We start from the raw sequence: 288,358 nt of genomic DNA on the forward strand, positions 1-288,358 counted from the left end.
ATATCTTCCTGCTAAATAAGCTGAGGAGGGATGAAGAAGAAGAGGATGTTGGTCGATGACTTTCCTTTTTTTTTTTTTTTTTTTTTTAAAGAGGTTTTATTTATTTATTCATGAGAGACACAGACAGGGGCAGAGACATAGACAGAGGGAGAAGCAGGCTTCCTGCAAGGAGCCTGATGTGGGACTCAATCCTTGGGCCCCGGGATCACACCCTGAGCCAAAGGCAGATGCTCAACTGCTGAGCCACCCAGGTGTCCCGGTAGATGATTTTCCAGCTATGCCCAACAGGAGTGAACTTGGGGAGGGGAGTTTGCTCTTAGTTGGCAGGGTCTGAAAAAGAATCTCAGCAGTTAATTCCTTTTTTCCTTTCTGCAAGTAAGATCACTCAGGCATTATTGGGAAGGAGGCATGGGGATTTTATAGGCCAAGTATATATATGAGTAAATTTCCTCATTAAGATTTGAGCAATGGGCATGGTGTTAGTGAAACCATCCTGCTTTTCTGGGAATGAATGCTTTCCCAGAGGTGGGATTTTAGTGTCAAAACCGGGGCAGGGGATGCAAGGCAGGAGAAGAAGGTGGGAGTACAAAGTGCCTCTAGTGGTCCATCCACAAAGTGCCCAGTTTAAATGATGGAGCTGGCCTCCATGGGGTGCAGACTTGTGTTTCTGCTTGCTTTTTGTTTTGTTTTGTTTTGTTTTTGTTTCTGCTTTTAAGGCTTCATTCAGAGCACTGGGTTCTCTGTGACCACTGTGGGCTCTGACTCCTCTTTCCTCCACCCTCTCATAAACACACATGTCCTTTCAAGCCACCCCCGCCCCCTCCTTGAATTCTCCAAGAAAAATTGTTAGTTCCAATCTGGGTTATTCTTGATGAGTACAGAGACCAAAACACTTCCTTAAACTTCATGCTGGAATCATTCACACATAAGAGCACATTTCCTTGTCCCCCTGCCAGAAACAGAAGGGCTTGCTTCCACTGCAGACGGAGTCCCAGTTGACTCAAGGGGGTCAAGAATGTTTATTCTCCAACCACTGCCACATGACTGCCTAACTCCTAACAGATGCTTACTCGACCAGTCAGGATAGTTGACATTAATGAGTGCTTGAGCCTCTCACAGGCCAATCCTCACAATGACCCTGTGAAGGAGGGACTTTCTATCCCCTCCTGACAGATGAGACTGAGGCACAGAGTTCCCCCAGCAAGGGACAGAGCGAGGGATCCTCCTGGGCAGTCAGCCTCCAGTGGCTTTGTCTTCAAAGACCAGTGACCCTTTTGATGACGTCTCTTCCCTTCTGCCTTAAAGATGAGAGAGGAATTCAATTTGGACATTGAGACTTTTTGGGTTTTGGTTTCCATCGAGACTTCTTGGGTTTTTGGGTTTCCTGCTTCTGTCATTATCCACACACCTGTGGCCTGATTGCTGTGCATTTTGTTGCTCAGAGTAACGTGATTTTCCGCCCGCTGCACCCCCAGGCCACCTGCTGTCACCTTGCCGTGGGTGAGGCTGCTTCCCCAGTGCCTCTTCAGGGACTGACTCAGATGCTCTCTATTCTCAGCAACAGTTTCCCTCTCTTCCCCAAAGAACACCTTTCACCAGGAATTCCTTCCCTCGCATAGCATGGAGGACTTGTTTTGTAGAGGAGCAAGAGCTCTGTCAGCTCCAACGATGGAAGATGCATTCAGAACAAATGATTCCCGCAGAGGAAACACCGCATCTCTCTGCCAGGATGCTCTGCGCGGCAGTGGATTTGCTACCTCTCACTGGGGATGCTTTTAACCCAAGAACATGAAATGCAAAACCCTCTTTTTTTTTTTTAAGATTTATTTATTTATTTATGAGAGACAGAGAGAGAGAGAGAGAGAGAGAGAGAGAGAGGCAGAGAAACAGGCAGAGGGAGAAGCAGGCTCCATGCCGGGAGCCCGATGTGGGACTCGATCCTGGGTCTCCAGGATTGCGCCCTGGGCCAAAGGCAGGGGCCAAACCGCTGAGCCACCCAGGGATTCCCGCAAAACCCTCTTTTTACCTCCTGTTCATCTAACTCAGCTTTCCAAGGAAAGTGCCCAGGAGCTGAAGTACATTCAGATTCCTGACTCTTTCTCAACTCTCCCAGCAGAGAGGGAATGAGGTGGGACCTTGTTTGCCAGCGCTGGAGTGAGGCTAGGACTCAGGGTCCTTTGAGCTGTGGGACAGGAAACCCAAGGAGGAGGAAATGATTATGCAGGTCTTATTTATCAATATGCACTGTGTTAGAAATTAAAAATGAGAAGTTTACAGACCATGCAATTATTTAAAAATAATAATAGGGCATCTCGGTGGCTCACTCAGTTAAGTATCTGACTCTTGGTTTTGGCTCAGGTCATGATCTCAAGATTGTGAGATCAAGCTCCACTTCGGGCTCCGCACTCAGCTTTCTCTAAAACATTTAATTCAGCCTCACTTTGTAGAACATTGTTATAGGGCTTTGGGGGCATCTGCTTACCTGTTGATCCCCTTCTCTAAGAACTGAACTCCACTCCCACCCATCAGGTGGAGGATTTGGGGGCACCTGGCAATAATCCTTCTGAGACAAGACCTGCTTCCCACCCTAAGTATAAATTTCTGTACCAAGAGAGGTCCCCAACCACAGCTAGTGAGCCAGGCTCTTTCTTCTGGGAGTTGGGCACTTGAAGACATGAACTAAGTGAGTTTGAACTCAGGAATCAAGGCTGCCATTGTGGAGCCCTTGGTTCTTTATGGCTGCTAGATCTTGTTTCAAATCTTTCCAATGATAAGACTCCTGTTTTAACACATTGCTAATTTATTATCCCATTTATTTGTTCCTCTAGCAAACTTCCAAAGGTCAAGAGCAACTGTGGATCTCAAAAGAGTAGGAAGTTAAAAATTCAGTTGTGAATATGGGTGTGTGTGCACAACTATGGGTGTGTAAAAGAAAAAGCAGAGGAGTTCATTAATTATAAACGAAATTTTAAAAGTATATGTAGCAGGACCCTGGCTTCAGCCAAACTGTAACCCTGTTAGGGACTTGGTTGAGTCTGTCCATCCTGTGGACTGGAATGGTAGGTCCAGCTAGTGTCCACCTGCTTTTTGAAATGGAACCCACCTAAAGGAAGAGGGAGCTTAAAGCTCAGATTGGAGGGAATCCTGGACACAGTGTAGCATGAAGTCCATGGCCTGATTCCATTCTCAGCCCTGTACTATGTCCATCTCCTCCCCTGCACAGATTCACATTGTCATCTTGAGTAAGGAGACATGGCCAGGGCTTAGGATGGAGGGGTTCACAAGCTGTTCTGTAAGATGAGGGTTCTAAGCAGTAATGGCAGTTACACATCCCAGGCAATGTTTGAGGTCCTGCCTGGGTGTTCAGGCATTCAGTCCTCACTGTCAATCCTTTGAGGTGGGTGCTGCTGTTACCACGTTTCCCAGGTGAGGAATCTGTAGCACAGGGCGCAAAGGCACTTTCCCATGAATACCCAGCTAAGTCCCACAGGAAGAAGGTGTGCTTGGGGACATCCCTGTGGCTCCAGGCATAACCCCAATAGGCGGTGCCTGCTAACAATGCCCCCTCGTAAGCTCCCCTAACACTTTCAGTGAGGAAATGGTATTCCTGGAAGCTAGCACAAGGATTTCCCTTAGGGGAAAAACTCTATATTCAAGAAGGGGAGGTGGAGAGGGGGCCAGGGGAGTGAACCCTGAGGGGTCCGGAGCCAGGGCAGAGAGACAGCTCACCTCCTGTGCCTTAGAAACCAACAAACAGGGGCGCCCAGGTAGCTCAGTCAGTTAAGTGTCCAACTCTCGATGTTGGCTCAGGTCATGATCTCAGGGTTGTGAGTTTGAACCTTATGTCAGGCTCCATGCTCAGTGAGGAGTCTCCTGGAGATTTTATCCCTCTGTCCCTACCCTTATGTAAGCATGCGCTCTCTCAAATAACTCTTGAAAAAGAAGGAAAGAAAAGAAAGGAAAGAAAGAAAAGAAAGAAAAGAAAGAAAGAAAACTGCAGTTTCTAAGATATGAGGGGGAAGGGAGAGGAGAAGGAGGAAGATGAGATACAGATTGACATGGCCAATAGAAAATCCCTCAGTGGCAGGAGGGCTTCATTTCACACACATTGAAGAATAACATACATATTGGCAAATCATGAGCACCCAGCCTAGTGAATTTTCACGAGGTGAACTTACCCATGTAACCCATACTTACCTCAAGAGGAATGACATTATGAGGACTTCTTCTTGCCGGAAGCTTCCCCTCCTGGTGCTAAAAACTTATTTTAGCTGGTTTTGAACTTTATGTAAATGGAAAAATACAAAAATCTACCTTTCGTGTTTCACTTGTCTCAGCCAACGTTCTAGTTGTGTGTCTCACCTCTGTTGCTACCTGTGGTTATGTTTCACCCCCTTTTCATTGCTGTGCGATAATCCAACATGCCACAACCTCCTTATGCTCTCTACATGGATGAGCATTCCGGATGGACATTTAGGCATTCTCCATTTGGGGCTGGCTGGCCTTGGGACGAAGGCCATATGGTCTTTCTCACATACTATTTGGTGGACATTCATAGCGTTTTTGTGGAATGGAACTGCTGGGTCAGGGCGTAGGGTATGCATGTGTTCAAACTCTACTAGACACTGCCCAACAGCTTCACAAAGTGTATACCCATAAACAGTCGGTAGTGAGTTAATTTTAAGACTAAGGAATGTCCAATCTCTTTATGAATTTGTGCCGCTGTGATAGAAACTTCCATTCCCTCCTCAATGTTCAGTAATATCTAGCACATCTCACAGATCACTTATATGAGTGGAGTTGGGGCTTTTCTTTTACAAAAATTGAAGAATAAGCTGAGGTTCATGGCAGGGCTACACTGATATAAAGCACAGAATAGCACGCAGAAGCTGGTGAGGGTCCCACGAGCTGTGGGTGACACCAGAAGCCCAAGCCCCGAGGTGGCTGTGAGAATGCCAGCCTCCTACAGAGATCTTGGAAAGCATCTTGGGCATGCACAGAGAGGTCCAGCCTCTAAGGAGCCAGGGCGAGACTTTTGGATCCTACACAAGAAAGGGAGGAGATAGTCTCCTTACTTTGACATGTAGCAGGAGATGGCTTTGTTGTGCCAGAGGCTCCAGAACACAGAGCAGAGCTCTGCCACCTTCCGCCCTTCACTAGCAACGTCCCAGACGTGTCCACAGCTGACCTAGAGGAGGTCCTAACAGTAGGAACAGGGGCATCCAGCAGCAGTGCAGTTCCAGGAAATTGCTAGAAGCAGCACCAGTGCTGGGAGTCCCAGGAGATGGCACCCTTGGCTAGGATGTCAGAGTCCTCAGGCTAGACCGGCTCCAGGAAAGGCAGCAAGAAATCTGCAGGTGACGTCTAGGCCAGGAGGAACCTCCATAGTGAGCTGGAGCAGGAGATGTGCAGAGCGGCAGACTTGGGTGGGGCCAGAGAGGGCTGTTGTGAGCTTCTGGAAACACTCGTGCAGAGCTCCCAAAAATAACTAGGAAAGACTCAGCAGAAGGCTGGGGGTGCTCAGCCATGGGTGGGCGCCACCCAAAGCAATGCAGTTTGTTACTAAGTTCCCCTTCCGGGGGTGCATCTGGGAAGCCAGAGAACCAGGGGATAGTCAGAATACTAATAATGCCGGAGTTTATGGTTCTCTTTCTTCATTTCATTTACTCCCAGTTTTGGAAACAAATGTTTATATCTTACGTAAATAAAGCTGGAGTGTTATTTTCCTGATGTTTCTCGAAGGCCTGTCCTGAGCCCCGGCTTCTCCCGTGGTCCTCAATACGCTCCCCCCACTGCGGTTGCACCTCCACCTTAGCAGAGAAACAGGGGAGCGGGTCGGGGGCCACAGAAGCCTCCCCCACACCTGCCCGTGCTGGCACGGGGCCAGGGCGATGGTTGGAGGGTCTGTGGTCGGTCTCCCACATGGTCTTTGCATCAGCAGGTCAACCCTCTCCTCAGCCAGGTCATTCTCTGTCTCCCAGTGGTCTCTAACCGCTGCCAACTCCCAGGCTGGCCTGCATCTGGGTCCTTAGTGTCTCGACTTGATCGCCACCTGTTACCACCCACTGCTTCCCACCTCATCTCCCGCCCAGCCCCAGCTCGGGTCCCCCCTGCTTTGGTCACCCAGAGTTGCTTTCACCTGTCTGAGCTTAATTCTGAAAGCTTTCCTTTCTTTTTCTTCTTCCACTTCTTTTTCTTTTTTTAAGATTTTATCCATTTATTCACGAGAGACACAGAGAGAGAAGCAGAGACACAGGCAGAGGGAGAAGCAGGCTCCCTGCAGAGAGCCCAATGCAGGACTCGATCCCTGGAGTCCGGGATCATGACCTGAGCCAAAGGCAGATGCTCAACCACTGAGACCCCCAGGTGCCCCTGGAAACTCTACCTTCTGCACACAGTCCCTTTGTCTCCAACTTTCTTGTTTTTGTAATAGTACATCGAAGGGTTTGTTTTTTGTTTTGTTTTAACTTCTGGAGGACTTCGGTCCTGGAACAGTCCCGTCAGCCCCACTCCTCCTCCCCTAGCCCATGAGCTCTTCCTCTCCTGCTCCCTACCATGCCAGGCCTCGGGCTCGTCCGCACTGGGTGACAGGTGGCACAAGTTCCTAAGTGAAGCGGAGCACTACTTGCAGCTACACACCTCCCTCTTTCCAGCCCAGGGCCCCGCTGTGTCCCGGCAACCCTTGAGCTCCACTAGCCCTACTCCTGCTTGGGCTCTCCCGGGCCAGCCCCCTCCGGCCTCCTGGGCCCCCGCGTGCTGCTGGTGTGCGCAGCTGTCCAGAGCCTAAGCCGGCCTGACTCCGCACATCAGCCCAGCACAGAGCCTGTCACACAGCAGACAGGGGGAGAACTGTTTGGGGTGGCGGGGCTGGCAGACAACAGGCAAGGGGCTGCAGCGGGGGGCAGTGAGGCGGAGGCAGGGGTACCTGTTAGGGTCAGAAAGAAAGACTTGCGCTCCTGGGCCCCTTGGCCAGAGACACCTCAGAAGATCACCTGGGGTGCAGAAGCACCTCACCCTCCCCTGGGCTTGCTGGCCCCCTGTGGCTGTGCACCCACCTCTGGCCCCGCCTGGGCCCTCTGAGCTCTGCCACAGAAGATCAGCTCCTCCTGATACGCATATCCCTGTGGAAGTTTCTAAGGTCCTCCACTGCCCATACTTTCAAGGGGACAGCTGACGAGGTCCCGTGCTGCAGGACTTTCCCTGCTCTTCCCACCATTCCCCGCCTCTCTATCATGGGCACGTGGGAACCATTATTTGGTTGACATGGGGGACAGCAGGTGATTTGAATGGATGCATGATGACGTCACTGAAACACTGAGCTGGTACCTACAGGTTACATGGACCATCCCCCACCCCTCACACACAGAACACTTATGTTATCACCCTTAAGAAGATCATTTTTACTGTAACAGAAAACACAGTGAAAGTGAAATAGACAATAAAAAGGATTTGTTAACTTACACAAGGAACATATAGTATCTGCATGTGGGTACACAGAGCTGCAGGCATGGTTTGATCAAGACTCTAGCCCTATTTCTCTGAACTTCTTCCTTCTTTGCCTTCTTCAGAGTGTTGGCTTCAGACTCAGGTTTGCTACGCTCATGCTCATAGAATGGCTAATAACAATAACCAAGGTTAGATGTTGCCTGAGTTACGCCTGGATGAGAAACTGCCCACTCTACAGCTCTCATCCAGATGCCCAGGCTTTGTATTGATGGCACCAGCTGATGTCACATGCTACTCCTTATTGCTGTAAAAAGTCATGACTGTTATGATAGTGCTCAGCACGTCCTGTGTAAATACTTATATTGGAAACTTCCAAGTCTGTGCTTCTCTGTGATTCCATCTTTAAGAACAAGGCTGATAGCACTGACCTTTTTCCTCTATTCTATTTCACGAAGTTGTAAATGATGCAGGATCTGGCGCCATGGTCTCCCAGGGCCCCCTGGGAAAAGATGACTGTTTCTAACACCTTGCTAGCTGTACCTCTGCCATATTGAGGGGTCCTTTATTCCACAGAATTATTACCCCCTTCTCATGGTTTGCCATGCCAGCAGGCTTGAAATCCCTATGCCTACACTGCTCTGAGAGTAAAATGCATCTTCCCCAAGTCATATGGTGTAATGGACTGAATTTTGTTACCCCGAAATTCTTATGTCAAAGCCTAACTCCCAATGTGATTGTATTTGAAGATAGAGTATTTAAAGAGATAAGTAATTATGGTCAAACAAGATCATATGAGTGGGCCCTAATTCAATATTCTGGTGTCCTTATAAGAGGAGGAAGAAACATGAGATGTGCCCACATGAGAGTCTGCTAAGGACCCATAGGGAAGGTGGCCCTGCAAGCCAAGGACAGAGGCCTTAAAAAACCAACCCTGCCCATACCTTGATCTTAGATTTCTAGTCTCCAGAACTGTGAGAAAACAAATTTCTGTTGTTTCAGCCACCTGGTATTTTGCTATGGCAGCCTTAGCAGACTACTATACATGGTTACGATCCAACCTCCGAATAGGATAACTTGCCAGCAGCGGTGTAACAGTAGACCTGTAATAACTGGCTCCCGAGGGATAATGTGACTGATTTGTAGGATTTGCCTGTTACCATGGTGTAAATGTTCCCACTAGGGCCTATTTTAAGCTATCAGTGTGATATCACTAATGATCTATCGAGTTGAGAAAACACACACTTTGGCTTTCACCAGACAGTAAGTGGCTCTAGCATTTGTCAGCCAATCCCAGGAGCAAATACTTAGAGTAGCTCATTGTATGGAAGGATCTCATTTGCTTGTTTTTGTTTTTGTTTTTTTTTTTAATGATATTTTACTAGCTTTCCCCTTATTCTCATCCCAAACACATACACTCTAAGCTCAGATTCTCAGAATAGGAAGTGGTTTGAAAATAAAGTGATCAAAAAAAAAAAGAAAGAAAGAAAGAAAGAAAAGAAAGTGAACCATATATTTTGCTGTCCCTCTATTCCTCACCTTTTACTCCAAATCTGTTCGGCGTGTTAGAGCATAGGAACAGAGCAGAGTTGTATACAACTGGCTTTTTTTTTTTTTTTTTTTTTTGGTAGCTTTTCAGAACCAACCAATTCTCCTTGAGGGCCAAGAGTGGGAAAGATATTTCCCACCCAACATGAGATGTGCATTTTTGTTCCTTCACTGTTTCTTCATTCATGCAAAGGAGGTAATTCCCAGAAACCTCTGCTTTCTTTTCCACTATTTACCTAACACATGTTAGCCTACTTGGGAAAATATGTGCTAATTTTATATCCATCATGGGTTTCACATCTCTCCCCAGAGCAGTTCTTTAAAGTACTTGAAATTCATAACAGCCTCATGGTTACTTAGACACAAATTTGAATGATTAATTGGATATCTTCTATTCCACTTCAATTCAAGTTGTACAGAATGTGTTATACTGAGCTTTCCCACCTCTGCCTATGGCTGTGGCTGAGGTTGAAGAATTTGCTTATACGTGGACCAGGGCTGTGGGCAACACCCGCATCTCCTTTATTGTGAACTCTGAGTCTTTATTGAGTGATTACTAGCAGAATTCCACAAGAACCCCCTACCTCCCGACCTGAAATTCTTAGTTTCCTTTTCTTCTGCATGTCCCTATTTCCCTAGAAAACTGGGCTCTGCCTTTGGCAGACTGCTGACTTTTTGTTCAGAGAGTGTGTGCCTGGGTATCAAGCATCAGCTCCTGGGGAGGCACCTGCTGGTCTCCATACCGCTGGCATGGAGCCCGCCCTCAATGGCATAGTCGGTGTGCCCTCAGACCTAGTTACCCGCCCTGCTCCTGTCTCGTGGGGATTCCCCTATAGCACACTTTGGTGATGGTGCTGCAGATAGCACTGGCTTTTGGAGGGAAGGAGAAGAGCTTCTATGAATTTGGGTAATAGCCTGAGGTGTGCTGAAGCAGGCATGACCTGATTGTGCGCATCACCTCTCAACTTCACACTCGGTGATATCATGTTGGTAGCTTGAAATCAGCCATGAAGGGAGTACTTACCTCAGCGAAACCAGTAAACATTACAAATCAAGACTAATTCTTTCTATCCCCAGACCACCCACTTACAGAACACCACTGGAAATACCCCTTTAAAAAAATCTCTCAGAAGAACCAGGAGCCTGTGCGATTAGAATCTTCTCCATGCCACTCCCCCCTGGAAGCTCCAGTGCTAAATGGGAGCAAAACAAATGTGAATTACACAACCTCTTTAGAAGGGCCCATTTTCTTTTCAATCCTCATCAAATGCCATCCCCTTATTAGGACATCTGGTAGACTCCACTGACTGCAGAATTATAGTTCCCCTGCCATGTGATATCTCCTTTTCTTTTCTTTCGTTTCTTTACATTGACTCCTCTGGGGGGTTATCTCTAATAACCCGATGAGCCAACAAACAATGCTGTCTGTTCACAGAGGTTCCAGAACCCTAGGGAGGATTGCATTGAATACAGATTTCAGGGCCCAGCCTCTAAGACAGTCTGTGAGTGGCTCTGGGTTGGGGCCCAGGAATCTGTATTTTTAATAAGTTCCCAAGATGGCTCTGGTGTAGCCAGCAGAGGTCCAGAATCCTGGGTTGGGCTGACATTTGGAAAATATTGAGTAAACATCTGTGGATATGCTGGGCTCCTCCTTGGCAGCTTCTGAGTTAGGAACCAGCTGGGGTGAGGCTGCAGGACACACTCAGCCTGTTCTGTTTTCTGGGTTGACAGGCAATATCTGAGGGCTTCTGCTCTGTCATCCTTCAGCCCACAAGACATGGGGAGTCTTGGTGACTTTCCTGATTGCCCAGGGACACAAAGGCTAGCTCTGAGGTATGGGGTGGTGGTGGTGGTGAACTGATCACCTGCTTCTTGAAAAGCTTAATTGCACGTCATTTTCTGATTTGTCATTTCCAAATGAAGCACAGAGGCTGCCAGGTGAGCTCAGCTGCACCCAATCAAAGGTCAGGCACATCATTCCCTGACTCACAGTTACACCTCAATTTTGCACTGATGACGAGTGGGTGCCACCCCTCCGTGACTTCCAAATTTCAGTATGCAAGTGAATCACCCTAGGAGCTTGTTAAAAAGCCTGATTCCCAGGCTCCTGTTTCAATAGATCCAGGGTGGATCTGGGAATCCCCTGCTCAACAAGCTCACTGGGTGAATTGATTTGATGTAGATGGTTTTATTTACAGCAAGAAGTTTTACATGAAATGTCTAGTCTTTAGGGTATTATCTTCCCTTAAGGAATTCCTCCAGAGTAGCAATGAATCAGCTTTTTCCATTGCTCTTTTTAAAAATAAATGCTGAGTTTCAGAAATCCAACCATGCATTCCAGCAGAGGCAAGTGAGTAATGTTGGGGGCCATCTGCCCAGCGACACTTCGACTCAGAAAACTGGTATATGGTGAGTGACACGGGAACACCCCAAGCAGGTGGGCTGTGCCTTCCAGAAAGCCCCGGCTATAACAGCTGGATGCAATGTTCCCCTACCAGGGTTAATTCAAGTGGTTTCTTTTTGTGAGGATAATCACCAAATTAAATGTTTTAATTACCGAAATTATATATGCATTTCTTGTGAGAAAGGAGCATCATCGGAACACAGTATCCACTCCCCAGAGGGTAAAGCTGCTTCGCTTGCTGGGAAGGGGCTGTCTGGAGGAGCCCATTTTAATTTCATTATAGAACCAGCTTGAGAAATAAAGGCATAGACTGACACGTATTCCCAGCCAGCTGTGACTTAATGAGCACAATTCAAAGCTTGGAACCTGCCAGCCGCATCCATATTAATACGTCTGTGAAAAAAACAACAACAGAGAAAGTGACAAACTGCTATTCCTAGTATTTGAAATGAATTTTAAATTACTGTGAAAATGGCTAACGCGGGTGAGCATCACTTGGAGGCAGCCCAGCTGTCGGCTCCCCTGCCTGTCAGCAGTGCCCCTCGCTGCCTCGCTGCCTCCGCACACAGGGTCCTGGGAGGAAGAGACTGTTTTCACCCAGATTGCAAGCCCTGAGTCCCCGGGACAGGTCAGCGGGCTTAGCAGCAGAAGTGTGGCTGCTCCGCTCCGGTTCTGAGCCAGATCCGTGTCCCCCACGCTGGCGCCAGGCCGGCCCCCACCTCTAGTGCTTTCATCGTGCAGTGTTTGCTGCATGACCGTCCAAGTCATCCAGATCATAAAAGTCTTTGTAATTCTGATTTCCCTCATCATGAGCACAAGCAAATAATATAAAATGCCTTGTTCCAACACTTTGAGATCCTAAAAATAAAAGGTGCTGGGTAAGCCTGCAGTGTTAATAAGTACAAAGTGAGAGGGTGAGTGTGGGTGGGGGAGACAAAGGAAATGCAGCATGAAGAGAAACCTCAGTCTGTATATTTCCACACGCAGTGAGAAATAGCCACCTGCTCCAGCAAGGTAAGAGGGCCCCTGGGGGAGGGGGGAGCCTCCGTGAGCCATTCTTCTGTGCCATGTGGGTGGGGGCAAGGCCCCTTTTGTGGTTCCGGAGAGGAGAGCAGGGCGTGAACACTCTCAAGGTGAAGACATTTGCATCTCTGAAAACTTGAACTCTCTGCAAAGTGTTTACTTGCTGTTGGTGGTCATGGGGCTGTGTGTGTACAAGTGTGATGTGTAACTGGGGGCAGTCATGATTCAGAGCATGGGCTGTCAAATCAGACAAATCTTGACTCTTCCATTTACAGGAGATTCAATTAGACTGTGGGTCTCCATTTTTTCAACTGAAAACAGGGCTAGAATACCAATCTCATTGGGTATTTTCTGTGAGTTAAATGAGAAAATGTATGTGCATGATTAGACTTAGGGCCTGGCACGGGGTCATGATCCTTGGTACCATGTCTGACACATGTCTCAGTGGCATGGAGTTTCAGGTTATTCTTCAATTAAAAGCATCTTCCAGGACATGTTGGGCAATCAAAAATCAGCATTTCAATTCAGTGCCTAGTCATAAAACTCTGAGAGTTGTGGCATCTTTGAGAAAAAGAGCAAAATGTTTCACTTCTTCTTTCATACAATGCTCATGGTTAAATCCAGATAAAGGATGTGACCCAATGAGTCATGTCTAAGGAAGTGACATAGTTACAACCACAAACAATAAACCTCACTCTCTCTGGTAGACCACAACTAGAATCCTAAATTGACCAAGTCCTAGTCTACTGACCTCACCAGGCCTCAGTTTCCTCATCTGCAAAATGGTGACACTAACATCTATGTCCCTGGGGGAGAGTGTGGATTTAACAGGTGACATTGGCAGCATGCTTACTACAGCACCTCACACATAGCAGCACTCAACACATGCTAGGTGCCTTTTCCTACACGGTGCAGACTCTAACCCTTCCATGTCACTGAGGCCTGGTCAGTCTCTCGGGGATATCCATGGTGCTAGTAGTCATCCAAACCTTAGCAGTTTGGACAGTTTTCATAGCCATCTGTTATGGCTTGAATTGTGTCTCCCCTAAAAAAGATATGTTGAAGTCCTACCTGTAGTAATTCTGAATGTAAACTTTTTTTGCTGATAGGGTCTTTACAGAGGCAATCAAGTAAAAATGAGATCATTAGGGTGGGCCATAATCCAGTCTGACTGGTGACCTCATGAAGGGAAACTGTGGACACAGAAGACAATGTGAAGACACACAGGGGAACACCACATCAATGCTGAGGCCTGCAATGTTGCATCTATAAACCAAGGAAGAACAGGGATTGCTGGAAAACCTCCAGGAAAAACAAAACAAAACAAAACCCTCCAGAAGCTGGAAGAAGCAAGGAAGGATTCTCCTACAGGTTTCAGAGGGAACATGACCCTGTCAAAACCTTGATTGAGGGCAGCCTGGGTGGCTCAGCGGTTTAAGCACTGCCTTCAGCCCAGGGCCTGATCCTGGAGTCCAGAGATTGAGTCCCGTCAGGCTCCCTGCATGGAGTTGCTTCTCCCTGAGCCTGTCTCTCTATCTTTCTCTCTCTCAATCTCTCTCTCTCTCTCTCTCTCTCTCTCTCTCATGAATAAATAAAATCTTAAAAAAAAAAAACCTTGATTGAGGACTTCTAGTTTCCAGAACTATGAAAGGATAAATTTTTGTTGTTTTAAGCCAGCTATTTTGTGCCAGTTTGTTAGGGCAGCCCTAGGAAACCATTATCCTTCTTACAGAGGAAATTTGGTTATGCATAGGATGGAAACGAAGATTTGGGAATTAGGTCAAAGCAGGGGTGTGGGAACCCACCAGAGGGTTTTTCTGGGATAAATTGAGCAACTAAACGGAAAGGAGGAGGTCATTTTGCTGTGAGGTGCACAAATGCACACTCATTTTTACCTTGAACTACTATTTTTCAAGCTATGTTCCCTAAAATCTTCAGGTTCTGTGGAGAATTCTATAAACAGTTGCTTTCAGGGTTGTTTGGCTGGCTCAGTCAGCAGAGCATGCAACTCTTGATCTCAGGGTTATAAATTAGAGCCCCTACATTGGGTATAGAGATTACTTTAAAAAAATCTTTTTTAAAAATTTGCTTTTGATTTCCACTTCTTTAGTATATTTTAATTGTTTTGCTGGCTTTAAATAGCAAGGCTTTATCAAGTTCTTTACATGAATAGCACATTTAATCCTTACAACTACGCTATGAAATGGGTGCTGTTATTATGCTCATTCTACAGATGAGAAAAGTAAGGCACAAAGAAGCTATGCAATTTTCCCAAGGCTTCGAATGCAGGGAATCTGATTCCAGAGCCTTTGTTCATAACAACTTCACTACAGTGTCTTTAAAAGCTCCAACAAACACACACAAACAAAAGACTCAGAAGTTCCATTCCAATTTCAACATGGTGGACACTACCATAGCATAAACTTGTGCCGCTAGACTAACCCCTCTGTAGATGAAATCTCATTTATTTATTCATTCAGCACATATTTATTGACTCTGTATTACATGCTTCTGTGATCTTCCTGTAACTACATTGATTAGGAAGATCGTAGTTTATCCTCATTTCTGAAGAACATTCAGATCTGTGCATATCTATTCACTTAAAACTGAACCCAACATCATAATGAGTTGTGCAATAATTGGCACTTCAGGTGGTAAACACACCATATTAATCATATTAATGTTTATTATAGTTGTGGATGATAACCAATTGCTTTTCAGACTCATAAGAAATATTAACAGAAGAGAATACTAGTGATTCAATTTTTGAGACAAAAAGATTCTACTATTCTTTCAAGCTTTTAGATCAGTTTAATTGGAAAGTATCCTGAGGTTGCAAAGCAGGCAGTTAAAAGTGCTACCATTTGCAAAAACACACATCCGGAAATCAGGGTTTTATTGATTCCATGCAACAGAAACACAATATAAATATAATCTAAACCTAATTTCAATTTTAATTTTTAACCAGATCGTCCATTTCCCTATTGTTTAATTACTATAAGCAGTAAATACTGCCATTTAATATTATAAAATAAAACAGATTTAAAACTGGATTTATATACATTGGAATTCAGGGTAAAGTTTCTTTTGAAAACAGATAAAAAGTTTGCCGGACCATCATCCATCCAGATGGCTACTGGGCAAAATGGACAGAGTTCGTTTTTCATCTCTTTTCAGCTGCCTGGATCTCCTCTAACCTGTGATCATGGATCTAGTCTTGGGATAGTTATTTCCAATCAAATGTGCAATCCATTCTAGAGCATTCCCAAGTGGCAGGATGTCAGATGCTGTGGCTGGAGGTCACCCCCAGAGGCCATTCATTCTGTTGTCCGCACAAGGCAGAGCAGGGCTTCTGAAAAGTCCAATTCAACGTTGTGGCAGATGAAATGTCCTCCTGGAAATTCTCTGCTCTGATGTAGTTCTGAGCAAAACACAAGGGCTTCTCTTCATGGAGTCTTCAGTGTCAACGCTGTTTTCTGCTTCTAATGAGAAAGAATGAATTCCATAAAAGTGAGCCTTCTTCCCAAGCAAGAATGGAACAGAATACTTCTACCAGTGACACATTTATCAACTTGATTGGAGGAATAATTTCTCATTATAGAACTGATTTCATAAATGGCTTATTTTCTTCATTACATAGTTAATACATGTTCATTGCCAACAAAATGAGAACATACAAATAGCAAGAATAAAAAGTAAATTAAAATAGTCATAATCTAAATACTTAGGAAAACCCACCGCTAATATTTTGGTATACATCCTCTCGATCCAAGCTCAGCAATTTTTTCTTTTAATGACTGGATAAAAAATATTGTAGGCTTTCTTTACAGGCCAAGAGCTAAAATTGAGGATATTATCTAGGTACTTATACAACAAGAGAGAATACAAATTGCCATAAAATTCTGAAGGACAAAATTCAAAATATAACAATAAACAATAATAGAGGTGCCTGTGTGGCTCAGTTGTTTAGGCATCCGACTCTTGATTTCAGCTCAGGTCATGATCTCGGGGTTGTCAGATCAAGCCCCACATCAGGCTCTGTGCTCAATGAGGAGTCTGCTTCTCTTTCTCTCTCTCCCTCTTCCCCTACCCCTCCTCCTGCTCCTGATTTCACTCTCTCTCTCTAAAATAAATAAATAAATCTTTTTAAAAGCAACAACAACAACAAAAAACAATGCAAATAATTACCAATAACAGTTACAGGTAATTTTCAGCAATGTGTAGGTCTACTAAATGGTAAGAATGGAATTCTCTTTTTTGAAACTAACATTTTGCATATTTGGATTTCAAAGTTAGTGTTCCCACCAGTATTCATCAAAATCTGTTGCAAATGTTCATCTGTTAATATTGATCTATAAAGAGATTTCATGTATTTCATCTTTAAAAATGTCTTTTCACACAGCTAGGTACTACCAAGTACAGCTATCAATCCACAAACATACAGTGTTAACTGAGCACGTTATTAGAAATCTGCCAGATTCTCTTCTTACTGTTGTATTCGTGTATCATTACAATGCAATAACCATTTCCAACTGAAGGTTATGTGGAAGTTCCTCAATTGCAGTCAGTTGGAGTTTAATATGGAAATTCCCTTTACACTTTCATGGAGATTCAAAAAATGCTGCTGAAACTATAGTTTGAGCTCTGAAAATCTTTCCCCTGAAAATATATGTGGGAATGAAGATCTGTCTTCTCATTTTAACTTTTGAAAGCATGGAAAGTACATAAAGCAACTTGACACTACTTGTGATTCAAGCAACATTAGGTATCACTAAAATGACTTTATTGCAGCATATAAGTTTGCTGCATACACAGTTTTGTCTTTTAATTTTATATTGAATTCCTGAAGAAGCATTATCAAGCCTGCAACAGAAGGTAATTGTCAATGCCATTCAGTGTTTAGTAATAATGATTGCTAAATTAGTAAGTATGTAAATAAATAAATAAAGAAAGAAATAAAAATAATAAAGGGAAATGCTTCTCATTCAGAAAAATTTAATCTCAGGCACAAGTTCAAAAATTGCTATAAATCTTTACCAGTGCCGAGTCCCAGAACTGTAGCATAATAGTGAAAGTCAGGGTATTTAGTTTCTATTGGTGACAAAAATCCACAGAACTGACAATGGTTATGTCCATGACAAATGACACTACCAGTTCAACCCCACAAGATAGAATGAAGTGTTTTCTGCCAAGTACCAGCTGATGAATAATACAATGAATAACTGTATATTTTTAATATCTTATTTCCACAAGCTATGTAAAATTTTCCGACGAATACTTTCTGCTCCACACCTATTTTTTTTTATCATCATCAATTGTAACACATCTTAGCAGATTCCACTTCAGTTTCTATTGAAGTAATTAACTTCTTTGAAAATATTCTCAACTCTAGTTGTTCCATGCAGACTATTCATAACCTGCATTCCTCAGCCACTTCACACTTGGTATTGACTTCTCAAACAATTGACCAGTATCAGTAACATCTATCATTTCAGCAAAGCCACAGAGAACCACTCAAAATTATTTACCTTGTTTTATAATTGACTATTTTTGTTATCCCCAAAGTCTTCAAATTCTTTAAGCAATTGAAGAAAACCTAATAAACACAATTATTTTCTCTGGACAGATTTCTTTAGCTGTTGTGATCAAACATAATTTAAATAACTCGTTATAAATAGTTGGCTTTCCTTGTTTGGCTAAGAAGGGGCCACTCAAAAATGAGCCACTGTGGTTGCAGCTTCATTTTCATTTTTTCACATTTGTGAAGGAATTGTACCATCATGAGATATGTCATTTTAAATTTCCTAACTTTTCTGCTTGCTGCTTTCCTGTGAGTTGGGAACACTGTGATGAGTACTTAATCGAATAATGCTGACATGTACTGTATTCTTTTAGTATAGCTATAGTGTGATCTCATGCTTTGCCATTGGATTCAACAATAAGCCACACTCCACTGTACCCTAAAAAAATGTGACATTTAGAGTCCATTTTTCTCTTTTTTGGTTTATTTTGACATGACCGGTATACACACATATACACATATTATACATGAGTAAAATAATAAAATACATGTAATGCCACCACATTGTGATGTGATTTGACCCTGAAAATACTGTTGAGTTTTAACAGTGCCACTGCAATTTGTCATGCACTGCTGCAATGCAATTCTGGTTCTAGCTACCTGGAATTGGATCAAATTTCACAGGTCAAGGGCACAGTTCTCTGCAAGACTCCTCTTACTTTGGAAACCAGTCTCAGGCTCTGGGGTTTCAAGGTCATCCACATTATAACCAGCTGGCTATAGATTTAGGAGTCCCCACCACCCCCTCAAGTTCAAGAATTCACTAGAATAACTCACAGAACTCAGAAAAGTGCTATGCTTATGAGTACTGCTTTACTGTAAAGGATACAACTCAGGACCAGCCAAACACAGAGATGCAGAGAGGGAAGTTTAGAGGGTCTCAAAAGTGAAGTTGTCCATGTTCTCAGGATGTGTCACTCTCCAACCATTGTGATGTGTTTCAACAACCAGGGAAGCTCATTCAAGGTTTGTGTCTAGAGTTTTAATTGGAGTTTCATTACATAGACATGACCGAATCAATGGCCAACCAAATGAACTCAATTCCAGTCCCCTTCTTTCCCTGGAGGTCAGACTGATACCACCTCGCTGTGGCTCAAATGGTTCTAATCACATAGCTGGTCTTTCTGATGTGTCCTGTCCCCCATCTGTACCATCTCATCTGCATAAACTATCCAGGGACCCACCTGGGAGTCACCTCATTAGCATAAACCATAAGGCCCGACCATGAATAACAAAAACACTCCTAACACTTGGGAAATTCCAAGACTTTAGAGGGTAATTTCCAAGAGCCAAGAACAAAGACCAGCCCATCTTTATTTATTTTTTAATATTTTATTTATTTATTTATGAGAGACAGATTGAGAGAGAGGCAGAGACATAAGCAGAGGGAGAAACAGGCTCCATGCGGGGAGCCCAATGTGGGATTCAATCCCAGGACTCCAGGATCACGCCCTGGGCTGAAAGCAGACTGCTGAGCCACCCAGGCATCCCCCAGCCCGTCTTTAGTGCACAATAGCCACTGAGCAGCAGTACAGATCAGTGAGGGTGTCATTTATAGTCTCTGTTGCATCTATTCAACTTGACCTTTGTAGCATGAGAGCAGCCATGGTTGATGCATAAACAAACATGTGTGTTCCAATAAAACTTTATTTATGGATACTGAAATTTGAATTCACTACAATTTTCATGTGTCATAAAACATTTCTCTTCTTCTGTTTTACAACCATTTAAAAACATGTAAAAATCATCTTCAGCTCATAAGTCACAAAAACAAGACCCAGGCAAGATTTGGCCTGTGAGTCATAGTTTGCTGACTCCTCTTTCATTTAGATAAAGGACTGACAAACTGTATAGTTTGTGGTCCAAATCCTGTACACTGCCCGTTTTTGTAGGTAAACTTTTACAGGCACAGCCATGCTCATTCATTTATGTATCATCTGTGACTAAGGGCTGCAACAACAGAGTTGATTGAGTAGTTCCAACACGGACTGTGGTCTACAAAACCTAAAATATTTACAGTTTGGCCCTTTATAGAAAAGTGGGCTGACGGCCACTAGATCAATGAAGAAAGGGAGTCCAGGTACTGCATTGAACGCATCGACATCATTGTGTCATCTAATCCTGTTAGCACAGGTAGGTAGGAGACACCGTCATCACCTTGCAAACAAGTAATGACAGCCTAGAGAGGTGGAAGAACTTGTCCTAGGTCATACATTTTATAGCTGTTGAAGCTGGGTTCAAACACAAACTTCTGGTAGCTGTGGGCATTTCTTGGCTTGCAGTCACATGACTCCATTCTCTGCTCTGTGTCAGTTGTCTTCTCGTAGGTCAAATTTCCCTGGCCTCCGGTTGCTGCTAGATCAATGGAGCGGGGGAGGGGGGGGGGTATAAGGATACTTAGTGATTGCATGTAGCAAAGATCCATGAGGATCCTTAATCACACCTGCAAGTATCTTTCTCCAGTATGTGGTCACACTTAGAGAGTCCAGGGATTTGGACCTGATTGTTGAGAATCATTACACAGCTTCCTACAAGTGGTACAGCCCAGGATCTATACAGGTATTATAAGGAAACAGGTGCTCTTTTACACTGCAATTGGGTGTGAAATCATTAACATCTTTCTTTATGGCACACTAACCTCAGTTTGTCTTTCCAGGTCTACTCTCTACCTTTCTCCATCTTTCTACACCTCTGGGAGTGTAGAAATGGATCCATATTTGTGTTAAGTACGATGTCCTACTCAAGATTTATCTAGATCCCCAAGGGCTCGTGGCTGCCTCTGGAATCTCAGCCCACCCAGCCTTCTTTCCCCCCTTCATTATCCCAGCTCAGACGTGGGGTTCAGCCACTTCTCTGGAATTGGGAACTCTAGGATTTCTCCAAAACCACCTGCACAACCCGAATATGTGTGTGGTGGACTTTTTCTTAAAGTTCAGAGCACTATGTGGCTATCTGTTCTGCTGTCTGGGTTTCAGCGGCCCTCACCTCTCAGGCTCTGCCCACAGTGGGGGTGGGGGTGAGTGGGCGTGGGTGGACGTGGGCATGGCCAGAACCCAGCATTGGGCTGGACGCCAGGCCGGGGTGGGCCTTCCTAGGCTCTCCTTGGGCCAGTTTCCCCCAGTGCTCTCTGCCTCAAGATTACAAACTGAGATTTCTTGATGACTGGCAGAGGTGACTGGGACAGAAGCGACCAACCAGGGGAAACTGAACCGTGAGTCCCTCCCCTACGCTAGTGTCTGAAGAGAAGCAGCTGAGCACTTGCCTCCGGCCTAGACTGGAGCAAATCCCAGCTCACCACTTGTTGGCAGTGTGATGTGTGGCACGGCTCTTGGTGTGCCTCAGTTTCCCTATCTACAAAGTAGGGATGGCACTAACAAATAAAGCGGTATTGAGAATTAAATGAATTAAATACGGATGAATATCTTTGGATTTGGTGGCAGGCAAAAGTTTCTTAGAGTTAGTATGTATGAAGTACTCAAGAGGATATTTGGCACAAAGTAAAGTCTATTAAGTGTTACCTGTTTTATTTTATTTTTTTCTCCACAAATATGCTTTATGTCTCACCCTGCCTCTCCCATGAACATGCTGGAGTAGTAACTACAGTCATTTGGTTTTGAATTATATGTACATAGCTATAGCTATATCTAAAATATCAGAGGAAAATATGTCAATACGTGGGAGGTGGGATTATTGTGTTTAATTTTTTCTTTTCTTTGTGCTTTTTCAAGTTTTCCTAGTTTTGTACATTGAACATTTGTTATTTTTGCAACTACGGAAAATGCAAAATTTTTTTTTTCAAAAGAAAAGCAAGTGAAGCCTCTTGGGATGACAGTGGTGTAGGGTGGAGAAATCTTTTCCCTCTGTGTAAGTAGATTAAACCTTCAAGACGAGGCACGGCTTCTTGGCTCCTTCGGAAATGGGTAGACCTTTAATGATTCCCCATTGTTTGAATTTCATAAGAAATCTGTGATTATTTATTGCTCTTCAGACTTGCCATTTCAGCATCTTAAAAAGAAACCAAACAAAGAGAAATTAAAGTGCAAGGCTTGATTCCTTCCTCCAAACCAAATTGTTCTGAAAATTTCTCTTTCAATTCCTAGATTTTAAGAGGCTTAGCCGGTTTCCTGCCCCCTAATTGCTCTATTAATTTAATCTGTTCAAAGTCTCCCCAGAGTCTAAATCATGGGTCCTCAGGGTTGGTTTGGGCTGGTTTTAGCTGGCCTGGTCTCTTCCAAAGAGTTGTGCTGAGCTGTTTTATATGTTACCCTGAGTTCTATTTTGCTACCTTTTTCCTTCCAAGAGGGTTGCTCCTGGCCTAATTAAGTAAGCTCTTGTATTTGCACGAAGTTGCACATTAAGTGAAATGATGTGCACTAATTTTCCTTTTCTCCAGTAGACACCTGGAGCTATGCATTTGTCCTCATTTTCTTGTTTTGGTTCCTGATCATTTCTCTTATGGGCACTCAGTTTTATGTTTACGTAGCATAAATCGGTTCTTTACATAAAAACAGACCCCAAGCAAGTTAGTTCACTTTCATTTCCTTACCTATAAAGTGGGCATAAAAACATATGTATTGGTTTCCTAGGGCTGCTGTAACAAATGACCATAAACACAGTGGCTTAAAATAATAGAAATTGATTTTTTCATAATTTTAGAGGCAAGAAGTACAGAATTGAGGTGTCAGCAAGGTCATACCCACCAAAGGGTCTGGAGGAGAATCCTTCCAGCTCTGGTCTTCCTTGGTTTGTGGCAACATTACTCCTAATGTCTGCTTCCAGCTTCCCGTGGCCTTTCCTGTGTCTCTCCTGTCTTACGGCCTCCTTTCTCTCCTAATACCACCAAGTCATCCAATTTAGGGCCTTCTCTAAATCCAGGATGATCTTACCCTTAGATACTTAATTATATCTACAAAGACCCTGTTTCCAAATAAGATCACATTCACAGGTACTTGGGGTTATGATTTAGATATTTCTTTGGGGACACACTATGCCCCCATTATTGCCTATCGACCTTGTTGAGTTGCTGTGTGAGTATTAAAAATGCTATGATAGGGCAGCCCCGGTGGCCCAGTGGTTTAGCACCGCCTTCAGCCCAGGGCCTGATCCTGGAGTCTCGGGATCGAGTCCCACGTCGGGCTCCCTGCATGAAGCCTGCTGTCTGTGTCTCTGCCTCTCTCTCTCTCTCTCTCTCTCTGTCTCTCTGTGTCTGTCATGAATAAATAAATAAAATCTTTAAAATAAATAAATAAAATAAAATAAAAATGCTATGATAATATACTATAATGCAGCTTCCACAGTGCCTCACACGCAGTAGGTGCTCAATCAGTAATGATAATTACCGTTGCTAAGTGAGTGCTTACATTGGGCCAGGCCTGACACCAAGCCTATCTCTGCTTCAACACACTTGCTCCCAAGGGCATCTCTCTGAAAGAGGTAATGCCTCATGGTACAGAGGAGCAAACTGCAGTTTCAGAAGCTTCAAGGGGATGGTAGTAAGAAGTGGAGCTCACAAACTGAGGTTTTTGTGACTTCAGAGCCTATCCCTTGTCCATTGCACCTGATCACTTCAGTGTCACTTGTCTTTCTCGTCCTCTGCTGTAATCCAGCACCTTCCCCTCACCCCTCTCACACTTTGCACTCTGACCCAGAACTGTGTTTGGTGGAAATCATTAGCAATGGAGGAAGAGAAAGAGAGAAGTTTCTCTGGGCTTCCACACCTGCTTGAGTGTCCTGGTGACATGGCAGGTGGCTTGCCCCAGGCTGAGTGACCTGAGAGGAGGAAGTCATAGTGCTCCCCTTTTATGTGCTCACCTGGGAAGTCATACATCACTTCTGCCACATGAATTTGTTGGAAGTGAGTCACTAAATTCAGCCCATACTCAAGGGGAGGCGAATTTGGTATCACCCCTTGGAAGACCTATCAGAGACATGTTTAAAACTTTGAAAGACATATCTGTGGACATATTAAAAATACCATACTCCATGAGAGGAAGATGCGTTCATCAAAGAACTTGATCTGGCTATTTAAACCACATTAGCTACACAAAGGCTTAGGAGAAGGAGCTGAGGAGAGCTAAGTTGTACCACATAAACCAATGGGAAGAATTTGAACATTAGGTCGAAAGAAGGGAAGAAGGAAGGAAAGGAAGTGAGGAGACAGAGAGAGCATGAGCCTGGCAAAGGCTTGTTAAGAACAGGTCTCGCTGATGTTTGATGTTGACCAAACAAACTTTTCTACATACACACATTATCTCATGTGAGAGGCTTTTATTTTTTTAGTATTATTGTGTGTGTGTTTTTAAGATTTTATCTATTTATTTATTTGAGAAAGAAAGAGAAGGGGGAGGAGCAGAAGGGAAAGGAGAGAGAGAGAGACAAGCAGACTCCATGCTGAGTGCAGAGCCCGTTGCCAGGCTCGATCTCGCGACCCTGAGATCATGACCTAAGCCAAAATCAAGAGTCTGATGCTCAGTGGACTGAGCCACCCAGGTGTCCCATGAGAGGCTTTTAGTGGTGATTATAGACTGGCAGTTTCAGGGCAGAAGCAGGGTCCACACTTGAGGACAGTAAGCCAATTTGTGCATTTACACTATGTTACAGAAGCAGATGCTAGAATTCTAGCCAGAAGGCCCCTGGGAATTCTCAGAAATCTTAAGAAAAGCAATGACATTTCCATGAGCTTGGAGAAGGGAGCTGACTTAGGAAGCAACAGGCAGGCCCTGCTCTGGAGTTATTACTGAGCACAGCGCGCAGAGAGTACTTCACCTGGAGAAGCAGAGCCCGTCCTAATTTCCAAAAGCAGCCTTCAGGCGAGAGGATGGGTAACCAGCTCTTTGGGGTTAATTTCTCAGAGGATTCAGGGTTTCTGACAAAATCCTAAAATGCCATTTTGCCGTTTTTCTTCATTACTGCAAGCCATCTGCTTCTCTCCTCTGTAATGATTTGGGATGGGGTATTTCAGGGGCTTCAGGCTTAATTAAACCTGAAAAATAAATTCGGTGTCACTCAACTTCAGGTATGATATCAACATTATAGTGTCTATCATTCTATTCCATGTAGTTACTGGATTTGTATACCTCCTTTTTTTTTTTTTTAAGATTTTACTTATTTTATTGCGAGAGAGAGAGAGAGAGAGCAAGAGAGAGCAAGCGAGAGCATGCGCACACAAGCATGAGCAGAAGGAGGGGCAGAGGGAGAAGCAGGCTCCCCGAGGAGTAGGGACCCTGACTGAGGGCTCAATCCCAGGACCCCAGGATCATGACCTGAGACGAAGGCAGACACTTAACTGACTGAGCCACCCAGGTGCCCTCTCCTTTCTTTTAAGAAAAACAAAGCCCTCTTGAAAAATCTCTTGGAGAACATCCCTCATATTTTAATATTTAACAAAAACCCTTCTGACAAGGAAAGGCACCCAAGGAAAGAGGGTTATTGGAGGAGAGAACATCCTGAAGCTCAAATGTTGAACATTTCTCCAAGACTCTATTTGGCCGAGTCATTACATATTTGAAAGTCATGCCTGGGTTCTTTCTTGTAAGTCACTGTGTCCATCAAAGGAGGCACTTGGCTCTCCCTGTAGCCCCAGTGTTCGACATGGTCAATGTGCTATAACTATTTGTTGACTTGGGCATTCCTAAGAGATTGTTAACACTGAGAGGTTAATTGGGATCTAGTTCTAGGAAATTCCCAAAGGTAAAAATACTTTGGTGTAAATGAAGCCCCTGATCATAAGGTCCTGAATTTCCTTGTTCTTTACTAATTTTGATCAAGATTCAGGAAGGCAGAGGGGGTAATTCCCAGGGTGGGATTTGGGGGAATGTAGGGGAAGATGGCAGAGGGCTGGGGTATTTGTCCATGCTATCTACACACATTAAGGTTAGTGCTTTTAGACCTCCTTTTGCCTGTTTTCAAAAACGTCCCTACCAAAAGTTATTCAAAATAACTGAATGATGAATAGACTTTGTAAAATGTCCATTACCCACTGAATTAGATACTGTCTTGTATTATTCTCCTTACTTTTATTGCTATACCTTGAGTCTCAAATAGATGTTGAATTCCATGAGAATAGGGCTCTATGTTTCCCATCTCAGGCCCCTGCTGCAGCCCTCTGTGGCTCCATCCTCCCTCCACTACTAGCCCTTCCCCAAGTTCACCAATACCTCCCGTCTTCAGGCTCAGTACACTTGCTCAGTTCCGTAAATAATGGATGAGTCAGCTGGAGCTTCTTATCCCTTAAGACATAGAGGAGATTGTCACAAGGAACACCCGGTGCCTTCTCCCAGCCTTTTGCACATTCCTGGGAGGACCTATGTTCTGGGTTACCTCTTGTTCTGACCTCCTGTTCCTATGAATTAGTTCACCTTAGGGCTTTTCTTGCTGTTTCTTATAACCTAATTGTGAGACCCAGCCATTTCCTTATTTTCTGTAAATTTGCATGGACATATCTTTGTATGTATGGCAGACTATTTTTACCAAAAATTCAGGAAGACAGTAGGCTATGTATCACAGAAAGACAAGTTACTTTACTCATTCTTTATAGCCTCCTTGGTCGTGTTCTTAAAAATATCCTTCTGGGGCCACCTGGGTGGCTCAGTTGGTTGAGTTTCCAATTCTGGATTTCAGCTCAGGTCATCTCAGGGTTGTGAGATCAAGCCCCACATCAAGCTCCACACTGGGCATGGAGCCTGCTTGGGGTTCTTTCCCTCTCCCTCAGCCCTTCCCCATCCCTCACCCAAGCTTGCTCTTTTCTCTAAAAAAAATCCTTCTGCCATTTCTTCTGTCAGGTTATGTAACCTCCTCTCCATCTTCTCTCTTCTTTTCCTTTCTCTTAGGAGAAAACAAAGCTTACAACTGTCCTTTCCCCCACAACAATTCTTCACATTTTCTGAGCCTCCCGTACATCTTCAAGGACCACACTAAAGTTTTAAAATTACCACCCCAAGGAAAGGCTCTTCTTAAATTCTAAGACAGATCAACTTCCATCCTAGTTTTTGTCTAGATATTAATTAGTGGGAGGATATGGTGATGGTTTAGTTTCGTAGTTACTCTGATTCCCACTTTCATATGGGAATATGCTAGCACTTGCCTCAGAGAAGGGATGTGAGAATGAGTAAGTTAATGTGCAAAGTCCTTAGCACAGTGCTTGGTTCGTGATCTACCTATTCCTATTTGTTCCCACTCTTCTTTTTGAAGTCCAAATCAAGGGCCAGCAACCCCATGGAGGCTTTTGTGAGCTCCCTAGCCAGAGCTAATCAGTCCTTCCAATTGCTCCCTCCCTCCATGCATTCTTGTGGCACTGGCTTTATATGCCTAAGGCAAGCCCCTAAGTGAATTTTCAGTCTGAAGGGAAGATGGACATGAGCATATAAAAAGGGAATGGTCCAAGGAAGCTAGGAATGGGTAGAGGGAGGGTGAGCAAGGAGGTGCATTCTCCAGCTCCAGGGTCTTGAGTTCAAAGTCAGGAATGTGATCATGTTGCCAGTGTTGTCAACCTTGAATACCATTATGCAGTTCTTGTGTCAGGTTTTCATCTGTTGCAAATTTTACCATGCTGTAGTTTTAGGGCTTGCCACTGTTACACTGTGTTGATTATTTCAACATGTGTGTATCAGTCAGGACTTGATCAGGGAAGCAGAACTACTATGAGTTAAGGGATAAGGAATGTATTATAGGAAATGGACCTTACAGAATTTTGGGAAGAGGTAGGGAAGAAAAGATCTGAAAAGGGGAGCTGAAGACTCAGAGGAAGGTCACTAACCAGACCTGGCTTACAGGGAAATGTGGAAACTAGGCAAATCCAGCTGCTGGAGTAGAATTGGGAGGAGGGCTGGGGTAGAAATCCACAGGGGACTGTTGGCTCTCTATGATGGCTTCCTCTGTATGTTCATAGCACAGCATCTGCTGGCAGGCCCAGGGTTGCTGCTAGCAGAGCAGGCAGACGGGCAGGAGGGTTGGGTGCAGAGTCGGAAAGGCTGAAGGCAAAATGGAAACAGCACATCTGTCCATCTCTCACCACCTCTTACTGATGACCACCTTTAGACTGAAATGTTACCTGCTTCATTTCTGCTCTCTAAATCTCATACTACTTCACTTTTGGCCAACTCAACTCAGAGTCACAGAGAGAAAGGAATTTTAGGAAACAGCTCCTAGTAGAACAATCCAGCAAAACATTCATTCTGAATCTCAGTATCCACTGCAAATTGAAAAAATGGCTGATTGCTAACATCTACTTCTTGGAACAAAGAATAAATAACAAAGAGGGAAAAGTTATAGGATCTGGGAAAATGGCACAGTCGGATTTTTGGAACAAACAGTCCATAATCAGACTCATACATCTATACATAGGTAATATATGATATAGTTCTGCAGAACAGTGGAGAAAGGATAGTCTTTTCAGACAAATGGTGCTGAGCCAATTGGATGTTCAAGTGGAATAAATATTAATTTTGACCTTCTACCTCACAGTACATATAAATATCAATTCTAAGCACATTATTGATCTTAAAAAAAGGAGACTATTGGGATGCATGACTGGCTCAGTCTGTAGAGCATGTGACTCTTGGTCTGACTTCAAGCCCCACGTTGGGCATGGAGCCTACTTAAAAAAAATAATAATTAGAATTTTTTTAATTAAAAACAAGGAGACTATCTCCATGACAGATTACCCAAGATGGGTAAGATTTCCTAAATAGAACCCCCTAACCACTAATTGAGAAAATACAGAACAATTATAAAATGCAATTGTTGTATGGGGTATAAATTACCTCAACCACTTTGGAAAACTGTTTGATGGTGTCCACTAAAGTTGAATATATTCACACCCTGTGTTCTAGGAATTTCACTTTTAAATACAATATAAATATGTATGTAGGCTTACCAAAGTATTTATTTAAGAATGTTCATAGCTGCTTTATTAGTAGCCAAAACCAGGAAGCAAGCTAAATGTCCATTAACAAAAGAGCAGATAGGGGTGCCTAGGTGGCTTAGTCAGTCAAGCATCTGCTTTTGGCCCAGGTCATGATCCCAGGGTCCTGGGATTGAGCCCCATATTGGGCTCCCTGCTCAGCAGGCAGTCTGCCTCTCCCTCTCCCTCTGACCCTCCCTCCTGCTCATGCTCTCACTTGCACATGCTCTTTCAAATGAATAAATAAAAATCTTTAAAAAATTTTTTTTCTAAAAAAGAGCAGATAAATAAGTGTAGGTAGGTATATGGAATACTATGCAGCAATGAATATGAACAATTACTGTTCCATGCAAAACACAGATGAATTTCACAAACATGATTTTGAACAAAGGAAGACAGACACAACTAAATATATAGTGTGTGACTCTCTATGAAGCTCAAAATGGGAGAGGCAGGAGCAACACGGGGAAGACAGAGCTGACCTGGAATGCAGCCTGTACCACCATGAGCCTCCTCAACAAGCCCAAGAGTGAGATGACCCCAGAGGAGCTGCAGAAGTGGGAGGAGGAAGAGTTTAACACAGGTCCGCTCTCTGTGCTCACACAGTCAGTCAAGAACAACACCCAGGTGCTTATTAACTGCTGCAACAAGAAGCTCCTGGGCCGTGTGAAGGCCTTCAACAGGCACTGCAACATGGTGCTGGAGAATGTGAAGGAGATGTGGACCAAGGTACCCAAGAGCAGCAAGGGCAAGAAGAAGTCCAAGCCAGTCAACAAGGACCACTACATCTCCAAGATGTTCCTATGTGGGGACTCAATCATTGTGGTCCTGCGGAACCTGCTCATCGCTGGCAAGTAGCAGCTTCCTCTGCGCCGTCAGAATTTGCTCCCTCCTGCGAAGATCTGTCCTTTGTAATGAAAATAATCAAGTCCTGGGTTTTTTCTTTAAAAAAAAAAAAAAAAAAAAAAAAAACCTCAAAATGGATAAAACTAACCTATCATGCTAGAAGTCAGGATAGTGGTTTCCTTTAGATATGGGGATTAATGGCTGAGAAGAGGGTATGAAGGGAGCTCTGGATGAGCTGGGACTATTCGGGTTTTGACCTGGAAGGTGGTTACAATCTCTGATAATTCATTAAACTACACATGTATGATATATGCTTTCTGTATGATTGTTTTACTTCAAATTTTTAAAAAGACTTATTTTTATTTTTTATTTTTTTATTTTTTTAAATGTTTATTTATTTATGATAGTCACAGAGAGAGAGAGAGAGGTAGAGACATAGGCAGAGGGAGAAGCAGGCTCCATGCACCGGGAGCCCGACGTGGGATTCGATCCCAGGTCTCCAGGATTGCGCCCTGAGCCAAAGGCAGGTGCTAAACCGCTGGCCACCCAGGGTTCCCAAAAAGACTTATTTTTAGAAAAACTTTTAAAATGTCCTGTGTTATCCATTACCAACTGTCATATCTAGTAGTCTTTTTCTTTTTACATCTTTTATCATCCCTCCTACGTTATTTCCTACCCCCTTGCTCTAAAAATGTGTTTCCTTTCATAATTCTTCTTGCACCTTGGGCCACTAACTTTATGGCTCAACAAATATTTCTTGAGTATCTCCAGTGTGCCAATCACTGAGCCAGGCCTAGAGTTTGTGATGGTGACTAAGCTACCAAAGGCTTTGACCTTTTGGAGCCCCAGCTCCCAATGAAAAGAGGCTTCTAAACAGGTCATTACATCATAACTGTCACTTCTCACCCCTTTTCGAAATTTAGGCTTTCCCCAGAGTTCTAGATTAGAGAGCCACTTTCTCAAAATCCACTGTTTGTGCCCAATAATGACCCTAATTTTCCCAACATCATTGCTGTGTAAGACCTCAGCATCAAATGTGACAATTTCCTTCATCCCGCATCCCAAATTCGGCCTCATCCTACACATTTCTACCTCTGAAACATACACACCTACTCCTGTTTTCCATTCCTGTTGCTTCCAACCAAGTTGAAATCCTGACTCCTCCTGTTGCCTCCTCATTTAGGATTGATTTGCAGAAATAGAAGCCCCTCAGGCTGGTTTGATCAAAACTCAGGTTTAGGTAGCTAATAAATTACTGAAAAGTCTGGGGAAGACATTTGAAACAGAGCTTCCAAGAACAACCCCCAACCCTTGGAATCCTAATACCTCTGCCAACAATTGGAAATTGATTCCCGTCGCTATAGAAGTCCTTGAATTAGGAAGCAAGTGACCCCAGCACCTTGTTGCCTGTGTATCATCCATGTCCCCAAAATGGATCTTTGTCCAGAAGTCCAGCTACAAAGAGAGTTGTGACTTATTGTTCCCTGCTTTCCAACCTTAGCAGTACAGGTTAGAATGGATGTCGAGCATGCCAGATCTCACTGTCTCCCTCACTTCCTAGCTAGACTCCCAGCTTTCCCTGCTTTTGCCCACAATTTCCATTCTCTTCATTGCTTCTGGCTCTGATTATTATCACTCCACAGCTCAAAAGCCTCCTGTGACTCATCCTCTCCACTAAATTAGGTTAAAGTGCCCTCACCTGTCATTCAAGGCCCTGTGTGATCCAATCCCAAATGGTTTTTCTGTTTTATGTCCTACTCCACTGCTACAATTTCCTTTACACATTCTGCTCATTCCCACCTCATGCCTTTGTACATCTTCTACCCCTTTCTGCCATAATTTCCCATTAAAATGCATAATTTATTTAGACATTGTGTCTGAAGACAGAGAGGTGGGCTAGAATCTTAACTCTGCCTGGGAAAATGAGATCATCCTGAACTCAAAGCGTCAGTTCTCTGCCCTGTAAAACAGGGATAATAATAGTACCTACTTTACATGTTGGGATAGATAAGGTTACAGGTAAGAATCTAAGCTGTTAGTGCACACCCTCTACAGATGGTGACTTCAGTATTGTCCTCTTGACCTCTGTACCCCATCATTCAGGTGCTCAGTAAATACTTGTGTAATGAATGGACAAGCAAACCAAGCAGCAACAAGGGCCTTAGCTAACCTAAGGTCAAACCAAGGTGATACTTGGTCCCTTCCTGGTCAGTATCACAGTCCTGGGTGGGGTCATACAACACAAGTATGAGTGGAGGAAGAGTCTCCACTTGTATTATCAAGTCAGGAGAAATAAAAGCTATGAATCTTAACAGTTAAGCTGGGATACAACCCCATGTTGTGCCATAGGAAGTTACTGGCGCCTCATGGATTGAAAACAGTTTGGCAAAGATTCCCTTCCCAAGATTTTATTTGGAGGCCTCTCATCTCTGTGCTTGGAGAAATAGCTATCTGAATACAGAAAGTGGAAGGAGGCAGGAGATCTCACGTCAGGTACATTCTCATCTGAACTCCAGTGGAAAATATTCATACAATCTCAGATGTTGCTGGAGGAGTGAAAATTGATATGCCCCACTTTGGAGATCCATTTGGCAGTATTTATTAAATATGAAGATGCACATACCCTATGGCCCAGAAGTTCCACTTCTAGGTCTCCACCCTAGGAAGATGCTCTCACAATGAGACTCATTCAAGGAGACATTTATTAGATCCAGGAATTAAAACAACCCGAGTATTCACCAATGATGAATAAATAAAATGTGCATTTAAACATAAAGTACAAAATAGCAAATGGGAAGGCATGAACTAGATTTTTGTCTATCAATATGGATAGATTCCAAAAGTATAATTCTGAGTGAAGAAAACAAGTTGCAGAGCAATGCTTTCAGAATATTGAATATGTAAGAGCAACATATATATTGTTCAGGGATACATATCTGTACAAGCTTGAAACAATGGATTGAAGGGATACAAGCTGAATTCATCATTGTAGTTACTTTTGGAAAGAGGAATTAGACCAGGAATAAAGAGGACTTAAATTTTATCTATAATATTTTTTCTCAGGGATCCCTGGGTGGCTCAGCAGTTAAGTGCCTGCCTTCGGCCCACGTGTGATCCTGGAGTCCTGGGATCGAGTCCCACATCAGGCTCCCTGCAGAGCCTGCTTCTCCCTCTGCCTGTGTCTCTGCCTCTCTCTCTCTCTCTCTGTCTCTGTCTCTCATGAATAAATAAAATCTTAAATATATATATATATATATTTTTTTCTCTTTTAATTAAAAAAAATCTTAAAGCTTTAGAGGACAGATACCAACAACTGCTTTTAGAATGATGTTTGGGGTATAAGAACTCTATTCTAATGAGAATGTTTCTTTTTTCCTCAGAAAATGAAGATATGGCTATGAGTATAATTTAGTCTATGTGTATGTGTTGTGTTGCACTGTGTTGGATGAGGAGGCATTGGTGAAACCAACCATGGTTTCACCACGGTTCCCAGCAGAATGTCCATTTGTAGGCAACAGAAATTAATCATGGCCATGGCACTTAAATTTGAACAATTTAAATACCTATGGACCTTTCTGACTCTCTGATGAAAGCTATGTCCTCTTGGTTCTAGGGGTAAAAATACTCATACACACAATTTGGCATATAATATTGTGGAGTCTGTAAGCCTCAGGTTAAATCTGCACTACTTCAGGATATCCGGAGGTTGGCTTTTTTTGACCTCTAGAACATCTATTAGAAATGCATGGCAAAGAGACGAGAGAGACTTGTTAAAATAATATATAAATACAATGCTGTCTTTGCAGAAAGACAGTTTGAAGTGAGGGAGGGAGTGAGAGAATGTGTGTGTGTGTGTGTGTGTGTGTGTGTGTGTGTGTAAAAGCTGCTTAAACCCTAAAAAAAAAAAATAAGCACAGCTTCTCAAGAGCTCTTAGTTTGCATCCTGAAGTGTAATGCCAGTGTAAATGCCAGCATCCCCAGCATCTCAGTCCTTGGAATTTGCTTCTCTCACCCTGGAGCAGGAAGTTTAGAGAGACCTGTGATGTCTCAGTGATGTTTGTTCTTACTGCAGGGACCACACAGTGTCCAGCTGGCGGCAGGCCAGCCTCTGTCATCCCTTGCTGGAAGGCCTCAGGCTCTCACCCAACATCCCTGATGAGACAGAGCATCCCCATGCAGGGCACACACGGCCCCCTTTTACCCCCTTACCTCAGGTGGGGACCAAGATGGCTTTTGAAACTGAATATTTTTTTTAAAAATCATTTTGGTATTGGGAGTTTCTGAATTTGGTGTCTAGCAAAGGAATTAAAATACAGGAATGTGATTGAGAAATGATTTGAAAATTTTAGGTCTGCTCCATCTTTTCCAGTTGATAATGAAAGTCTGTCGAGGAGGGTGACAAGCTGCCGGCTCCCCCGAGGACAGCTTCCCAACAGTCGCCTTCCCATTGGCAGCACTTGTGGTCAAAACACAAGAGAGTAATGAGACATTTAGAGGAAACTTAATCTCTTCCAAAGACCCAAAGTCAGATGTAGCCCTTAAATATTTTATAGGAAAATATTTGCAAAAAATGTGACTTGGCAATAAATCACAAGATGGTACTCATTAAGGTTACTTGCTGACTGAGACAACTGGAATAATGATCCAGGCCCAGAATTATTTTGGAGCCATGAAAAATCTATCAAGATATATGCATAAAATCTTGTTCTTTCATTTTGCTAAGGCGATCTTTTTTGGATTGTGTGAATAAAGCCCAGTTTGCTCCACTCTGAAATCCAGAGAAGCAGCGTGACCTGGGGCAGCTCATGCAGAGCCCTCTCTCCATTTTTGTTGAAACAGAAGAATTGGCCTCCTTGTCCCCATTGCAACCAACTCTCCTTCAGAATCCCACCTCTACAGGTGAGGGTGGATTTTAAAGAACTCCTTGCCCATAGAAAAGCTGTTATTCCCCAGGGCCTCCCCTGGAACCTCCTGTAGCAGGCTCTTGTTTAGAAACCCATCTAGGAAATGCACCCAGCCCTGGGCCAGCTCTCTGGGGAAAATATTTATTCCCAACAGACGCTCACCTGGAAGTTTTGGGAGACAGATGGCAGTTGTACACTGTGTGCCTCTACCCCAGAGAGAATATCCTGAGTGCCCCCATTGCGCATGGTGCTTTCCTTTTGCTTACAGGCTCCATTCTGCTAACTTGGATGCTAAGGCCAATGTCAGTGGCTTCTATCAAGAGCAGTGGTTCTTGGGCAGCCCAGGTGGCTCAGCGGTTTAGCGCCACCTTCGGCCCAGGGCCGGATCCTGGAGACCCCAGATTGAGTCCCAAATCAGGCTCCCAGCACGGAGCTTGCTTCTCCTTCTGCCTATGTCTGCCTCTCTGTGTGTCTCTCATGAAGAAATAAATAAAATCTTTAAAAAAAAAAAAAAAAGAGCAGTGGTTCTCAAACATTAGTTCAGAATCACCTGGAATGCTTATTGGTACAGAGGCTATCAGGTCCCATCCCCAGGGTTTTTGATTCAGTAGGGCTGGGATGGGGTCCCCAAATATGCATTTCTAATAAGTTCCCAGTTCTTGATGCTGCTGCTCCTAGGACTGTGTTTTGAGAGCCACTGGTCTGTGCTTTTCATCTGAGATGCTCTTAATTCCTCAGCTTGAGTCTGGGCCCAGAATGTAGCCCTCAACAAACAGCCCTCCTCTACACAAACATCTTGGAAGGAAGGGTAGTGCAGATACAATTAGCCAGACACAGAATCCAAAGTTATATATGGAACAGCTCTTTCATTTTATGTTCAGCAGAACATTCTAATTCATTCTGGAGACCACAAAGGGAGTCTGGAGTGGCTCCTCTGCTCATTCCCACCAGCTTGCCCTTTCTGGGGCTCTCACTAAGTAGGGGCCTCATTATGACCCTCAGGCACCCAGGTGGCAGCTCCCTCCCTTTGGAGGAAGAGCCTTTCTTTCTAGACCTCCTGTCTTCCTTCCCTGCATGGCCCTTCATTTGGTTAATTTCTTCTGCTGGGCTCTGCATTGTTCATTTCCATTTTGATATCACAAGACTTTGGGACCTGAGGTATGCAAGGTTGAAGGGGGAGAAGAGGCATCTCATCATTTCTGCCCTCAGCATGTGTTGTATACAGGATAATCAGGACTTTCATGCTGGCTGATTAACAATGCCATGCCTATGTCTTGTGGTATTATGGTAAAAGTGTCTCTGTTATCTTAGATCGAACTGTATCCAATCCTAGAGACAATTCCAGGAGGGGGGGGGGGATGGGCGGTCTGCTGTTGCACAATAATGGGTCAGTGTGCTCAGTTGATCTCCCTGGTAACCGCTGCCTTACCCCTTAAAGGGCAGATTTAATGCTGGGAATCTCTACTTTCAGTAGCTGAGATGGTTTTGCAGAGATTTTTGTTACCCTTAGACCACACCTGGTAAGGTATCAGTTACTATTTTGTATGACTGGAGGTGTCCAACACATGGAACATATTCATGCTAATTAATATATAATTCCCTAGCCATAGTCCCAACCTGGCTGACCTCAGAATTACCCAGGAAACTACAAAAATATGTGTTCTGAAAAAATAGCTACAACACAGAAAGTAAAGACATACTTGTTTTCTTAATATAGAAAGAGTTCTTACAGATCAATAACAAAAATAATAAATTGATAGAAAAAAGGACAAAAGTATGATTAGGGAGATCATACACCTACAAAAATTCTAATATTAACATGAAAATACAATTGCTATTATTCATAAAGGATGAACATCGAGTTACTATTTTTCACATATCAGACTGGCAAAGATAAAAATGTTTAACAACTTTAACAATTTATTACCAAGAATGTGAAGAAAAATTCTTACACATTGTTGGTGGGAGTACATGTTACCATAACCTTTTTGGACAACAGTTTGTCAATCTATGAAAATCTTAGAGGCATATACCTTTTGGCCCAATGTTTCACTGCTCCTAGTTCAGCATAGTGATGCCTTAACACATGAATGAAAATGTATATACAGGATGTTCCTAGCAGCATTGCTTGTGATGGCAAAATGCAGAGGCAATCTAAATGGTTATCAATAAACAGTGGGTGAAATAAAGTATGTCATGGCCATTCACCGAAGCTCTCTGCCACTATAGAAGATGATGATGTTGATCTGTGATCATGTAACAATTTCCAAGATGTTTTTTTAGGTGAAAACAGTAAGATGCATTAATGTGTTGTAGCATACTGTCATTTCTGTAAAAATATGGGTGATTTATACTGTGTACATATATGCATATTCAGAAATAAGTGTAGATTATTTCTGAAAAGATTTGTAAGAAACTGGTGATAGTTCTTCCCTAATATCTATTAGGGAAGAAAACTGATAGACTCTCACTATATATATATACACACACACATACACACACACACCCTTTGCATTGTTTGAATTTATTTTTACTATAAGCATGTTCCGTTTCATTTAATTAAAAATAAATATTCTCAAGCTCCCTCCCTAGACCAACTGGATTTTAGTTTCTGAGGTTGGGAGGCAGGAATTTATATTTTGAAAAAGAACTCTGGGTGGTTCAGTGGTTGGGTGCCTGCCTTTGGTTCAGGTCATGATCCTGGGATCCAGGATCAAGTTCCACATCAGGCTCCCTACGGGGAGCCTGCTTCCCCCAATGCCTATGTCTTTGCCTTTCTCTCTCTCTCTCTCTCTCAATGTGTGTCTCTCATGAATAAATAAATAAATCTCTTTAAAAAAAAAAAAAGAACTCTGCTGAGAGAAATAGCTGATTTAGAGTTGGAAACACAAGATGAGCTTGTAGCATCTTGTTAAGATGCTCAAAATGCAAAATGCATGTCAAAGGGACACAGAACTCAATCTGAAAAAGCTTCCAAGGACCAAAGCTGGAAAATCTGAGCATAAAATACATAGCATACTATTAGATTATAACCTAGAATGTAAAAAAAAAAAGAACTGGTATACATGAATGATTAAATAAATTAATTAAATAAATGGGGAAGAAGAGATACACCTCCCTTACAAAAGAATTTCAAGAATTCCAAATAATTTATGTAGATACTCTCCACTCCAGGAAGTGAAGGTGAATTCCCACCTCCCCCTTGGTTGTGGGTTGTGCTTTGTGGCTCCAAAGAGTACAGTGTTGGAGTAGAGGAGTACTTACAGTGGAGAGACTAGCAAACACTCTGTTGGCCCAGTGATCAAGGTTAGCATCAACAGTGATAAATCTTGTTGAGAGTAGTACCTATGATAAAATGTGATAAGAAGGATACTTCCTCTGTGGTATTCTTCCCCCAATCTGTAACCCTGGTATAACTATGGGAAAAATATCAAACAAACCCAAACTGAAGGGCATTCTACAAGATACCTGGCCAAGACTTTTCAAAGCTATCAAGGTCATAAAAACAAACAAACAAACAAAATAACAACAAAAAAAAAGAAAGAAAGAAAGAAAAAGAAACACTAAGAATCTATCATAGACCAGAGGAGACTATAAAACACAATGACTAAATGTAATGTGGTATCCTGGATAGGATCCCAGAACAGGAAAAGGATATTGGTGGAAAAACTAGTGAAATCCACATAAAGTATAGAATTAAGTTAATAATTAAAAGCAAAAACAAATATCCAGACAGTTCCTATTTAGCCAGCTTGGCTCCAGGCTGCCATTAAGCAACTTTAGAATCACATCAATAGAGTGGAAGTTCTCAAACTTTGGTATGCTGTAGAATCACGCTGGTAGTCTGTTAGCACTCTAGATCCCACCATAGAAATTCTAACTGGGTTCATAGTGGGCTTAAGATATATATATTTTTTGACAGATCCTGCCGCAGGTCTATTTGTACAAATAGCACAGAAAGACACCAGGCCCATGCAGACAGAAGCCCAGGGGTCATGCCAGTCCTTCCATCCTCACATTAGCAGGCAGAAGGCTCTACACTGGAGCCTTTGTGGGGGCCTGGGCACCTTTGGGAACCTGCGCTGTAGGAGTAGGAGCAGGAGCTGGAGCCGGGGTCGCAGCTGCAGCCTGGGCCTTAGTTTGAGCCTTGGCCTTGGCCTTTAGCCAGCAGAGCCTGAGACCTTTGGCAATGCGGGCACGAGCATGGTTCCCGAGCTTGGGGTGAGCGATGTAGGCAAGTCGATTGAGCTTGCTGTTGCCACCCTTTGGGATCTTGGGCTTAACCTCCTTGGGCTTGACAAGGGCCTTGATAGCCTCAGCACATGCAGTCATGGCCTTGGCGTTGTTGGCCTGCATCTTCTTCAGACCCTTCTTGTTGTGCTTCTTGGCAAAGTACATGTTCCTCAGGAGCTTGGGGTCTACCCTCTTAAGAGATTCATATTTTTGTGACTGGGGTTTCTTGATGCCATTTCTGTGCCATTTTCATGACTGGTTGTGTGTAGTATGGTTCTTGGATTTGGCCATGTCTGCACCAAAGCCCGCGGCTCCCCAAGCACCTCCAATATACATTTTTTTTTAAAACAAGTGCCAAGTTTATTCGTTCAACAGTTTTTGCCTTTGAAGTATTTGTGACATCCTTGAGATTCTTTGCTACCTTTGTGCTTTACCACACAACTGTAACCAACCGCTCTAGGATTTTCCCTCTGTTAGTTTTACAAAGGTCTGCTCTTCCCCTGGTTTCTTATTCTCATGAACCTAAATTAGGTTAATTTGTTGTTCACCATGAAGGGCCTCCACCAACTTGACATACATAGACACATCACAGTTAGAAGCAAGCACACAAAGCTGGGCTTGGTGTCAAGACATGGGCAGCTTCACAAATTCCATGGACCAGGCCATGGTGAATGAGGGCAGTCTTCAGCACCTCTTATAAAGCAGGATTACTGGAGTATTGCTATGGTGGTGTGTTATGGGTGAAGCCACATCTTGAATGGACCTTAGCTTCTGCCTCTGTGCAGCTTGTTGATGGCAGGAAAAGAGGAAATATGCATTTTTAATAAGCACTACTAAAAGCTTCTGAAACACTACATTTTAGGCACATTGCACTGGAAACCAAATCTGATATTCTACTCATAATTACTATGTCCATCAATAAGATGTGAGTTCAACTGGAACAAAAACCTTCTGAAGATAAAAAAGATCATGAACATCCATTCATTATGTAACATCCCTAGTCTATTTGGGACATTCAATGAGTTTCTTAATAGAATTCTTACCACCATTTGACATGTGATAAGTGTGAAATGAATAAATAATTAAAAATAAGGAATTAATAGGAAACCTCCTGACACATCCCTTCTGATCATCCTGACCTGGTATAACCAGAAGAGTTTATTTCCTATGGCACTTAATTCACTTTTAGGTCATATTCTTTTATTTTTCAGTACAAACACAATGCCAACCATGAATTTGTTTGCAGAATTAGAGCCTGATATGTATATGTTCTTATTTTAAAGATGTCCTATGCCCTCTTCAGGTTCTCCCTGCCAAGTTCCCTCTCCCTGGGACTGTTTTACCAAACCAATCCATAGCACCTCCACCCTCCCAAGCACACATTCCTGCTCAAGTCTTAGCTTAGATAATTTCCTCATCCAGCCTCTTACATTGGTAAGGACCCCTCCAACATGGTCTGAGGACACAAAGTCATTCTTGTAATACTACCATTACTTAAAAGAAATCTAGAATTCTTTCTTTGTGCTTCGCTGTTTTTTTAAAATCTGTTGCTTGTGTTCCAGTACTATCTAGTAAAACTTTCCATGATAGCAGAAATTCTCTTTATCTGGGCTCAGGTTTTAATCCAAGAAATCTGTTGCCTGAGCCTGTGCCCTAAACCACCATGGAAAACTGCCTCTCAACAAATAATTAATTACTTCATTTGTAACTTATCTCTTCTGTTATGTGTTTCTTCCTGGATTCATTCATTTGGCTGAGGGGGCAGGAAAAATCAAAGGAAAATCTCACACAAGAGATGACATTGGAGAAGGTTGAGAGTGGTAAAGAGGTGTTTCCTTGCAGAACAGAGAAAGGTCCTGCAGGCAGATATAACACCATGGACAAAGGTTCAGAGCTTGAAACAGCAAAGTACAGGAAGCCTCATAGTCAAAAACATTTAGTGTCTAAGGAAGACATGAATGGAACCCAACACAAAAATTTCATATAAGATAGGGGAAATTTTGATTAGAAGTTAATATTGGAAAGTGAAAAGAAAAATTATAAATATAATTTATATTGTTATATATATTTAACAGAAGTTAGGTAATAGCTGTGAGTCTGTCCTAATCTCTAGAATAAACAAAATTAGTTGAGTTAGGGAATCTGGTTTAAGAAAAAAAAGCATGTCTAGTAGCACATTTGATGACTAATAAGTCCTTCATTTTTCTCAACTGCCTTCCTTAGTCTATGATATTCAAATGTTTCTCTTTTAACAATCCTATTATGTCCATTTTTTCCTCTTTAATTGTAAACCGGTTTAACCCTGCAAGACTCTTATTTATCAGTGTTTGCTGGTGATTCTAGCATTTCTCCAACAATTTCATGAAACCCTGCATCAGAGTTATTCCTATTATGATGGTTTTTGTGTCCCAAGCTAACCAAGGACAATTGAGTAATGATTACCAGCTTAGGAATTGCCTATAGTTCAGTATGGCTGGAGTATTGAGTGTGAGGTAGGGAGCAGTGGGAAAATCTTGACATTTATCAGTTGAAGGCATTCAGCAAGTAACTGACTTTTTGACCTTCAGGTTTCTCTTCTATTTTGAGGAAGCCACTGCAAGAGTTCCAGAAAACTGCAAAAATGAAAGCATCTTCCAGGAAGATGATGGTCCCTCGGCAGACACTCCTGTTTCTCCTCTACAATGCTTTGGCTATCCTGCATTTGGTAGCCACATTTAATTGATTAATTGATTTGTGCATGATTGGATTTTTTATCTTGTTACTATGTCAAATAAGCACAAAACCTGACAGATGAATTTGTATGCTGCAGAGGGACAAAGTAAGGAAACATTTATCAATTTTTAAGACAGGGGTTCCTAAGAAGCTGGTTTCCCATTGAATACAGAGAGAAAAGCAGAACAGAAATGTGAGATATGACAAATGCTGAGGATGGTATCGCTGAGACTAAACAGAGCTGGCATCTGTAGGACATGCAAAGATTTTTTTATTACAGGGCGAAGGGATTCTGGAATCCAGCTCTTCCTGCATGTCATTCATTCTAGAGAAATAAATTAATTAGACAATGAAAGAGGAGGATGAGCATGCCTCATTGCAGTCTTAAAATTTAATTTGTAAATAAAAATAAGAAAATGGAGCTCATCTTGGGCTCTTCTGAGAATTATTGATAAATGTGGAACTCACTGACATCTAATCTGAAATGCAATTTTTATGTCTATTGTTTTCTAAAATCATTTTTGAATTCATATTTTAACATATTTGTTTTTGGAATATTTTATTTCCCTCAAGAACAAAAGAATTCTTGGAAAAGAATTATATGTGAAAATTAGCTGAGTGGTTTGCAACCATTTACAATGGAAATTTCTGTGCAGTGGCAGTAGTCTATAATGTAACATTTTGAATGTAATTCCCATTACTTCAAAGATAGCTCAGAGAAATCTCAGCAAGGTCCTGAATTTCTAATGAAAAACTGAAAATCATAATGAGATTTGTTATGAGATTAGAATTATGAAATCATGGACAGAGGAAGAACAAATTTGAGATTTTAATCTTTGTGTTCTGTGTTCCAATCACATAGTAATAGTATCTTGAAAGAAATTTCTCATAATTTCCATGAGGTGATATTTGCAACTATTTTCCTGGAATGGGTTAATTTCTTGGAAATAAATCCCAAGGATGAATGATCATGTCTAAAGGAGAAAAATGCTAATAGGCTGTCTTAATCATATACATCCTCCTTGGGAAAATTTTAACCAAGAATTGAGCATGTAAACATTAAAGGAATATTTAAGAAAATTGATGAGAAAAACTGTTTTGGAAGAGCAAGAGCAGATGTTAACAACAGGGCACAGTGAAAATCTAAGCTTCCCAACACAAATGTTGGAAAAATTCCACTCATCCTCTGTTCCTTGCCATTTCTAATTTCCCCTTAGAAGAGTGATCTGTTAGGTTAATTTTATTAATATATAAATAAACTTTTCTAAATGAATAAGAGAAAATTCAACAGTTCAACAGAGGACATGAACATGCAGTCAAATAGAGAATATGCTTTAAGTAGGCAATTATTAACTCAAAGAAAAAATAGAACGTTGTAAAAGAAATGCAACCTTCACAACTTAGCAGCAAATAATACTTATATAGAAATAATAACCTAAATGCTGAATTTAATGCACCTGTAAGTAGCTTATTGAACAAGGTTCTTGGAAGGACTTTCTGCCATCTTATTTTTTCAGCCCCCCCCCCCCCCCGGATAAAATATCAGACAATTTCTATAACTTTGCTAATTACTTTTAGATTATTAACAAATAGTATCAATTTTTTTCAGGTTACCCAAAGTCCAAAGTAATCTGATGTCAGAACGTCAAGCTTTTATCCAGTTTATACTTCTCCTATCCCACAGCTTGGGCCTGATGCAGGCTTGAAATTTGCAGTGGGCAAGAAGTATGGGTAGGGACGCCAAATAAAACACAAAACGCCCAGCTAAATGTGAATTCCAGAATGCAACAAATACTTTTAGAAGAATTATGTCCCAAATATTGCATAGGATGTACTTACACTAAAAAAAAAAAAAAAGCATTCATTGTTTATCTAAAAGTCAAATTTAACAGGGCATCCTGTACTTTTATATGCTAAATCTGTCCACCCTAGGTAGAGGGTTGACACTGCTTTATTCCATCTTGCTCACTCTGCTGCCTCTGGCTCCTCTAGAGTTAGATATAGACATGGAAGGGATAGAAAGGAGAGGAAGGAAAGCTTTTGGCCTGCAGGATTGTCATCCCTAATGGGTACCTTCCTCATATGTCTTAAGCCCAAAGCTGACCCACGGAGCACCCTCATCTCTGGACGTGTTTCAGCTAGAAAGTGCCTCATTTGGCTGACCACTGACAACTGTCCAGTTGGCACCTGACTTCTGGTTGTCCCCTCTTTATTGGAGTCATCTTTTATCCTTCCATATGGTACTATTAGGTGGGAAACTTGTGAAAGCCACCTATTGGAGCTCTCCTCCACTTCTCCTCCACTCCATTCAGGCTCATTCTGGCCTACAGAAAACCACATCCTTGCCCCACCAATCCCCAGAAATGCTGGCCAACCTTGACTGTGGTGCTATCAGGAAGGCTGCTTCAGCCAGCTTCTGGCCTGCTGACTTTTTTTTGAATTGTCAAGTCACCAAGTATTTCCCTGCCCCCTCAAAATTCAGGGGACACCTATCATTATCTCTGAAGATCCTCTTGAAATCCCCTTTATTAAGTTTAGGATGAGCGAGAGGGGTCTTCCCGTCCTGTCTTGGGGATGTGGTGGAAAACAACACCGGTAACCCCCTAGTTGATTCTTTTTCTTTTTTTTTTTAAAAAAAGATTTTATCTATAAGTAATCTCTATACCCAACATGGGGTTCAAACTCATGATTGCAGTTTCAAGAGTTCCATGCTCTACTGACTGAGCCAGCCAGGCACCACCCTCCCCCCACCACTTAGTTAATTCTTGAGATTGCAGAGAGTTAGTGGCTAAAGCTGGAAGAATCACTTTGGGGCCACTTGATTTGCAAACCTTGCATGGATTGTCTAGAGTCTCTGTTTAGAATATGGGGCTCTTTGTTCCTATTATTCTCCTCTTTGGAGTCTTAGTTCAGTCTCAGAGACTTAAAAAATCTATTTGAACAATCTATTACATAACTAAAAATGATTACATAATCATATTGTGAAGATAACGAGAGGGTGTGTGTGTTTGTGTGTAGAGATACGGGTTGTTATAAATTAAAATCCTTATTTATCATAACAGGAAGACAGAAGAGAGAGCCTCAGATTGATAAATCAAGAAGTAACAGTATAAGCACATTACTTAGAAATATGGAGATAAATACCAGAAGGAAGATCTGAGTCATTCAAAATGTTTGCCTTTGGGGAGTGAGACTGAGGGTTTGAAGATGAGTAAAGAAAGGTACCATTAGGGGATCCCTGGGTGGCGCAGCAGTTTAGCGTCTGCCTTTGGCCCAGGGTGTGATCCTGGAGACCCGGGATCGAATCCCACGTCGGGCTCCTGGTGCATGGAGCCTGCTTCTCCCTCTGCCTGTGTCTCTGCCTCTCTTTCTCTCTGTGTATCTCTGAAGAATAAATAAATAAAATCTTTAAAAAAAAAAAAAAGAAAGGTACCATTATTTTTCATTATAAGCCTTTAAGTACTAATTTTTTAGACAACACTATGGGCTTGATAATAAATATTTAAATGATAAATTTTGCTCGAACCACAGGAAAACATGTGCAGTCAATAAAAAGCATGAGGCAGATCTATATAATAATTACAGCTAATATTTATATAGTATTTGATGAGTATCAAGCATAGTCGAGATTCTGGGCAAATATTAACTTATTTTAATCATGTGAGTTTATTTGCTAGGACCACCATAACAAAGTACCACAAACTATGTGGCTAGAGCAATGGCAATTTATTTTGTCATTATTCTGCAGGGTACAAGTCAGAGATCAAGGTGTCAGCAGGGTTCTGCTCCACCTGAAACCTATAGGGAAGGTCCTTCCTGTTCTCTTCCAGCTTCTGGTGGCCCCAGACATTCCTTGGTTTGTGGCAGCATCACTGTCATCTTCACATGGCTTTCTCTCTGCGCATGTCTGTGTCCAAATTTTTCCTTGTAAGATCATCCTTTTAGATGAGAGCTTACTCATGACCTCATTGTAGCTTGATTATCTCTCAAAATAACTCATATTCTGAGGTACTAAGAATTAGGGCTTCAACAGATTCTTTATTGGGGAGACAAAATTCAACCCATAGCACCATGCAGAAGCCAAATGAGGTAGGTACCATTTTGCAGATGAGGAAATGGGAGCACAGAGTGGTTAGGTAATTTGGTCAAGAACATATGGCTAATTGACAGTGAATTTAAACCCAGGAGGTCTGACTCCCAAATCCTGCACTCTTAGCCACTAGGCCACACTTGCTATATTAAAGGCACAATGCAAGGCAAGAGCAGTGTGTACAGCGTGCTGGCATTTGTGTGAACAAAATTGGGGATGACTAGGGGCCCCTGGGTGGCTCAGTTGGTCAAGCATCTGCCTTTGGCTTGGGTCATGATCTCAGGATCCTGGCGTCAAGCCCCACACCTGGTTCCCTGCTCAGTGGAGAGTCTGCTTCTCCCTCTCACTCTACCCCCCGTCCCTCCCCTGCTCCTCTCTCGTGTTCCATGCTCTCTCTTCTCAAATAAAATAAAAGTTTAAAAAACTGAGGATGACTGTTACATACATGCTTCCATGTGCGCAGTACATATTTGGAAGAGTGCCTAAGAGACTGATGGCAATATCAGTCCTGGGAGGAGAATTTGGGACATGGAACTGAAATTTTTCTTTTTTTTTTTTTTTTTTTTTAATTAACTTTTATTGGTGTTCAATTTACCAACATACAGAAAAACACCCAGTGCTCATCCCGTCAAGTGTCCACCTCAGTGCCCATCACCCATTCCCCTCCAACACCCGCCCTCCTCCCCTTCCACCACCCCTAGTTCGTTTCCCCGAGTTAGGAGTCTTTATGTTCCGTCTCCCTTCCTGATATTTCCCAACATTTCTTTTCCCTTCCTTTATATTCCCTTTCACTATTATTCATATTCCCCAAATGAATGAGAACATACACTGTTTGTCCTTCTCCAATTGACTTATTTCACTCCGCATAATACCCTCCAGTTCCATCCACGTTGAAGCAAATGGTGGGTATTTGTCGTTTCTAATTGCTGAGTAATATTCCATTGTATACATAAACCACATCTTCTTTATCCATTCATCTTTCGATGGACACCGAGGCTCCTTCCACAGTTTGGCTATTGTGGCCATTGCTGATAGAAACATCGGGGTGCAGGTGTCCCGACGTTTCATTGCATCTGAATCTTTGGGGTAAATCCCCAACAGTGCAATTGCTGGGTCGTAGGGCAGGTCTATTTTTAACTCTTTGAGGAACCTCCACACAGTTTTCCAGAGTGGCTGCACCAGTTCACATTCCCACCAACAGTGTAAGAGGGTTCCCTTTTCTCCGCATCCTCTCCAACATTTGTTGTTTCCTGCCTGAAATTTTTCTTTTATATATATATATATATATATATATATATATAATTTTTTTAACACTCTGAAGTTTTGGGGGGTTGTTTATTTACCATTGTAGGAAATAATGTAAAATATCAAAAAATAAAATAAAATAAAATAAAATAAAATAAAATAAAATATTTATTTGGGGGGCATCTGGGTGGCTCAGTAGTTGAGTGTCTGCCTGGGGCTCAACGTGTGATCCCAGGGTCCTGGGATGGAGTCCCGCATTGGGCTCCCTGCAGGGAGCCTGCTTCTCTCTCTGCCTATGTCTCTGCCTCTCTCTCTCTGTGTGTGTCTCTCATGAATAAATAAATAAAATCTTTAAAATAAATTTAAAAAAAATTTTTTTATTTGTTTGTTTTTAAAGATTTATTTATTTCAGAGAGAAAATGCTCATAAGTATGAGAAGGGGCAGAGGGAAAGGGAAAGAGAGAGAAGCAGACTCCTTGCTGAGCTTGGGCCTGATGCAGGGCTCTATCTCATGACCAGAAATCACGACCAGAGATCACTACCTGAGCTGGAACCTAGAGTCAGACACTCGACTGACTGAGCCACCCAGGCGCTCCTAGTTTAACATATTTAAATTAAAAATGAAAGCAAGAGGAATGCCCTTTCACTAACGCCATCCTCCCAGACTATAGAGCTGATAATATTATATTGGATAATATTTTATGCAAGTGTGTAAGGAATCTGGTGAGAAATGATCTAAGTAAGCGTTAGTTCCCAGACAACCTCTTTAAGAAAGACCGTTGCTTTAGCTTTTTTTTATCTTTTTAAAATTTTATTTATTTATTCATGATAGACATAGAGAGAGAGAGAGGCAGAGACACAGGCAGAGGGAGAAGTAGGCTCCATGCCAGGAGCCTGACGCGGGACTCGATCCCGGGACTCCAGGATCACGCCCTGGGCCAAAGGCAGGCACTGAACCGCTGAGCCACCCAGGGATCCCCCAAGACCATTGCTTTAAAGGACTGTTTCGGTGGCTGTAGAACTTTGGGTAGAACTTTGGATAATGAACTATTGTGCAGCCATTACACTTTATACTTACATAGCATTTTTAAATGATAATAAGAGATACTTTCAAAATATTAGGTGAACTTGTAAAAATAGATATTTGTCTCTCTTTAAAAACAATACTAAGTAGAAAAAACCAAAACCAAAAACAAACAAACAAACCCAAAAACCCAATGCTAAGCAGAAAAAGCTGGAAGGAAATAGACCTAAATATTAACCATGGTTATTTTGGGAGAGGATGAAAGAATCATGGATGATGTTTATTCTCTTTTTTGTACCTTTTCTCGTTTCATTTACGTCTAAAGATAGAATTTAAAACATTTCTTAAAATGTGCTAGAAGTGCTTCTGGTGAGCTGGTGTCATTCCTCCATCGACCAACACCAATTGCCCTGAGGAGATCATAATGACAAGATGAGTATGTCTGCCTCACAGGTTTCTCTTCTTCAAAAGTCAGCCTAGAAATCTATTTCTCCATGTAAGCACATCCACTCAAACTACCTCTTTCCTAGCTTGATTCCCCAGCAAGATTTTTGAAAAAAGGGGTACCAGAGGTGTGAGGGTATTCTGCAGGGCATCAGCCACCACACTAGAATTATTCAACTGATCACAGGATATAACTATGTCCCACAGCCCCAGCCCCAGCTGACCAGCAGTGGGGCCAGCCCTTAGGCAGTAGCACTGCACAACTCAAGCTTTTATCCACATAAACTGTTGAGAATAGTGTGTCCCAAGGTGGTGCATGGGAGCAGCCCTCATCATAAAATTTAGATGGTTTTCTGAAGAGATTCAGATTTCTTCCCTCACTAGCCCATCCCATAACACCGTACTTCTGAAATAACGTAACCCATGACAATTCTCAGCTTAGCTTTACCACCCACGGTATGTGTGCGCATGGTGGATTTCCCTGATTCCAGCTGGCACATGACTCAGATACAGTTACACCATCATCAGCCCAGAGCCCATCTAATTGTCCAGAGAGCTGGGGATCAGGCTCTCTGGTCTGAGTCGCTAGCCAGCAGTACTTCTGGGATTGCATTCTAGAAAGGATTTTTGTGGTGTGCTCCAGGATGGTCACGTTAAACATCAAGCTAAAATAAGACCTGCTATGAAGTAAGGTAGGAGTCCTTCAGGGCCTGAAAACACTCTGATCTGGAGTCCTCTCTTCTGATCAGGCTGGGATGGTCCCATCAGCATTAATCACTCTAACACCCAGAGGGATGTACATAACATTGTGAAGCATGTAAAGAGCTGCTGAAGGGCAGCCTGGGTGGCCCAGCGGTTTAGCGCCGCCTTCAGCCCAGGGTGTGATCCTGGGGACCTGGGATCTAGTCCCATGTGGAGCTCCTGGAGCCTGCTTCTCCCTCTGCCTGTGTCTCTGCCTCTCTGTGTGTGTGTCTCTCATGAATAAATAAATAAATAATATATATTTTTTTTTAATAAATAAAATCTTAAAAAAAAAAGAGCTGTGACATCCAGGTCATGTGATAAAGTGGAAAAAGTAAAATACAGAAAAATACTGTGTGTTTGATCCTACTTATGCCATGATAACTATAAATCAATATAGTCATAAACATATAAATATATGAAGAGATGTTTGGAAAAAGGTCACTTAAATATTATCAGTGGTTATCTGTGGGTGGTAGAATTTGGTGCATTTTTTAATTTTAAAAAGTGTAATAGTCAGTCTTAAAAAAACTTAAAAAAAAAAAAAAACCATGAGCAGGGGTGCGGTGCCTGGGTGGCACAGTCAGTTAAGCATCTGACTCTTGGTTTCCATTCAGGTCATGATCTCAGGGTCATGATCTCAGGATCTTAATCTCAGGGTTGGAAGATCGAACCCTAAATTGGGCTCTGTGCTCAGCGTAGTCTGCTTCAGATTCTCTCTCCCTCTACCACTGCCTCTCCTGCTTGTGCTTACTGTCTCTCAAATACATCTTTTAAATATATATATATATAAAACAATAAAGCATGCATCTATTTTATAGACTCAAACAGAAACATTATCTTTCTAAAGAACAATTACACCCATCTCTTTTGACATGGTTATATCCTGAGGCAAGTTAGCTAACTTCCCTTTGCCTTGGTTTCCTCCATTATAAAATGGAGATGATAAGTTTCTACTTCATGAGACTGTGAGGATGAAATGTGTTAATGTATGTAAAGTACCTAGTACAGTAATGAAAATACTGAAATGCTCAATGCTCTTATTTTGGTGGTGATGGTGGTTGGTGTTAGTTTTATTATAACACCGCCTTATGCAACAACGTCTGCAGGACAGGAACTACCTAGAACAGAAAAGACAAATTATTTTTGCAAGGCCATGAAATAAATTAGTGATAGTTGGAAAGAAAAAATGTAAGTATGTGGATACATTTCCATGGAGAGCCAAGAGGTCTAATATTTTAGAATAACTGATGTTTAGTTTGCTGGTACAACTAAATATCAGGGGGTGAAGAAACTTCAGTCTGGCAAGTTTCTAAGCAAAACTTTCCAGGAAAAATACAGTTATTTTTAGATTGATGAACTTCAAAGAAATGTATGAAGGTCATAATGAGATGAAAACTTGTATGTGAATGCCTTTACAGCACAGACCACCTGCACCTACTCAGGCTGGTTCAGCAACACAGAACCCTTAGGAATCTGGGAGGGAAGGTGGACCAGAGTTGGGTATATTAACCCCTTCAGTTTTTATTTGCAGTGGGGGGTCTCTGCCAGGTGGGTATGCATATGTTGTAAAAGGCCCAGAAAGCTAGTGGTTTGTCAGTGTGCACAGTTGAGGACACCAGGCTCTCCACGTGGTTGAGCCCCCGGAGCCTAACGCTGAAATACTTTGAAGCTCTCCCTAATTCATTTCCTGGCTCAGATCAGATGCCTCTGGCTCAGCTTCCTAGTGGTGAGGGCACCTAGACTTGAATCCCTGGTCCAGATTCTTTTATCTGATGACAGCTGATGGAGGATGTGGCAGCAAAGGTATGTCATCATTCAAGCTGATTTGAACCAGAGACCCAGGTGAAGAAACTAGTGTGTGTCTTTATCACTGCCAACGATAAACTCCTGAACAAAGCCACCTGCCTGTTAAGGGTGTACAACAAAGATCCATTATCATTCCACTTAGAGGAATTCTGTGCTTAAAATTCCACAGTAAATGTAAGTACTTTTCGCTATCAATGTCATGGCTGAAAAGAGGAATTACTGTCAGCAACATAAATAGATAATGTTTATGAACCCAGCCACAAGCAAGGCTTCCTTCTGGCAGATGAATTGCTTTGTCACCCTGTGTCACCCCATGACAAAAGTAAGATATCAGCACCACTAGTGGAAAACAGACAAATGCACACTTTTTACAAGGAGGAATAAAAAACCTATCTTCATAAGCATGTATCAATTCTTTTAAAATAAAGACTAAATACAAATACATAGAAATAATATTTAGCTTACTGACCTACATGTTGTACATTCAAAGTTACCTTATTTTGTTTATTTACACCATACTGAGGGTGGAAGGGATGACTTTGGAAATTATTTGGAGCCTGGTCTAATATAGACCATGGGGAAAAAGCCTCAAGACTCTAACTCCATTAGAAATGCAGAAATTATTTTGACCTTAAAGGGCTTTAGAGAAGTTATACCAATGACCACCTGGGTCAATAAAAAAAAAAAATCATTATTGATCTGAGACACAACTTCTTGGGGTGGTTTCCAAGATAAACAAGTTGCAAAGTGTTTGTCAGTATTTGTTGGCTCCTGAGCTGAATCCCAAGACTCTGGAATAAGATGGTCCTCTAATTGCTGAACTATCAAATCAAAACACAGTGGATTGAAGTGGAAATCTTCAGAGAGAATGCTATCCAGGTGGGGCTTGGCATGGAAGGAAATACAGGCATTGCCCAGCCACGGTACACTGTGTAGGAACTAAGAAATCTTAGTCAACAGCTTTTGAATCTTGTTTGTTTGCCTGGGAAGGCCATTCCCCATGTGGAGATAGAAGCAGGAGATTGTCACCAGGTGGCCACAAATGTTCAGATTCCAAGGCAAGAACCTCCCTATTGTGAGCTGGATGTATCATGCTGTGTGTACCTGATACCATTAAACATTCAATGAATCCCACTTCTCTTATTCTCTAAGTTTATGAGCAGTCTCTTGATTACTCTGGCTTCCCATGTCACTATCCCTGCAGAGGAATTTTGTATGGAGAATATGGGTACCATGTATTCCCATCATAATGATTATCTTCGATGTGGTAAAATGAATTTAAATGTTACTCAGCTTAAGATTTGGCTTCGCAGGGGTGTCTGGGTGTTTCAGTCAGTTGAGCTGCTGCCTTCAGCTTAGGTCATAATCCCCAGGTCCTGGGATCGAGCCCAGCATTGGGCTCCCTGCCCTGTGAAGAGTCTGCTTTTCCCTCTCCCTTTGTCCCTCTCCCTGCTCATGTGTTCCCTCTCTCTAATAAATAAATAAAATCTTTATTAAAAAAAATTTTGACTTCCCATACAAGTTGACTACAGAGAGAAAATGGGCTGCTCACGGCCACGTAGGTATTCCAGTCTATAGTCTCCTTTACATTTTGATTTTGTAGGCCTAAGTCTCAACGGGCACACATTTTGTTTCTTTTTTTTTTCTTGGTTCTTAGAGAACACCATCTTTGTAGCCTCAAAGCACTGATGAAAGCATGTATGGAACACCCCATTCAGTGCATTGGTGTTTTGGTTTTATATCCAATCTCATATGCCTGGTGAAGGTGAGCATAATGAAACTAGGTTTCTAAGCCCATAAGACCAAGGACTACCCAGCAGACCATGGAAAATTACCAAAGGTAACAGGTGTCACCTGAGGCCTCCTGCGAATCAGTCTGACTGCCTTCCCTGGAAAAGCCCACTTGCTTGTTTCTAAGTGGGTAGATCACGTCCCTCTTCCTTTCCTACATAAATCTCAGATCATAGATCTGCTTACCGGTTGTATGGGATTATTTGAGACAAACTAGTAAAAAGTTAAGGAATAGTTATTCAAAACCATTGAATTTGGCTTTTGGATAATTGACCTGAAGCTGTTCTTATTGTCAATAATTAGCCGTAAGGACCAAATGCTTGTGAAGACCACCCTTAGATCATGGTAAATCCACATGTGTAGTCTGCATACAAGAGAATGTTTGTGTTTCTTTTTACCATAACAGGAAATTAGGCATCCAGCTGACCCAAATGTAGTGAAAATATTGTGATCTAGATTAGGTCTAAGGCTAAAGGAGGGGAGGCCAAAACAAATCCAGTTTTATACCATTAGTGATTATTAACTGATCGATCAAGAGACATTTCCTATTCTGACTCTCATGGTGGTTTATACTGTGGGTTCTTATGAGCATCAACTGGTCAGGGGTCATACAACTTAGCCCAGACCCATTTGAAGTCCATAAAGTCACAACCCAAGGAAAAGCCTATAAAGAACCACCATTTTTGTTGTCATGGACAGACTTCTTCTATTCAAGGTAGCAAAGAATCTAATAGTGACTTATAGTGGAACAGTTATATCTAAAACCCCTCCCTGGCTTATGTTAAGCACTGGCCTGCAAACCTGGACTCATATTTTATGCATAAAAACTAGCCACCTTTTACCTGGAACATCTAATAAGTTAATAGATCTGTTATCAGCCAAAGAAAAGAGTTTTCCATTTTTTTTAAAGGAAGCTTTTTGTTTTGAGATAGATAATGTAGAGAGATTCTCTGTCCCTTGACCCAGTTTCCCCCAGTGGTAACATGCTGTAAAACTGTAGAACAAGATCACAACCTAGATAGCGATATATACAGTCAAGACATAAAACATTTTCATCACCCCAGGGATTATCATGAGGCCTATCCATAGCCACACCCAGTTCCCTCCCACTCCCATCACTCCTTGACCCCTGATGGCCATTAATTTATTCTCCATTTCATTGATTGTGTCATTTTGAAAGTCTTATGTAAATGGAATAATGGCTTTTTTCATTCAACATAATCTGCAGATTTATCTAGGTCTCACCTAGCAATAGTTGGTTCCTTTTTTATTGCTGAGAAATATTCCATGGTATGATGTACCACAATTTGTTTGGCTATTCATCCCTTGAAGGACAAATGGGTTTGTTTCCAATATTTGGCTGTTATGAACAAAGCTGTTATAAATATTTGTATACAGGATTTTGTATGAACATAATTTTCATTTATCTGTGGTAAATGCCCAGGAGTGCAACTCCTGGCTTCTACGGTAGTTGTATGTTTCATTTTTTTAAATAAACTGCCAAAGCGTTCTCTAGAGTGACTGTAGCATTTTGCATTCCCACCAATGCAAAATGTGAGTGACCCAATTTCCCCACATTTTTGCCAGTGTTTGATATGGTCACTTTTTTATTAGACATTTTGATACATATTAGTGATAGCTCATTGTGGTTTGACTTGGATTTCTCTAAAGGATAATGATGTTGAACATCTTCTCAGGTACTTATTTGCCATTTGTATATCCTCTTTAGTGAAATATCTATTCATACCCTAAGCTCATTTTCTAATTGGATTGTTCGGGTTTTCTTTACTGTTCAGTTTGGAATTCTTTATATATTCTGAAAAATAACTGGTACTTTGTCAAATAAGTGGTTTGTAAATATTTTCTCCCAGCCTGCAGCTTGTCTTTTTATCCTCTGAACAGGATATTTTGTAGAGCAAAAAGTCTAATTTTGATGTCCAATTTATTATTTATTTTTAGAGAAAGAGAGCACATGTGCAAGCAAGGGTGGGAGGCAGAAGGAGAGGGAGAGAATCTTAAGCAGCCTTGGTCCTGAGCACAGAACCTGACTGGGGACTCAATCTCTTGACCCTGAGATCATGATCTAATTTGAAATCGAATGGGGTGCTTAAACAACTGAGCCACCCAGCTGCTCCTTAATGTCCAATTTATTAATTTTTTTGTATGGATTTTGGTTTTGGACTCAGGACTAAGTACTCTTATCTTGTTTTAGATTCTGAAGATTTTTCTCCTGTTTTTATTCTATAAGTTTTATAGTTTTACATTTAACATTTAAATCTGTGATCCATTTTGAGTAATTATAAGGTGTAATACTTAGTTTGAGGCACTTTTTTCCCTTATGGTGTCCAATCATTCTAGCACCGTTTGTTAAAAATATATCTTTCTTCCATTGAATTTTTTCCCACTTTTGTCACAATAAATTGGACATATTTGTCTGGCTCTATTTTTTTAGTTCTCTAGTTTGTTCTGTTGATCTAACTCTTTTCCTCTGCAATGCTTCACAGTTTTGATTACCGTTGTTATATAGTAAGTCTTGAAATTGAATAGATTGGTTTTTCTCACTTCATTCTTCTTTATCAAAATGGCTTTAGCTATTTTAGTTCCTCTATCTTTCTCTAAAAATTTGTATAATACTCTAGTGATGTCTATAAAGTCTTTTTGGGATTCTTATAGGAATTGCATTAAGCCTATATATCAATTTGTTGAAAATTGATAATGTTAATAAGTTGAGCTTTCCAATCCATGAATACAATATGTCTCTACTTATTAGATCTTCTTTGATTTTTTCATTAGCATTTTGTAGTTTTCAGCTTTCAAGTTCTATACATTTTTTTAGATTGATAACCTAAGAATTTCATTTTTTGTGTGATTTTAAATTGTACTATGTTTTTAAATTTTGGTGTTCAGACATTGATTACTCATATATAGAAATACAATTGATTTTTAAACATTTAGCTTGCATCTAGAAACCTCAATGAACTCATCTATTATTTCTAGGGATTTTAGGGGGTGGCAGGGATAATTGCTCAGGATTTTCTGTATAGACAATCATGTTATCTACAAATAGGGACAGTTTTATTTCTTCTTTTTCAATCTGTATGCCTTTTTCCTTTTCTTGCCTTATTATCCTAGCTAAAACTTCCAGAATTATGTTGAGTAAGAGTGGTGAAGCAGAAGTCCTTGCCTTGTTTTCTGTCTTAGAGGAAAAGTACTCAGCCTTTCACTACTAAGTATAGTGTAAACTGTAAGTATTTTGTTGATGTTCTTCATCATTTTGAGAAAGATCCTCTCTATTCCTGTTTTTTTTTTTTCCTGAGTGTTTTTATCATGGATGGGTGTTGAACTTTGCCAAAGCTTTTCTTTTTTTCATGAAGTAATAGGATCATGTGGTTTTTCTTCTTCAGCCCATTAATATAGTAGATTACATTGATTTTTGAACATTAAACCAACCTTGCACTCCTAGTATAACCCCATTTGACCATAGTGTATAATTATATTTATATATAGCTGCATTCTCTTTGTTAATATTTTTTTTCTTTGTTAATATTTTGTTAAGTACTTTAGTGACTCCATTTATGAAGAATATTGAAGTAGTTTTTCCCCTTTTTTGTACTGACTTTGTCTAGTTTTGTACATACAGTCTCCAATTAATGATGATTCAACTTACGATTTTTCAGCTTTACAATGATGCAAAGTGATAAACATCCAGTAGAAACTGTACTTTGAATTTTGAATTTTACTCTTTTCCTGGGCTAGCAGTATACGGTATAATATTGTCTCATGATGCTGGGCTGCAGTAGCAAGCCACAGCTCCCAGTTAGCTGTGTGATTGCAAGGGTAAACAACCAATATACTTTCAACCATTTTGCACCCATACAATCATTCTATTTTTCACTTTCTGTAGAGTATTCAATAAATTACATGAGATATCTAATTCTTTATCTTTGTGTTAGATAATTTTGCCCAATTGTAGGCTAATGTTAGTATTCTGAACACATTTAAAGTAGTTAGCTTTAAAAAAAAAAAAAAAAAGGAACATCCAGGTGCCTCAGTTGTTGAGTGTCTGCCTTTGGCTCAGAGGGTGATCCCAGGGTCCTGGGATCGAGTTCTGCATCAGGCTCCCACATGGGGGCTGGGGGCTGCTTCTTCCTCTGCCAGTGACTCTGCCTCTCTCTAGGCATCTCTCATGAATAAATAAATAAATAATCTTTTTTAAAAAAGTACTTAGGCTAAGCTATGAAGTTTGGTAGATTAGGTGTATTAAATACATATTCTTCTTATGATATTTTCAATTTACAGTGGATTTATTGAGACTACAACCCCATGGAAGATATATACTGTTCTTTGAATTAGTCAAAGATAGCCTCTATATATTGGCCCCTACTGTTTATTTCTTCACACAGACTGAGACCCATTAGCTCACCGGCACTCAAATTTTTACACATCCAACATCCAGTTATTTAACAATAGTATCAACAAGCGAATGTTTAACCATTTAGGGTTTGCTGGCACTGTATATCCCATAAAACCTAATCCAGCCTCTCTTGGTCTTTGATAAGATAGAGCCTTATGGTTACACGATACCAAGCGGCTGCCTTTCAGAGTTCTCTGACTCAGAGACTGCCGACCATGCTGCTGAGAGCCATCACCCAGGTTATATGTCTAGGGACATGTAGCTCCTCTAGGAGTTCCCTTGTCCTCCTCCCCCTTCTGGATGGTGGCTCTCTTGCCATAAGCTTCTGGATGGTCTCATACTGTGAGGGACTTCACATGTAACACTGTCTGAACACAGCCTAGTGAAGTTTGCACGTTATTTCCTTTATGGTTATATCTTTTTTTCCTTGATCATCCTGTAAGTCCTTCAAGTCCCTTGTAGGTATCAGGGTAATATTAGCCTCATAAAATGAATTGGGAAATGTTCTATTTTCTGAAAAAGATTGTGTCGAATTGATGTTAATTTTTCCTTAGGTGTTTGATAGCATTCTCCAGGGAAGCCCATCTGGGCCTGGGGAGCTCTTTTGGGGATCTTTTATTTTTTTTTTTTTTTTTTTATCTTAGGGATCTTTTAATTAAAAATTCGATTTGCTTAGTTGCAAGGTTATTCAAGTGATCTGTTTCATTCTAGGTATAGTTAGGTTGTTTTGTTTTTCAAGAAATCCAGTGTGTTTTCACCGCTATCCTCTTCCTCTTCTCTTTCCAGAAATCTAATTATAGAAATGTTAGGTCATTTGTTGTAATCCAACAGGGCCCTGGGGCTCTGGTCTTCTCTCTGCCTCCTCATCTTCCTCCTCCTCCTCCTCCTCCTCTTCCTCCTCCTTTTTCTTTTTCTTCTTTCCTAGTCTCTTTCTCTCTGGTGTTCAGATTGGGTAATTTCTCTTACTCTACTTTCAACTTCACTGGTTTGTTCCTCTGTCTCCCCTCTTCTACTGTTGAGCCCATCCACTGAGTTTTTAATTTCTGTTACTGTATTTTTTTTTTTTTCAGTTCTAAAGTTTCTACTTGGTTCTTCTTTCTTCTATTTCTATGCTGAGACTTTTCTGTTTCTTTGTTTCATGCCTAACCTTAATCTCTCATTGAAGCATTTTTTGATGGCTGCTTTAAAATCTTCCCAAGATGAGTCTGACATCTCTGTCATCTTGATGTTGGCATCTATTGATTGTCTTTCTTCCATTCAGTTTGTGCTCTTTGTGGATTTGGGTTGGATGAGTGAGTTTTTATTTGAACCTGAAATTTGGAGTATTATGGGAATTTGGGTCTTATTAAAACTTTCTGTTTTAGCTGACTTTCTCTGACATTGTTCTTCCGGGAGAAAGGGGGTGCTGCCTCATTACTGCTAAGTAGGGGTTGAAATCCAGATTTCTCACTCAGCACTGCTGACACATGATGGGCGGGTGGTGCTCCTCATGACTGCTTGGAGGAGATGGTAGTTGAAGCTTTCCATTAGGCCCACACTGGTACCTCTCTGGCTGGGAGAGTTAGAGGTGCCTTGTTACTATGCTGCTTGTGACCTCACCCAACACAACAGTGTGGAGTGTGGTCTTGTTACAGCTGAGCAGTGGTAAAAGTCCTGACTGCCCACTAAGACTCTCCTGATCTCACTCCAGTGAGAAGGAAAGGGTGCACCTCGCTGTGGGCAGAGGTATGAGTTTGGGCTCCCTACCTGTGGTCTTATTACTGGCATTGTTCTTGAAATTCCTGGCCCTCTATCTAGAGAGGATACTCTCTCACATCACTCTGGCTGTGAGTTTTATACTTTACATTCACAATTTACATCACAGCCTCATGAGGGTGGACATGGAGGCTCCCCACGCAACCTCTGCTGGCACTGTGGGGGGTTGGGGCGCACACTTGTGTCTATGGTGTTTGGCCACAGTAGAGCAGTTTCCAACCAAAAGTTTTCTGTTTTTGCAAGGCTGCCATTTTTCTGTTCCTTTGGCTGGAGAGAGCAGGCTTTTGTTACGGCTTTTCTTTTCTTTTTCTTTCTTTCTTTCTTTTTTTTTTTTTTCTTAGCTTGTTGGCATTTCTAGGTTGCCAGTTTCTTTAGCTCCAAATCTGAGATACAAGGCAAACAAAGAACTCCGAGAACTCACAACTGTGCTGTTCCTCAGGCCTCAATGTTTCTAGCTGGTCTACTTTCTACTTTGGAGTCTTATGTTTATTTTATACATAATGTTCAGAGTTTCGTGTTGTGCTTATTGGGAAGAAGTACCTCTATATCTATTCCATCTTCCCAACAACAGAAGCTCCTAGATGGCTATTTTGAAAAGTAGACACTCTGGGTCATACCAGAGAGCAGAATAGCATGGCATTCATGAAGGTGGCCAGGTGAATAATCTGAGCCAACTGCTCCATGCAGTCCTCCTCATAATTTGGGGGGCTAGATATTTCCTCCAAGGATTTACACAGCTTGAAGTTTTTTGTTTTTCTTTTTAAGCTTTTATTTACTTATTCATGAGAGACACACAGAGAGAGGCAGAGACACAGGCAGAGGGAGAAGCAGGCTCCCTGCAGGGTCCCGGGATCACCTCCTGAGTTGTAGGCAGAAGTTCAACCACTGAGCCACCCAGGAATCCCCAGCTTGAAGTGTTTGATCAGCTATTTAAAATGAGGTACAATGACCAGGTTCCAGTCAGAGAAAGAGCAGTTACCTTGTTTTGCAAATCAGTGTAAGTCACCCACATCTCAAGCAGGATCTTTGTTTGGCTCCATGGCCTCAATCATCAAGTTTATATCTTTGCTAACTGTCCTCAGAATCTATACTCGTCACTGCACCTGACAACCAGACTCACATCCTCCCTGGGATTCATAATTTCTATTTTTTTAGGTTAAGAGAAACTTCTAATAAGCTTCAAATCTTATGATATGATGATATTTTAATGACATGTAGATCATCGGTCTTTGTCAGCACAGGTATTTGGAGAGTATCTACCACATTTACCAGGACACTCTGCAAGTAGAACTGATTTTTGGTTATCAACGGTTCATTATAAGTGGTAAGAGAAGAAATTTCACCACAAAGACAGGGTTTTAAGTAGGTCTCAGCCAGTAATAGGTCACCAATTGTACCGGAAGGGCCTGGGTCTAACCTCCCCCTTGCAAACTCATGTGCAGGTAGACTCTGCATTAGAAAGAAAGAGAAAAGGGGCACCTAGGCAGCTCAGTTGGCTAAGTGTCTGCCTTCAGCTCAGGTCATGATCCCAGGGCCCTGGGATGGAGCCCCTTGGGGAGCCTGCTTCTGCCTCTACTCTGCCCCTCCCCCGCTGCTCTAGTTCTCTCTCTTGCTTGCTCTCTATCTCATATAAATAAATAAAATATTTTTTTCTAAAAGAAAGAAAAAAGAGCAGTTTATGCCTCATCCAGAATGTGCATTCTGAACTTTATCAGGATTAGAGTCAGCTGCAAATGACACAAAAATCACAGAGACAGTGGTTTTGACAAGATAGCAATTTATTTCTCTTTTACATAAAAGTCAGAAAGGGCAGTTCAGAGCCGGCATGGCAGCACTGCCCTGAAGGCGCTCATGCACCTTTCATCTTCTTGCTCAACACATGGCTTTCAGATCGTTGGTTCGGAGAGAAGTAGGATAAGACACACCCTTTCCTGTAGTTAGACTTCCTCAAAGTCAGGACTGCCCCTTCCCACTGGCCCCATCTGGGTTACAGGGCTGCAGTTAGTGGCAGGGGATGCTGGGTAAGGTTGTGCTTATTTTTATAGTAGCTAAGTGCCAAGTGCCCCCCTAACCCTCCATTCTATTACTGAGAAGGAAAGGGGGAATGAATACTGGGGGCAAATAATTTCTGTCACTGGGACTGACCATAATGAAAAATCTATAATGCTAACTATGGGTGACCGCCCAACCCCTGATTTACCTGCACATGCCACCACTCCTAAGTATTTGAGGATTTTTCCATTTGTGACGATATGTGTCTTTAAGAGTAGGGTCTATAAGAGAGCAGCCCTTCTCTTTTCCAGCAGCTCCAAATGAGTATGATATGACTCACCAGCAGGTTTAATGTTCAGGTTCCAAGAATGATTAATTCTGCTATGCAGTCTGTGGAATAATACAGAATAAATATTATGGCACAGAGATCAGAAGTCCAAACAAATAGCATGCCCTTGGCAGAGGAAATACAAATGTTAAAAACAAATCACATCCAGTTTCCCAGAGAGCCAGATCAAAATTGTAGGAAGCTCCAATGTCTCTGAAACTAGCTGAGATTTTAATGACCAATTCAGCTTTCTCTTCATCACCCTCCCCGCCAAAATTTGTGGAGAGACAATTCCACAAATATGAGGAGATTCATTCCAAGTCCAGTTCAATTTTAGGCATATGATGTAAAAACCCACCTGCAAAACCAGTGTTAAATGAAGGTTTATAATTTTAGGATACCAGTTTGCTGTGGCACCCAGGGACTTGGAACTAAGTAACTGTATCTGAAATTTACCAAAATAAAAAATTACTTGCTCATACATCTCTACTGTAAGATAAAAACTTTTACCTATTTACAACCTCTCACTTCTCTAGAGCTCAGCAATCTGCAACCTCTCAAGAATACAGCTGAGAAAAATATGTCAATGAGAAAATAAAATCGATGTTATAAGAACTTGTGTTTTTTTTCCCTAAAGAAGTCAAGACTGTCCACTGGGTCCTGACTCACAGTCCATGTAGTCTTGTACTACATACAACTCTAATAAGCATGTTACTTGGCTTCCAACTCTCAAGCATATTGAAACTAAAGAAGCAAGAAGAGGGCTGGGCAAAATGGCATATGAACAGCAATTGGAAGTGATGGTTATCAACCTAGCAGCAGGAGACAGACAAATCTACAAAAGGTAGAAAGGTACTCCAAAAATCTGGTTTACATAGGTGTGTAATAGAAGGACAAAGAAACACGCACCTTGGCAAGCACTGGCTGAAGTACCATGTCTTCACTCAAACATTCATGGAAAACTCACTCTGTTACCCTCAGGACATGGGAGTGAATTCTGGCCAATGGATGTAGACAAAAGTGCTGGATGCTATATTTGGGAATGGTTTTTAAAAATATCATGTAATATATACTTCAAACTCTCTCTCTTATATGTCCCCAAATGCAGAGGATACATGGATGGAGTCTGAAGCCCTAAATAATATTAGAGCCCAAGATAAAAGGAGCCTGGTTCCTGAATGACTACATGGTGCAAAGTACCTTTACTGACACACTGGACGGTGATGCCAACTAGAAATATTTTGTTGGATCCAGCCACGGATGGGGCTTTTTACTTGTTACAGTAACCAGAATTTTTCATCCCAACTAATACAGAAATTAGTACTTTAAAATGCTGCTAAAAACAACCAACCCAGGGGCACCTGGGTGGCTCAATGGTTGAGTGTCTGCCTTTGGCTCAGGTCATGATCCCAGCATCCTGGGACCGAGTCCCACATTGGGTTCCTTGCGTGGAGCCTGCTTCTCCCTCTGCCTGTGTCTCTGACTCTCTCTCTCTCTGTGTCTCTCATGAATGAATAAATAAAATATATATTTTTTAAAAAATCCCAAAGCTCATGATAGGCAGCAAGAAAACAGATATAGCAGGCTGATGGCTAGAAATCTATTTGATATAGTGGCAAAAGTGGGTAAAATGTTACCTGTGATATTTTGGATGCAGACCATATACTTATTGAACTTGTAGCACTCTGGGAAGAAATGAGAAAACAACACATTAGTACTATATATTGGTTGTTACTGGCTGCATTGGACAGGTTATTAAAAGAAAGTGAGGGGGGAAAAATGGGACAGTTTGTAAGAAAAAGTGAAAGGAAATAGAGAAAATCCAGAAAATCAGGGTCTCACAGAGTTGGAAAATCCAACTCTTGTTAGGCTTCAGACTGGAAGATATAAGAACAAATAAGGCTTCGTGTAACAAAGTCCAAAGAAAAATTTTTCTCAGTTGAACAAATTGGCTAGACAAAGATCAGATTGAGGATGAGGACTTCCATGCCAGATCTGCTAGTTTGAAGGCAGCAAAGTTGAAGAAGTATGGGTGAAGAGAGTGGGTTGGGAATAAAAAATAAGGCAAGTTCAAAAATTATATCTAGGAAAGATTTGGGGTGAGGTTACTAGTACATGGAACTGGCTGGAAGTAATGAGATGAGAAGCCTACGAAGATTTTGAAGCCAGGAACCCACACTAAAAACCTTTTGACTAATCAAGCTCTGAGCCCCAAATCTTACTTTCAAGGAGGGCATCCTCCCAAATACACACTTCAGCTGTAGCCAAAGAAAATGATGCAGAACGAAGACCCTGCCAGAGGGCGGATCTAGGAACCACAGGAAACAACAGAAAGTTCATCTGAGAGAATAGAATTAGGGCCTAATCAAGAGTAAGAATGCCTAGAGGATTTCAAATGTTTATTGACCAATGACTGCTGTGCGTTTTTAATCTGTCTTCCAAAGATGAGTGATTTATGTAGCAAATCTGTGTTCCACCATTTTATACTAATATGTGCAGAAGGCAGGGCCAGGACCAGGATGAGGCAAATGAGTGACAGAGTGCAAATTTCAGGTAAGTGCTCATTCTCAAGGGGTGCAGGTGCTGACTTTACAAACATGGAGCCGTATCCAGACCGGATAGGACTGCACATGAACACATTATCTACAGACCCTGTTATTTGAGCTGAATATAGTAACTGACTGAGACTTTGGATTATTTATTGGATAAAGGGACAGTATTCTGTGTGTAGAAGAAAGAATAAAACAGACATTTAGTCAGAAGCATGGATATTGCAGAGATACACCAGTAGGCCACATTTTCTTGTCCCTAAGCATCTGGGTGGGGCCATATGACTGTGTTTTGCCCAAAGAACGTGTGCTGCTCAAAACAACTTTATGCCTGGACCCTAAAAACTCTGTGTAATTATTACCTGCCTCCTGACACAAACAATACAGTGAAGGACTCCCAGGCTCTAGAAGACAGCAGAACCTCAAGGTAGAAAGAGCCCTAAAATCTACCTTGTCAGCAGGGCACACATTTTTCTCAAACTCACATGGAGCAGTCACGAAGAAAGACCACATTGTGGGCAACAAGACACATCTTAACAAATATTAAAAAATGGAAATCAGGGATACCTGGGTGGCTCAGTGATTGAGCATCTGCCTTCAGTTCAGGGTGTGATCCTGGAGTTCCGGGATCGGGTCCTACATCGGGGCCCCTGCAGGGAGCCTGCTTCTCTCTCTGCCTATGTTTCTGCCTCTCTCTCTCTCTCTCTCTGTATCTCTCATGAATAAATAAATAAAATCTTTAAAAAAAAATGGAAATCATACAAGGTCTGCTTTCAGACCACAATGGAATTAAAGGAAAAATCAATAACAGAAAGATAACTGGAAAATCCTTAAACATGTGAAGATTAAACACACTTCTAAATAACACATGAGTCAAAGAAGAAATCTTAAGAGAAATTAAAATACTTTTTGAACAAGATGAAAATGAAAACACAGCTTACAAAAATGTATGTGATGCTGTAAAAGCAATGCTTAGGGGGAAATTCATAGCATTGGATGCATACATGTAGAAAAGAAGAAAGATCTAAAATCAACAATCTAAGTTTCCACCATAGGAAACTAGAAAAAGAAGAGCAGGTTAAAATCCAAAGTAAACGGAAGAAAAGAAATAATAAGAATTAGAACAGAATTTTATATCATATTATAGTGATAGATATACATAATCATTCCTTTGTCCAACTCCAGAGACAACACCCAGAGTGAACCCTAAGGTAAGCTAAGGATTTTGGGTGATTATGATGTGTCCCTGTGGGCTCATCCTTGGTAACAAATGTACCCTCTGGTGAGTTATGTCGATAATGAGGAGGCTGTGAAAAAAAAAAAAAAAAAATGAGGAGGCTGTGCTTTGCACGGGAAGAAAGAGAGTATATAAGAAATTTCTGTACTTTCCTTTCAATTTTGTTTGAACCATTAACTGCTCTGAAAAAAAAAATTAAATCTTTTTTAAAAAGTCTTTGGGGGTGCCTGGGTGGCTCAGTTGGTTAAGCATCTGCCTTTGGCTTGGGTTCTGATCCTGGGGTCCTGGGATTGAGCGCTGTGTTGGGGTTCAAGCAAGGAGCCTGCTTCTCTCTCTCCCTCTGCTGCTCCCCCTGCTTATCCTCCTCTTTGTTTCTCTCTCTGTCAAATAAATAAAATCTTTTTTTAAAAAAAGAATTTTTGAAAAATCTTCATTATTGGAAGCAATACATTTGTGAAAGGCAATATCATAAAAAGTGATACCTTGCATAAACTACTGGAGACAGAGCTAAGAAAAATAAAATCTTACCAGTGTCACAAATAGTAATTTCTGTTCTTTCCTTTTCTTTTTTTTCACAAACAGTAGTTTCTAATTTGATCTCTCAGCTGGGCAGGGCTATGGTGCTGTGGTCATGGAAGAAATACTCATGTGGGCCATTTGGTTTTCTAGGTCCAAGCCACGGATAAATCCTGCCTGTGTAAATCATGGACTGATAGCCATTTGTACATCAGCACTAAAAGGTCTCTTCTACTATTAAAATAATACCTCAAAGCCCATGAACTATTGATGGTATGTGGCTAGTGGTAACTTCATGTAGGAATGACTGTTTTAATAAATTTGTTTTCAATGAATGGTGGATGAATTGCAGTAATATTTCATTGAGCCTACTTCAATAATATCTAAGTCAGGAATGTTTCATGTAAAAAGTGCCCATGTAAAAAAAATAAATTTTAAATACTTTTTGTGAGTATAAAGTGGTGGTCTCAAAAAAAAAAAAGGTGTGGTCTCTCTCTCCATCCATCACGCCTCAACTAAAAATGCATCAGAAAATGAAGAGCTAGACATCATGTATGTTTCTTGCTTTCATCTAAAAGTTATCCTTAATTCTACTCACCCCTGAAAAAAAAAAGATGAAAGAAACCTGAGATCATCTAAACAAAATTGGCCTAAATTTCCCAACTACTGACTAAGTAACCAAGTGTATTAAAATCCAGTTGCCAGTAGGAGTAATTGAGTGAGGTTTGAAGTTGGGGATAGTAAAGATGAATGAACACATATATGTTTCCATTTAGAGTTCTAAAAAAATCAATCTTGATTCTTACTTAGACTTCAAGAACTGGAATTTCTAGTTATATCATGGTTTCAAACATTTTTTGAATCCTGGACCACTCTGGGAATCTAATGAGAGCTATGGACTTCACTCTCAGAAAAATGCAGATGTACATATTTGTAAAATTTTGCATGTAATTAATTATATTGCCTTGGAAATTTTTTTCCTTTTCTTTGAGAATCACAAAAATGTTACACTTTCCTAATTTGATTTTTCAAGCAAAAACTAATGACCCCTTCTTGAAACAAATTACATTAAGGAAAAATGCACATAAAACAAAAATAAGTTAATTCCACTTGAAAGTCATTTGAATGAAAAAGATGCTATTCCTTTGGCTTATTTTGTCTATTTCATTCTTTGGGTGGGTGCGGGGAACCAAGCATCTTATTATTTCAGGTCAGAAGTTGGTCAGAAGTTTAAGCAGGGTAAGGCTAAGGACCCTGAAGCTTAGGGTACCCTTCAAGGCCCATTCAGATTGTTAGCAGAATTCTAATTATAGGGTTGAAATCCCCATATTCTTGCTAGCTGTTGACTGGGGACCACTCTCAGCTCCTGGGTGTTGCCCTAAGTTCCTTGCCATGTGGCCTCCTTAGGCAGTTTCTAGCATGGTTATTTGCTTGCTTCCAGGCCAGCAGGAACATGTGTCTCTGCCTTCTACAGGGCTCAGTCCCTTTGAAAGACTCACCTGTTTAGGTCTGGCCCAGCGGATCATCTCCCTTTAGATGAACGCAAAGACAGCTGATTAGAAAGTTGATCACAGTAGCAATATCCTATCATATTTGCAGGTTCTGCCTGCATTCAAGGGGAGGAGATGACACAAATTGCATATACTGGGGTGGGGTGGGGGGTCAGCAGATGGTGGGATCGATGGGGGCCATCTTAGAACTACTGCCTACTGCAGCTACTTTCCCACAACTGCTTCCAGGGAGGTTCCTTTGGTTTAACATGAAGTTGTATTTTTTAAAAAGGTAAGACAAACATCATTACTACACAATTGACTTTAACTTTTGCTTTAATGGAAATGGTGCTGCTACCCTGACTCACTGAGGTCTGTGGTAGCAAATAGAATCAGTGACCAGTAAAGGATGGACTTGGATCTTAGAACACCAAAACTCTATAATTCTTCAAGTCGAATTCATGTTACTTCATTTCTTTTGTTCTCAAGTCAATGAAGTCATCTTTGGCAAGGTCTGCCTCACTGCTGCTATCTATGTCAACAAGGAAAGGATTTCAGATTCACTTTCCACTTGAAAATTGAGCAGAAGGAACACTCGGAATTATTCTGAGGGCTTTCTGACTGTGGAGAGATCAAGAAAGCGGTATTGTCACTCTCAATTCCAGCCTGTAGAAACATTTGCTTCAGTGGTAGAAATTTGAAGCTTCATCCATCCAAGTTACTCTTCCAAGTATACGGGCTTGGCCAAAAGAGCTTGTAGTTTTGTTTTATTTTTCCCAGCAGAACTGCACTGCTGACTCCAGGAGCTTGAGCTGAAGGATTTACCTCATTCAGTATGACCCAAACTGTCTGCCTAATAATCTAAGCTGGGAGCAAACCCCTCCCAGTAGCAATGCTTGGAGAACTGGCTTTCCTTTTCTTACTATCTTAAGCACAGCAAATTCTGCTTCAAGTTCAAGTTCAATAAACACTTCATGACCTGCCTTATTCTCTGTGGCTGATAATATTCTGCTACTATTATTTGACGAACTCTCTTAAAAAGGTGGTGATTCAAGGTCCTGTCTTGGAGGAAGATAAAGATATCCACTGCTTAGACAAGGCTGTCCACAGGGTCTTTGGCACCAATGCCTGCTGACCAACATGCAGAGAACTGCTTTATTCTAGAAGACAGTGTGACCACGTGAGCAGCTGAGCTTCTGGGGGTGCTTCTTAGAACCTGAGCTGGGAGTTTTCTTTCCATCAGAGTTTGCTTGGCCAAGACTTCACTGTTGTTGTTGTTGTTGTTGTTGTTTTAATTTATTTTAGAGAAAGAGAGAGAGCATGGGGTCAGGGGAAAGGCAGAGGGAGAGAGAAATTCAAGCAGACTCCCTGCGGAGCACAGAGCCTGACACAGGGCTTGGTCTCAGGACCCTGAGGTCATGACCTGAGCTGGAAACCAAGAGTTAGACACTTAACTGACTGTGCCACCCAGGCACCCCCTTTGCACAGTTTTAAAGAAGTTAGTGAGTATTATGCTTTTTAAAATGGGCCCAGAAGAAAGGAGAAAAAATGAATGAGAAATATCAGGGAGGGAGACAGAACATGAGAGACTCCTAACTCTGGGAAACGAACTAGGGGTGGTGGAAGGGGAGGTGGGCAGGGAGTGGGGGTGACTGGGTGATGGGCACTGAGGGGGGCACTTGATGGGATGAGCACTGGGTGTTATTCTATATGTTGGCAAACTGAACACCAATAAAAATAAATTTATAAAAAAATAAAAATAAATAAAATGACAGACTAGGGGAAAAAAAAATGGGCCCAGAAAACATAGTTGGTTTTTTTCCCCCTCTAATGGCATTGGTCAGTATACAAATAATGAACAAAACCCAGAATGTTACAGAGAAATGTTCATAGTTTCCTTCTTTTCCATGACAAAAAGAAACATTATCACTTTCAATTATTCGAAGATCTGCTTCAAAATATGCAAAAGGAGGGGCACCTGGGTGGCTCAGTAGGTTAAGTGTCTGCTTTTGGCTTTGATCATGATCCCCAGGTCCTAGAATTGAGCCCAGGGTCAGGCTCCCTGGTCAGTGGGGAGTCTGCTTCTCCCTCTCTCTTTGCCTCTCCACCTTGTTTGTGCTCTCTCCCTCCCTCTCTCTCTCTCAAATAAATAAATAAATAATTTTTAAAAATCTTAAAAAATATGAGACATGAATATCACATATTTTGGAGTGGATGGCTTTAGCTGTAATAGTCTGCCTCAGCTTCAAGCCCCCAGATAGTCCACATTCTGGGTACATGGTTTTGCCTAGGTCTCTCCAATCATATGGGGGTTGGGGATTCTTTGGCTTGGCAGTAGAATGAACTATCTTGTAGGATGCTTCAAAATAGGGGTCTTGATTTGAGATGAATCCATGTGGTCAGATTCTGGTATTTCCAAAACAAGATTCTTCTAATGAAGTCACCCTATCTGAGACAGATTTTAGGATGCACAAGTGTCAGGTATTCCTTCAGCTCTGTTGATCTCAGGTGTCTGGTGTCAGAATCCTATCCCATCCAAGGCACCAAGACCTGGTATCTGATTGCGTTTAGCAATGAAAGTAGACCAAAAAGCACAAACATTCGGTCATGCTATAGTTTCTTTCTTTCAAATTAGCTTAGATTTCTGATCTAAGCTAGACCTAATAAAAGCAAAGGCAGATATTTGTATTCAAAATCACAGAGAATATTTTATTGAATTCTCATCAGTTGTAAACTATTTTACATTATTTACTTTTAAGATTTTATTCATTCATGAGAGACACACAGAGAGAGGCAGACACATAGAGGGAGAAGCAGGCTCCCCACAGAAAGCCCGACGTGGGACTCAATCCCTGGATCCAGAATCACGCCCTGATCCGAAGGCAGACGCTCAACCACTGAGCCACCCAGGCGTCCCAAAGGCAAACTATTTTAGAATAGAATGTCAATAGTGATAACTGTATGTTACCCAACCACATACTTACTAAGCATGTGATAAACATGATTTATGCAAGCAGAAAGTCGAATTTGGAAATTTATACCAGCAAATTTCCATTCACTAACTATCGCTATAATTAAAGAGCCAATTGCAAAAGCTTTTTGAATCTTCCAAAAATCTCTGGAAGTTCCTTACTGCTGATAACGAGCTATGATGTCCAGCTCTATAAGTTTAAAAAGAATCACATAGCTTCCAGTGTGTTATATTTTCAAGCGGATTTAGAAATGTTTTTATATTGCCAATATTTTCACAGATACAGGAGTAGTAGAAAACAAAGACTTGACAGTATTGAGAAAACTGTGATGTTCTTTCATTTCCCTGCAAACCTCATATGACTAATGTAGATAGAGCATGACATGGGTACCTAGGGAAATAGTCTTGGCTTTTCTTATGCTTCACTGAGATTCTTTGCTAACTTGCCATTCATGTTAGCAGCACTTAGGTAGACATAATCTTATTTTATTCATATTGATTCTGATTTATTGCAAATAATCTTATAACTGTGGAGAGCTAGTCTTGGCCATGCCTTTATCATCAGTGAAACTTCCTTTAATTGTAGAATTTGATGTTTTCTGTGATCAACTTGCATAAATCAATAGTTGTGTTTTTTCTTTCCACTATCAGTCTTTTGTAAAATAGTATTGAATAAGCTGAGGGAAAGGATCCATTTATCACATCCTGCAACTATTCTGTATCATTCCAATGATTGTGAATTTGTACATTTATAGAAATCAACTTGCAAATGTTAAAAAATTGCTTTTATACAGATGAAATAAACTGTTAAAGGCAAATGGTATTTTCAAGAAAAATAAAATATTTTTGCCTAAGAATGTCAGGTATGTTTTATTCTTTCAACTTGTCTCAAATAAGTGAAGGTGTGGTCTATTATCAATGTTTTTGCCACCAAAATCAATATTCACTTTCGAGTGAATCTTTTTAAAAATTTGAGTGATAGTGTGTGAAATGTAGAACTTTTTCATGCTCTCTGAAAATTTTCAATGCTTCCTAAAAAGTCTCAAAACTATTTTCCATCAGAAATTCTTAATGACTCACTTTTTTTAAGTGGTGGAGACCAATAGGTATAAATAATAGGATATTAGATTCTTTGTAATGCCATGTTCTAACCACTGAAAAAGTTTTCTTAAAGCTTTCAATTTACCCAGGATGTTTTGTAATCTTCAAATAAATTTGTTTCTTTTTTTTTTCAAATAAATTTGTATTGATACTTCCTATCATATAATTTCTTGAACTTCAAACTGTATGCAGAATCTCAAGTGAAAGATGAGTTGCATTCTCCCTTGTAGATGATCTATGATCAATTATTGGTGATGATAAAGCCCTCCATTGCCAGTTACCAACACTGGCATCATTCTTCAATTACAGTGGAATTTGTAAAAGACAATAATAAACTTTTACTTTGACAGTATTTTAAAATAACTACAGTTCCAGGGGCACCTGGGTGGCAGTTGGTTAAGTGACTGACTCTTGGTTTCGACTCAGCTCATGATCTCAGGGTCATGAGATTGAGCCCCATGACAGCTCCACACTCTGCAGAGTCTGCTTGAGATTCTCTCTCCCTCTCCTTCTGTCCATCCCACTCATGCTCTCTCTCTCTCTCTCAAATAAGTAAATAAATCTTTTTAAAAATTTAAAATAAAATAAAATAAAATGTAATAAAATAACTACAGTTCCAAAACAAAATTTACACAGGTGTATACAACTGACCACAATTGAAATTCACACTTCTAAAGAACAACAACAAAACGTGCATACCGAGCATTGCAAAACTGTGCAATTGCTAACAGCAAAATCCAAGTCCACATGAGAAGATAGGTGAAACATCCATGGCACAGCAATGCCAGGTCTCACCATCATCTTAGGTGAGATGCTCCACAGTGTCCTTAGTGCATTTAGGCTGCTATAACAAATATATCACAGACTTGATGGCTTATAAACTACAGAAATCCTGAAGGCTGGAAAGTCCAAATTCAAGGTACTGTTAGATTCAGTGTCTGGTGAGAACACACTTCCAGCTGACTTCTTGTTATCTTTACACAGAAGAGAGCTGAGAACGGAAGCAAGCTGTCTCATGACTCTTCTGAGGGCACCAACCCCATTCATGAGGCCTCCACCCTCATGACTCCATCTAACCTTAAGTACTTCCCAAAGCCCCCCACCTCCTCATACCATGACATTGGGAGAGAGAGTTTCAACATGTTAATTTTGACCTCCAGTCCATGACATATCCCTAGTTTTTTTTTTGTTTTCATTTTCTTGTCTATGTGAAAAATGTAGACAATTTTACATTTTCACAAGACAAATAGAACCATAATTTACATTTTATAATTTTCATGGCTGGTTTGAGAGGTATAATCATTGTTCCCTCTGGAATATGGGGTAGGCCCAAGCCTACCATATGCCCATTACCACCTCATCCTCACCCTACCTTTTTTTTTTTTTTTTAATTTATTTATGATAGTCACACACAGAGAGAGAGAGAGGCAGAGACACAGGCAGAGGGAGAAGCAGGCTCCACGCACCGGGAGCCCGATGTGGGACTCGATCCTGGGTCTCCGGGATCGCGCCCTGGGCCAAAGGCAAGCAAGCGCCAAACCACTGCGCCACCCAGGGATCCCATCCTCACCCTACCTTGACATTCTATTTATACAGTTCTTCCAGAAACCAAATAATACCCACTTAGGCATAAGCCTGTTTTTTAGAAGAAAAAAAAAGCCTGTTTTTTAGTATATGATACTTTTTATAAAAGCTTAAGTATTTTATTTTATTATTGATTAATTAATTAATTTGAAAGAGAGTACAGAGAGGGAGAGAGAGAGGGGGAGGGAGAGCATGAGCAGGGCAGAGAGGCAGAAGGAGAGAGAGAAGCAGACTCTCCACTGAGCAGGGAGCCCGATGTGGGACTCAGTCGCAGGACCCTGGGATCACGACCTGAGCCAAACAAAGGCAGATGCTTAAGTGACTAAGCCACCCAAATGTCCCAAAGCTTAAGTACTTTATTATTTCATAGTTGACAATGGGAGGCTGTAGTGTTGTCCTTTGAGATCATTAATTAGATTTTAAAGTATGCTTTCAAGTGTGTTTGACAATGATTTCAGAGAAGAAATGACAAGATTATAAAAGGAGCTAGAAAAAAGGGAAGCAAAGGAAGCAAAGCTTAGTAGCAAAATAACAAGTGTCCTTATTTGCCACAGATGTGCAAATAAGAGGCAGGGATATCATATGGGTCCCGAGAACGGTTGCACAAGCAACTAAAGTGCTCCTCACAGAATTCAGAACTTTCAGAGATGACCTTGAGACACCATGAACCATTTCCCATGCAATTCAAGGGCTCAAAGCCAAGGAGACTGATAGAGCTTTACCCCTCATGGAAAAACTGAGAATTGACAATGTGACCAGCTTAGTGGGCTACTGCTGTATGCTAATGACACTTCTTTGTAAGCGAGGCCTAGGAACACAGCAATATCCTTCATCCCAAGGGATATTCCTTGTCATAAAGTCTCAGCGACCCCTTGGGCCTGGGCATCCATGTCTTGCACAAGATCTCAAATATAGACTGGGAATTCATGTTGGAAAGTACAGATAAATATACTATTTTAAAAAAGAATGCAAAATAGGAGCCCCCGGCTGGCTCAGTCTGTAGAGTGTGCAACACCTGGTCTCAGGGTTGTGTGTTCAAGCCCCATGTTGGGTATAGAGATTACTTAAAAATAAAATCTTAAAAAAAAAAAAAAAAAACAGTAAAAGAAGCAAGGTATTCTGTGAAATATAATTAAAGCAATAAAAACATCATTAAAATACATTTTTAAATTTTATTTATTTATTCATGAGAGACACAGACAGAGACACAGAGAGAGGCAGAGACACAGGCAGGGGGAGAAGCAGGCTCCATGCAGGAAGCCCAACATGGGACTCGATCCCGAGTCTCCAGGATCAGGCCCTGGGGTGAAGGCGGCGCTAAATCGCTGAGCCACCTGGGCTGCCCGAAATACAATTTTAAATGAATTTTAAATGTATATTGTTATGGTCGTTTTGTTTGTTGCTGTGGCATTTAGAAAACTTACAAACATTCAAAAAAAAAAATTACAAACCGGGGGATCCCTGGGTGGCGCAGCGGTTTGGCCCCTGCCTTTGGCCCAGGGCGGGATCCTGGAGACCCGGGATCGAATCCCACGTCAGGCTCCCGGTGCATGGAGCCTGCTTCTCCCTCTGCCTATGTCTCTGCCTCTCTCTCTCTCTCTCTGTATGACTATCATAAATAAATAATAAAAAAATTAAAAAAAAAATTACAAACCTTCAAATCATATTTAGAACTTTCCCAAATAAAATTCTTTATACACCCTGTGAAATCAGAATAGTGGTTATCCTTAAGCATGGCAGTGCCTGGAAAGGGTGGGAGAGGTCTTCTGGGCCACTGGTAAGTCTGCTCCACCTGGAACTAGTTGCACGGTATGATTCGGTGGGATTGCTACAGGCCCTGCAAATAGGCTATGAGAACTGATTATTTTAGTTTGCAGGAGTTTGTGAGCCAGTTGCTAAACAGAGGCATCATTAAAAATGAAAAAATGTAGGGGCACCCAGGTGGCTCAGGTAATTGAGTGACCAAGTCGTGATTTCGACTCAGGTCATGATCTCAGGGTCATGAGATGGAGCCCAACATCACGCTCTGCAATCAGCAAGGAATCTATTCGAGGTTCTCTGGCTCCCTCTCCCTCTGCTCCTGCCTCTGCTTGCTTATGCTCTCACACTCTCCCTCTCTCCCTCTCCCTCTTTCAAATAAATAAATAAATAAATCTTTTTTAAAAAGTTAAATAATGTAGACTTATAAAGTATACCAAGAAGTTTTCTCAAAACTTCCCAAGTATTTTACTACATTTTATTATTTACACATGCTCTTGAGGCTATTTATGTGCCTTGTAACTGTATGAGGGAAATATATAAGATTATATAGATATATATAGATATCTCTTCCCAGCTCTGCATTCTATGTCACGTTGCTAGTTTGAAATGGGCCATGGGGCCAATTTCATTTGCACCATAGAAACCAACAAATGCTACAAATCAGGGCTTGAGTTTTGTTGGTTTTCTAAATTTAGGAGAGTAATGACAAAAATGTTAATGATGCAGATTAAACCTAAATGGACATCTCATCTGTAGCAATGACATTGTAAATAGCACAGAAAAATGAGGAAATATTTCTCCAATATTTGAAAACTGTTATCTGATTCAGTAAAGATGCTCACGTTGACGAGTGAGTGAAGTTCAGACATACTTCTTCATTCTTTCACTTTTGTCTTACTCTTTAATGTAAAGAAAAATATCAACCAAAATTCAGGTCAGAATTACATTCATTGTCAGTTGCAATCTTGGATTGTCTACAGGTACAAGAACTCAGCAAAAATCCATTTTTCCCCATAATTTCATTTCCACCACTTTCTGTTCTCTTTTTCTGTATTCTGACTAATGAGGTATAGACCTTATTACTCGTATATTTTCCACCCTGCTTTATTCTTCTTCCTGAGAAATTTCTTCAACTTTATCTACCAAATCTATCAAATCTTTTAAATTTGATGATCATTTTAAGTTCCCAAGATTTGTCTCATTCTCTAATTCTAATATTTTTACAGCACCCTTTTCTTGTTTTAAAGGGCAATTCTTATTTCTCAGTTATTTTTGAAAATATACAAAGGCTTTTGGTTTGTCCGGTGCTCTTCTCTGAATCCCTTATCTCTGCTTAGATCAGTTTCCCTGTTTAACTTGGTCCTTCTTTTTCTTGCTGCAGCCTTTGCTCTTTGTCTTGTGATCCTTGATTGCTCATTTATATTTAAAAATGAAGCAACAGAAAAGCTCATTGATTGGGAGCTTGGCTGTGTGAATGCGCTGGAAGGGCAGGCATTGTTTCCAGGTGAGCAGTTGCAGACCAACCAATTTGCTTGGGGACTCCAAGATGCCAATGCGCAGAGGTCTTGCCCTGTTATCTAGTTGTCTCCTGGCAGGTGATCAATTTCCTTAGATAAGTACCTTCCTGTTTATCTTCACCTTGGGGCAGCCTGGTATTCTGTGGCAGGGACAGGAAAGGTGACATTCTGTAGGCAGCCTCCTGGTTCTACCACGCTCGATTTCTGCCTTCTGTTGCACCCACCATTTTGGGGTCTTTGTGTCCTGAGTTTCTGTAGGCAAATCAGCTTCCCTTTCCTTGGCAGGCCACCTCTCAGGTGATCCAAGAAGTTTCCTACACTCGGCTCATCAGTTAACACTCCATTTTATGCCTTCTGGCTCCAGAATTGTGTGCAATTCTCAGTAGTTGATGGCCCCCCCATCAGTTCACCATCTTGAAAAACAGGAGGCTTAAGTCATTTCTTTCTTTCTTTCTTTTTTTTTAAAAGATATCTTTCTTTTTTTTTTTAAAGATATTACTTGAGACAGAGAGAGAGAGAGTACATGCAGGGGGAGCAGCAGGCAGAGGGAGAGTAAGAAGCAGACTCCCCGCTGAGCAGAGAGCCTCACGCAGGGATCCATCCCAGGATCCTGGTACCACCACCTGAGCCCAAGGCAGCCGCTTAACCAACTAAGCCACCCTGGTGCCCACCTTGGTTTTTCTCAATGTATTTGTTCCTTTTCCTCACTTTTCTCTCCCCTTCCTCCAAACAATGATTTTACTGTGTGCAACAAATATCCTTTTACTTGTAGGTATGCCAGTAAAATACATATCATTATTCTTTGTGAAATTCCTTTTAATCCGCACAAAGGACATTGTGCTAAAGATCTCATTCTCCTTTTTACTTTTTTTAGTTAGCTCAAACCTCTTACATTTTCAGAAATTCCCTCATCCCTATTGTTTATTGGTGAGTTAAAATCTCCAACTATGACTTTTGATCTGTCTGTTTCTGTCCGTTGTTGTTTATTATGTATTTGAGACTGTTTAATTAAGTGCTTATATGTGCACGATGGTTACATCACCTTGTATTTATCACTAAGCACACTATTATGCTATTTTTTACCTGGATTTTATTTTGTTGGATATTAAGATTGCTACCTCGGCTTTCTTTTAATTTCTTATTTTTGCCTGGTACATTTATTTCTGTTCTTTTATTTCTAATTTTTCTGTGTCTTTCTGTTTTAAATGTGTATTTTACATATAACATCTTTCCTTTAATCCAATATGGACATCTGTTTTTTAATCAGATGGTTAATTTTATGTGTCAACTTGACTAGGCCACAAGGTGCCCAGATATTTAGTCAAACATTATTCTGGGTGTGTCTGTGAGGGCACTTTTAGATGAAATTAGTATTTGACTCTGTACACTGAACAAAAAAATGGTGCTCCCCATCTTGAGTGGGCCTCAACCAATCAGGTGAAGTCCTAAATAGAATAAATAGACTGATCCTCCAGCAAGGAGAAGGAAATTTCTTTGTGTGTGACTGTATTGAACTTAGATATTGGTCTTTCCCTCCCATTGTGCTTGAACTGAAACATAACTCTTCCTGAATCTTGAGCCTACAGTCTTTGGACTAAAAATATATCATTGGCATTCCTGAGTCTCCAGCTTGCTGACTGCTGATCTTGGTATTTATCAGCCTCCATAATCACATGGGCCAATTATATATATTTATATGTATCTATATATGTATTTATTTTTAAAATATTTTTTCACCTATTTCACCTATCCTCCCACCCCTCTGGTACCCACCAGTTTGTTCTCTGTATTTAAGGGTCTCTTTTGTTGTTTCTTTCTTTTTTTTGTTTGTTTCTTTGTTTTGTTTCTTAAATTCCACATATGAGTGAAATCATATGATATTTATCTTTGTCTGACTGACTTATTTCACTTAGCAATCCCTAGGATCCCTTGGATCCATCCATGTTGAGATGCCTGCATGGCTCAGCAGTAGAACGTCTGCCTTTGGATCAGGGCCTGATCCCAGATTCCCCAGATTGAGTCCCACATGGGAATCCTTGCATGGAGCCTGCTTCTCCCCCCTCTGCCTGTGCCTCTGCCTCTCTTTCTGTGTCTCTCATGAATAAATAAACCTTTATTTTAAAAAAATCCATCCATGTTGTTGTAAATGGCAAGATCTCATTATTTTTATGGTTGAGTAATATTTCATTGTATATTTTTACCACCTTTTCTTTATCCATTCATCTATTGATGAACACTTGGGCTGCTTCCATAATTTGGCTATTATAAATAATGCTGCAGTAGTCATCAGGGTGTGTTTATCTTTTTGAATTTGTGCTTTTGTATTCTTTGGGTAAATACCCAGTCGAATTACTGGATCATATGGTAAATCTACTTCTAATTTTTTGAGGAACCTCCATACTGTTTTTCACAATGTCTGCACTTGTTTGCATTCCCACCAACAGTGCACAGGGTTCCTATTTCTCTACATCCTTGTTTTTTTTTTAAGATTTTATTTATTTGGGATCCCTGGGTGGCGCAGCGGTTTGGCGCCCGCCTTTGGCCCAGGGCGCGATCCTGGAGACCCGGGATCGAATCCCACATCGGGCTCCCGGTGCATGGAGCCTGCTTCTCCCTCTGCCTGTGTCTCTGCCTCTCTCTCTCTCTGTGACTATCATAAATAAATAAAAGTTAAAAAAAATTTATAAAAAAAATAAGATTTTATTTATTTGAGTGAGAGAAAATATGAACAGGGAAGAGAGGGAGGAGAGGGAGAAGCAGGCTTCCCACTGAGCCTGGAGCCCAAAATGGGGCTTGATCCCAGGACTCTGGGATCACAACCTGAGCCAATGGCAGATTCTTAACTGACTGAGCCACCTATGTGCCTCTCTACATCTTTCCAACACTTGTTTCTTGTGGTTTTGATTTTAGCTAATTCCAACAGGTGTGAGGTGATAATTCATTGTGGTTTTGATTTGCAGTTCCCTGACAATGAGTGATATTGAGCGTCTTTTCAGGTGTCTGTTGGCCATCTGTATGTCTTCTTTGGAAAAATTTCTATTTATGTCTTCTGCCCATTTTTAAAATTGCATTTTATTACATTAAAAACCATTATGTTTTATTAATTAAACTATATTAAGTTTATACATAGATTAAGTTATGCATTTTAAATCTACTATGATCTTTGTTCAAAATACAGGACATAAGCATTCAACAAGCATTCTTATGCTGATATAATGATCTGGGAGTGGTGTTTGCCATGATTTTCAGGCCTGAGATAATTACTAAGAAATGTGGATATGTAATTGTGTGCCTTATTAAGGAAGAGTTAGCTATCCTCTGATATCTGTGAATATTTCTTCATTTCAACCACATCAACTAGTATTTTCTATTTCTAATTATTGCTATTATGAAGATATATTTTACTGGCCTACCACCTTTTATTCTTAAAAATATTCTGGTAAAACATTTTATTTATCAAATTCAGAACACTCCTTAGCCTTACTAACACAGAATAATGATGCCCTGAGCACCTATTTCATGGTAACTTACATCAATGTTGTAAATCAATCATGAACATTATCTCCATTTAGGTTTTCTTCATATATTGTATATTATATTTTTTTCATAATTAATTTAATTAAAACGATGTCTTAGGGATCCCTGGGTGGCGCAGCGGTTTGGCGCCTGCCTTTGGCCCAGGGCGGGATCCTGGAGACCTGGGATCGAATCCCACGTCGGGCTCCCGGTGCATGGAGCCTGCTTCTCCCTCTGCCTGTGTCTCTGCCTCTCTCTCTCTCTCTGTGACTATCATAAATAAATAAAAATTAAAAAAAAATCTTTAAAACGATGTCTTAAATATATATTTTAGAAAATACCATAGAATGCATAAAGAAAAGTAACTTTGAAGATATAAAAACATAAGAAAGTATTTAAATGAAATTCAAATGTAAATAAATATCACAGAATTCACAGTAGAAAGCAGTAACTCAGTAACTCTTTTCAGGCATTACTTTAAATCAGAGTATTTGTTATAGGGAATAATCCAAAATTAAACCCATAGATAAGGTATTTGCTGATATGCTGCGAAAGATTAAGGTAATGGATTTTTAGATAGGTATAATTAATTTCAGCATAGGCTTTTTTATATTGATTCTATTTGAGATTTGTGACCAGCACATATTAATGTATTCTACTTTCAAATCCCTCCATGAAATGCCTTTATTCCTAGTGGGCGTGTGAAATCATGTGGTTGATTATTGCTGCATCAGAGAGATGAGATGCCCGTTTTCATTAGATGGAATTCATGCATATCTAATTTTTCATGAAAGATTAATAACAATATAATATACAATATATGAAGAAAAAATATATATGTCATTGGTTCTGTTTCCCTGGAGATCCCTAATGTAGTAGCTTTACCATTTACATTTATTTTAATTAATATTTTATTGGGATTTATTTCTTATTCGACATTTCTACTTTTCTTCTTTCCTTTTCTTCTCATGAAGAAAGTATATACTACAGAATGCCTCTCTAGTCAATGTTTCATCAATAAAATGTTTCTTAATTTTTAATATCCAAATGTCTTAGTATATAAGTATACCATAATATAAGATTTTGGGGGGCTGATGTTTATATAGGAAAAACATTTGTGGGATCCCTGGGTGGCGCAGCGGTTTGGCGCCTGCCTTTGGCCCAGGGCGCGATCCTGGAGACCCGGGATCGAATCCCACATCAGGCTCCCGGTGCATGGAGCCTGCTTCTCCCTCCGCCTGTGTCTCTGCCTCTCTCTCTCTGTGACTATCATAAATAAATAAAAAAATTTAAAAAAAAAAGGAAAAACATTTGTTTACATTGCCCAAACTGAGTACAATATTTTTAACAATACGATGTGAAGGAAGTCTCAAGTTATAGTTACATTCCCAATAAAAGTGGTAAAATGTCCAAATCGTGTGTGGATATTTGGAAAAGTGCACCGTGTGTCAAGCAAGGGGACACAAGTTTCAGATGTTGTAGAAACAGAGGGAATAAAAATTTTAAAGCTGTAAAGTATATGGCTGAGTGGTAGCACTGAGCAGAGAGAGGAGAGCCAAAGCCAGATAATTCAAGCAAGAAACTCAAGATGAACCAGCAGAGTTCAAGCATTTGGCAGCATCAGGTCATTCTGAAACAGGGAAGAAGTACAGTCTGAAAACAATGGCAGAAAAAAATTTAAAGTGTACATTCTGTATCACTGGCCCCATTCCCAAGCTCAGCTCTCATAACGCCAGAGGTTGGTCTTATTTCTATCACCAGCTCCACCCCAGACTGAGTTCTAGAGGATTACCCTCCAGAGAAAGTGATCAGCCAACAAAGAAGAAATCTCAGACACTTTCATCTTGGAGGGTTGCCAAAAAGAGGCTGGGACCCCATCCAGTACCCTTTAGAAAATGCCATCAGAGCAATCCCCAACCACTCAGAGCTTCCAATCAGCATCTGTCAAAGTGATCACATGACTATTCTCCTTTCATCTGTTTCACTAGAATTCTGTCAACTAACTTACATCGAACTGATCAATACTCACCATCTCTTGGGAAAACTCACTGACAAATGTTTACAGTGCATTGCATGCTCACAGCTAGTAGGTCACTCTCTCGTATAATTACATACTTCTTTTCCTCTGAATTGAGCTGCTCAATTGTTGTTTGTGCCCAAATTGCTTTTGCCATTTATAACTTTTTTTTAGCATATAATTTAATCAAATATTTCATGACTTGTGAAATATGTGTATAAAGCAAAAGAGGTGTTGATTCTATTTAGTACAGGCAAAATTGAAAAGATTTTCCCAAAGATTCCTGTCCCCAAACACAAGGTGCTGATCTAAAGGATAGAATTAAGATTATTAATCAGCTGACCTTAAAAACAAGGAGATGATCCTAGGTTTTCTGGAAAGGCTCAAAGTAATCACACACAGGCAGAAGAGGAAGGCAGGAGAGATGAGACAGAAGGAAAGGTTGGTAAGATTAGAAATGTGAGGACTCATGCCACCATTGCTGGCTTTGAAGATCGAGAAAGGACGCCAAGAGCCAGGGAGTGTGGGAAGCCTCCAGAACATGAGAATGACCCCTGGCCAATAGCCCACCAAGAAACAGGGACCTCAGTCCTACAACCTCATAGAACTAAATTCTGCCAACATCCCAAATGATTCTGGAAGTGATTCTCCCTAGGAGCCTCCAAGTAAGGAATGAAGCCCTATCAGCACCTTCCATTTCAGCCTCGTGGCCACTGAACTTCTGACCTACAGACTTATGAGATGGTAGGTGGGTATTGTTTTAAGCAGCTCAAGTAAGTTGTGGTAATTTGCTATAGCAGCAATAGGAAAGTAATACACTATTGAAAACTAAACTTATTACTTCAAAAAGATTTGATGAGTTGCTGAAGAAGCTGCTTTTGAATTCAATGTGAACATGACAATTGTAAAAGATTTGAAAAGAAGATTAGAAAGATCTAGCAGAAAAATGTGTTTAATTTGCTTCATAAGTGCCTTTAAGATCTTACTCTGCTCTAAAAGGACCCAAACTGGAAATTGAGGGTGATACATAGAGTATGTAGGAAAGACACATGCAAAAAAGACAACTCAGAGTTCCATTGATACATTCTACAAAAAAGTAATTTAGCTCTACATTTAAAGATGGGCGTATATAGGGTTTTAAGTTAAAATATATAAGGTATCCATTGTCTTTTTTTTTTTAAGATTTTGTGTTCTAAGAAGGTGTTTGATGAACAAACTATCGGTCCTGATTGCCTCTGCTAAGAGAGCATCTCGACTGCTTTCCTAAAGTTCTAACGTCCCTGCTAATACTGGCTGCACACTGTGTCTTTCACTATAAGCTTCCTGCAAAATGGTGCCTGTTACCCAGGGAGGCCTTTCCTTTCTGAGCTGAACTGTGGCCCCCTCCCTCTGCAGCTGCCTATGTGGTAAATGTGAGAATAGTTGTCTTGGTTCTCATGAAATCTCATGGGAATTTTCAGTTCCAGATTGGGTAGGACCTGAAGTAGCCTCCCCACCAAGTAGATCCATGAATGGCTGAGGGGACACATTCCTGGCATCAGCATTTCGGGTTCTTACTATCTCAGGAGCTGCAAATTGAAACGCTTTCCCTTTCAGGGTGAGGCAGGTTAACCTGAATGAGAAAAGCAGGAGAAAGGGAGTGATGAGAGTTGGCTAAGCAACAGGGAGTGGGAAGTCTGGCGACTAACCACAATGCATTCCAGAAAAAAGAACCAAGTGCCTGTTAGGAACCACTGGTACTAACTTCAGGCCCACTGCCAGCAGCATTTTTAGATCTTTTTTCTAACTTTTACTTTTAATGGCCACTTTACTGACCAAAAAATATGCATTGTTTTATGAATAACCAGAAAGTATATTAATTACAAGTAGTTGCCTAAAGTTTACTTTTGTAATATAGCACAATATCTTCCCCCGGACTTCAGCGAATGACGGATATACCATTTTGTCATTGCATTTTATTGTTATACAATGAAAAGGAACCAGTAGCTATGGGAAGAACAGCAAGCATATTTTTTGTGAACAGAAAGTTGGAGAAATATAAGAGGAAGTTGAAGGAAGAAATAAAAAAGAATGAGTAAAATAAGAATTTTGAGAAGCACCAGGTAAAGGCTTTTGAAATTTTTAATCACTACCTTGGAAAATAGAGTTTTCTAGATTGTAGGCACACAGTGCGCTCAAAAGTAAGTTAAATTATATGTCCTGACTATTTATTTATTTATTTATTTATTTATTTATTTATTTATTTTTGTCCTGACTTTTTAAATACCGCTTTCTGCCCTGCAGAGGGCCATAAAATATTTCTGTGTAGTTGTGAGGAAATCTGGAGAGATTCTTCTCTGATCATTGGTGAGAAATTAATTTTAAATGACTTCTGAATCCCTTCGAGAAAAAGTTGTGTTTATTCTTTCTTACAGCTTAATTGCACTAGAGCATTAGCACATAAACTTTTGGCAGAGCAAAAATCTGGGGTATTTTGACTATTTAAGTGTTAAAAGTTTCAGGGCAACCTTTCTTTTTGTTCTACAAAGTCTGCCAAACTCTGCCTAAAACAAAGCAAATAGGCCAGCAGTATAAGTTTAGGCCCCAGTTACATGTATTTTTTTTTTTCATGAACTCCATTATAAGTAGATACCTGTATAAGAAAATTATGGAGTGGTGGTAGTGATAAGAAATTAAAAACTTTCTGAAATGCATCAGACGCAAAGGCTCAGAAAGAGCTCTGCTTCGTGGTTCAAGCAAATGATAACCAAAAGGTATAGAAGTTAATTCCCTTATTACATTATGTTTTGAAGAGCTATTGAAGTTGCTGAAGTTTAAGGATATCGAAACAATTATAATTTCAGAGGCTGTCTTGCGATGTTATGTAGTTTGAGGCAGGATGTGATTAGGAGGTAATTTTTCACTAATTGGAAATAGGCCAGAATGTCTACAAAGAAAATTTAGGATAATTGCAAATTGACAACTTGTATAATTCATGGATTAATTATTAACATTTAGGGTAAAAATATTTGATAATGGAACCTGAGTAACTAGATGAAATGTAACCGTAGTGGGAGAATTTCATTTTTGACATTTTATCTCTTATGTGCACTGAGATTAGAGTTTTACCATAAGTATTGAGTTTTTGAGGAATTATTTTAGGGAGTAAGACAGGATAGGAATGAAAGGTTAAAGTAGTATCAGAGTCAAATGCCTACGTGAACCAAGCAGAAGACATAGTAATGAGGGTTGCCCAGTGTGAGAAGAAGGGGAACGGTGGAAAAGGGGACCAAATGCGAGGATGTATTCCATCTGAAGGGGGCAACTGTTGCCATGTGGGAATCTTGGGTGAGGGGGCTCTTTAAAAATTTTTAAGGGACTTTTGGATATCTGGATTTTGTGGACATTTCTTGGTATTTAATTCAGTAAACAATTTTTAAAAATCCTCTGAGTAAAGTAAAACTCATGGACTGTCTGGCTTCAGTTTGCAAATCATCCCTAGATTTCCAGAATATGGATGACATTTATATTAATTGAGCACCTATTTACTGCCAGTTAATAGACATAAGTTCATTTATATCTCAAGTAACTCAGTGCAGTAGATTTAATCATCTCCATAATACAATGAAGAAATTGAGGCTTATAGAGATTAGCATATTCTTTTTAAGATTTTATCTATTTGAGAGAGAGAGAGTGCATGCAAGAGAGAGAAAAAGCATGAGGAAGGGAGAGGGGTATGGGGAGAAGAAGTAGATTCACCTCTGAGCAGGGTGAATTGGGCTTGATCGGATCATGACCTGAGCTAAAGCAGATGGTTAACTGACTAAGTCACCCAGGCACCTGAGATCAGTATATTACTGATAATCACTTCCCTGGGTGAGATAGCAAAATGTTTAATAAGAAACATAAACAAACCAAGTGATAAACAGACCATAAATGACCTAGCATTGAACAGTTATTTAACAATAATGGGGGAAATCAATGCTTTCCTGGTATATTTCACAAAACACACTTATAGAAGACTGTATGAATAAGATAATGTATTGTTTAGCCTTCCTTGGGCAATTTAAATATGGAATGGGCTCTCTACATTTGTAGGCTCAAGTTCCATTTCAGAACACTCAGTTTTACCGAGCCATCTCCATGCTCTTGCTCTGAGTATGATCCTGTTTTCTACATTTCCAATCACAGAGGAAAGAGGAGTGGAACCCCTGAAATAATGTGTACCTTATTACAAAGTTAATAAGAGAATCTCTTCTCTCAGAACATTTGAATACAAAGTTCCAGAGGGAGAGGTTTTCAGGACCTATTGCTGAGTTGGTACAGTACTTGAAATATAATAGACGTACTCTAGGATTCAAATTCTTCCTTGTACTCTCTGAATTTCATTTTATTTTATTCTTCTTGTACTCTGAATTTTAAACGTATATCATTTTAAAGTCAGAAATAAATGTTCTTTTGTGATGTTTAATTGATATGGAATATGGTGTATAATGCATATAATTCAAGCATGTAAACATCTTAAAGAAACAACTTGCCTGGATAACTTGGCCACCCTTTACCCTTTACCCACCTTTACCCTTGAGCTCCAGTGTCTGTGTCTGTATTCCTCCTTGGAATTCCACGACCTTGGTTTCTTTGAAGACCCACTCTGAATGCACTGTTTCTTCTCATCTTGGGTCTGGACTTCTACAAGACCACTTGCCAGTGTGAGTAGGGGATTCCTTCTAGATCTGCCCAGGGGCAATTTCCTTTCTCCTGAGAACATGTCCATTTTCTTCTCTTCTGGTTTAGGAATCATCCATTCAACTTTTTGTTTTTAGAAGATATTTATTTATTTATTTATTTTAGAGAGAGAGCCTGCATGCACAAGCTGGGGGAGGGGCAGAAGGAGAGGGAGGGAATCTCAAGCAGACCCCAAGCTGAGCACAGAGCTCCACATGGGGCTTGATCAATCTCATGACCCTGAGATCACAATCCGAACTGAATCCAAGAGTCCCACACTTAACTGACTGAGCCACCCAGGCGCCCCCATTCAATTCCTATTATTATCCTAGTTACCCTTAAAACTTTAGTTAAGCATGTGCAATTACAAAGTTGAAGTTAACCCACGTTGCCACATCTTCACCCTCTCTCAGATCAGACTAGGACTGTAGAGCAGTCCTAGTAGTAGTAGTCCCTTTGGTAAGTTCCTGTTGGTAGGGAGCTCTCCCTTGTGCTTCTTTTTTTCTACCATGGTAGGTAAGCTAGGTTGGCAGTTATTTTCTCTGTGTGCTTTGAAAATATTATTCCCTTAGTTTCCAGTTTCTATAGTTGATTTTGCTGTCAGCCTAAGTGTTGCTCTTATGTGGGTAGCCCGTTCTCTCTCTCTCACTCTCTTTGGTGTTGTGAAATTTCCTGTAACACGTCAAGGTGTGAATTTAATTGTTATTTATTCTGCTTGGGACTTAGTTTGAATATTGAATTTTCTATTGTAATCTCACCAACAGCAGGCTTTTACCAGGAGATCCCCTGTGTAACTGGGGCCAAAGGGGTGCTTTTCAGAGATGTGTGCAGGAGTGTGTGCGTGCATCTGTGTATTTGTGTGTGTGCGTGTGTGTGTATGCATTTGCTTTTGCTGGAGGGCTAGTAGAATCACTGGCCTCGAACCACATTCTATGTCAATGTCTTAGTTTGGGGATGCCTGGGTGGCTCAGTGGTTGAGCATCTGCCTTCAGCTCAGGTTGTGGTCCTAGAGACCCCAGATCGAGTCCCGCATCGAGCTCCCCTTGAGGAGCCTGCTTCTCCCTCTGCCTGTGTCTCTGCCTCTCTCTGTGTGACTCTCAAGAAAAAATAAATAAAATCTTAAAAAAGAAGATCTTAGCTTGAAGACTTGCACATCACAGAGTGGAATACACTGGAGGCCTGAACTCATGGGAGGGTTAAGCCAGCACAAGAAATCACCAGCTCAGACTTTTTTTTAACCTCCACCCAGAGCCTGGACTGAAACAGACATGCTTCCGTGTTGTGTTCCCAGGATGAGGGGTGGACAGTTTCTAGTTCTTCCTTTCCCCAAGGACATAACCCTACAAGGGGTGTAGCTAAAGGCCCCACCGTTTGCCGGCTCTACTGTCCCCTTGTGGCCCGAAAATGCGAGTGTCCGGCTGACCTGGATGAGCGCAAACACTGCCATCCAAACTGCTGCCCGAGCAGCCCTGGCTCGTCCTCTCTCCAGTTTCTAGTCCCATCTTTCATTTGGATCTTTGGATTTCGCTTGCTTTCTTAGGGGCTCAGCTACACGTTTAAGGGACATTTGTTGTGTATTATCTAGCATTTAAAGGAGTTTGTGGAGGGAATGGTTGTTTTTTTAAAAATATTTTATTTATTTATTCATGAGAGACAGAAAGAGAGAGAGAGGCAGAGACACAGGCAGAGGAAGAAGCAGGCTCCCTGCTGGGAGCCCTTATGCGGGACTGATCCCGGATCCCAACCCCGGGATCACACCCTGAGCCGAAGGCAGCCGCTCAACTGCTGAGCCACCCAGGTATCCCAGGTGGGAAGGGTTTTATGTGCTCTAACCAGCTCCCCCTACACAGTTTAGGAAATGGAGGTCCATGTGGTTCCTCTACATTTCCTTCTTTTTTCTCTTCCTCCATTGGAGATCTCAGACCAAAGACTCCTGCATTCAGAATGTGGATAGGAGTTCCAGACTTGGTTTAGCATTCTTCTTACACTATAAATCCCACCACAGTCTCTGGGATTAAATATTAATTGCCACCACAGTTAATGAGAGAGCACAAGAAGCCACCCTGGAGAGTAGCTTCCAGGGAAAGACCCTAGGTCTTCTCCTTGTATTCTAATTTTTGCAGATTCATTTAGGGTGGGAAAAAAATCTTTTTAAAAATTTTTAATTCAAATGATGCCCATTAAGGTTAAATCTCATCCACAGCTTTGAGATTCCCAGCAGTTGGGAAGGCAATCCCTTTTATCAGGCATAATAAAATGAGTGGGAGGGCCTAGTGCACAGAGCTGCTCTTTGATACGGGCTTTGATTCACTTTACATTTATTTGGAATTAAATTCACTCTAACAACCTGATAGTCTTATTTGTCAGAGAGGATTTTTTTTTTTTTTTTTTTGGTTCAGGCCAAGAAACCGTGCCTTGGGGTATGTTACTTTCATGTAGATTGATTGGAATGATGCAGAGGAACAGTAAAGGAATGGGGGGGGGGGAGGATTAGGAGCTTTGAATTTGTTAAGTGAGGAATAGAGTGAAGGAGGATGGAATCGATGGAGACTTTCTGTCAAGGAGGTGGAAAGGAAACAGGTTGAAACCTTAGGAGGAGCAAGCTTTCGGATGGTATACTGGTTAGGGGTCTGCTGAAGTCTTATGGCTCTCTCATAAGAGGCAATTTAATAAAATTTAATGTAGAAAAACCAACAAGTGTTGGTGAAGCACCTGGGAGTAGAGTAACCCCCAGATTCTCAGCCCGTGTCCAGAGAGGAAAGGACAGGGAACTGTTACTGCAACCTGGGGAGAGCCTGTAGGAGACAGCTGAGCCCTTCAGTGGGAGAATGCCATCCCTCTGAAACCTTGGCCTTACAGGGAGGGAGCTGGGTGGGGGGGACAAAACTCAATTCTCCAACACTTTGTTCTCCTCTAGTGCCACCACTGACCTAAGACTAGTGTAGACCAGAGGATAAGAGAGCCCCATTGATGCAGTCCACAGGAGTCAGCCTCCTGGGCCCTGAGCACTGTGGACAGTTCAGAGGATCCGCATGGGGAAGGGGGGGCTGCCCCACCAGCTGGAGGGTGTGGAGGTGAGTGTGGCCACAAGGCAAACACAAAAAGCATTTCACTCTTGGGCTACCTTCCTTTCATTTTTTTTTTCTAATCGTGATTTTTCACTGCTTCTGATGACTTTCCATGTCAAAATAGTACCTAAATCATGGTGAAAAGGCCCACTTTGGTAGATTGTCTTCTTGGGGGTGGAAATGCTTTTTCTGTTCCCCGCTTGCCCTTCCGAGCTATACTTTTCAGGGACAGGTGACAAAAATCAAGCCCATCCCCTGGCTGGTTTTCAGCATCTTGAGAAAGCAGTTAGAATGGCATTGAACAACAGGAGCAGTGGTGAGTTACCCTCATGTGGCTTAAAATATCAGGGCAAATCTAGAGTCCTGATATCCACCCCAGTGGAAATGACGGTCTCCCCAGTCTCCCCAGGCCACCAGGTCTGGTCTACCCTTTCTAATTTAGCCTCTATATCTTCTTTAGGTAGCTATAGGAAAAGATTAAGGAGAGGAGAAGGAAAAAGTGAAGAAAAGATAGCATGTAGTCTTGCCCTCTTCCTCTCTTAGTCATTGAAATCACACACCACTGATCTTCTTAATGCCTGGGGCCATGAGCACTTGAACCCCAGCAAGGGAAGGCTCCAGAGCCAACCTTGAATCATTTGTTGATTCAATAACCATGGCCTGTAATATTATTCTCAGCATCTTGATGATGACATTACTCATAACGATTGCTATCTTTGTGTGTGAACAGGGCCTGTAGACCAAGGCTAGGCTCATGCTTTCTTTTTAGGCTGTGCATACAAAATCCATTTTCTAGTCTGTGGGAGCAGCCACTAATTGAAGCATCTGGTGCCACTTGCAAGCCTGCCTTTTTTGCCCTCTGGCATGTGACTTCCCTTCTGTAAAACTAGTCACCCATTTCCTTTGACAAAATACGAGCTGGTCTTTCTGCCCCTGTCATTTCTCAGCTAATCGTAAATATGATGCCCCAATCCTGGTAACAGTGCAGAACATATAGGCTCTCCCCACAGTAACCAGTGCAGGGTCTTACACGTAGGTACTCAAAAACATCTGTTGGATGAATAAATGAATGTTCTCAGGAGTTGTATTTATGACTCCAAGGTGAAACGGTATAATAATAATACACCTGAGAATTTAAAAGCAATATTGGGATTATTAATAAAGGTGCCTACCTGTAGGGGTTGTTGAAGATTAAATGAACTAATATATGTGAAAATAAAACTTTAAAAGCCCTATACACATATTAAGTATTGCTATTATATATGGATATTGTCAATAACTAGTCTTTCTGTAAAGAATATAACGTTTAGACTCAGAAGATGCTTCCCCCCTTTCCAGTCCTCAATTGTGTAACCTTGGAAAGTCACTCACGGTTGCTCTCTGAGACTTTTCCCTCTCATCTGTAAAGTGGGGATATTAATATTGTTACTTTTCTTCCGTATAAAACTCTGAGGGTTGTTGAGAAATGCTTTGAAAGTTGTCAAGCCCAATGTAAACATTGGTTTCTGTTTGTTTGTTTGTTTGTTTGAGTGATTAGTACACTGTGATCCAGTGGACAGAATGTCAATAGGATACACATATTACTCCAGAGTGGAGGTAAATGTGAAAATACACACTTCTCAAAGAGTGTATCCATCTGGGGTCAAGACCATATGGTTGTTGAAGCTGTGGGCTACTCAAGGGTGGATGCCATAGCCTCACTGCCAAGGTAGATGTCCAGCCAGCCAGGCTGTCAGAATTAAATCTGTGGGAAGCCCCTCCTCGTGGTATCAGGAAACCACTCTCCCATTCAGCTCTTTCCATAACTTCTAATGGATAACAAAGTGGGAAATTTGCATTGCCTGATGAGTTTAACGGTAACGACATTGGACAGAGAATTAGAAGCTGGGTTCAAGACCCAATTGCTGTACTTTCTGGCTGTGTGAACACAGACAAGTCATTTATCATTGCTTAGCTGGAAAGGAGAATAATGAAATCTATCACACAGGACTGCTAGGAGGCTAAAATAAGTTTGTATATGTAATGTCATTCTGTAGATTGCAAAGCACTAAACAAATGCAAGTATTAGTATTCTTCCCAGACATTGAGCGAGATGTTACTGAGCAGTGAAATTTCCTCACATGTAAATAGCAGAAGTGGAGAGGGAAAAAAAGCAGAAGGTCTGGCTACTGCACAAACTGGGATAATCAGCTCCTGAATCATGTAGACTTGGCTAGTCTGGGTCCAACTTAAAGAGCCCTGGTAGCAACTTCAGTGGCTGGAATATGGGGCTTATGAGGGAAAGCCAAAGGGGTTATTTCCTCAAAAGACAAGCTAGATGAAAGGGAACCTGATGATTTCCAAGTAAAGGTGAAGCAGGCAGCTCACTGTGTGCCATTCCACAGAAAACAGGGCTTGCAGGCCACCAGGACCAGGATCTGTTTGGTCAGGAGATGGGAGTTTTCTGTACATTCGATAGTAGGATGGGGCCAGCCAAAGCCAGTGCCAGAGCTGTTGTGACCTGAATATGTACTCGGCCAGACTGCCTCTTCCGACCTGGCCTGGGGGCTTGACACTGTCACGCAGTTTAATCATGTTGAGCAAACATGGGTTGACCCCTAAGACTGAAAGCTTCATCTTTGTGAGATGGCACCTAAAGGGGCCTAGGGGACAGGAACTTTATTTGGACAGGTAGCTCAATCCCACACCTAAACTGTACTTTAATCCCTATATTGGTTACTTGGGACAATTTATGACAGACTTTCATAACCTTAAATACAAAACAAAATTTGGAGATAGTTGTCATTTATTCATGCATGCATGAATATGAATATATATATATATATTTTTTTAACCTATTGAGGCAATACTGGTGACAGTTACTCACTGGCAGAAAACCCAGGGGAGCATGATATAGTCATTTCCATAAGGGAGCGCACTGCATATAGAAGGGAGTTAAGCCGACAAATAACAGGGACAGTAGATGGTGAGAGAAGAAGTGTGAAGACTGAAACTTGGAGGTTCAGGGGAAGGAGGAGTAATCTCATGTGACAGTGGAGATGAGGGAAACCATTACCAACAAAGTGGCATATGGACCCAGGGCTGAGGATGGGCAGCTTCTGGCAGGATGCATGTGGCAGTGAGCGTAACATGAATTTTTGTGTGGAAGTGAGTATTTGATTTTTTTATTTGTGGTTTTTATTGACCATGTTTTGAATCAAAGTGTAAGCAACTTTGTTAAGAATAGGAATTGTGTACTACACTTCTTTTATGACTGTGCTGCTTCTACCCAGTGTTCTATATATATCTAGAATGAATGTCCCTTCTTTCCGCAATTTCTCCTCAGAGACTCCTCTAACAAAACCCTTCCCCTAGGCTTTTATCTGTCATTTCTGTGTTCAAATCATATCCATCTTGTGAGACCACCTTCCTTTTCTTTTGGGGGGGGGGGAGGACTCAACTGCTTTCTAACTCTTATTTAAAAAGCTGAACCACATGTAATTGTTTCTGTAGATCAAAAGTGGTCAAATACTGACAATTTTATATGGTTCACCCTAATGTATTCTCTTCCACTGAATTGGCACTCACTTAGTCCCACTTTGTAGTACTTCCCAGTATTAGAGTTTCAATTACCTTCTTTCTTTCTTTCTTGGCTTTCCCTGTGTCTCCCACCAAATGTAAGCCCCACGAAAGTAAGAAAGGTACTGTCTTCTCTTTACTGTATTCCTAGCTTCTAACAATTGTAGGTGCTCAATATTTGTTTAATGATGAATAAATGCTCTAGGGTTTGGGCATTAAACAGATTTTATCCAGCTGTGAGGTTGGGTGAGTCTTTCCAGGTCTCACTGAGCTCCAAAAACTAAGTTATGGGGTGTACTAGGTCAGTGGTTCCCAAAGCTCATCAGAGTGGCTTTTGGAGAGGGTTAAACATACAGATTCCAAGGCCCACTCCAGACCAATGGAATCATAATGGTGAGGAGGGGCCCAGAAACCTTAGATACCTTTGCCTCCCAAGCTGCCTCTTACATAGCCACTGAAACAGCTGTCTGCCTACACTTGGGTACCACCAGTCTCCATGGGGTCATGCGGAGAGGACTGCATCTTGTCTTGCTCACTGCTGGGTTCCTAGTGCATGGCACAATGTCTAACAAACAGTAATGATCAATTGTTGAATGCATGTGGAGGGCTTTTCCATTTCTGAGGGCCATCTCAAGCTGCCAAGGTCCATTAGGTTAGCTGAAAGAGGTCGTACATGGATTGACCTTGAGAGTTTTTGAGGGTCTCCTTGGGCTCCCCAATTCAAGATGCTTGTTTATTTGTGATAGTGTGTGACAAGCCAGGTTTCGCCTCTCTGAGCCTTAGATTCCTCTGTGAAATAAGGGTATTGTGTTCATAAGGACCTCTGGGGTTCTATTGGACTTTACCTTGCTTTCTTCGATGACTCCTTTACTTACTAACTGTGTGACTTCGGGCAAGTGACTTACCTCTTGCTAAAGTAACCCCTTTTCTCTCAGCCCTCACCACAGGATTTTAAGCCCACTGAGAGCAGAGACCTTGCCCATCTCATCGCATCTATCCACAATGCTTAGTGCTTGGTATGTAGTAGTCACTCAGGAAATCATTCTTTGGATGAATAATAGAGACGTTTAAAAAATGCAATGAGAAGGTAGAAGCTAGCATACATAACCAAAAATTATATATATTAACCTGAACCCACTGTACTGCTAGTGGAAGTATACGGTCTTACAACAACTTTTCTTTCCTTTTTTTTTGAATGATAAATTTATTAAGATATAATTAACATATCTTAAAAGTAACCCTTTTAAGTGTAAAGTAAGTGGTTTTTAGTATTTCACAGAGCTGCACAACCATCACCACTATCTGATTCCAAAACATTTTCACCCCCCGCTCCCAATAACCCCATGTCCATTAGCTGTCACTTTCCCTTTAGTCCTCCCAGCCCCTGGCAATCACTAATCTATTTCTCATCTTTATAGATTTGCCTCTTTTGGACGCATTATATGAATAGAAATGTACTGTATTTGGTCTTTTGTGTCTGCCCTCTTTCACTTACTATAATGTTTCCAAGGTTCATTCATGCTGTGGCATACATCATCAGTCTTCCGTTCCTTTTTATGGTAAATAATATTCCATCGTAATGATATACCACATTGAATTTATCCAATTATCAGTGATAGACATTTAAGTTGTTTCCACGTTTTTCTCAGTTAGGAATAATGGTGCTATGAACATTTGTGTACAAGTTTTTATGAGGACATAAGTTTTCAGTTCTTTTGGGTATATACCTAGGAGTAGTCTTATGACTACTACTTTGACTTTTTGAGTAACTGTCAAAACTGTCACAACTGTCAAACTGTTTTCCAAAGTGGCTGCTCCATTTTGCAATCCCATCAACAGTGTATGAGGGTTTCAATTTCTTCCCATCCTCTCCAGTGTTCACTATTGTCTGTATTTTTTATTTTCGCTATCCCAGTAGATGAGAAGTGCTATCTCATTGTGGGTTTGATTTGAATCCCTCTAATGGCTAAAGATGTTGAGCATCTTGTCATGTGCTTATTGGCCATTTGTATATATTCTTTGGAGAAATGTTACTCAAGTCCTTTGCCTATTTTTTCTCTCAGGATTTTAAAACTTTTATTTGGCAGTGTGGTGTATGGTTTATCTGGTTCTGGAAGCTTGACTTCATTTAAGACAATTCAGTGCTCTTGGATAGTCTTTGTCTCCTAATCTGAGCTTTAATTGTTCATCTTCAATTTTCCTATATATTCCTATATATTTCATACTGAGCTCTTCGATGGAGCAATCAGGAGTAAAACACTCTGCCTTTTCTCTGCAGCTTGTTAACATTTCTACACCTTCAGAAACCAGTACTTTACCGTTTCTTATCCATCTTCTTTCATAAACATTAGCTCATCATCAGCCTTTCCTGCCCCCTTCACCCATTTCTTTTCTTTTTTTAAATTTTATTTATTTATACATGACAGACAGGAAGAGAGAGAGGCAGAGACACAGGCAGAGGGAGAAGCAGGCTCCATGCAGGGAGCCTGACATGGGATTTGATCCAGGGTCTCCAAGATCACACCCCAGGCTGAAGGTGGAGCTAAACCGCTGGGCCACCGGGGCTGCCCCCCTTCACCCATTTTTAAATTGGATTTTTGTCTTTGATTGTTTAGTTATAAAGGTTTTTTATATATTCTGGATGCTGGTCTCAGTATCAGATATATGATTTGCAAACACTATCTTCCATTCGGCGGATTGCCTTCCTACTTTCTTGCTGGTGTTCTTTGAAGCACAAAAAGTGTTACATTTTGATGAAGTCCAACTTAGCTACTTTTTAAAATTTTTTTTTAAAGATTTTATTTATTTATTCATGACAGAGAGAGAGAGAGAGAGAGAGAGAGAGAGATAGACAGAGGAAGAAGCAGAGGGAGCCTGATGTGGGACTCGATACCGGGTCTCCAGGATCATACCCTGGGCTGAAGGCGGCGCTAAACCGCTGGGCCACTGGGGCTGCCCCCAACTTATCTACTTTTAAAAATTGTGTTTTTGTCCCAAGAAATAATCACTTTATGTAAGGCTACAAAGATTTCCTCCTATATTTTCTTTCAAGACTCTTAAGGCTTTAGCTCTTACATTTAGGTCTATGATTCATTTTGAGTTAGTATTTTTATATAGTGGGTGTGCCTGGCTGGCTCAGTCAGTAGAGCATGCAGCTCGAGTCGTGAGTTCACTGTTGATCTCAGGGTCATGGGTTCAAGCCCCACATAGGGCATAGAGCTTATTTAAAAATAAATAAATAATTATATAAGATTTTAAAAATAATAAAAATTTATATTTGGTTTGAGGTAGAGCCATTTTTTTCTTTTTCTAATTTTTTAATTTTTAATTTTTTTTACTTTTGAGAGAGAAAGAGAGAGAGAGAGCTGGGGAGAGAGGTAGGGGCAGAGGGAGAGTGAAAATCTTAGGCAGGCTCCATGCCCAAAGTGGATCCTGATGTAGGGGTCAATCTCAGGACTCTGATATCATGACCTGAGACAAAATCAAGAGTTGGATACTTAACTGACTGAGCCACCCATGTACCCTAAGCCATCTTTCCTTTTATAAAATCTTTTTCTATAGTGAAAAGTAGCACACATATAGAAAAGTACACAAAATAAAAATGTATAGCTAAACAGATGACCATAAAATGAATATCCTGTAACCAATATCCAAGTCAGCAAATAGAATACGATTAGCATTCCAGAAGGTCCCCTTATGCTGCTTCCCAATCAGTATCCTCCCTTCCCCATGAAGTACCTGCTACTGGTTAAGGTAAACTCTTGTTTGCTTTTCTTATTAGTTTTGTTACCTAAACATAGTTTAGTTTAGTATAGTTTACTTTGCTGTGTACCATAGTTCCACTTTGCTGATTTTTGAAGCTCATATCAACAGAACTGTACCATCTCTGGCTTTTACTCAACATTATCTTTTTGGGATTCATTCAAGTTTTGCAAGTAACTGTAGCTCATTCATATTTATTGCTGTATGGTATTATTTTGCATGAACATACCATAATCTATTTTTGATGGTCATCGGAATTGTTAACAGTTTGCAGCTTTTATAAATAGTGATGTTATGAACATGATTTTTCTTGTCTCTTGGTGCACTGTGCATGCACATGTATTGAGTGGAATATATACTCTGGAGTGGAATTGTTAGTCACCTGTATGTTTCACCCTTACAGAGAATGACAGCCTGTTTTCCAAGGTGATTATTATCGGTTTAAGCTCTAACCAGCTGTAAATAAGAGTCCTTGTTCCATGTTCTCCCTCACCAATACTTTTTATTGTCAGTTTGTTTGATTACAGCCATCCTGGAGGGTGTTTATTTATTTTTTTTTAAATTTTTATTTATTTATGATAGTCACAGAGAGAGAGAGAGAGAGAGAGGCAGAGACACAGGCAGAGGGAGAAGCAGGCTCCATGCACCGGGAGCCCGATGTGGGATTCGATCCTGGGTCTCCAGGATCGCGCCCTGGGCCAAAGGCAGGCGCCAAACCACTGCGCCACCCAGGGATCCCCTGGAGGGTGTTTAATAGTATTTCATTGTGGTTTTAATTTGCTTTTCCTTGATGACTAATGAGGTTGAGCACCTTTTCTTATGTTTATTGCTCATTTGTGTATTTCTTTGGAGGAATGCCTATTCTAGTCTTTTGTCCATTAAAAAAATTTGGTTCTCTTTTATTTTACTATGTAATTTCTAGGAATTTTAAAATATATTCTAGATGTGAGTCCTTTGTCAGTAATATATATTGCAGATATCTTCTTTCATTTTGTGGCTAATTTTTTCAATCTCTTAATGTTGTCATTTTGATGAGCAGGAATTCTTATTTATAATATAGTCTAAAATAATGATCTTTTCTGTCTATGATTAGAGCTTATAGTAGGAAGCTATATTTTAGCTTTAGGTTTAGGAAGTCTTCCCCTATCCTAAGGTCATATACATATCCTTTCATATTCTTAGAGATTTTATTATTTGGCATTTATTTATTGATATTTTTATTATTTTAAGTAGGCTCCACACCCAGTGTGAAGCCCAACATGGAGCCCAATGTGGGCTTGCGCTCATGACTCTGAGAACAAGACCTAAGGGAGATCAAGAGTCAGTTGCTTAACTGGCTGAGACACCAAGGTGCCCTTCTTATTTGTCTGATACATTCAGATTTACAATCTACCTGGATTTTTGTGTATGATGTGGGTAGGGGTTAAGTTTAATTTCTTAAAATAATGATATCCAGTCATCCTGGCACAACTTATTGCAAACACCTTTCTTTCCCAATTGCCCTGAAATGCCTATGGTATTAAAGTCATATGTTTATTATCCTTTGGTCTGTGTCTGAGCTGCTTATTATTTCATTGATCTCTTTGTCTCTCCTATACATTTCCACTGGAGTGGAGAAGAAGCGTTAGAATTTTGATTGAGATGATGCTAAATCTATAGATGAGGGAGAATTTACAACTTTATCATAATATATTCCCCCATTTATTTAGATCATCTTTGATTTTTCTCAAAAATAATTTAAAGCTTTCTGTGTAGGTAGGGGCACCTGGGCGGCTTAGTTAGTTAAACATCAGACTATTTATTTATTTATTTATTTATTTATTTATTTATTTATAGATAGAGAACACAAGCAGGGGGAGCAGCAGAGCAACAGAGGGAGGAGAAGCAGCTCCGCACTGGGATTGTGGGGCAATCCCAGGACCCTGACATCATGACCTGAGCCAAGGCAGATGCCTAACCGACTAAGCCACCCCAAGCATCAGACTCTTGATTTTGGCTCAGGTCAGGATTGGGGGTTGTGAGACTGAGCTCCATGTCAGGCTCTGTGCTCAGTGTGGAGTCTGCTTGGGATTCTCTCTCCCTCTGCCCCTGCCCCTCCCCTGCTTGCTCTCTCTCTAAAAATAAATAGATAAAATCTGAAAAAAGAAAAGAAAAGAAAGTTATCTGTGTAGAGGGTTTTTTTTTTTTTAAGATTTTATCTATCTATTCATGAGAGAGAGAAAGAGAGAGAGGGGAAGAGATACAGGCAGAGGGAGAAGCAGGCTCCATGCAGGGAGCCTTGACGTGGGACTTGATCTCTGGTCTCCAGGATAAGGCCCTGAACTGAAGGCGGTGCTAAACCACTGAGACACCCGGGCTGCCCTGTGTAGAGGTTTTACACATATTTTATTGAGTTTGTTCTTATATATTGGATATTTTTAGTTTTTATATTATCTTAAATGGTATTTTAAATATTTCATTTTCTAATTCTTGTTAGGTTTTAGTATATAAAAACAGTTGATCTTTGTTAGACATTAAGCTTATTTCTGGTTATTTTGCTAAACTTGCTTATTAGTTCTAAGTTTTTATATGTTAAAATATGTCCTATGAAACTAATGATGCTTTTATATCTTACTTTCTAATCCCTATACATATCTTTTGAGGGATGAACAATTTTTATATGGCTCAGATCAGGAGTCTGAGTCCTGAGGACATCTGTTCATTTGTTGGTGTTCTTCCTCATATTCTCTTTGGCCTGTTGGAGTGAATCCTCCCTATAGTAAATCATGGCCTCATTCTACTTCTAATCCGGAGTGGCTGTCAAAGCCTGGTACTTCTGGCCAACCTCATAAGTCTGTGCCTCAAGTGGACAAACTTATATGTGGGCTTCAGACACACAAATTTGAGGAGAAATAGTCACTTCCTCTTTCTTGCCAAAATCTTGAGGTGCTCTAAAGTGACCTAGCAATGATTGGTCTTGTGGGGTAGCATGCATTGCACATTCTACCTGAAGATATGCTTAGAGACCTGGAAATGGTAGAGACCATGGGATGAGTTGGTGCTTTTGTGCTTGTGGAAGAAGTCCAAAGCCTGGTACCTCCACTTAATTCTGTAGAAGTTGCCAGAAATGCTGTTGTCCTTATAGTACATGACTACCACTTTCCAGTCCAGTTCTACTTGCCTAGTCACTCTGGTCCTCAGGTGACCCTATAGGTGGTGTTAATCACTGGTTACCAGGACTGTACCTCTGCTGACTTTGGCAATTGCTTTGGAAAATTAATCCCTATACTTTAAAATTCTTTTTCTTGTCTTATTGTACTAGCTGGAACCCTAGTGTGATGTTGAAAAGGAGTGGTGAGAACAGACATTCTTGTTTCCTTTTTTTTTTTTTTAAGATTTTATTTGTTTATTCATGAGAGACATAGAGAGAAGGCAGAGACACAGGCAGAGGGAGAAGCAGGCTCTCTGCAGGGAGCCTGTTGTGGGACTTGATTCTGGAACTCCAGGATCACTCCCTGAGCCAAGGCAGACACTCAACCTCTGAGCCACCCACGCGTCCCAAAGAAGTCTCTTTCTATTCATAGTTTACTGAGGAATTTTCTTCATGAATAGTTAGTTGTAGAACATTGTAATATTCTTTTTCTTACTCCTTTGAAATGATTTATTTATTCTTTCTGTCAATATGATTAATTACATTTGTTGATTTCTGTGTCAAACTATCCAATTTTTTTATGGTCTACTATTCTTGCTATATTCTGTTGAATTTGTTTGGCTAATATTGTTTAAGATTTTTTAATAGACTTTATTTTTCAGAGCACTTTTAGGTTACAGCAAAATTGAGAGGATGGTACAGAACTTCCCCTAGATTCCCTGCCTCTACACATGTATAGCCTTGTCCATTATCAACATCCCTTAACAGAGTAGTCTGTTTGTCAAAACTGATGAGTCTACACTGACACAACATTATCACCCATAGTGTACATTAGGATTCACTCCAGGTGTTGTAAATTCCATAGGTTTAGACAAATTTAAAATGAAATGTATCCATCATTAGAGTATCATACAGAATAGTTTTAGTACCTTAGAAATCTTTTGTGCTTTACCAATCCATCCCTCTCTCTACTAACCTCTGGCAACCACTGATCTTTTTACTGTCTCCACAGTTTTGCCTTTTACAGAATGTCATATAGTTGGAATCATAGAGTATGTAGCCTTTCAGGTTGGCTTCTTTCACTTAGTAATGTGCATTTAATATTCCTCCATATCTATTCATGCTTGATAGCTCATTTCTTTTTAGTGCTGAATAATATCCCATTGTGCAGATACATTACAGTTTACCTATGCATTCACCTACTAAAAGACATCTTGGTTGCTTATAGGTCTTGGCAATTATGAGCAAAGCTATAAACACCTGTGTGCAGATTTTTGCATGGACATAAATTTTCAAGTCCTTTGAGTAGATATCAAGAGTGTGATTACTGGGTCATATGTTAAGAGTACGTTACTTTGTAAGAAATCACCAAACTATCTTCTAAAGTGGCCATACCAGTTTTCATTCCCATTCTTGTTGCTCTACATTTTTGTCAGCATTTGGCATATTTTGGATTTTTAAGCCCCATTGTTTTACTCAGTCAACATTTATATGCCTACATATTTTCTTCCCTTTTGTTCTTCATACCTTTGTGCCTCTCTGAGCTTACATTGGGGGATCATTTTCTTTTTGCTTAAAGAATACCCTTTAATATGAGTTGACTGTCAAAAATATCTCACATTTCTTTTTCTTTCTTTGTCTTTCCTTTTTTTGGGAATGTCTTTATTTTTCTTTCATTCTTTGGCCTTTGGAGTATGCTTTCCCCACAAGTGGGGAAAGTATAAAGTGTCAGGAAGTTAACCCAGGAACAGTCCTCAACCATTGAGGGATGGAGTTGATGGATAAATACCTCCAGCTTCCTCCCCACTAAGTGAGATAATTTTGAGATGTGTCCCCTCACAGTCTCTCAGATGGTCCCCAGTGGGATTGCATTCCAGTTGCCCACAGTGTTAAAACATGCATTAGCCCATCTTTTATGCAGCTTTTCCTCTTTCTTTTCTCATTTCTCCATTCATTTGTTTTCAAAGGGAGAATTAGTCCAAATTTTTAGAAAAGAGCCCTCCCTCCCCCAGTCTTCTTTTCTAGGCTTATATTGTACTTGGCTACTTCAAAGAGGTTCTGCTTGAACCCTGCTTATCTCCATTCTGTATCTGTATTCTCTCCTGCCCTGTCTGTGTGATGGGCTTGCACAACTCTGTGCCTTTATTCTGGTTTTTCTCTGTGCAGAGTATGATTGATCCTCCCAAGTATTGGGGGTCTGGAAAAGGAAAATTCTCCTTAACAAGCCAGCCTGGGACAACAAAAAGTCTGCAATTCCAAGATGGTCATCAAAGACTAAATGTGCAGTTCAAAAGGGCTGCCTAGAGTGAGAAGATGGGCCTTTAACCAGGAGAGTCTCAGAACTTGGCAACTAGGGGTGGATTAATCAAGGAAACAAGGTATAAAACGATGAAGAAAGACAGTTTTGGAAGAAAGAAGCAATATATGGGTGTATTGTGGAGTTTGTTCAGGGGGCAAATATAAAGTGCTTAAGTTTAAGCTAGATATTCTATTTGCTCTGAACATTCTTGAAATCTCAGCTTAAATGACTTTTCTTAATTGTCTTGGCTTGAATCACTTCCTCTGTTAACTTCCATAGCACTCTTATTGCATTCATCATATCACATTTTTCCTAGGGCTTTGAATAATCTGTTCCTTTTAAATTATTAACTAGATGGCAGCTATGGTATAGTGGTAAGAGTGGAGTGAGATGGAGTGAGATGACCTGGGTTTCAGTCTCAGCTTCAACACTTACCTAAAGTGTTTGAGCCTCAGTGTTCTCATCTACATAATGGGGATAATATTAATTACCCCATTGTGTAATTTGAGTATTAAAAGAAATAAATATATAAAGTGGTACATAGTGGGCACTGTTGACACATTAAAGTTCCCATTTGCTGAGCCTACCAAGTGTTATGAACTGCTCCAGGTACTTGACAAACATTATCTTATTTAGACCTCACTTTGCCCTATGTAGATCTGTAACTATGGAATGTTTCACAAATGAGAGAAAAGATACTATGATAGGCTAAATAATTTAATCAGGATCACATAGTTAAGTAGCAGAAACAGGACAGAAATCCAGTTCTGTCTGACTCTAAAGCTAGCAGTGGGGATCCCTGGGTGGCGCAGCGGTTTGGCGCCTGCCTTTGGCCCAGGGCGCGATCCTGGAGACCCGGGATCGAATCCCATGTCAGGCTCCCGGTGCATGGAGCCTGCTTCTCCCTCTGCCTGTGTCTCTGCCTCTCTCTCTCTCTCTGTGACTATCATAAATAAAAATTAAAAAAAAAAAAATAAAGCTAGCAGTGTCCATTGGTCTACCCTGTTTCCCTATGGCTTGCGAGGACTAAATACCAGCCCTGAAATCACTTTTTAGTCTAAACTAATCTGGGCCAATTTTGGAGCTGGCGACCTACAAAACTGTTCCATTATCTGTCTCAAGGGGGTACCTGCTTCATCCTGATTTATAAATAAATGTTCATATATTTTGCCCAAAAGAACTTCCTAAGCAAAGATGTGTGTGCATATGTAATGCATCAACAGAAGAAAAGCGATATTTAACATTAAGAACGTTTCCCAGGACTTCTGATTTAACAAACATCCACACAAACTGGAGAAGCAGCTTAATTTTCACTCTTTGCTTTGAAAGGGGTACTTGATTTTTTTGAAGGAGCCATGGAAGCCTTTGAGAAGAAAGCTATGAACTGGTTCTCTAGAAAAAAAAAAAAAGGAATTCCTTAGAAAAAAGATCCATTCAAGAAATTGCCGGTTTGATCCCACTGACCATGAGTTGAAGAACGCCTTTGTAGAAGAGATATATCATCTTTCATTTCAAAGTAGTTAAAAAACCCCATGAATCACTTAAAGCAGGAAATTAGCGGAAATTTCCACATTTTGTCTTTGTGCAGGTGTGTGACGTGTTGCCGGGAACACTGGGGAGACTGGGGTGATAAAAGAAGTTGCTGCAAAGTCAGCTCTCCGATCCTGCGATAGGACCTTCTGGAAAGGTCCTTACATAACTACCTTACTTCTCCAATACTAGGCTGTGTATTTCTCGCCCCTTAAGTGATTTTGCACTTCCACTTTAAATATAACTGCGGGTGAAGGGCGAGATACAACAACAAAAAACCCCTAAAGATCCGCAGGATGATTAGGACCGCCCCAGGGAAATCAGAGCGAGGAGCGCAGAGCCCCTGTTCCTTCCCACGTCCCCGGGGACACACACTCAGCCTCCCTCGCAGACTCCTTCCCCGCCCCGGCGGGCTCCCCCGCGCCGCCTCCTTCCCTAACACGTGCTCTCCGGAACACTCACTCGGGAGCGCTCCCGCCCCCTGGGGGGCTGGGCTCGGGGCCGAACCGACCAATCGGCGCGCACCTTACAGCGCCGTGGCCCGACGACGTTGAGCCGCCCAATCGGAAGGGCCTTAGCGCCCGTTTCCCGGAGCCCCGCCCCCTCGCAGCCGTGCCCCCGCCCGCCGGTCTCCTCCCTCCTTCTCCTCCTCCCGTTCGCCCCTCCCCCGCCGCTCGGGAGCGGAGCCTGCGAGACGGAGAAACTGGGGCAGAAGTGAAGATGGCGGCGACGGTGCTGGCGGCGGCGGCGGCTCCTCGCCAGTGACGCGCGGTGCGGGCTCATCTCCCTCCCCACCTCCCTAGTCCGGACCCCGTCCGCCGCCGGGACCACACCGTCCCCGCAGCCCGCAGCCCGCCCCTCTCCGCCCTCCCCAGGCGCCCCCTCTCCCGACGCCCGGCCGCCGCTGGCGGCGGCGCGCCCCGAGTCCCGGCCGCCGGCCTCGCACTCCCGCGCGCTGTCGCGGGGGGAGCGGGTGGCGTGTTGATCCGCCCCTGCCCGCCCCGCCGGACCGCCGGGCCGCGGACACACGCCCGGCAGGGAGGCGGCGGCGGCCCCTGCGCATTCGCTTCCCTCCATTGGGGACTGGGAGGCGGCGGCGGCGGCAGTGGGTTTCGGGGAGGGGAAGGGGGCTCGGAGGGGGGTGGGCGAGAGCGGGGGGGGGCCGTCCTCGGGAGGAGGACGAGAAGGAAGCACCATGACGTCCATCCATTTCGTGGTTCACCCGCTGCCGGGCACCGAGGACCAGCTCAATGACAGGTAATGGGGCCGGCGGGCTGGCGGGCGGGGGGAGGGGCGCCTCCCCGCCCTCCCCTCCCCCATGAGGCCGCGCCGGGGCGGGCGCTGTGTTTACGCGCGGGCCGGCCGGCGCGGGGGGGGCCCTCACCGCCCCCGGCTAGGCCCCTTCCGGGGCAAACTTCTGGTCCCGGGGGTCCGGGGCCGCGGGGGGAGCGCGGTGGAGACGGTGCCCGCGGTGTGGACGGGAAGGCGCGCTGCGACCTCCTCCTTGCCCCCTCCCCGCCCCGTCTCCCTCGGAGGAGCCGCGTTGAACTCGGCGGAGATGATTGGGGGGGGGGATCAGGCTCCCGGGGCGGGGGGCGGGCTGTAATTACCGCCCGGCCCAGGCCCGAGGAATCCATATTAGTCAAAGTTGAATTGAGACAGACAATGCGGATGGGGGATGGTGGAGGTAAAAAGAGAGGGAAGAAGAGAAGCGGGGCGAGGGGCACGGGGGTAGACCGGGCTCGCCCGGGCCCCCGGGAGCTGTGTCCGGTGGGATAGTCTGGACCTGGCAAGTCTGGAGATCCCTGGGGAGGGGGAGGCTGATTCCCGGCAGATCGCGTCGGGGGGGGGGTATGGAAGCGCCATGATTATTGTTATTATTATTAAATTTGAGCTCCTGCAGTGAGGTTTGCCTGCCCGGGGAGGGGATGAATTCAGGCGGGGGTGGGGAAACGGATTGGATTCCCTTTGCTCTCCTTCCGTAATGGGGCTGGTGAGCTCCTTCTCCCAGCTCCTATGGTGCGAGCTTTTTTGTTTCCTTTTTTATTCTAATGATAGTGTTTTCCTGAGTTGTAATTTGACAGCTGAAAACCGTGCGTAGAGTCAAAGGAAAACTCTTACGTTTGCAGTTCGCAATGCTGCTTTCTTAACAAGCTGTAAATTTCTGGGATGGGTTTGCTATGGGCGGAGGAGGAATTATGATTTTTTTTTTTTTTTTTTTTGTCTTTAATAAGAAGGCTATTTTGGCTGTGAATTCCTCCCTTTGCCTCCTCCACTGTTCCTGCCAGTTTAGGATATTGAATTGCAGGGCCGCATGCTCTCAGGGAACTAAGATAAAGCAGGAAAAGTTCCTTCACTGTTGCAAAACAGACATGGAGAAGGTTGAGGGAGGCCTCCATTAAAGTAAGTCTTGAATATTTAAAGGAGCCAGAAAGTGGGGCATTTTAAGCCTTCCTCCCCCACAATGATCTAGCTGCTTTCTGTTTCTTTTGAGTATAAATGGCCATCTGGACCCAAGTTTAGAAGTTAGATAGGATTTTTGCTAAGTGACCGGGTGACATAAGTTGCATGACGTTGTTTGTCATGCGCTTCCCGGAGGGAGGAAGAGGCCTAACTTTCTGCTTAGACACTGGCCTCCGTCTCCGAGTATCTATCCGCCTCAGGTGGGGCGGAGAGCTGCTCAGTCCGAAAGCTGGGGGCTTAGTTTGTGGCACTGGTTCAGATTTGTCTAATCTTTGCTGTAGCCAAATTGTATTTAACATGTTTGTGAAACTTTCGAAATACTTGCTGAAAATACTGAAATAAATTTTGTCATTTATTTTCTTTGTTATGTAATCCTAATTCTGATTTTACTTCATTAGAGATAGAGATCTTTAAGACTTGAACATAAAGATTTTTTGGGTAAATTTTGGAACCGGGCTATTAGTGAGGATAGCTCTACTGTCATTCATAGAACCAAGTTGGTAGGGCTTGTGGTGTAACTTGCCTTGTAATTTAGGACATTGCACCAGTCAGGAGAGAGGGTAGGCCATGCTTTCTGTATTAGTCCTGCTTGATACCAAGAATCCTGACTGGCTTACTCAGTTGACTATGCCAAAACCTATTTTGTCTTGGACATTTTGATTCTTTTTTGTACATTGCTTTTACTTTAGCTTGTCTGAGAAATTTACAAGTAATGTATCCTTTTTTAAGCTACCTTTTCTTTAATTCCTAGTGTAAACAAGTAATCAGTTTTGTTTTTGAATCCCACAGGGTCAGTATACAATACTAAGAATATTTAGACCATTTTGAGTTTTTATGGACTAGAAGTGAGTGATTCAGATTATAAAACGTGTGCATCGAGGTGGCAGATATTTGAGAAAATAGTGCTGTAGGTCAAATTTTGGGGACCTGTAGTTAAGCTGGTAGCATAAAGAATGGTCTGTTGAGATTTGTGAGGACAGCATTGAGATAGTCATGCACCCTGTTTTGATGTAGCTGACTTACAGTGGAACTATTCTGTGTCTCCCCTCCAAAGGGAAAGATCCTCTTTGCATACCTCCTTGCAGAGTAATAGGATCAACCTATTGCTGCATTGCTTGACAAAAATCTGTTTACAAAACAGACTGGCTTCTGGAGCTCCTTAACCAGAACAAAAAGTCCAGAATATTTTCATCTTCACATTAAAAAAAAAAAAAAAACTACCAAGATTTAGTAAGTTTTGGTAATAGAAACTATAAACTATAGCTTGACTTATATAAGAAATGTGTCTGTGCCAGAAATGAAATGATAAATGATGTTTTCGGATGAAAAATGGTATAAATAAGTAGACTTTATTCTTTACATGAAAAGCAGTAAGATTGGAAAGGCAGTATGGTATAAATTGGTGAGTAAAAGAAAACTTAAGGGGCCTTAAACAAGTATTTTCTTCTGCAAATAAGTTTTCTTTTTAAAATAGTCACTTCCTGTTAAAAGTCAGTTTATTTTGTTCAGTGTAGTGGTGTGATGTCACAAATACCTAAAATGTACTTAGCATAAAAAATTTGTTTTTTTGTGTGTGTGTTTTCATTTTGTGTGTGTGTGTGTGTGTTTAAACTTGCTAATTCTGTAATAGTCTTTGTATATTGGGTTAAAATCCTTAATCTTTGCCCTGGGAGTCCCAATAATGAATACAGTTGATGCATATGGGTGGGGGTGGCTTGGGCAAAGGAGAGGAATTCAGAGAGCCTACAGTGATGATTGTGGCTTCCCAGAATGATTATAAGGTCCCTGTTGCTGAGTGGCTGGCCCTATGCAAATATTCGCTGTGTTGAGTTGAATTTATTGAATTGAAACCATCCCTGCTCTCAGATACTTTAGTGACATTCTGATTTTCTTTCTAGTGAATTTTTTGAGTTAGTACTATGCTCCTGCTTGAATCATTGTCTCAGAGAAACAGGAAAAGGATACCAAGAACATGGTTCTGCTGTGGAGATTGAGGGAAGAGTTGGAAAGTGCCAAAGAAGTCTAGTAGTTGGGCCTTTTCACTAATGAGCTGAGAAAACAAGGCCCAGAGATCTGTGGAATTTATCCAGGGGTGGACTGATAAATGGGGTCCACGTTATGGGTCACACACACACACCCCCCGCCCAAGTCCAGGTCTCTTTCTGCTATTCCACGTGGCTTGTATTCTGAGGTAGTCCTGCCTTTTGAGGTTTCACAGCCTTTAGAGTGGCCACCTGTCTTATTAGAGTTCTGATTTCCCCTTCCCCCAACTCCTCCTTCCACTTAGGTCTTTTGTCCTGAGACTGACCCTCTTAACTCTTTCCTAGAACTGGCCTAGGAGAGGCCTTTTTAAGGTGATGTGGGTATGCCGTGACTTGTTCCTGTCCTGAATTATTCCTTCAGGTGCAGGTTGGTTACAATAGGAACCAGTTCTCATTGTTTGTCTTTATGTGGAATATTCCTGTGAGCTTTGCTTTTAAAGTGTTGTGCAATCAAATAGTCTGTGCTGAGATTGTCATATCAAAAGGATTTTTCTCTAAGGAGCTTCCCTTTAGGTGCTGTAGGGCTACCAGGTAAGATAATATAGAGAGGAGTTAGAGATTTGGAATTTCTAAATCTGGGCTTGTCTCAGTCCTGCTGTTTATTAACTGTGTGCTGGTAGGCGAGTCATGAACCACTTAGAGCCTTACTCCCTTGTCTCTCCCCCACTCCTCCCCACCTCAGTCTCTAAATCAGGCATAGTACCTATCTCAAGGTTGGTAGGTAACAATGGAGATAGTGGGTAGGAAAACACAAATATTATAATGTGGAAAATAGGAAGAGGTGGTTAATATAACTGCTTTTATGTGTTGTCTGATTTTCAAATCAAGACGCAGGAAATCAAAGAGGTTGCTCTAGTAGAATATCCTTACCATTGAGTGCAAAATCCAGACTCTTAGTCTTAGATCAGTGATTCTCAACTGGGTACGGTTTTGCTCCCTCTTCCAGGGTATATTTGGTAGTGTTTGGAGATACTTTTTTGATTGTCACAGCTGGAGCATTGCTACTGGCCTCTCTCTAGTGGATAGGGAGCTGCTGAATATCCTACAATGCATAGTATAGCTCCCATACAAAAGAATTATCCTATCCAAAATTCTGGTTGTGCTGGGGTCGAAAAACTCTGTCCTAGCTTATCTTGAATACACATAGATGTAAAAATAAATGGAAGTGACTTTTATGAAGAAAAATTCCAGCAATATAAGTTGTTAGTTTCATGTGACTATTTAAAATTAGAATTAAAAAGTCAATTCTTTGGCAACAGTAGCCACATTCATGTGCTCTGTAGCCACATGTAGCTAGTGGTCAGTGTATAGGACAGTACAGATGCCGATCAGTGCCATCATCACTAAAAGTTTTGTTGGACAACAGTGATGGAGAAGGTGCTTTTTTGCATAAGGCATGGCATTCAGTAAGTGGTCTGGATTTTTATTAGGAACTGTTGGGTTTTAAAGATTCCGGGATATCCTTGCCCTCTCACTCAGTAGGAGCCTCAAAATGTGCCAGAGATTACATGGAGCTCAAAAAAGATTGTTGTGGGTAAGTGTTATAGTAGCGGAAAGCTGCCTGAAATTTCGGTGTGCCACACTAATAAACACAAGTATGAGTCTGTGTGGGATGAGCATCACATCACCAAACCAGAGGGAAAACTCCTGATTACTGAGATTGTAACCCCAGGACAGTAATACTAGAGGACCGCACTGGGAAGGTATAGGCAAGTTTAACTGAAATGATTAAATGAAGCTGATGAAGGGGAAAGTAAGCTTAAAGACAGGGTATGAAATAGCCAAACAAAAAATTGAAAATCAAAACAAAGGGGCAGATCAGTTTTATAAATCAAGAAACCAGAGACTAAATTGTAGGCTTAGGAGTAAACAAACCCTTGTGAAGGAAATTACACAGTACAAGGAAGTGCAACTAGGAATATTGGGGGAATTTTCAGATTAGGATTTTCCCCTAGCAATTAGGTTATTTAGGAACTAGTCCCTTAAAGAAAGTGGAATCACTGATGACTGTGTCAGATTGCATTTCACTAGGGGCGCCTAGCTGGATCAGTTGCTGGAGCATGTGACAGTTGATCTCAGGGTTTTAAGTTTGAGCTCCATTTTGGGTGTAGAGATTACCTAAAAAACTAAAATCTTAAAAAAAAAAAAAAGTTACCCTTCAGTAGCTACTATGAGGTGTATCAAAGGAAGCAGTTTTATGTTGCAGGAGGATGTACTTCTGTCTTCTTTCCACCATTTTTATCGTATCTACTTCTGATTAGGAAAAAAATTCCATTCATCTGTTTTTCTGTCATTTTGCCACCTTGGCATTCTGAGCAAATGAAAACAGCTCCTGACTCACTGTGATTACGAATTGTTGATTTATTATTATAATTGGTTTTTGAGTTTGATGATTATTTTTAAATGTTTTATTATGGAGAGTTTCAAGCATATACAGAAGTAGAAGCAGTAGTATGATGAACACACAGGTACAAACCTTTGTCACGTAATCCAGCAGTAATCACATCAGTGGCCATTGTGGTGGCTTCAACACTCTCCCTGTCAGATAATTTAATCGATATATCTTCAGTATACATCTCAAAGATGAAGACTTTAAAAAAACCCTACATACCTAAAACTGTTTTAGTTCTTTAATATCAAAATTCAGTCTGTTTACATTTTCCTGTTGTCACATAAATACTTATTTTTCATTAACAGTTTTTTACATGATAAAACTAATTGGGTTCTAATATGTTACAAAATTTGATTTTTAAAGAATAAGACAAAATTTGGATTAGTGCCTTAGAAGGAGGGGCAGCATCACACTGGAAATCTGAGGGCTCCTTGCAGCTTGATGCTGTTGCTTTTTAACCTCCAGTGAGCCATCACTTTGTGATGAGAGTAAGATGAGATTCTTGAAATTACATGATTTTCTGTAGGGCTCATTGAAGAACAATAAGTGATGTGAAAAGTTTGCAAGATTCTTCTAAGTTAATGTATAGAAGTGAGACTATTCTTAAATTGAATTTGGCCATAAGACAGTGTTCTCTAATGAGATCGTATTTCATACTACTTTTTTGATAGAATCAGTGTTGTGGTTATAAATCTCTTGAAAATAAGAGATCCACTAAGCTCTTAGATATAACTGTGTTTTTGATATACTCATTTTTATCAGGATATTAAATGTGTAAATAAGACACAATCTTAGCTATATAGCAAAAGTATTTGGTTAGTTTCTGATGGTATCATATTACCTTACTAAGATGTTTTCAACTTTCCTTAGTTTTATTTGTAAATTAGCTTTATTGAAGTATAATTGTCATACAGTATAACTTATTTAAAGTGTACAGTTTGATGAGTTTTGACAAATGTATACAGCTGTATAACGACAGTCAAGAACATAGAACATTTCTGTCACCCCAGAAAGTTTCCTGGTGCCCCTTGGCATTCTCAGTCTCTCTTCTTGTCCTTATCTCTGAAAAACCACTGTTCTTTGTCTTACTGTAATTTTGCCTTTAGTATTTCATAGAAATGGAATTGTGTGTCTGGTGTCTTCTGCTTAGCTCATGTAGCATGTAATAGTTTTTTTTCCTTTTGTGTTGGTGGTATTTCATTGTTTGGATATGCCACAATTTCAGATCTTATTTTTTTTATTAATGTAAATTTGTGTTGCTTTCTGTTTTTAGCCATTCCCTAGTTTTTATTTATTTTTAAAAATTGCTTGTTAAAAAACCAGTCTTGCAAAAGACCTGGAAATACAGAAGATCACTTTAAAAAGTTTCATAGTACTACCACTGTTAACATTTTGGTGGCTTCCTGGTCTCTTTTTCTGTACCTGGATATTTTGGTTTGTTTTTATAATATTTGTGATCATTCTGGGTATATTTTTATATACTTGAAAATTTTTTTTTTAAGATTTTATTTATTTATTCATAGAGATGCAGAGAGAGAGAGAGAGAGAGAGGCAGAGACACAGGCAGAGGGAGAAGCAGGCTCCATGCAGAGAGCCTGACGTGGGACTCGATCCCGGGACTCCAGGATCATGCCCTGGGCTGCAGGCAGCGCTAAACCGCTGCGCCACCGGGGCTGCCCTATACTTGAAATTTTTCTTGACTTTAATATGTTACAGTATTTTTCATACAAAAAAGCTACTTATAAGCAATCTACATTTTTCTTGAAAGCAAATTTTTGTGTTAATTTAAAAATATGTGTATATAAGACAGTGCTATTTTAGAATCCATTAGTATTGGGATCCCTGGGTGGCTCAGTGGTTTGACGCCTGCCTTTGGCCCCAGGGCCTGCCTGATCCTGGAGACCTGGGATCGAGTCCCGTATCAGGCTCCCTGCATGGAGCCTGCTTCTCCTGTGTCTCTCTCTCTCTCTCTGTCTCTCGCGAATAAATAAATAAAAAAGTCTTAAAAAAAAAAAAAAAAAGAATCCATAAGTATTGATGGGAATCTAGATTGCATTTAGAGATGTGACCATGTCAATTTAGGAAGCAGTGTGGATTGAATGGATAGGTTTTTATTTCCTTCCTCATCAGTTCAGGATCCTTTTTTTTTTTTTTTGTAATTCAGAAGTGTTGAGAACCTACCATTTCAAGAAATTAGCTCTGCTTCAGCATAGATCTGCTGTTTCAGAATTCAGGTGACAAGGTATTCCAGATCTTTATGTGAACTCAGATACTAGGTCTTCCTCACAGTTGATCTGAAACTCCAGAGATGGCCTTTGTGTGAGTAGCTCCTACACCCCTTTACTTAAGGGCTTGGTGGAGATTCACCTGAGATTTTCTGTGATAGTCTGCTTGCTATGATGGGAGAAGTGGGGGAGGATGGGTGTCATAAGCCTTAAAGAAAAGGCCAGATTTGAGATTAGGAAGTTAATGTGAAGCAAGTTAAGAAAACAGACAATATGGTAGGGTTATTTTAATGTCTAAATGATGAAAACAGGGTTCTCTGTGAAAGGCTTTGTGGAGAAGGATTATTGGGCTTTTGCAATTAAGCATCTATTTTCTTATGTTGTAGGAATGACATTGTTTCTTGTTCAGAAGTAATTTGAACTAGCCCATTTATTTGCTCTGCATTATCTGCATATAGAAACCCTATGTTGTCTTTATTTTTTTTTCCTATGTTGTCTTCAAAAGAAGCACCAGTCAAGTGATTTTCTTAAGTTGTGTTCATATTTAGTTGAAACATTCATTTTCTTAGCATGCTTGTATTTCTAGTGGTGGTTATTAACCTGGTCTTCATCTCCTATCAGAAATCCCTTGTTGTTTCCTTAAGTGATGGTGTTTGTCTTCATTATCAGGTGTTCTGATTATTATGTGTAGATGGAGAATAATCGAGGGAGAGTGCTTACTTTAATGCTGTGGACAGTGTGCTCTTTCCTTTCTGTGGTTGCTCTTCTGGGGGGAAATATAGGGAACTACCTTTTCTTTTTGCCTCCTGCAGTCTCCAGCAAGGGATGAATCCAAATTACTGCCACATGTTCCTTCTGATTCCCTGTTAGATTTCTGTCACTTCTGAAAGGATGCAGAACCAGGACCGGGTAACTTCTGTTGGGCAGGTTGGCAGCCCATGGTCTGTGGGTCAGAGATGACATGTGAGCTGATTTTGTTGGCAGCAGCTGCTCATCTTTTTGCCACTTTGGAGATCTGGAAGCTACTGAAGAATGTGCACAACACCTGCATAGAGAGACAGGAGTCCTAACGTGGTTAGCAGCCACCCCATTACATTCCAGAATGTTACTGGTTTCACAAAATTCTCTTGGGCGGGGGATGCACTAAGGCAGTTGGTCTTTTTCTTCTCCAGGGCCTTTTGATTCCTTAGAAGACTTTAGGAAATATAAAAAGCTTTTTCAGTTTTCATGAAGATTTGATCACTCTTTGGTGAATTCTAGGACATTCTTGATGGGTGACTGCATTTGTTTTTGGGTGTGGTATGTTTAAACCATCTTTTCCCCCTTTAAAGTTGGAGTTTTTTTGACAACATTGAATTTTTATAAGAGTAACATAAGCTAACCAAATTGCAGTAAAAATATTTATTGTGGCATTTCTGATCAAGAGGTTCTTTGATTTAAAGTACTTCTCATAGTGTCTAAATGGACCACCATCATCAGGTGCACAAAAGCTTACGGACTGCTGTATAGAAGCTTCTTGCTCACATTCCTTTGTGTTACAATTAAAATAATCAGTGATAGCACATAGAGCTGTGCTTGCCAAGGCCTCACTGCCCCCAGCCTTTCTCTCCCCCTTAGACTCTTAGCCACTCTGTGGCTCTTGCTTGAGAATAGGTTATTTTCCTGCTCCTAGAGGCTGGAGTAATTTGTTTTTGTTTTTTCTAGAAATGAAATTTTAAAAGTTTGAGTAAAGTTACATAAATATTAGGTCCTCCCTAGAACTATAAGACACTGAGAGGGTAGCTTTTTAATAACACCTGTCAATGCTTAGAGGGTTACAGTCCAGCTGGGGAAGCTGATCCAGATCACTAGCAAACTTTGAAAGGCTGGTGCAAGAGGTAGTTGAGTTTAGCCTGTGCAAATATTTGCCATGTGTTGCCAGCACAGAGTTGGAGAACTGTGTTAGATTAGTTTTCCTTGTTCAGTAAATGTTTGTGTGCTTCTCACCCTCAAACATTGTGCTAACCCAGGAGTGGGTTTCACTTGTTGCACCAACTGTTACTTGTTGTGCTACCCCTTTCTGGAACTTTGGGTTGAGAGGCAATTGGAACATTTTCTGGCTCATTGAGTAAATTTGGAGAATAGTGAGGTGATAGATTAGTGGGCCCAGGGCATCAGGTGGGTATGCCATGTATTTTTTTTTTTTAACAGTTTACTTTGAAATAATTATAGATTAAAGCAGTTGCAAAAATAGTGCAGAAGGGGCAGCCCAGGTGGCTCAGCAGTTAGCGCCACCTCCGGCCCAGGGCGTGATCCTGGAGACCTGGGATCGAGTCCCACGTCAGGCTCCCTGTATGGAGCCTGCTTCTCCTTCTGCCTGTGTCTCTGCCCCTCCCTCTCTGTGTCTCTCATGAATAAATACATAAAATCTTTAATAAAAAAAAAAAAGTAGAGGATCCCTGGGTGGCTCAGTGGTTTGGTGCCTGCCTTTGGCCCAGGGCACGATCCTGGAGTCCCGGGAATGAGTCCCGCGTCGGGCTCCTGGCGTGGAGCCTGCGTCTCCCTCTGCCTGTGTCTCTGCCTCTCTCTCTCTCTGTCTCTGTGTCTATCATGAATAAATAAATAAAACCTTAAAAAAAAAATAGTGCAGAGGGCCTTTGTTCCCATAACCTGGCTTACCCTAATGGCAACATCTTGATTGTACCATGTATTTTTGACATGCTTGCAAAGTTCTAGAGTTTTATTTATTTATTTTTAAGATTTTATTTATTTATTCATGAGAGACACACAGAGAGAGAGAGAGAGAGAGAGAGAGAGAGAGGCAGGCAGAGACACAGGCAGAGGGAGAAGCAGGCTCCATGCAGGGAGCCTGATGGGGACTAAGCCTGGGTCTCCAGAATACTCCAGAATACACCCGGGGGTGAAGGTGGTGCTAAACCACTGGGCCACACCAGCCCTAGAGAGCATTTCCTCCATACGCGTTTTTGAAAGTTGCTTGCATCTCTGCTAAGACAGCATAGATTAGAAGACAACAAATTTAGAGAAGACTTTGTATTCTTTTTTTTTTTTTTAAGAATTTATTTATTCATGAGAGACTGAGAGAGAAATAGACACAGGCAGAGGGAGAAGCAGGCACCCTGCGGGGAGCCCAATGTGGGACTCAATTCCAGCACTCCAGGATCACGCCCTGAGCCAAAGGCAGATGCTCAACCACTGAGCCACCCAGGCGTCCCAAGGCTTGGTATTCTTAGACAAGTTTGAATTGATGAGATAGATTCTAGATAGTGATTAAGTTTTTAGTCAGTAGGTCTTTGACACAATGGTGAGTAGAATATAAATTGGAGGAAGCCAGTGGTCAGGGATTTTTTTTTTTTTTAATCTGACACTAATTGGTGATGTGACCACGAATCAGTGATACAACTGTTACTTGTAAGTGACTGAATTGGGCCAGATCATGTAGATTTTCTCTGCTCTGTTTCTGTGCTCTTAGGTTTGTGCTAGGGAAAAGAATTTTTGTACTGTAGAATGATTCAGAGGGAGAAGAAACTGTGGCTATGGTTGTCTATGATTTCTTTCACTCAGATTTCATTGGTGAATGGAAAATGAACAGAGAAAGTGGGAAAATAAATTTTTCCTCTTTTACTCAATTCAATAACTTTTTCCAACAAAATTATATACAGTGGGATACAAAGATGATGGCCTCTGCTCTCATGGGGCATTTATTTTATAGGAGAGGCAAACATGTAATAGAGAATTAAATGCTACTAGATAGTATAAATGACAGGGAAGACTGACCTGATGATTAAACCTGCTGCTTACGATGGGCTTTGAAGACAGGGTTGCAAGGTGTGGAGACTGGTTCATCCTCTTACTTCTGTTCTCATAAGCCTAATTAATGCATTTTCTTTTAGTGGCATGGAAGGTACTGTCAGCCATCAGGGGTTCGCCAGGGGGTGATATTGATAATCAGAGTTTTAATAGTAGCCCAGAACTCTTGTGCTGTGTGAGAGCAGTTTACATATAGATAGTGATTGTGTGTGTGTGTGTGTGTGTGTGTGTGTGTGTGTGTGAAGTTTTGTTCCTGTGCTTTTTGTTTGCAAAAGCTACTATCTAGGGATAAGACAAGAAAATAGAACTCAGTGGGGTGTGAAAGCAGGTTGCTTTGTCCTAATGTGTTGACTGACTTATTGTGGGAGTTGGCAAGGAGGAGAGAGGGGATATTTGAAGAGCTCATTTGGAGAGTCTATGTTCCTTTTTGTTCATTCTTGTTGCACAGGCTGGGATTGACCCTGTGACCACCTTGAATACCGAGAGGAGAGAGACTCTTAAATGTGAAACTGTGTGTCCTCTGTTAAACAGTTTAACAATAACCCACAACCCTTGAACCAACTACTGTGTGTCCTCTGATTCCTAGTTACTGTCTTCATTTAAAATACTTAACTTCAGGGGTGCCTGGGTGGCTCAGTTGGTTAAGCAACCTAAGCATCCGATTTGATTTCTGCTCAGGTCTTGATCTTAGGGTTGTGAGATCGAGCCCTGTTCTCCATCCAGCTCTGCACTGGATGTGGGTGGAGCCTGCTTGAGATTCTAGGCAGAGGGAGAAGCAGGCTACCCACAAGAAGCCTGATGCGGTCCTCGGTCTCAGATCCCCGGGTCATGCCCTGAGCTGAGGACGCTCAACTGGTGAGCCACCCAGACATCCCAGGATAGAACTGTTTTAATGGATATGGAATTTCATACCAGATTTAAGACCCCAAGGTGAGATGAAATAGCCAAAAATACATATGTTGGGGCACCTGGCTGGCTCAGTCTCTGGAACATTCAACTCTTTTTTCTTTTCTTTTCTTTTCTTTTCTTTTCTTTTCTTTTCTTTTCTTTTCTTTTCTTTTCTTTTCTTTCTTTCTTTCTTTCTTTCTTTCTTTCTTTCTTTCTTTCTTCTTTCTTTGAGCATCTAATGCTTGATCTTGGGTCATGAGTTTGAGCCCTCAGTTGAGCACAGAGATTACTTAAAAAAACACATACCTGAATTCAGATGTATCTGCTTAGTCCTTTAAGTTTTTTTTTTTTTTTAAGACTTTATTTATTTATTCATAGAGACACAGGCAGAGGGAGAAACAGGCACCATGCAGAGAGCCTGACGTGGGACTTGATCCAGATTCTCCAGGATCACGCCCTGGGCTGCAGGCGGCGCTAAACCACTACGCCACCGGGGCTGCCCAGTCCTTTAAGTTTTATACTGTTTTTATCTGTTTTCAGCTTTGTTTATGATACATTCAATATCAAGTATTAGAATTAAAAAATTTGAGAGTGTTACTCTGTATCTGAAAGATTTTATGTAAAAAAAAAAAAAAAAAAAAAAAAAAGAAAGGTTTTATGTACCATAGATGGGTCCTAATGAGAAGAGCTGTGAGAACTAAAAAGCCACTTGACTTGGTGTCAGGAGACTTGGTCCTTTTGCCAACTAGTTGTGTAGTCTTGGGCAAGTTATTTTCCTGCAGTGAGCCTTAGTTTACTCATTTGTAAGATGGGGGGGGGAGATGTGTTTGATGTCTGAAAGTTCATTTCAGCTTTGAATCTGTGTGACTGTAGGGTTCTATGTACTGTTTTATGAGTGATAGTTGATGTATGTTTCTCAGCTTTGCCACTTTAGGATTTAGTTTTTATTTCCTGCCTTAGACCTGCTCTTCTGCCTTTTTGTACTCTTTCTAATAGGTAGGTAAAAGCAGTGGATTTTATTTATTTATTCACGAGAGACACAGAAAGAGAGAGGTAGAGACATAGCAGAGGGAGAAGCAGGCTCCATGCAGAGAGCCTGACGTGGGACTCGATCCCTGGACTCCACGATCATGCCCTGAGCCAGAGCTGCTTAACCTCGGAGCCACCCAGGCATCCCAGCAGTGGACATTCTTATTCTTACCACTTTGTTGTGTTAACTGGAGGGGAGCTCTTAAAAACCATCCTAACTCTTCTGTAATTTTTAAAGATATTTTAAACTACAAGAGCTGATGTATTTAACTTGACATGAATGAATTTAGTGCAGTTATATTCTTTTAATTATACTTTCCATATAAACTTAATGGGAAAGTTTCCATGTGGCAACAGCTTATTTGAAATAAGGTATGATAAAGCAAAAGCACGTTGACAGTGTAACACCTCCTGGGACTGGAGGATTTGTTCCTTTTTGATTTCCAGTGAGTTGAGACGGTTGTTCTTTTCGGAAGGCTATTTAGTAGGTGTCAGTGCTCTCAGGTGCTCATCAGGAATTTGTTCAATTTTGCAGGATACTTATTATCATTCTGTATATTAAGCTGTAATGTTAATGTTAGCTTTTAACTTCTGTAACCTGCAAGTCTCCTCCACATTGACTGCTTAGTCATTTTTGAGATGTTCAAAGTTTTACACCAAGGGAGATTTTTAGGATTTTCATATTTTACAGCTGAGGAAATTGAGGGCCCGAGTGATTAGTTTTAAGTGACAAAGGCTAGACTCTGCACTAACACAGCTTCATTTCTTTTTCTTTTTGGAACGGGAAGTTACTTGTTTTTCTGATACATATTTATTACTATATATAAATGCAATTAAATATTGATATACACATACTTTTGTGTATACATATGCCATTAAAACAGCAAATTTGGGGGGGTGCGGCTTCTGCTACATGCCTGTTCTAGTCTCAGGTGTACGGTGGTGGAGTTTAGTTGTTGGGCCATTATGGGCCAGTGTGATGAGCACAGTGAGAGAAGTTTGGGATTCTTTATCAGAGGCACACAGCCTGGTCCTGTGAAGAAGGAAAGCTTTCTTTCTTTTTGCCTTGCCTTGCCTTTGCCTTTTTTTGCCTTTTTGCCTTTTTGCCTTTCTTCTTCCTTCGGCAGAGACACAGGCAGAGGGGGAAGCAGGCTCCCCCTGGAGAGCCCCATGTGGGACGTGATCCCACGACCCCGGGATCGACCCCAGGACCATGACTCAACCACTGAGCCACCCAGGTGCCCTTCCACCTTTTTAAAAGTTTTTATTTATTTGTTCATGAGAGACACAGGGAGAGAGGCAGAGACACTGGCAGATGAAGAGGCAGAAAAGCTTTCAAGAAGAACTGTCAAAAGGAGAACAAGGATTCTGAATAGGTGATAGGCCGAGAGGCTGATGCCAAAGCTGTGGGGCAGGGCAGGGTAAGACGCAAGGCATTGAGGACTGGAAGAGCTTTGTAGGCAGAAGGAACTGCATGTATGAAGACTCTCAGGTGAGAGAAGGCAGTACATTTAAGGAACTAGAAAAGCCCAGAATGCTTATAGCAATTAGTACATAAGATTTCAAATAGTTGAATAATTCTAGTAGAAAGGGATACAGTGTTAACTGTCTTAAAAAATGAGCTTGGTATTATCATGAAAAATAAATTTGATGTGCTAAGTTATATATTACCTGTAACTGATTAATTTAGTGGGTTAACTTAGCAACTGAACTGGTGTGGGAAAGGGTGTGAATTCCATACTAGTTTAGGACAGTTGCTTGATTTCATGGCTACAAATAGCATCCTGCACCTCTGTCCCACCTCGCTGTTGAAATTAGCTATTGTTAATGAAGATGATCCAGCTTGGATGGATGGTTCAGTTCAAATGCTTCATTGCTGTTGGGAAAACATTGCAAATTCTACAGAGGGGCTAGTAGTATCACTGAGATGAATAATAATACATTTTTCTAAGAGAGAAAATAGTCTGTGATCTTAACCATGTTAAGGACAAAAGTTTCATAAGAGGTGCTTAAAGAAAATGACAGTGCACTTGTCTCTGGGTTATGGATGATTGCTTTTGATGTCTCATTGTGTTTTAGCGTTTTATATGCTTCTATATGAGTATATGTGTGTGTGTGTTTTTTTAAAGGTTTTATTTATTCACGAGAAACACAGAGAGAGGGGGTAGAGACACAGGCAGAGGGAGAAGCAGGCTCCCTGCAGGGAGTCCAATGCGGGGACCCAATCCCATCACTCCCTGAGCCAACCGCTGAGCCACCCAGGTGTACTGAGTATGTGTTTTAAGTAATAGAAACAATAAATCCCTAACAAAGAGTTTTAGTTTGGTGAGCTATTCACCTAAAACAAGAACATGGAAAGCATTGAATAAAGAACATTTATTTAATTTCATTAACAATTTTTTTTTCTCAAGAAACCTCTTACACAAAATAGAATTTCTTTTGTAAAATTAATTGAGGGGTTATTCTATAAATAAATTATGATTAAAAATTATTTTGAGCTTTGATGTTGAACAAAGCCCTAAATTAGAATTAGGCATTTGGGCATAATTTTTTATTTGAGCTTACGGAAATTTGTTCACAGCCTGCCCCCAAAGGAATGATGTGTAATGTAAGCTTGTTGGATTTTGGACAAGAGTTTGTTTCCATTTTACATTCATAGTTCACTCAGAGGAAGACATCTTGTAAAAAACCTAGTGGTAAAATGTAAGCACTTTTCCTAGTAAACTGACAGAATTTTCATCATAACTTAAATATAAATGAATGCTCTGAGAAAGCATTTTGAAAAATGCAACCTGAAGTTTGTTTGATTGATTCACTGTTAGCGAATATTTATTGAAGGCTTGTTTTGGGTCAAACTCTTGGGCCGTAACAGTGAACAAAGGAGACAAAAATTCCTGCCCTTGTGGAGCTTGCATTGTAGTGACATGCTTTTTGTGTATTAATAATTACGAAACATTTTTAAATATGAGGTGTTTAGAGGTGTCTGGGTGGCTCAGTTGGTTGAGTGTCTGCTCCGTGTCCAGTTCCCTGGTCAGCAAGAAGTCTCCCTCTACTTCCCCTTGCTCTTGTGGCACAAGCACTGTCTCTCTCTTCCTTTCTCCCTTTCCCTCCCTCCCACCCTCAGATAAATAAATAACATCTTTTAAAAAAAATGTGAGGTGTTTGATTTCTATGTTACATCTATTTGAAATGTATTCTTATTAAGAATTGTAATCAGTTAGAAATGATGGGAAGGCCCCCTGAATTAACTGTTCTTTGTAATATCCCTAAGTGGTTTTTAAAATATTTTCATTGCTATGCAGGGCCATTTTTAAGCTTACTCTTCCTTCAGTTTGAGCCTGTGAGTACCATATGGGAATGCTGAAAGATGGCCTCTCTGAAGACAGGCTTTATTGTGTGTGGGCTTTGCATTCCTAGTACCTGAGGTATAGTACTTAGTACGTATTTTCATTAAATTAATTTGAACTTCAAAAAGTAAAATATTTTAATAAAAATTGATTCTTACAACTGCATTTTGATCTTTAGAATAAGGAATGAATTAAGTATATGGATATTTTTTGCATGTACTATTCCAATAATATTGAAAGATACCACAGTATAACTTCTCTGCCCTCTCGCATATTTCATGTAGGAGGCCTTCCTTAAATGGTGATCCTTGACTCTGTGTGTGTGTGTGTGTGTGTGTGTGTGTGTGTGTATTTTTGGTTAGGTTGATTCCCATCCCCCCTCCAATATTCTGTTACAAACGTTTTCAGATATGCAGAGAAACTGAAAGAATGAACAATGAATTACTTGGTTATACATCTTCTAGATTCAGTAATTGTTATCATTTTGCCAAACTGGGGAAGTGTGTGTGTGTGTGTGTGTGTAAAAACTTTGGACTATTTAGAAGTTGCAGTCCTCATGATGCTTTTTTTTTTTTTTTTTTAAGATTTTATTTATTCATGATAGACAGAGAGAGAGAGGCAGAAACACAGGCAGAGAGAGAAGCAGGCTCCATGCAGGGAGCCTGACGTGGGACTCGATCCCGGATCTCCAGGATCCCACCCTGGGCCAAAGGCAGGTGCCAAACTGCTGCGCCACCCAGGGATCCCCTGCTTTTTCTTTTTAATGCATGTACTTGCATCTCCTAAAAATCTGGACTTCATCCTGTACAACTACCATACCATTATCATACCTTAGAAAATGAACAGGAATTGCCTAATACATCCAGTAGCTAGTGCATATTCAGTTTTCCCTCTCTTGTCTTCAAAATATCTATATATAATAGTTGGGTTTTTCAAATCAGAATTCAGTCAAGGTTCACACATTGCATTTGGCTTCATTTGAATTTTGTTATGGAGTCATTTTTTACAGAAATATTTGCAATTTTTATAAGGATCACAATGATTGAAATGTAGAAATCCTGTTTGAAGGTGCAATTGTCATTGTTTTTAATTTCATGAACTTTTAATTAGTCTGTGTATACAATTTTCATTTGTTAGTGGTGTGGGTATTTTGATGAGTTTTCTAGTATTGAGTTTCCTAGACCTCATGAATCCTGCATCTTTTGCAAGATTTGCCGTTTCACTTTGTACATACTTTGCTTTGGATTAGATTGTATTGTCAGATAACATCCTGTGATCAGCTTCAGCTTGACTCCAAAAGATGTGGAAATGATAGGCCAGGTTGTGCAGGAATGTTTGAGATCATCTTTTTTTTTTTTTTTTTGAGATCATCTTAATAAGAGATAAGTGATCAGTGAGGGTTTTGGCTTTGTCAGTTGTTGTTTCCTTATTCAGTCTCCTGACTGCCGGGATGAAGAAATGAGAACAGTCTATGAGTATCTATTTCCTGGTACGATTGATGGGAGAGCTGGCCTGTCAGTATTCTCTAGTTACTAGGGACTATAAAAGTGAGGGGCTTCTCTCTGGGTCTCTCATGAGTAAATACATAAAATCTTTTTTTTTTTTTTTTAAAGCGAGGGGTTTTGTTGATGTTACATAAAGATTGGTTTTTATTTTGAGTAAGGATTTATTATTCAGATAAATATGTGGTTAAATAGATTTGTTAAGTAAGCTGCTGGAAATGTTTAAGGGAGTTCATGGGTGTAGATGATAACAAAATTTTGCTTTTAAACTTAGCATAGTTGAAGGAAACTGGTAAGAAAGATATCAAAGATGAAGCATAAATGAAGCTTTATTCATATATTGGTGGAATTAGTACCAGAGAAAATGGCGAGATTTTCTTTGATCATCATTCTGGTTTTTTATTGCTGTGTAATAAACCACTCCACATTTACTGGTGTAAAGCAACAGTCATTTATTATTATTATTTCTGAAGATTGACAGTACTTGGCTGGATGGTTCTTACTCTATGTTTCTTATGCAGTTGCCATCATATGGTAGCTGGGAAGACTCAAAACAGCTGGGACCTGGAACAGGGGCAGTTCCTTAGGCGGCTCCATCTTGGGTGGTCTCTCTGTGTGGTCTCTGCAGCATGGAGGCTTTGAGGTTGCTGGACTTCTTAGGTGACAGCTCAGAGTTTCAAAAGGATGTGTCCCTGTCCCGAGAGAGAGAGAGAGAGAGAGAGAGAGAGAGAGAGAGAGAGAGAGTGTGTCAGGCTGGACTGCCTTTTTATGCTATGGCTTTAGAAGTCCTGCCTTATGCCCTTTTCAAGAAGCAGGTTATAAGGCCTGTGTTAAAGGGGAGGGTAATTAGAGTCCATCTCTTGGTGGGAGGAGTGTCAAAGGATTTATAGACTTTTTTTTTTTTTTTTTTTTAACCACCTTGACCATTAAAAAAGCATCTGGGTGGCTCAGTCGGTTAAGCATCTGCCTTCAGCTTAGTTTGTGATTCTGGGGCCTGGATGGAGCCTGGCATCTGGCTCCCTGCTCAGCATGGAGTCTTTGCTTCTCCCTCTCCCTCTGTACCTCCCCTCCTGCTCCTGCACATGCTTTCTGGATCTCCCTCAGATAAATGAAATCTTAAAAAAAATGATAAACTCCAACTATTTATATTTACAGAAGGAGATATGAATGCCTTGCAAGTTTAGAAAAGATTGATACTATGTATTTGAAAATAGAAACAATGCAGACTTAAAATCTATGGCGCCCGACATAATGCATTTTGTGGTAGTACTGAGTATTAGTGAACATCGTATTTCCAGACAGAAATACTGAACTTGACTGTTCAACAGTTTAACATCACTGAGCATCCTCCCACCCCCACCCCAAAGCATCCAGGTCTGAATCACAAGAAAGTCCGTATGATGTGCTCTTCTGACATCTCTATCAAAGTCTCTATGTATGTGCTTACATAGTCACGTGGTTGATTGGGTGCATTACTTAGAAGTAATGAAACATTAGGTATGTTCTGAGGCTTAAAAGATTGCCTCTTGGGGGGAAAAAAAAGAGATTGCCTCTTGGGCTAGTGGTTAGCTCTTTACTATAACTGTGTTCAGATGAAGGATGAATTTCCTATGAACCAGAATTTTCTTTGGACAAGAGCTTCTTGGCCTAATCATCTATTTGATTAGTCAGCGTTAGGACTGAATGTTTCCTATTTGCAGAGACCCATCTGCCCTGAAATGATTAGATTTTGATGCTGATCATTTGCATGCCTACTAAGTACCAGGCATTGTGCTAACTATTGCAACACAGTGGCATTCAAAAGAAACCTTATAATAGCCAGTTCTAGGAGAGTTGCTGGGCAGGGTCATTATGATTGAAATAAAGGCGTTGCTTAACTGTATGATTAATGGGAAGATGACGTATATTCACACGTATAAAGTTTGTTAGAAGTAGGCCTTCATGTTATTTCATAGCTTTCCCTGAGGTGGTATTTTGGTATTATTTGTGGTTAGTTTTAAAAGAATGGTATTCACGTGTCTTTTTTCTTGGTGTTTTTGCAGTTTTTGTTAAATAGAGTATGTGATGAAATTGCAACATCTTTTGTGTTAGTGTGAAAAAGACAGACTGTATATACAGTACATTCAGTACCTGCTGTCATTTTGTCTTTTTTTTTTTTTTTAAGATTTTATTTATTTATTTGAGAGAGAGAAGAGAAAGAGCATAAGCAGGGGTAGGGGCAGAGGGAGAAGTGGGCTCCCCAATGAGCAGGGAGCCTAATGCAGGATGTGATGTGGGATGCAGGGTTCAATCCATGGACCCTGGCATCATGACCTGAGCTGAAGGCAGACGCTTAACCTACTCAACCACTCAGGCACCCCCATTTTGTCTGTTTCTAATCAAAAGAGGCCTTATTGTTACCATTAGAAAATGAGAGTGCGGGACCAGGGAGTTACTAAGGGCCTTCCCAGGTCTAACAAAGCTGGCAAAGAGAATGGGTAGAAGTTCTGGTTGGAAAAAAATGGTAGGAGGTGTCAGCAAAGTGTTAGTTTAAGTTGATTCATATTTTAGGCTTTCTAGAAGCAGAGATAAAAAAGCAATGGCTGAGAAATAATATTGCTTACTATGTTATATAAGAGTGAAACTTTTTCTTAATTTTACTCTGAGGTAAATTCCTATTGAATCTTACATTTAGAGACATTAAAATCCCAGTGGATAGTGAGTTTTATAAGTTGACACACAAGTTTTCTTTCGTGATTATATTAAACACTGGTAAAAACTGAAGTTATAACAAGTCCTTGTTTTGTTGAGGCCCCTCTTTAGGGGTTGAAGAGTGTAATTTTCTGGGTTAGAATTCAGATGTTCAGAGGCTGATCCAGAATGTATGAGGTTTGCTCATTTTAAACCTTATTTTTAGCTTTGTTATTTCTTACTATGTACAGAGCACTATGGTTTCCAAACATCTCATTTAGCACTCTGGCAGCACTGTGAAGAACGTTGAGTTGCAGAAGGTTAAGCGTGCTTCCCAAGCTAAACGGCAGGGGGAGTGTTAGGTGGGTCTCCAAGCCCAGGCCCTTTGTTGTTAAGTTGCATCCACGGGCTCTGTGGCTGAGGCTCATGGGTAGTTTTATGTGAACTGAAGTTTTAAACATTGGTGGATAAAAATAAAATGTCATGGTAAAGACCTGTGTTGTGGCCTTTAAAAGCAGCACATAAGCAGTTATCTTGTGCCTATAGGAATACTCTTTTTTATTGCTTTAAAATTTTGATCTCTTTGCAGAGGACAGGGTTATCACTGTGTGTCTTTTCTTCCCTCTTGCCTGGGGTTTGTTGGAGGAGAGGGGACTGCTATCTGAAGTGAGGCATAGTGTCCGTATTCAGTTGAATGTTGAAACTAGCACCGTGTTTCATTCTGAAACCAGTATGCCAGTACCTATTTGTTAAGCTCTTGCTGCATTCTTTCCCGACATGCTAGTGTGTGAGATCGTGGGCTGGGGGGTGCATTAGAGTCATTGACATAGTGACATGAATTGTTTCTATCCTTTATGTGATGGTTGAGTGAGAGAGGTGGTCAACAGTTGGTCTTTAGTTTTGTATAATTTTTTATCTATGCAGTACATGCAACACACTAAATACACAGATGTGCAAAAAGTTAAGTCCTAGGTCTTACCCTTTAAGGAGTTTACCTGCATAGTTGGGAAAATAAAATAGAATGTAAAAAGTAGAATAGCAGTATCAGAACAGTTCAAAGCAGTAAATGATTAATTGCAAAAATGAATAGAATTGGTGAGAAGTTGTGGAGGAGGTCAGAAAAGGAAGTGCTTACTGGACCATAGTATCTTAATTATACTACTTATGGATATTTGGTGTGTAATTTGGGTAGGATAGTAGTAATTCCACATGTAATTGGGAGAAGTTAGATAACCTGGATTTTAATAGATGCCATTGCATTGCATTATTTGTGCACTACATATGAACTAAGAAGTAGTTTTATCCATGAGCTTCAGTTATGTCTAGTTGATACTGTTATGTGTCGAGATGTATTTTGGATGTCTCTCCGTGCCTTGTTTTTTAAAAAGGATATGATGGTAGATATTTGGAGTTGCTCTTTGCTGTCTTCATTCAAAGTGGTACTGCCCATCAGTAATAGAGTTCTGCTCCCCAAATTTCTTTTTTTTAAAAATTAGTTCCCATTTAGCAGGGTTTTTCTTTCTTTCTTTTATTCGGTCAGAAGTGGTAATGATTGTAATAGGGAGCAGCTAACATTTCGTACCCAACTCTGTACGAAGCATATTATGTGCTAGTATAAGTAAAATTTGTCACGATGGGAGTAAATTTATGGTCTAAATTATTTCTTGGATGTGTTGAGGAACTCAGAAACCCTTTGGGGATATTTCAGATCAAAATGCTTGATTAAGTTTAAAAGTCAGGCTTTTGAGTCCTGATTGTTGTGGTTAGAGTTTTTCTGGCTTGTCTGCTTTATAGACCCTGGTCAAGCCAATAACTCACTAATAAGAGAGTTTAAAAATAAAGAAGTAGGGGTCAAGGTGCTCTAGATTTGGTAATTTCAGGGAATGTTTGCAAGGAACTCCTCTAGTTTTTTAAAGAGACTTTTGTCCCTGGGATTTGTTTCGTTAGGTTCAGTTCTTTGCACTTTTCCCTTACGCCAGGCTCTTGGCTTTGCTGATAGTCAGTCATCTTGAGAGTATTTAAGGCTGTTGAAAGTTGCACATACACATTTAAGCACAAATAGTACTTTTACTTTTCTATTACTTTTGTTGATGGAACTGCAGTTACTACTGTGAGGTTGGTTAGACAAGTGAATCTATAATTTCTGTGTCCAAAAGCGGAGGGAGGATGGAAGGGTTTTTTTGTTTCTAGCTTAGCTGTTTAAGTGACATTTTAAAGAATTTTGGATCCAATTTGATAGTTTATTTATTTTTAAAGATTTTATTTATTCATGAGAGACAGAGAGTCAGAGACATAGGCAGAGGGAGAAGCAGGCTACCTGCAGGGATTGTGATGCGGAACTCCATCCTAGGACCCCGAAAGGCAGATGCTCAGTCACTGAGCCACCCAGGTGCCCCTGATAGTTTGTTTTAAAGAGTTTTTTTGTTTTTTTTTTTGTTTGTTTGTTTTTAAAGCTCATACCTATTGTCAATGGCCATTTTGTTACTTTATTTAGATGAAAGCAAATTTAATTTTTGTCTGTACACTGTTATTTGCTAAGCACATAATTTCTGGTTAGGAATAATTTTTCCTCAAAAAATTGAAGGCATTCCATCATTGTCACATAGGTTACAGTATTTATTTTGAGGAGTTCAATGCCATTTTGACTCTTGATCCTTTCTACTTGACCTACATCCCCAAAGCTTTTAGGGTCTTCCTTGATCTCTGTTGTTGAGAAGTTTCTTGCTGCTGTGCCTTGATGTAGGTCTTTTTCCCATTCACTGTATTTTGAACCCCCAAAACTTGGTAGGTCTCTATTCTAGAAGCTCATATCTGAGCATCAAAGTCCTGGAAATTTTGTTACATTATTTCCTTAATACTTTTTTCTCCCATCCATTTTCTCATTTTCCTTTCCTTCTCTCTCTCATTCTCTCTTTTTCTTTGTTTCTTTCTCTCTTTGTTTCTCTTTCTCTCTGTTTCTCTCTTCCTTTCTTTGGGAGAACTCATAGTATTTGGATATTTGACACCTTCATTGCTACTCTGATTTACTTTTCTCCCCTACTTTCCATTGCTTTGATTTTTTGCTTTACATTATTTCGAAATTTTTTCTTCTGTTGGGCCAGTTTACCCAGAGAGGAATCCTGGAAGGTGAGAATGTGGCTGTAAGCATCTGGATGGGGGCTGGCTTACTCCTCATTTCAGTAAACAGCTTTCACTTTTTCTCTTTTGCCTGTGTCTGCCCAGCTAGGTATCCCCAGGTTGTTCTGGTTGAATTTCTGTAAGTAGGGAATAGTTGTGGCAGAGTCTGGAAGGGACTGTCTCCTGCTCCTAGGTGAGGATCTTAATTGCTCCTTATGCGGACTCACAACAATCTTCCTGTTTGGATACCCCTAGACTTTATAAGTTCTTGGTGCCTCCAATTAAAATTACTGAGGGTTGGTCTGTTTGTCTTGGCTTCCCCCCTTCAGACTTTAGGTTTGAGTTTTCTCTTACCTGCTGGCTCCTTTGCCACTTTCCTGTCTGTTTTCCAGCTTCCACAATTTCGTTGACATCTCTTGCTTGAATGCACTAGCCTTCTCTTTGTCCTTGTAACTTTAAGATTCTTTTGTTGTCATTACAGAGGATTCTAGGAAGTGGTGGAGAGAAACGAGTTTAATTAGAAGTCCTATACAAGAAAAGAATTCCTCTTTTGTCTAAGTACACTAACTAGCTCTCTATACCCAGTGTCTTAGTCTACTAGTGCTGCTATAACACCATATCCTAGACCGGGGGTGGTGGTGGGGGAGGGAGCTTCAACAATGTTTCTTTCTCATGGTTCTGGAGGCTGGAAGGCTGAGATCAGAGTGTGGTGTCATGATGATCCATTTTTGATCAAGGCCGGCTTTTTGGCTTTAGATGACTGTCTTTGCATCCTGTCTACACATCTATAGAGCACGAGAGAGAAACCGCTCTTTGTTGCCTTATAAGGGCACTAATCCTATCCCAAGGACCTACCCTCTTGACCTGATTACCACCCAAAGCCTCCATCTCCAAATGCCATTATGTTGGACATTAGAATTTCACCATATGAATTTGGGGCAGGGGCCCGGGAGGAGGGGTGGTGCAATGAAATTCTCTGTGTAGGGGATCCCTGGGTGGCACAGTGGTTTGGCGCCTGCCTTTGGCTCAGGGCGCAATCCTGGAGACCCGGGATCGAATCCCACATCGGGCTCCCGGTGCATGGAGCCTGCTTCTCCCTCTGCCTGTGTCTCTGCCTCTCTCTCTCTCTGTCTGTGACTATCATAAATAAATAAAAATTAAAAAAAAAAAAAAGAAATTCACTGTGTAGCAGCTAGTGAGGTTTTTAAAGGTGATTCTCTCTTTAGCTTGATTCTCTGCTTACTATATCTGTGGTTCTTGGCCATGGCCCTGTTTGTTCTCAGGAGATGCTTGAAGTCTGCTATTGGTTTCACTGTAACCCTGTGTGTTTTCCTACTGAAAATGATTATCCCAGGATGTGCAGTCTTCATAATTTTTCAAAATGTAGTCAAGCCTGACTGAAAATTTAATTTTGGTAAGCCTCTGTTGATCTTCACAGATGTGAAAAAGTTCTTCAGAATTTATTATGATCAGGGGTTGTTTTTCCTTTTTTTGAAATATTTTTTGAACTATTATCTTCTCCATCTGGTGAGCAGGAAGATTTTCTTTTACTATGTTTTCTTATTTATTAAGAAAGCACTCGGGATCCCTGGGTGGAGCTGCGGTTTGGCGCCTGCCTTTGGCCCAGGGCGCGATCCTGGAGACCCGGGATCGAATCCCACATCGGGCTCCCGGTGCATGGAGCCTGCTTCTCCCTCTGCCTGTGTCTCTGCCTCTCTCTCTCTCTGTGTGACTATCATAAATAAATAAAAATTAAAAAAAAAAAAAAAGAAAGAAAGCACTCATGTTGTCCTAGACAGCCTTCATTTTGTATGATTTCATATCCACACCAGGTAGCAAAGTACAGGGATTCTTGTATTATGCCCCTTGTATCTGCTGTGTTAACAGTGCCCACCTCTGTGAGTACATTCATCTTTCTTATTTGTGTTTCTGTCCTGTCCTCTGCCTTTTAAGTGGTCTATTTTTGATATTTATTCAATCTTATTCAAAAGGAGATTTTGATTCCAAAAGAATAATTATTTGATCACGGGAAGGTGGTATGTACTTTGCCTTTGTTATTTATTCTTGTAGTTGTATGTTGACTAGCAGACTGCTCTAGCACCATCCACAGTTTAGATGACTTGTAAGAAAAATGAAAATAATTCAGATCTTAGAATTATTTTCTTGGCTTTCTCAAGTGTTTTGGAGAGCTTTGATTTTTTTCAGTTGTGTAAGAGCCAAACATTTTTTGTTGTTGTTGTTGTTTAATAGATAAATCATCATAAATGTTTTCACTTGAATATGCCCCTTTTGTGATAAATCCCAGCACCATTTATGGCCCATTTTAAAATCCTGATGCCCCTGAAAGCCCTGGGGCTCCCTCACGAAATCATCATCATCATCTTTTTTTCTTTTTTTTTTTTTAACTGATCTCTACACCACGACCCCAAGATCAGGAATCACATGCTATACCCATGAAGCCAGCCTGGAGCCCTCCTCATGAAATGTGACCCCAAATCAATCCAGTCTTCTCGTAGAAATTCATGCTTAGAGCACTCCTCTCAGCACCTGGTTTCCATTTTATTTTTTGTCTTTCTGTGAATGTAGTTTGTTTTTACAAGCAGAGTGTAAACTTCTTAAGATGTGTGGATTAAATCAGTGGGGTTCCAGTGTTCTTTTTTTTTTTTTTTCTCGGGCTTCTCAAGGGGTAGGTCACACTGTCTTCTCTAGCTGTGGCTCATGGTTAGGGGCAGTATCCCCAAGTATGTGGAAGACTCCCTCAGGTGGTTTGGTTTGGCTTCTGTTCGTTCCCAGGGTATTTTATAGTGCAGTTTATTTCCTGTAATACTTAACACCAGGCCTTATACTCTGGGTGTTCAGGAAATACTGTTGAATAGGACACTGGGTGGATTAGTATGCTGGCAAGAATAGAGGCTTGGAGAGATTTTTGTCTCATACTTTCCCTCTCACCTTTTAATTGATAATTACAGGTAAATTGATCTCTGTAGCCTGCTGTTTTTTAAGATGGAAAATAAAGACCCTATTACACCAAGGACTTGATATTAAATATGAAAATCTGAACTTGTTTTTCTGAAATCAAATTAAGTCCAGTTCTGGGCTGGTGCAGTTTCTAAGAACTGCAACATTTCTAAGAACATTTTCACAGTCCATGATGTTTTAACCAGTCCATAGTTAGAAAAAAGTTTATAGATGGTTTTTGCTACTTTTAATATTTTAATCTTTTTTGAAGTATTGGTAATAGTGGTTTTTTCCCTAAATCTTACTTGGGAGAGTGAGAACTTGGCAACCTTATCTTTGTCTTTATAATTTTAAGAAAATTTTATTTATCTGTTAAATCCAGTAGCCAGAGATATCATGCCTTATATCTTAAAAAAAAAATCTGTGACACCCCTTTGGGGATAGGTTTCGATATATTTGTTAGCTCACGCTTGTTAATGTAGCTTTTTAAAATTTCTAGCTTTACTAATATTTTATATGCTTGAAATGTCAGCTTCTGAGAGAAGTATGTAAAATTTGTCGTTGGAGTTGACCATTTCTCAAAGTTAGTTTTTACTGGGTATTTGTGAGGTTATGATATTAGGACCATTTCAATTTATGAATGTTAAGTGTTCTTGGTGGATTATTCCTTTGATTGTTATATAGTATGTCTCTATTCCTGTTTGTACTTTCCTTTACTCTGATAATTTTTGACTTTTAATTGTGAGATGAACAACTTGAATAAGTAGATTTGTTTTTCCTGTCTGAATTTCATATCTTCTGATCCTCTTTTCTGCTACTTTTTCCCCTTCCATTAGAATCCTAATTTTCTGCATTTCCTTCCTTCTTTCCTACTTCTTGGTTTGGAAGCCATAGACTGTATTTCTGTTCTTTTAGCAGTTACCATTAAAATTTTCAGCTGCAACATTTTTGAACAAAACTGGCAGCCCAACTCCAGCTTCCAGCTCTGGTACCCAGTCTCTCACTGGAGAGTTCTTTCAGCTTCCTTTCCCTCCTGAGAAGATGTTGGTCTTGTGTGTGGTTAGTGTTAGCTCTGTTGAGCCTTTTGGTTTTCTCTTGTCTACAGTTGTCTTTCATGGCTGTCTGTTTAGAGGAGGGGAGTTTTCCCAGTGGGAACTCACTGTACCAGCTCTGCTCTGCCCAGTTTTCTTCTCCACTGGTCCGCATACCTGCACATCATAGTCACTAAAAACTTGTTACACATTTTGTTCCTTCTGTTTGTTTTAGTTTTAGCCACTTTTATCGGCTTCAGATGGAAAGGAGGGAAGGAACTGGACCACCCAAAACCTGTGAGAGGCCTTTCACTAACTGTCCACCTCAGGATTGCTGGAGTGCTCAGTGTTAAGAGGAGGAAAGTGTAGAGAATTTAGTCCAGGACAGAGCGACCGTAGGGTCCTGATTCCTGATGCGAAGTGCTCATCTTTCCTTTTTTTTTTTTTTTTTTTTAAAGATTTTATTTATTTATTCATGACAGACACAGAGAGAGAGAGAGGGAGAGAGAGAGGCAGAGACAGGCAAGGGAGAAGCAGGCTCCATGCAGGGAAGGGAGCCTGACGTGGGACTCGATCCCGGGTTTCCAGGATCACACCCCGGGCTGAAGGTGGTACTAACCCACTGGGCCACCAGGGCTGCCCGAAGTGCTCATCTTTCCAAATCGAATTCTCATTGTAGGCTGGCTCCATTTTGTTAGGTTTGTTAGCTGTTTTGCCCTGTCAGCACACAAGTAGTATAAAGATGCCACTTATTTTTGTGGGAAACAAGAGGGCTACAGTACATGTCGTAGCTGTGATGATGGGACTTGAGTTTTGCAAACTTTCTATCCTAGCCCAGTGCTTGCTAGGACAGGTCTGTGATGGACGGGGGTGACTCTGAAGGGTGCAGGCTGGAGGGGCTTTTGTATCTGGATGTACCTCACTTATTACTCCTCCATCTTCCACTTTTGGGCGGTTGATGCTCATTATGCAGAGAGGAGGTAGCTGATTAAACCAATCAACCTGCTAGGGCCTAGTGCTGCAAGATTGAGAACTTAGTTCTCTGGCTGGTAAGCAATTTTCAGGCATTAAAAGCATGGGGAAAGAATTTAGCGGTTTGGGGATGAATGTAGCAGTTTCCAGATAATAATTAGGGCTTGGCAGGGAGGAGGCTGATGTCCTTCAGAATCTTCTCCTGGGGTAGCCCCTTTTAAAGTATTATTATTGACACACTATTTAAGAGCATTAAGTGTGTGTGTATGTTAAGTGGTTGAGAGTGAGCAGAGTGGGAACTGCGATGGGATGCAGACCTTTCTGTCAGTGATGTCAGTCTGGAAATTGGAGACTGCCTGTTGAGTCAACTTATATTAGGTTGAGTGTTTATTGTAAGATGAAGAATGGTTAACATTTATTGGTGGATTTCTGAAGGCCGAACTTGGGAGCCAGGCCTTTGCTGTGATAGCTGTGTTGCCAAAGAGAACTTTGTATTCGTTTGTGCTCCATAGTGATGAAACAAAAGAGATCTGGTCGAGCTCTTAAATTTGACCCTGGTGTTTTGTAGTTTTGATATTTGTTTGATTCCTTTGGTTTAGCTCTGAATTATACCTAAAGGAAGGCTTTCTGGGTGAGAGACCATGTTAAGAACAATTAGTTAGGTGCAGATTTCAAAGAAGCTGATAACAGCTTTCAAACCCCCTGTAGGTACACTGATGAACATGCTTTTGTTAATAAGTGGGGTTGTTGGGCAGTTTGACTGTAAAGCTTACTTGATTAGTCTGCTTCAATGGTATAAAGATGCCCAGCAATATCTGTTCATTTGTAAAAGGAAAACAATACTGAAATCTGTTGCTATCTCTTAAGTAGATGACTTCAAATCATAAAGGTCTTCTATTTTTCCACTTTAAGGAATAAAGATGCCTGTTGCCATATTATTTGGATTTTAAAACGATCTGCTGTAGATAGTTGCATTTTTCAACAATTTAATTTTAGGCAAAGTGGGATTGTTTATATTATTTACTTTTTTTTTTTTAAATCCTCGAAGCTGATTAAACAGAAATTTGGGATATAGTTTTGGTTTACGTATAAAAGACAGGAAAGCCTGTCACTGTTGAGTTCTGTGTTTTGGGGAGGCTTTTTGTGTGCCAGGCACTCTAGGATTTTGGGGTAGAGAGATGGTCTCTGCCTCAGGGAACCTGGATCTTAAACTCCTGATTCCCCAATGTCTTATGAAAAAATGGCCTGAACAGTGTTTCTTGTTCAGTTTCGGTTTGGGAAGCACAAGATTAAGCATAGTTAATTGGGTTTCTTTATTGCAGAGCTTAAAAAAATCTAATAGAGGTAGGTGGATTGTGAATTTCTGAGAGGGAGCTATCCTAAGCAGCATTTCTAAAACTTGAAATAGTGGAGTTATTAATGTCTCCCTAAATGGACTACTAATCTTATGACTATTTTAAGCAATCCTTATGTGTATTTGCGGTATTTAATAAGAGTAGTGACTTCCAAAGAATTACTTTGGGTGCTTAGAAATTAAAAAAAAAAAAAAACAAAAAAAACAACAAAAAAGCCCTTTTGGGTTTTGGATAGATAATACGTTTACGTGGTTTACAATTCAGAAAGTGGGCAGCCTAGGTGGCTCAGTGGTTTAGCACCACCTTCAGCCCAGGGCCTGATCCTGGAGACCTGGGATCGAGTCCCACGTCGGGCTCCCTGCATGGAGCCTGGTTCTCCCTCTGCCTGTGTCTCTGCACACCCCCCTCCCCCGTGTCTCTCATGAATAAATAAATAAATAAATCTTAAAAAAAAAAAGATTCCATTTTAAAATTCAGAAAGTGTATATTGGCACACAGTGAAAATTCTCCCTCCTTGCTCTGTTCCCTGGCTGCCTACTTCCTTTTCTTATAGGTGATTAATGTTACTCTTTCAGAACTGTTTCATGTGTGCTATAGCTTATTTAGCCATAATATCAGTCAATGAGATTTCTGATTTAGTAGGTCTGGGTGAGGACTGGGAATAGGTCTTTTCAAATGTTCCCTGGAGTTTGTGATGATTAGCTAGATTTAGACACTACTATTTAAGATGGTATACGTTACTTTTACATGTGGCAAATTATCTGGTTCTTAAGACAACTCTGTGAAACAGAGAATGGTGATGACCATTTTTGGCATAGGTGGAACCGAGAACAAATGTTGTTAAATGACCTACTCAAGATCATGCTCTTTTAATGGTGGAGCTGAGACTCAAAACCCAGGGCTGTTTGTGAGTGTCGAGGTAGGACCCGCTGACACTCATTTTAATTTCATGCCTACCATGCTGGTGACTGGCTAAATAGCCACAACAACCAAAAAATTAATATGGGCATTTGTATCTGATTCTTCCTATTTTAATATTGCATTAAATATTAGAATATTTTATTGGTGTCCAGTGACTAGACTTTCTCTGGTTCGCATTTTAAGGTCCTTTCTCTGGTTCGCATGTTACCAATTTCAGGCACCTACACAAGAGGCTGCACACAGACTTTCTTTTTTTAAGGATTGTATATATTTATTGACAGAGAGCAAGCACAAGCAGTGGAAGTAGGAGAGAGAGAAAGAGAAGCAGGCTCCCCACTGAGCTGAAGGCAGATGCTTAAGGGTCAGAGCCACCCAGGCGCCCCAGCACAGACTTTTATCTGTAATGTTTCCTGATAAGTTCTCTTTCTCTCTTCCTCTCTTCTCTTTGCTTTCAACTTTCTTTGGGCCCCTTCAGCCCTTTTTTCCTAACACCAACCCAGATTCAACCACAGAGGAGGAAGGGAGGGAGTTAAAAAGGAGACCCTCTTCTCAGTGGAGGGTACTGAGAGAGTATCCTAGCCTGTGAAGTACTGCATGATTTTAATCATTGTTTGTTTGGTAAACTCTGTAGATGAATCTTGAAGAAAGAGTTACACAAATTCCTCATAGTCTTGCAGGGTCATTTGAAGTAGGGCAGAACCTCCGGGGGCTTATTTTGTAGGACAACATTCCTTTGGTGTATTTTAAAAACCTTAGTCTCATAATACTAGTCACATAAGAGAACATCTAAAAACTTTAAAAATAGCTATGAATCCATCATTTTGAGGTAGTGTAGGACTTAGAGCCAAGACATGAATGTCCATTCATTTGTTCAGCCCCCTATCCATCGGCACATGGGTAGTAAGGATTTACTATGTGCTAGGTCTTGGGGATTTGGAATTTAACAAAACATGTTTCTTGTCTTCTTAGATTTTGTCGGGTGGTGAAAGAGACAAATCTTTCATCAAACCAGTAGTTATGTCCTATGAAGTGCTCTGGAGGAAGTGTGCCCCAGGTATAAAGTGGGATTCAGAGAAATGCCTCATTTAGCCTGGAGTAAAAGGTGAATTAAGGTCTCCCTTCCCATAGGTTGTTTCAGCCTAGCCTTGTGGGACTAGTAGCTAGGTATGTAGAAGGCAGTGGGGTATAGTTATTCTAGGCTGAGGGAATAGATGTGTTAAAAAACATAGAGTAGTTCGTGAGTATAATCTTGTTAAGGAATTGTGAGTATAGTGATGTTTGGTATATAGAATGCTCTGGAAGAGTGCAGAGATGAGATTAGAGTAGGGGCAAGAAGAGGAATCTCTCATGTTTTGGAAAATAAAAGAACCTGTGCAGAAGAAACAAAGGAATTATTGTGCATATATAGATTTCTAATACCAGGAATTCCTGGATTTAGCTCTTCATTCCCTGGATCCCATTCCCTAGATGCTCAGGTTCCTATTCTTGATCTCAGGATTTGAATTAGGCCCTATTTAGTTTGGCAACCAGTTAAGCCATAACTTGGTGGACTTGAGCAGCAAAATATAGCAAGCTATCCAAGGATGAAGAATATAGTTCAGTAATGTTAATGGCTGTCATTTATTGAGCTTTTTAAGTGCTTGGCTCTTTCCAAGGTACGTCACAAAATTACCTTTAATCCTTAGAGCAGCACTACAGACAAGTGATTTTATCCCTGTTTTAACAGCCCAAGACTCCTTCCAAATTTTGGGAGGTTAGGGCAAGCTTACCCAAAGTTCCAGAGCCAGTTAATGGCAGGGATGGAATCAAACCCAGGTTGGTTTGTCTGACACCACAGCTCATTCTTTCCTGGCCCCATGCCCCTCACAAGACGGCAGCTGTGGTTCCTAGGGTGGATGGAATGGTGGCTCAGGAATGTAAAATGACCATTTCAAAAGCAGTAAAACTGCAATTTCATCTTTGATGTTAATGTTATCAAGATCCTTGGTTAAAAATATAATCTAATTGTCTTGTTTCTATGGGAAAGTCTGATTTCATTACAGGTGTTTTACTTGAGTTTACAATTCTATCTCAAGGATTGTGTAACTGCCAAATGGCAGTAGTTGTGCTATGATGAGTGTCGGTTATCTCATGATATGTTTGATTTGTATGTAGAGTTGAAATTGGGATTATAATTTGAATTCATTATCTGTATCTGGCAGATACTTTGATGAATAATGTTGCAGATATTCAGAATGTAGATATGGCCTAAGGGTGAAGAAGACCGGCTTTTCTCTTGAATTTTTGACTGAATGCTATACTTTTTGGATGGTAGGCTCAAAAGAAGTCCTATCCTGTTCACATCGTTTGATTCTTTTATGTGTGTATAGTCTTACTGTTACCAAGATGGAATTAGAATGACTTAAGAAATTGTCAAGAAGACTTAATGTATAAAGGCCATATCTTGTATCTTTTTCTACCAAATTTCTTGTCCATTTGGCATGTGTATTCCCCTTTTCCTGTTTTGAATGGAGCTGAAAATAACATGGTATTTTGGCTTTAAAGGAAAAATGACTCATTTTGTTGTGTTCGGCATTGAGTTTCTCACAGATGTGTTTAGCTTTTCAAATGGCAGAGGAGTTTGGAATTTTGGTCTCCTTTTCATTTTATTAGGAAAAATGTTATTTATGATAATATATAGGCGTTTGTAAGTAGAATATTTTCCAGGTTAGGGGAAGAAATTATTTGTAAGTAGGATGTCATTTTTTTTTTTTTTTTTTCTGTGCTGGTTTACAGACTGTTTCTGTAGCATGAATTTTCTTGTTTTAATTTTATAGAACTCTTAACAGTTTTAACGGAGAATCGTTTTAAGGGAAATAGTTTAAAGAATTTCCCATTTTAAAAAATATGTATCATTTCATGAACTTAGAATATTTATTTAGAAACTTCTTTTCGGTCTTGAATGCCTCCTAAAGGTTGAATGTCCCGTATCGTTTATTTAAAGTGAACACATTATGTAAATTAGCATTTGCCATCTCCATAAGCATGAAGTATGTATATAAGTCCTACCTATAATTGTCATTCAGAAAGCTGACAGATGGATTTTCCCTCTATACAAACCGTCATTTGTGTGATTTGGGGTCTTTTAATAGTAAAGTCAGATGTTTGCTGCTTGGCTTAGTTCTCTTTGGGTGGGCAAAAAGTGAGAAAAGTCAGACCACTATTTTAGAAATTGTAAAGTCAATTTAAAGGAATAAAATGTGCTTATGACTTATGGTTGAGCAAAGATATATTAGGGATCACTGTACATGATGAGATTTGAATCATAAAACTGAGCAGATTCCTCTTCACCAAGCAAATACCTTTTTCAGGGGTTGGGAGGAGTAATCCTCCCATATCAGTGATCTCAAACCGAGATGCCTATAGGTGCTAGGTACCTCTAGGTAAGGGTACCTCTAGTCACCATAAGGGAAAATAAGTGCAGTTGCTAGATCTCATTTTCCAAAAGAAGTTAAAAACCTGAAATTCCGTGCGAAATCCTCCAAGTTTAAATGTTGGCCAAGAATCTTTAAAAATCTTCAAAAAATTTAAAATGCCGCGTGATTCAATATCATGTGTACATCTGTAGGCTGGCAGTTTGTGACATCTTGAGGCTCCTCCTGCTCCCTTTTAGTAATTAGCTATAGTTTTTGCATATAAATCTTAAAAAGAAGAGGCTCTTCTATATCTTTGCCCCCACTGCCTTCTCATCCTCTTTTGGAAATGACTGGTAAGAGGGGCGCCTGGGTGGCTCAATTGGTTAAGCATCTGCCTTCAGCTCAGTCCTGGGGTCCAGCCCCAAGTTGAGCCCCACTTCAGACTCCTTCCTCAGAGGGGAGTTTGCTTCTCCCTCTCCATCTGCCCCTCCATCCACTTTGTGCTTTCTTTCTCTCACTCTCTCAGTTAAATAAATAAAATCTTTCTTAAAAACTGTATACAGTAATACTGAGACTTTGTCTTTTTTCACTATTTTGAAATTTGTGCAGTGGCAGGTAAAATACTGGCTTCTTAGGATAAATCAAAGTAGTGGCAGCAAACTGTTGAAAATTATTGTATTCTTCACTTTTTTTGTACTTGCAGGACAAGCCAATTTTCACTCAGGTATCTTGGATGAAGTGGTAAAAATTACTCATTTTATTAAATTTTAACCTTTGATTATAATCCCAATTTAATACACAGTTTGACAAAATGAAAAGAACCTTTGGTTGTCTTGAAGAAAAACACTTTTGCATTTCTTTTAGTTGCAAGCTGAACTAGCTGCTTTCTTCAGGAACATTTATTTTACTTAAAATAAGCCTTGGGTATTTGACAAACATTTTCTCAAAAATGACCATAGTGAGCCTTTTACTTCAAGGAAAACAATTTTATCACTGTTTGTTTTCAGTGATAAAATTGAGCTTTCAAGCAACAATTAGAATTTTTGGAAATTTGTATCCATCATTGTCAGTTTGACAGTGACCTTAACAAACATGATTTTGAAGACCTTCCTGAGTCCATAAACCATTATTTTCCAAATGACCAGTGCACGCCGTTACAGACTTATACATGGGCACACGATTTTGATAGGTTTCAGAAGGTTTCACATTGCTCCCAACCTTTAAGGAATGATCACTTGTTGAGTTTTGGTGTAATATCAAAAAATATCTCCAATGATCTGTAAGGTGTATTAAAATATTGCTCCCTTTTCCTATATTTGAATATGTAGGGCTAGCCCTTCTTCACATACTTCAACCAAAATAATGTACAGTGATATACTACTGAATGCAGAAGCAGATCTGGGAATTTAGCTATCTTATAGTAAGAGTGATAACAAAGAGGTCTGCAAAAATGTAAAACAGTCCCCCATCATAAATAGTTTTGGAAAAGTTATTTTTTCATAAGGTATTTTTTTGTGTATATAATGAGTTTATTATTTTTGAAGTAAATATTCAGAATTTTTCTTGGTACTTGATAATATTATAAATATCAGTGTTTTTGAGCCCAGTAAACAAAAGTGGTTCTAAGATAAAATTTAAAATTTCTAAGTATATTATGAGAGGTTGAGAAGGGAGGCTGTTAGGAAGACTCAAGGGATATTTGCGGAGGTGAAAAATAAGCAGAAATTCTGATTTACTTTTAGAGAAAACCCTTTCATATGAGATACAAAGAACTTTAATGGTCTCTGTGTTCTTGAAGTGAAGCCTAAAATCTTTTGTTTCTGGTAAATTTTTAGTTTCTCTTTGGCCTTTATCATAATTTTATTCCTTGATTACTTAGTATTAAACTTTGAAGTTTTCTGTGGTCAGCTGTGACATGAGTAAACTTAAGGACAAAATAGGAGTTTTGAATAGTTAAATTTATATAGTTTATATTTAATCTACAATTATGGCCTCCTTACATTTTTGCTGTGAAAATGATGTATAGTGATTTTTTTTTCTTTTTTTAATTTTTAATTTTTAATTTTTATTTATTTATGATAGTCCCACACACACAGAGAGAGAGGCAGAGACATAGGCAGAGGGAGAAGCAGGCTCCATGCACCGGGAGCCCGACGTGGGATTCGATCCCGGGTCTCGAGGATCGCGCCCTGGGCCAAAGGCAGGCGCTAAACTGCTGCGCCACCCAGGGATCCCCTGATTTTTCTTTTTTAATGTGTATGTTGTCCAGATAGTTACCTTACTTCTCTAATTATTCATCCAGCCCCACTCCCATTTACTGTTCTGGAAATCCTGAAGCTGGGGAAGCCATGATCAGGGTTAAATTCAGATAGAGACAGTACAAAATGAATTTTAAAAAATGTATGCAGAAATTGAATGTCTTAAAGTCAAATTTCAGACATACAGTGAGAGAGTCTTTCATAATCACAGAGATGGAGAGAATTATCCCTAAAGTGTTGATGCTTCTTGCTTACCAAGATAGCCCTAATATATCCAGGTTCTTCCCAGTCATCCTCAGTCCCATGGGTCAAGGTAGCTCTTAATACTTAAGTCATAACAGCGTGGGTGGGTAGTAAGAAACATTTTATCCCCTTCATAGAAAAACAGATCCACAGTGTAGCATAAGAAGACTCCATTGACCCCTTGCATCTTATACTCAAGACCTGCTAAAGAGGATTCCTTGTGAACATGCCTTAGATGGTTTGCTGTTGGCTTGCTACAGGACTGAGTGAAAAGGGGTTGTGGGTTGGATGCTCTCTGGACTGGATTGGATAAGACAGCATCAGATTTTCAGTTATCTAGTAGAGCTGGGAATGTGCTTGCTAGATGCTGACACAAGTAAGTGACTGTTTCAAAATATCTTCTGCAGCTTTACCTAAAGCAGAGCCTCTTCTCACAGTGACTGAGGCTGGGAGGTGGGACCACCACCTGATAACTTGAATTTATTCATGTCAGTGATAATATTGAACAGCTGGCATGCAAAGAGACAGTTCAGAGGTGGTAGTGTATATAGTATGGCGTGGCAGTTGTATAAAAGAACAATGTGAAAGTAAGAACTGAATGCTAATACTTAGGAAAGTGCAGGATAATGTAGCAAAAAACACCATTAGTTTGACTCCTGTCTTTGCCATCTATCTAGCAACGTAGTTGTTCCAAAAGAAAAAAAAAATACATAATTTCATTGCTTCATGAGTTTTAGGCTTTATGATTTAGAGAATTTTCTTTTGGGGAAATGCCAGAAATATTCCTACAGTATTTCTTTTTCTACAAGAAAATAATCTGGGCACAGGTTTTAATGTACGATTTAGCTTTGTAGGTAACCTTTACTGTTGGCTGTTGTTTCTTTATATGGATTATTAAGCCCTTTACTTCAAAATAAAATGATAGGGATATGTAAAAGTTTTATTCCATGGTTGGATAGGTTGAGGTTGGAGTGAGGTTACTTTAAAGGCAGGTTGCTAATATGATTATTGAGTAAGTGGTGAGTTATTAAATATTTTCTTTATGTTAACTGGCCTGCTTATAAGAGTTAATATGGGCAACTGTCCTAAAATAAACCTGTATATTTGTACTTTTCATGCCTGTTTTAAACTTTGTTCAAACTTGAGGTGGAAGATCTGAGGAGTTAACTTTGTTGAGATTAGGATTAGGAACCTTTTCTTCCTCTGAAATGGAGTGTATGCAAGTATTACTCTATAGTTTTCACTGTTGGAAATGTATCTAAAGAAGCGGAAGAGTGAGGAAAGACTTGATTTTATCCTGTCTTTACTTAGAGTCTCTGAAGCCAGTTCAGACTGAAACAAATGCAATGTAGACCTGAAAGTCCTCTAGGAAGGAGAAACTGTTGACTTCTGTAGGAAGAAAAGTAGGGTAGCAGGAAAAATTCATGGAGGAGGTAACATTTGAGGTGGGCCTGAAATAGGAATGAGCCTGGAAGAAATATACTGTTGGCAGATTTTGTCACTTTTTCACCACTTAAGGTGATTGCTAATAAATACGAAACATGGATAGGTGTACTTGGTCTTATGCTTCAGATAGATGAAGACCATCATCTTGTAGAAGGTGGGGTATCAGGAATATCTTTATGCCCTGGAGAATTGGCAGCCTTTTGAGGATCTTAAATAGGCCTTAATGTTTTTAGTTGCAGAAATACAGCTGGAAATCCATCAGGTTTCATTCAGTTTAGGGTTATGTATGTTTGAACATGCAGGTGTGGTATGTGACAGGGGTAGGAGAGAATTCTAAAACTGATGGACCTCCACTGATGCTGTTGCCAGGCTGAGGATGACTGAGAAGATGAAGTATCTTTGAAATTACTTTGAATTTAACATTAATGTTAAATTTGGAGGAAAAGGAGACTGAACTTAAAGGGTATTTCAGGGCAGCAATGAAATATGTTAGATTCCAGCATGTTATAGTTTGATTTCTTGTCCCTTTTTATTTTTTATTTTTTTTAAGATTTTATTTATTTATTCATGAGAGACACACACACACACACAGAGAGAGAGAGAGAGGCAAAGACACAGGCAGAGGGAGAAGCAGGCTCCATGCAGGGAGCCTGATGTGGGATCCTGGGACTCCAGGATCATGCCCTGGGCTGAAGGCAGGTGCTAAACCGCTGAGCCACCCAGGGATCCCCCTCTTGTCCCTTTTTAAACATCAGTTTGCTGTTACCCTACTTTGGTGCTTTAAGAAAAAAGAAAATCCAGCCTCTGTATCTGCAAAATGCCAATAAATTTAAAGGAATGAAATAGGTTCTTGGATTGGAATATAGAATAAATCTTTGGTGTAAGAATACTAAGGATTGTCAGAAGCTTATTGGTAGCCTATGCATTGTGTATTACAGCAACCTCACAAAGGCTATCCTTGAATGAGATTAAATGCTGAGTTATGAGGTTATTTTGTAATGTTATGCTGTACTCTTAAAATTTTTTCCATCACAACCACATGTTAAGATTTATTCTGAAATGGAATTTGGTGAGTTCTAGGATAGTTTTCCTTTTATTTTAAAAATGAGGGAGACTTCTGTACATGTTGCTACTAGAGGAACTATAATGACTTTAAGCATGTAAGCTTTTGGAGAAAGATCTTTTAAAATAGATGAGTGCCTAACAATTATATAGAGACATTCAGTAACTTTGTAAATGAATGTGGTCTTTGGTCTGCAGCAATGCTGTGATTTCCCTGTCTGCAGAGGACTCTACTGTAAAAGGGGAACTAAACTAACTTTATAGTTTGTTTGTAGGTTTCTTTGATACTATTGTCTGAGATTTATGCTTATGGGGCCCGTTTAGTCCTGATAACTGTTTTGAGATTTGCAGGCATGATAGATTTTGTGTAAATTTTGGGAATTGAATTTAAGAAATTAAAAAAAAATTAGTATTTGGGGAAACATCCTAAATGTCCATGTAAAATCAGTTTGTATATGAAAGTTTCAGATGGTTTAGATGAAATTGAATATGGCAGTAAGTGCTAGTCCCATATACATGTTATAGATGTATCCACTGATTTATTTTCTTTTAAAACATTCATAAGAATTCAAGGACTAAAAAGAACCATGGATGACTATTATGTGGATGAGAACCTGAGACTTTAAAGGTCTCTAATGAGTAAGTAGTAGGTGAGCTGGGAGTTAGCTCCAGATTTCTTGCTCTCTAGTGGGCATTGTTTCCAGTACAGATGGGTGTACGTTTCAGATGTGGTTAGGAGCCCACCATGATTTTTAAGATGAGAGAATTGAATTGATGGCAGTGACCATTTCCTCTGTCTCCTTGTGGCCTGATATTTGCTGTCGAGTTCTTTTCTTTTTAATATTTATTTATTATTTATGAGAGAGAGAGAGAGAGAGAGAGAGAGAGGCAGAGACACAGGAGGAGGGAGAAGCAGGCTCCATGCCAGGAGCCTGACGCGGGACTCGATCCCGGGACTCCAGGATCGTGCCCTGGCCCAAAGGCAGGCGCCAAACTGCTGAGCCACCCAGGGATCCCCTGCTGTTGAGTTCTTGACTTAGTACTTTAATCATTTTGATGTTTCCAAAGCTTATTTTAGTTATAAATATTGTGTATATGGAGTGGTATTTGAAGCCATGAGAGCAGCTTCATTTAATTTTTATTTTATTATTATTTTTTAAAAGATTTTATTTATTCATGAGAGAGACAGGGGTGGGGGTTGGGGACGGGCGGGCAGAGACACAGGCAAAGGGAGAACAGGCTCCACACAGGGAGCCTGATGTGGGACTTGATCCCGGGACTCCAGGATCACGTCCTGGGCCGAAGGTAGGCGCTAAACTGCTGAGCCATCCAGGGATCCCCTAATTTTTAATTTCCGTTATTGCCCAGTTTTGAAAAGGCTTTGACAAATTTTATCCACTCCCAGCTTCCACCCCCCAACTGTATACTTTGTGACAGCTCTCAAGACTGTGTTGGGTGAAGAGAAAGCAATGGGCATGAATGGGTTTAGTTGTATGCTGGAACAACATACCTTCTTGGAGTACTATTGTGGTTTTGGGAAGTAAACCTTTCTTAGCCCTTTCCCTCCAGCTCTACTCCTGCCTCAGCTCCAGGATTCTGGAGGCCATTGTTTGGCCCCTCAGTTTATTGTATCCACATTTTCTATTTGGCCTTCTCTCTCATGAATCCCATGTAGTATGTTACTCTTACGGTATTTTATCTTTTCTTGGAACCAAGAAGCGTTGCCTTGTAAATGAGCAAACTGGGATGTGGTGAAAAAGCTTGATTTTACAGGACAAGGAAAACATATTTTTGTTCATGAAAGCAAATACAACACTAGGCAACAAAAATGAAAATGTATTTTATTGGGGGCTTGTTCACACATCAGGTGCTGTTCTTTGGGAGTGAGGATAAAGTGGGAGAGAAATTAAGTATAGCATCATTTGAAAGTTATTCTTGCTTAGGAGTAAGATTCAGAATTGGAAAGTAACTGTATATATGTTAGTGTGTTTGAAAGATGCTCCTCAGCATTAAATAGAGGATAGAATTTGTAGGATAAAGCTGAGAGTTTAGCCCTACTAGAATCTCTTATTGAAATAATTAGATCATTTGCATATATAATACATGATTTGTGACAGCTTTGAATCCTAAACTGGCTTTAAGCTGTGATTTATTTTGGAGGCATACACACACACACACACACACACACACACACACCACTTTCATCTGTTAATACAAATGATTGAAATTAGACTTCAGGTATTTTTGCCACTTTTCAGAAAGCAAAATTCATGGGATTTCCTATTGATATGTTTTAATTTTTTCTGTTGCTTTCTAAAATTCTGTTTAAAGAGTCATTTATGAAAAAAAAAATTGAAAAACCAGGCAGTTGTTTTGGGAACTTGATAGAATCAAACTCTTAGGGTCTCTACATTTGTTTACATCTTTACATTATAAGCCTTTTTTTTTAAGATTTTTTAAAAGATTTATTCATTCATTCATTCATTCATTCATTCATAGAGGCAGAGAGAGAGGCAGAGACACAGAGGGAGAAGCAGGCTCCATGCAGGGAGCCTGACGTGGGACTCGATCCTGGGTCTCCAGGATCACACCCCAGGCTGCAGGCGGCGCTAAACCGCTGTGCCATGGGGGGCTGCCCTGTTTTTTTTTTTTTTTTTTTTTTTTTTTTAATTTATTTATTTGAGAGTGAGAGCAAGAGCAAGAGCAAGAGCGAGAGAGAGCAAGAGAGAGATCCGGGAGAAGCAGATTCCCCAAAGAGCAGAGAGCCAGACACGGAGCTTGTTCCCAGGACCCTGAGATCAGGATCTGAGCTGAAGGCAGACTCTTAACAGACTGAGCTACCCAGGTGTCCCAACATCTTTACATTATAAAATGACTTCCTTAAGTTGATAAAAGTGTGTAGTTTAAATGAGTATTACAATATTTTTTACAATACTTTTTTATTAACTCAAGACCCATTTTCTTGAGATAAACAGCAAAATCATAATAGAAAATATGAATTGTTATCTTTTAGTTATGTAGCTCTTTAAGATTTTTTGAAGTATATTTGGTACTCTTAGAAATGGGGAAGATGGGATCCCTGGGTGGCACAGCGGTTTGGCGCCTGCCTTTGGCCCAGGGCGCGATCCTGGAGACCCGGGATCGGGTCCCACGTCGGGCTCTCGGTGCATGGAGCCTGCTTCTCCCTCTGCCTGTGTCTCTGCCTCTCTCTCTCTGTGACTATCATAAATAAAAAAAATTTAAAAAAAAGAGAAATGGGGAAGATTAAAAAAAATGGGGAAGGTGTTATCCTTGTTTTATAAATACAGACATAGAAGTTTTAATTTGTACAATTTTGTGTCAGAGGCCCTTTAGGAACTTGAGACTGTATCTTTTTTTTTTTTTTTTTTTGAGACTGTGTCTTAAGTCAGTAAGGCTTTCAGGCTTTTCCTGCCTCATTATGTTAAATTCTTAGTAGATATATATTACCCCAATATCATCATTTTATGATGTACATTTAAGGATCTCTTTTGACGTTTATAGCAAAGTGTTTAACAAGTGACTTCCATTGATGCTAGCTCAGGTACCAGCTGTGTTGCCATGTTTTGTATTACAAATGATGGGAGCCTTAGTTTCCTCATCTGTAAAATGGGATTAATATAATTATCAAAATTGCTAATGAGGTGGTAAGGGAAGGGAATTATAGAGTTGACCGTGGATCTTTTTTTGGGACAAAAATGAAAGATAATATAAAAAACATTATTGCCATAGCAGATTTTTTGTATACTGCCATTAGAAATCACTAAATAATGATACAAGTACCTATCAGAACTATTTTGTTTAAGAAGAATTTGTACATGTGGTTTATTCATATTTTGTTTTTTTTTTAAAGGTTACGGGAAGTTTCAGAAAAACTGAACAAATATAATTTAAACAGGTAAGAGTTTTAAGATATTTTAAATTTTCTGAAAAGAGCAGTTTTTCTTTATTAGGAAAAAACTCATATTTAGGCAGAAGCTTTAATCTATCACCTTTTATGAGTCAGGTTCGTTTGAATTACAGTTTCTATTCATATTGATTTTTAAAAAGTCTGGCATGCCAAGGGCATATAATAACTTTAAGGCTATCATAATTATTATTTCTCAAGTATTACTATATAATATATAAATATTTTTGAAAACAGGTTTTGCCAGCTATTTATTCCTTTGATTAATCAGATAAAAACCAACCAGCCCTAGAATGTATTTGCCATTTTAAAACTAATTTTGCTTGATGTTTTTTATTCCTTAGCCACCCCCCTTTGAATGTATTGGAACAGGCTACTATCAAACAGTGTGTGGTAGGACCAAATCATGCTGCCTTTCTTCTTGAGGTAAATTGTTTACTGTAAGATACAGAAATGAAAAGGAACTTAAAATACAGTCATGCATTATCATGTTTCTTTTTTAACCAGGCAAAATAGAAGTTTCTTGCAAGAGTTATTGCAGAGATCACTCAGTTCCATTTCCTTATTGTGTACATTCTCTGGCTCAGAGAAAGCTTTAGTGATTTACAACAGCTTGAAACCATAGTAATGAAGAAGTTCCTTATACCCAGTTATTTCTTTACTCTGAATTCTGTTAGAGATACTTTAAATTATTTTTACTGGTGTCCGTAATTGTATGTAAAACATACTTCCCCACGTGAGGCACAAGTGCCTTCTGAAAAGCTTATTTGTATTCTGAATTGACATAATCTGTTTATTGAATAAATTCATATTTTAATACACAGTATTAGTTTGGTGATTTCTTCTATTTTCTTTCTTTTAGGATGGTAGAGTTTGCAGGATCGGTTTTTCAGTACAGCCAGACAGATTGGAATTGGGCAAACCTGATAATAACGATGGGTAAGACATTAATGCCCTTTTTATTTGATAAGTATTTAGCTCTTAAAAGGTATTATAGTAAACCTATTTTGATGTTAATAGCCTTCAAGTTTTAAGTTTTAAGATAGTGAAATGGTTATCTTGTAGTTTGATTTTAATTTTTCTGTAAGCAGTGATTAATAAAATATTAGTATTGAAAATAGCAGAGAAGTTTGTCAGTTAACAGAAATAGGTTACCAGGGGAATGGTATGGTAGGTTCCAGGTCAGATCTATTCTTTGGTTGAAAATGACTTTTTAGATTCCCCCCGCCCCCCCCCCCCGCCCCAAGATTTTATTTTTAAGTAATCTCTGCACCCAGTGTGGGGCTTGAACTTAGAACCCTGAGATCAAGAGTCACATGCTCTACTGGCTGAGCCAACCAGGCCCCTATCTCCACCTTTTTAAAGTAATATCTCTACCCAGTGTGAGTCTTGAACTCAACGACCACCAGATTGAGTTGCATGCTCTACTGACTGAGCCAGTGAGGCACCTCATGTTTTTTCCTTTTTAATATTTCCAAATCAAGTAACTGAGTTTGAAATTGACAAGAGTCTTTAAAATTGTGGTCTATATGAATGATAATGTATAAAAAAGTGTTGTTGGGGGACGCCTGGGTGGCTCCGCGGTTGAGCATCAGCCTTCGGCTAAGGGCATGATTCCGGGTCTGGGGATTGAGTCCCACTTTGGGCTCCCTGCAGGGAGCCTGCTTCTCACTCTGCCTATGTCTCTGACTCTCTCTGTCTCTCATGAATAAATAAGATAACTTAAAAAAAAAAATGTTGTTGGATCATGTATGATGAATTTCAGTTGCCTGCCTCTTTAAGGAAAGTGTGATTACTTTAAAAAATCTAGAGAACAATTAATTTGGAGTTAAACCATGAAAATGCTTTCAGCCCGGAGGGGATGCTGGATTGATAGGAGGCTGTCAGTTGTTAGGCTTGCTCTTTGATGGGAAGTACACATTCCAGAAGGAGATTCCAAGAGGAGCAGTTGGAGAAGAGTGAGGCTGGTATTTTACCACAGTCACTCTCAGAGCAGTGCGGCCTGGAGTCCTGGGCTTGCACCTAGCTAGTGTTCAGGACTGTTCCGTGACTGTTGTGCCTCCTGTTTCTTTCCCAGGTCAAAGTTGAACAGCAACTCGGGGGCAGGGAGGACATCGAGGCCTGGAAGGACAAATGACTCCCCATGGTTTCTCTCAGGTTCTGAGACTCTGGGCAGGCTGGCAGGCAACACCCTGGGGTAAGTTGTGGCCAGGTGATGGCCCCCTCTGGTCTGGGCTGGCGCTCTGTTAGTGCTCTCACTCTGAGATTGTCTTCAGTGTTATCTAACAGTGCAGTGAGGAAACTCCTGAACTCTTTGGGCAGGCACTCTGTTGCTCATGAGAAACACTGTGATAAAAATAACCCATGCAGGCTAATTACAATTAACCCAGACTCTTGACCTTTTAAAAGTGTCTAATGTTGAGATGTGTTTATTATATCACTTACCATGTAGTTTATGTTATTTCAGTTTTTCAGTGATGCAGACTTTGGTCTTTTTTTGTGTTAATTTCATGGTTAAAAAATTTAACATTTCTTTCTAGGTTCCAAATCTGGTAGTTCTTTTTGAATTAATTTAGTGAGGCTTGAAAATCATGTAACTAAGCCTGACAGCCTTTAATTAGGTTATTTTTATTTTTTAAAGATTTATTTATTTCTAGAAAGAGAGCATGCAAGTAGGGGGAAGGTTTGGAGGGGGGAGACAAGGAGACTCCTTGATGAGCAGGGAGCTAGCTCAACAAACATATGGCTCTATCAATAATACCAGGACCCTGAAATAGATCATGACCTGACCCAAAACCAAGAGTCTGACAGTCAACCAACTGAACCATCCAGGTGCCCAAAGTTATTTTTATTTTTTAAATCAAGATACAATTGACATACAACATATTAGTTTCAGATGTATAGCATAATGATTTGATATTTATGTATTGTGAAATGATCACCACAATAAGTCTAGGTAACACCCATCACTATATATACATAGTTACAAAATTTTTTTTCTTGTGATGAGGACTTCTAAGATCTATTCTTTCAAATATGCAATACATGTTATTAACTATAGTCACCATGTTGTACATTATATCCTTATGACTTATTTTATAACGTTTGTACCTTTTTATTTTTAAATTATTTATAAAATGCATACCTCTAAACTAGATAATCAACTCTTGTTTTATCTAAAGTTGATAAGCTATCATATTAAAGAAATCACATACAAATTCTAAGCCAGATGATTTTACAAGATGATTCTTGAATACCTAGATTTTCTGAAATTACCTAATGAATGATTAGATAACACCAAATCAGTCAAGTCAGCAAATGTGTTCAAAGGCTAGAAATAGAACTAGAAGCAATTTAAATTGTTTCAAACTATAGTAAGGGGAGGAGGAATGTTTTAAATATATATATTTTTAAAGATTTATTTATTTATTCACGAGAGAGGCAGAGACACACACAGGCAGAGGGAGAAGCAGGCTCCTTGCAGGGAGCCCGATGTGGGACTCCATCCCGGATCCCTGGATCATACTCTGAGCCAAAGGCAGATGCTCAACCACTGAGCCACCTAGGCATCCCTAAATATTTTAAAAATATTTTGAGACTGTGAGTTTCTAGATAAAGTTAGCTTTGCAAATTGAGAGCCCCAAATTCTTATTTTTTTCTTTGCCTTTTTTGTTTTTATGCTGAACTAAGTTTATTTTGAGGTCAGAGGAAGGTCATTTAGTGGAATACATCCTTTATTTAGCTCATTCTGTGCTAGAAGTACTAATAGGAAACACAGCTCTGGTCTTTATTAAAATATTAAGTATCTCCTTTTAATGGTCGTATGCACACAACAAGCATAGCAGTGTGTGACAAGGAATTCTGAAAGTGGTATGTAATAACAAATGAAATTTTCATTTCATTTGATAAACCTGGAAAAAGTTTGACTATATTTACTTAAGAAAGAATAACTATTATGTATCACACCATGTCACACTATAATTTCTTTAAAAATTTTAATTGCAGGGTCAGCAAACTAGAGCCTGTGGCCTAAATCCATTCCCTCCTTGTTTTTATTGAAATACGGGCATGCTTGATACTTTTACTTTCTGTGGCTGCTTTGTGCTAGGATGACAGAGATGAGTAGTCTCAACAAAGACTTTAGCTCACAAAATAGTAAATACTGCTCTTTACAAAAAAGATTCCTGATCCCTGTTGTAGTTTATCCATTTATGTAGTGGCATTGTTAAGTAATTTGTACTCTGTATTTATTTTTAAATTAAAATTTTTATTTTGAAACAATTTGACTGTTTTTTGTTATTCTTAAAGTATATGACTGAAATAATTTGACCTTTAAGAGTGGTTTTCAGGTTCACAGCAAAAATGGGAGAAAGATACTGAAATTTCCCATATATTCCCTGTCTCTACACATGTATAGTCTCGTATTACCAACATCTCCCACCTGAGCAATCCATTTATTTAAACTGATGAAACTATGTTGATAAATCATTATCACCCAGAGTCATGGTTCCCATTAGGGTTCACAATAGATGTACTGTGGGTTTGGACAAATGTATAATGACATATATTCTCCATTATAGTGACAAACAGTAATTTCATTTCCTTAAGAATTGTCTGTGCTCTGCCTATTTATCCTTCTCTCCCCCACAGCCCCTGGCAATGACAGATATTATTAGTTTCTATAGTTTTGTGTTTTCCAGAATATTGTATAGTTGGAATCATAAGGTATGTAGCCTTTCAAATTGGCTTCTTTCACTTAGTAATAGGCAATTTAAGTTTCTGCCATGTCTTCTCATGGCTTGATAGCTTGTTTCTTTTTAGTGCTGAATAATATTCCATTGTCTGGATGTGCTGCAGGTTATTTACGCATTCACTTATTGAAGGACATCTTGGTTGCTTCCAAGTTTTGGCAATTATGAATAAAACTGCTAATGAATCATTGTGTGCAGGGATTTTTGTGGATAAGTTTTCAATTCCTAATATTAAAGAGCACAATTGCTGGAACATGTGAAGAGTATGTTTAGTTTTGTAAGAAACCAGCTACTGTTTTCCAAAGTGGCTGTACCATTTTGTTTTCCCACCAGCAGTGAGTGAGAGTTCTTATTGCTCCACATGCTCAACAGCAATTGGTAGTGTCAGTGTTCTGGATATTGGCCGTTCTCATAGGTGTGTAGTGGTATCTCATTGTTTCAGGTTGCATTTCCCTAGTGATATATGATGTGAAACGTCTTTCTATATGCTCACTTGCTCTCTGTTCATTTTCTCTGGTGAGGTGTCTGTTAAGGTCTTTGGCCCATTTTTGATCGGTTGTGGTTTTTTTTTTTTTTTGAGTTTTAAGAGTTCTTTGTAATTTAGGATAGTAGTCCTTTATAAGATATGTCTTTTGCAAATATTTTCTCACAGTCCATGGCATGTCTTCTCATTCTCTTGACAGTGTCTTTTACAGAGCAGATAGTCTTAATTTTAATAAGGTCCATTTAATCAGTTATTTTTTTCATTGTGCCATTGGTGTCCTGTCTTAAAGTCATTGCCATACCCAAGGTCATGTAGATTTTCTGAGGTGTTTATCTTCTAAGAGTTTTATAGTTTTGCAGTTTACATTTAAGTGTATAATCCATTTTGAGTTAATTTTTGTGAAGGGTATAAGGTCTTATGTATAGATTCTTTTTTTCCTTTTTCTTTTTGTATATGGATGTCCATTTGTTCCAATACCATTTGTTGAAGAGACTCTTTGTTCCATTGTATTACCTTTTTTCCTTAGATCTAAGGATCAGTTGACCGTATTTATGAGGGGGTCTGTTTCTAGGCAATGTATTCTGTTCTTTTGATCTATTTGTTTTCGTGTTGTTTTTGTCAATAGCACATTGTTTTGATAACATCACTTTATAATGAGCCTTGAGGTTGGGTAGTATCAGTCCTTTAACTTTGTTCTTCAGTGTTGTGTTGGCTCTTCTGGGTCTTTTTCCCCCTCCATAGAAACTTTAGAATCAGTTTGTTGGTATCCACAAAATAATTTGCTGGGATTTTGATGGAGATCACAGGTGATGCGTTTTTGGCAAGAATACCACAGAAGTGGTTATGTGCCCTTCACAGTGCATCATATCAGAAGGCACATGATGTTGATATGTCACATCTGGTGATGAGATTGTCCTTGATTAGTTAGATAAGATGGTGTTTGCCAGGTTTCTTATCTATAAAGTTACTATTTTCTCCTTTGTAATTAATAATACATACTGTGGGGAGATTCTTTGACTATGTAAGTATCTTATTTTTTTTTTTTAAGTTTCTTATTTTTATGCTTGATTTTAGCATCCACTGATTTTTTGCCTTAATTATTTCTGTGGTGTTGGCCAAGTGGTTATCTTTTTAAATTTCCATCATTCCTTTTACACTTACTAATTGGAATTCGACCATAAGGAAGAATTTTTCCTCCTTGTCCATTTATTTCTTATTCTGTTTATTTATTCTGTTTTCTTATTCTGTCTGTTCTGTTTCTTTTCAGTTATTTATATCATTATGGTTTCATGGATATTTTATTCTATAGTTTATAATTCATTATGATTGATTATGTTGCTCAAATTGTCTTAGATTTGAGTTCTCTTTATAAATAAAACTTGGATATAACCAATTATAGAATGATTGAAATACAGCAATGGAATTTTATGATTTTAATGCTAATAAAATATGTAACAAAGGTAATAATAAACTATAATACATTTGATCTTGAATAAAACCTCTGTAAACCTGCTCCAAAGAAGATTAGGGCTAATCTTAAGACTTTTTTAAAAATGCAGAGAGAAGCAATTTTTGAGTCCCCATTACACATCCTTGCCCACACCGCTTTGTGTACCCATGTTTTTCTGTCCCTTGTTCTCTTATCCACGCACATGCCCCAGAACAAACTGCATGAGCTTTCTTTGGCATTTGATTCATGATTTGCAGTATTGAGAAATGTCAGAAATGTCACAGTGCCCACTAAGTGATTGCCAGTTGTTTGTTTACCTTTATTTGGTTTTGCAGATGTCCACAAAGCATAAGCACCTAAGGGTTGATTGTTTCTCTTGGCCTCTATGAAAATCTCAGTTTGTTCATGGTGAAATTATGATGAAGTTATTTTTTATGATGAAGTTATTTTGTAAATTAAGAAATTTTATAGAGTCAAAAGTATTTTCCTTTATGGTACATTATTTCCCTCATGAGTACATAGTGGGTGTTTTTTTCATCTTTCTATGTTGATTACAATGAATTTTAAAGAAACTTGCAATTTTTCACATGTAATAGAAAATCTAGGACAGGCAGATCTTGAGACTCCAGAGGGGATTCTTATCCACAGATTTACCAAAAACAGTCAAATATGAAAGAGACCATCCCTATATAGACCATGGTCCCCTATTCTCTTCCTTCAGAGTCGAGGCTTGCTCTCTTTGGATTATGAATCAGTCTCTGTATTTGAGAACTGCATTTGAAAGATTTTGGAATAATTGAGTTTTCTTATCCATCAGCATAGATCATTGATAATTGATCATTTATTTTGAATACATAGCAGACAAAATTTATGGAACTTTTAATATTTTTCCCTTTGGCTTTTTCACTGTCAGCAGATGTTTTTTTGTTAAACATTTCTAGTTGCTCCTGTTCATTCCTTTCATAATTACTCAAATTTATCCTGGAAGATTTTTCAAAAATCTCCTAGGTATTTTTGTTAAACTCATTTCAGGCCAAGTTAAGGGTAGAACACCAGATTTACTTGGGGAAGAGAGTTAATTGTGCTCAATAGTAAGTTTATTTTTATTTTTTTTTTCAATAGTAAGTTTAAAATGGAGATATTAGTATTTTTTTAAGATTTTTATTTATTTATTCATGATAGACATAGAGAGAGAGAGAGGCCAGAGACACAGGCAGAGGGAGAAGCAGGCTCCATGCCGGGAGCCCGACGCAAGACTAGATCCCAGGACTCCAGGACTGCACCCTGGGCCAAAGGCAGGCGCTAAACCCCTGAGCCACCCAGGGATCCCTGAGATATTAGTATTTAAAGTCTCTTTATTCTGTTTATTGTCACTGGGTATAATAGATAATAGATATAAGCTGCTTTTTGTTCATTTGAGCTACCATGTTTCTTTTGGAGTCTTCATCTGAGCTAATAGCGCTGTATTTGGAATGTAAAAGCCAAGGAGGTCACTATAATTATAAATAGTTTTGAAGCTGGCTAGGAGGGTAAGACAATATGTAGTAGGGCTGTGACACACTAAGTGGATGGCCCTTTTTAAAGAAGGCAGCTGATTAGCGGATTATTACCACCGGAGAATACAGAGCCATTGTTGCCAAATGCAAACTTCCATACCTCACCCCCACCTTTTTTTTTTTTTTTTAAGGTATACTTTATGTTCATTGTGGGGCTTACACCCATAACCCTGAGATTGAGGGTCACATGCTCTACTGACTGAACCAGCCAGGTGCCCTTCACCCCAACCCTTTTTTTCTTTTTCTGTCCCTAAAAAGCTGCAGTTCTGGATCTTTATGTGAATATTTTGACTTAAGTGTTGGAACTAATTGATATTTTCACAGAAATAAATATATATATCAGGCTACATACCACTCATATAGTATGTGTATGTCTGTGTGTATATACTCTTTTAAATAAACTTTTTATTTTAAGACAGCTTTAGGGCAGCCCCAGTGGCGCAGCGGTTTGGCGCTGCCTGCAGCCTGGGGTGTGATCCTGGAGACCCGGGATCGAGTCCCACATCGGGCTCCCTGCGTGGAGCCTGCTTCTCCCTCTGCCTGTGTCTCTGCCTCTCTCTCTCTGTGTCTATGAATAAATAAATAAAATCTTTAAAAAAAAAAGACAGCTTTAGATTGACAGAAAAATTACAAATAGAATACTGAGAATTCTCATATACTCCACACCCAGTTTCTACTGTTATATGTTTAAACTGGTATGGTAAATTTTTTATAATTAATGTATATTGATACATTATTATTGACTGAGGCTGAAAGTTATTCATATTTCCTTAGTTTTCTCCTGTTGTCTCTTTTTCTGTTCCAGGATCCCATCCAGGATATCACATTACATTCAGTCATTGTTTTTCCTTAGTCTCCTCTTGATTGTGATAGTTTTTCAGTTTGCCTTATTTTTGATGATACGTTTGTGTGTGTGTGTGTGTGTGTGTGTGTGTGTATTTTTTGTTCACCAACCAGCCAGACTTCTGGTTAAGACTTAATTTTGATGAGCAAAGTACATGTAGTAGAAACTGGTTTTCCCAGGACTTTTGAGTTTAATGTGAAAATTTACATAGCTCACTAAAATTACAGGTAAAACAAATCACCCATTCCCATAGTATCTTTTTTGACCACTACTAAATCTCTCTTAATGTGTACTTAGTTCAATATATTCTTCTCTTTATGTAGTGAGTTGATTAGAGGAAGGAATGTTAAGGAGCAATTGAAGTAGCGAGACTGGTAGGTTGTTTGGATTGTGATAGAAGAAACACTCTGTACAGTGGGTATGAGTGGGGAAACATGGTATCCTCCTTGGTAACAGATTAATGGGCAAAGCAGAGATATTTTGACAAATGTCTTTTAGGCTAATCTCAGTTGAGCGTTTGTATAGCAGAGATTGCAAATTGGTAGCCATTGGTGTTTTGATGGATAAGTCCAGCAGTGAATTTGGGCATTTTTGGTGAACTGATTCTCTCCATTCTTCCCTGTTATCTTAACTTCACTTATTTTTGCAATCTTCATGGAGATTTGAGTTTATGATAACTATAAGGTCTGCCCAGGAGTATATATATTTGGATAGTATATCTGATCAGGTTTCTAGCATTATTTACTTGGGAAAATGGTATGCATTCCTTGGTGGAAATAAGTTGTAAACTAGGACATTTTGGAGTGAAATTAATAATTAGGCTCTGATAGTAGGCTTAAACCAGCATTATCTCAAGCAAACTGGGACATACTGTCACCCTAATTATATCTTTTTTAAGATTCTTTAGTATGGTTCTCCCTGTTACCAAGTTGAAATAATATATTTAGATTTGAATGTTTAAAAATTTCAAAAGTAGTTCTACCTGAGTGAAATACTTCATTTTTCTACCTTAATAGGAAACCATGAAGTAGAAATGCTGATTTAATATTTGATTTGAATACTTGTTTCATTGATCCTATATTATTTTCTTTTTTTTTTTTTTTTAATTTTTATTTATTTATGATAGTCACAGAGAGAGAGAGAGGCAGAGACACAGGCAGAGGGAGAAGCAGGCTCCATACACCGGGAGCCTGACGTGGGATTCGATCCCGGGTCTCCAGGATCGCGCCCTGGGCCAAAGGCAGGCGCCAAACCGCTGCGCCACCCAGGGATCCCCCTATATTATTTTCTATTGCATATTTGTTACAATGCATATAACTTGAAAATAAGTACTTTTTAGAATATTGCTTTCTTTGATAACACATGACTTAATTTTTAAAACCAAGGTATAAAACACATAACAAAATTTACTGCCTTCGTCATTTTTAAGTGTACAGTTCGGTAATATTAACTATATTCACATTGTTGTGAAACAGATCTCTGGAACCTTTTCATTTTGCAAAACTGAAACTTTATACCATTCTTACCGCATTTATCCCCTCTCCTTAGCCCCGGGGAACTGCCATTCTGTTTTCTGTGTCTATGAATTTGACTACTTTAGAGATCTCATTTAAATGGAATTATATGGTTTTTCTCTTTGTGACTGGCTTCATTCACCAGCATGATGTCTTTAAGGTTCAGCTATGTTGTAGCATGTGACAGAATTTCTTTCTTTTAAGGCTGAGTAATATTCCAGTGTACTTAGATACTACATTTTGTTTATCCATTCATTTGATGGACATCTGGTTGCTTCCACCTCTTGGCTACTGTAAATGTGGGTATGCAGATATCTCTTGAGACTGTTTTCAGCTCTTTTGCATATGTATCCAAAAGTGGGCTTATGTGGGTTACATGATAGTTCTATTTTTAATTTCTGATGAACCTCTATACTGTATTTCATAGCATTGTACTATTTTGCAGCCCTACCAACAGTACATGAATGCTCCCATTTGTAAACATCCTTGCTGTTAACACTTAAGTTTTTATTTTTTAATTTTTGTTTTTGTTTCAATAGCCATCCTAATGGAGATAAGGGGATATTTTACTTGGTTCTGATGATTAGTGATATTAAACATCTTTTCATATGCTTGTTGGCCTTTTTTTTTTTAAGATTTTATTTATTTGCGAGGGAGAGAGAAAGAGAGAACGAACAGGGGGAATGGAAGAGGGGAAAGGAGAGAAGCAAACTCTCCGCTGAGTAGGGAGCCCAATGCTGGACTCAATCCGAGGACCCTGGGATTATGATCTGAGCCAAAGGCAGATAGGCTTAAAAGACTCAGTCACCCAGGCATCCCTTGTTAGCCATTTGTGTATATCAACTTTGGAGAAATGTTTATTCACATCCTTTACCCATTTTTTAATTGGTTGTTGTTGTTGTTGTTGAGTGTAGGAGCTCTCTCTATATTCTGAGTATTAACCCATTATCACATATGTGATTTGCATATATTTTCTCCCATTTGTAGATTGCCTTTTCACTCTGTTGATTATGTCCTTTGCAGCTCAAAGGTTTTTAGGTTTGATATAGTTCATTTTGTCTATTTTTGCTTTTAGTGCTTGTGCTTTTGGTGTCATATCTAAGAGATCAATGCCAGGTCTAATGTCATGAAGCTTTTTTCCTCTATATTTTCTAATAGGAATTTTAGTTTTAGGTTTTATGTTTAGGTCTTTAATAATTTTAAATTAATTGTTGCATGTTGCATAATGTAAGAGTCCAGTTTTATTCTTTTGCATACAGATGTCTAATTTTCCCAGCATCATTTGTTGAAGACACTGTCCTTTCCCTAATGAGTGGTTTTGGCACCCTAGTCAAAGATCATTTGATCACATATGCAGGATTTTATTTCTGGGCGCTCTGTTCTGTTCCACTGGTTTGTCTTTATCCCAGTACCACACTGTTTTAATTATAGTAGTTCTGTAATAATGTTTCAAATCACAAAGTGTGATTTCTCTAGAATTTTGTCTTCTTCTTTTCTTTTCTTTCTTTCCTTTTTTTTTTAGAACTTCGTCTTTTTCAAAATTGTGTTGGCTCTTGAGAGTCTCTCAAGACTCCACGTGAATTTTAGGATGAATTTTTCTGTTTTTTTTAAAAAAATGCCATTGGGATTTTGATAGGGATTATAATGAATGTATTGCTTTGAGTAATGGACATCTTAACAATATTAAGTCTTCCAATTCACAAACATGAGATTTGTGGGTTTTTTTATTGGTGTTTACCTTAAATTTTCTTAGCACATTTGGTAGCTTTCCCTATACAAATCTCACCTCCTTGGTTAGATTTATCCTTAAGGTTGTGTGTGTGTGTGTGTGTGTGTGTGTGTGTTTTGATGTTGTTGTAAATGGGATTATTGATTTCCTTTTTGTTACTGTAATATATTTTTAATGCTCCTTTGTTTTTCTCTCGCTCTGTGAATGATGGGTTAGTATTACATTTATGAAATCTGTTACATAGCTGAGATTAATTGATGGTTCATACTGTAGCTCTGAGAACGCACAATATTGTTTTTCTCTAAAATTATCTTGAGCAGTTTTTAGGGTGTAGATACAGATACCACATAAACAATTGATAGAGTACATCAACAAGGGCAGAAAGCCATCAAACAAGGTGATACCAGGTTTTCTGGAGATTTTTTTTTTTTCCATTTTACTGAGGAAACTTTTAAGAGTTTTTTTTATTTAGACAGATTAGGCTTTCCAATTAAGTGAGAAGAGATCAAGTAGTTTGCTGTATATTAATTTGAAAATTGTTATGGCTAATAGTCAAACATTTTCAATGGAAAAAAAGGCTTGGAAAATCAAATTTAAACTAAATCTGTTGGCAATGCGAGGTTGGAGGTATCAACCTTAGATGAGTATAATGAGTAGTTGCGAGTAAAGTGCCTTTCTTCTAGATTGAATGATCTCTAAGTATTAGATGCACTTTAAAGAGGCATCAACTATACTCAGATTTTTTAAAATAAGATTCTGGCACTGTCATGATTTCTAAGGTTAATGTGATTTGGGGGAACATTTTCTTTAAGATCTGATTAAATGTAGAAAAGCAATTGTTTATGGTTATCTAGCTTAGTTGATTTGAAGATCCTTAATGCTCATGTTGGGGGCAAAAAGTGAAAATGGAAACGTCACATGCCCTTTCTAAGTTTTCTCATGTTAAGAAAAAATTAATGATTATTTTAAAAGTAGCTTCTTTTTGGTCAAGGTAGTTAATAGTAGTAATATTAATGGGCTAATATCTTTGCAAATAATGTTTTTATTCCATGCATAGCAGTGTGAGTCTTAAACATTAAATAACACTTTTTTGTGTAACACATTGTTGATAGTTATGTCTGATGAGTCTTTCACATGAAAGGTGAGGCAAGGTGTGTCCTAAAACTTGTTCAAGAATTGTGACTAGAAATAATTGGAATGTGGAGCTTTATTTATTTATTTATTTATTTATTTATTTATTTTAAATTTTTTTATTTATTTATGATAGTCACAGAGAGATAGAGAGAGAGGCAGAGACACAGGCAGAGGGAGAAGCAGGCTCCATGCACCGGGAGCCCGACGTGGGATTCGATCCCGGGCCTCCAGGATCGCGCCCTGGGCCAAAGGCAGGCGCCAAACCGCTGTGCCACCCAGGGATCCCGAATGTGGAGCTTTAAAACATGATTCCAAAAGATGCAAAAATGTTATAGATATCTTTCTAAAGAGTGAATTTGCATGTAAGCATTTAAAAAATTGAAATAGTTTTAAGACTCAGTTATATTACCTTGTTCAATTAAAATACTATAAAATCACTGTATCAATTAGACAGTTTTATCTTCACTTAAGGGAATGAATATAAGACACAAGGTGATCTTTTCAGAAAGATTGTTTAAAATGCTAATTCTCTAAATTCTCTACTGTTTAGAAGTCGATGGAGTTCTGGAGTTGGTGGAAGTGGAGGAGGGTCTTCTGGTAGGTCGTCAGCTGGAGCTCGAGATTCCCGCCGACAGACTCGAGTTATTCGGACTGGACGCGATCGAGGATCTGGGCTTTTGGGCAGTCAGCCCCAGCCAGTTATTCCTGCATCTGTCATTCCAGAGGAGCTGATTTCACAGGTATAGATCTTGTAGAACACTTCATATAAGGTAACAGAAGTTGAGGTTTAACTGAATATATTGGGCTGTAGTCATGACTCATAGCATGGATTGTGAAATACTGCTTTTCTGTAGTTGCCCCTAGAAAGCTGATTTTGATAAAAATGTAAGCAAAAGAGAATTAGCATAACACTCTAATTTTTAATTTCAGGCCCAAGTCGTTTTACAAGGCAAATCCAGAAGTGTCATTATTCGTGAACTTCAGCGAACAAATCTTGATGTAAACCTTGCTGTAAATAACTTACTTAGCCGGGATGATGAAGATGGAGATGATGGGGATGATACAGCCAGTGAATCTTATTTGCCTGGAGGTTGGTGGATCATCATTGTTTTCTTACCTCTGGAGGGAGAGACGTTTTTTGATTACAGAATGGAATTTTAGAGTACAATGGATTTTCTGATAGTTCTTTTCCAAAGTGGTAGATATTTCTCACTGTAATGTTTAGTTTGAGTCTAAAATACTTTTAAGGGAAAATGGGGAAATGTTTTTGCTTAGTAAGTAGTCTTATGTTTAGTTCCAGTAAAGACATGGATGTATGTGTGTGGCTTTATCACTGGCTGACAGATGACTCTAGAATGTTATTTTTTTGATGCCTTATTACTGAATATGTAAAAACTCCATTTAGGCTTTTGACTGCATTATCTCTGTGATGTTACTAATACATTAAATAAAGATCTTTTTTGTTTGAGTATTTAGTAGGTAGCTCAAGTGGCAATCATGCATTTCATGTTCCTTAAAATCTTTGTTAATGATGTTAACTTTATTCTCTAGGTAGTTACTATATTTCTCAGGGTATGTCAGTAGTCAGTTTCTCATTTTATCTGATTTAATTTTCAGAACCTTTCAATGGTCTACAGGTATTTTCTGTATCTGCTTTATATTTGTTTCTGTTTATAGAGGATCTTATGTCTCTTCTTGATGCTGACATTCATTCTGCCCACCCAAGTGTCATTATTGATGCGGATGCCATGTTTTCTGAGGACATTAGCTATTTTGGTTACCCTTCTTTTCGTCGTTCATCACTTTCCAGACTAGGATCATCTCGAGGTAATTTTGCATTTATTTCTTTGTGATCATTGGCTGGTTGTATTGAGGGATAGCAATAGAATTCACTGTGTCTGAATTTCTAATATTATTGTAATTATACAATAATAAATTATTACTTATTAGTGTTTTTGAATGCTTTTGGTATTAAACTAGTTATTTCTTATTTTGAAGAGCCACATATAGTACTTTACTTTAGAGATGATCTTATCTACACTGTGGAATACCTGTCAAGGGTTATGACTTATCTACCTATATTTTTAATTATAGGAATATGGATTCTGAACTAAAAGCAGAATTCTACTTTATAGTGACATGCAGCATTCAGAAAACAAGTCTCTTTAGTTTATTTGATTAGTTTATTTGATTAAAATAATGTGATTATTCTGCATTTTAAATCCTGGTTAGATGGAAGAGTAAAATATGAAAAAATTTGATTGAATGGGATTGACCAATAATATATATAAATGATTAGCTTATTAAAATGTTACTCTCAGAAGTTTGAAATCTTAAAAGGTATAGTACATAGTAGAAGTTAAAAGATTTATGAATGTAAGATTCTTTCTGTGTATGCTGATATAGATTTAGCTTGCATTTTAACTTTATTAAGTCAGTATTTTTATTTTCAGAATGTAAAACTGCTTGATTCAAATAACAGACAAGAATCAGTTATATATTATTTACTGATCATTAGTAAACTGGAAAAGATGCCATGGTATATTAAGACCTTGCTGCAAATATCTAGTACTTAAAAAACAAAGCTTAAAAATTACAAATCTTGGATGATCTTTTAGTTACTGAATCTATTATATAATAGCTTTAAAAAGTTTTAAATAAGTCCACACTTCACTGCCTTAAATATATCAAGTATTGCATTTTCAAATATTCAGTATTGAGCATAAATAACTCCTTTTAAATTTCTCCCTTTTGCTTTGCTGTAGGTCATTCTGTGTAGGCATTACGTTTTATTTGAACCATGTGGAACTGCTGGTACTTGACCATTTTCTGACCTTCATGGGTGGCAGTTTCATATGGTTCAATTTAATATTATTGTTTCTAGTCCTTCTTATCCAAGGTTTGGAAAGTATATCTTGATTACCTACTTAAAAAAATAATGTAATGAGCAAACAGAAAAACAAAAACAAACCCCAAACAACAAAACTGGCTTTAGAGAGTTTGTAGGCCAATTGCAGGGGAAGCATTTTTGCATGGAAATCTTTCTGTAAAGATTATTAAAAGAAAAAAAAAAGAGGCTTATCTGATTTCTCAAAAATTTGTGAGACCATGAAAATCCAGCCTGTAAAATTACGCCAAACAGGAGCTTGAATTATCAAAATTTTTATAGTTAATGTTAATGGATTTGTATTTTAGCCATTTCAGGTGCTTTTCCTTGTATATGTAGGGTTTTGTTTTTGTTTTTGTTTCGTTTTGTTTTGTTTTTTGATAACTGAAGACATTCTAACAAATATTCTTTTTTGGTTTACAATGTGTCTAATGTGTTGAAATTCTAATTTATGCACATTCTTTAATAAAGTTATGGTAAGCACTTTCAATGAAAGCCCCAAATTTTAAACTCCATTTAAAAAATCCAGTTTAAAATAAAGTAATTCTGCTCTAAACACATGTAGTTGGAATTCAAAAATGTCTACCTCTACATAGTTCTTAAAAATACGAGTTTATAATTTGCATACCTTCGCTTGAAAGAGTTAATGTTTTGAATGTTGCATGTCAGGCTTTTTAGATATACATTTACATTAAATTTTTGTGAGTAGATAAACTGCTGTTAGTTGCATCCTGAAGGGTCTTTACTAGAGAGTGGCTTACTTTTATCCCACTGGTGTGACCCAATTGCATACCAGTTCTCCTTCTTCCCTTAGAGAGAGACTCTGAGCTGTTGCGTGAACGTGAATCTGTTTTACGTTTACGTGAACGGAGGTGGCTTGATGGAGCCTCATTTGATAATGAAAGGGGCTCCACCAGCAAGGAAGGAGAGCCAAACTTGGATAAGAAGAATACACCTGTTCAAAGTCCAGTATCTCTAGGAGAAGATTTGCAGTGGTGGCCTGATAAGGTATTTGGAAAAATTCCCACCCTTTCCATTTAAATGGATTTCTGGCAAACCCCGCCCCTCAAAAAAGTTTCTGTTTTACCTCAGATTTTTGTACTACCATTATTTTAAAAAACACAGACATAAATGATATTTTTGTTTTGTTTTAAAATATACATAGAACATCTTTATTTGGCACTACATGAGTCATCTTCGTGAGGTATGTTCAGTGGTGCTATTATTTAGGTGGTTTGTTTTATTTTTGTTTTTCCTACTTGATGAAGTAAATCAGAGAAATCGGAATGGTAATTCCAGATAACACATCGGCATTCTGTTTCAGGACTTCTGGTGATAATTTTGCCAGTAACTGATGGTCCTTTGTAGAAATTTGTTTTGTAGGTCCTTCGTAGAAATTTGTTTTGTAATGTGAAGTGGACCCCAGTTACTGCAGGGCAGGTTCGTGGTCATTGATACAAAGCATGCATGTCAGGGCAAGATTAGGGATCTGTGTTTCTTTGATTAGTTAGTTGATTAGTTAGCTGTCCTGTTTCATGGAAGTGAATTCCAACAGACTCTAAATGCTTGGGAGACAAAGCAGGCTGAACAGGAATGGACTAGGGGAGTTCTGCTCTGCATCCCGAGGAGAAGTACAGTGACTGGCTTCTAGAAAACATCCAAGATTTGTTAAGTTGATTTGAGTCTTTAAAAATACATTACTGCTGCATGTGAAGCAGAATGTCTACATCCTATTGATGCTGTGTAGGTTTTATTGTCATAAGTGCTTGGTAATGTCTTCTGTAGGAAGCCATGTTTTCCATCTCTTTTTTGACATCCTTTTTCTTATTTCCAGAGCCATGAGTAGGAAATTTTCTTAAGTAGAAGTAAAGTAAAAAAACTTAATCTCTAGCAGATAAGGATATTCTGATAGGGATTTCTTTTTTTTTCTTTGAAGTTGAATTTGAATTTGAGATATTAAAAGAAAATATTGTTTAACTTTCTGAATTTATTTTTCAGTTACTGTGAATCTTGATGTAGTTCATTTATTTTCCTCTGTATTCCGCTCATGTGGAAAGCTTGAATGCAAGAAGGAACATGAATTTTAATCAGTCTCTTTGTAAGCAAAAGGTTATTCTGTTTTCTTTGGCAGCTGACAAACTCCCTGAATTAGCATTCTCTTACTTATTTCCATAAAAGTAGACATGTCCTAAGTTCTACCTTTATTCCATATGGTAGAAGGTGATTTAAACCTAGACCCCCCTATTTTTTTCTGTAATTGTTCTGTGTTTCCTATTTCTCTTGCCTGGATCATATTAGGCTGGGTCTCCTTCATGTTGGCAAGAAGTAATAGAGGATTCATGAATCTTGTTTTCACAGTGCCATCACATATATATTATTAGTCTGGGCTTCTTTATCATGTATTATTTTTGGTGAATGAAAGTGTTTTAAACAGTACAAGTTTAGCACGCTTCTTCCCTAGCCAGTGTGTGCTGTGGTAGATTTAGCTAGTCTTTATTGGTCTTTACTGATGGGCATGTTTTTAGTACAGCTTGTTTTCGGAGACAGTTAATAAGGACATCATGAGATCTTGGGACTGTGCAGACATTTACTTGGTGTGTTATTTCCTTGATGTTTAGACATTGAATAAAGGAGGAATAGGAGTGTTTGAAACAAAGTATATTCTACCTATACTTTTTTTTTTCCTGTTAAGTATCTAATTTAAAATATTGTCACTGAAACAGGATCATAGGGGAAGAGAGGGAAAAATAAAACAAGATGAAATCAGAGAGGGAGACAAATGATAAAAGACTTTTAATCCTAGGAAACAGGGTTGCTGGAGGGGAGGAGAGTGGGAGAATGGGGTAATTGGGTGATGGGCATTAAGGAAGGCACATAATATTATGATCACTAGCTCTTATATAAGACTGATGAATCACTGAACTCTACCTCTGAAACCAGTAATACACTACATGTTAATTAATTGAATTTAAATAAAAAACATTGTCGCTGAAAAGATAACACTTTTTATTAGCTTATGATTGAAATTTAGATATCAAAAATTTCAGTTTAGGGGATCCCTGGGTGGCGCAGTGGTTTGGCGCCTGCCTTTGGCCCAGGGCGCGATCCTGGAGACCCGGGATCGAATCCCACATCAGGCTCCCGGTGCATGGAGCCTGCTTCTCCCTCCGCCTGTGTCTCTGCCTCTCTCTCTCTCTCTGTGACTATCATAAATAAAAATTAAAAAAAAAAAAAAATCAAAAATTTCAGTTTAGGGAAAGAAAATAGCTTAAGCCTAATCAAACTCTTAAGTATTGTCATAGTTATCAACAAATACCAGTAGGTGAATGTTTGTGAGGCTGACTGCTACCCTCAGTGGAGCCATCAGTGGATCATGGTTAAAGAAGATGTAAGCACACACACATATTCACACATACACTTGAATATTATTCCGCCCTAAAAAAAGAAGGGAATATTGCCATTTGTGACAACATGGATGTACCTCAAGGGCATTGTGCTGGGTGAAATAAGTCAGAAAAGACCAATATCGTATAGTCACTTTTATATATGGGATCATCAAAACAAAACAAAACAAAACAAAACACTAAGCTCATAGATTGAGAGAACAGATTGGTGGATATCAGAGGCAGGACATCAAGATGTAAACAGAAAAAGTTTAAAAACTTTTAAAAAATAGGCATAAAAGTTTTTTCCCTTATTTTTCAGTGTCTTAAAAGATATGAAAATTGGAAATTATCATAGGGATATTGAAAGCTCCATTAAGACAGAGGTGAGGGTCATTCAAGTCATTGTTAATTCAGTAACTTAGATTCAGTGCATACTTTGTTAGGCCTTTTGCTGATGAGTTAGCGTTTTGTAGACGACAGACCAGTGATGTTAATACTTTGGAGTAAGCACCATTTAGGTACAAGAGGCTTTAGGGAATCGTAGGCAGCTAGAGCAATTGCTAAGAGTGTGTACTCTAGAGGCAGACTACTGAAGTGTTCATATCCTGACCTGCTAGCTTTGTGGCATTGGGCAAGTCCTTTAACTTCTCTGGGCCTTTGTTTTTCATCTATAAGATGGGCATAATAATGGTTTTTATCTTGCAAGATTGTCACGAGAATTAAAAGACTCAGGATGTAAAGTGTAAAGAGCAAGGAGAAGCAGGGTCCTCTTTTACAAAGAGAACAGGTAGTTTCTGTAGGTCATAGAAGGGTGAGAGCCCAGTAGGTTTGGGTATTCCAAGTGGGCCTTTGTGGCAGTAATATTTTGTGTGTCAGATTCTCTGCTGGTAGAGTTGGGCACAAGCTGAAAGAGATACCATCATGTCCTTAGTCTTACTGGGCTATAAAATGCAAGGAATGAAAAAGAGTTTGTTACAATAATAATATAGCATGATAGGAAATTAATGGGTAGTCTGAGTCTACTTAAGGGAGGGCCTTTAAATCCCAGTTCCTGACCACAGTTGAACTAGCCAAGTTTATACTGGTTTCTGACTAATTTTACCCTAGAATGTCAAACTTTTTTTTTAAGATTTTATTTATTTATTTGACAGAGAGACAAGCAGAGGGAGAGGGAGAATCAGGCTCCCCAAGGAACAAAGAGCCTTATGCAGGACTGGATCCCAGGACCCTGGGACCAGAACTTGAGCTGAAGGCAGACAACCAACTGAGCCATCCAAGCCCCTCAAGAATGGCAACTTTTTATTAGGCTGCACTGTCTCTTCATCCATCATTTCTTCCTCCCTTCCCAGCACCCCCACTATGCCCCATTTCTTTCCCTCCTCCCGTTTGCTTTTTGTACATTATATTTCTGGAAGTAACTGTGATAATTGGTAAGAAGATGCTATCTTCCCTTTAGATGATTATCTCACATGGCTTAATTTTACTTCTCAGTCAATTCTGGAATTTACTTTTCTCAGACTAGAAATTTAGTTTTATGTTGCTAAATGTCTACATGTAAAATGTAACTATATATATGTGTTTATGCCGGCCTGTTTCCAACAAGAATCTAAGGTGACTTATAAGGCAAAAAAGATGCAGCTACAGTCATGATAGACTGTTACCAGGAGAATGCCCAGATGAGAGTAAAGTAAGAGACATGGGAGAGAGAGGAAGGAGTAAAGTTACACAGAAATCCATGCTGAGTTAATATGCTGAAACTGAACATAAAGTTTGCTTTGTGTCCCACAATAGCCACTTTCAGGTTAAAGCATGTACGTTGATTTTTCTTAAGTTTTGGCCCCTAGGTAATTTCTGTCATATTTTTGACAGTTACTGTCTCCTCTTGGGAAGGGATTTCTAGTTGGATTGATGACCTCAGTTCATTTATTTATTGTTCTTCAGACAGTTGGAAATTTATTGAGGACTTCAACCACTAGTGACTTGATTTTTGTTTAAAAAAAAGGGGGCTGCAAAGTCCTGCTGTTTTTTGTTTTTTTTTTTATTTAAGATTTCCTTTATTCATGAGAGTCACAGAAAGAGAGAGAAGCAGAGACACAGGCAGAAGGAGAAGCAGGCTTCATGCAGGGAGCCTGATGCGGGACTTGATCCCAGAACTCCAGGATCACATCCTAGGCCAAAGGCAGGCACTAAACCGCTGAGCCACCCAGGGATCCCACTACTGCTGTTTAAAGACCGTGTGTATTATTTCCAATTGGGTTGAAGCAGGCCCGAACTTGCTCAGAGGCAGCCATTAATATTTCATTAAAATAATAAATGTTTTCTATGACATTATGAAATAAGTGAGCTAAATTACTGTTCTTTTGTGTTGTGTTTGATTTATTTCTTTGCATAACAAATCTAAATAAGGCCAGAAACAGTAGGTGATTATTTCATCATTTTCCTTTGCTTGGGCACACAAATTTTCCACATTTGTCCTTAATGGATTTTCAGGGCCTTTGGGGTTCAGTTAGCTCATTCAGGACTTACCTGGGGAATATTGTCCTGTCTTTGAGGATATTAGGTAAGTCACTTCTGAGGGGGCCTCATGTTCTACCCTCTTCCTGTAGGGATGATTAGTTCAGGATTGTACTGTTCTAGCAAGGCATTTTATCTGGAGAAGTTGGAGTTAAAATTCATTTGTTCATTCAGTTAAGGTACTCCTACTATGTGCCATGTGTCATGTGCCACGCTGGCTTGTGGAAAAGTAGAGCTGACTACGATTTGAACCCTCCACAGGGGATTCTGTGGAGAAGACAGACATTTAACCACAAAATAATGTCTTCACAGTATGATCAGTGATAAGACTTGACGGTGTGAATACAGTGCATTGGGGTTCACAGTGAAAATGAATAATACCACCTGAGAGATTGGACAGAGACTTCATAGAGGAGATGATATCTGAGCAGCATTTTTAAGGTTAAGTAGGCATTGACCAAGATGCAGAGGCATTCCAGATATATCAAGCATGAGCCTAGAGTCATGAAAGGGCATGGTGTGTTTGTGGAACAATGAGAAATTAAGACTTGCTGCAGTGTGGTAGGGAGTAGGAGAAGAGCAAGATGGAGCAAGACTGTGAGGGCCTCAGGCAGTTTTGCCGCAGGTTTAAAATGGTCTGTAGTCACTAGGAAGCAAACAGAGTTCTTAGAGAAGTGACATGATGAGATTGTGGGTTTTTGGTTTTTTTGTTTTGTTTTGTATTTTAATGAGTAGGCATTACTGGAGTTTCAGGAGAAAGGAAGAGGAAAAATCTGGAGTCTGTTCAGAGACTGGTAGAATTGTCGCAGAAAAGAACTGTGAGCATTTCAATCAAAGGAATGGCAGCAGGCACAAAGGAAGGGAAGAATCTGGGGAATTTGAAGCAAAGGCAGCACTGGTTTACTAGTCACTATGTTGTTGAGAGAGAAGAGGCAGAAGTGACCAGTATCCCTAGGTTTTCATGTCTCTCTCCTGTTAAAGAGGGGTGATGGATGTCACTCGTGGAGAGCGACTGCAAGGCATGTGCAGCTTTGGAGGACATGATGAATTCATTTTATAGACGGGAGAATGGTTTAAGACCTTCAGGTAGATAACTCTTGTGGGTTAATGTGGAGGTAGGAGATTTACATGTTAAAATCATGATGCCTCAGTGGATGCAGTCTGTTAGGCTGAGGGTAGAGCAGAATTTGAATAAAGGGATGAGGGCAGAATCTGGGGCAGGGACTACATGGTGGTAGAGGGGGTTGAAGAAAATAGCTGTGAAAATAGGAGGAAGACCAGAACAGATGAACAGGATCAAATGGTTTGAAGAATTTAAAGAGAAGATTAATTAAACGCATGGGGCTTATTAATATGGTGCAGTTCTGGTTCTGAGTAAGAAGCTGATAAGGTGAAGCATACGCCAAGCAATTCACTTTACCATAAGTAATATTAAAGGAAAGATTAGTTTGATGGTTGTTGAGGTTATGAGAGAGGCTTTCAACCCATGTGTGTAGGTTACCTTTAAATAAGAAAGAAGGGTACTTCTCTGAGATGAAGGTGGGGAGGACGGGAGGAGAATGGTGTTTTTTCATTACCTAAATCACGAAAACTAGGAATATCCATCAAGCTTGTGCTTTTCTGAGTAGGAGGTGAAGTTGGGGACAGAGTAATCATAGTTGAATTTGAGTGAGTACTTATTGGTGCTGGGCTTTGTCCTGTGTACTTTATAAATGTTAACTGTCTTTGGTTTTTATCTTCTACTCCTTAGAGGTGAAGAAAGGGGGTTCAGGGAAATTATAAAACTTAATCCAAAGTTACATACTTGATAAGTACTGGATCCTGGCTTGGAGCTCACTTGGTCTGATCCCATCATCCTTTAACCAAAGGAACGTGAAGGAGGTGTGAGATAGGTTTTGATGTAGCAAGCAGCCTTGGAGGGAGTAGATGAGGGTTTTCAGACACCTGTGGTGAAGGGGAAGACAGGAATTTTACTGACTTGCAAAATTTCAAATTTGGTCTCCTATCCTTCTGTGGAATGACTTGAAAATAGGGCTGGCTGATCATGGTAAAATAGAAGATTAAATAAAATGTGTGTTCCTTTGGTACACTTCTGCAGCATGACCTCTTGTTACATTGTAAATCGTGGCTGACATTATAGGCTTTAGCTGAGCACTATAACCCACCTGACCAAATAAGATTAGAATTTGACAGAAAAGCAAAAATGTCACCATTAGTTTAGCATACTTCAGAACCAGAATTCCAAAGAGAAGCAGTGTATATAGACAAGTAGCAAAAGTACAACCAAAAATCTCTTTTTGGCAGGTTTTGCTGTGTGATTTCTGTATAGCTTCACCACTCCGATCATATTAACATTATGTCAAGAATTATTATTGATATTCATTTACATTTATTGACCAAGATTTTTAGAATTTAATTGCATTGGAATCCTGGCATATGCATTACTTTAAAACTAAATGAACTTTTGCTTTAAAAAAAAAAATGTAGACCTTTGTTTCAGGAGCTTGGAAGAGCCTAGAGGGAAGCAGTCTTCTGTCTTGAGGCTTGACTCTCCCAGCTTCAGCTTCTTATTCTTTTTTCTTGATTTATTTGGCAATTTATTGAGCACCTACTACTCTGTGCACTGTTCTAAGAAGTGGGGATACAGTGGTGGATAGGCAAAGCTTATATTCAAGTGACTAGACTATCAATGAGTAATACAGTATGTCAGATTGTGAAATGCAATCACCTAAAAATAAGTAGAGTAAGCAGATGGCATATGAAAGTGCTGGTTTTTATAGGTAGTGTGGTGAGAGGTTTCATTTGAGCAGACTTGATTAAGGAGAGGGATTGAGTCACCTAAGAAACAGTGCAAGAGAACAGCAGAGACATGGCAGGATCCTGCAGGTATGGTAGAAGGCTTATGTGACTGGAGGACAGTTAAGTGAGTTCAGAAGGGAACCAGGGCCACATTATAGAGCGCTTTGCAGTCTGTGCTGAGACTTTGCATAGCTGTGATTTATATGTTCACAGAATTAATCCAGATTTGATGAAGTGATTAAAACTATTAGGTTTGGCAATTGTCATATTTATACTCTAGTATTATTTTTTACTTTATAGGATGGAACAAAATTCATCTGTATTGGGGCTCTATATTCTGAGCTTTTGGCTGTCAGCAGTAAAGGGGAACTTTATCAGTGGAAGTGGAGTGAATCTGAGCCTTACAGAAATGCACAGGTATTTTATCATATTAAACTTGCATTGAATAGCTCTACGTATCGACACACAAAATGGTAATCATTTTTCTTATGCTTTCAAAGAATCCTTCACTGCATCATCCACGAGCAACATTTTTGGGGCTAACCAATGAAAAGATAGTCCTGCTGTCTGCAAATAGCATAAGAGCAACTGTAGCTACAGAAAATAATAAGGTACGGAACACTGCATTGATTGAGAAAGATTTTATGCCTAAATTCTTGATTTTCTTCCTCTCCTTGCCCCCTTGCCATCTTTTCATGTTTTGTCTAACTAGATCCACAAACACAAAGCATCTTAAACCTAAAGAGAGTAATCCAATGTCTAATCTTTTGTTGCTAGTTTCTCCCTGTACGACAATCCAGCTTTTAGAGGAGATTTTTCCTTTAAGGGAAGGAAACAATATTCAAGATAAGGCCTGACAAAAGAGTTGCTATTGAAAAGCTGGAAGGAGATGGATTTGGAACAGATCGGTTATTATACCTTGGGTTATCAGTTTGGCTTTTGAGTCACTAAATTCTTCTGAAAATTGTTGAAGCAAATGTTTAATTTTGATTAATTTCTTAGAAATGGCTTTAGACATTCATTTCTATTACTGCTACTTTGATTTATTTTTGTGAGGAAAATGTTTTAGGTTGTAGTCTTAATTAAGAACCTTTTCTGAATTACTTTACTGGCATTTTAGAATTGCAGTCCATACAGTATATTTTCCTAGTTTTGACCACAATCCTTTTCGAAAGACTACTTGTTTTTTATTCATTTAAGCGTCTATTATTTTACCCTTTAGGTTGCTACATGGGTGGATGAAACTTTAAGTTCTGTGGCTTCTAAATTAGAGCACACTGCACAGACTTACTCAGAACTTCAGGGTGAACGGATTGTGTCTTTACATTGCTGTGCCCTTTACACCTGTGCCCAGCTAGAGAACAATTTATATTGGTGGTGAGTATTAACAAGGAGGGGGGAGTTCTTTATCAGTGAATGCTTTTAGGTACATAGATAAGTGCTTTGAGTAGTGGAATACCAACATGAGAAAGTTGGCCAAAAATTGTAAAAGATAATGCTTTACAGGGAGGGAAATTCCACTTTGGAGCAAAGTAATATTTTTTAAAAAGGACACCTTAAAAAACATTATAAAAGTAATGCATACTTAGTGACTATATAATTATGGAATTAAAAATAAAATAAAGTAGAAGTGTACATCACCCACCCTCCTACAATCTAAAGATAACTATTGTTAGCATTTGAGAGTATGTAAATCTTATTTTCCTAAACGTAAATGTGTGCTTTGCTTTTACATAATTGGAAGCATAGGCTATAGGGTGTCTTTTATGCCTTTTTTCATTCAACAGCATTGCTTAAAATATAATTTTAGGGACACCTCGGTGGCTCATTGGTTGAGTGGGGGCGTGATCTTCACTTCAGGGCATGATCCTGGGGTCCTGGGATCAAGTCCCGCATCTGGCTCCTCACAGGGAGCCTGCTTCTCCCTCTGCCTATGTCTCTGTCTCTGTCTCTGTGTCTCATGAATGAATAAATAAAATCTTTAAAAAAATTTTTTTAAGGTTATTAAAGTATTTCATTGGATGAATATTCTGTGCCTTCCTTAGTTATTCCTTTACTGTTAGAGACTAAATGTATTTTCTGTTATGTTTTAAGGCATTAAGGTAAATTTGCATTGGCAGAAATCTGATATAAGGGAATCTACTAATGAAATATAGTTATTTGGCAGAAAATTTTGAGTGATCAGTTAACCATAAATTTTAATCCCTAAAGGTGTAATAAGAATGGATCCAGTTATATATTAAACCTCTGATCAAGTTATGATTAAGAATAAGTTACACGTGTTAATACTACTATTCTGAAGCAAAAATACTGTAATATGTGTAATTTCAGATTTATTTAGTAGGCTTCTTTGCTGCTTGCTTCACCAATTTATACTTTTTCTTTTCAGGGGTGTAGTCCCTTTTAGTCAAAGAAAAAAAATGTTGGAGAAAGCTAGAGCAAAAAATAAAAAGCCCAAATCTAGTGCTGGTATTTCTTCAATGCCAAACATCACTGTTGGTACCCAGGTAAGTGATTAGAATGAAGCCTGTCGTAAGGAACATTGTTTCTCTTCAAAATTGCTTTCTTCCTGTGTAAGCAGTTTTACAAATGAAAGTCATGTGAAGACTGGATTCCAGTACCTTGTATGTGCTCTTTATTCAGTAGTGGAGTAACAGAGATTCTGCCCCCGTGTTGGTAGGTTCTCAGATTTGCCTAATTTTAAGAATCACTTGGTACTTAAATGCAGAGCCTGGAGCTCCTTACCTGAAACATTCCTTCAGTTTGAGAGTATGGCCCAAGTATCATAGTGTCTAACAAACATCCCAGGTGATAAACAGCCAGGCAATTTGAAAGATGCTGCTCTTGGGGATGTTGTCAGCACAAGGCAGGAGGCTTCATCAGATCCCTGTTTCTACTAGTTTTTCTTTTTTGATTCTGAGATGGTTTTAGGCTCCTGTCTTATAGATAAGTAATTTTTCTCATACCTCAGTGGATCAAAGTGTGGTTCAAGGACTTCTGCTGATTTCTCCATTCTTTCAGGAAATCAGCAGTCTTTTCTATTCTGTTTACATATCTGTGTGAAGCTGAATTGTCTTCGTAACACTTGAGTCAAAAGTAATGTATCACAACAACTAGAATGCAGAAGCTGACATGGGAATGTCTTCTGTTAAAACAGACATTGAGAGATTTGCAAAAATGTAAACAATGCTACTTTTCTTGCTATTCTTTTTAAAGATGTAGTTATGTTTCATAAAATTGTTTATATTAACTTGGAGCTCATTATTGTTAAACATTTAAAAATTTCTCAGTATTAATCATACATTAAATACAAACTAGAGGGATCTCTGGGTGGCGCAGCGGTTTGGCGCCTGCCTTTGGCCCAGGGTGTGATCCTGGAGACCCGGGATTGAATCCCATGTCGGGCTCCCAGTGCATGGAGCCTGCTTCTCCCTCTGCCTGTGTCTCTGCCTCTGTGTGTGTGTGTGTGTGTGTGACTATCATAAATAAATAAAAATTAAAAAAAAATACAAACTAGATAGGACCCAAATAAGAGATTTTTGGGTCCTCAGTAATATTATTTATTTATTTATTTATTCATTCATTCATTCATTCATTCATTCATTTATGTTTATTCATGAGAGACAGACAGAGAGAGAGAGAGAGAGAGAGAGAGAGAGAGAGAGAGAGAAAGGCAGAGACACAGGCAGTGGGAGAAGCAGGCTCCATGCAGGGAGCCCAGCGTGGGACTCGATCCTGGGTCTCCAGGATCACGCCCTGGGCCGAAGGCAGTGTTAAACCGCTGAGCCAGCCACCCGGGCTTACCCTTCAGTAATATTTAATAGGGAAAAAGGGTTCTGAGACCAAAAGAGTTTGAGAACTGTTGTACTTCATTCATTAGACTCTCTAGAAGTTTAGCTTCATGATAAAACTTGACATATATATTCATTACAGCAAATGTTGCAATAAGTGTTTAAGGGCCTTAAAATCCCTACCACTTAGACACACAATGTGGTGCTAATTTTGTCATCATGCACTTTCTCCTTTAATTGTTTTTTTCTCATCACAAGGTGGTATTACTTAGATTCCCTAGGTCTTAAAAAATAGTCACCACTTTAACTGTTACTTTTCTATAAAACCCAGCTTAAATGTATCCATTTTTTGTTTATGGCTCTTTTTTTTTTTTTTTTTTTTGTCTTGTTCTGACTTCTTTGTTGGCCTCCTAACTATGAAGTTTTCAGTGATTACCCACTATTTTGAATATTATTGTTCAGACTTCTTTATTTATGTCATTTGCTTTGGACACATTTCACTCTTCAGGGAGCTCCTTTTTTCCTGTTAGTCCAAATACTGATTTCAGTGTTCTCAAAGTTCCTTGTTCACTGGAGTCCGATATTAGCAGGATATCCTACCTTAGCATTTGCTTTATTAGCTTGTAGGATGTCATAACTATAGACAGGGAATGTAGAAAAAATACTTTAAAGATGCACTGAAAAAAAGTTCTAAACAAAATAGCTTTGAGGGCACGTGGAAGGCTCACTGGTTGAGTATCTGCCTTTGGCTCAGGTAGTAATCCTGGGGTTCTGGGATCCAGTCCTGCAACGGGCTCCCTCTGGGGAGCCTGCTTCTCCTATATCTTTGCCTCTCTCTGTGTGTCTCTCATGAATAAATAAATAAAATCTTTTTTTAAAAAAATAGCTTTGCACTAAATTGCTGAGAGATATGTATTAAAATATTTTGGTTATAGAACTAAGATTTTGTTTTAAAGCTATAGAAAACTAGAGATTAAAGTCAGTCACAGCCACAGAACAAGGAAAGTGTTCATGTTTTAACTTTTGATCACTTAGAGTTTTCAACTGTCTCCACTCTCATAATTGTTGAGAGTGCTGTATTTAGCAGTTATTCATTGACATTTCTTGTTATATGCTGGACACTGAATACATACCTCTTTGTCTGTAAGGTGCATTTATTTTTTATAAGAAGACAATAAATTATCTTCTAATATAATGCCTTATCACATTTCTCCTTAAAATATAGCCTTCTTTCCTATTGATCCTTTTTCAGACTTTAAGCTTTCACCAGTCTTCTGAAAATTTGTGGATGAAACTTCCCTTTATGTCACACTAAGTGAGACATACCTTTTTCAAGAAGTCAGCTCTTAATGAGCTATTCATTCTATGCCATAGGTATTATATTTTGGGACACACAACTGTTTGATGGAACTGCAACTCTGCTCCACTATTTCCAGTTTTGATACTACTTAAATATATCCTTCTTCTGTGTCACTACAGTTAATTATAAACCACCAAACACATGATCTTCAAATATGCCACTGTCAAGTACAACATAGTCATTAGTTACTGGATGACTGAACAGAATGTCAGTGAGTTTGAGCAATTGAAGAAATCCAAAGAGATTTCCAGAAATCATGTTTATCTCTCATTTGAACCTATTGTTAGTGTGTTTGATGGTGCCACCTGGCAGGTTATTAGTTTCAGTGTATGACCTGAGGGTTCTCCTTGGCAGTGAGAAGTTTTAGGTTATTCAGTTCTGAACTCAGTTAACTTCTAACACTGATGTTAACATACTCTTTTTTTTTTTAATGTAAGAAAAAACATATTATCCAGAGAAGCTTCTGGTTTGTAGAAAACTGCAGTCTTCTGGGGGAAAGAAGTACCCATAGAGATGAAATTATAGAGCCCTGTATACTATATAGCATCATGAATGCTATATAGTATAGCATTCAAGTAATTTAAAATTCTAAGAAACTGACAAAAAGTGTAATTGTTTTGTTCCAATTTTGTTTTTTTAATGACAGCCTTTTAAAAAAATTTCTTCTCTGCTGTTTTGTTCTATTTCCTTATAGCAGAATGGTCAGGATATTTGTTATATGAAATTTGTTTTGTTGCATGAAATGTTAAAGTTATTTTTTAACAAATATGCTCAAATTATTATTGCGCCTTAATTTTGGGAACAAATTCTTGGTGGAGACTTTTTTTGTTTTGTTGGGTTTTTTAAATTTATTTTTTGTTTTTGATGGAGACCTTTAAGACAATGCTTTATCAGCCTTATTATTAATGAAGATTGTTTTTGGAAAACCTAAGAAACAATACTTTTATTTCATACATTTGAAGCAACTCTGTGCATTTTAAAATTTTGTCATCTTGATGGTGATGTTTATTTTGTTTGCTAGGTATGCTTAAGAAATAATCCTCTTTATCATGCTGGAGCAGTTGCATTTTCAATTAGTGCTGGGATTCCTAAAGTTGGTGTCTTAATGGAGTCAGTTTGGAATATGAATGATAGCTGTAGATTTCAACTTAGATCTCCTGAGAGCTTGAAAAGCATGGACAAAGCTAGCAAAACTACTGAAGCTAAGTAAGTACTATAGTCTAATCATGGTTTTATACCAGTTTCTAGTTTGCTCTGTATATGAGGGGTTGGGGTGGTGGTAGAGGTAGCCAAGGTGACTTAGTGGTACACAGAAACACAGAAAAGTGCTCTGTGGTGGGTCTCATGAGGATGTCTATTGCAGCTTGGTTAATATTTGTGTAGTTTAGTTGTTCTTGATCTTCAGCAGCTGGAATTACCATGTAGAATTTTCTTTTGGTGTCTTTGTTTTGTCATTAGAGTGTGTCCTTTGCCATTGTGTGGCAGATAAAATGTGTTCAGCCTTACCTATATCAGGCCAACTTTACCTTCCTCTCTCCCTGTGTAATCATCTTAATTTCTATCTAATGTCTTTTCTGCATCTTGATCCTTGGAAGGATTTTACAAGTTAACGTGTTAGGGAGGGAAATTCTATAAAGGATTTGTAAACTCTTCGGTTGGAAGGGTATGTGAACAGAAACACTGCAGAATTGTCTGGAGCCCATACACAGAAGCTGGCTTATTGTTTGGGAGCCAGATACATAGATCTTAACATTTGTATCTACTTATCTTTAAAAATATTTATATGTAATGTAATTTGGTTATTTGATATATGAACTATGAAAAACTTTAATAAAGGTTATAAATAACTTTTTTTCCTAATGTTATAAAAATACATGACCATTATAGAAACATGGATAAGTAATATATTTCAGAAATAACATTTTAAATATTTTGGTGTATCTTAAAAAAAATGTATACAGGCTTTGAGAAGAGATGATCGGGATTATACTATGGATTTATAAAGTGCTGAAATTTTTTTGTTTGCTCTAATTAATGTAATAATTGTAAATTTGCTATCTTTATTGCTGCTTTTCCTCTTAATGCTAAAAATGCGAATTCAAATTCAGAAAATACAAGGATTATTGTTAAATACGTTAAAAATAATCTTTAATAAACCAAAGCTATTGTAACTTATGCCACGTTAAGGCTTCTTGTTTTGTATGTAGTGTTCTCTCCCCCTCTCTTGTTTTATAAAATAGATTTATAGACTTCGTCTCTAATTACATTGATTTTTAACCCTGTAAATAAAAGTGACAAAACACATTTTCATTCTTAATGAAACTTTGTAAAGAATGATGGAAATATTTTTGATGTACACAAATACAAATGAGTTTAAAATAGAATATGCTATTAAAATCATGTAATTTGTGAAGTTTTTCAAGCTTCCTTGAAACTTGCCATCTTTATTAATAAACTTAGTATAAGAGCTTAGTGAAATCAAATGTTAAGAATATGGTCATTTTCATATGAACAGACTCTCCTGTACTAAGTCATTTATATGCATTCACTTTAAAGGCATATCAGTGATTAATCAGTATCGGTCTCTTTCCACCATCACAAGATTTGCAGAGCAGCTGTGAATGAGTGTTCATGTGTGCTTGTACTGACCACTTTGCCAAGATGGTGGTGAAAATAATACTTGTTTTCTGTGGACTATTTCTAAACTCAGGTGAAATTTCCTGGTGTAGGTAGTAGGAGATGAGGGTTTTTTGTTTTGTTTTTGTTTTTGTTTTCGTTTTTTGGGTTTTTTTTTTTGGGAGATGAGGGGGTTAAGATGATGGCCCTAATTATAAAATATACCAGAATGATCTATATATAACAAATTTCTTAGAAATAGGTGACTTTTCTGATAACTAACTTCTGTCATTTAGTGACTAAAAATATTTGTTTTTTACCATCTGTAGAATATTATGTCGTTGCTGACTGTAGTTATCGTCTTAGGTGTAGTTAATGAAATAACTCAGTGCAAAGGGATAGTTTATGAATTCTGTAATTTTTTATTTCGGTTTTAACAGATGATGGTTCATCACCATATGGTTCAGGAATAAATTTTTGTAAATCATTGTGAGTAGAGTTCCTTCTTTGAACTCTAAGAAATTAATGATCTAGTTGGCATTTTATATTTCCCTTTACCATTTTCTCACTTAAACTGCTATGTCCAAGTCAGGGTTCACTGAAGTGGGAAGCTTATTTATTTGCTCAAGAGGCTTAGGCTAAATTGAGTGTAGTTTTTGTTGCTATTCTTAGATAAGGCTTATCTGAATCATTGTTCCATGTTGTTGATAGCTTTATATTGTGTATTTTTCTTTCCATTCTTTTAAAACATTATTAAGAATTTGAAGTATGCACTGTGTACCTTTTTCCCTATCTTGAAATAGACTACTTTTTATAAGTTTTTAAGATTTCATTCCTTTATAAGCATAAACTTGAGTCTTAACAATCATTTGACAAGTTCCAAATATTTCATTTTCTTAATACTGAGGAGACTCTCATTTCTATCTCAGGCCTGAAAGTAAGCAGGAACCAGTGAAAACAGAAATGGGTCCCCCACCATCTCCAGCATCCACATGCAGCGATGCGTCCTCAATTGCCAGCAGTGCATCAATGCCATATAGTAAGTTTTATGTGTAGTGTATATTGGCCAAAATAAGGTCCCAGGCAGACAGCCGTATTCAGTCTGTTTATGATTTGAGGCAACTCCTACCATTTTTAATATCTTTTCATGTAAATTGCATTTCTATCAGTTTGATTTGTGTGTATGTGTGTGTAGCTTTATTTAAATGAAAAAAAATGGTATTTACAGTGTTGCTGTTCTCTTGTTTTTGAAAACAGTTTCTTATAACTTGTAAAATGTTTTGCAGTAATGGGAAATAACTGCCACTAATTAGAATATCTATCCACTTTTGTTGAGACTGTTTTATTACAAATTGGTTATGGCTTGGTCAGAATTTATAGAATCTATGAACCTAGACTCACTACTGCACCTTGGGTTAAAAGAGTTTTTTTGTAAGGTCCTCAAAATAAATTTATTTTACAATGTATTTGCTTTCACATAAGGAAACTGAGAGTTAGACTTTATCAACAGTTATGTGATAGTCTTAAGAATAGCCTAACAGATTTTTAAATTTTATTTTATTAATTAATTTATTTTCTAAAGATAATTATTTATGAATACATGAGAGATACACAGAGAGAGAGGCAGAGACATAAGAAGTGGGAGAAGCAGGCTCCCTTTAGGGAGCCTGATGCAGGACTGGATCCAGGACCCTCCTGGGATCATGACCGGAGCCAGAGGCATGCTCAACCACTGAGCCACTCATGTGTCCCCAGATCTCTTATTTTATTTTATTTTATTTTTTCAGATCTTTTATTTTAAACCTTGGTCAGAAAGTTCTAATTATAAGGGTTCAAAGTAAATTTTTTATTTCTTCTTTGTGGTGTTTGCAGTAGCGTTAGCATCATTAGTCATTAGCAGATACGGTTATTTTTCTCTATGAAGTCATTTGAAGAGGAAGTTGGTCATAAAACATCATAAAGCAGTAGTTCGCAGAATTGTTATATAGATATCTCAGTTATGTATCCCTTTACAGATTATCTTTTTTCATATATTTAGATGAAATCTATAAAGTCTTTTTTACATTTTCTTTTTGGTACTTACCATTTTGTTGTTGTCTAAGAACGACGACGGTCCACCCCTGCCCCGAAAGAGGAGGAAAAGGTGAACGAAGAGCAGTGGTCTCTTCGGGAAGTCGTTTTTGTGGAAGATGTTAAGAATGTTCCTGTTGGCAAGGTTTGTTCAAAATATCTAAGAATTAATTACTACCAGAATTAGAACAGTATTGGTTATCCAAGAATTTATGGTTGGTGAGTGTACAGCCCTTTCCTCAAAGTTGCCCTTTTTATCACTTTCAGTGAGTCCTTAGCCTGTTGTAGATATCTTCTTTGTCCCTGAAGACGAACGACTATGAGGCTTCTTCTTGAACATTTATGGTGATATGTTCTTTTTAAAAAAGTTATTTTAGAGTAATTTTAGAGTTGCTGAAAAGTTGCAAAAGAGATTTTATATATATATATATGTGTGTGTGTGTATATATATATATGTATATATATGTATATATATGTATATATGTATATATATATATTTTGTATGTATGTATGTATATATTATGTATGTATATATGTATATATATATATGTATATATATATATTTTTTTTGAAATTATATTCCTTTTTGATACAGTCCATTCTTTGGAACTATTAGAATTATTAGTTCTGAAGGAGAGATCATCTTCCATAACATTTAAAAACTTCCTTAATATTTAAAAATCTTACTGTCTTCAAGTCACCTTCTAGTTTCTTTTCCCTTCTTTATGGAGAGGGTCTCACTTTCTAAGAAAACAAGTGCGTAGAGTCCATCAACTGGAATGTCATTAATTTCATCTTTCCCTCCACACATACTGAAAAATAAAATGGATCTCTAGCTGCAGAATATCTGCAAAGTAAAATGATTTTTCTGATTGCCCATTTGTTTCTGAAATTGATGGTCTTTCATTTGTACTTAAGGGAAAGAGTAGATATGCCACGCCCTTTAATTTACAAAGGCCTTTCTCATACACTATTCCATTTGATTCTCAAAATAGAGCTATAGTTTATGGGCAAGTGTTTCCTCTGAGAAGATCACACTGACTCAAAATCAGAAACAGCAAGTAGCAGAGGTAGGACTCGAGTATTCTGGTTTTAAGTTCTGTCTTTCTGTATATTGCTGACTCTCTACCTATGTTGTCCAAAATGGTAGCCACTAATTATATATGTGGCTAGTTAATTTTACTAAAATTAAATAATGTAAAAAAAAAAAGTCAGCTCTTCAGTCACATTAGCTCTATTTCAGGTGCTGATTAGCCACTTATACCTAATAGCTACCATATTGGGCAGTGCAGATATAGAACATTACCATCATGTTGTAAGTTCTTTCATACAGCAGGGCTCTGAACTAATAAAAGAGGAAGGATAGAAGAATTTCAAGGGTTATACTTCATTTTTTCAGCTGATTGCTAAATGCCACTGGCTCTAAGTGCTGGCTGTATGGGTCAGTTGTTCTCTAGAAAATAAGCCTCAAATATAGAAACCAACAGCAAAGCTTTGGTGAGTCTGTTTAGGTTACTATTTTTTTTTTCCACTTCAGGTTAATTTTATAACTTTGTGATCATTAGAGAAATATAAGAAATTAAATGCCTTCAGTGATAAATAAGTTCAATGGGTATAATTTGCTTATTGATTTCACAGTAAGCTGGTATTAATATTCAGCATATTTGCCTATACTTACAGGTGCTAAAAGTGGATGGTGCCTATGTTGCTGTAAAATTTCCAGGAACGTCCAGTAATACAAATTGTCAGAGCAGCACTGGTTCAGATGCTGACCCTTCTTCTCTCCTGCAAGATTGTAGGTTACTTAGAATTGATGAACTGCAGGTAGGTGTATAGGAGTCACTCAGCAGGTAAATGTTGGGACTGACTACTTGAGTATGTTACAGAGTTTGAGAGCAAGTTTCCTTCTGTGTCATGTAGGTTGTCAAAACTGGTGGAACACCAAAAGTTCCTGACTGTTTCCAAAGGACTCCCAAAAAGCTTTGTATACCTGAAAAAACAGAAATATTAGCAGTGAATGTGGATTCCAAAGGTAAAGATTTTGTAACTTTTTCAATTGGCATACATTATATCCTACTAATACTTGTATAGTAAATGGGTATAGGATAAAATGGTTTGGAGTGTTTGAAGTCTTTATCCCCCTGTATATAATGTTGTGGAATGAAATGAATTTACATTTCAAATGTGACTAGAGATGTTAAAATTTGCTAGGTACTTGTTACGGGTTACTAAAGATGTATAACTTTTTTTTTTTTTTTTTTACATTTATGTTTTCTGAAGGTGTGCATGCTGTTTTGAAGACTGGAAATTGGGTACGGTACTGTATCTTCGATCTTGCTACAGGAAAAGCAGAACAGGAAAATAATTTCCCTACAAGCAGCATTGCTTTCCTTGGTCAGAATGAGAGGAATGTAGCCATTTTCACTGCTGGACAGGTATAGAGGCTTATTTTTTGCTCTTGGAAATTGGTCTGACAACATTCGCAATTTTGTAAAGCCTAAGGTTAGGTTCTAATAATTTGCTTGTCATTAAACTATTGAAGAATTTAGAATATCAAGGACATTTAATACTGGATTTCTTATTTGGTCTATATAAACTAATCTAATTTGAAGCTAAGTATACCTGTTGTAAAAATCAAAGATGCATTTTTGATTGAGAGCCAAATTCTATTATTCTTAATCTGTTATAGGAATCTCCTATTATTCTTCGAGATGGAAATGGTACTATCTACCCAATGGCCAAAGATTGCATGGGAGGAATAAGGGATCCTGATTGGCTTGATCTTCCACCTATTAGTAGTCTTGGAATGGGTGTACATTCTTTAATAAATCTTCCTGCCAATTCAACAATCAAAAAGAAAGCTGCTATTATCATCATGGCTGTAGAGGTAACTTGACTCTTGAAACTAGTGGCATTTTCATTCACAGGATACTGCTAGAATCTAGGGAAAACAATCTTGAATGGATTATTTGTTAATGTTTTCCACAGGTGACAGTAGTCTATTAGGACTAGAAAGATGAGTGAACCAAAGATGACAATGTAAATGTTTGAGTAAGGCATGCACAGTGTTGTAGGAGCACAAAGCGGGAGGGACATAAATCAGACTGTAAAGAAGGCTTCTCTGAGGAGGTGATGCCTGAACACAGCTTTGAATCATCAGATAGGGGGCTCCTAGACAACAACTGAAGATAGGAGGGGCTATTTCTAGTACCAAGAACAGCCTTTGTGAATCTCACTATGTTGGGAGACCGTGTACAATTTGTTGGTATAACCAGAAGGTAGAACTCCTATGGGTCAGTGAGTAACAAGTGCAAAGGCTGGAGAAAGGCACTAGGGTGCCTTGTGTGCTAGCCTAAGGGATATGAGCTTCCCCGGAAAGCTTGGAGGAGAAGGATTTTAAACTGGCTTTTTAAAAGAAGTATGGGGACCAGATAAAAAGGCTCATGCAGTTATCCAGTTTAGAAACAAAGTAAGCTTGAATTCTTGGAAATGAGGAAGAGGGAAGGGATGGATTCAAGAAATCTTAAGGAAGTAGAAGCTCTGAAACTTGGTGCTGGTCATCAACAGTAAATGAAAGGAAGGATTTAGAAAGCTTCTGATTTGAGTGTGGTTGGTTGGTGGGGAGAGAGAAAAACAGGAGGAACAAAAGGGATGAGGGAGGCGGATGAGTTTAGTTTTGAACATGTTATAGGTGAGGTGTTTGTTAGATGTGGAGGCAGGTACCACCAGAATTTACTGAAGCAACTTGAGCACAGTTTGACCTGATTTGACTATTTTGACTATTTGACTATTTTATCCTATTTTCAAAGGATCACTCTTGACCTGCCGAGAATACTAGGGGATAATTTAGAAGTAGGGAGGCCTGTAAGGGGGCTATTCAAAAGGTCTAGGTGGGGGCAGCCCAGGTGGCTCAATGGTTTAGCGCTGCCTTCAGCCCAGGGTGTGATCCTGGAGACCCGGGATCAAGTCCCACGTCAGGCTTCTCCCTTTGCCTGTGTCTCTGCCTCTCTCTCTCTCTCTCTCTCTCTCTCTCTCGCGCGCGCGCGCGCGCGCTCTCTGTCTTTCATGAATAAATAAATAAAATCTTTTTTTTTAATAAATAAAATCTTAAAAAATTATTTTTGGAAGAAAAAAAAGGCCTAGGTGGGAGGGGAAGGGGGTCTTGGCTCAGGAGGTAGAGTTATGAGGAAGAAGGGATTTGATTCTAGGTTTATTAGTTAAGGCTGATGGTAGAGCCAACGGGATTTGCTTATGGCTCAATATAGATGTCAAACAGCGGAAGCAAGAGGGCCAAAGATTTTGAAGGAATGAAGTTGGCATTTATAGAGATGCAAGACTAGGGATGAAGCGGGTTCAGGAGGGGAGGGGTAGACAGCAGGAGTTTGGTTTTAGACATGCAGAGTTTAAAGGTACCTATCAGATATCCAAGAGGAGGTAGTAAATAGATACATAAGTCTGAAGACCCAGAGCAAGATGGAGAATTAGACTTAGTAGCTGACAGTACATTTCTGATATTTAGAGGAATTACACTGAATGAGATTGTCAGGGTTATGAAGAAGAAAAGAGGTCTAAGGATTGAGCCATGAGAATAGTATCAGCATTTAAATGGTAGGGAGATAAAGAAGAACCTGCATAAGAGACAGAAGGAGCAGCATCCATAGGAGTTGGAGGAAAGCTAGAATGAGTGTTGTCTTGGAAGCCAGGTGGTGAATATGTGTGAAACAGGATGCAGTGATCAGCCATGTCCAATGATACTGTAGGCCAGGCAAGGCAAGTGTTGAACGTGATTGGGGATTTGGCTCCATCTGGGTCGCTCTTGACAGTGGGGATGAAAGCCTGATGAGAGTGGGCCAAGGAGAAAAATCTCAATTTTTGTGAGCAGATTTTCTGTAAAGAATGGAAACAGAACTTGGTATGGGTGCTTATTTACCCTCCATTTGGTTGGAGGTGAAAGCAAACTTGTTAGAAATGCATCTAAAATGAATTGAATCCAGGTACTCCTGAGAGCTGCTTGTAAGCTTTTTGTTTAGAGAGACAGTGCTCATATTCTTGGTTTAGTTTTGGTTGTAACCTACTAGACAAGAGGTTCCAAACTAATAGGGGTGTGGTTAAGGAGGTTGCTGTGGCCTGAGCTTGGCTCCTGGAAATAATCTTCACATCATTTTAAAATACTTGATTGGTTGCCAACATTTAAAAGCCATAGGATTTTTCTTTACAATCTAGATTTTCAGTTCTTAAAATATGGAAAGCTCTGAAAACACTGGGCCATAATAAAACCATTGGTATGCCAGCTTTAGAAGCTGTATATTGCCTCTCCAGTTTATTGCAGTTCTTGATACTTAATTGCTTTAAATGTTGCCATTTATTTATGATATAGTTTGTGTTCTTTCTTATCCCTAGCCTCCTCTACTCATTTGTATTAACTTCAGATGTTCTGTAGGCATTTGATTCTGTGACCCCTGCACTCTGTCAGCATCTCAGGGGTAAAGATAAAATGTGTCATTCTCCCATGGGTAGGGATAAAGTGTGCCATCATTTATTTTTGTACCTCAGTGAGTTGGGATTGGTACACAGTAGACCCATGAGAAATGTTTCACTGCACTTACTCTGCCTTTTGCTATAAGAATAAGTGACAAATACAACATAATAGTGATGCAGAGTAAACTCTTTTCCTTGTAACACTGTAAATGTTGTATTGGTAACTCTCAGGGTGAGAGTCCATGTAAAGCAGTCTGGAGATCAGTGTTTGCTGTAGCTGCTTCCAACCCAATGACTGGATGATTGCTTGAAAAGCTCTTTTGTCACAGAATATGCAGCAGAATATCTTGACTTAGTTACTTTCAAAAGTACTGTTCTTTTCATTTTTTGGAGAGCCTTTGACACATTCTCTCAATGTATTAATTACTTTATATATATATACTGGACTTTGGCAAGTTTAGTCTTATGTGTTTCACCTCATACTCTAAAGCTGGAGCTTACAATGTATGGGCTCACCTCAGTGTCTTAGTGCCACAGTCAAAGTCATCTATCTCATATGTGGCAGGTACTGAAAATAGTTTTTTAACTGTATTTTTTTTTTTTGTCCCTCCTCCCCTGCCAGTAGTCACTTTTACCTTTCCTCCTCCATGAGATTGAGGGAAGGGATAGGTTATTTAGTTTAGGGGAGAGATGGTAAGTTGTTCAAATGCATCTTTCTTCTGCCCTTTGTAGTCCACACATTATTTTCCCAGTTCTTAATTCTAGTTAAAATGAACAAATTTACTTGTTTTCCAAAACTAATGCTTTATATTTATTCCATTAAAGTCCCTTAACTACAGTTTTACATTCTGAAAGAAGTACATTTGAACTCCTTGATTTGTTCATGCTGTGTCTTAGTCTGTTCAGGTTGCTATAGATTGTGACTGGCTTATAAACAACAGAAATTTCTAACAGTTCTGGAGGCTGGAAGTCCAAGATCAGGGCTGGGCAGATTTGGTGTCTGGTGAGGGCCCACTTATAGTTTCATAGACAGCCATGTATTCTCATGTGGTGGAAGGGGAAAACTGTTCTCTTCAGCCCCTTTTAAGGGCACTAATCCCATCCACAATGGCCCTACCCTCATGACTTAATTACTTCTCAAAGGTCCCACCTCCAAATACCATCACACTGGTTAGCTTTCAACTGAAGGATTTTGGGACCATAGATTTTCAGTCTATAGCATACTATTTCTCAGGTAGTTAATGGAATATACTATAAATCATTAATGTTACTATGTCTTTGACAATAAAGTGCATTAGTTGTTACCTCTGAGGGATTACATCTGTCATGATTTCTAGGAGAGTTGAAGGTTTTGGTTTTCATGTACCACATATAATAAAACCTTCATAAGTATAAGAGGTATGCATAAGCATGTATAAAATACATAGGATGTATACCTTTACTTAATTGGTTAACAGTGCTAATAGAGTTCTAATTCAGTAGTTACATAAGATACAATATAAACCAGGGCAAGGGTTAGTAGACTGGCCTTTAAGCCAGATCCCAGTCACTGTCATTCATTTGTGTATTGCATACGGTGGCTTTCCTGCCACTGCCAGAGTTGGATCAGTTGTAAAAGCTGAAAATATTTCCTGGTCTTTTACAGAAAATTTATCCACTCTTTTCTATTCCTGTCATTTGTATACTGTGCTTAAAAGGTACCCTCAATTTTAAGTCCTTTGGAGGGCAACTTTGTCTTTATTTACTTTGAGAGCTGATTATGTTATTGTATGCAATTATAAAATGAGGAAGTTTTGACATGTGTAATGTACTGTTCAAATTCATTGAAGTTTTTTCCCTAATTTGTCTGAGCACAGAAACAAACGTTAATGCAGCACATTCTACGCTGTGACTACGAAGCCTGTCGACAATATCTCATGAATCTTGAGCAAGCGGTTGTTTTAGAGCAGAATCTACAGATGCTACAGACATTCATCAGCCACAGATGTGATGGAAACCGAAATATTTTGCATGCTTGTGTATCAGTTTGTTTTCCAACCAGCAATAAGGAAACTAAAGAAGAAGAGGGTGAGAATAAGAACTATAACAAGGTCTCTAAAAGGAATTTTAGGCAGTTTTGAAAATATAACAACTATTAAAATGAAATGACTACAAAGAATTTGTGTGTACTTTTTCTTTGCTTTGTAAAACAGGAGTTTCGATATTCTTAGAAGGTAAAGATGTCTGTCCTCTTGTTAGGATGAGTATGTAACATAAGCAGATAACTTTTTATCAGTGTGTTTTGTTCTATTCTCATATATATATAAACTATATGAGTAATATTTAATGAGACTTATTTTATAATAGCAAATAACTTTTATTACCATGAGAATTATTTAGCAAGTTAAGGCAAGTTACACTGAAGCAACTTTTATGCCAATTTTCAGAATGTAGAGGGGAAAACAGCCTAGTGAGTTCTGAGATGTTTTTGGAAAAATAAGCTTTTTTTTGCCATAAAGGTTTTAATTGGCTAAATGTTTGAAGGGGAAATCTGCAAGCCTGAAGTGCAGTTGTGTGGTTCATAAATGTTTTTCCCGATTTTAAATTCTACCAGTGATACTCTAGTCGCTACTTTTTTTTTTTTTTTTTTTTTTTTTGGTAACTACATTTTTGAGCAGTGGTTTTGCAGGCTGCTTTTTTCTTTCTTTTTTTAATGTTTAAATTTTTTTTTGGTTTGCAAGTTTCTAACCTTTATTATCTTATCATTAAAGGAGGATGAATAGTATATAAACCAAGACTTGAGGTACTGAATTGTGCATCTTTTTCTTCCTTGGTAGTGAAAGCTAGATTTCAGTCTACTTAGGAATAATCTTAGCTTTGACCTTTGGGGGTTGAAAAGTAAGGCAGAATAAGGAAATAATTCACATATTAAAGGTCGTAGTTAAATCTATCTTAAGTGTGTTGCTCAGGAAAAAATTAAGCTATTTATTATCTCTAGTATGTGAATTAGAGTACTAAAATACATAGTAGTTAGCATTTAATGGCCTGTACATACTTAATCTCTTAGTTATTTTTGAAATTTAAATTGATCCTAATTTCTTCTCTTATGTTTCAGAAGCAGAGCGCTCTGAAAGAAATACATTCGCAGAAAGGCTTTCTGCTGTTGAGGCCATTGCAAATGCAATATCCGTTGTTTCAAGTAATGGCCCAGGTAATCGGGCTGGATCATCAAGTAGTCGAAGGTAATGTGATTTTTACCAGGAAAGTTTAATTGGCGGAAACAGAATCCAAGTACAGAAAAATGTATCTCTTACCTATCTTATGCATGAATTGGTGGGTCCTTTTGCTTTGTTTTTGTTCCTTCCAGTATCAACCCTGGGAAAAAAGATCTGATAATATCTAATTAGATTTTAAGCGTAGAACAAGTAGGATCTAGGACGCTTCAGAAATTTGAGATAATTTAGACAGTAGTTGAACCTTGATTCTTTGAATGTGTTTTAAGTTTATCATTCTTGTTTCCTAGGAAGTTATTTTCTTTAGTTGGAGAACAAGTAATAACAATTATTGAAAGAACTTCAATCTTACTTTTTGGATTACTTATTTAGCTCAATTTCTCAGATGTCTTATTGATCTGGGAAGAATTGAAAGGCTGGTGTGTATTGTAAATGTTTGATATATATTTTAAATTTTCAGGCTCTCTCAGTTGTGGGATGGACAAACCTTAATCACACACAAAAAATTACTAGGTGTTTGAATAGATGAAGAATATTATAAAGAATTCAGGATATAGTTTTTTGTTTTGTTTTGTTTGTTTGTTTGTTTGTTTGTTTCCTGAAAGAAAAAGCACATTTATATTAGACACGAGAGCCAGAGTTCTTGGACACTTGACAGGTCACTGACGGAAGCACTGCTCACTGTGCTAATATGATAGATTGTAAAGTCTACTTAAAATGAAGACTCTCTTTGCCTATTTTCTGTTCCATATCCAACTTTCCCTTTAAAAATGATTCTTCTAAAATTGATAGCTTCCCAGGTTCAAAAATGTCCTGAAGTGAGATTTATCACAAACTATTTATGGGTGACCAAATTATAATTTAAAACAGTACAAAGACCTTATATAGATTATACAAAATGGAAATTATCACCAGCTTACTTGTTTAGGACTATACTAGGCAGATAAAGTGTTTGGTCTAAAATGGAAAACAAATACTTCATGAAGAAATTAGTGTCTGAATTATTTCAGGTATTTCATTTCCTCAGGGTTAATACAGGTGCAGATCAAGTTGGACTCTGATATGGTTGGTCCAATGCCAGTGCTGCCATCTTTTTTTTTCATGTAAGGATTATTTTGAAGGCAAAGACTAAAAGGAGCTTCAAGAGTGGGTGATGTGTTGCTCACAGAAATAATTTGCAGAGTAAGCTCCTTTGAGGCATTTGCCGAAGATTTCACTGCAGTGCTCTTAACCAGTTCAAACTCAGGGCTGCCGGTTGAACAGATGAAAGCACAGGAGTCTTATTATCCACGCCGGGCAGTAGGAAGTCCACAGACTCTGCTTCATTGAAGTGAAACCCTCCTCTAGCCTACAATGGATTTTCTAGGCGATGCCCCTTGATGAGTATGCAGGCTGGGATTCATGAGCTGTTAGCTCAAAACTGATGCAATTTCAATATTGAATGGAGTACTGTTAAATGTCTTCAGATGATGATTTGACTCAGAAGTTTTGTTATGTGACTCATAGTTCCTGAGTGCAAAGGGCAGATTTAGTGGAAAGCTTGATTGATGCATCTGATTGCAGGTGTATGTACTCTAGAGATTGTTAATCTGGAAGACACATGACCTTCGCTTTTTTGTCACAGTGGTATGTTTGAACATGACTGGATTCTAAGGCTTCTGTAGCATGGATATAACGTGCTTACAAAGAGGAAATTACATCATCCTTGAATTCTTCCATATTGTCAGAAAATACGATGACTCCAGGCAAGCCTATACGAAGAAATGTCAAAACTCTGAATCTTAGCAGCCAAGGTGGTATCTCCTCAGTATTGTCCTCAGCCACTGAGGATACAGGTGAATCTTCATGAATTGTGTACAACATCTTGAAGAATAATTTTCTTTTTTTTGTTTTTTGTTTTTTGTTTTTAAAGAATATATGAGGAGCTGGGCATTGTACTTAAAAATGTTCCCAAGACCTAATGAAGAAAAGTGGTTAAGGACAATTTTTTAAAATGACAAAGGAATGACCCCCTCATTTAATATTGAATTGACTACATCACAACAACAGAGTTGGGAGTTTGCAAGTTCAAGATTAGACTATGGTCTCAATTTATCTTCATTTTATTCTTAGTCTACTCTAAGCTAGAGGTTGGAGAATAGTCCACGTTTTGTTTGGCCTGTGCACTGTTAAAATTTTTTTTCCTTTAAAATTTGAATGCCTTTAGATAAGCATGTGTGCTTCTAGTTCGCCATTACTCCCTTTTTATTAGACCTGACTACCCTTTTCCTCAATTGATATTGCCTTCTGGGCCTGATATTGACTTTGTGACCCTGGAATAAGCATTCTTCTTAATAGGCCCCAAACATGCATTTATTTTCAGGTTATTTGTAGTGCCTCCCACTTACTGCTGATTTTTTCTCTCTCTCTGTATTTTGAGTAAGATACACTAGAATACCAAGTGTCTGTGTTGAGCTTAATTAAGATTATTTAGGAACATCACAGTGTGAACAGTCACCCTGATGTGTGCTGTTACCTAGTAAGGTAGGTATTTACCTACCTACCAAATTATAGGTATAATTTTTCTGTGGGTGAGGTCTTCGGACAGGGAAGTGACCTTGACTGAAATAATCCCTATGCCCTGTTCCCCTCCTTATTCCAAAAACTCTTAAACTCAGATATCTGAATTGGGAGAGGGAAGACATCAATACCATAATAAAAGAATTAACTATAGGTATTTTTTGATAGTGAATACTAAAATAACTGATACATTATTTGAGACGTTAAAACTTACTTTGCAGAATCTTCCAAAGAATGTTTCTGTTCCCAAAGGTACATCATCATACATAAGCTTTATAAAATAGATGTGTTCCTGAAAGTAACCTCCAAAAGAAATCTTTGTAAAAGCTTTTTAAAAAAATGTCCTTATAAAATGGAAAGTGTGTTGATATGGAAAACCACATTTACCCTTGGATCACACAACAGTTATAATTAGAAGAGTCAAACATTAATAAAAATCTTTCTAAATTACTTATTTGTAGACATATAATGTGCTCATCTGGTAAAGTGGTAGGTCTTTCACATCAGAGAAATGTCATGACTTTGGGATTAAATTTGCATGGGAGAATCGTGTCCCTTATGTGTTACCTGGCCCTTATAATTGAATTTTCAGTCTATATTCATTTAGAGACTCTAAAATTGTGGCTGATGGAAGGGATTTGCCTTATGTGCTCTCTCTTAACTGCTGTTTGTAACATGTTAATTCTGTAGGCTTTTGTAAGCTTTTATTCAGAGGTATAGATTTTTATACAGGTAGTTACCAGTTCCCCCACAAGGTCTGTGTTTGTGATTATTTCCTTTTCTTTTTAGTGATGTGCACACCTGTGCAGTATTTTTATACATACATATATATATCAGGAGAAAAAAAATCACACCCAGATCTAACAACACATTTTATAAGCTCCAGTTTCATTAATTTTCCTTGGGATGCAAGTTGTACTGTTAAAAACATTTTTTTCTTTTTTTGGTATGAAAAATCTAAATTGGTCTTTGTTTTAAAACTACTCATTGTGTGGACATTAGTTCAATTGCTTTTGAGATCACAGCAAAGGGATTTATTTAATGAGCTAACAGTATTGGTTTTGTGCTAATCAGTATGTTTGCTGATGTTTATTATTAAACTTAATTCTTACTGGATTATAAACAGGGGACAGAAAATTTTTTTTGTCTTAATGTTCAGCTGTTCATTTACCTTAACTGTATGAAAGATTATTTTCTAATCTTCACCGTAAGTTTTGTTCCCTGTGCTTAAGTTTGTGTGGGAGCTTAATATAGTGGTTTTAGTGCTGAACTGGGTGCTCCCAGTTCCATTTCTATCCCTCACTGACTTACTCTGTGATTCCAGAATTGGCATTTGTACTTCACTTCCCTTGCCTGGAGTATTTGCTTATAGAACAAACTTTGATCTCAGATGAGAAGTTCTGTGCACCTTTTCATTACTAGCCATGGTAGTGAGCTCCAATTTTGTCCATGTTCTTCTAGTTTGAGATTACGGGAAATGATGAGACGTTCGTTGAGAGCAGCTGGTTTGGGTAGACATGAAGCTGGAGCTTCATCCAGTGACCACCAGGATCCAGTTTCACCCCCCATAGCTCCCCCCAGTTGGGTTCCTGACCCTCCTGCGATGGATCCTGGTAAGATCTGTTATTTTATTTAGTGTTTAACCAAAAAACAAGGTCCTGAAAGACAGGAAATTAAACATTTTAATGGGATATTTAGAAATCTGAAATGTTTAAAAGCATAATGAGTAAACTAATTTAGTTGTAAAGATTTGGTTTAAGGGGTTTATAACTTAAAATTCTAGAAACTTTTTCATTGACATCTGTATTTCCATGCTAGCAAGAAGCTAGTTAGTAATACATCACAATAAGTCAGTAATTTATGTAGTGGATTCCTTCTCATATAGTTTGGAAAACAAGTTTCCACTTAAACCTCTGTCTGATTTGACCTTTGGCTTACAGAGAAAAGCCTTAAGGCCAGTTAAGAGAACATGTTAGGGATATGTTGCCTATAATGATGTACATCCTGCTGTTCTGTTTACTGAAAGATGGTGACATTGATTTTATCCTGGCCCCTGCTGTGGGATCTCTTACCACAGCAGCGACTGGTACCGGTCAAGGACCAAGCACCTCCACTATTCCAGGTGAGAATCTGTACTATTTTATCTGCCTAGGCATTTGGGTTTCTACAGATCCACACTTGATTTCAAGGATACTTTCCTGGCTTGAAAACTATCTGTCTGAATTAGATCTTCCATCTGTCAGTGAAATTGTGTGTATGATCATACACATCATCATGAACATACATTTCATCAATTGGGAGTTGTAAGATGTGTTAATGTATTTAAATTTTCTATAATGAAGTTACTAATTTATTACGGATACTAGAATATTTTTCTGATGGCTTATTTAATAGATACGTGGTATGTTATTCCAGAATATTCTTTCACTCTGTTTTGTTTACTCTTGTTACCAAATGGATCTGCTTAATTACAGGTCCTTCCACAGAGCCATCTGTAGTAGAGTCCAAGGATCGAAAGGCCAATGCTCATTTTATATTAAAATTGTTATGCGACAGTGTTGTTCTGCAGCCCTATTTAAGAGAACTCCTCTCTGCCAAGTAAGAAGTTTAATATACTTTTGATGCAAAGATTTAGCTTAGTTCCCTGTACTATTTAAGTTGATCTTGCAGTGTATGGATAACAGTTATCTAATGTGAATTTAAAATAACTGATCAGAATCTAGCATTTTTTGTATTCCCTCTGTAGTTAACCAAGCTCTCTTCAATGAAGGGCCCTTCTCAGTAATTCAATGTACACTAAGTAAATACAAACTAATTTTATGTGAGCTTGATTAGGAGGTGTGTATATGTATGTAAGTTAAAAAGATCACAGTATAGTTATTCTCAAATGTGAATTCATAAATTATGTCATTGTCATTGGGAGAACTTAAAAAATTATACAGATTCTTTTCCAGGCTTTGCACTAGAAGTATGACTCAGTAGGTCTGGGATGGGGCCTGGAATTTGTGATCTAAAACTCTGTGGATGATTCTGATGGTTTCTCTGGAAATCTTTTTTTGCCTTGAAAAGTCATAATGAGATTATGCAAAGTTTTTGATAAGTATTGTGTGGCAAATCCTTATTAACGTTATATAGTGCTGCTTTCAGCATGGCTGTTTTTGTTCCTTTACAAACTCATAATAATAAGGGGCTCCTGGGTGGTTCAGTTGGTTAAGCATCTGCCTTTGGCTCAGGTCATGGTCCTGGGGTCCTGCGATTGAGCCCCACATGGGCTCTGTGCTCAGTGTGGAGTCTGCTACTCCCTCTTCCTCTGTCCCTCTCCTTAACTTCTGAGCATTTGTATATGCTCTCTCTTATAAAATCTTTAAAAATAACTCCAAACTCATAATAATAAGCATTTTTATAAAAGTTAGCTCTTATCTGTGCCAAACTCTACTTTTATTAAACTCTCTAGCAATGTGGAATAGGCAATATTATTCCCATTTTATATGTGAAGTAATGATCTTAAAGGTTAATTAACTGCCCAGGGTCACAAAACTAGTGAGTGGCACAGCTGGAATTCCAACTGTGGTCTGTCTCTTGGTTCCAGAATTCAGACTTCCAGTCATCACCCTTATGTTACCTCTTCATATTTTAGAACAAGAAGGTGTTTGAGTTTTTTATTATTGAGGGCAAGGGAGATTTTGTTTAAGCCTTATTGGCCTTAGGCCATAACGACCCAATTTATGAACTTATGATTACTTTAATGAAGGCTGCCCCACTAGTAAAATAAGTCACTGAATTGGAAATAAGTTATTACTCTAGAAGCAGCTTATTAATTTATTAGTGGTTTGAGGGATAGATAAAAAAGAGGAAAAAAAGTATGTATGTATGTATGTATTTGTATATATTTTTATTTTCTCACTTAAGAGTTTTACTTTCGATTTATGGTGTTTTTAAGGGTACTATTTTGTATAGTTGCCTCAATCATTTGGAGTTGTCTAAATAGGCAAGAGTAGAGAGTGGAGTTTGAGGTTTTGGTTTTTATGTCAACTTGTCACCTTTTTTAGTATGTGTGTTACAATAAACTGAACTGGAAAATGGAAGAGAAGGATTAGATATAAGAGCAAAAAATTGATTTAGAAGTAAGTCTTCATGAAGAATCCAAATTTTTTATCTTAGTTTCTAGGAACAGTGATGCTATTGGCTGACATAAGTCAGATAGAGAGCAGGTTTGGGGAGAAAGGTGATAATAGTTGTTAGACATGTTGAATATGAGGTATCACTGGGAAATCCGAAGTAAGACTTACCAAGTACACAAGTGTAGATGTTGGAACTATGTTGTTGTAGAGGGGTAGTTGGCTTTGGTGGATCAGAGAGGGAGCCACAGGTGGCTGAGGACTAAATTTTGGGAAATGCAGGAGGGAATAGAAATTCAGGGAAGAATACTGAAGGTACATTTTTAAGAAAAAATACATAATAATAATAGGTAACATTTATTGAGTGTATTTTATTTGCTGAGCATTGTGTTAAAAGCTTTTAAGTAATAATTGATTTAATCCTCATCACAATTGGATGAGATAGAGCCTATTACCATCCCCACATCTAGAAAATATTAGTTTGACTGTAGAGCCCTTGGTGATCTATTCTTTAGTGTCACTAAGGCCAAGAAAGGAGAACATGGTTGAGAGAGACAAGGATCCTTAGAAAAGTGGCTTTCTTTCTTAGTAGGAGACTAGAAAATAACACCAGTGATTTTCTTTGAATGGTAGAACATTATTTAATACAGCAAAATTACTTTTTTATTTCATCATGAACATCTATTTCTTTTATAATCAAGGAATAATTGATTATTAATGTTTTATGTATAATTTTTCTTGTTTTAGGGATGCAAGAGGGATGACCCCCTTTATGTCAGCTGTAAGTGGCCGAGCTTATCCTGCTGCAATTACCATCTTAGAAACAGCCCAGAAAATTGCAAAAGGTAATTTAAGTCTTAAAAGAGTTGCTTATTTTTTAGTTTGAATGGATTTTCTTTTACATATAATAATTTGATAATATTATTCAAACCTAATTCCTGTGTATTGAAATGATGTAATTGAATAGAAACTATCAATTTATTCTTTTGTGTATGTGAATTTGTGTAAAATTTATGTGTTTGTACTTATTCCAAGTATATTGTGTCTTCTAACTTTCCATCAAAAAACAGCTGGTGTAATTTTTTAAATTAAAAAAAAACTGTATAATGGATAATGTAATGACTAATCTTTTGAAAATGAAGATGGATTACTGATAGAACCTGTCAGTAGTTAATTGGTGGTAGTGATAAAATTTTATAGAAACAATAGGTCAGATGCCTAAATGCTCTTCCCTCTGACTTGGAATTCCTGCTTAACAGAATGCAGTAAGGAATATCAGTTCCTGCCATCCAGCTTTTAAAAGACTAACATACTTTAAAATACTGGCTAAAAAATTTATGTGATTATCTGTAATTTGTTAAATAGAGCTAGAACTTTAATCTTAACTGCATAAGGTGGACCTGTATATTCAGCTGATGTGTGCTATATTGTCATCATGTGGTTATGTTATGATTATACTTTGCTGTATTTTTGCACCAGAATTGACTGAATTTCTTGCCCATTGACTTGTGTATCAATTTTAAAATAAAAATACAGTAGTTTTTTATTTATACTGTGTAAATGTTAAAGCTTTTGCATTTGAGTAAAGTAGTAAATGGCTGTAGATTAAGGTCTTTCTTGATATCTGAACTACTGTGTTCTTAATCTTTTTAGCTGAAGTATCCTCAAGTGAAAAAGAGGAAGATGTTTTTATGGGAATGGTTTGCCCATCAGGTACCAACCCTGATGATTCACCCTTATATGTGTTATGTTGTAATGATACCTGCAGTTTTACGTGGACTGGAGCAGAGCACATTAACCAGGTAAGCTAATTTTTATTTCCCTGTATTTATGCTGTCTTCAGATATTCTTTTCCTTTCTTCCCTTTCACTATCACTGCATTATAGTTCTTAGCTCTGGAGTTATAAGTCTGGTATTTCCTTTTATTTTGAGTTGTAAAATTCTCCAAAGAAAATTAATTTTTATTTAATTCCTAAATAAGTGAAACAAAGGAGGTGATTGTTAAATTAGTGATGAGATACTTCCAAAATTAGAAATCTTCACTCATTGGTTTAATCTGATCCATAGTTCTTGATATAGATTTCATAACTATAATACCTTTTTTGGGGGGATGATATGAGTTATTTTTGCTCTACTTGTTAACATTTGATTTCCACTTGTGTAATATTAATGTGTATTCGCTATACCCATATATGACTTTTTCTTTCCAGAACACATTAGTTTTCCTCTGCTTTTGTTGTGATTGACTTGTTTCAGAAAATATCAGAGGTAATTATGATGATAATATGTACATTTATTCTTTTAAAAAATTAATCCTTCTAATTTTAGGATATTTTTGAGTGTCGAACTTGTGGCTTATTGGAGTCACTCTGTTGTTGTACAGAATGTGCAAGGGTTTGTCATAAAGGTCATGATTGCAAGTGAGTACAATTCTGGTTTTCTTTAATATTATAAATTAGATTCATATTGCTGTATTAAAATAATCTATACCAAGATAATGTTCTATTTCTTAATTCAGGAAGCATGAGGTTTTCTTCTCTTTAAGCTACTTTATGTATATAAATATGGTTCTTGATTTAAAGTGTTTTCTGAAATGTTTTTCATTTGCTTTTGTATGTATTCTTCAGCCAAAAGGAAATCACTGCAGTTAAGTGAATCATGTGTATATTTGACCTATGCTTTATTTACTTCTTAAAGTGAATTAATAACTTTTCATCCAGCAATAGAGTTACCCAAGGCTAGTTTGTTAATTTTCACAGATTTAAGAAGCAATAAAATACTCCATCATGGACATTTGCAGTGAGTGCCTCAGTCTTAACAGGAACATCAGCCATAACTTTGCTACAGATGTCTAGATGTTATGGTTAACAGAGAATTGGTTTGTAAAAACCATCTATTTCGCTTTAAAATAAATTATACAGGACAAGTAGAAAATATTTATAGATAACTGCATTGGTATTTATGATTTTTATTAAAAGAACTTTGGCTAATTTGTCTTCCTTACTTTAAACATAAAAATGATAATCTATTTATTTGTTGATTACTTACTAAGTGCTCTCACACAGTAGCTGCTTGGGTGGTGGTAGACAACAGAGTCCTTGTCCTAACAGGGTTTACAGTCCTGTGAGAGGACACAAGCAAGAAACATCTGTTCCTAAGGGTTTTAGGGTTTATTAGATGCACGTAGCAGGATCACTTACACACTGAATGGGGGCTGTGGAGAATTAAGGAAGACATTCCGAAGGAGGTGACTATTCCCAAGTCATTGTAAGATCCCTCTATGAGAGTTGCTTTAGTAGACTTCATGCCACTAAATAATCCTTCTAATTAAGTATGCTTTAAGAATTATACTTTGCATTTAAAAATTAACAGGGGTTCTATCTGGTGTCAATAAGTTATACTTCCATAATTTCCATAGGCCTCTTTGTGTGTTTTTTTTAAATTTCAGTTTTTGTACTTGTGTGAATTCTTTCTAGACTCAAACGGACGTCACCGACAGCCTATTGTGATTGTTGGGAAAAATGTAAATGTAAAACTCTAATTGCTGGACAGAAATCTGCTCGTCTTGATCTACTTTATCGCCTGCTCACTGCTACTAATCTGGTTACTCTGCCAAACAGCAGGCAAGTGGGATTTTTTGGGACATAAATTCAAACAGCACAGCACATCTAAGTAGTCCTCCCCCTCCCCTTCTCCCTGCTCACAGCGATGTTCCATTTTGCAGGGGAGAGCACCTCTTACTGTTTCTAGTGCAGACAGTTGCAAGGCAGACAGTAGAGCACTGCCAATACAGACCTCCTCGGATCAGGGAGGATCGTAACCGAAAAACAGCCAATCCTGAAGGTGAGTGAATCTGACAGTTTTGACACATAGGAAAAGCATTATATTTGTCTTACTATTTCCTTTTTTTTTTTTTAGATTCAGATATGCCTGATCATGATTTAGAGCCCCCAAGGTTTGCCCAGCTTGCATTGGAGCGTGTTCTACAGGACTGGAATGCTTTAAAATCTATGATTATGTTTGGGTCACAGGAGAATAAAGACCCGTATGTATTCATTAAAAACATTTTAAGTTTATGTATTTCTCATGTTAATGTAAGTGATTATAGTGCATTGTCTTTCTTTCCCCCTCAAGTCTCAGTGCCAGCAGTAGGATAGGCCATCTTTTGCCAGAAGAGCAGGTTTACCTCAATCAGCAAAGTGGCACCATTCGGCTGGACTGTTTCACTCATTGCCTTATAGTCAAGTGTACAGCAGATATTTTGGTAAGTTCTTTGGATGTTTATATACAAGTACATGAAAATGTTTTCTGACTTAAGTTTCCCATAATTTTATTGATCCAAACTCTTACATATTGATAAACTCTAATTAAACAGTACAATAAGAGGAATGGAATTATGGGGGGTGATTTAAGTGTCTCCATTAACAACAGAAACTCCTTTCAATTCTAAACAAAAACCCTAAAATGTGTTAGAAAAGACAACAGTATACAGATGTATAGAACAGTGTTCAAAATTAATGGTAACACAGTGCAAACTTTACTCCTTTTTTAAATTGGAAATTAGGGAGTGCCTGAGTGGCTCAGCGGTTGAGTGTCTGCTTTCGGCGCAGGGTGTGATCCTGGGTGTGGGGATAAGAGTTCCGCATTGGGCTCCCTGTGAGGAGTCTGCTTCTCCCTCTTTCTGTGTCTCTGCCTCTCTTTCTGTATCTCTCATGAGTAAATAAATAATATTTTTTAAAAAAGGAAATTAGAAGAGAATATAAACCATAAAACCTAGTGCTGATGAGGTTTTAGTAAAAAGAATACATTCAGACATTGATGGGGTAGCATTGCATTTGGTACTCTTTGAGAAAACAATTTGGCAATAATATCATAAGATATAAAAATATCAGTGTCCTCAGAACTTATAAAGAAATAATTTATGATATGAGAAAGAAAAAGTCATGTCACAGAATAATAAATTAAAAAATGAAATACTTGATGGGTCCACTAATAATGGAGTATTGAATTAGATTATAGTCCAGCTACTTGTTGAAATGTAATGCAGCAATTTAGAAATTAAGGATATTTTAAGTAACATTAAAAAAAAAACAGAATAATGTGAAATTGGATGCTCTCTGTAATTAAAATGTATATGATAGACCATGTATAGAAATGAGACAAGAAAGTAACAATAATGACCTAATGAGAGGGATGGGATTATGAATTTATTAATATAAGTATTTGAATCTACTTTACCTGTTTCATTATGTACCCGAAAGGAAGTGAAATATATTGTTTCTTTGATTTGATTTTTCTTCTAAATATTGGTATACATAGATCTATAAGACTTAAAAAGGAAATCAGACATTTGAGACCCACTCTAGATCAAAGACAAAGTAGGTATGTGGCATAAGTTAATCACTGACATTAGAAATGTTTTGTTTTAAAAAAAAAATGTTTTGTTTAAATTTATTTTGAGGGATGCCTGGGTGGCTCAGCGGTTAAGTGCTTTGGCTCAGGGTGTGATCCTTGAGTCCTAGGATCGAGTCCCACATCAGGCTTCCTGCATGGAGCCTATTTCTCCCTCTGCCTGTGTCTGCCTTTCTCTCTCTCGGTCTCTCGTGAATAAATAAAATCTTTAAAATAAATTTATTTTGAAATCCTTATTATGAAATGCTAATATTGAAAAAGTGTTAGAACTTTTTACTTTATAAATATTTGTCTAAACATAAGAGATGTTTCATCATTAATAAAGTGATTATAATTTTTTAAAGCTTTTAGATACTCTACTAGGTACACTAGTGAAAGAACTCCAAAACAAATATACACCTGGACGTAGAGAAGAAGCTATTGCTGTGACAATGAGGTTTTTGCGTTCAGTGGCAAGAGTTTTTGTCATTCTTAGTGTGGAAATGGCTTCATCCAAAAAGAAAAAGTAAGACATCCTTTTTTATTTGGGCTTTTCTTTAATTTCACACACATTTTTTGTAATGATAACTTTGTATATATGAAAAGATTCATAAAAGATTGCTGTATTTTCCTTTTTGCTCTAGCAACTTTATCCCCCAGCCAATTGGAAAATGCAAGCGTGTATTCCAAGCACTACTACCTTATGCTGTAGAAGAATTGTGCAATGTAGCGGAGTCACTGATTGTTCCTGTCAGAATGGGGATTGCTCGCCCAACTGCACCTTTTACTCTGGCCAGTACTAGCATAGATGCCATGCAGGGCAGTGAAGAATTGTTTTCAGTGGAACCACTGCCACCACGACCATCATCTGATCAGTCTAGCAGGTAAATTTCTACCTGGAAACAGATTCTGATTAATTCTTTCTCTGGAAATGTCATGTTTGGCTTACTGAACATTTGCATAAGCATTCAGGTGGTGGTGTTCACCATTTGTGCAACAAATGATAGAGATATTATTTTATTTGGAACATGTGAGAGCACTTTAAAAAAATTATACGTTGTGTCTCTATAAGGTAATAGATACATAGTTGTGGGTATTATTTTTGGTATGGAAAAACATGTTTTGTTATGCCAGTAAAGTAATCTGGTAAGAAAGTTCAGACTTCTGCAGACATCATTACTTCTTTTCTCACGTTAGATATAGCCTACTGTAAGGCCAATTTGAGGAATGAGAAGACCTGTAACTTTCTCTGTATCTAAAGGCTTGGGCTAGGGGGCAGCTTGTTATCGTGTAGTGTAAATAACCAGAATGCTAAAATTTAAAAATACTCTCTACAACAACCATGTTATCTAAAATAGGACTAAAACAACTCAATAACTAAATGGTTCTAGTTATAAGATTATTTATTCTTAATCTCATTCATCTTTTCCATTTGTAACTAGACTGTAAGCTTGTTGAGTCAGAATGTTTAGAAACTAAAATATTCTGGTGTCTTTTAACACAAGTGCTTCAAATTAAATTTGCATGCAAATCATTTGGGGGGTCTTAATAAAATGCAGAGGCTGATTTTGAAGGTCTGGATGGGGCCTGAGATTCTGTATTTCATATAAACTCAGGTAGTGCCGATGGTGCTGGTTTAGGGGCCACCCCTTTGAGTTGCGAGGCTATAGTGATCTTTAGCAAATATTTGTATATTTGGTTTTCTCAAGTCTGATTTTGTTACTATGTATATGTGTAATGATGTTTAATAAAGATCTTTGGGACCTAAAGACCCTCTTCTTCTTTTCTGGAAAACATCTCTGTTAATGAGGAAGGACTATGTTAGTGTTTGGTAGTTCCCAAGACTTCGTCTCTGGGTTTCATCTGGGTTAATGTATTGAGTATCTGCTCTCTCACTGTTCTCCTTATTCCATGTGCCAGTATGTGTCCCAGCTTTTCCTGTATTGTCAGGTCTCCTAGGATACCCTGGAATTTAAATCCAGATTTGTCTATCAAAGCTTTCCCATGGTAGCCTTGACACTTCTATACTTCCAGGATTTGCTGAAAATGATTGTAAATCAAACTATATATTTTCAGACTCCCTGAATACACTCCATTATCCAGTGATTCTGTTAACAAATTCTGCTTGGGCTCCATATGATGCTCCTGATTCTGATACCCTGTGAGGAGACCCCTGGTTCTTGAAGTGGTATTACTTTGTGAATTCTTTGTATCCTCTCCTTGGTTTTGTTCTAGAACATAAAAATTTTTTATCTGTTGAACAGACTTTGGGGTGATAGCTTTAAACAGTGTCAATGAGCCTGTTGTTACTAAGTATCAAGACTTTGTGTCCCCTGGGGGATCCCTGGGTGGCTCAGTGGTTTAGTGCCTGCCTTTGGCCCGGGGCGCGATCCTGGGGTCCCAGGATTGAGTCCCACATCAGGCTCCCAGCATGGAGCCTGCTTCTCCCTCTGCCTGTGTCTCTGCCTCTCTCTCTATATATATATCTATCACAAGTAAATAAATAAAATCTTAAAAAAAAAAAAAGACTTTGTGTCCCCTTGTCAACTGCTTCTTAGGCCCTTGGTTTAAGTATTGTGCACTCTTTGGGGCGCCTGGCTGGCTAAGTTGGTTGGGCGTCTGCCTTTGACTCAGGTTATGATCTCAGGGTCCTGGGATTGAGCCCTGCATCAGGCTCCCCGCTCAACGGAGAGCCTGCTTCTCCCTCTCCCTCTGCTGCTTCCCCTGCTTGTGTGCTCTCTGTCAAATAGAGAAATAAAGATCTTAAAAAACAACAGCAAAAAGTACCGTGCAGTCTTCAGCTCTCCTCTTCATTCCCATCTATTGATTCTTTTTTTTTTTTTTTAAAGATTTTATTTATTCATGAGAGACAGAGAGAAAGAGGCAGAGACATAGGCAGAGGGAGAAGCAGGCTCCCTGCAAGGAGCCTGATGCAGGACTTGTCCCAGGACCCCAGGGATCATGAGTTGAGCCAAGGCAGATGCAGATGCTCAACCACTGAGCCACCCAGGTATCCCCTATCTATTGATTCTTGAGTCAGTCCCTCAAGTTTTCCCAGGAGATCTCATTCGATAGTCAAGAAAGATAATAGTGTAATGTTACTATTGCTACAACTGTTGATGTGATGTAGAAATCCTTCATTATAAATACAGTACAATCACTCCTTGTAAGGGTGTATTTTGATCAGTGTTCCAAGCATGTCTTAAGTAAAAAGTACATACTTGATTAGTCTTTGTGATTTCCCTTGTATTGGATGGTAGATGGTATGTATCACTCCACTGAGCATAAAGTTTTGAGTTTAGTATTTTTGCTTTTTCTGTTGCTTCCCTTCACCTCTTTAAAACTTTTGTGTTTATTAACCTGTTTCTCTGTGTACATGCCTCATACAAAAACTGTTAAATGAAATTTTATTATGAACTAGGAACTTTAAGCACTGTAAATGCATTACAATGCATCTGTTTTGATTTTCACAATAACTCATGACCGCTGTCATTCTACTTTTAAAAATGAGAGATCTGAGCCTCAGAGAGGTTAGGTAACTTCTCCAAGGTCAAATAACTATTAAAGTTTAAAGATAATTAGAGATAATTCTAGACAGATTTTTTTTTCCTTTTTCCTATACTTGAGAATATTAGGGGTAGATAGTGCTGTTTGGTACTTTTTTTCTTTTTTAAGGATTTATTTCTTTAAGAGAGAGAAAGTGTACAAGCAGAGGGGAGGAGCAGAGGGAGATTCTGTGGGGCTCCATCCCAGGACCCTGGGATCATGACCTGAGCCAAAAGCAGATGCTTAACCGACTAAGCCACTCAGGTACCCCTGGTTTGGTGCTTTTTGATAGTATTGAGGCATTGGATTAATATCACTGAACCTGACCCTACCCTCACAATGCAAATTGCAGTCCTAAACTATCATAAGTGCAGGTTTATAATTAGTTCTCTGAAGAGACATTTTTCCTGTCCCCATCCAGCGATGGTTGATATAGGCAAGTATCTTAAAATTGGTTACCCTTTCCTGATTTGTTTGGCTTTATGTATCTGAGCGTGAGAGAAGAGGGAATTTCTGTGATGTAACTTCCCATTTTTGCTTACACCCTAGACTGTCTCCTGTGAAATCTATGGCTCCTTGAAACCCTTCTAGCCTAAGAGACATGAGCAGATTCCTTTGGCATACATGGTGGCACCACTGCTCTCAGGCTTATTGACGTATGATTGTTTTCCTTATCGCCAGGATAGTTGTGCTTTGTTTTTTAATATTTTATTTAGCATATTTAGGTATTCTGCACCAATAAGGATTTCTCTGCAGTTTGGCAAATAGCTGTAACTGGAAGTTCCTAAAACTTAAGAAGTATTTTAACAGCTCCTGTTAGACTGGCTTTCAGGACTGTAGCTGTGCCATGTCTCATGGGAAAGAAGCTGAATCATGGTATGAAGAAAACTGAAGCTCCATTTCTGAATGGGGAGTTAATAATATATTTTAGGAATTAGCAGTATCATACATACTAAGTGCATAAGTCCTTTGAGGGGATGATAGATCTTGTGGATGTTCCAAGATTTCTTTTTAAAATTATTTTAAAGAAATACTAATTGTGGCTTCACAAATGTTGACTTTTATTTTTTAATATTGGAAATGTTGGAATCTTAGGTTGGAAATACCCTTTTCATCTTTTCTTTTAGCCTTTTCATAAGCTTTGTAATTTACTGTCTCTGAAGAACCAGTTACTTAAATTTCTAATATTAAACACATGGATGTTTGAAGGAGAGTGTCTCAGTTGACTCTTCATGTGTAACTGCTTTCATTCTCATTTCTAAGAGCAGCTGAGGTGAGGAAAGAACACTATCTGTGTAAATACCTTTAAAAGGTCCTTTAACCTTAACCTCTCTATAGCTTGTGTTTCTTAATCTGTTAATAAAGGATAATAGTAGGTCACAGGGTTAACATGCTGATCTCTGACCTGCATTTTAAGATGCATTCTCTCATTCTCCCCTTCCTTTTATATTAGAAGTAGGTGTCCTTTCTTGGCTGTTTCTAAGGCATATTTTTAGAGAAGTGGAACTATTTGGCCACCCACCTTTTGTTATGATTCTGTTTTTAAATTCATACTTTTGAACTGATGTTTCTCCTCTTCACACACATCAGTGGGTTAATAAGCTGAAGCAAGTAGGTCATATCAGTTGTCTTAAAGACTAGATCCCTTGTAATAAACACACTCATTACCACATTTTGTTAATGGAGGAATGCTGCTGTTGGAGCTTTTGGAAGTTGAGGACTTGGCATGAAAGCAGTGGAGAAGGAAAAATATTTCCAGTGGAGCATTTCAGTGGGAAGGACTCCTAAAAGGATGTGCATTAACAAATTTGAAATGACTTACTGAAAAGTAAAAACACTTCTGAGATTCCTAAGTTAAATCTCTGTGATAAAATTAATTTCTTTGGGCTTCATATTTTTGGGTATACTATGGATTAATTGTTGGTTTCTAAGAATTTTTATGTGAGATTTAAAATAGCATCCTAGCAAGTGGGTCACACTAAGTGATAACAAGAAGCATAAAAAGTGTGCTGTATAGCAGGGGGGTGGCAGCAGTGCCCTCATGAGCTCTTGCTTCTCCACAGCTCCAGCCAGTCTCAATCTTCCTACATCATCCGGAATCCCCAGCAGAGGCGCATCAGCCAGTCACAGCCTGTTCGGGGCAGAGATGAAGAACAGGATGACATTGTTTCAGCGGACGTAGAAGAGGTGGTTGTAACTGTCTTCATTGTGGTAGATGAGAGGCTTTTATATGGGAGGGAAGAAGTTTTATTAATAGTAGCTTACTACCATTAGGTGTATTTGCTTCCAGCATTTAGACTTTTGTTACATGTTCTCATTTGTGACTATATATATGTTAAAAATATTTCAGTAATCTTTGATTTAGTGGATAATACAAAATTGGACACATAAGCTTGTTTTTACTTCGGGTTAATAGAAAAGACATCCTCATTGTTCAAAAAAGTTTTAGCAGTTTTGTGCATAGTATTTGAAGGCAGAGGTAAATTTTATAACTGGAAGTTTAAAAAACATACTCTGCACACAGTTGTTATACTTCTAATTTTAAGGTTCGGCATATGGACAATAATTACAAACTAGGGTGTTTTGACATAATTTTGGGTAGCAAGTTGTCAATAGCCAATGATTTTTAAACTTAAGATTCTCTGTAGTGAGGGAGCTTCATATTTTATTTTATTTTTTAAATTTACTTTGTTTGGAGGGAGCTTTGAATTTTAGTTACTAATTGCTGTGGAGGAACAACTGGTAGAGATGTGGGTTTATTATGTACTTTGTCTACAAATAAGATTCTGGATTTAGGTTGAGGTGGTGGAGGGTGTGGCTGGAGAAGAGGATCATCACGACGAACAGGAAGAACATGGTGAAGAAAATGCTGAGGCAGAAGGACAACATGATGAGCATGATGAAGACGGTATGCAGGTTATTTGAGAACTTATTCAGTATGAATAAATCAGGTATCTTTAAGGATATTAATATAGAGAAAAGCCCCATTTGATGTATAATGAGCAAAATGTTCAACACGTTTTAAGCCTAGGAAGTCTGAGGATGTTTCAAAATTTTAGGAAGCAGCCTTATACATATATGCATATATGTGTATATATATTTATACATATAAAATAATTCATCTTCTTCCTCCTTTACCTTTTGACTCAAAGGTTTTGACTTTCTCTTTTCTTAAAAGGCTTTTTAGAAGTTGATAATGATAACCCAAGTTAGGGAACATTTGCAAATTAGAGAAAAGGGAAAAAAATGACCTATAATCCCACCCAGATGCTAATAGCTTGTATTTTTACTTTCAGTCCTCGCCTGTGCTGTTCCCCCCCCCCCCCCCAACAATAATCATTTTGGCCTTTTTGCTACATAGTCATTGTAACTATTCTTATTAGTCAGACTTTTGGGGATCAGCTTTATTGAGAAAAGCTTAATTGACATACAATAAATTGCACGTATTTAAAATTTATAATTTTATATGCTTTGACATGTTTATACTATAAAATTCTAGATAGATCTTTTTAGCTTTCTTCTCCTTTTGGAATCCCAATATGGAAAACAGAGGAAAATTAGCAGTGGACCTAGCCCAGAGCTCTGCCCACTGGTGGAGGTTCCCCTGCCCAACCTTTTTATCTGAGGCTATGCAAAACAGATTTTGAATTGCTATGCAATAGTCTACTGAGTACCATAATTTGCCTAGTCATTTGTCTTCTACTAAGCAGGCAGTTATGCTTTATTGTAGTAGTAATCCCTCTTCTCTGTCCTTTCTGCCCGCCCCCTTACCTTATGATATCCTGCTTTTCAGACCCTGTCTTACTCCACAGTGAGTTTGTACTTTCCCCCCCTTATTATTTAAATATGTTTTCTAGGGAGTGACATGGAGCTGGATTTGTTAGCAGCGGCTGAAACAGAAAGTGACAGCGAAAGTAACCATAGCAACCAAGATAATGCTAGTGGGCGTAGAAGTGTTGTCACTGCAGCAACTGCTGGCTCTGAAGCAGGTATGTTGCTTTATCCTTATCCAGCTTTCTTGCCTGTACTAAAGCTATGTATATATTCAACATGAATTTGTTTAACTGTACTCCTTATGATTTGCACAAGGGTGGCTAAGTCTTTAAAACTTCATCCTTTTTCCCTGTGGATGTTAGTGAGGACATATTTTAATGACTTTTTTCTTTTCTGATTTTTTAAATACTGAATTAATTTTAAGGTTCATTGAAAAGAATTGTTTTGTAACTAAACTATTTTAATAATGGGTTTTGTGGATTATTGACTATGTCTTGGCATTCTGTTTAACATATGTATATTTTCCTGAATGAGGGAGTACACTGTATTTTTAAATATCAACAAACTGACAGTGGTTTCGGTTTTAAAAATAAAAAATTTAGGTGCAAGCAGTGTTCCTGCCTTCTTTTCTGAAGATGATTCTCAATCAAATGACTCCAGTGATTCTGATAGCAGCAGTAGTCAGAGTGATGACATAGAACAGGAGACTTTTATGCTTGATGAGCCATTAGAGAGAACCACAAATAGCTCCCATGCCAATGGTGCTGCTCAAGCTCCCCGGTCCATGCAGTGGGCTGTCCGTAACACCCAACATCAGCGGGCAACCAGTACAGCCCCTTCCAGCACATCCACGCCAGCAGGCAAGTCTGAAAACTTGGTATTCTTAAAAGTGCTTAAACAGGTTTTTAAAATTATGTCTGTTCATCTCAACAAATTAAGTGGTTTCATAATAGTTCTAAATTGTTTTGTCGAGTTTAGATACTTATGCTTATATCAAGGTTTCTCAGTCCCTGCACCATTGCTGCTTTGGGTTGAATAATCCTTTATTTGTGATTGTGCACTGTAGGATGTTTAGCAGCATCCTTGACCTCTGTGCACCCAGATGCCAGTAGCAATACTACCCCTACCCCTCCTTGTGACAACCAAAAATGTCTGTAGACATTGCTAAATGTCCCCACTTTGGGGCAGGGGCAGTAGCAAAATTGCCTCTGGTTGAGAACATTATGGTAATTCTTGTCCCCCCTCATCATTGCCCTGTCTCATTTAGTGTGGTTTAAGAAAAAGTTTTTTGTTCCACTGCCGCATTTGCCAGTGCAATTGATCTTTTAGTTTACTTAAATATGTATAGTGCTAGAGAAACACAATTAGCATCTGACAACTTGTGGTTGTCCTTTTTTCTTATAGCAAGTTCAGCGGGTTTGATTTATATTGATCCTTCAAATTTACGCCGGAGTGGTACCATCAGCACGAGTGCTGCAGCTGCGGCAGCTGCTTTGGAAGCTAGCAATGCCAGCAGTTACTTAACATCTGCAAGCAGTTTAGCCAGGGCTTACAGCATTGTTATCAGACAGATCTCGGACTTGATGGGCCTTATTCCTAAGTATAATCACCTAGTGTACTCCCAGATTCCAGCAGCTGTGAAATTGACTTACCAAGATGCAGTAAACTTACAGGTACGAAAACATTGAAAAGTTACTCATTCAAATAAATTTTTTGGCTGTCAATTATGAGAATCCCAATATAATGGGAATTAATGTTACAAGTATTTAAATGTTTACATCATACTACTATATCACATTTAACTTTATTTGGATAGTTTTAACTATTTTAGTTTGGTCTTCATAGAACTATGTAGAAGAAAAGCTTATTCCCACTTGGAACTGGATGGTCAGTATTATGGATTCTACTGAAGCTCAATTACGTTATGGTTCTGCATTAGCATCTGCTGGCGATCCGGGACATCCAAATCATCCTCTTCACGCCTCTCAGAATTCAGCTCGAAGAGAGAGGATGACTGCACGAGAAGAAGCTAGTTTACGAACCCTTGAAGGCAGACGGTATGAAGTTCTTCATGTATGCTTGTATATTTAGACAGAACCCTTAGGTCCTAAAAAGTTACGATCTTTTTGACTGCTGTTACATAAGACCTCATTCTGTTTTGAAGGAGGGAACTGCCTTATATTACTACTTCTTTTTTTTTTTTTTTTTAACATTTTATTTATTTATCCATGAGACACACAGAGACAGAGGCAGAGACCTAGGCAGAGACAGGCAGAGGGGGAAGCAGGCTTCCTGCAGGGAGCCCAGTGTGGGACTCAATCCCGGGACTCCAGGATTACACCCTGAGCGAAGGCAGATGCTCAACCACTGAGCCACCGAGGTGTCCTGTATTACCTTTTTTTTTCAATTGTGTAGTTGAAGCAAAATAAGTTAGTTATAATCCAAGCTATTTTTAAAAATTCATTCAAATTGCAGGAATCTGATGCTAAATACAGCTCAATTTTGAAGTAGTTCATCTACATCCTTGTGTCATTATCCCTCTCAGGCTTTCCCCCTTTCTCCATTGAAAGGCATATATTCATGGGAAGACTTAATTTTGACTATGATTGAATATGAATGCATGTTGTACTTGGGAAGAGGAAGTGTGCAGTTAGCAAAGCTGCTCTTTGATTCCCTCAAGTCAAATTTCTTTTTCTGTGTCACACAGTCTGCTGAATTATATTCAAACTATATTTCTGTATGTTTTTCTTTTTTCTTTCTTTCTTTTTTTTTTTTTTAAAGATTTTACTTGTTTAGAGAGTGAGCACATGTGAGAGAATGTATGAGTTGAGGGAGGGAGGCAATGGGAGAGGATTTTCAAGCAGACCCCCTCAGTGACTCCCTGGGTAGCACCAAGCCTGGGGAGGTGAAGGAGGCTTGATCTTAATGACCCTGAGATCATGGCCTCAGCTGAAATTGAGAGTCAGATGTTTAACCTTCTGAGCCACCCAGGTGTCCCTGTATTTGTTTTCTTTCTGTTCAGTTAAGATAAAGTAACTTTTCAGAACTAGGAATTTTTTTCAAAATTTTATTTATTTGAGAGAGAGCTAGCGAGTGAGCATGGACAGAGGGAGAAGCAGACTCTCTGCCAAGCAGGGAGCCTGATGACACCCCTCTCATTGTGGGTGTTTTTTTTTTTTTTTTTTAAGATTTTGTTTCTTTATTCATGAGAGACAAAGAGAGAGGCAGAGCCATAGGCAGAGGGAGAAGCAGGCTCCCTGCAAGGAGCCTGATGCAAGAATTAATCCCTGGACCCTGGGATCATGCCCTGAGCTAAAGGCAGATGCTCAACTGCGAGCCACCCAGGTGTCCCTCAGTGTGATTTTGATTTATATTTCCCTAATGCCTGAATGATGAACATCATTTCATTGGCTTATTGGTCATTTGTGTATCTTCTTTGGGGAAATATCTGTTTAAAATTCTTTGCCCAGTTTTTAATCAATTTTCTTTGTTATTGAGTTGTATGAGTTACTTATATTTTCTGAATATAAGTTCCTTATCAGATATAGGACTTGTAGAAATTTTGTCCAATCCATGTGTGTTTTCATTTTCTGGATGATGTCCGTTTAAGGATGTAAGTTTTTAATTTTGATAAAGTCTAATGCTATGTGTGTTTTCTTGTTGCTTGTGTTTTGGGTGTCGGGATCGGCAGTAGTTCTCAATGTGTGATCTCTAGAATAGCAGCATCTCCTAGAAGCCTGTTAGAAATACAAAATTTGGAGCCCTACCCCAGACCTAGATTTTGATAAGACACTAAAGTTTGAGAACCATTGTCTTTAGGGAAGAAGTTCCTTTTCCCATTCCAAAGGACACTGGAATTCCTTTCTTGGTTTAAAGCACAGGACAGTGGAACACCTGAGTGGCTCAGTTGGTTTAGTGTCTGACTCTTAATTTTGGCTCAGGTTATGATCTCAGGGTAGTGAAATCATGTCCTGCATTGGGCTCTGTCCTCAGCAGGAAGTCTGCTTGGATTCTCTCTCTCTCTCTCTCTCTCTCTCTCTCTCTCTCTCTCTCTCTCTCTCCCCCTCTCTTCCTCTCTTCTTCTCCCTTTCCCTCTCTTCCTCTCTTCTTCTCCCTCTCCCTCCTTCTGCCCCCACTCTGCCCACATGCTCTCTCAAATAAATCTTTAAGAAAAAAGTACAGATCAAATTATGCACGATGGTTATATCTCTAAAACAGTCACAGGGGTAATGAATTTTGATTTATGGATACTCTCAGTTCCTAATTTTACATATTTATGGTAGTGGTCAGTTTAACATTTGTGTCGTTTTTAAAAACATTTTCATTTCTTTTTCCTCCTACAGACGTGCCACATTGCTTAGCGCCCGTCAAGGAATGATGTCTGCCCGAGGGGACTTCCTAAATTATGCTCTGTCCTTAATGCGGTCTCATAATGATGAGCATTCTGATGTTCTTCCGGTTTTGGATGTTTGCTCACTGAAGCATGTGGCGTATGTTTTTCAAGCCCTCATATATTGGATTAAAGCAATGAATCAGCAGACAACATTGGATACACCTCAGCTGGAACGCAAAAGGTATCTGTACTTGCCATGAGGTTGGTTTAGGAAATGCTTAATTTCTCAGTGTGGTCTCTATTAGTATATTGTCCGATTTTTGGAGTGAGGAGAACAGCGCTTCAAAAGAGAAATAGTACAGGAACATTTCATGTGGGAAAGAGGGCTTGAGTCTCCATAGCTACTCCTTATTTAAAACAGGAAACCTGGGCATCCCTGGTGGCTCAGCGGTTTAGTGCTGCCTTTAACCCAAGGCATGATACTGGAGACCTGGGACCAAGTCCACGTCGGGCTCCCTGTATGGAGCCTGCTTCTCCCTCTGCCTATTTCTCTGCCTCTCTCTCTCTCTCTCTCTCTCTCTCTCTCTCTCTCTCTCTGTGTCTCGAATGAATGAATGAATGAATGAATGAATGAATGAATAAAATCTTAAGAAAAAAGGAAACCTAAGAATCTAATTAAGCTTTATGCTTGATGTAGTTTATCATGTTTTCTATTTTGTATAAGTATTCACTGTTTGTTAATGTGATTCTCTTTTGCTTTCTTTGAGCCTGTTTTATAATTGTAGTACATTTGGCTGTCCAGTCTACCATTCCCAGAGTCTAAAACTTGATCACAATGTTTGAAACTGGCTAGATATGAAAACTGACTTTTTCAGTGGTTTTTTTTTTTTTTTCTTATAATTCCCATCACCTTTGCTCCATATTTTATGTAAAATGACTCACTTGTCTTTTTAAAGGACGCGAGAACTCTTGGAACTGGGTATTGATAATGAAGATTCAGAACATGAAAATGATGATGACACCAATCAAAGTTAGTGTACAGAAAATCTGCTAATCTACTTCAAGAAATGGCTGCCTCAGTATTTCCCCTTCAAGCTTTTTAACTTCATTATTTTCTGTCTGGGTGGGAATTTCTCTTTTCTTCTCTATGTCCCATTTCTTGCATTTTCTGTCCATTTTTCCTTATACATCCTTGAATTATTTGCTTCATAAATAAGGATGAATTAAAGAAATGTTACGAACTTTTCAACAGTTGGTATCTTTGCTATTTTATCTTTGTATCCCTTGTGTTTTAGTTTTATGTTTACCTTTATTTTTGAAAGTCTTAGTAGAACCTTATTAATACTGATGCAAAATAGGTTTAGTCAAGAAAATGAGAAATTCCAGTTATAACTCCCAAATATCAAAACTCTTAACAGTGCAATAAAAAAATATTTCAAAGTCAAGAATTATTTTGGAATCTTCTGCAGTCTCTGTAGTTTCTTAGCTCTTATTTCAAGTGGAATTTAAAACAATTTATAAAGTGTGGGGTCAGATAGCCCAGTCTCTTGTCTATTTCTTATTAACAGCTAGTACTTCTATTCAGCCCAGGGGAAGACAACTGACTTCACTCCTGTAGTCTGAAAATCCAGTTGTAGCTCATTATTTTCACAGCATACTGTAAGCACTGTCCAAAGTTTTATTCCATTAAGGGGAGGATGGTGTTCTTATGCTTACTGTTGAGATGAATGAGATGTCCAGACATTTCTGTCTTGTAGAGAAAGCAGAACTTAGTAGTAAGCAAATGCTCAAATCTCAGCTCCTGACCGTCTTCTCTTAGAGTCATCAGTGAGCCTAAATATGCTTCAGAAGCTAGCTGTATTCAGGTCTGAATCCCTAGAGAAAGAGAAAGATACGGGAAATGTTTGTCCAATACAAAAATGGAACAAGATTTGTTACTGCTAATACTTTTTAAAATAAGTCTGTATTGTTGTGTTAACGTATACATAATAGAATTTGCCATTGTAACCAAACTAATATTTTGAATTATCTCCTAAAAATATTACCAAAATTTTGGACAGTTTAACTTATTTTTAGTTTTTGAGTGGCATTAAAATTTCATGAAGAGGAAAAAGGAATTTTGGACTGAGCAGATTAAGATGCTTTTCCTTCCCTAGTAATTAATATTTTCTAAAAACCACTTTATCTCTTTATGTGTAGGTGCCACTTTGAATGATAAGGATGATGACTCTCTTCCTGCAGAAACTGGTCAAAACCATCCATTTTTCCGACGCTCAGATTCCATGACGTTCCTTGGATGTATACCCCCAAATCCATTTGAAGTGCCTCTGGCTGAAGCCATCCCCTTGGCTGATCAGCCACATCTGTTGCAGGTGATTTAAATAAACTAGTCAGTCTTACAAGATTTCTTTTTTAAGTGACTTTATTATTTTTTTTAACTATACAGTATAACTGGAATATTTCTGTTAAAATTCCAGCCAAACGCTAGAAAGGAGGATCTTTTTGGCCGTCCAAGTCAGGGTCTTTATTCTTCATCTGCCAGTAGTGGGAAATGTTTAATGGAGGTTACAGTGGATAGAAACTGCCTTGAGGTAAGACAGTAAAAATCTTCACAATGTAGTATTTGTGAATGAGAACTTGTCCTAGTATCTAGAGTCTTAGAAATGCATTAATCCAAAATATTGTATTGTCTCAAATAATGGAAGTATTAGAACTTCCTGCCTTATGACAGATTTCCACATAATTTCATACTTCTGTCAGTGTCACTAAGCCTGCTTTGAGACTAACTTGTTTTATGTCAGGTGACTTCATCTATAAAATGGCAGTTTTGTTATGTGTTTTGCCTATTTCACAGAGTTGAAGCTACTCAAAATTAAATCTTGATGTGTGTAATGTATATACATGTATTAATGTGTGAGCATATATAGTATTGGCTTGAAAAACTTTTTAACTGTAGAATGAATAAGGTAATACTAATAATGACTTCTTGAATAATTATATCTACTAGGCATGTTCTCAATCTTTATTACCATATTGGATAGAAAGTATTTTTATCCTGATTTTATGGGTAAAAAAACTGAGGCTTGCAGAGATTACATAAATTTCTTGTGGGAAAGTCTGTTGTTAACTAGTTAAGTAGCAGATCTAGTTTTTAGATTAAAGTCTGATTTGAGAGCCTAAAATTATACAGTCCATACTGCTTCTCCAATGAAAATGTAATAACATGTTTAAGAGCAGAATTTTATTATCTAAGTGATATAATATTGAAAATACATAGAACATTTGAAATACATAGAACATTTGAGTAATCACATATTATAGAGACTCCTTTAAAAGTTCTCTGAGGCTGCTGTGATAAATGCACTGGAATTCCATTAGTGCATTTTCATGGGTAGTCAGCTGCATCTTTGTAGTTGAAGTGCCAGAGAAGAATTACTTAACTTCCATGTGATTCCTGTGGAATATTACTAAGTTGGAAAGGAAATCTAGTAGGGTTGAGTTTGTTTGTTTTTTTTTTTTAATGTATGACTTTTATATGTAAAAATTCATAGGTTCTTCCAACTAAAATGTCTTATGCTGCCAATTTGAAAAATGTAATGAACATGCAAAATCGACAAAAAAAGGAAGGAGAAGAACAGAATGTGGTGCCAGAAGAAGTTGAAAGTTCAAAACCAGGGCCATCTGCTCATGATCTTGCTGCACAATTGAAAAGCAGTTTACTAGCAGAAATAGGGCTGACTGAAAGTGAAGGGCCACCTCTTACATCTTTCAGGTATTTGCTGAGTGGGGATATTTTTTCTGTTGCATTACTTTATGGGTAGTACAATTCTTGTAAGAATTTTTATTTAGGAATTTTATAATTTTATTTCATTTATATGTAAATAATAGACTTAAATGTTACCTTATTTCTGTGCTTTCCTGATTTATAATCAGATATTTAAATATGTGATTTTTCTGGATTTTTGGAGTGACAATATAGCCATGATTGGCATTCTAATTTTCCTTTTACTTTATTGAGGAAATTCTAAGACTATGTGTTTTTTTTTGTTTTGTTTTGTTTTTTTAAATGTATGCTCAAAGAAATTGTTTGTTTTTTTTTTTTTTTTAATTTTTTTATTTATTTATTATAGTCACGGAGAGAGAGAGGCAGAGACATAGGCAGAGGGAGAGAAGCAGGCTCCATGCACCGGGAGCCTGACGTGGGATTCGATCCCGGTTCTCCAGGATCGCGCCCTGGGCCAAAGGCAGGCGCCAAACCGCTGCGCCACCCAGGGATCCCTAAGACTATGTTTTTTAATGTTAGTATATGTCCATGTCAAATTGCCAATTATAGACATGTTAGCAGCAGCTCAACAAAGAGAAACATGTGAATGATTAGAAAGAGCTTTCTAGGTTTGTGACTCTCACTTTCTTGGGCTCCTTTGCCAAGTTTACAGTTGGTTATTATCATCTTGTAAGAGGTAGGTTCTTTGCTTTCCCAATAAAAATTTGCTAGTGTATACTATGTCTCAGTATGGCTAATCACCAAATGATTTGTTGAGTATCTGGTTTTTGGTTACAGAATGTCAGATAATTATTTTTGGTTAGGAGTTAAGGGAGTTTAGGAAACTATACATTTTACATATACAGTCCAACAATCAAAAGGCAAGGAAGAATTTTGGACTGGGGTGGCACAAGCTTTTCAGACTATATGGCTCGAGCTGAGATGGTTAGAATGTGTAGAGGCAAACAGATTGAAGGAGAGAAGATTTAGAGGTAGGGAGACAAGTTAGAAAAGCTCCTGCGAGTTCAGGTTAGTGGAAAAAAGGGGCTGAAATAAAATATTGCCTTTGGGGATGGATAGGAAATTATGGAAAGAGAAATTTTGAAGGACTTAATCGCTCTGGAGGAACAGGGGAAAGAAACATTAGAATTTGTTTCAAGTTTGTGCAGTAGGGAAATGGTACTGTTCAAAGAATGCAAGAGGCAGTGTCATTGAATTGTGGAGGCCATATTCAGTTTTCCTGTGTTGAATTGGACTTACATGTCACTGACATGGAAATAAATATGTAACACAGTGGAAATTCTGGTCTGTTGTGAAAGTTTGAATTGGAGAGGAGGGATGATGGACTTAAAGGAGAAGAGGTAAAATTGAAGATGAAGGTAGCAGCTAGGAGATGTATCTTTATATAAAGGACAGAGGGATAATGGAGTAAAAATTAGTTCTGTGAGGCATGAGTAGTTATATAAAAATTCTGTTAGGATGTGGTTTGAAGTACTTACGACTTCAGAATATGAAAAGACCAAGAAAATTACTGTCATTGACCAAAAATCAGGTAATTTTTATAGTTGGTTAAATTACTCCCAACTCTCCCTTAAACCTCTTGCAGGCCACAGTGTAGCTTCATGGGAATGGTTATTTCCCATGATATGCTGTTAGGACGTTGGCGCCTTTCTTTGGAACTATTCGGCAGGGTATTCATGGAAGATGTTGGAGCAGAACCTGGATCAGTATGTATTTTGAGCACTTTTAATTCTGTTCTGCCAGATAAGAACATATGTCAGAGAATAATTCTGTCATGCATTCTTTTTTTTAAAGATCCTAACCGAATTGGGTGGTTTTGAGGTAAAAGAATCAAAATTCCGTAGAGAAATGGAAAAACTGAGGAACCAGCAGTCAAGAGATTTATCACTAGAGGTAAAGGTATTTAGATTTTCTTATACTATACATATAGTGTGCTGTTTATATGAAGTTTAAAAACAAAAATAACAATTTCGCTTAAGGGTATGTTTTATGTAGTTAAAAATTTACTATATGGCAATCACCATATTTAGAGTAGTGGTTATTTCTGGCAGTTGGTTTCCTAACATCCTCTCATGATCAATGAATTATTTCAGTGTTTTTTTGTTGTTGTTGTTGTTTTTTGTTTGTTTTTTTAATGTTTTAGATGTCCTTCATTCCATTAAGGTTAGTATATTCCATTGATGCTCAGATTGTTTTTGGCTAGTGGGAGTCCTTTGGCTCATCGGCCCTTTGGACAGGATTTCGATAACATTGATAACGTCTTTACTTTTTGGTAGGTCTCATGTTGTGTATTTCCTGTCACAGACCTTAAATCAACCATTTCTTTAAAAAGCCTGGTTCCTTTTAGTAGGAAAAAGTATTTCAAGATTATAATATAGGCTGTTATTTCAAGATTATAATCTAGGTTGTAGAGTTATTCACTGCCTAGTAGGTTGGTCATAGTTTCTAGGTCTCTTCAATGGATAAAGCTAGGAAATTTTCCTTTAAAAAAAAAAACACATTATAAATGCATACTTGCTATTTCCAATTCAAATTCAAGATATAGAATCACAGAATTGCTTTATTTCTACCTCTTAGTCTGTATCTCCTTTCTTCTGAACCAAAAATCCAACTTCCCAACACTAAGAAAATTACTCTTTTGCTTTTTATATTATAGCATATACACTGCAGTCTTAGAATCACATCAACACTACCACCCCCAAGATAATTATCGAAAATAGCTTAAGATTTATTTGCAGTTTTTTGTTCTTAGAGCTTATCCAATTAGAGATTATACAAATTGCTTTGTTTCAAAGTCACTTGAAATAATTTTTTCTTTGTGTGGTTTTGCTGCATAAAACCAAGCCTTTTCTTTCATTTTGCTTTCAATTTTTTGGGATAGCTATCTCTCCTTTTTCGGGTTCAGTTTTGTACTTAATGTAAAATATCTACAATAGTGCCAGGCCAACTCTATAGAAGAAAGTTTATTTAGGGAAACCTAGTTTCTGTTTCTTTTTTACCATCCTCCACTTCTCCCCTTCAGGGTTTTGTTGTTTTTAAATGGTCTTCCTTCCTTTTAAAGAAAAATGTAATCTTGCATGTGTGCGTATGTATTCATTACCCATCTCTCTTCCTTCCCCTACTCCTGACCCTGAGTGTGCTATACATTTTACTCCATCTTGTTTTTCCTAGTTAACAGTATATCCCAGAGGTAAGATAGAGCAATGTTCTGCCTTCCTTTTACAGCTGCTTTTTCTTAGTACTGCATTTTATGGTTGTATCACAGGGGTGTTTTTTTTTTTAGCCAGTCTCCTACTCATAGACATTAGGATTTATTTCTTTGAATCTTTTGCTGTTACAAATAGTGGTCCCTGTTTTTCTTTTTAGGCTAGCGTGTGTAGTCTTTAAGATAGATTCTTAGACATAGAACCTAGACATGGGGCAAAGGGCATATGCATATATAATTTTGGAAAATATTTCTGCACAATGGTTATGTATTTTTGTGTTTGTAACATTAATATGAGATGCCTCTGTAGTCCTGCCAGCAGTCTGTCAAATATTTAGATTTTTGCCAATCTGATAGGTAAGAAATGGCATCTTGTGAAATTTTAATTTGCATTTCTTTTACTATGAGCAAAGATAAACATTGTTTCATATATTTAAGGATATTACTTTTTCTATGAACTCTGGTATGTCTTGTGCATTTTAAATTTTTTCCTCAATTTTCTAGATTTTTTAAAAGCACAGTATCTTATGGTGCTATGTATATTATTCATAAATACATATCTTTGTCTGTAGTAGGATACATTCACCAATCGTTTTCCCCAGCTTGTCATTTTTCTTTTGCTTTGCTTGTGGTTTTCTGTCACCAGAGGAATATCCCATGTTTTCTAGTATTTGCTCTTTTTTTGTGTGTGTTTGGTTTGTTTTAAACAAAACACACTTTTAATTTACTTAGAATTATCCTAGTATATTCCAAAATTGAACAAATTGCTGTTTTCCAATAGACTTAAAAAAAAAAAAAAGATTTTGAGAAAGAAAGAAAGGAGTGAGGGGAGGGGGAGAAGAGGGAGAAGGAGACTTTCCCCACTGAGCTCAGGTAGTAAGATTGAGCCCCATGCAGAGCCTCCCTATGATTTTCTCTCTCCCTCTCCCTCTGTGCCCCCTCGCCCCCACACTCACTTTCTCTCTGAAAAACAAAACAAAAACAAAAAAAACCCACAACTTTATACACTCCTGACTTTAAATGAAAAACTAAAATTAGTTTAAGATTTTATATAGGAAAATTTTAAGGTGGTTTCTAACGTTGAACTTTGCTACTTTCTGGGTGTATTTTAATAGGTTGATCGGGATCGAGATCTTCTTATTCAGCAGACCATGAGGCAGCTTAACAATCACTTTGGTCGAAGATGTGCTACTACACCAATGGCTGTACATAGAGTAAAAGTCACATTTAAGGATGAGCCAGGAGAGGGCAGTGGTGTAGCACGAAGTTTTTATACAGCCATTGCACAAGCGTTTTTGTCAAATGAAAAACTGCCAAATTTAGATTGTATCCAAAATGCCAACAAAGGCACTCATACAAGTAAGTACTAAAAACAAATTTTTGTTTCATCAAAACAATTATAAGTATTTATAGTAGGAGAACTTTAGTGTACATTGACATTTTTATACAATTTTATTCTAGATTAATGATTTAATCTTGTTTAAACTACTCTAACCAACAGTTTAACACTTTGCTCTTTTAATGCCATATTTATTTTCATAGATGTGATTGTATTGGTGAGTTTGTCATTTCAATTGTTACATGTTTGGGGAGTGGGAAGTTGTAAATTCTATGGTAATAGAAAAATGTATTGAGTGCAGAACAGTATTTCCACCACCCCTGTATTTATTTTTTTAAGATTTTATTTATTTATTCATGAGAAATAGAGAGAGAGAGAGAGAGAGAGGCAGAAACATAGGCAGAGGGAGAAGCAGGCTCCCTGCAGGGAGGACTTGATCCACGGAGCCCAGGATCATGCCCTGAGCCAAAGGCAGATGCTCAACCACTGTGCCACCCAGGCACTCCCCACCATCCCTGTATCTAATTAGCACAGATACTTAAAAAAAAATACTATCCTCTGGAGCAGCAGTGCTATTCAGAGTATGTTTGCAGAGTTGCTACTAGTCCCCAATGAGATAGGGAGCTTACAACCAAATGTAGATTGGTTGACTAAGTTACCTCACTGATACTTTAGCAAGACACTGGTTTTTTGGGTAATAAGATTTTCTAAATTAACATCTGGGGTACAAGCTCTACCTCCTTGAGGACCAGCACTTAGGTATTAGGATTCTTACCTAATTTTCAAAATAAAAAAATCTATGAAAATTATAAATGCCGTAAGGAGGTTATAACTGAGGATTCATGTAAGGTGGGGGCAGAAGATTGTCATCTTGTAGATGGATAATTTAAGGAGAGGGAATTATTAAGAAAATCCTGTATTTTACCTAGGCTGTAATGATACTGTATTGGGGTTCGGTAAGCTGCCACCATAGAGGCTGAATGAGCTTTAGGAAGGATTGAGGATGAAAAGATGTGTGGAGTACTCCAGCCTTTCATCATCAGTTTTATCACTTTCTGTAGTCTTAAAATAAAAAGAAATTGGCAAATGTGAATGAGGGAACCTGGAAAGTCCTAACATTTCAGAAATAACTTTTCTGCATTCTTTTTAGGAAACCATACTCTGGCTTATTTTGCTCAAGGGTTTGAAGATAACAATAGCTAAAATGTTTTAGAGGTCTTGTAATGCTTAATACTCAAAACTAAGGGATCCCTGGGTGGCGCAGCGGTTTGGCGCCTGCCTTTGGCCCAGGGCGCGATCCTGGAGACCCGGGATCGAGTCCCACATCAGGCTCCCGGTGCATGGAGTCTGCTTCTCCCTCCGCCTGTGTCTCTGCCTCTCTCTCTCTCTGTGACTATCATAAATAAATTTAAAAAAAAAAAATTAAAAATTAAAAAAAAATACTCAAAACTAAGAACAAAGAAAATAGATAGGACTCTAACCACATAAGAAATCTCCGCATTATTTATGGTGAAATTAACAGCCCCAGTTGCTACATATTATTTCACAACTGACATAATTCATTAAATACTGAGTCAACATCTATTACATGCCAAGTACATTCTATACGATTACCCTCAACCTTCAAAACCAGGGGGAGAATCAGAGAAAGGTACTCACATAGATGCTTAGGGAGATAATCTTCATCTGTCATGTTCTTATATTTGTCTCATGTCCTCACATGGACTTTCAAAGTTAAGGTAGTTGCATTTCCATTTATCTGAACAAAGTGTTTCATATTTTCTTCCAGGTTTAATGCAGAGATTAAGGAACAGAGGAGAGAGGGATCGGGAAAGGGAGAGAGAAAGGGAAATGAGGAGGAGTAGTGGCTTGCGAGCAGGTTCTCGAAGAGATCGAGATAGGTGAGATCATTTTGTATCTTTTACTGAATAACCACCTTTTTGAATGAAATTGGAAGTAGGCCTGTAATGAGAGCGTCTCAATTATGGACTATTTTTAGAAAAAGTTTTAATATTTGGGTATATGAATAGCAACTAGACTATTATTAAAATGTTCTGCTTTAAAAACCCTGGGTCAATTGAAATTATGTAATCTAATATTTTTTCCAAAATTGTCTTAAATTTTATTTCTGGCAGTTGTGTTATACTTAAGCCTCTTAATTTTTTTCCTGTTAGGGTGGGTGGCATTTTACTTTCAACTAAAATTTCCAGGAAATGTGGATGGATTCTTGATTTCTGATATTTTATGGTCCTGTTCCCTTAAAGTCAAATTGAATTATGCATTGCAAATTTATTATAGATTTTTAAGTAGCAACATCTAGAAGATCTTTATTTCCCAACCATCATCTGTTAGGCATTACAATGGGCATGAAATTCAAAGAGCTTTGTTGGTCTTTCAGAGACTTTAGAAGACAGCTTTCCATTGACACTAGGCCCTTCAGACCAGCCTCTGAAGGGAATCCCAGTGATGATCCTGATCCTCTGCCAGCACACCGTCAGGCACTTGGAGAGAGACTTTATCCCCGTGTACAAGCAATGCAACCGGTATGTATGGTGCACTTACCTACCTTTTAACTGACTGTGCCATTTTTGTTTTTGAATTAAAGTTGGCATTGTAAAAATGTTAGCTACTGGCAAGCCATGTGGTTGAGGACTGGTAAAAAGGAAGGTTAAGAGGGAAAGCAGTAAAATTTGCTGGAGGGTAGCTTGAGGTTTGTTTTTTCTACCTATGGCTAAGTTGGCATTCTACCTAATAAATTTCTTGTGTGCTAAAGAATTAGCTGTGCATTTAAGTTGTATCTTTATTTGTATAAATTGTTACAGACTTGTACATTGAAGTAGACTTTTTAGTTAATAAGCTGTAGCTAAAATATATTACAAATAATATACTTGATTGCTGTTAAGTATTGCTAGAAGATTTTTAACAAACTGGTTGTGTTTGTTTTCCTTTATACATAAATGTATTTGTTTTCCTTTATACGTGAATGTATTTCAAAAAGAGAAAATAAAACCAATCATAGTTCTTTCAGCAAATCCTTAGTCTTAAATGTAGGTATCTTTCTTTTCTCTCTTCCACTTCTTCCCTCCCTTTCTTTTCTTCTATCCTACATGTAAGAAATGTTTCTGGTCTGAGGGGGGAAAAATGGAAACCGAGTATTTGCGTGTTTACTCATGGATAGCAGAAATGTTAAAAGGCTTGTCATAGAAACTTTACACTAGCTTTATTTTTTATTTTTTATTAAACTAGCTTTAATAAGATACCAGAGTTCTCTATAATTAAGCTTCCAGTTTAATAAAGTACCTTACTGGTTCAGAAATCTTTTCGTTATCCATATGTCTTACATTTTCTTCCTTTTCTTCTTCTTCTTCTTTTTTTTTTTTTCTTTTTTAGATAAAAGACTGTTTATTTAGACGAGAGGTTTCACAGTGTAGGTGCAAGTAACATTTGTTCATTGTTTTCAGGCGTTTGCAAGTAAAATTACTGGCATGCTTTTGGAATTATCCCCAGCTCAGCTGCTTCTCCTTCTAGCAAGTGAAGATTCTCTGAGAGCAAGAGTGGATGAAGCCATGGAACTTATTATAGCACATGGACGGTAATGTGTATAATTGGGGAGGCATTTCAGTTTAAACATTAAATACTTTATTTTTAGGATGGAGGTGCTGCCATACCTTAAAATTTATACTATAAGGTACACAATAATTAAATGTTTTTTTAAGAGATGGCTTAAAAACCATGAGATGGTTGAGTTTCACATGTGTTGCAAAGTTAGAATTTTAGCAGTAACATAGGTTCTAAAAATCTTTTATACCTGATACTTAAAAATTACTTGTAAAAAGTACATACCAAATTCTCTACCAGAATAACCCTAATGGCAGAGGCTAGCTTCTTCAAGGAATCAGGGTATAGTCCCTGAGTTCTTGCCATAAGCATGAAATTTCTTTTAGATCTCCTTATTTATCTTAAAAATCCATGCAAGTTTTTGCTTTCTGTTGTGTAATAGATTTGTTTTACGTTAAAACTAAAAATACCTAATAGTTAAATTCTTTTCCCGAGGTGACAAGTAAAAGTGACATCAGGAAAATATGCCAAACTTATTCTGTGCCTTCTATTGTAAGGCTAAATACTCAGTTTGAAGCTTTAGATGTAAATTTCTGTCTTTTCTTCCTAGTCATGATTTTGTACAAGGAACCTAGATTGGATAGAATCCTAGAAATGGATAAGTGGGTAGGCTAAAGCACTGAAACTTAACAGCCTGTTTCATAGCCTTTGAATGGTCCAAGCCAAAAGACTATTGCTGGAAGTTTAGTTTCTTTGGTAGTAATTACCATTTTTCTTCTCAGGATTTTAATGTACTGTTTCTTCATTCCTTTTCCTGTCTCTGGAAGTAATCAGCACCCCGATAGAACTTATGAGGAATGTGCATTTTGATAAAAAGATTTTTTTATGTAAGGTTGCTAATTTTAGTAGTATTTTCTGTTGACTGCAAGTAATTTTCTGTTGACATGATATTGATTCCTTTCAGCTGGCTATATAAAGTGAACAGTGAATTTATTCATATTCTAGAAAAATTAAACAGACTAAAGAATTTGATTCCTATGGTGACTGCCTTCTTTTTTTTTTTTTTTTTTTTTTTTTTTGGTTACTGCCTTCTGAGCATTTTTTCGTTTGTTTTTTTTTTTTTTAAAGATTTTATTTATTTATTCATGTGTGTGAGAGAGAGAGAGAGAGAGGCAGAGACATAGGCAGAGGGAGAAGCAGGCTCCATGCAGTGAGCCTGACGTGGGATTTGATCCTGGGTCTCCAGGATCATGCCCTGGGCTGAAGGCAGGCACTTAACCGCTGAGCCACCCAGGAATCCCAGCATTTTTTTGTTCTTTTATTACAATGTGAGCTTGAGCTTTTAGTCCCCCTGTGAAGACTGCATTTATATTTGTCTTAAATCAGGTAGCCCTTAGCTTATTATCTTGAATCACACACGTAGCATCTAATGTTTTTTTGTGTATATAATACTGATTTCTCTTTTCCTATAATTGCACTGCCTAATAAGTGTCCTGAATATTTTTAAAAATATATTTATAAATTCAAATGCATGTTTCTCTACACTAAATTGTAGAAGTCTCTTTTATCTGGAATGTGAAAGGTTTTTGGTTTGTTTTTAGGGAAAATGGAGCTGATAGTATCTTGGATCTTGGATTATTAGACTCCTCAGAAAAGGTACAGGTAAGAGATGTTTTGTACATGTGCTAATAATTGGAACTCCAGTTTAGCACAGCCTGAATTAAGCTTTAATTTAGAGATGTCATGAATTTCTTAGGGCTTATTCCTCAAGAAAGAAATGAGTGCCAAAGCTGCAGAGAACATGGGGCAGCAGTAAGGAAGGCTTTTTTAGCACATTGACCTATTTCATTCTTAAGCTAAGAACTTTATTGCCAACCATGGTGGAGCAGACCTGGTATAATCTTCTCTGTTCACTGATTAAAACTAAAAACTAAACAAAACGTGAAAAAGAACTGCCTGAGGATTCTGAAAAGTAGATGATAGCACACATAATATAGAGGGAAGTCAAATTGAAAAATGCCTGGTATGGCATTGTTTCAGGCAGGAGAGTAACGTTGGTCCCTTTTACTCCCATTTTAGCTGGAAGATAGAAAAGGCTTTGAGAACTAAACTCTAGTATAAACAATAATCCCAATGGTGCATATGCAGGGCAGACCCAAAAAATATAATAAAAGGCTTTGAAAATTTGTTATCAGAACTACTGCACACAGATAATGACACTTCCAATCTGAATCTAACCAGGTTGATTGCCTACAGAACCCCAAAACATCAACCTTCTCTCTTTCATTTTAACAAGACTCAGAGTTTTACAACTTAATATTCAAATGGCTAGGATACACCCCAAAATTATTCAACATACAAAGAACCAGAAAAGACTTAGTTCTCCTGGTAAAAGAACCAGTAGGTGCTAACTTAAGATGACCTACTTGTTGGGATTATCAAAGACTTTTATCTCCTATTCTGTGAGATAGAGGTGTTTTTATCTCCTAGAACATGAGATAAAGTTAAGCACTAGTGAACCGAAAGAGGCTCATAGCAGAGAAATAGAAACTTTCAAAGAGAGCCAAGGGAAAAGTTTAGAATTAAAAGTACATCTAAAAGAAAAAAATTCAGTAGATGGGTTATTAGTAGAATAAAGGTGATAGGAAAGTGTCAGTTTAAAGATAGAAATTGTCCACTCTGAAGAACAGAGAGAAGATTTTGAACAAAACAAGTTCAGGAATCTGTGGGACCATATCAAAAGATCAGACATCCATGTCATTGAAGAGGAGAGACTGCTACAGGAAAATATTTGAAGAAACAGCAGCTGAAAACTTCCCAAATTTGGTATAAGACATAGATTTTATAGATTCAAGGTGGTCCGTGAACCCTAAATAGGATAAAGTGAAAGAAAACTATGTTTATATATAATTGAATTGCTATAAAACTAACCAGCCAAAGAACAGTGCCTTACATATAGAGAACCAGTGGTTTGAAAGACTGGATTTTTTATCAGAAAGGTACTGGCCAGAAGGCAGTGGATCATTCATTCTTTTCCCCCTAAATTAATTAATTTATTTAAATTCAGTTTGTGGATCTTTCATTCTTAAAATGTTTCAAAAATTGTCAATCCAGAATTCTATATCCATCAAAAATCTTTAAGGAATTAGGGTGAAAGAAGCTACCAGTTTCATTAGCGATTTTAAATGGACAGAGAAATTAAAGATTTAATAGGCATGAGCTTTATATATCACAGTTCTGAAAGGATCAATTTAAAAGTTTATTTACACTTAAATATAAATGTTGCTTTGCCTACCTGACTTCGCTTTGAATGATTTTAGACAACTAGTTCAAATATTTTGTTTTTAAAATCAATCTTGGGTTGGGGATGCCTGGGTGGCTTGGTTGGTTAAGAGTCCAAGTCTTGATTTCAGCTCAGGTTATGATCTCAGGGTCCTGAGTTGAGCCCTGTGGTATACATGGAGGCTACATCTCCCTCTCCCTCCCCCACCCTTATGTATGCACATGCTCTCTCAAATAAATAAATAAAAACTTAAAAAAATAAAATCAATCTTGAGACTTAATTTGATGATCTTTTATTAGGAAAACCGGAAGCGTCATGGCTCTAGTCGAAGTGTTGTAGATATGGATTTAGATGATACAGACGATGGTGATGATAATGCCCCTTTGTTTTACCAACCTGGAAAGAGAGGATTTTATACTCCAAGGCCTGGCAAAAACACAGAAGCAAGGTTGAATTGTTTCAGAAACATTGGCAGGTAAAATAACTCTAATCTTATATTTGAATTTTTAAAAATTTTCAGTTTGAGACTTTTCTAAAACATTCGTTTTTAAAATGAATATATGTTCTTCATATTGATTAGAAATGAGGTTGTAGAAAATTTCTCAAAATACTTGTGTATATATTATGTATGTATGTGTGGGGTTTATGTGTTTTAGAATTATTTTCAAATTTAAATATATTTCCCTGTTTTTATTTTTAGGATTCTTGGACTATGTCTGTTACAGAATGAACTATGTCCTATTACATTGAATAGACATGTAATTAAAGTGTTGCTTGGTAGGAAAGTAAGTGATTTTAATGAACCTAACTGCTTTTACAATTGCAAGAATTTCCTATTATAGCCATTATATAAATCATTTTCAAACATTTAATGACATGGGAAAAAAAAAATCTCAATACATGGAGGAGATAGCATAGCAGTGTGGGTGACGCAGGTGGGTGTTTGGGAGTATCTGACAGACCTGGATCTTGATGCAGACAAATCCCCTGACACCTATGGCATATTTTCCCATTTATAAAATGGTAAAACTGTGAGTGCCTGGTAAGTGCTCAAAAGATTTTAACTATTATTTGTTCAAACAGGTGGTAGTGGAATTAGAAGTAGTATTCTACTGAAAAGAGCATTGTTGGCTTCAAAAATATATGTAAGATGTACAGGAGGGAGAGGGGACAAAAGAATTTTGAGAAAATACAATATAGCATGCTTGATATTTATCTCCAAGTGATAAAATTAGCTTAATTTCTTAATGCGCTTTGACAGTTTGTCTGCCTGTACATTCTATTATAATGGGCGGAGGCAGGGAAGCTACATCCTTTAAAACTTATGTATAATACTAATTATGCACTTTTCGATTTAAAACACAACTGCCAGTGTTCCTAAAGGTATTATAAAGAAATTACTTGACAAAACAATGAAATATTTTGGTCTTTTCCAGCAATGTATATCACACATGTGATATGAATTAGAATGTTAAGCTGTAGTCTAATAATTTTCTTCAATCAAACCCACTGATGAATAGTTTTCTAATACAGTATATCATTATATATGTGTGTGTGTGTATATATGTATGTACACATATATAATGATGTAAAAACCCTGACCCTATTGAATTCTTAGTTTTCCAGCTAAAATGTTCTTGTACAAAGAAGTAGATTTAAAGCTCAGTAGCAGCTCAGAAATGTTGATGTGTTAAGCCTTTAACAAGGTTTATGAAAAAGATCATGGAGTCAAATAGACTCAAGTCTAACCCAATGATCTGATCTTCAGCAAGTTGCTGAATTCCTTTGAGCATCAGATTCATCGTCTAGAATTAATAATCTATATTTTAGATTATAATCAAGACTAAGTAGGATGTATATATAAGAACAAGCTGCTCAGCATAATCACCTGTTTAATAATTAGTGCAGGTTTTTCAAATAAGTTATTTTGGAACTTAAACTCCTCCACTTACTGGCCTTAAATTTTTTTTCAAAATATATATTACACTTTTTATACTTTGTAAGTTAAATAATTATCAAAGATTAACATTTTACCTTTTTAAATCAGTTATATTTAGTGGAATATTCTCTAGATCTTCAAATTAGATAAAATTCAGTAAAGATGTTTCATAATTGAGTTTCATGTGATTGCTTTCTTAGGTCAATTGGCATGATTTTGCTTTTTTTGACCCTGTGATGTATGAGAGTTTACGGCAACTCATCCTTGCTTCTCAGAGTTCAGATGCTGATGCTGTTTTCTCTGCAATGGATTTGGCATTTGCAATTGACTTGTGTAAAGAAGAGGGTGGAGGACAGGTAAAGCAAATATGTAATTTTCTGACTCTGGCAAGAGAATTTGGTTAGTCTGTTTTACTTTTCTTACATAGAAACCATTTACTTGGGGACAGAACAAGAAGCACACAAACCTACAGAGAAAAGACCTAACAGCTGACAGGCAGAAAGAGAGATGGAAAGTTAATGAGATGGACTCAAAGAAGAGTTTTTTGTACTTATTCAGGTCTAAAATTTTTGCATCTCTTAGATACTTGTCATATACAGAATTATCTTTTTATTTTTAATTTTAGAGACAGTAAGGGGGTTGGGGCAGAGGGAGACAAAGAAACTGTAAGTAGACTCTCTGCACTGAACGCAGAGCCTGACCTGGGGCTCGATCTCACTACCCTGAAATCATGACCTAAGCTGAAACCAAGAGTTGGACGTGTAACTGACTGTGACACCAGATGCCCTCAGAATTGTCTTTTAGATTTTAGAATTTTAGCACAGTGTTTTATGAACAGTGGACTTATTACTGCTTTGACAAAATTGCTTTTAAATGACAGTGCAAATTTTTTTTACAGGTTGAACTTATTCCTAATGGTGTAAATATACCAGTGACTCCCCAGAATGTTTATGAGTATGTGCGGAAATATGCAGAACACAGAATGTTGGTAGTTGCAGAACAGCCATTACATGTGAGTAACTTTCTCAAAAGTGTTCTTTGATTTGATGAGGCTGTTTGTGTCTTCATGTGTGGTAAACTATAAACTAGTTCATTGTGTATTCAGCTTGCCTATCAAAGGTTAAAATTTTTAAACCAGACTAACTTATGTACAATGTAAATTACACCTGACTCCAGACCAAGCAGTATCTTTTTTGGTAAAATGGTTTGAAAAAACCATGTAATCATCCGAAAATCAATTTGGAGTGTAAAAGTTTGGAAAGGAAATAACTACTGTTATGGGGTCCTTCTACCACCCATTTGTTTAGGTGATTAGAGGGACTCCAACACAATTATAGCCATGGTTTATTATAGCAGAAAGACTCACAGCAAGGGAAAAAAAGCACATCAGACCAAGTCCAGAGGACTCTAGGTGTAGCCTTCCAAAGTTCTCTCTCTCAGGCCATGTGCTGTCACAAAGAACATACCTCTTTCCTTCAGCAGTGAACTACAGAAACACTATACAGTGTTTGTACTTTGTAAGAGTTGCAGCCCAGGGTTTTTTGTTTTGTTTTGTTTTTTTGAAGCCAGTCCTGTAAGCATTTTCTGCCTATGCAGCCAGCCAAGATTACCGAAATTCATCACAGATTACACTGTTTGCGCAGCCTAGGCAAGCTAATAAAGCAGGGTTCATTGCTCCAGGCTTTCAAAATAGCCATATCAGTAAAGCCAAGTTTCAAGATGCCAGCCAAGGACCATGCCCCCTAGTGAGGGCCTCCTAAAGAGCCACATCAGGCCTGCTGTGTATGTCAAGTGTTCTGATCCCTGCTAGGAATAATTATGCAGGCTCTGGAGCCATACTGTCAGGATTCTAATCATGGCTACAACACCCTTTAGCTACATATGACATTAGCAAACCACGTAGTATTTTATGCCTTGGTTCCCTTCTGTAAAATGATAGAATTAAATGTATTAATAATGTAAGGTGTTTAGAGCCATTGTAATTTCTCAGTAAGCGTCTAGATTTTGGATTTGTCATTATGAGACTTTTCATAGGATGTGACAGGATAGCATGTTTGACAAATTGAAGCTATTTAATGACTAGCCTGTTAATATAATTATTTCAGTTAAATCCTGGTATATAACAATACTATTTTACTTTCAAGCCTGTGGCCTATGCATGATGCCTTTCTTTTTTTTCCCCCTCTGCCTCTTTTGAATCTGTTAAATTCAAAATACAGAACTTAATTTCTTTCTTTCTGGTTTAAAATGAAAACTAGTATTTTTAGGCTGCTAAAATTCGATGTTGGGCTTTAACAGTAATGCTACGTGGAAAATAAAGTACTGAGACTAATAAAAAGGTAATTTTTAAAATATTCTGTAGGCAATGAGGAAAGGTCTACTGGATGTGCTTCCAAAAAATTCATTAGAAGATTTAACAGCAGAAGATTTTAGGCTTTTGGTAAATGGCTGTGGTGAAGTTAATGTTCAGATGTTGATCAGTTTCACTTCTTTCAATGATGAATCAGGTACGAAATTTTTTGAATGTTTTAAGGAATAAACTAGATATACTTATAGGGTTTAGAAATGCTGTGTTATTAAGTTGTTTAAAGTTTTTTGTCTATATTTTTAAGATGATGGCTTAGCCATTAGGTTATTCTTAATTCTTTGCTTATTTTGCTAGGTTGTAAAGGATATGTGGTTGGTTTAGTATGAATACAAGTAAAAGTTCTCTGTGGTGAGCAAGTACATAAAAGGTTTTTTATAAACTAAGAAAAAATAATCCATTTGACAATTCTGTTGGTCTTTCTAATTCATTTCTGTTAGACTCTCTAATTAAATAATTTAACCACATGGTGTTTGCTTTGTAGAACTGACGGAAAGCTCACTTAGAAACAACACACACTCGGAGAATCTAGAAAGAATAGCAAGTTGTAGTAATAATCCTCCTAGAATAACATTTAGTTTTAGTGCCTGATTTGCTGGAACTCTGTTTTCAAAGTCCCATAAGCCTAAGAATAGAATTATACAGTAAAACATTGGAAGCTCCAAGAAATTCCCCATGTGTTCAAAATTACTGTGTACATGAAGGTACCAGTTTTCCTCCCTTTTTCATATTTTGCAAACAGCTTCAGCTAAATTCTAGTAAGTTATATTTGGATAAATATTGTTTTTTCTTTGTTTGGCAACATACAGATTCATTATATAATGGTTTTTATGCTTTTTAATATAATTTTCAGTGCTTGTTGAGATAAGAATTTGTCTCATTTCAAACCAAAAACTGAAGAGGGGAAGATAAATACCTCACCAAACATCCTCAGATAAGCAGCAGCATCTAGAAGTTTTTTTAGGAATGCAGAATCTTCGTTCCTTTTAGCCCTTCCCCCCAAACCTAGTAAATGAAAACGTGCATTTTAAAAAGATCCCCTAGATGATTTGTAAACTCATTAAAATTTGTGAAGCACTGGTTTAAGTTCATGAGAGGACTCATGAGTTACAGCTGGGATTAAAGCCTTGTGATTCTGAATTTTGAGGCTGTCAGTCCATTTTTCTTGGTCATCCTAAATCAGGGTTGATTAATGAGCTGTAGAGGTTTTACAATTATGCAAATAATTCCTAATACAGGAAATTAGGACTAAGACTCCTGATCCTAAATAACATTTCAATTTTATATCTATTTTTATAAGAAGTAATATTTTAAAATAACTGGTACAGTATACTGGATTTATATTCTTCATTCTTAGGAGAAAATGCTGAGAAGCTCTTGCAGTTTAAGCGTTGGTTCTGGTCAATAGTAGAGAAGATGAGCATGACAGAACGACAAGATCTTGTAAGTTAAAAATTCACAAAATTTGTAGAAGAAAAATATGAAATTTTAAAATACTGTGTATGATAACCTTTTAAGCTTGTAAACAGTGGTTGGCCATTTTAATTTTGGCTAAGGAAATTGCACAAAGGTGGATATCTAGGGCAGTTTTAGTTTTTCTACTCTAGAACTGAAAACCTGAAGTATTAAAAAAGCCTGTAAGCAGAGTGAAATGCATTTCACTGATATGCTGTCCTTAGTCCCAGAAGATAATACCGGTTTATTCAGTTGAGACATATTTCTTTTTCCCTATACTGCTTATATATGCTAGCTGCTCCTTTTTTTTTTTTTTTTTTTTTAAGATTTTCTTTATTTATTCATGAAAGATACACAGAAAGAAAGGCAGAGACGTAGGCAGAGGGAGAAGCAGGCTCCAGGCAGGGAGCCTGATGTGGGACTTGATCCTGAGACTGCGGATCACGCCCTGGGTCAGGGGCAGGTGCTCAACCGCTGAGCCACCCACGCGTTGCACAATTTTTGAATAAAATAATCTTGATGTTATCTGTATACTAGGAATAGAGTAGCTTGTGGGTATTAAGCCCATGATCTTAATCTTACCTACTCATCAGAATCATCAACTAGATAATATAAACTTTGGTTATAGAGAAAAGCCTACTATAAGTCGGTGGAATCTATGTCCAACTTTTGAGTATATAACCAAATCAACCTGTCCATTAATCTTGAAAAGCAATCTTCACCTGACTTTCTTTTAGAAATTTGAGGGACTTTCCTTACCTGGAAAAACCTGAGATCTTTCAACTCATACTCCCTGCAACATTTCCCCTCTCAAGCCAGCCTTAATTCTCAGTAACTAAAACCATACCACTTTTGGAATATATGTAAAAATGATCCACTTTCTAGATATATCCTTCAATTTTATTTGAGAGGGAAAATGGTTAGGTGTGCGGGAAAGCCCAGATACTTGGGAGTTTTCCATTTATCTTCAGTTGAGACAGTAACTTATTTTTCGGATGGGTGGGGTTCTGCATTTAGCACTCCTTAATTTTTACATGGTCCCAGGAACCTTCCATATTTCTGTACTATAGTGAGATAAGTTCTTAGGTAGTCTTAGCTGTCAGTTCTATTTTTGGTTTAGCCACTCTGGTAATTTCCATTTAGGTTGTTCCCTAGGTAGTAGATTCCATATAATTGGTCCTAATAGCATATCTGTCCTTGTTGGTTTCATGGTCAGGGTTCTTTCTGGCACCTTGTTTCTTTAAGAAAGGGTCCATATAAAACCAGAAATGATTGGCTATCTAAACCTAGTTTTAATTTTCTGTTTTTAAACCAATAAATCCTTAGTCTAGTCAGTCAAGTTAAATTTCACTACAGTTTCCATCTTCTAATGGAAGATAAAGATCTCCCTTTGTAAATGGCCTCAGAATCTCCTATAAACAGCTTTAATCATTCTATTTGTAGGGTATATCAAGGGGTATATATTTCCCTCTCCTCTTTTGGGAAGAATGCTTCACAGTTGGTTTTATCCTGATGTGTCTGAGAAGACCTGAAGGACATAAGAATATATATAATAGACTATTCAGAGCAAACTATTCTCCATGAATTATTAGTCCTGCAAATTATAGGGTATTTTGGACTACTGGGTAGTTCCTTCCCCTCTTAGTCACAGATCACTAGTAAAAATTCTGAAAAGTCGTATAGTATTTCTTTTCTTCCAACTTTAAGAATGTCCAGCAATGGTAGTTATCTATCCTGGCTAATCATTATCCATCTTTGGAGAAATTTACTTGTAAAATGAGTGGATTGGAGCAGCTTTATCTCTAGAGCATCTTTTATAAAGTTCTTTGAAGATTTTGTAGACCCTGACACTTAGAAGGGATCCTTTTTGTGCCCCCCTTCTATATAGAATTAGATGAGATTTCTCATTAAAATGATTTTCAGAAAAGCAAATTACAGTTAACCCTTGAATGATAATGCAGTTGAAAATCTGAGTGTGACTTTTGACTCCCCCTGAAACTTTACTAATATAATAGTCTACTATTCACCAGAAGGCTACCAATAACACATTGGTGTCCATTACACATATTTTGTATGTTATGTGTATAACTGTATTCTTAAAGTAAGCTAAAGAAAATCATAAGGAAAATACATTTATAGTACTGTATGTGGTGTATTTATAAAAAAAACATTTGCATGTGGGGCACTTGGTAGGCTCGGGTTGGAGTAAGCGACTTGATTTTGGGATTGTGGTTTGGAGCCTCACATTGGGTGCAGAGATTACTTCTAAAAAATCCACATGTAAGTGGAGTCATGTAGTTCAAACCCATGTTGTTCAAGGGACAACTGTAGTTCGTTTAGATTTTCTAGTCACTTTGGGATATTGGATACATTTGTCTGTTTAGTTGTATACTTTGGAATGCATTAGATTTAAAAAACTTTACCTTTAAGAAATAGGAACTGAACACTGGAAGAATATATGTGTATGTATGTATAGATCAATGAGGAATGATATAAAGTACAGAAGTTAACATTTATCTTATTTACACTTACACTGTCACACAAAGTAGATATTACTATAATAATTGTCTTACTACATTTATTTCTGTTTCACAGTGTAGTACTGAAAATACTGGGTTATTTTGCTGGTAGATAAAATGCAAAACAACTTTTTTGATAACCTATATGAATTTTTAGACTTTTTTGGAGACCTTATTTACGCCCTATTTCCACTAAAAGATACTTTAAAAGCCACTGGAAAGGCCCATTGAGAAATTGAGGTCCTGAAACATAGTCATTTTCCTACCTCCCCAACACTTTTTTCTTTTCTGACCCTTTTCAGAACAAGAAATAAATCTAAAACCCAGTTCAAAATAATAGCCCTCTGTAGGTTTTAACGGAAGAATGGGACTCTGTGTACATACTGTCAGAATTAATGTTAATCCATTAAAAGCCAAATATTGTAATTCTTATATTCCTGTTCAGGTTTACTTTTGGACATCAAGCCCATCATTACCAGCCAGTGAAGAAGGATTCCAGCCTATGCCCTCAATCACAATAAGACCACCAGATGACCAACATCTTCCTACTGCAAACACTTGTATTTCTCGACTTTACGTCCCACTCTATTCCTCTAAACAGATTCTCAAACAGAAGTTGCTACTCGCCATTAAGACCAAGAATTTTGGTTTTGTGTAGAGTATAAAAAGTGTGTATTGCTGTGTAATATTACTAGCTAATTTTGTAGATTTTTTTCCATTTGTCTATAAAAGTTTATGGAAGTTAATGCTGTCACACCCCCTGGTGGTACCTTAAAGAGATTAAATGCAAACATTCCTTGCTGAGTTTGTAGCTTACAGGCCTGAGGAGCACTAGCAACATTTGACTATAATGGTTTGCTAGTTGACAACTTCTGGGTCTAACCCCAGCCAAAGATGACAGCAGAACAACATAATTTACACTGTGATTTATCTTTTTGCTGAGGGGAAAAATGTAAAATGTTCTGAAAATTCACTGCTGCCTTTGTGGAAAGTGTTTCAGCAAAGGTTCTTGTATAGAGGGAATAGGGAATTTCAAAATAAAAAATTAAGTATGTTCTGTGTTTTCATTTTAACTTTTTTTATGGTGTTTAATTTGTGGTTGGCTGCAATTGTGTATCATGTATATGGAACTTGTAAAAAGTTCTGGACATTCAGATCTTAAGAGATGAAATCACTTTTACCTATAAAAACCACTTTTATTGCGGTTTATTTTAGCTGCATTGAGCTCTAGGATATTAAATGATATCACTAATATTTTGCATGTAATTTGTTCATTTGAGTAAGGGCACTTTTTTGTACATATGATGGGGCCAATGCACAATACTTTATCACAATCAACTTTTTTTCTTTGTATCCCTGTTTCAATGAGCAGTCAGTCAGGAGGTTACTGCACTTCAGTTCTAATCAGACATTTGTACTGAGGTATTTCAGTTATGTAAACTCAGCCTGGGCACTTTCTGATAACTGTAAAATGTTTTATAAGATCATGATTATTGAAGATACATTTTGGAAAATTTTAAATGTTCGTGAGCAGCTTAACTACTTTTGTATCTAGCCTTTTTTAAGTATCTTGTTACATTTACTTTTTTAAATAAAGAAATTACAGAAGAAATGTCAAGTAATATTGAAGAAACAATAGTTTTTATTTATGTAGTTGTACATTTTTAAACTAAGGGTAATACACCAACATGGTTATGTGCATAAAAATTTTTGATTTAAAGAAAAAGTTTATATACACATGGACTATAAGAAAGAGAAGAAAATCAGTCCACATTTTACAGTTAGCAGAGAATCCGTATGGCACTGGCCAGGCCACCTTTTCTTTTTACAAATGAGGGAAGTGAAGTGTGACCCTTGCTTGGCATAGGATGTTAACTCACTTTTACTTAGTAACTAAGTGACAGGTTCTTTTTTGATGACCCATTATGTAGCCTAGGACCAAGATCTCTAAATTCTTGTGGTTTTAGTAGCTTTATTCAATGGCCTAAGGAACACTTTTCTAAGTCTTCAAAAAGTGACTTAAACTAGTTACTTTACATATTGAAAATGAGAGAAATTCTCTGAAATCTCTTACCTTTCAAATCCTTTAAGAGGACTCCTGGCCTTTGGGATGTTTTTAATATTCAAAGGCGCTAGGCTTTTATTATATAACTTCCTCCAGAAGACTGAACCATGTGATATTCTCAGCCCTGCTGACACAATAAATATTAAAAACTAAAATGATAGTAGTGAAATTCATTGTATTACTTAAAAGTTACACAACATGCTGTATTAGATTTGTGTAAATTAACCAAAGGTTATTTTACAAAGTGAGACATTGGTTTTTATGTCTAAATGCTATTTCTGAATAAATGAAATAGTAATTAGATTAGGAGCTAATTATCATCAGTGTGTCTGAAAGAGATAAAAATTTATATATCACCTTAACTTCTGTATGCACATGATGGGATTGATAAAATATTAAATGAAAACAAACTAGATATGATTAGGACATTTGAAACCCTAATTGTGAACTTATTTTTAATAGTTATTGAAAGAATGAAAATATTTAAAATAATGCACAATGTCTTAAGTCTTCCTAAATCAAGATTTTGGTTAAAATGCTTTTAGAACTATTAAAAGCAGAGTGAGTTTTTTTTTTTTTTTTTTTTTTTTTTTTTTTTTTTTTTTAAGTAAAGCATAAAATGGTTCTAAATGGAAAATAAAGTCATGTAAAATAAAGTTCTCTTTTGGTCTTGTTTAGTGATTAAATCTAACAACTGAAAACAAATTTAGGAAGAGAAGACCAAGAATGAACTTTACTGAGAGGTTTTCAATGTTTTGCTACTTTTACCCTTTCCCCCCCTAAATCATCTGAATTTCTTGACTATCCTATATAATAACAGCTTACTGAGACAGACTTGAGGTTTTTAATAGTATGATACCACTATTTAGTACTTGCCCCTGAACATTTTTCTTCTAAATATGATTATTCCTGTCTGTTTAAAGGTAGCCAGCAATTTCTAGGTCTGAACTCAAAACAGCTTTCTTTGAGGTCGTGGTTCTCCTGCTACTCTATGCATTAGATTCCCTGGTAGAGTTTGTTACTGCAGATTTCTTAATCTTTGTCCATCCTTTTTGATCATATTCTGATTCAGTGGAGTACAGAAATCTTTATTCTTAAAACCGCATCCCAGGTGATTTCTGAAACAATGCCCAAAGAACATTCTTTTTTCACAAATGTAAACCCACCCTATTGTCCTTGGAGTCAAATTTTTCCTACTTAAAGCCTATGGAAAAATATTTTTGCCAGTCATCTAGTCCTGGATTAGGTTCTTCTAATGGAAGTGTCTTCAATAGGCTGATTGAAAATATTTTCAGTGTTTAAATTAACCTAAGTGGGTAAAAGCATGGACAGAGATTAATTCTTCTCTAAACACCATTTGATTAATGTAGAGATGTATTTAAAATGGGACTTGTTTATTCATTTCAAAATACTTCATAAGCAAATTACCTTGTTACCTCTCTTCAAATTAAAAAAAAAAAAAACTGCATTGCTAAGACTGTGCAAAATGAAGTTTCTCTTAATTACTTTTACTCAGTACTTAACTATGTGCCAGGCACTTTGTCAAGTGCTTTACATATAGTATCTGAGATAGGGGCTATTGCCATCCTCACAGGAAACTAGACACAGGTTAAACAAACTTGCTGAAGTTTACACAGTTACGAAGTGCTGAAGTGAGGACACTAGGCATTCTGGAGGTTGCATTCCTAAACATTGCACTGTACTATTTTGTGGAAGGTATGCTTATAAGCAAGTACGTTGGTCATTAACGGTTCTGATAACCCAATTTGTGTGTGTGTTTGTGTAGGGAATTTCCTCCATACCATTAAGCAATGCACCAATACTAGCACAATTTAACTCATTCTGACACTATCTACCTGGAAATAGTATCAGATTCTATAGGGTCAAGCGCTCAGTGCCACAAGACTGCCCTTCACCTCAGATGTCAATTGCAAGCCTAGGTTTTTACCTGTACTTCTGACTGACCAGCTGTAAATCAGAGGTTCCTGTGAACCCCTCCTTGGGTTTGAATGATTTGCTAGAGTGGATCACCAAATTCAGAGAAACATTTTGCTTACTAGATCATTGGTTTATTGCAAAAGGATATAACTCAGGAGCAACCAGATGGAAGATAAGCATAGGATAAAACATTAAAGGGTGTGGAGCTTCCATGCCCTCTCCAAGCATGCGACTTTTCCTGCATTTCCACATGTTCACCAATCTTGAAGCTCTCTGAACCCTAGTTCTCTGTTTTCACAGAGGCTCTTATATAGATTAAATCTTGGCTACTGATGACTGATTGAACTTACCAGCACCTTTCCCCTTCTCCTGAAGTGTGTGTGTCCATGCACGGTGTACATGGGACAAACCCTGTAATTACATGGGATTCCCCTGGCAACCAGCTTCCATGTTTAGGTGTAGTCCAGAAGTTACCTCAGTCTAACAAATGACAATTTTACCATTCTCATCACTTAAATTCCACGGGTTTTAAGAAGAGCTCTTTGCCAGAAAAGACAACAAAGACCAAATATATATTTCTTACTATAAATCACAATACCACAGTGCATGCCTGGGTCTTCAAACATGTATATTTTTATAGCAAAACAAAAGGTCAGAAGGTAGCATATTACTAGAATCCCATTCAGTCATTAATAATCCAGTTCATCATCCTCTCATATGAAAAATGTCTCCCAGGGTGAAACCACTCAGGTTTGCAAGCTTCTATTGTATCTTGTCAGGTTCCAAAAGCAGGAGTGGTGTCAAAAATATGCCTTCACCCTTTCAGGCAGCTGGTGTTATCAAGCTAAGAGACAATACGGTCTCTTGCTCTGAGCCTCTTTCTAGGTGTCAATGTAATACTGGGTTTCCCTCATTATATAACTTATTGATTCACTCTTTTACCCATAGCTACTATTTTTCCTTTTCTCCATTTATACCCAAACTTTTCCACCCTTGGAGGGGACATTAGGTTTGGCCATTGTGCTTGTCTAGATTGCAGACACCAGTACCAGCATAGCAAGTCCCTCCTCCTCAAGTCCACTTTTGTTCAGATAAAGTAAGATTACACAGGTACAAAACTAATGGACTATTTTTACTACCAGGCAATATAGCTGAATTAAGTTAGCCTGAATTTGGCAGATGGGGTGAAGGTAAATCCTGCCTCATCAGGCCCTTAGGAACTGTGACAGAAAGGTTAAAAACACAGTTAATAGATTCTTGCTTAAGAATCTCCCTGCTTCCAGCCCTTGTAGTTAAAATAGCGCTGATCTATTCCTATCAAGTAGGAAGAAAAAAATGGAGGTTATGTGGGGAAGAAAGAATATTCACACCTTCCTCCAGCCTCTCTTCCCCAGATCCAACAGAAAAAATAAATAGTAGGGACACTTATTTACTCTCACTCATGTTAACATTGAGTGTCAGCACACATTCATAAAGGCATAAAAGCCAGCCCTTTATTTCTCCATTTTAGACAACCAGTGTTTTAAATGCTCATTCCAATTCTCTATCAAACTATTACTCTGAGGGAGAATATCTCTGCCCATTGTTGGATATACAGGCTGTAAAGTATGTTTGTTCCTTGGTCTGAAGAAATGACTAGTCATCCAAATTGGTATAGTATTTTTTCTGGTTTTTTCATAATACTCTGAGCATTTGCGTACACTACTAAGTATGCAAAGCCCAATTCATAATCAGGGTCTATTCCTGTCAGGACCCAACTGTAACTCCCCCAGGCTACCAGCATCAGTTTGACTTGCCAGGTATGTTCAGGGCCTTCCAACCAGAGAACCTGTCATATGGTCATTCATAGTCTCTGTCTCCTTTGCAGACAGAATAGCTCTTATTGGCATTTTGTGCCTCAGAAAGTGCAAGAGGGATAGGTTTACATTCATCCCATCTCTTCACTGCTGCAGTGCCCCCATATCCATTTATTTCATGGACCCAGGTGGCCATCTCAAGTGACCACACATGAGTACTGCTCATTGATTCCAGTCACTTTCCAAAGCTGGAAGGGAATTCTTTTGATGGGCATTGACATGTCCTATTTTAATTCATTCTTCAAATTTCCACAGGGCTATGCCCAATATGGGCATCCCTTTAAATGGGCCAGGTTTCTCCACTGGCCACTGCCCAGAAGGTAGTAAAAACCTAAACATAAGGACTTTTTATCACTGTTCAATTCTTCTGTCACTGCACAACCACATTGATCTAATTTTATCTTCTTTAATTAGAGTGGTGAATGTTGTCCATTCACCTTGAAATTGCCATCCATAGACCAAGCAGCTCTGTTGGTCCATCAAAAGCTGTTTTAGGGCACTATTCAAGTGACAACAAAATTCAGCCACTTCTCATACAGTTCTGTCAGTCCTATGGGATAAGAGCCTCCTTCCTTGTAAGTATTTCCTCCTTGCATTCCCCAGGCAGCCTAATAAACCATTCCATTTTACTATGGAATCATCTGGGCACTGTCATCTCTATTAGAGAATTTCCTGGACATCTAAGATGTGGGTATTTCAGGTTTCAAGATCATGTTATGTCCTTCAGTTATAGGAATTGCTTCAATAAATAATGTCAGATAGCAAGGTAGTAAATGCCCCTCTAATGGAAATTCTCTCGTCCAAAATCCCAGTGGTCATCCCTTGCTCTTGCCATAAGCCCCAGTCTGTGCTCCACATATGGCTATTGCACAGAGAATTTCAGCACTCCAGCTTCCATTCCACACTGTGTGGACTCAGGCAATCATTAATTCCCACTTAGCACGTTCAATTTACACTGCTTGTAGGGTGGATTTATAGGTCTTCTGTTTTATAGAACTAAGTAGGGAAAATATTCTCCGTAAGATATAATGTCCATCTACATACAATGAAGTAAAAGAGATGCAATCACTTCTCAAAAAGCCTGTTCAAACACATCAATTCTTCTACAAACTTACTGTTATTCCATCAACTCTTATAACTATATGACTCATCTAACTATAGTCTCCATTAGGATTTTGTTGACAGGTTTTGGTTTTACAATACAAGATGGAAGAAGTGTTCCTCAGTTGGACATAATATCCATTCCCATAAAACATCCAGGTAAGGGAGACACAACTTCTTTACAAATAGTCCCCAACTTATGACAGTTTAAGATTTTTCAACTTTGTGATGGTGCAAAAACAATATGCTTTAAGTAGAAATTGTACTTTCAATTTTGAATATGGATCTTTTCCTGGATCAGTGGTATATGGTAATGATAATCCCTTGTAATGCTGGGCAGTGGCAGTAAGCTGATGCTTCTAATCAGCCATGTGACAGCCATGTGATAACAAGGGTAAATAACCAATATGGGCAGTCCTGGTGGCTCAGCAGTTTAGTGCCCACCTTGGGCCCAGGGTGTGATCCTGGAGACGTGGGATCAAGTCCCACATTGGGTTCCCTGCATGGAGCCTGCTTCTTCCTCCACCTGTGTCTCTGCCTCTCTCTCTGTGTCATGAATAAATAAATAAAATCTTAAAAAAAAAAACAAAAAACAAAAAACCACACACAAGCAGCCATTCTGTACCTATATAACCACTTTTTTTTAGTACAGTACTCATTAAATTGCATGAGATAATCAACACTATTATAAAATAATATATGATTTTGCCCAATGTAGGCTAATGTAAATGTTCTAAGCACATTTAGGGTAGGCTAGGCTGAGCTATGATACTTGGTAGATTAGATCTATTAAATGCATTTTCAATTTAGGATGGCTTTATCAGGACATAAACCCCATTGTAAGTTTTAAGTGAAGAAAGATCTGTATATAATACCTGCCTAAACATTCCAACTTTCATAATCATATCAACCAGGAGTCAGGGTTTCACCAATGGGTTTTAGTATCACAGTTCAAGGAACTCCTATACCAAGGAACCCCAGAAACTCTTCATCTCTGGACTACTTTACTCAATCTTGTACAAAAGACTTTGGATCTCCACTTAAGTGTGAAGCTGGGGAACCTTGGCCCTTCTGTCAATCCTTAAGTAACATCCCTAACCCCTGCCTCAAGTGATTCCTGATCAGGTTTCTCATAGCAATCTCTACCTTCCAGTTTCTTAAATTTCTCCAAACAGGGATAAATAAACTAGACTTCTACGAGGCCCTTCAATTTAGGAGCACCAATAGGAGCTCCCTTTGGCCCACCCAACCTCAGGTAGTGCTGTATTAAAATTTTTGTTTTAACCCTGTCAATGTTTGTTTTATTCATCCCATTTCTTAAACATTTGAAGATTTCCACCCCACTGGCACAAATCCCCTCCCCCCACCTTGCCCCTACCCCGCCGACTCATTTTTGTTTTGCCCCTATTGATATTTGCTTTATTTATTTCTTAACAATCATTTAAGAATGTTCACCTAGTTGAGAATGAGAAGAGTCTTTTGATGTTCTCTTGGGCCTTTTGCCATTCTCTTGTTTTTGTTTTTTTAAAGATTTATTTATTCATTCATTCATTCATTCATTCATTCATTCATGAGAGACCCAGAGAAAGAGAGAGGCAGAGACACAGGCAGAGGGAGAAGCAGGCTCCATGCAGGGAGCCTGATGCGGGACTGGAACCGGGTCTCCAGGATCAGGCCCCAGGCTGTAGGCGGCGCCAAACCGCTGAGCCACCTGGCTGCCCCGGCAACTCTCTTGTTGATTAACAAGACAGGAAACAACAAATGTTGGAGAGGGTGTGGAGAAAGGGAACCCTCTTGCACTGTTGGTGGGATTGCAAGCTGGTACAGCCACTCTGGAAAACAGTGTGGAGGTTCCTCAAGAAGTTAAAAATAGAGCTACCCTATGACCCAGGAATTGCACTATTGGGTATTTACCTTAAAGATAAAGATGGAGTGAAACACCAGGACACCTGCACCCCAATGTTCATAGCAGCAATGTCCACAATAGTCAAACTGTGGAAGGAGCCACAGATGAATGGATAAAGAAGATGTGGTATATACACACAATGGAATATTACTCAGCCTTCAGAAAGGACACATCCCTACCATTGCTTCGATGTGGATGGAACTGGGTATTATGCTGAGTGAAATAAGTCAATTGGAGAAGGACAATCATCATATGGTTTCACTCATATGCAGGATATAAGAAATAGTGAAAGGGACTATAAGGGAAAGGAGGGAAACTGGGAAAAATTAGAGAGGAGGACAAACCTTGAGAGACTCCTGGGAAACAAACAAAGGGTTGCAGAAGGGGAGGAGGTTGGGGGATGGGGTGACAGTTGATGGGCCCTATGGAGGGCACACGATGGGATGAGCACTGGGTGTTATACTATATGTTGGCAATTTGATTTTAAATTTTAAAAAAGAAAACATTAAAAAAAAAAGGAATAATCCCTGTATATGTGGTGCACAAATAGCCATCTGTGATTGTTCAAAAATGAGCTATGGGTCTGTATCAACCCAAACATGCTCTTCCATTCTGCAGCATTCAAAAACAAAGACAACGCCCCCAAATTAGTTACTCTCACAATCTATTTCAGTAAAGATTCATTAGGAAGTCAGTGATACCAATTCACAAAGTGAAACAACTCCTTCACACTATACTCTCTGGTTTTAAGATTCTTGGTTTTGCCTTCCTGAAACTGACACATTAAGTTAACGAATGCGTGACCATTCTACCTTAAGGAAACTTTGGCTAACCTGATTGACATATGAACCTGTTTTGCAGAAGCTGACTGATGAAACTAACACTGGAGCAAATGAAGAATTCTTGCAGCTGCACAGAAGGGACCAAGGGTGAATGAAAAGAACCTCTGATGACACATCCCAAGATCCCCACCATGTTTGCCATGCTTATGCTGCCATTTTTTTTGAACATATTCCCACAAAGAGACATGATTCCTGAATGCATATGCTCACAAAGGAGAACCCCTTCCTTTTTCCCTATATCCAATCAGCATATTCCATATCCTGACCCCTTATCCTTAAATACTCCAAAAACTCCAACCATTTGTGATGGGTGGACTTGTGGTTTGCTCTCCTGTCACCTCATTTGCCTGCCTCCCGAATAAACTCTTTCCTTGCTGCACTCATGTCTCAGTGAGTGGCTTTGCTGCACATCAAGCAAGCAGGTATTGGTTACACTCCCCCTACACTGACTACCTTCTTGGTGATCACAGGTCTTAGAGGTGCTTTCTGTTGACCCTGAATAATCTCTCCTCTCAGTGACTTTGAGGTGAATGGCAAAGCACAGACAGAGCCAAATCTGAGGTTGGTGGACCATCAATGCTCTACTCAGCACTTTGTTAATTTCATTTTAGCTGTTATAGATAACAATAACCAAAAGACTGTAATAGGTTAAAAACAAAAGAGGTTGTTGTGCCCAAGATTGCGAATCCGAGAAACCACCAAGGAGCCAACACCGATGCAAACACACGAGGGTTTATTTACAAGCTCGAGCTTAGGTCCAAGTATACCCGACGCAGCGGAGCAGGGACTTGGACCCTGAGGCTAAGCATAGCAGTTTTATAGGGGCCCATGGCCAATGAGATTGTAACACACACAGAAAGTTGCACAGTCATGTCGGTCCATATATAGGTGGCCAATTGAATTACATTTTACCCTATAGTATCCATTTGAGCTGGCCTATTACTTTGGTTAGAATTGGCCTGTAGTTTTGGAGGGCACAAGGCGGGGTTACATTGTTATGAGCCCATTTCCGGTAAGGGTGTGCCCAGCGGCTTGACTAGGGTGGAGGAGCGCCTTAAGCAATAAGCAGGCCATGTGGGGGTCATACAGGAGATGTCAGGTGTAGCACAAAATGGAGTTAGTCCTGCTCTGCTTGTCCAGGGGTAGGGGATTTTTGTTAAATTTCCTGGGTCCCACAAGGTCCCAAAACAAGTCACTTGTGCTAAGCTCAGTCACCAAATCTAAGGCTTAATACCTAATCTAATTGTAGTTTCAACCTTCTCCAGGAATGTAATACTCAGTATAGAATTTTTTGGCTAGTACTAATGAGGTAACCTGCCACATAAACCCTCTAAAGAAAAGGAGGTAATCTGCTCTTTCCTTATCCCTTCCCCCTTTCACCTATAAAAGCCTTCTATCTAGTGTAGCTACTTGGAGCTCCTTTTGATTTGCTAGATGGTTTGCTGCCCAATTAATAAATCATGGAATAAAGTCAATTAGATCTTCAAATTTACTCAGTTGGATTTTTGTTATTTTACAGATATGGTGGCAGTAATAGTTTCTGAGGCAAACTCTGACAGCATTCAGGAAAACAAGAAACAGGTGTGGTACCTGTGAACCCTTTTAAGAGTTCTCTTTCTAGGTGTTTCTGAGGGTCATGGGTAAATAAATCCTTCTAGGTTCTGAGCTTCTCTCTGCATTGAGCTCCTGATCTAAATGGCTTTCCAGTAGTAGGCAAGTCAACTTAAGATGGCAGATGGTTCTGCCTGGAGGCAGGCCCCTAGCCTTTCAGACCACAATTCCTAGATTTTTGAGTGGAAAACCTCCAGCCCTAATTCTGTCCTGAGATCCACATGAGAATAAACTGTTAATGAGAGCATGCAGTTCCCCATCAACATAGAGCCCCTAGAATTCAAAGTCCCCAACTGTTGGGACGCCTGGATGGCTCAGTGGTTGAACGGCTGCCTTCAGCTCAGGGCATGATCCCGGGGTCCTGTGATCAAGTCCCGCATGGGGCTCCCTGAGGGGAGCTTGCTTCTCCCTCTGCCTGTGTCTCTGCCTCTGTGTCTCTCATGAATAAATAAATAAATATTTTTTTAAAAAGTCAACTGTTGAGGTCCGCTGGTTCAATCCTTTCCCAAATCCCCAGACTGGTGGTTACTGGCTAGAGTTGGACTGGGTCCAAATTAAAAACAATACTGAATTCAGAATTGGGTTGGGTCTGATTTAAGCTGGACCGGATCCAGTGGGAGGCCTCAGAAGAATAAAATTTTGTTTTATGTAAAGGCCATTCCTAATAGAAATCTCCAGAAGTAAACAACACAAAACTCACAAAACTGGTGGGTACAGGTCAAGCATTTAAAAACTGTTAGAGTGCTTGCCACCTAACCCAAAGACTTCCATATTCAGATCAGTTGGTCATGGAATGGGTTAGATTGACACTAGATCAACTGCCAACTTCAAGAACATTTCTGTGAAATAAAGTACATTGTAAAATCACACAATTTACAACCCAGCAAAATATGCCTTTCAGATATTAGTTTATCTCCAACTGTCCCAACTTAGCTAAACAAATAAATAAATAATAAAAATGGAATTCTTAAAATCCAGAGTCAAATGTGCCACCTTCTGACACAACTGCCTATTTTATGTATAAAAATTGGTCCTGAAGTTGTAAAAAGCTACAAAAACGGCAAAATCTTACAAAGCTTGTTTCATGTTCTAAGAACTTGGCTTGGTAACCATCAGGTTGAGGTCCCAAAATAGTGCTCTACAGAAATATGGGTTATACCCCATTTGTACCTAGATATGGCTATACAGAAAATGTGGGTTAAACTCTACTTATAGGTAGGGTCCTACTAAACTGCTGCCAGCCCTAAAGGGCATTACAACCTAGAATTACAATGGCCATTATGGGGAACATTCCAAGTAGATAAGATCATTTAGAAGCCACTTGAAAGTAAGGATTCCCAAATCAAACAGAATAATGGAAAACCTATTTTAATTGGCATAGAGAAAACTCCAAAAAGTTTCAAAATTCCAAAATAGCTTCATTGAAAGAACTGTTATAAAGCCTAATGAAAAATTAAAGATTAGTTATTAATTTTTAAAAAAATTAAAAAGCCTAAAACAAAAGACTGTAAGACTAATATAACTTCTACTGCTCCTTCTCTTCCTCCTTTCCTTGAGTACTCATTCTAGTAGTCCCCTGTCTCAACTATCCTTCCACTCTGTAAAGACTACATGAGCATAAACAAAAAACTGAGATGGGGAAGAAAAGCTCTTTTTTCCTTCATTCTTCTTCCTGCTAAGACCAGCACCCCTGCCTTACACATGCTTTCCTGTATGTCCTCCTTGTAAAGGTCAGGAAATTAATGATTTCTTTGGAGTTTTTCAGCACAATAGATGGAGAAGTCTAAGGAGTGACCAGGTGAGGTCATAATGTACTTCCAAGACCACTGACTTTAGACACCTTGACACCAAGATCTTGGCTCCAGGACATAAGTAAATTATGGAGGACACCTGGGATGCCTGGGGTGGCTCAGCGGTTGAGTGTTTGCCTTTGGCTCAGGGTGTGGTCCTGGGGTCCCAGGATCAAATCCCATGTCAGGCTCCCTGCACTGAGCCTGCTTCTCCCTCTGCTTATATCTCTGCCTCTCTCTCTGTGTGTCTCTCATGAATAAATAAATAAAATCTTTAAAACAAATTATGGAGAACACCTGAGCATTTGTTCTTGTTTAATCTATTCCTGGATGCCTGAGAGGACATACACTAGACCACTATCCTCAATAAACACCCCAGGCCCCAAGCAAAGATAAGACCCTTTCTTCTTTTCCTTTCTGAGTCTCCCAGACACTCCATCTATATATGCTTTCTATATCTTCAGTAAACTAGTTTCACCTCTTGCTGGCTCACAGTTGATTTCCATCCTGCACAAAGCCAAGGACCCTGCTGGCTTGTCCTACAGGACCCCCTCTGGGTCCCCAACTTGGCCTATTTGCATCAAAAACACCTAGCTAATGGCCCATATCTACTTTGGAAGGAGGAGCCCCATATGGGCCTCATCAAAAATTGATGGGACACAAGGGGAATAATGCAGCAGTTTACCAGAAAATCTCTCCAACAGCTGAAGTAAAACTAAAAAAAATTAATGAAAACTTCACCAAATTCCAATAAATACTGAAGCTATAGTCTCCACTTTAAACCCCATTCAGAACCTGCAGATGGGATCTTGGGGAAAATAGCTGAAACTGGCTAAGGGTAAGAATTCTTACCAGAGTCAGTTCTCCCAGTACTTTGTCTCTAGCATAAAGTAGAGAAAGGAAAAGAAAATATCTTCTGCACCTTCTTTGGGGATGCCTCTTCAGTCCATGAAGCTGTCAATACTACCATAAATATTGTTTGTCTTGGCTGAAAACTGGTAAGATATTTAAAAGAAATTTTTAAGTAGCTTTGTAGTAAAAACTGGGTGAATTGGAAGCTGATATTCAAAGCCTGATATGAACTTTTGTTTTTAAGGTCTTCTCCCCTAAGCAAATTGAAGATAAAGCAGTTAGATGGATGGATCAACCTATGATATCATTTAAGTTTCAACCCAATTCTTGGAGGAATTGGAAGCAATTATCTTTATCCTATAATCCTTGTAAAACTAGAAATGCATCTCTACAGTTCAAAGTGTACCTATTCCTTTTTCACCAACCCCTAAATCTCCCCTATTTATCTTAAAGGACTTATAACTTTCATTCTTCCCTGTGCCCTACAAACTTTAGGGGATAATTCTGATTTTTATTTTTTAGGAAGGTTAATTTTTTTTAAAGTTTATTTATTTGAGGGGGGTGGGGAGGGCGCATGTACACTTGCATAAGCAGGGGAGAGGAACAGAGGGAGAGGAGGAAGCAGACCTCCCAATCTGAAGCCTGATCTCAGGACCCTGAGATCATGACCTGAGCTGAAGGCAGATGACATTTAACTGACTGAGCCACCCAAGCACCCCTTTAGGGAGGTAATTCTTATCAGAAGAAAAACAAAAGAGGGAAAGGCCATTTGGAATTTGGGCTAATAGGAAATCTTAAGTGTGCAGAAGCTATAAGGTGTCTGTGTCTATGTTTGTATGTTTCCATGTATACATGTTACAGTTGTGGTACTTTCTACCTCTGGATGATACTGCCAAAATTAATTTCTAAAGAGCTGTATTTAACTGGCTTAGAGAAAAATCAAGTACTTCTATGAATTAAGTATTCATAAAAATTCTCAAAAATATAATAGGAACCAACCCAACAATTTTTCAGAGTCATGTGATCTGGATTACTCTTTGGCAAATAAAAGGTGGTTTAAGTTTGGTTTAATTAAAATAGGCGTGTTTTCATAGTTACCAGCCTTAAATATAATGCACACATACAACTTCTATTCTAACTGGGTTTACTGGTCAAATACATTCATTCATGTTACCTCTCATGAAATTTGTCAGCAAGAAAAATAGCTTAGGGGGTACATAGGTGCTCAGTTGGTTAATTGTCCCACTCTTGATCTCTGCTCAGGTCTTCATCTTGGGGAGTTCAAGTCCCAAACTGGGCTTCACACTGGGCATGGAGCCTACTTTATTAAGAACAAGTAAATTAAATAATGTAAATAGGACAAAGCGGTTTTAAGTGAACTTTTTAAGTAGTTTTCCCAAATCTTTTGGGTAACTGGAAACCAAAATTTTGCTAAGTTAAATGATGAGTCAAGTTAATTCATTAAATATCCAGATCTTTTCCAAATAAAATACTGAAAAGCAGGTTTCCAAAAGTGAAGAAGTACTTATTTATATACCTGCCAAGCCACAAAATGTTAAAAGTTCACAATTGATTACTTCTTTATTTTCACTAAAATTAAGTCTTTTTAGAATGAAAGTTCTCATGTATATAATGAAAACTACTAGAAATAATAAGGAAAAGAAATTGTATTTGTGGTCAGGACTGGCTACAAATGAAATGAATTTAAGTGAATGAGTTTCAGTATCAAAAGTAAGCTAGTACAAAATTTGGTTTTTCTCTTTCTTAAAAAGACAAAGTTTTCTTGGACTATGGGTCTACTCTTAACAAGAGATCATAAAGGTGGGGGTTTTGTTTTTTACTTTTTTAAGTAATCTATTTAGAAGGATTTTTGTGTTTTATCAAAATCATCTCCCATGCTTCATGTTATCTTTATTATCATGTGTTGATTAAAGTTGAACCTTCTCTATTCAAAGAGCTAAGGCGGTGGTGGTTGTTTTTTTTTTTTTTTTTTTTTTAACTACTTAATTGTCTATATCTTCCTATGAAGTCTTTAATTGTCACTACTGTTAAATGGATAACTGTATTGTTTCCCAGTGGCCTAGGCTACTGTTGTTTGACCAAGTATCCTAAAATTCCTTGATTTTTTTTTTAAGATTTTATTTATTCATGAGACACACAGATAGAGAGGTAGAGACATAGGCAGAGGGAGAGATAAGCTCCTCTCAGGGAGCCCAATGTGGGATTCAATTCCAAGAAACCCCGGGATCACGCCCTGAGCCCAAGGCAGAGACTCAACTGCTGAGCCACCCAGGCGTCCCTTCTTTGATATTTTTGACAAACTTCTACCACATCATATTTTAAGTAAAGTCTTTTTGACCTCAAACTAACTTTGGAATTTCAAAGGATCCTGGAGGGATCCCTGGGTGGCGCAGCGGTTTGGCGCCTGCCTTTGGCTCAGGGTGCTATCCTGGAGACCCGGGATGGAATCCCACCTCGGGCTCCCGGTGCATGGAGCCTGCTTCTCCCTCTGCCTGTGTCTCTGCCTCTCTCTCTCTCTCTCTCTCTCTCTCTCTCTCTGTGACTATCATAAATAAATAAAAATCAAAGGATCCTGGAACATCTCAATAGATTTGTTCACTCTCCTTACAAAAAAAAAAAGAAATGTTAAACTAATTAGGCTTGAGATGTTAAATTACATGGGAAACATTGTCAAATAAGTGATGCCAAACCTTCCTAGATTATATTTGTGTAGATGTATTATTAATAAGTGTTCTAAAATTATATGAAATTCTTGAAAATCTGACATGTCCTGGTATAATTATTAGACATAATTCTACTTTTTATTTAAAAATGTTTTATGAAAAAAAAATGTTTTATGTTACAGAAATAACCAAATTTCCTTGTTCATTCCATTATGATGAACTCTCATCAGATCTTTAACCATGGGCATTTTTAAGTCTTTTTGTCATTTACAGTTATTATCTTACTCTGATGCTTTGTAAAAGTGTTTCCGCAAAAGTACTTTATCTTCAAGAAGATTCAAGGAAAGAATTTGTGAGATGTTTCTGATAACTTTGAGATCATAAACCTAAATGGGGTAAGAATTTCCAGAACCAACTGAAAAACTGGACTCAAGAATATGAATTAATTACATGGGCCTGAAAGAACTGAAGAGGAAAATTATAATTTTTAATAACTTGTTTGAAACAGTGCCAGTTCTTTAATGTGCTGCCTTTCCAGATTTAAGAAAACTTTTCCTGTTAAGCTATCAATGAGATGCAACAATTTGGTAAAAATATACCATTGAAAACAAAGATGAAACATTTACTTTTACTCTCTCCCTGATTCTTCTGGAATTTGGAAACCCTTGAGTGTTCTTTTCCTGGCAAAACAGTTAGTTATGTAAGTTCAATAAGAATTGGTCCTTGTAACAGGGCACAATTGGAAACGTTGGTTATGTTACCAAGGTTTTAATTGGAATGTCATATTTGAGAGAAATGGGTATAGACTCATATATGACCAGTTTGGGGGAACTAAGGTTGATGTTATGCAGCCAATAATGCCTGCTGGAAAATCAATCTGTGTACCTTGCTTAGAGGTTCCAGCAAAGCAGTTTTAGAAAAGACCATTTCTAAAGACTATTGTTACATAGTCAATCACTATTCTTACCGTACTTCTACAAACAATCAGGCCAAGTTTAATGCAAACAAATTAGTTTTATGATGATTATCATTGGTAAAAGATGAGGGCAACAGCAGAGACAAAAATTTTATTTGCACTTTTGTCTATATTAGATTATGAGCCTGTTAATTGTCTTTGACCTTTTGTTACATACCTGTAAATTGAATTGGATCCTGAATTCTTCTAGTTTCCTCAAATATCTGGCTACCAAGATTTATGAAACTAATGTTTCCAATTTTCCTCTCACCGTCCTGATCTGTAATTGCTCAGAACAAAGAATGCCCTTGAATCTTCTTGGAAGGGGCTATACCAGGTCCTTCTTACTACCCAGATAACAGTAAAACCTCAGGCACATGAACCCTGGACATACATCTCATCTGGATATCTAGTCCTGTGCAAAAACTAAAGACCTCCAAACCAGACTGACTAGGAAGAGAAGGAGCTGACAGGAAGGTAGACTGCTTCCTCCTGATATACCAGATCAAGACTTCCCACTTTTTTTTTTTTTATTTATTTAAGTAGGCTCCATGCCCAGCATGGAGCCCAACGTGGGGCTTGAACTCACAACCCTGAGATCAAGACCTAGGCTATTATCAAGAGTTGGACACAACCAACTAAGCCACCCAGGCACTCCAAGATTTCATACTTTAACTAAGCATACTTTCCTTCCTTTACTCTTATCTGACCTGAAAAAATGCTGTCACATCTGTAACTTCCAGGCCACTGCTAAGGGAGATAACCTCTGGAATTTAGAACTTTTATTTCAAGTTAGGAGAAAACCTAACTGATCCCTGGTTTGAATGGGCAAATGCAACAATCTTTGTGAATGAATCCATTAACAGTACCACCTTAGTGGAAGTGTTCACTCAACAGGATTTATTTATCTTTGTAATGACTATCATTCTCCTTGGGCCTATGAATGCCTAGATGGCTATTGCATTAACAGGACAATGCCTCTTAGGTTATTCAATAATGTCCCTGTTACACCTCATTGGTCAACTCCCCTGAATTTACACTGTCAAATTAGAAAGGAACTACCAGGTCAGCTGATGAGAAGTTGGCAGAGTAGGACCCGAAGCTCACCTCTTCCCCTAGATACAACTAGGTAACATTCATATCAGAATAACCCAGAAAACAATTGAAAAAAAAAAGGCAGAACAAACTCCACAACTAAAAGGCAAGGAAGAAGATAGGAATGGTGAAGATGCAGTTTGGCAGAAGTGGACCATGGCTTTTTACAGTTGGGAGGGAGCTGGTGGCATGCAGAAAAGCAGAAAACAGACTTTCATACCAGGGAGCCCATAGATGAGGAGGATCAATCTCCATAATATTTGCCTTTGAAGGTGAGAAGGGCTGAATTTCATAAGGTCTCTAAACCAGTGGGACTTAAAGCCTAGAATTTAAAAATCAGCAGGCTCAGTTCTAGGAGAGCTTGGAAGGTATTAGGAAACCGAATCCCAGCCCTTAAAGACAAATAGCCAATGCAGATACAGCACAGAACCAGCAGTTTGAAAAACACCAGGGGCAGACTGAAGAGAGACTGATTTGCTCATCTCAGAGTGTGGCCAGTGAGACCGGGATCACGGAGAAGTGATCCTGTCAGGAAGAAAGAAGTTGACAGGCATTTCCTTCCCCCATCACCCAGCATAAACATCCACTTTCAGAAACCAGTGTAGTGCCAACACTGGTTACGTAACTTACTTGTACCAAGCCCTGCCTTCCTGTGCTTCACTGGAATCATCCTTCCTAATCACACCGGCCTGAGTTCCAGCACTGTGGGCTCCTCCTCCAGAAGACTAGTACAAATCCTGCCAGCACGACATCTCCTGATCTGGCAGATTTACAGGACCTCACTTTTGGCAATGGTGGGGACAGGTCTCATTTTGCAAGCAGACCACCACACGCTGCTGCCCACAGTAGTCAAAGAGAACCTCTGGGACAGCCCTGGTGGCGCAGCAGTTTAGCGCCGCCTGCAGACCAAGGCATGATCCTGGAGACCCTGGATAGAGTCAGGCTCTCTGCATGGTGCCTGCTTCTCCCTCTGCCTGTGTCTCTGCCTCTCTCTTTCTCTCTCTCTCTCTGTGTCTCTATGAATAAATAAATAAAATATTAAAGAAAAAGAGAACCTCTATAGACAGATGAAGAAAAAAAGAGGCCAAGAAGAACAGCAGAACACACACAACACATAGAAGACACCCAATGAAGTGCCAGGCCCTGGGGAACAGGAAACACTGCACTGCAGGGCACTACAGGACCTCTGCTTTATAAAGCTATTATTGTTATGAGCAAGACACATAGCTGACTTTTCTAACACACAGAAACAGAGGCAGAAAGCCAGGCAAAATGAAACAGAGAAACATCTCCCAAATGAAAGAACAGGACCAACCACAATAAGAGATCAAAGTGAAAAAGATTTAAGTAATGTCTGATAGAGAATTTAAAGTAATGATCATAAAGATACTCACTGGACTGGAGAAAAGAGGGAGGACATCAGTGAGATCCTTAACAGAGACAAAAAAAAAAAAAAAAAGGAACCAATCAGAGATCAAGAACACAATATATGAAATTAAAAAGACTTGATGGAATGGACGGCAAGAAAGAAGATGCAGAGAAATGAATTAATGACCTGGAAGACAGAGTAATGGAAACTAACCAAGCAGAGCAAAGGAGAGGAAAGAAAATTATGCAAATTGAGAATAGTCTTCAGAAAAAAAAAAAAAGAGAGAGAGAATAGTCTTCAGGAACTCAGAGACTCCATCAAGCATAATAACATCTGCATTGCAGGGATCTCAACAGAAGAAGACAGAGACAAAGGGGCAGAAAATTTATTTTAAGAAATAATACCTGAAAAATTTCCCTAATGTGGGGAAGGAAACAGATCCAGGTCCAGGAGATACAGAGACATCCACCCCTACACATACAAGGAGCTCCAAACCAAGATGCAGAGTGATTAAAATAGCAAAAAGTAGCAACAAAAAATTTTTAAAGCATCAAGAGAAAAGAAGACAGTTACAAACCAGGGAAACCCCATAAGGCCATTAGTGGATTTTTCAGCAAAAACTGCAGGCCTGAAGGAGTGGCATGATATATTGAAAGTGCTTAAAGGGAAAAACCTGCATCCAAGAACAGTTTCATTCAGAATAGAAAAAGGTAAGTTTCTCAGACACAGAAAAACTAAAGGAGTTCATGACCACTAAGCTGGCCCTCCCACAAATATTAAAAGGGACTCTGAGTGGACTGGAAAGACAATAAGTGAAAATATGAAAAGTAAAACACATAAAAGCAGTAAAAATGAATATTTCTGTAAAATAATCAGTAAAGAACTCACAAAATAAAAGGATATAAAATATGATACCATATACCTAAAATATGGGAGGGAGAGGACTAAAGAATGGATTCAAACTTAAGCAAACATTAAGTTAATATAGATTGCTATATACAGCAGATGTTATATACAAACCTAATGGTAACCACAAATCAAAACCAATAATAGATATGCAAAGAATAAAGAGAAGGGGATCCAACTATATCATTAAAGAAAGACAACAAACCATGAAAGTTAACAAGAAAGGATAAAAAAAAAATCTATAGAAACACTACAAAACAACAAAATGGCAATAAATATATATCAATTAATAACTACTTTGAATGCTCCAATCCAAAGACAAAGGGTGACAAAATGGATAAAAGAAACAAGACCCATCTATAGGCTGCTTGCAAGAGACATTTTACTTTATTTTTAAAGAGGAGGATGCAGACTTGGGGAGAGAATCTTAAGTAGGCTCCACTCTGAGTGTGAAGCCTGATGCAGTGCTTAATCTCATTATCTTGAGATCATGAGCTGAGCCAAAATCAAGAGTCAGATGCTTAACCAACTGAGCAATCTAGGCATTCATTTTAGACTGAAAGACACTTGCAGATTGAAAGTGAGGGAAGAAACATTTATCATGCAAACAGATGCCAAAAAGAAAGTGAAGGCAGCAATACTTATATAACACTATATAATAATAATAAAGGGAACAGAGAAGGAAGATGGTGGCGGTGAAGGAGGACCCTAGGCTCACCACATCTCGTAAATACAACTGGATAACTATCAAATCATCCTAAATACCTCAGAAACCAATCTGAAGACTGGCAGAACAAACTCCACAACTAAAGCTAGAGAAGAGGCCACACTGAAGAAGACAGGAAGTGTGGAGATGTGGTTTAGGAGAAAAACGGATTGTGGCTGCTGCAGTGGGAAGGTAACCACAGTCACAGAGAAGGGCAAGAGGCAGAATAACACACAGGGGAGCCTATGGGGAAAATGAATCCCCATAGCAATTGGCTTGGAAAATGAGAGGGTCCAAATTTTGTCAGTTCTTACAACCAGCAAGGCTTAAAGCCTGGAGTTTTAAAGATCACCATGCTTGGCTCCAGGAAAGCTTGGAGTACACTGAAGCTGCTCTTGGAAAAGCAAAGAGTCTGTGGACATAAAGCAAGGAAATAGCAATCTGAAGGGTACTTGGAGCACAGGGTGGGGAAGTTATCTGCTCATCTCAGAGAATGCCTCAAAGAAGCAGCATTCATGAAGAGAACTGGCAGGTGCCATTTCCTCCCCCACCCCTCAGCATAAGCACAGAGCCACCTGTGGAAACCAGCACAGCATAGACATTTGCTACCTAACTTGCTTACACTGAACCCCTCTCACCCCCTATGCTATAGTAGAACTGCCCTTCCTAGTCATGCTTGCCTCAGTCCCAGCTTGGCAGGCCCCCTACCCTAGAAGACCTACCCAAACCCCTGCCAACACTGAGTCTCTCAACTTGGGAGTTTTGTGAGGCCTTGGTTTGAGTGGCAGAGACAGGTCTCATTTTACAAGCAGACCAGAGCACATCTAGTTAAAATGTACCACATTCAAGCCAGAAATGAAATGCCCACAATAGGCAAAGAGAACCTCTGCAGATGATTAGTCTGAAGGATAAAGCACCCAGGACACAACAAAAGAGTGTGTAGCACACACAGGAGACACTCCAGGAAGTGCCAGGCCCTGGGGAACAGGGGGCACTACATTGCAGGACAGGACCTCTTCTTCATAAAGCCATTATCCTCAAGAACAGTAAATGCAGCTTTCCTAACACAGAGAAACAGACACAGAGACTTAGACAAAATGAGAAGACAGAGTAATTTGTCCCAGATGAAAGAGTAAGACAAGGCGACAGCCAGAGGTCTAAGTGAAACAGATATAAGTAACATGCCTGATGGAGAACTAATTTTTTTTACTTATTTTTTTAAAGATTTATTTGAGAGGGACAGGGAGCTCATAAACATGCATGTGGGGAAGGGGCAAAGGGAGAGAATATCAAGCAGACTTCCAATGAGCAGGGAGCCTGACAGGAGGCTCAGTCTCATGACTCTGAGATCATGACCCTGAGCTGAAACCAAGAGTTGGATGCTCAGCTAATGTAGCCACCCAGGTGCCCCTCCTAATAGAGAATTTAAAGCAATGATTGTAAGGATACTAAATGGTCTTGAGAAGAGTGGAAGACATTAGTGAGACCATTACATGGAGATAAGGAATAACATAGCAGAGATAAAGGACTCAAAAAACAAAAAGAGAAACACATTTGATGAAACGAACTGCAGGCTGGAAGAACAGAAACAAATTGATGATCTAGAAGAAAAAGTAATGGAAAGTAATCAAGCTGAACAAAGGAGAAGAAAGAATTATGCACAAGAATTAGGGAACTCAAGAGACTCCATCAAACATAATAACATTTGTATTATAGGAGTCCAAGAAGAAGAGAGAGAAAAGGAGGCACAGAATTAATTTGAGGAAATAATAGCTAAAAGCTTCCCTAATCTGGGGATGGAAACAGATATCCAGATACAGGAGGCACAGAGAACCCCCAACAAAATCAACAAAAGCAGATCGACACCAAGACATATTCCAACTAAAATGGCAAAATATACTGATAAGAAATATTTAAAGCACCAAGACAGACACTTAATTATAGAGAACAAATTGAGGGTTGTTGGAGGGTAAGTGGGTGGAGAAGATGGGCTAAGTGGGTGATGCGTATTAAGGAGGGCACTTGTGATGAGCACTGGATGTTATACGTAAGTTATGAATCACTGAATTCTGCTCCTTAAACTAACATTATACTATATGTTAACTGATTACAATTTAAATAAAATTTTGAAACAAAAAGCGGCAAGACAAAAGAGGACAGTTACATACAAAGGAAACGTCATAAGTTATCAGCAAATTTTTCAGCAGAAACCTTCCAAGCCAGAAAGGAGTGGTATATTCAAAATGCTGAGAGGGAAAAACCTGGAGCCAAGAATATTCTATACAGCAAGACTTTCCACTTAGAATAGAAGGGATAAAGAGTTTTTCAGACAAACAAAAACTAGAGGAGTTCATAACCACTAAGCCAGTGTTGCAAGAAATATAAAAGGAAACTCTTTGGGTGGAACAGAAAGACAAAAAAAAAAAAAAAAAAAAAAAGACAGTATGAAGGTAGGAAAAACAAAAGCAGTGAAAATAAATATTTCTGCTAAAAAATCAGTCAAAGGACTCATATAACAAAAAGATATAAAATACAGCAGCATATACTGAAGATGTGGGGAGGAGAGTAGGAAAGAATGGCTTTAAACTTAAACACCATCAACTTAATACAGACTGCTGTGTGCTGAAGGTGTTATATACAAACCTCATGATAACCACAAATCAAAAACCACTAATAAGTATGCAAAGAATAAGTAGAAATCCAAATATATCACTAAAAAAAACCAGTAAACAATGATAGAGCAAGAGACTATAAAGGATCAGTGGAAATTTTCATAAACAACCACAACAAAACAAGTAATGAAATTACAATAATTACTATCTGTCAATAATTAGTTTGAATGTAAATATACTAAATACTCCAATCAAAAGACATAGAGTGATAGAATGGATTAAAAACACAAGACCCATCTATATGCTGCCTATAAGAGACTCATTTTAGACCAAAAGACACTTGCAGATTGAGGTTGAGGGGATGAAGAAACATTTATTATGCAAATGGATGTCAAAAGAAAGCCAGAGTAGCAATACCTATATCAGACAAAATAGACTTTAAAACCAAGACTGTAAATTGGGGCACTAGGGTGGCTCAGTCAGTTAAGTGTCTGACTCTTGGTTTCAGCTCAGGTCATGATCTCAGGGTTATGGGATCAAACCCTGTGTTGGGCTCTGTGCTGGGCATGAAGCCTGCTTGAGATTCTCTCTCTCCCTCTCCCTCTGCTGTTCTCTCTAAAAACAAGAAAACAAAACAAAAAATAAAACACAAAACCAAAACCCAACGATTAACAAGAGACAAAGAAGGACACTATATAATAAAGGGGACAATCCAACAAGAAGATATAACAATTGTAAATATTTATGCACCCCACTAGGAGCACTGAAATACATAAAACAATTAATAACAAACAAAAAGGAACTAATTTGTAATAACATAATTACTTACTTAACACCTTACTTACATCAATGGACTTAACACCTTACTTACATCAATGGACAAATCATCTAAGCAGAAAATCAACAAGGAAACAATGGTTTTGAATGAGACACTGGACCAGATGGATTTAACAGATATATTCAGAACATTCCATCCTACAAGAGCAGAATGAATACACCTTCTTTTCAAGTGCACATAAAACATTCTCCAGAACAGATTTCATATTAGGCCATAAAAGAAGCCTCAACAAATTCAAGAAGATCGGAGACATACCATGCATCTTCTCTGACTGTAACATTATCAAACTAGAAGTCAACCACAAGAAAAAAAAAAAAAAAAAACTTAGAAAGACCACAAATACATGCAACTAAACAATAAATGGGTCAACCAGGAAATAAGAAAAGATTAAAGTACATGGAAATGAATGAAAATAAAAACAATGGTTCAAAATCTTTGGAAAGCAGCAGAAGTGGTTCTAAAAGGGAAGTTTATAGCGACACAGGGCTACCTCAAGAAGAATAAAAAACAAACCTAAAAACAAAAACTCAAACAACCTAACTATCCACCTAAAAAGAGCTATAAGAACAACAAACAAAACTCAAACTGAGCAAAAGGAAGGAAATAATAAAGATCAGAGCAAAAATTAAAAAACAATAGAACACTAATCAACGAAACCAGGAGCTGGTTCCGTGAAAAGGCCAACAAAATTGATAAACCTCTAAGATGAAGATAAAGACCCATTAAGGGGTTAAAAAAAAAGGGACCCAAAAAACAAAATTACTAATAAAAGAGAAGAAATAACACCACCACAGAAATACAATTACAAGAGATCATGAAAGCTTCTATGCCAACAGATTGGACAACTTAGAAGAAATGGATAAATTCCTAGAAACATATAACCTACCAAAACTTCACCAGGAAGAAACAGAAAATTTGAACAGTTCAATCACCAGCAATGAAATTGGATCAGTAATCAAAAAACTCCCAAATAACAAAAATCCAGGACTAGATGGCTTCATAGGCCAATTCTACCAAACATTTAAAAAGAGTTTATACCATTTTTCTCAAACTACTCCAAAAAAATAAAAGAGGAAGGAAAACTTCCAAGTTCATTTTATGGGGTCAGTATCACCCTGATACCAAAACCTAATAAGGACACCACAAAAAAGAACTACAGGCAAAAATCCTCAACAAAATATTAGCAAACTGAATCCAGTAACATGTTCAAAAAATCAGGGGCACCTGAGTGCCTCAGTCATTTAAGTGTCTGTCTTTGGTTCAGGTCATGATCCCAGTGTCCTGGGACTGAGCCCCATGTTGGGCTCCCTGCTCAGTGGGGAGTCTGCTTCTCCCTCCCCGCTACTCTTCAGCACTTGCCTATGCTCTCTCTTTCCCTCTCACATAAATAAATAAAATCTTAAAAAACAAAGTCATATGCCACTACCAAGTGGGATTTATTCCCAAGATGCAAGGGTGGTTCAATATCCACAAATCAACATGATAGGTCACATCAATAAGAGGAAGGATAAAACTATATGATTATTTCAAGAGATTCAGAAAAAGCATTTCACATTGTACAACATCCATTCATGATAAAAACTCTCTGTAAAGTAGGTTTAGAGGGAACATCTCTCAACATAAAAAAGGCCCACAGCCAACATCATACTCAATGGGGGAAAACAATTTTTCCCCTAAGGTCAGGAACAAGACAAGGATGTCCACTCCCATCACTTTTATTCAACATGGTACTGGAAGTCCTAGCCCACAATAATTAGACAACATAAAGAAATAAAAGGCATCCAAATTGGTAAGGAAGAAGTAAAACTCTCACTATTTGCAGATTACATTATAATATATATCGAAAACCCTAAAGACTCCACCAAAAAACATCGATAATAATACAACCATAGGGGACTTTAGTACCCCACTCACTGCAATCGACAGATCATCTAAGCAGAAGATCAACAAGGAAACAAGGGCTTTGTATGACCCACTGGACCAAATTGACTCCACAGATATATTCAGAACATCCCATCCTAAAAAAATAGAACACACATTCTTCTCGAGTGCATTCTCCAGAATAGATCACATAGTGGTCACAATCAGGTCTCAACTGGTACCAAAATACTGGGATCAGTCCCTGCATATTTTCAGACTACAATTCTTTGAAACTGGAACTCAATCACAAGAGGAAATTTGGAAAGAACGCAAATACATGGAGGCTAAAGAACATCTTGCTAAAGAATGAATGGGTCAACCAGATAATTAAAGAAGAATTTTAAAAGTTCATGTAAAGAAATGAAAATGAAAAAACAACTGTTCAAAACCTTTGTTTTTTTTTAATAAGTCTTTTTTTAAAAATTTTATTTATTTATGATATTCACACACAGAGAGAGAGAGGCAGAGACATAGGCAGAGGGAGAAGCAGGCTCCATGCAGGGAGCCCGATGTGGGATTCGATCCCGGGTCTCCAGGATCACACCCTGGGCCAAAGGCAGGCGCTAAACCACTGCACCACCCAGGGATCCCTGTTCAAAACCTTTGGAATGCAACAAAGGCGGTCCTAAGAGGGAAATATATAGCAATCCAAGCCTTTCTCAAGAAACAAGAAAAAGTCTCAAACACACAACCTAATCTTACACCTAAAGGAGCTGGAGAAGAACATAAAATAAAGCCTAAACCCAGCAGGAGAGCAGAAATAATTCAGATTACAGCAGAAATCAATGAAATAGAAATCAAAAAGAACAGTAGAACACAGATCAATGAAACCAAGAGCTGGTTCTTTGAAAGAATAAAATTAATAAATCCCTGGCCAGATTTCTCAAAAAGAAAAGAGAAAGAACCCAAATAAAATCATGAAGGAAAGGGGAGATATCACACCCAACACTGAAGAAATATAATTATAAGAACATATTATGAGCAACTATATGCCAACAAATTAGGCAATCTGGAAGAAATCTATGCATTCCTAGAGACATATAAACTCCCAAAACTGAAACTAGAAGAAATAGAAAACCTGAACAGACTCATAACCGGCAAGGAAATTGAAGCAGTCATCATAAACCTCCCAACAAACAAAAGTCCAGCTGGATGGCTTCTGAAGGGGAATTCTAACAAACATTTAAAGAAGAATGAATACCTATTCTTCGGAAGCTGTTACAAAAAATAGAAATGGAAGGAAAACTTCCAAACTCTTCCTATGAGGCCAGCATACCTTGATCCCAAAACCAGACAAAGATCCCACCAAAAATTATAGACTAATATCCCTGATGAACATGGATGTAACAATTCTCACCAAAATACTAGCCAATAGGATCCAACAGTACATTAATACAAAAAGATTATTCACCACAACCAAGTGGGATTTATTTCTGGCCTGCAAGGGTGGTTCAACATCCACAAATCAATCAATGTGATATACTCCATTAATAAAAGAAAGGACAAGAACCATATGATCCTCCCAATAGATGAAAAAAAAAAAGCATTTGACAAAGTACAGCATCCTTTCTTGCTAAAACTCTTCACAGTGTAGGGATAGAGGGAACATACCTCAATATCATAAAAGCCATATATACACAAAGCCCACAGCAAATATCATTCCCAATGGGGAAAAACTGAGAGCTTTTCCCCTAAGGTTGGGAACACATTAGGGATGTCCAGTATCACCACTGTTCAACATAGTATTAGAAGTTCCTAATCTCAACAACCAGACAACAAAAAGAAACAAAAGGCATCCAAATCGGCAAAGAAGTCAAACTCTCACTCTGAAGATAACATGATACTCTGTATGGAAAACCCAAAATGTCTCCACCCTAAAATAGATCAAACTCATACAGAAATCCAGCAAAGTGGCAGGATATAAAATCACAATCAGTTGCATTCTTATACACTAACAATGAGACAGAAGAGAAATTAGGAGTCAATACAATTGCATCCAAAACCATAAGATACTAAGAATAAACTTAACCAAAGAAGCAAAGGTTCTATACTCAGAAAACTACAGAATACTCATGAAAGAAATTAAGTAAGACAGCAAGCAATGGAAAAACCTTCCATGCTCATGGACTGGAAGAACAAATATTGTTGAAATGTCTATGCTACCTAGAGCAATCTATACATTCAATGCAATCTCTATCAAAATAACATCAACTTATTTTACAGAGTTGGAACAAATAATTCTAAAGTTTGTATGGAACCAGAAAAGACTTTGAATAGCCAAAGGAATGTTGAAAAAGAATACCAAAACTGGTGGCATCACAATTCTGGACTTCAAGCTCTATTACAAAGCTGTAATAATCAGACAGTATGGTAACTAGCACAAAAACAGTCACATAGATCAATGAACAGGATAAAGAACTCAGAAACGGACCTTCAACTCTATGGTCAACTAATCTTCAACAAAGCAGGAAAGAATATCCAATGGAAAAAAGACAGTCTCTTTAACAAATAGTGTTGGGAAAATTGGACAGCCATATGCAGGAGAATGAAACTGGACCATTTCCTCACACCATACACAAAGATAGTTTAAAAATGAATGAAAGACCTAAATGTGAGTTAGGAATCCATCAAAATCCTAGAGGAGAACACAGACAGCAACCTTTGTGACCTCAGCCACAGCAACTTCTTACTAGACATGTCTCCAAAGGGAAGGGAAACAAAGGCAAAAATGAATTTCATCTTCTCCAAAGATGACATACAAATGGCCAATAGACACATGAAACAATGCTCAACATCACTCGGCATCAGGGAAATGCAAATCAAAACCTCAATGAGATACCACCTCACACCAGTCAGAATGACTAAAATTAAGGAGTTAGGAAATGAAAGATGTTGGCAAGGATGTGGAGAAGGAGGAAACCTCTAACACTGTTGGTGGGAATGCAACTTGATGCAGCCACTCTGGAAAACAGTATGGAGGTTTCTCAAAAACTTGAAAATAGAATTACCCTATAAACCAGCAATTGCACTACTGGGTATTTACTCCAAAGATACAAATGTAGTGATCTGAAGGGGCACCCGCACTCCAATGTTTATAGCAGCAATGTCCACAATAGCCAAACTGTGGAAAGAGCCCATATATCCATTGACAGATAAATGGATAATGAAGATGTGATATATATATATATATATATCATAGATGATATATATACACACATACACATTCGAATACTACTCAGCCATCAAAAAATGAAATCTTACCATTTGCAATGATGTGGATGGAATGAGAGGATATTATGCTAAGTGAAATAAGTCAGAGAAAGACAATTATCCTATGATCTCACTCATATGGGGAATTCAAGAAACAAAACAGGATCACAGGGGAAGAGAAGAAAAAATAAAACAAGATGAAATCAGAGAGAGCGACAAATCATAAGAAAGTCTTATGAAACAAACAAACAAAACAAGACATAAGAAAGTCTTAATCATAGGAAACAAATCATAGGAAACAAACAAGTCATAGGAAACAAATCATAGGAAACAAACAAAACAAACAAACATAGGGTTGCTGGAGGGGAGGGGAGTGGGAGAATTGGGTAATGGACATTAAGGAGAGCACATGATGTAATGAGCCCTGGGTATTATATAAGACTGATGAATCACTGACTTCTACCTCTGAAAGCAATAATATATTATATGTTATTACTTAATTTAAATTTTAAAAATCTACTAGAACTGATAACTGAATTCAATAAAGTCGCAGGCTATAAAATCAATGTAGAGAAATCTGTGGCATTCCTATACAATAATAATGAAGCAGAAGGTGAAATTAAGAAAGCAATCTCCCATCAAAAAAGAAAACAATCCCATTTATAATTGCACCAAAACAATACCTAGGAGTAAACTTAACCAAAGAAGTGAAAGACCTGTACTCTGAAAACTATAAAATGTTGATGTAAAAAATTGAAGATGGCGCAAAGAAATGGAAAGACATTCCATGCTCATGGACTGGAAGAATATTGTTAAAATGCCTATACTACCCAAAGCAATCTACACATTTAATGCAATCCCTATCAAAATACCAAAGTATTTTTCACAGCACTAGAACAATCCTAAAACTTGTATTAAATCACCAATGACTCTGCATAGCTAAAGCAATCTTGAAAAACAAAAACAAAACTGGAGGTATCACAATTCCAGACTTTAAGTTATATTACAAAGCAGCTGTAATTCAAGCAGTATGTTACTGGCAAAAAATAGACACATAGATCCACAGAATAGAACAGAAATTAACCCACAGTTATACGGTTAATTAATTTGACATAGCAAGAAAGAATATCCAAAGGGAAAAAGTCAGTCTCTTCAACAAATGGTTTCGGGAAAACTGGACAGCCACATGCAAAAGAATGAAATTGCGTCACTTTCATTGTATACAAAAATAAACTCAAAATGGATTAAAGACCTAAGCATGAAACCTGAAACCAGAAAAGTCCTTGAAGAAAGCACAGGCAGTAATCTCTCTGACATTGGCCACAGCAACATTTTTCTAGATATATCTCCTGAGGCAAGGGAAATAAAAGCAAAAGTAAACTATTGGGACGACATAAAACTAAAAAGCTTCTGCACAGGAAAGGAAACAATCAACAAAACTAAAAGGTAACCTATGGAATGGGAGAAGATATTTGCAAGTGACTTATCTGATGAAGGGTTAGTACCTAAAACATATAAAGAACTCATACAACTCAACATCCAAAAAACAAATAATTTAAAAATGGCAAAGAAGACAGATGGCTAACAGACACATGAAAAGATGCTCAACATCACTCAATATCAGATAAATGAAAAAAAAAAAACACAAAAAAGCTATAATGAGGTATCATCTTACACCCGTTATAATAGCTAAAATAAAAAACACAGAAACAAGTGTTGGCAAAGATGCGAAGAATGGGGAAAGCTCTTGCACAGTTGGTGAGAATGCAAACTGGTGCAGACACTGTGGAAAACAGTATGGAGGTTCCTCAAAAAGTTAAAAATAGAACTACCCTATGATCCAGTATTCATACTACTGGGCATTTATCCCCCAAAATATAAAAACACTAATTCAAAGAGATACATGCACCCCTCTGTCTTTTGCAGCATTATTTACAATAGCCAAACTCTGGAAGCAGCCCAGGTGTCCATCAACAGATGAATGGATAAAGAAGATGTGGTATAGATGTATACACCATGGAGTATTATTCAGCCAGTAAAAAAGAATGAAATCTTGCAATTTGCAACAACATGGGTAGAGCTAGAGTATAATGCTAAGTGAAATAAGACCGTCAGAGAAAGACAAATACCATATGATGTCATCCATATACAGAACTTAAGAAACAAACGAGCAAAGGAAAAAAGAGACAAATCAAGAAACAGATTATTTTTTTTATTTTTTTAAAATTTTTTAAGATTTTATTTATTTATTCACGATAGACAGAGAGAGAGGCAGAAGGAGAAGCAGGCTCCATGCAGGGAGCCCAACGTGGGACTCGATCCCGAGTCTCTGGGATCACACCCTGGGCCAAAGGCAGGTGCCAAACTGCTGAGCCACCCAGGGATCCCAGATTCTTTTTTTTTTTTTTTTTTTAAGATCTAATTTATTTGACACAGAGAGAGCAAGCACAAGCAGGGAGAGCAACCGGCAAAGGGAGAGGGAAAAGCAGCCTCCCCACTGAGCAGGGAGCCCAATATGGGACTTGATCCAAGGACCCCAAGACTGTGATCTAAGCCAAAGGCAGATGCTCAACCAACTGAGCCACCTGGGTGCTCCAAGGAACATATGCTTAACTATAGAGAACAAACTGATGGTTACTAGAGGGAGGTGGGTGGGAGGATGGAGGAGACAGAGGATGAGGATTAAAAAGTACACTTATGATGATAAAATGATGAAATGAAAAAATAGAAATAAAACAAAAAACAAAAGAAGAAAAAAAAGGAACTACTAGGAACTTTCATGATTCAGAATACACTTCCTTTAGCAAGGCCCTTCTTTCATGGTTAGGAGTAAATGAGCCTATGATTAGATATCTCTCTTTAACTTTAAGATACTGTAGAATCCACTGACAAGACAATAGCTACCCAACAAAAATGTTTATACTCTCTGGTCAAAGTTGTTCTTGGAGAAAGGATAGTCTTAATATCTTTTAGTTGACCAAAGAAGTGTCTGTGCTGTGGCCAACACCACCTGCTGCACCTGCACTAACATTTCTGGGGAAGTTGGAACTCAGTTACACAGATCACTGAGCAAGGCACTAGGGTGACTCCTTCATTAGGGTCTTTCTTTGATTTGATTTTGACTGGTTTGGATCTTGGGTACCATGTTCCAAGGTGCACTCCAAACACTGGTAACTATCCTCCATATTATAATCAAAATAACTCCCTTGTGCACTGTATTCTCAAAAGCTTTGAATGCATGTTTATAGCTGCTAAACACCAAGAAAACGATCTCCCTAACACTGGGACATCAGAAAAGGGATGAAGAGAATGACCAATTTAAGGGCTGTGAATCTAAAGCCATGACCTGCATCTCACAGGGGTTAAGCAAAAATGCCACAAACTATGGATGTCACACAAAAGAACCAAGAAAAGCTGTAAGCAATAGTTAAGCGTGGTGCTAATGCCTTAAAATTTGATCACATCTTTCAGTTAAACTGAATCTTATCAAAAGGGGAAAACTATTAAAAAGAAACAAGAGGCCCAAAAAGGCATCATACATTGCATAGCCAAAGCTTAATGTCTAACTTATGTGCAGTTTCATTTTTCTCCAGAAATATAATCTTAACTGTCAATTTGGAATTTCCTGGTCATCCACAATGTGGTTATCTGCTACATCCTTTTCCTGTTTATAAAAGCCTTCCATCAGGTACAGGTCCTTGGAGCTCCCCTCTATTTGCCAGAGATAGAATTTATGAGTCATTGAATAATGCCAATTAGATTTTCAAATTTACTCAGTGGATTTTTGTTATTTAACAGATAACTATCCTTTTTCTTATTAGTTTGCATTGCTTTATGCATCCAGTGAATCAACTCTGCAGAAGCTGGATCCACCTCTAGATTGCATTGGTAACTTTTACCTTAGTAACTTAGTATAGGCACAGCTACTACTCCATACCATGTGTGACCACGTGGCCACCCAAGAAACAAAGGTTCTTCATGCCCTACTTTCATCTTTTCTCTTTCTCAAAATTCTCAAGAACAGGATCAAGCTAGCACATCCCACTTCTGACACCAATAAAAGGTTCTGATTGCCCAATTCCAGTGTGTGGGTTGGGGGGTGTTCCCCTACATCACCAAAAAATCCACTGACAATAACTGATGTTCTAAAATTCAACTCAATTCTGACACTATCTGGAGATAGCATTCATTATATTTCACAGGTAAAGGGCTCAGTCCCCCATTATTGCCCTTCACTTCAGATGTTGATTGCAAGTACAAGCTTTTACCTGAACTTCTGATTGACCAGTTGTAAATCAAAGGGTTTCTTCAACCCCCTGCTTGAATTCAAATGATTTGCTAGAGTGACTCATTAAACTCAGAGAAATATTTTGCTTACTAGGTCACTGATTTATTATAAAAAGATATAACTCAGGAAAAGCCAGGTAAAAGATAAGCATAGAACAGAACATGGGGAAAGAGTGCAGAGCGTTCAAGCCCACTCCAAGTATGTGATTCTTCCCGCATCTCCACAGGTTCACCAACCTGGAAGCTCTCAGAACCTGTCAAGTTTTTATGGTCAATTCTTTGCATAGGTATGGTTGATTAAATCATTGAATATTGATAATTTATTTAACCTCTCAGCCCTTCTTCTCTTCCAGGGGTTGGGGAGTGGAACTGAAATTTCCAATCCTTTAATCAGATGGTGTTCCTTGGCAACTACTCACCATCCTTAGATGCAGTCCAAGAGTTACCACATTAACATAACAAAAGGAACCTTGATCACTCTCATCACTTAAGGAATTCCAAGGGTTTTAGGAACTCTGTGCCAGAAATGGGACAAAGACCAAATATATGGGTTTTTTTTTCCAAATACATATTTGTTATAAATCACAGTAGCATACTCCTAGACTAATACAGCATTCCAATGTGGATTTGGTTGTACTCTTATGACAAAACAGTACTCTTATGAAAAAATAGATTCATCTATTTTTTTTGCTAAAGACTTCTTTTTTTAAGATTTTATTTAGGAGAGGGGGGGGGGGAGAGAGTGAGAGTGCACATGAGTGGAGCAGAGGGAGGAGAAACAGGGAGCCCGCTGAGCAGAGAGCCCAATGTAGGGCTCGATTCCAGGACCCTGGGATCATGACCTGGGCTGAAGGCAGATGCTCAACTAACTGAGCCATCCAGGTACTCTCCTGCCAAATATTTCTAAAAAAAATGTATTTGTCATTCAGTAACTTTCCTGAAGGATAATAATTAAGATTGTGGAGATGTGGGAATTTTCTAAAATCAACCTTGGCACTTACTTTTAAGTCTGTCTTAAAATGAAAGATACTATATACAATGAAAAGCTAACTTTTTAATCTTCTCATAAATTGTAACAAAAGTTGCTTGCTTTTAAAGAACTCCTAACTCTGGGAAATAAGGGGTAGTGCAAGGGGAGGTGGGTGGGTGGACGGGGTGACTGGGCGATGGGCACTGAGGGGGGCACTTGATGGGATGAGCACTGGATGTTATACTATATGTTGGCACGTCAAACTCCAATAAAAAATACAAAAAAATAAAAAATAATAATATGCTTTCTTCAAGGGGAGGATGAAATTTGGCTATTTATGAAGATTAATGCACCATTATTCTATTGCAAACTTATAGCATGGTTATGTTTATATATGTTTTGAGTACTAAGAGTTAGGTCTAAGAAAGTAATTTGGTAAACAAAGTGCCTCAAGCTCTCAGATAGCTAACTATATTTAAATATTTTGTTTGTGTGATGAAATTACAGGTATTGTTATGACCTATAGATATGGAAGGCTTATGTGGTTATCACTTCTGAGGCATTCCTTTGGTGCCATTAAGTAACAAATACCTAATTTTATGTTATGTTTCCTTATGAATTCTGCCCACATAAAAACATGATAAAACTCTCAATTACCAAGAAATATATTAGGGTGGGAGAGTGAAAATAAAGCAGAAATAGGGGATCCCTGGGTGGCGCAGCAGCTTAGCTCCTGCCTTTGGCCCAGGGCGTGATCCTGGAGACCCGGGATCGAATCTCACATCGGGCTCCCGGTGCATGGAGCCTGCTTCTCCCTCTGCCTGTGTCTCTGCCTCTCTCTCTCTCTCTCTCTGTGACTATCATAAATATAAAAAATTATTAAAAAAATAAAGCAGAAATAACAGCGACTCAAAAAGCAAGCATCCAAGTCCAACTAATAATGAAAGCAGAGCATTTGATACTTAGAGTGATCAAGCTGCTGCTTCACAAAAGATTAGAAGTGGCAAATTAAAATCAAGGAAGATATCAAACATTCAAAAACACAGCAGGATGGAATCACTTATTGTAGAAACATTTGGCAGTGTTGGCGAAGGTCTCTGAGAAGACATTTGACCCATGAGTGGTACTTGGGCAATGAAAGGCTCCTCACACCCTCTCCTGTTGCAATGTGGGTTCCACTTGCCTTCCCTACTTCCAAAGGATGCTCCAAGGACATAGCCTTGAGGTAGTGCTGTGATGTTGAGAACACCTGAGGTTTATGTGACTGAATCTAGTTAAAGCCTCTATATAAACTTTTAAGATTTGGCGGACAGGTGTGAGAATCTGCTCTTCTTGCTGCTGCCCAAGACAAGCTTTTTATATAAGTTCCCTTTGCTGATTAAAACTGTCACCTACCAAACTGGAGTGGTCTTTTTGGGGGGGGGGGGGGGCCTCTCTCTGTCCTCAGTACAGGGGCTGGTTTCAGATTTCACCTAGGAAGCTCCCAAGGTGGTTGCCAACCAACAGGTAATGCCAGGTCTATAAGTCTGAACACTACAAACAAACATCAATGTGTCTGCTACACAAGGATGACATGCTGGCAGCCCTACTAATTATATAATAGCATCTATGGCTAACTAATAATTACTTCAACTCAGAATAACTATTCATTTCACTAAAAACTATTCTATATATGTTGGAAGAAGGCACAGAAGCATACACTTTATTTAAAAAGGTATATCCAAAGTTGATAAGGCTCAGGATATTTTTAAAAATTCTATAAGCTGAAATACAGGGCCTCAAACAAAGCACTCACATGTATTGAATGAAAGAAACAATTTATTCCTTAAAGGTGTCTAATAGATAAGGAACTACTATATTATTTACAATAAACTAAATAGTAAAGTACAATAGAGAAAAAGTCATGGTCCCTGGTTGGCTGGGATAACTAATGTAAGTTTTCCTGATTATATGAACTTTTTGGAAGTACCTTATGATCATAAAACACATTCATTCTCTTAATTTTTAAATAAAAATTAAACAGAACTATTAAATAAGGGCAGAAAAAACTGGCCAACATTATTTTTTAGGTAGAGCAGCTGAAAATTGAAATGATTTGAGGAAGTGAAAGAGGAGAACCAAGATTTTCATGCTTTTGTCTTTCTGCACTCTTCCCCTACCTCTATGCCTTAGACCTCTGGAAGCCCATAAGAGTCACAAAGCCCAGTTTCTCACCCATAACTATTACCTAAAGTTTCAAAGTCAAAGGCACAATTCCCCCCATCCAAGCACTACCTGAAATTAGTTCACTTGCTTATTGTTTAACTTTTTCAGTGACTCTATCCTTGTTTACTTATTTTAAGCCAAGTACTTAGAATGATACCTGGCCCAAATAATTTATGAATAAATTACCTAGTTCCCAAATTAGAAACACAGAGTCATCCTTAATTTCTTCTTTACCCCCACTTTCAAATTAACCATCAAATTCTATAGTTATTAAATCCTTATTTCTTGAATTTGCCTACTTCTCTCCAGGTCTACAATCCTTATCTAATTTGCCTACAATACCAGCCTACATTACTTCAACTGGTTTCTGTTGTTTTGCTCCCTGTCAATATGCAGAGATACAGCAATCTTTCTAAAATGCATATTAATCATGTCATTCACCTGTTTAAAATATATTGACTACCCATGGCCCTTAAAGTCCAGACTCCTTAGTATAACATACAAGTCTCTTCATGATTAGAATCTTGTTTTACAGCCTTATCTTTACTTGCTCCCTTATTATACTGAAAGACTTGCAGTCCTCTGATAGGTTATGTCCTCTCTCACTTTGGGGCCTGTCCACATACTGCTTGATGTTACTGCCTTTTCTTCATAGATCTTCATCTTGGAATGGTTAATTCTTATTCATACTGCAGAATGTGATTTAGCCACCTCCCTCAGCAGCTCTCCCTGACCTGCCTTCCACCTGCCCTCTCTGCAAAGCTGGTTTAGATGCTCCCAGAACAGTGTATTTGCTTGATGTCCCCCTCTAGCCTTTAAGTTCTTTAAGAATTGTGGCTCATTTACCTTTGCCTCTCCAGTGCCCAGTATGTTTATACTTATTAAATGAATTAATAAATTTTAGTGACCAACTTCACTCTAATTTAGGAACATAATGTTGTAATCTCACTGTTCATTTTTATCACCAGGAGCTATGTACTTCTGAAATGTTAAGTTTTATTTTACCATCCTTTGACCAAAAACTATCCTTCCAGTGCTCTCACACTTATAAGTAAAAGAAAGTGACCCTGCTTCTTTTATTCTGCATTCAGCCTAAACATGTCAACAACCTACTCTGAAGTAGTTAAAGGGGGTAAAATTTTTTATACTGTACTTAAAACAAAACCAACCCCCCCCCCAAAAAAAAAACTGCTTCCCAATTTTTTTTGAGACAAACGCTTTATTTATGGTGGATATAAAGTATGGCTAAGTACAGCTTTGATGTTGGCAGAGCTAGATCATATCTATGGGCTGAGCCTGTCACTTCTGGGCCATATTACTAGATACCTAGTAATGGTTGGACTGGTCACAGGCATCATGATCTAAACATGTCCAAAACGGGTAAGAAATTTTTCCTGTTAACCCTGCATGGATGAAAGGCTTGCTAACTGCCTAGTCTCTTGACCAGAAATTTGTAGTTATCCTAGAATCATCCCTCATCTACTCCATATGACTGCTGATCAAATCTTCTTGAGTTTATCTACTTAATTCACATGTACATCTCCTTGTTGTATTTCCACTGCCACAGTCTTATTCCAAACTTGCATTATCCTGCACCTGGCCTATTCCAATTAGCTCCAAGTTGATACCCCCACCTTCAAATTTGCCTTTTCTCCCCACACTGAAGGATTTCTGCATGATAATTTAGCATAGAACCATCTACTCTAGAGATTTTATTTTTTTATTTTTTATTTTTAAAAACATTTTATTTATTTATTCAGAGACACAGAGAGAGATGCAGAGACACAGGCAGAGGGAGAAGCAGGCTCCATGCAGGGAGCCGGATGTGGGACTCGATCCCAGGTTTCCGGGATCACACCCTGGCCTGAAGGTGGCGCCAAACCCGCTGAGCCACCAGGGGTGCCCCTACTCTAGAGATTTTAAAGCTAGGGTTCAGATCTGCCAATTTTGTGCAAGGGTTTTACTTTGATTTTTTTTTTTAATGTTTTTTTTAATATTTTTTTTAATTTTTTATTTATTTATGATAGTCACAGAGAGAGAGAGAGAGGCAGAGACATAGGCAGAGGGAGAAGCAGGCTCCATGCACCGGGAGCCCGATGTGGGATTCGATCCCGGGTCTCCAGGATCGCGCCCTGGGCCAAAGGCAGGCGCTAAACCGCTGCGCCACCCAGGGATCCCTTTACTTTGATTTTTAATAAATATCATAGATTATCTGGATGACCATTTATAATGGTATTGATGTCAAGCAATATTCCTTTTAATGATTAAAGTTAAGTAGGCAAATTTAATATACGAAGGATGCATTTGAGGGCCACTTGGTAGTGCAGTTGGTTGGGCATTAGACTCTTGCTTTCTGCTCAGTTGTGGCCTTGGGGTTGTGAGATTGAGCCCTGCATCAGATTCTCTCAGCGTGGAGTCGGCTTGAGACTCTCTCTGCCCCTCCTCTCTATTCTCTCTCTCAAAAACCGATTTTTTTTTTTAAGATTTTATTTATTTATTCATGAGAGGCAGAGAGAGAGAGAGAGAGGCAGAGACACAGGCAGAGGGAGAAGCAGGCTCCATGCAGGGAGCCCGATGTGGGACTCGATCCTGCGACCCCAGGATCACACCCTGGGTCAAAGGCAGGTGCTAAACTGCTGAGCCACCCAGGGATCCCCCAAATAATTCTTTAAAAAAATAAATAAAGGATACATTTTTTCCTGATGAAAGGCAAGTGATCTATAGAGCTGCTGTTGTGGGAAAATGGAGTCCTCTAACCTATGACTGGAACGCAAATGATCATACATTAGTAGTTACTATAAAATACACATTGATGCAATACAGTTTCTGGAAAACATTCATTGTTTAATGTCATAAATTTGAATTTTACCATTCCTATAGTTTTGTTTGCACTTATTTTTACTTTTTAAGTGTATAAAGTTCTAAGAATAGGTAGTTTATAACTGGTCTTATGTTTGTAAATACTTAAGTACCAACATATAATTTAATACTGAATGGCTGTGAGAACTTTTTTCTTTAAAATAGTTTCAGACAAAAAAAAAAAAAAAAAAGGTTTCAGAATCAAGTATCAAGTGTGAGAAATGAGGATCTACCCACTGAATGATATACAGTAAGGGTATCTTGAAATTACACATATTCTGTACCATAGGCTAAATTGCCTTTTTTGTTATTACCACACAAATCTTTGTGAGTAGAATAGAGGCTGTTCCAGTTACTATGGTTGCAAAACAAATTATGCCCAAATTTAGCAGTATAAAACAACTCTTTATTATGCTCATAAATTCTGTAGTGTAGGAATTTAGACACAACGCAGTCATGACATTTTGTCTCTGCTCCAAGACGTCTGGGGTTTCAAGTAGAAGACTTGATGACTAAGGGCTAGAATCCTCTGACCGTTTGTGCATTCACACATCTAGAAGTTGATGCTGCTTCTTGGTTGGTTGCCTCAGTTCCTTCCCACAAAGACATACATCTCCATGTCATCTCTCTTTGTGGGCTAGTTTTTGGCTTCCTTAGAATGGTACTTAAGTTCCAAGGGCAAGAAAGAGAAAGAACCAGGAAAACACTGTCTATATTGTATACTTTATGAGCTAGAGCTGAAGTCATGTATTTGTTGAAAGTCACTCACTCCAATAGAACAGAATGAAAAGCCCACAAATAAACTTATGAGTACACAGTTAACTAATATTTAAGAAGGGACGCAAGAATACTGAATGGAAAAAAAATTGCCTCTGGAATAAACACTCCTGGGAAGATTGGAAATTCACATGTAAAAAAGTGAAACTAGACTTCTATATTACATCACTCACAAAAATTACCTCAAAATAGATTAAAAACTTAAATATAAGACCTGAAGTCATAAAACTCCTAGAAGAAAATATAGGAAAAGAGTTCTTGGACATGGGTCTTGGCAATGATTTTTTTGATAGGACACCTAAAGCACAAGCAACAAAATAAAAAAAACAAGTGGGACTACATCAAACAAAAAAGCTTCTGCATAGCAAAAGGAATGATTAACAAAATGAAAATACAACCTACAGAATGGGGAAAAATATTTACAAATAAAAAATCTGATAAAAGGTTAATATCCCAAATATATAAAGAACTCACACAACTCACTAAGAAAGCAAATAATTCCATTTAAAAATGGGGGATCCCTGGGTGGCGCAGCGGTTTGGTGCCTGCCTTTGGCCCAGGGAGCGATCCTGGAGACCCGGGATCGAATCCCACATCGGGCTCCTGGTGCATGGAGCCTGCTTCTCCCTCTGCCTGTGTCTCTGCCTCTCTCTCTCTCTCTGTGACTATCATAAATAAATAAAAATTTAAATAAATAAATAAATAAATAAATAAATAAATATGGTCAAAGGACTGGAATAGACCTTTTCCCAAAGAAGATATAGGAATGGCCAATAGGTACATGAAAAGATGCTCAACATCACTAATCATCAGGGAAATGCAAATCAAAACCACAATGAGATATGTCACACCAGTTAAAACAGCTAGCATCAAAAAGACAAGAGATAAACACTAGAATGACATGGAAAAAAGGGAGGTGCAACTGTAAATTGGTACAGTCATGATGGAAAACAAAATAGAGGTTCTTCAAAAAATTAAAAATAGAGGGATCCCTGGGTGGCGCAGCGGTTTGGTGCCGGTCTTTGGCCCAGGGCGCGATCCTGGAGACCCGGGATCGAATCCCACGTCGGGCTCCCGGTGCATGGAGCCTGCTTCTCCCTCTGCCTGTGTCTCTGCCTCTCTCTCTCTCTCTCTCTGTAACTATCATAAATTAAAAAAAAAACAAAAACAAAAAAACAAACAAAAAAAAATTAAAAATAGAACTATCGTATGATCCAGCAATGCCACTTCTGGGAATATATGTGAAGGAAATGAAAACACTATGTTGAAGAGATACCTCCATCTCCATGTTCATAGAAGCATTATTTACAACAGCCAGGGAAGGTATGGAAACTTAAGTGTCTGTTACTAGATGAATGGATAAAGAAAGTGTGATATATATATTATATACATATATAATGAAATATTACTCAGCCATTAAAAGGAGGAAATCTTGACATTTGTGACATGAATGGACCTTCAGGCCATTTACCATCATACTAGGTGAAACAAGTCAGAGAAAGACAAATACCGTATGATCTCATTTATATGTAAATTTTTTTTTACATGTAAAATCTTAAACGAAACAAACTCATGGAAAAAGAGATCAGATTTCTGGTTACCAGAGGTGAAGGGTAGGAGGATGAATTGGATAAAGGTGGTCAAAAGGTACAAAATTTCAATTATAAGATAAATAAATACTAGAGGCGTAACATACAACATGATGACTGTAGTTAATACTGCTATATGATATATATGAAAGACTATAAATCGTAAGTTCTCATCGGAAGGAAAAATACTTATTCTTTTTTGTATCAATAGGAAATGATGATGTTAACTAAACTTGAAGTAACAATTTCACAACTTATAGAAGCCAAATCATTATGGTATGCACCTTAAACTCACACAATGCTGTATGTCTATTATATCTTAATAAAGCTGAGGTGGGGGATAAAGTCACTAAGAACAGCTTATATTCAAAGGGAAGTATCTCAGTCTGTTATGGTTGCTATAACAAAATACCACAGATTAGTTGGTTTGTAAAAAAAAAACAAACATTTCTCACTGTTCTACAGGCTAGAAATCAGAGTAGGGTGCCAGTTTGATGGAGTTAGTGCCTTCTTCTGAAGAGTCACAGACTTCTCACCGTACCCTCACATGACTGAAAGGGCTAGGGAGCTCTCTCTGGAGCCTCTTTCATAAGAGCACTAATACACTAAACTCTCCAGTCAAAAGACATAGAATGGCTGAATGGATTTAAAAAACAAACAAGACTCATTTAGACTGCTTACAAGTCAGATGTAAAAACATACCATACTAAAAGTGAAAAGATGGGGGATCCCTGGGTGGCGCAGCGGTTTAGCGCCTGCCTTTGGCCCAGGGCGCGATCCTGGAGACCCGGGATGGAATCCCACGTCGGGCTCCCGGTGCATGGAGCCTGCTTCTCCCTCTGCCTGTGTCTCTGCCTCTCTCTCTCTCTCTCTCTGTGACTGTCATAAATAAGTAAAAAAAATTAAAAAAATAAAATAAAAGTGAAAAGATGGAAAAAGATATTCCAAGCAAATGGAAACCAAAAGAAAGCTGGAGTAGATATACCTTTAATAGACAAAACAGACTTTCTTAAAAACTAGTAAGAGACAAAGAAGAGCATTACATAATGAAAACAGGGATTAATCCAACAAGAAGATATAACATTTATAAATATTTGTGTGCCCAAAATAGCACCTAAATATATAAAGCATATATATATTTTTTAATAATTTTTTAAAATTTTTTTTTAAATTTATGATAGTCACAGAGAGAGAGAGAGAGGCAGAGACACAGGCAGAGGGAGAAGCAGGCTCCATGCACCGGGAGCCCGATGTGGGATTCGATCCTGGGTCTCCAGGATCGCGCGCTGGTTCAAAGGCAGGCACCAAACTGCTGCGCCACCCAGGGATCCCTATATAAAGCATATATTAACATATCTAAAGGAAGACACAATAATACAATAATAGCAGGGGACTTTAATACCCTGTTTATTTTATTTTTTTTATTATTTATTTATGATAGTCATACAGAGAGAGAGAGAGAGAGGCAGAGACACAGGCAGAGGGAGAAGCAGGCTCCATGCACCGGGAGCCCGACGTGGGATTCGATCCCGGGTCTCCAGGATCGCGCCCTGGGCCAAAGGCAGGCGCCAAACCGCTGCACCACCCAGGGATCCCAATACCCTGTTTATATCAATGGATATAAATCATCCATACAGAAAAATCAAGAAGGAAACATTGGCTTTAAATGACGTTAGACCAAGTGGACTTAATAGATATATACAGAACACCCAAAAGCAACAGGATACATGTTCTTCTCAAGTGCAGATGGAACATTCTTCCGGACAAATCATATGTTAGGCCACAAAACACATCTTAAATTTAAAAAGACTAAAATCATATCAAGCATCTTTTCTGATGACAGTGGTATAAAACCAGAAATCAATTACAAATAAAAAAATAGAAACATTCATAAATATGTGGAGGCTAAACAACATGCCACTGAATAATCAATGAATCAAAGAAGAAATCAAAAGAAATTTAAAAATACCTTGATTACACAGTGAGGGAAACCATCAACAAAATGAAAAAGCAACCTACTGCTACAAATGATATATCCAATAAAGGGCTAATTCAAAATATACTGTGGCATCCAACACCAAAAAACAAACAAACATGATTTAAAAATAGGCAGAGGACGTGAATAGACATTTTCCCAAAAAAGATATACAGAGGGTCAACATAAAAAGATCCTCAACATCATTAATCATCAGGGAGATGCAAATCAAAACCACAATGAGCTAGTACCTCAGACCTGTCTGAATGGTAAGTCAGTGTCAAGACAATAACAAGTGTTAGTCAGGATGTGGAGAAAAGGGAAAAAGGGAACCCTTGTGTAGTGTTGGTGGAATGTAACCATTATGTAAAACAATGTGGAGATTCCTCATTTTATTAAAAATAAAATTATTTTATTAAAAATAAAAATACCACACAATACCACTTCCAGGTATTTACCTTAAGAAAATGAAAACACTAATTTGAAAAGATATATGCACCCCTATGTTTACTGCAGCATTATTTACAATAGCCAAGATATGGAAGCGACCCAAGTGTCCATAAATAGATGAATGGACAAAGGTGTGGTGTGTACACACACACACACACACACACACACACACACACACACACACTGGAATATTACATGGCCATAAAAAAGAATGAAATCTGGCATGTGTAACATGATGGACCTAGAGGGTATTAGGCTAAGTGAAATAAGTCAGACTAAGACAAATGCCATATGATTTCACATATATGTGGAATCCAAAAAAACAGAAACAGACACACATACAGAGAATAAACTGGTGGTTGCTAGAGGTGGAGGGATGAGCGAAACAGGCAAAGGGGATTAAGAAGTACAAATTTCCAGTTATAACAAGTTATAACATAAGTCATGAGGATATAAAATACACCATTGGGAATATAGTCAATAATAATGTAATAACTTGTATGGTGACAGATGGTAACTATATTTATTGTTATTTTCATACTGTATATAAATATTAAATTACTATGTTGTACACCTGAAACTAATATTGTCTATCAACTATGTTTCGATTAAAAATAAATTTTAAAAATATCTTGAGACAAATGAAAATACAACATGAAAATTTATGGGAGTAGCAAAAGCACTTTTTTAAAAAAAGTATTTATTTATTTTATTTATTTGAGAGAGAGAGAGAGAGAGAGAGAGAACACCAATATGCAAGTAGGGGGAGGAAGAGGGACAAGCAGACGCTACTTTGAGTGCAGAGCCTGACATGGGGCTCAATCTCATAACCCTGAGATCATGACCTGAGCCAAAATCAAGAGTAGAGGCACCTGGGTGGCTCAGTAGCTGAGCGTCTGCCTTCAGCTCAGGGCATGATCCTGGCATCCTGGGATCCAGTCCCCCAGTAGGCTCCCTGCAGGGAGCCTGATTCTCCCTCTACCTACATCTCTGCCCCTCTGTCTGTCTCTCATAAATAAATAAAATCTTAAAAAAAAAAAAAAATCAAGAGTAGGACACTTAACATACTGAGCCACCCAGGAGCCCTAGCAAAAGCATTTAGAAGAGGTAAGTTCATAGTGATAAGTGCCTACACTGAGAAATAAGAAAAATTACAGCAGAAAAAAAATGAAACAGAGACTTAAAAGACAATAGAGAAGATCAATAAAACTAAGAACTGGTTCTTTGAAAAATTAAACAAAATTGGCAAATCTTTAGCTAGACTTACCAAACAAAAAAGAGGACTCAAATAAAACCAGAAATTAATGAGGAAATGTTACAACTGGTATCACAGAAACACAAAGGATAAGAGACTACTATGAACAATTATATGCCAACAAATTTGACAATCTAGAAGAAATGGATAGATTCCTAGAAACATACATCCTACCAAGCCTGAACCATGAAAAAATATAAAATCTAAACAGACCAATCACTAGCAAGGAGGCTGGTTCAGTAATCAAAAACCTCCCAACAAACAAAAGTCCCAGACCACACAGTTTCACTGATGAATTCCATCAACAATCAAGGAAAAGTAACACTAATCCTTCTCAAACTCTACCAAAAACAGAGGGGAGAGGTCTTCCAAACTCATTTCTGAGACTAGCACTACCCTACCTTGACATTAAAACCAGACAGGGATACAAGAAAATTATAGTCTGATATCCGTGCTGAACATAAATGGAAAAATCCTCAACAAAAATATTAGCAAGCCAAATTCGACAATACATTAAAAAGAGCATACACCAAGATCAAGTGGGATCTATTCCAGGGATGCAAGTATGGTTTAAGACATCTGCAAATCAATGTGATACAACAAATTAACAAAATGAAATACAAAAAAAAATCACGATCATCTCAGATGATGCAGGTGGAGAAAAAGCATTTGACCAAAAAAAATCAACATCCAGGTTCCTGGATGACTCAGTCAGTTAAGTGTCTGCCTTCAGTTTAGGTCATGATCCCGGAGACCTGGGACCGAGACCAACATCTGGCTCCCTGCTTGGTGTGGAGTCTGCTTCTCCGTCTCCCTCTGCCGGCTTCTCCCCCTGCTTGTCCTCTCTCTGTGTCAAACAAATAAATAAAATCTTTAACCAAAAACTTCAATATCCATGTATTATAAAACTCTCAAAGTAAATATAGAGGAAACATACCTCAACATAATAAAGGCAATATATGACAAGCCTACAGCTAACATTGCGTTCAACACTGAAGAGTTGAAAGCTTTCCTTCTAAGATCAGGAACAAAACAAGGATGCTCACTCTCGTCACTTTTATTAAATGTAGTATTGGAAGTCCTAGATGGAACAATTCGTCAAGAAAAAAATAAAAAAGGTATCCAAATTGGAAAGGAAGAAATAACTGTCACCATTCGCAGATGACATATTATATATAGAAAACACTAAAATCTCTACCAAAAAAGTATTAAAATAAATTCAGTGAAATTGCAGGATACAGAATACATAGAAAACTGTTGGTTTTCAGTACAATAGTACAATAATAATGTACTATATTATTATTAATTATTGTTATTAATTATGTACTATATTATTATAATGTATTATTGTAGTACAATAATAATGTACTACAAGAGAAATTAGAAAACAGTCCCATTTACAATTGCATCAAAAAGAGTAAAAACCTAGGAATAAATTCAACCAAGGAGGTGAAAGACCTGCAAACTGAAAACTCTAGGATATTAATGAAAGAAATTGAAAACACAAATAAATGGAAAGAATATTGGAAGAATATTGTTAAAACGTCCATACTACTCAAAGGAGCCTATAGATTCAATGCAATCTGTATCAAAATTCCAATGGCACATTTCACAGAAATAGAACAAACAATCCTAAAATTTATATAGAACTACAAAAGAACTTGAATAACCAAGGCAATGTTGAAAAAGAACAAAACTGGAGGCATCACACTCCCTGATTTCAAACTAGATCACAAAGCTGTAATAATCAAAACAGTATGGTATTCACTTAAAACAGACACATAGATCAATGGAAAGAATGAAGAGCCCAGAAATAAACCCATACATGTATGGTCCATTAATTTACAACAAAAGATCCAAGAATGTATAATGGGGAAAGGACAGTCACTCCAATAAATGGTGTTGGGCTACATGGACAGCCACATGCAAATGAATGACACTGGCCATGTTACACCATACACAAAAATTAACTCAAAATGGATTAAGATTTGATTAAATTAAAAATTAAGGGGATCCCTGGGTGGCACAGCGGTTTAGCGCCTGCCTTTGGCCCAGGGCGCGATCCTGGAGACCCGGGATCGAATCCCACGTCGGGCTCCCGGTGCATAGAGCCTGCTTCTCCGGGAGAACTCTGTCTATGTCTCTCCCTATCTCTCTCTCTCTCTCTGTGTGTGTGTGTGACTATCATAAATAAATAAAAATTTTAAAAAAAAATTAAAAATTAAGGACCGAAACCATAAGACTCTAGAAGAAAACATAAGCGGTAAGCTCCTTAACATCAGTCTTAGTGATTTTTTTACTGGATCTGATACCAAAAGCAAAGGTAACAAACCCCAACATAAACAAGCTAAAAAGCTTCTGTACAGCAAAAGAATCCAACAACGAAATGAAAAGGCAACCTACTGGA

General features: G+C 38.7%; 1 protein-coding gene and 2 pseudogenes across 5 annotated transcripts; 2 read left to right on the forward strand and 1 right to left on the reverse strand.

Annotated features, from left to right (window-relative positions):
- The first annotated feature begins 29,395 nt into the window (after window positions 1-29,395).
- On the forward strand, window positions 29,396-29,757 carry LOC112917138 (small nuclear ribonucleoprotein Sm D2 pseudogene; annotated as a pseudogene).
- An 8,924-nt stretch (window positions 29,758-38,681) lies between these two features.
- On the reverse strand, window positions 38,682-39,173 carry LOC112917137 (large ribosomal subunit protein eL29 pseudogene; annotated as a pseudogene).
- A 65,033-nt stretch (window positions 39,174-104,206) lies between these two features.
- On the forward strand, window positions 104,207-240,950 carry UBR5 (ubiquitin protein ligase E3 component n-recognin 5). Of its 5 annotated transcripts, none has more exons than XM_072734121.1 (59): window positions 104,446-104,794; window positions 148,532-148,576; window positions 148,930-149,011; window positions 149,448-149,524; window positions 150,663-150,782; window positions 162,598-162,787; window positions 162,978-163,137; window positions 163,725-163,874; window positions 165,731-165,942; window positions 173,934-174,050; window positions 174,134-174,244; window positions 174,856-175,010; window positions 176,023-176,140; window positions 179,806-179,990; window positions 182,330-182,439; window positions 183,503-183,615; window positions 185,151-185,294; window positions 185,391-185,502; window positions 185,751-185,905; window positions 186,160-186,357; window positions 190,805-191,015; window positions 192,043-192,169; window positions 196,181-196,332; window positions 196,746-196,841; window positions 197,194-197,317; window positions 199,585-199,682; window positions 200,491-200,639; window positions 201,166-201,257; window positions 202,314-202,460; window positions 202,562-202,680; window positions 202,756-202,882; window positions 202,972-203,101; window positions 204,594-204,754; window positions 204,873-205,112; window positions 209,838-209,961; window positions 210,571-210,682; window positions 211,632-211,763; window positions 212,151-212,408; window positions 212,953-213,221; window positions 213,394-213,605; window positions 215,892-216,122; window positions 216,838-216,911; window positions 218,081-218,253; window positions 218,359-218,472; window positions 219,433-219,653; window positions 221,251-221,371; window positions 221,460-221,558; window positions 223,986-224,229; window positions 225,999-226,110; window positions 226,608-226,752; window positions 227,671-227,801; window positions 229,369-229,429; window positions 231,350-231,525; window positions 231,751-231,835; window positions 233,190-233,345; window positions 233,888-234,001; window positions 235,352-235,496; window positions 236,712-236,797; window positions 239,774-240,950. In XM_072734121.1, exons 1-59 carry the CDS (start codon window positions 104,733-104,735, stop codon window positions 239,984-239,986), a joined length of 8,397 nt encoding a protein of 2,798 aa, XP_072590222.1. In that variant the 5' UTR covers window positions 104,446-104,732; the 3' UTR covers window positions 239,987-240,950. The 5 variants fall into 5 exon arrangements, with proteins under 5 accessions (XP_072590226.1, XP_072590222.1, XP_072590223.1 ...); XM_072734122.1 differs by having other exon boundaries at window positions 165,749-165,942; XM_072734124.1 differs by lacking the exon at window positions 104,446-104,794 and adding an exon at window positions 104,963-105,224 and having other exon boundaries at window positions 165,749-165,942.
- Window positions 240,951-288,358: the final 47,408 nt, after the last annotated feature.

This window comes from Vulpes vulpes, chromosome 13 (genome assembly GCF_048418805.1).
Source record: "Vulpes vulpes isolate BD-2025 chromosome 13, VulVul3, whole genome shotgun sequence".
NCBI classification, from domain to species: domain Eukaryota; kingdom Metazoa; phylum Chordata; class Mammalia; order Carnivora; family Canidae; genus Vulpes; species Vulpes vulpes.

Bases quoted from the DNA above. Each gene is read 5' to 3' on its own strand.
- UBR5 (XM_072734121.1), top strand. From the start codon at position 104,733: ATGACGTCCATCCATTTCGTGGTTCACCCGCTGCCGGGCACCGAGGAC. The intron at 162,788-162,977 runs GTATAGATCTTG...TTTTAATTTCAG, and splicing joins CAGAGGAGCTGATTTCACAG to GCCCAAGTCGTTTTACAAGG. The intron at 236,798-239,773 runs GTAAGTTAAAAA...ATTCCTGTTCAG, and splicing joins TGACAGAACGACAAGATCTT to GTTTACTTTTGGACATCAAG.